Source organism: Tachyglossus aculeatus, chromosome X1 (genome assembly GCF_015852505.1).
Source record: "Tachyglossus aculeatus isolate mTacAcu1 chromosome X1, mTacAcu1.pri, whole genome shotgun sequence".
Lineage (NCBI taxonomy): Eukaryota > Metazoa > Chordata > Mammalia > Monotremata > Tachyglossidae > Tachyglossus > Tachyglossus aculeatus.
The window spans coordinates 80,343,256-80,631,613 of NC_052101.1; the positions used below are offsets into that span (position 1 = coordinate 80,343,256).

The 288,358-nt window shown below is 43.5% G+C and overlaps 1 protein-coding gene and 2 non-coding genes across 10 annotated transcripts; 2 read left to right on the forward strand and 1 right to left on the reverse strand.

The window, feature by feature from the left end:
- Positions 1-22,272: 22,272 nt before the first annotated feature.
- Positions 22,273-170,439, forward strand: WNK2 (WNK lysine deficient protein kinase 2). Of its 8 annotated transcripts, none has more exons than XM_038772055.1 (30): positions 22,273-22,561; positions 23,301-24,154; positions 79,676-79,848; positions 81,097-81,317; positions 90,792-90,949; positions 97,514-97,602; positions 98,492-98,711; positions 102,007-102,298; positions 106,784-106,980; positions 111,366-111,515; positions 117,182-117,376; positions 121,015-121,575; positions 124,764-125,075; positions 125,466-125,512; positions 129,328-129,496; positions 129,608-129,724; positions 130,433-130,603; positions 130,846-130,891; positions 131,791-131,910; positions 132,423-133,492; positions 134,663-134,729; positions 135,923-135,999; positions 136,124-136,797; positions 140,136-140,350; positions 141,904-142,110; positions 142,987-143,085; positions 153,766-153,810; positions 155,365-155,621; positions 164,590-164,695; positions 170,203-170,439. In XM_038772055.1, the coding sequence occupies exons 2-30, from the start codon at positions 23,345-23,347 to the stop codon at positions 170,226-170,228; spliced, it is 6,891 nt and encodes a 2,296-aa protein (XP_038627983.1). In that variant the 5' UTR covers positions 22,273-22,561; positions 23,301-23,344; the 3' UTR covers positions 170,229-170,439. The 8 variants fall into 8 exon arrangements, with proteins under 8 accessions (XP_038627983.1, XP_038627978.1, XP_038627975.1 ...); XM_038772050.1 differs by lacking the exon at positions 170,203-170,439 and adding an exon at positions 165,588-166,776; XM_038772047.1 differs by lacking the exon at positions 170,203-170,439 and having other exon boundaries at positions 164,590-166,776.
- A 24,892-nt stretch (positions 170,440-195,331) lies between these two features.
- LOC119920156 lies at positions 195,332-195,469 on the reverse strand. Its single transcript, XR_005447920.1, has one exon. It is a non-coding gene; the product is annotated as a small nucleolar RNA SNORA7 (small nucleolar RNA).
- Positions 195,470-201,754: 6,285 nt separating this feature from the next.
- On the forward strand, positions 201,755-201,892 carry LOC119920240. The gene has a single exon (XR_005447997.1). It is a non-coding gene; the product is annotated as a small nucleolar RNA SNORA7 (small nucleolar RNA).
- The last annotated feature ends 86,466 nt before the right edge of the window (positions 201,893-288,358 follow it).

Genomic DNA, 288,358 nt, shown 5'->3' on the forward strand with positions numbered 1-288,358 from the left:
AAAAGTACTGAGCTTCAGCTACAGGAAAAGATTTACTAAGCAGCTGCAATTCAGTTATATGAAAACTCTTATGCCCAAAGTAATCTTGTTTGATTTTTTAAATGGCTACTAGTGACCACTCTTTTTGTAAAATGATAATTCTTATCCACATCTCTCTCTTAGTTCCTAGACATTGCAGCCAGTAAGCCAATAGATGCATAATAAAGTGGATATGTATTTAAACAAGCTCGTGCCCTTTGGGGTATAGATAACAATTCAAAATAAGGAAATAATTTAATTTTACTTTTCTGTTCCAGTTTGAAGAATTTGGGTTACAATTTACAAAATAGTTTTTAAGGATCAAACACCATGCTTGTTTCTTAATTATACCATGTTAAGTTCCAGACAATATATAAAGGAGCACCATGGTCGGTTGTTAAGAGCAGAAGGAACATGGCCTAGTTGAAAGAGCATGGGCCTGGGAGTTAGAGGACTTGGGTTCTAATCCTGGCTCTGTCACAAACTGGCTGTATGACCTTGAGCAAGTCACTTTATTTTTCTGTGCCTCAGTTCCCTCATCTGCAAAATGTTTAATATTTGTTATCCCTCCTACTTAGACTGAAAGTTCCATGTGGGACCTGATTCTCTTGTACCAACCCCAACGATTAGTACAATGCTTAGCACATAGTAAGCATCTAACAAATACCACAATTATAAGAAGAAAAAGAACAGGGGGCCGGGAGTTGTGATACCTGGATTCTGGTCTAACCTCTTCCTCTGGTCTGCTGTGTGACCTTGAGCAAGTCATTTAATCTCTCTGTGCCCCAGTTTCCCCATCAGTAAGATGGGGATGAGATACCTGCTCTTCCTCCCTACTTTTCCTCCCTCCTAGATTGGAGGCCCCATGTGAGACAGGGATTGTATCTATCCCAGTGCTTGGTGCATAGTAAGTGCTTAATGATGTCATATTATTATTATCATCATCATTATATCATAAAAAGGAATGACAAATGAGAACTTAATGTAGAGAGTACTAAAAGGACCATGGTCTTGTTTGTAGCAGTGTACTTGGCCAGTGTATTTGGAAACTAGTTGGAAACTTTGTAAAATTCCTAACAGTGACCTTTCAGCTCGGAGGAATAGTTGTATTATGCAAGAAAGAATACCAGGGCAAAATACTGACTATTCAAAAATATCTCCATAACATACTCCCAACAGAATCATAAACTCACATCATGAGAAAAAAAAAGTTGCCTTGGAAATCAAAAAGTAGTGAGGAGTAAGGTTTAATATTTTTTAAGTTTGTACAAAGTTAGCTGATACCCATTTTTGAGTCTATTACCTGACTTTCCATGCTTATATAAATCAATCAATCAAATTTATTGAGTACTTATTATGTGCCAAGCACTGTAGTAAGCCCTGTCTATTGGCTGTGCAAGACTGTAGACTGTATCCTCTAGTATGTAAGCTCATTGTGGGCAGGGGATGTGTCTGTTTACTGTTGTATGTATTCTCCCAAGTGCTTAATACAGTGCTCTGCATATAGTAAGTGCTCAATAAATATGATTGATTGATTGACTAAGTACTTGGGAGAGTACAATATAAAAGAGTTGGTAAGCACATTCCCTGCCCACAATGAGCTTACAGTCTAGAGGGAGAGACAGACATCAATATAAATAAATAATTTACAGATATGTACATAAGTGCTGTAGGGTTGAGGGAGGGGTGAATAAAGAGTGCAAATCCAAGTGCATGACTGACCCAGAAGGGAGTGGGAGAGGAGGAAATGAGGGGGCATACTCCAGGAAGGCCACTTTCAGGAGATGGCTTTTAGCAAGGTTTTGAAGGTGGGCAGAGTGATTGTCTGTCAGATATGAAGAGGGAGCGCGTTCCAGACCAGAGGCACAATGTGGGCGAGATAGATGAGATCAAGATCGAGGCACAGTTAAGTAGGTTGGCATTAGAGGAGCAAAGTGTGTGGACTGATTGTAGTAGGAAATTAGGGAGGTAAGGTAGGAGGTAAGGAAAAGTCATTGGTTAGGAGTTTCTGCTTGATGCGGAGCATGGCTCAGTGGAAAGAGCAAGGGCTTGGGAGTCAGAAGTTGTGGCTTCTAATCCCGGCTCTGCCACTTTCCCATCACTGTTGACGGCACTACCATCCTTCCCGTCTCACAAGCCCGCAACCTTGGTGTCCTCCTCGACTCTGCTCTCTCATTCACCCCTCACATCCAAGCCGTCACCAAAACCTGCCGGTCACAGCTCCGCAACATTGCCAAGATCCGCCCTTTCCTCTCCATCCAAACCGCTACCCTGCTCGTTCAAGCTCTCATCCTATCCCGTCTGTACTACTGTATCAGCCTTCTCTCTGATCTCCCATCCTCATGTCTCTCTCCACTTCAATCCATACTTCATGCTGCTGCCTGGATTGTCTTTGTCCAGAAATGCTCTGGGCATGTTACTCCCCTCCTCAAAAATCTCCAGTGGCTACCAATCAATCTGCGCATCAGGCAGAAACTCCTCACCCTCGACTTCAAGGCTCTCCATCACCTCGCCCCCTCCTACCTCACCTCCCTTCTCTCCTTCTACAGCCCAGCCCGCACCCTCTGCTCCTCTGCCACTAATCTCCTCACCATGCCTCGTTCTCGCCTGTCCCGCCGTCGACCCCCGGCCCACGTCATCCCCCTGGCCTGGAATGCCCTCCCTCTGCCCATCTGCCACGCTAGCTCTCTTCCTCCCTTCAAGACCCTACTGAGAGCTCACCTCCTCCAGGAGGCCTTCCCAGACTGAGCCCCCTCCTTCCTCTTCCCCTCGTCCCCCTCTCCATCCCCCCAGTCTTACCTGCTTCCCTTCCCCACAGCACCTGTATATATGTATATATGTTTGTACATATTTATTACTCTATTTTACTTGTACATATCTATTCTATTTATTTTATTTTGTTAATATGTTTGGTTTTGTTCTCTGTCTCCCCCTTCTAGACTGTGAGCCCACTATTGGGTAGGGACTGTCTCTACATGTTGCCAACTTGTACTTCCCAAGCGCTTAGTACAGTGCTCTGCACACATTAAGTGCTCAATAAATATGATTGATTGATTGACTTGAGTAGGGAGAGACAGGAGGCAGGGAGGTCAGTAAGGAAACTGATGCAGTAATCAAGATGGAATAGGTTTAGTGCTTAGATTAATGTGATAGCAGTATGGATGGAGAGGAAAGGGCAGATTTTAGCAATGTGTGAAGGTTGAACTGACAGGATTTGGTGACAGACTGAATATGTGAGTTGAATGAAAGAGATGAGTCAAAGATAACACCAAGGTTATGAGTTTGCAAGATAGGAAGAATGGAGGTGCTGTGTCCAGTGATGGGGAAGAGAAGATTTGGGTGGGAAGATGAGTTCTATTTTGGACATGTTAAATTTGAGGTGTCAGTGGGACATCCAAGTAGAGATGTCCTGAAGGCAGGAGGAAAAACAAGACTGTAGAGAAGGAGGGAGAGATCAGGGCTGGAGATATAGACTTGGGAATCATCTGCATCGAGGTGGTAGTTGAAGCCATGGAAGTAAATGAGTTCTCCAAGGGAGTGGGTGTACATGGAGAATAGAAGGGGATGCAGAACTGAGCCTTGAAGGACCCCCATAGTTAGGGGGTGGAAGCAGAGGAGGAACTGGTGAAAGAGGATGAGACTAAATGGCCAAAGAGATAGCAGAAAAGCCAGGATCGGACAATGTCAGTGAAGCCAAGGTTGGCTAATGTTTGCAGCTGAAGGGGATGATCAACAGTATTGAAGGCAGCTGAGAGATCGAGGAGGATTAGGATGGAATAGAGGCCGCTGAATTTGAGAAGCAGGAGATCATTGGTACCAACCTTTGAGAGGGCAGTTTCTGTGGCATGAAAGGGGCAGATGGAGGGGGTCAAGGAGAGAATTTGACGAGAGGAATTTGGGGCGATAACTGGAGGGAACCATGGGGTCAAGGAAGGGTTTCTTTAGGATAGGGGAGACATGAGCATATTTGAAAGCAGTGGGGGAAAAGAGCAAACAGTTGAAGATGATGGTCAGGAATGGAAGAAGGGAAGGGGCAAGTGATTTGAGAAGGTGTAAAGGGAAGGGGTTGGAGGCTCAGGTGGAGGCAGTGGATTTTAAGAGGAGGCACGAGATCTCTTGAGATACCTCTAGGAAACATGGGAGAGTTGAAGAAGGGGCAGGAAGTGGGTGGGACTGGAGAGGAGCTAGGGAGATTTTAGGAAGATCATACTTGATAGCCTCATTTTTCTCAATAAGTATAATAATAATTATTATATTTAAGTGCTTACTATGTGCCAAGCACTGTTCTAAGCACTGGGGTAGCTACAGAGTAATCAGATTGTCCCACGTGGGGCTCATAGTCTTAATCCCCATTTTACAGATGAGGTGACTGAGGCACAGAGAAGTTAAGTGACTTACCCAAAGTCACACAGCAGACAAGTGGTGGAGCCGGGATTAGAACCCATGTCCTCTGACTTCTAAACCCGTGCAGTTTCCACTGTGCCATGCTGTTATGTGACCTGGTCAATAGGGTCAAGAGATGGTGGGGGATGGGGGTTTAAGGAGGAAGTTAAACATCTGAAACAAGGCAGTGGGTATGGGTGTCAATAAGGATAATTTAGAATAATGCTACTGGAAAAAAAAACAAACATTGTTTATAAGATCAGAAACAATTGCCTTCAGAAACAGAATGATTTGGCTCCTCTGGTATTTCTAATACAAGCCCTGTTGGATTCAATCTCCAAACTAAAGGTAGGTGACATGGTGGGGAAAAATTGAAAATAGTTTTTCATGGACTGTCTATAGAGTCAAAACTATCTATTCTCACAGGCTTTGTCAGATTTCGACATACCACAGCATGACCTAGTGGAAAGAGCATGGGCCTGGGAGTTAGACGACCTGGGTTCTAATCTCAGCTCTTCCACTTGCTTGCTGTGTGACCTAGTGCAAGTCATTCAACTTCTCTGTGTCTCAGTTTCTTCATCTGTTAAATAGGGATTCAATACCTTTTCACCCTTCTACTTAGACCATGACCCCCAAATGGGTTAGGGACTGTGTCTGGCCGAATTATCTTGTGTGCTCCTTCTAGACTGTGAGCCCACTGTGGGCAGGGATTGTCTCTGTTGCTGAATTGTACTTTCCAAGTGGTTAGTACAGTGTTCTGCACACAGTAAGTGCTCAATAAATATGATTGAATGAATATTATTATTATGAGGCACTATGTCTACATTGGCTGATTTGCAATGTATAGTCTTATGGATTGATGAGAGAATACATTCTTATGGATGAGTGAGAGAGCAAAACCCTTTCCAATTATTTGGGACCAGCCTTAAGTTATGGAAGCATTAAGTCCCCTCCCCAAAATTCTGTGAATCTCATCCCTGCTTCATGCTATAGTTACTCTTTAGGTGGTATTATTCTAAAAAAAAATACTTTTCATAAATTGGGCTTGTGCCTCTCTTTACTGCCCCACTAATTGTGACTTTCCCCCAAAACAAATTTCCAAATATAAGTTAATGCAAATGCTTATATTGCTCTTAGAATCATAGTCTACAATTGAAATGGTGGGTTCTCGTTCTGTTCAGGCAACAAGATCAAACCTCTGAGTTGAACCCTGACAAAATTCACCATACTGACCACAAATAATGACTCCGAGCAATAATACAATAAGTTTGCAGACAAACCAACTGGGCCCTGACAATAGAGATGCTTAAAGTGGTGAGACACTGCAAACACTGGAGAGATTTCAGACAATGTTGTCTGAAACCCAATCCAGGACTTCAACACCTCCCTGAAGCGTATTCATGCACATCATCCCCTCTAGACTGTGAGCTCCTTGTGAGGAGAGAACATATCTATCGACCCTGTTACATTGTAACACTATAACAAAGTTGATAAAAATGTTCCCTGCACACCACCAATATTAAAGCAATGCTCATCACATCACATCTTTATTGGACAGGACATATGAAGAGAATGGACATCAGCAGGATATCAAACCACTGATTTTTGGTGGACTGTAAAGCAAAACCATGGAAAGAGTGGATCAAAGAACTACTTTAAAGATACAATGAAATAAATTCTCAAAAATTTATTTATATATGTATTTATTAATATAAATTGATTTATATTAATTTAAATTTATTTATTTATAAATAAATAAAAACAATAGTAATAATAACTGTGGTATTTAAGTTCTTACTATATGCCACTGTAAGCACTTAGTACAGTACTCTCCACACAATAAGCGCTCAATAAATGGGATTGATTGATCACCGACACTATCACAGCATACTGAAGAACAGATATGGCTCCACCTTCATCACAAAGAAGAAATCTGCAAGAGATAGCAAAAATACTTCAATGGTCCCCTAAATGTTCCTTCAGTCACTGAGGATGAATCCCTTCAAAGAACAGTTTGCCTGCTGATATGTGAAGACGTGGCTCTTGCTTCAATACTTTGCAGTCGGAGCAAAGCTCCAGGATCAGATGGTATGCCAGCTGAGATCTACAAGCAAGGAGAGGACAAGACATGCTGCTCGGTTGCTTTCACAGGCTCTTCCTCAACATATGGAACACCAGGGAACTGCCACAGGATTTCAAGAATACCACCATTATTATCACCTTCTTCCAGAAGGAAGGAGAGAGCTGACTGCAGAATCTATCATGGCTCATGGCATCTCACTGCTCTCCATTACTGGCAAGAGTCCTCTAGGACCAACTATTGAAGAATATTGTTAAGAATACTGCCCGCAAGATTGCACTGTGGCTTCAGACCTCAGCAGGACACCCCAAACACAAACTTTGTCGCATGTCAATTGCAGAAGAAATGCCGGAAGCTACATCAAGATCTCTATATGGTATTGGTAGACCTTGCAGTGAGATGGTCAGCTCCTTGAAGGCACAGACTATGTCATTTACTTATATTGTAGTCTCTCAGTGTCTAGTACAGTGCTCAGCATGCAATGGGTGCTCAATAAATACTACTGATTGATTAATTGAGCAGCAAAACTGGGCTCTGGTAACTACTGGGGACATTTGGCTGCCCTGAGAAGTTTATCAAGACCCTAAAATGACATCCAGTGATGTGGCTGGCCATGTGAGAATTGGAGGAGACTTGTCAGATTCTTTCTCCTGGAATAAAGCAGAGCTATGTACTATTTCTAGTCAATCAATCAATCAATCGTATTTATTGAGTGCTTACTGTGTGCAGAGCACTGTACTAAGCGCTTGAGAAGTACAAGTTGGCAACACATAGAGACAGTCCCTACCCAACAGTGGGCTCACAGTCTAGAAGGGGGAGACAGACAACAAAACCAACATATTAACAAAATAAAATAAATAGAATAGATATGTACAAGTAAAATAAATAGAGTAATACATACGTACAAACATATATACATATATACAGGTGCTGTGGGAAAGGGAAGGAGGTAAGATGGGGGATGGAGAGGGGGACGAGGGGGAGAGGAAGGAAGGGGCTCAGTCTGGGAAGGCCTCCTGGAGGAGGTGAGCTCTCAGTAGGGCCTTGAAGGGAGGAAGAGAGCTAGCTTGGCGGTTGGGCAGAGGGAGGGCATTCCAGGCCCGGGGGATGACGTGGGCCGGGGGTCGATGGCGGGAGAGGCGAGAACGAGGCACAGTGAGGAGATTAGCGGCAGAGGAGCGGAGGGTGCAGGCTGGGCTGTAGAAGGAGAGAAGGGACGTGAGGTAGGAGGGGGAGAGGTGATGGAGTGCCTTGAAGCCAAGGGTGAGGAGTTTCTGCCTGATGCGCAGATTGATTGGTAGCCACTGCAGATTTTTGAGGAGGGGAGTAACATGCCCAGAGCATTTCTGGACAAAGACAATCCGGGCAGAAGCATGAAGTGTGGATTGAAGTGGGGAGAGACACGAGGATGGGAGATCAGAGAGAAGGCTGATGCAGTAGTCCAGACGGGATAGGATGAGAGCTTGAACGAGCAGGGTAGCAGTTTGGATGGAGAGGAAAGGGCGGATCTTGGCAATGTTGCGGAGCTGAGACCGGCAGGTTTTGGTGACGGCTTGGATGTGAGGGGTGAATGAGAGAGCGAAGTCGAGGATGACACCAAGGTTGCGGGCTTGTGAGATGGGAAGGATGGTAGTGCCGTCAACAGTGATGGGAAAGTCAGGGAGAGGGCAGGGTTTGGGCGGGAAGACAAGGAGTTCAGTCTTGGACATGTTGACTTTTAGGTGGCGGGCAGACATCCAGATGGAGATGTCCTGAAGGCAGGAGGAGATGCGAGCCTGGAGGGAGGGGGAGAGAGCAGGGGCAGAGATGTAGATTTGGGTGTCATCAGCGTAGAGATGATAGTTGAAGCCGTGGGAGCGAATGAGGTCACCAAGGGAGTGAGTGTAGATTGAGAACAGAAGGGGACCAAGAACTGAACCTTGGGGAACCCCCACAGTAAGGGGATGGGAGGGGGAGGAGGAGCCTGCAAAAGAGACTGAGAATGAACGACCGGAGAGATAAGAGGAGAACCAGGACAGGAGTCCTGTACAGTCTATTCTAATTGTACACACTCAAGGATGAAGTAGGGGATCTGAAAGAAGGAACCACAATCAGATTCTGATCTTCTGGGAAACATTTTCATTTCGACAGACCGACAGCATCACCTAAAATCTTTGAGTCACTCAAAGGAAGACACTCCTCTATGCCAATGACTGTGGTTTGAAAGTACACACCAAGAAAGCATTTAGATGACTATGAACCACTTCTACTCAGTCGATGGCATTTATTAGCAGTTTACTGTGTGTAAAGCACTGTACTAAGCCCTTCCTTGTGCCCTCTATTAAGTACTTGTACTAAGCCATTCTAAGGATCAGCTAATCAGGAAGAATTGATAATCCAAAGAAGACCTAGATTATGTACCTGCCCACACCTGGCAAACCCTCCTCACTACCAAGAATCAACCTTAATAACAGAGTTGAATGCTGTCACTGAACTCTGTTAATGTCTGTCTCCCCTTCTAGACTGTAAGCTCCTTGTGGGAGGGAACACGTCTACCAACTCTACTGTATTGTATTCTCCCAAGTGCTTAGTTCAGTGCTCTGCACACAGTAAGCACTCAAATACCTTTGATTGATTGATTGCTATCTGGGAACTCCATTGTCCAGTGATGCAAGGTCAGACAAACAGATGGAAAACTGCATCAAGAAACTCAAATGCTGAGTATGGTGCCAAAACGGTATTGAGGTTCAGACCAAATTTAGTTGAAGTGTCCAACCTTCTTTATTGCTGTAAGACCCTGACCTGCCGCAGGAGCCACATATGACTTTTGGAGCTGCTCCTCCAACACAATTTAAGTGCAGAATTAACATCCAGTGGCAGGGAAGGGTCTCAAACAGTGAGGTCATGTGATGCAATCAGATCACCGATCAATCAATCAGTGGTATTTATTGAGCGCTTACTCTGGGGAGAGTGCTGTCCTAAGCACTTGGGAGAGTACACTATAACAAAGTTGATAAAAATATTCCCTGCCCACCGCTAATATTAAAGCAGTGCTCATCATATCACGTCTTTATTGGACAGGACATGTGAAGAGAATGGACATCAGCAGGATATCAAACCACTGACTTTTGTGGACTGTAAAGCAAAATCATAGAAAAAGTGGATCAAAGAACTACTTTAAAGATACAATGAAATAAATTTTCAAACAATAGTAATTAATAATAACTGTGGTATTTGATATGTTCTTACTATATGCCAAACATTTTACTAAACTCTGGGGTAGATTCAAAATAATCAGATCTAACATGGGGCTCAGAGTCTAAGTAGGAGGGAGAACAGGTATTGAATTCCCCTTTTGCAGATGAGGGAACTGAGACACAAATAAGTTAAGTGATTTGCCCAAGGTCACACAACAGACATGTGGTGGAGCTGGGATTAGAACCCAGGTCCTCTGACTCCCAGGCCCAGTCTCTTTCCACTAGGCATGCTGCTTCTCCATGGGGATTAACCAGGTACAGTGGGGAGACTACCAGAGAAGACAGGTCAGCCTGGTGTGCAGCAGTCAGAAATGGGGTAGGTTGGAGGGGAGGCTTTAGGAAAATCATGACACCAAGAGGGAGAAAAAAAATCAGCCCCCAGCACTGGACAAGAAATGCCACAAAACAACAAAAGACTATATTCATGTGTACAGGAAGTAGATTGTTCTCATCAACCACAACTACATACATTGATAAAATCTCACTGCTGGTAATGGTGGTGATGATGAAGTCTCTCATCAATATGACAGACAAACCTTGGTCCTGAGACTTCAGGACCAAGACTCTGTGAAGGAATTGATAATTAATTCATTCAATTGTATTTAGTGTTTACAGTGTGCAGAACACTGTATTAAACACTTGGGAGAGTACAATATAACAGTAAACAGACACTTTCCCTGCCCACAACAAGTTTACAGTCTAGGGGAGAGACAGACATGATGTAAATAAATAAATTACAGATCTGTACGTAAGTCCTGTGGTGCTGGGAGGGGAGATTAATAAAAGGAGCAAGTCAGGGTGATGCAGAAGGGAGTGGGAGAAGAGGAAAGGGGTGCTTAGGGAAGGCCTGTTGAAGGAGATGTGCCTTCAATAAGACTTTGAAGTGGGGGAGAGTAATTGTCTGTTAGATTTGAGGAGGGAGAACATTCCAGCCAGAGGGAGGATGTGGGCAAGGGGTCAGCAATTATAGTTGCCAGTTGTGCTCTCACTGGGGCACAGAGCACACTGAGCAAGTAGGTGTTCAGGTATGCACACTGCAAAGTGCATGCAAAGACTATTTACATGCTGGACCTATTTACAGCCAAAGTAAGCATACTGTAGTTCTGTTACTGTGCCACAGCCCCCTAACCCAGCAGACAGCTGCCTGGGTAGCTTCTGTGGTCTTCAATGCCCACGTCAGCTTCTTTGAAGAACATCTTTGGTTAGAACCCTTCCCCAGTGATGGCATAGTCCCAGGAGGCATTCCCCTACTTGTAGAGCTGGGCCTAGAATCCATCAATCAGTGGTATTTATTGAGTGTTTATTGTGTATAGAGCACTGTACTAAGTGCTTGCGAGAGTACCATGCAATGATCCCTCCCCTCAAGGAGTTTGCTACTCAGGAGTCCTGAGTCCCAGAGCTGTGCTCTTTCCACTGGCCCCAAAGCAGGGTTTCACTGCCAGTACCATCATCTTCAAACCCTAAGAACAGAGACATTAATTTCAAAGCCCAAAAGGATACTATAAGATTCTTTCTAAGCCATCACACCCTCTGATTGAGGATAATAAACTGCTTCCTGAGTTGTTTTTATTCCATATTTATTTAGAGGTTGAAGCCAAGAATTACCATTATCTGGTTTATGGGGCTTATTGCCAACTGTCATCTTGACAGCCAAGTAAAGTAGCTTTGAGCACTTATTGAGAAATGGAGAAACTTTTTTCATTATATCATAAGGTATTATGTGTTCTCAGGAAGTCACATCATAGAATGCATGATAACTGTATTCTTCAGTATCTCTTAAAATGTGTCTTGGGAGGAAAGGGAAGAAAGCTAGTTTAGTGGAAGGAGCACTGGCTTGGGAGCTATTAGATTGACTACCACAAGGATCTTTCTGGAGCTCAGTTTTCTTATTTGTGAAATGGGGATCAACTTTACCAGTGCTTTACAACCTGTGGTACTTTACAGCAAATTAACTACTCAATCTAAGGTTGAAGTAAATCACTCTTGTTTTGTTTTGCTAATGGAGAAAGAAGGCCATTTGTCTTATTTACTTTAGATAATTTTTCTCTCTCCCTCTCTGCAGTCTCACCTTTCCTCTTGCCTTCAAGACATCTCTACTTGGATGTCCTCCCCTCACCACAAACTTACCATGTCCAAAACAGAACTCTTTATCTTCCCCCACAAACCGTGTCCTCCCCCTTACTTTCCCATCACTGTAGATGGCACCACCATCCTTTCTGTCTCACAAGCCAGTAACCTTGGCATTAGCCTTGACTCCTCTCTCTCCTTCAATACACATATTCAATCTGTCACTAAATCCTGTCAGTCCCACCTTCACAACATTACTAAAATCTGCCCTTTCCTCTCCATCCAAACTGCTACCACGTTAAAACAATCACTTATCCTATCCTGCCTGGATTACTGCATCAACATCCTTGCTGACCTCCCAGCCTCTTGCCTCTCCCCACTCCAGTCCATACTTCACTCTGCTGCCCAGATTATTTTTCTACAAAAACATTCAGGACATGCCACCCCGCTCCTCAAAAAACTCCAGTGGTTGCCCATCCACCTTGGCATCAAACAAAAAGTACTCATCATTGGTTTTCAAACACTCTATCACCTTGCCCCCTCCTACCTCACCTCACTTACTACAACCCAGTCCACACACTTGGCTCTTCTAATGCTAGCCCTCTCACTGTGCCTCGATCTCGCCTATCTCGCCGCCGTCCCCTTGCCCATGTCCTGCCTCTGGCCTGGAACGCCCTCCCTCCTCAAATCCGACAGAAAGTTATTCTTCCCCCCTTCAAAGCCTTATTGAAAACACATCTCCTCCAGGAGGCCTTCCCTGACTAAGCCCCACTTTTCCTCTTCTCACACTCACTTCTGCATCATCCTGACTTACTCCCTCTGTTCTTTCCCCCTCCCAACCCCATAGCACTTATGTACGTATCTGTAATTTTTTTATATATTGATGTCTAGCTTTCCCCTAGACTGTAAGCTCATTGTGGGCTGGGAATGTGTCTTTTTTTTTGTTGTATTGTACTCTCCCAAGTGCTTAGTATAGTGCTTTACACCAAGTAAGCTCTCAATAAATATGATTGAAAGAATGAATGATTCTTTAAGGTAAAGTGGTTGTTGATCATTGAAATGTGTTATGTCCCTATAAGTGCGGTTTTAAGTTCTCCATTCTGGTATCAGCTGTTCCTCCCTCCCATCTCCTGATGAACAGGATGGGGATCAAGTACCCTCTGAGCAGTAATCTCCAAAAAAAAAAAAAAGGTTGAAAAGCACTTAGCAAAACTATCCCTACTACCTCACAGAGAGCAATAAAAATGCATGGGATAATGTGCAAATTATATTGAAATTCCTTGGGAGCAAGGTCATTTATTTGACTTTATCTTGGGATGGTGAAAGTAGTAAATTGTGCTTTCTTTTGGGCTCCTAGGTCAATTTAGCAAATTCTGCTATTTATTGAATTACCTCTCCAGCACATTAAATGGGGCTCCAGTGGCTTGTAATAGGTCTTTTACTTCAATATTCACATCCATTTCATTATGTATAATGAATACCTACAACTGAGAGTGACTAAGATGAGTTCTTGATGCTGTAATATTTCACAACATGTAGAGATTTGCTCTTTGCTGACCCTGAGCTCTATTTATTGAGTGGAGAGATGGAGAGAGTGATGGGTCAAAGATGCAATGAGAAGCAGCATGGCCTAGTGGAAAGAGCATGGGCTTGGGAGTCAGAGGACCTGGGTTCTAATCCCAGTTCTGCCAAATTGCTTTCTGTGTCACCTTGGTCAAGTCACTTAACTTCTCTGTAATTGTTTATTTATATTAACGTCTGTCTCCCCCTTTAGACTGTGAGCTCATTGTGGGTAGGGATTGTGTCTGTTTATTGTTGTATTGCATTCTCCCAAGTGCTTAATACAGTGCTCTGCATACAGTAAATGCTTAACAAATACAATTGACTGACTCTGTACCTCAGTTACCTCAACTGTAAAATGGGGATTCAATACCTGTTCTGCCTCCTGCTTAAGACTGTGAGCCCCCATGTGGGACAGGGACTGTGTCCTATGTAATTAACTTGCACCTACCTCAGTTTAGAACAATGTTTGACATATAGTAAGCCCTTAACAAATACCATTAAACAAAGAAGCACTGAAGAAAAAGAAGCAGCTTCTGAGAGGCCCCAAAGCAAAAATGATATAGACACTGAAAGACGGTCCCTCAAATTGAGGAAGATTGCCACAGAGGCACTTGTAAGGTTTAGCTAGCTACCAAAAGGGTCCTTGGCAAAAAGAATTATGGAACATATCTCTAAATTCCAACATCCCCAGGCAACCTACAGAGTAGCAATATTGACAGTATCTTAGTTTTAAGAAATTGTCAATTGGGCTTCTAATGAAAGCCAATAGTTAAAACAGAAAATTATGTAAATCTTAATAATAATAATAATAATAATGGCATTTATTAAGCGCTTACTATGTGCAAAGCACTGTTCTAAGCACTGGGGAGGTTACAAGGTGATCAGGTTGTCCCATAGGGGGCTCACAGTCTTAATCCCCATTTTCCAGATGAGGTAACTGAGGCACAGAGAAGTTAAGTGACTTGCCCAAAGTCACACAGCTGGCAATTGGTGAAGCAGGGATTTGAACCCATGACCTCTTACTCCAAAGCCCGTGCTCTTTTCCACTGAGCCACACTGCTTCTCTGTATGCTCATTTTGTTAACATTTTCTTTTTCAATAATAATAATAATAATAATAATAATAATGATAATAATAATAATAATGATGATGTTTAAGTGCTTACCATGTGGCAGGCACTGTATCTAAAAGATAATCAGTTTGACACAGTCCAAGTAGAAGGGAGAACAGGTTTTGAATTTTACAGATGAGGAAACTGAGGCTCAGAGAAGTTAAGTGAATTGCCCAAGATCACACAGCAGACAGGTGGCAGAGCTGGGATTAGGAACCAGGTCTTCTGACTCCCAGGCCTGTGCTCCCAGGCCAGTAGTTTATACTGAATCACTTTTGCTTTTTTTTCATTCATTCATTCATTCAGATTTACCAAGCGCTTACTTTTTTGCTCAAGTGTTAATTCACAGTGTATTGGGGGATAATAAAACTTAAAAAAAGAAATTGCAATTCTTTGAAATTTCCAAATTTTCAATAAAAAGAATGAGAAATAATTTCTTAATTTCATTTTTGGAAGTACTTTATCTGGAATAAAAATGTAATCCATCAAATTGAGACTTACAAAAAAAAAAAAAGCAACAGCCCTTTCCCCACCAAGCCATCTCTCTCACCACACTATTGTGTATTTATTATTTAACCAATAATTTGTTTTCTGGGAATTTATTTCAGGGATCCACATAAACGTTACAGTTCCTGATGTTATTCATTTGGCAAAATCACTGGCTCTGAAGAAAGATGATTTAATTTCAAAAAAAAAAACACCCACAAATAGCTAATTGTGAAATCTAGGAATACAAAGACTCACCTATGAAGCATTTCTAAGCCCAGGAATCTGACTTCCAAATTTACTTATTCTCAGCTATGCCACTTGGTGGAGCTTAGAGATTTAAGTTACAATGTACATTATCTATCAAAGGAAGGGGTAGAGTCTGGAACTTCAGAAAAGAGAACATACTGTTCCTACATCCTGAGAAGTAGGAATCCTACAGAAATTCACTCCATTAACCAAATTCTTAAGTAGATAAATAAGTCAGAATTTAAAATGCTCACTTATTGGATTTGACTTTCTGCAGAATGCAAAAAGAAATGAATATACAGAGCTAACTTCAAAAGGATTTTGATTTATTATTTGACATTTAGTTGGGTATCAGATTTTGAATCCTTTTAAAGCCAAATCCCAGCCACCAATGAAACCTTTGCTTTCTAATTTTCAGCATAATGGAATTTTCCATGTGATACTACTGTGTAAATGAAACTCTCCTGCAATTTTCCCTGTGGGTTATATTTTCTCAATAGCAAGTCTTTTGTTCACCCTTAAAGACAAAAGTTGCAAACTAGTCTATTGGCTACAATCAACTTTTACACAATGAAGCTGAAAATGTTCTGGGCTGCCCATAAGCTCAGCGGCTGTGTAAGATTAGTCTCAGGCAAGGCCCTGACCTAAATTGTCTTTTGCATCTGCTGCAACACTCCCTTGGTGAACTCATTCGTTCCCACGGCTTCAACTATCATCTCTACGCAGATGACCCCCAAATCTACATCTCTTCCCCTGTTCTCTCTCCCTCCCTCCAGGCTTGTATCTCCTCCTGCTTTCAGGACATCTCCTCCTGGTTGTTCGCCCGCCACCTAAAATTCAACATGTCCAAGATTGAGCTCCTTATCTTCCCTCCCAAACCCTGTCCTCTCCGTGACTTTCCCATCACTGTGGACAGCACTACCATCCTTCTCGTCTCACAAGCCTGGAACCTTGGTGTCATCCTTGACTCTACTTTCTCATTCACCCCACCCATCCAATCCATCACCAAAGCCTGCCGTTCTCACCTTCACAACATCGCCACGATCTGCCCTTTCCTCTCCAACCAAACCACCACTTTGTTGGTTCAATCTTTCATCCTATCCTGACTGGATTACTGCATCAGCCTCCTTTCTGATCTCCCATCCTCCTGTCTCTCCCCACTTCAGTATATACTTCACCCTGCTGCCCAGATTATCTTTCTACAGAAACGCTATGGGCATGTCACTCCACTCCTCAAAAATCTCCAGTGGTTGCCTATCAACCTTCGCATGAAGCAAAAACTCCTCACCATTGGCTTCAAAGCTCTCCATCACCTTGACCCTTCCTACCTCACCTCCCTTCTCTCCTTCTACAGCCCAGCCAGTACACTCCACTCCTCTGCTGCTAACCTCCTCACTGTTCCTTGTTCTCACCTGTCCCGCCGTCGACCCCTGGCCCATGTCCTACCTCTGGCCTGAAATGCCCTGCTTCCACATGTCTGCCAAACTAGCTCTCTTCCTCCCTTCAAAGCCCTATTGAGAGCTCACCTCCTCCAGGAGGCCTTCCCCAACTGAGCCCCCCCTCATTTTCCTCTGCTCCTCCTCCCCTCCCCACTGCACTTATGTATATTTGTACATATTTATTACTCTATTTCATAAATGATGTATATATATCTATAATTCTATCTATTTTGATGGTATTGACACCTTTCTTCTTGTTTTGTTTTGTAGTCTGTCTCCCCCTTCTAGACTGTGAGCCCATTGTTGGGTAGGGACTGTCTCTACCTGTTGGCAAATTATACTTTCCAAGCACTTAGTACAGTGCTCTGCACACAGTAAATGCTCAATAAATACGATTGAATGAATGAATGAATGAAAGAGCATGGGACTAGCTATTGTATTTTCCAAGAGCTTAATACAGAGTTCTGAACACAGTAAGTGCTCAAAAAGTACATTGATTGATTGGTTGATTGAGTCCCAATTCTGCCACTAGCCTGATGTGTGACCTTGGGAAATTCATTTAATTTCTTTATGCCTCAGTTTCCTGATCTGTTAAATAAGGATAATGCTATTGCTTTGCCCTGTTTCATAAGGATATTGTGAGGATAAAATGAGATAATTGATGTGAAAGTGCTTTGGAGAAATAAAAGCACTTTATGAACAGAAGGTGATATGGACAGAAGGCAGTGTGCTGTAGCTTTTCATGTCAAATTTTAGTAAATATTGACTTTAAAGTATAACTAACTGAAACGTTGTATCTCAATCAGAGGAAAGCAAACCAAACAGTAAGGCAAGAAAAAAATCTGTATTGAGTAGGGATGAATATTAACGGGTATAAATATGTTGTTGGGCCAAAGATAAAAAGGTAAAAGGCACCATTCAACCTGGAGAAGGCAAAACACTGTTTAATCCACTCCATTCTTAAGTTCTTTACACATTTTATGTCAACAACAAGTTGACTGATTGGAGCAATTGAATGTCCATTTTACATAGGCTGCATTTTCAGGGAAAATTTTTCTGCTTAAAATAAAATATTAGAATATTGGAAAGTCTGAGTTACATTTTACTGGGTACTTTTGTCAGTCTTCATAAAAGCCTCTTATTTGCCAATTTTTTAATGATATTTGTTAGGCACTTACTATGTGTCAAACACTGTTCTAAGTGCAAGGGTAGATACAAGTTAATTAGGTTGGACACAGACCCTGTCCTGCATGGGGCTTATAGTCTAGGCGGGAGAACAGGAGAACTGAGGCACAGAGAAGTTAAGTGACTTGCCCAAGGTCACACAGCAAGCATTTGGAAGAACCAGTAAAAGAAGTCAGGTCCTCTGATTCCCAGGCCCATGCTCTTTCCACTGGGCCATCAATCAATCGTATTTATTGAGCGCTTACTGTGTGCAGAGCACTGTACTAAGCGCTTGGGAAGTACAAGTTGGCAACATATAGAGACAGTCCCTACTCAACAGTGGGCTCAGCTTCTATGATGGTTTAGGTTTCACGATTCAGCTGTAAGCCCTGCCCCCCCCCCCTCCCCAAAACCCAACCAAAACCCAAAAACTGTCATGATGAAATGGTGAAAATCAGTGGTCAGCAGTATCATTTTTCTTAGTAACAGTTGGTATAATTATTACCACTATACAATGTGGTTGTTGTTCTCAACACTTAGGTGAATATCAAGGAAAAGAACTCAAGGTTTCATAAAATTATGCAACCCATGAAATGAATGGGTTTTAATATTTAAAAATGAGTTTCATGTAACATTGTGGGAGAATAAATGAACTACATGCATAATAATTATGGTATTTGTTAAGCGCTTATTATGTGCCAGGCACTGTACTAAACACTGGGGGATTAAGACTGTGAGCCCCACGTGGGACAACCTGATTACCTTGTATGCCCCCCGCCCCCGCACCATGCTGACAACAGTGCTTGGCACATAGTAAGCGCTTAACAATTGCCATCATTTTTATACAAGCAAATCAGGTCGGACACAATCCCTTGTCCTCCGTGGGGCTCACAATCTCAATCCCCGTTTTTCACATGTGGTAACTGAGGCACAAAGAAGGGAAGTGACTTGCCCGAGGTCACACAACAGACAAGTGGAGGAGCGGGATTAGAACCCATGACCTTCTGACTCCCAGTCCGGTGCTCTATCCACTATGTCATGCTGCTTCTCTTGTTAAGGAATAAATGAAATTCATACTAATTTTAAAAATCAAGGCTGGTTCACACAATGTTTAGTTGGAAGAGATGAGACTCTGGTAATTTTCACAAAAGCGAAACATAATTGGAATTATGTCCCACCAAATAAGTCCAACTGATGCAGATAGCATTCATTATCCAGCACTTAGAACAGTGCTTGGCACATAGTGAGTGCTTAACAAATACCATTATTATTATCAGAGTCTTCAGAAAGCTTCCTTTGCTCTACTGCCCCCCAACTCCATTTCATTAAGGCATAGATACCTTTTCTTAAATATCATATTCTTGTGGTCAGTGTTGAATATGGTGGCAATTTTCTCCCTTTTAAAAACCAACACTTTTCCAAAAGTGCTCTTAAATGAATCACAATGGAGAAAAGATTATAGAGGGTTGAAATCATCATTTCCATGTTAAACTTGGAACATGTTTTCAACGGGTAAGGGGAGAAAAGGGCTGAGGAAATGTACGTAGAGCTGGCTTCTAGAGAAAGAAGCCTGAAACATTTTATTTAAAAAGTACTCAGTTTATCACAAACTGGAACACTGCTTTCTACTGTTTATCCATCTTCTGTGCGTAACTGTCCCAAAAAGTCCTGAGCATATCTCTGAAAGGGAACATCATAAAACTGATATAATCTCTAGTGAGTGACATGTGACCATTCCAAATTTAAGCTAACTCAGGCACAGAGAAACGTAGAAAATATGAGTGGAAAAGAATTGGGACTAGAATTCACGATACCTGTCTCCAGCTATGGAAAACACTCAGCAGTGTTGCCTCTCCATTCAGTAAGGGAAGTAGTGTGGCCTACTGGTAGCAGTGTGGCCTAGTAGAAAGAGTACAGGCCTGGGAGTCTGAGGACCTGGGTTCTAATCCTGGTTCTGCTACTTGTCTGCTTCTGTGACCTTGGGCAAGTCACTTCACTTCTCTGTGCCTCAGTTCCCTCATCTGTAAAATGAGGAAAAAGACTGTGAACCTCATGTGGGATATCGACTGTTTCCAACTTGATTATCTTGTATCTACTCCAGTGCTTAGTGCAGTCCTTTGTATATAATAAGTACTAACAAATACAATTAAAAAGCCAGTCAATTGTTTTTATAACAGTTCAAAATTCCAAATCCTCCTAAAATTCCACCTCCTTCAGCAAGCCTTCCCCAATTAATTCCCAACCTCCCAAAAGTTGTATCAACCCAACAGCTACCCCTAAGACTTGTGTAATTATTCTCATTCCTAGCACTGAAGTGTATATGCATATTTAATTGTTCATTCAATTATTCTGTTACTTAATTCTGGTATATTCCTTCTACTCTCTTTTTCTTTTTCTTTCTACTGCTGCTAATATTTGTAAATGTATTGTGTTTTTCTCCCGTGTTAGATTGAAGTGTGATTATTATATCCACAACTGGCAAAACTGCAGGGTAGTTTAAAAAAAAACTTTGTGGATGCCTTCCTATAACTTAATGTCCATAATGTTTCCAGCCTCACTTCCAGTCCAACAAATGTGGGCTTGGTAACTGGAGTCTTCTGTTTAAACTAAATCAGATTAGGTTGCTGGATGAGGACTGTGGTTCAGTTGCTGGATGAGGACTGTGGTTCAGTTTCCTAATTTGTGCCTCCTGCCTGGGCTGGGAGCACTTACAGTTGACAGCTGATGCCTAGGATGTGGGCAACTGTGACCTCCCATCCCTACCCAAGCTCTGGTTTGCTTGGGAGTGGGGAGAGAAAGAAGAGGGGGTGAGACAGCTTGTGTCAATTCTGTGTCAGACTGAAGTACTGATATCAGGGTTCTTGGGGGGTGACCTAGCAGGCAGGGCTAATGGGTCTGATCATTTTTGTTGCTCCTGAATGATCCCAAGCACACTACAACCTCCCTCTGTAAGACCTTGCAGGATCTCATCACTCTAAGATCAGGAAATTCCCGGAAGGGTTTATTTTTTGGTAGGATAGATTATACTTACCCACTTCTGTACTAACACCCCTTTTCCAATAATCTCTACATGACCCTTTTCTTCAGCTCCCCCTCCCCTCCCCATTGCCGCGACTCGCTCTCTTACTTAGCTGTACCCCTCTCCCCACCCCACAACACTTGTGTGTATACGTACATATCTATAATTCTATTTACTCATATTAATGCCTCTTTACTTGCTTTGATGAGTATATATCTTTAATTCTATTTGTTTTTCTTGATGCTATTGATGTCTGTTTACTTGTTTTGATGTCTGTCTCCCCAATCCTAGACTGTAAGTCTATTGTGGGCAGGGATTGTCTCTATTGCTGAATTGTACTTTCCAAGCTCTGAGTACAATGCTCTGCACACAGTAAGCACTCAATAAATACGATTGAATGAATGAATGACCACGGGAAACAACATCTCTGCGTCCACATGTCCCTATCTGTAACAGGACAAGGCAGTTGGATAAAATTTTACTGAGAGCCATGGATACGGTAAGGTGATAAATTGCAAGTTAATCTTTTCATGGTCTTTATTAAATGTGCAGGTGCCAAACACTGTGCTAGCTGCTGTGGTAGATTCAGGATGCAAGATGCACATGATGCTGTCCATGGACAGTTAAAAGAGCCCCCAGAAACATGTAGACGGCCTGCCCTGACTAGCTGATAATGTAAACCCAACGATGAGTCTGTAGCTTTCTCCTTTTCCCTTTCTTAGATGTTAGAGGGAGCGGAAAGTGAGGGCTAGCAAGTCAAGCTCGAGGACGGGGGAGAAGGTGCGTGTCTTGCCCTGCCCACTTTCCCCTCCTCGTGCTTTCTGGTGCGGTGTAAGATTCCCAGTAAGAAAGAGCATGGGCATAAGCACCGCGCAGACCTGGACATCCATGTGTGGAACAGACGATTGGAAAGAAATTCAAAACGTGACATCCCTTCTCCTGTACGATTCGGAGTTTATTCTTTTATTTGGCCCAAACTGGCCTGGATGATCTCCTTCCCCATCCCGTTGAGACTAAAACTCTGAGGCGTGTGAGAGACATCCAAGCTGAGGGGATGGAAACGTGGCTTCCACAGCCTCCCAAGGAAGCTCTCTTCCGCCCTCCCCCCATCCCGTCCCTCCCCCTTGGGCTCAGGGCGCGGACAGCTCCTTTGCGGTGCGCCTTCTCCGCCGCCCAGCTTCCCCTGCCCCCAACCCTGTGCAGGAGCAGGGGAGAGGCCGCCGCGGTAACCCAAGGGGAGGAGAATCTGCGGACAAAAGATTGGGAAGGGAAGCCGAGGAGAGGAGCAGGGCGGGTGAGGTCGGTGGAGATGGGTGGAAGCGGATGAGCGAAGGGTGGCGGACCAGGTCGCCGGTCCTCCTCCAAGGTAAGCGAAGCTAGCCGGGCTGCCATCCCCACGACTCGAGGCGGGGCCAGCGGCGGCCCCGCCCTCCCCGCCCGGCAGTGCAGCGGAGCCGGGTGTTGAGCGGACCGCTCATTAGCTGAGCGCTGCCGGGCGCCTCTGCGGCTTCAGAATAAGGAGAAGGTCAGGGGCGGGGAGGACAGAAGAGAGTAGAGGGCCACTGCAGTTCCAAGGGGGAGGCCAAGGACTAGCGGGCCCGCGGCTAGAGGAGCGGACGGACCGGCCCCTGCAGAGGGGAAATTTCGGAGAGGATCGCGCAGGGCCCACCCAGTCGAGCGGCAGTCGGGTATCTCCTCCCCCGCCTGACCTCGGGGGCGCGGAGATGGAAGGCGTCCTCTCGCCGTGTAAGTACGCGCGCTCGCTCGACCTTCGCCCATCTCCCTTTCTCGGTCTTACTTCCCCCTCTTCCCCCCCCCCCCCCCGGCCTTTGTGTGGCTTCTGCTGCAGCCCCCTCCCCACCAACGGGCTCTGTATGGCAACGCAGCGTCTTGCGGCGGCACCTGAGTCCGATCGTTGCCCCCTCCCTCTTCCTTCTTATGGCATCAGTGGGTCCGGCAGGGTGACCCTACCCCCGAACCAGCTGGCCAGGGGGCTCCCCTATTAGGCCTGGGCTGCAGCAGAGGCATCGCTCTCAGCTGGGCGATGGGGCGCGCCCGAATGACTGGGGGGCGGGGGGGGCGCCCTTAACTTCCCCGCTCCTTTGACTTTCCTGCCTCCGGCTCGGAGCTGGAGCACCGTTTCGGCCTCCATCCTCCGATCCTGGCTGCTCCCCGCAGTGTTCTAGAGTCTCGTTCGGCACCCGCCGGCTTGCGCCTCATCGGGGGCGCTCCCAGCAGCAGCGGCCACCTGACGGCGGAAAATCCCGACCCGGGGGACGGAGGGATAGAATGTTGTCGATCTCGGTGTTCTACTGACCTTTGACCCCGGGCTGGGGCGGGGGGGGGGTTGATGCGGGCGGGGGGCGGCAGTTTCTCAACGGGCTGCGTCAAGGCGCGCGCCGCCCCCCCCCCCCCCCCCACACAGGTAATCGCCTCACTAATAAGTTTTTTCCCTCTCCTTCGTTCTCTTCCTTTCTCCGACCAGAGACGGACCGTGAGCCCCCCCGGGGAACCGGAGCTCCTTCGTTGATGGAGACCAGAAGCGATGTCAACGGTGCGGGGCGGCGGGGCGAAGAAGAAAAGGAAGGAAGGGGAGCAGGTTGCGGTGGCGAGCCCTCAGGTGCGGCGGGGCCTGCTGCCCGTGGGCGAGCCGGAATAGCCGAGCTAGACGGGCCGGGCCGGGGCCAGAGGGCGGCAGACCCGGCCGCGGCTTGTGCAGTGTCGAAGGGTGGTCGGAGGCCAGCGCCGCCCGCCAGGGACCCCAAGCTGGTGCACCAACGCTTCCTACGGCGCAGCGTGGTCGATTCAGACCAAGAAGAGCCACCGGGCTTGGAGCCGGTCGGGTCCGAGACCTCGTCGTCTCCGCGCCCTACGCCGCCGCCGCCGCCGCCTCAGCAACCGCAGCGCAAGGTCTTGCTGCTGTCCAAGACGCGCCGCCTCATCGCCGAGCGGGCCAAGGGTGGAGCGCCCAAGCCGGACGAGACTGCGGAGGGCCCTGCCGCCGTGGCCCAGCCTCCCGGGGCCGCCGCCGAGAGCGCCCCCGGCCCGGGCGGCCAGGAGAGCGGAGAAGCGGCGGCGGCGGCGGCGGCCGCCAAGGAGAGCGGTCGCGATGCGGAGAGGAGGGGGGCGGCCACCACCGAAGCCAAAGTGGAGCCCGGCCGGACCAAGAAAGAGGCGCCAGAAGAGGAGGAAGAAGAAGACGACTTGAAGGCGGTGGCCACTTCGCTCGACGGCAGGTTTCTCAAGTTTGATATAGAACTGGGCAGGGGCTCGTTCAAAACCGTCTACAAGGGACTCGACACTGAAACTTGGGTGGAAGTGGCGTGGTGTGAACTTCAGGTAAGAAGGACAAAAGGAGTCTGGCTGGCAAGATTTTGCCGCCCATCCCGTCTCCCGCCAATCCCCATGCCCCTCTCACCCTTCACCCTAGGTTCTTCCTAGTTTAGGACCAGGCCAGGTATGTCTAAGGTGCTCTCTCAGTCTCCCTCCTCTCCCTCCCCTTTTACCTTGCTTTTGTTCCAAAACTTGCCTCCTGTCGGTGGCCCCCAGATTGGGGGGAGACGATCGATCTTATAGCTCTGTTATGGGTCTCCTCCCAAATCTCTCATTTTGTAGGTTTGGGCACCAAAAGGGAGTGGATTTCAGCTCCATAGCTCCAAGGTAGTAGCCAGCGGCAGGATACTTCTCCGTTAGAAATTGGGTTTGAGTGGTTGTGTAGGAAGAGATGTGGGGACAGTAAATGTGACTGATCTCTCATACTTGAAGTAGGGTACCACCCCAGAGGCGATTAGAAATTTCTGTGCCGTAGTAAATTAGCCGCCCGAACATTTTAGAGGTAGAGATCAATTAATCAATTGTATTTATTGAGTGCTTACTGTGTGCAGAGCACTGTACCAAGCACTTGGAAGAGTACAATATGCCAATGTAACAGACACATTCCCTGCCCACAGAGAGTTTACAGTCTAGAGGATGCAGGTGCTCTTTGGCCTAAGTAACTACTTCCTATAATTGGGGATTTGAGACTGCTTTGAAAGGTTTAGTTGATACCATAATGAATGCCAGGACTCAGATTTAAAAACTCAAGGTTGGAATTTGGAATCCAGGCACCAAATGTAGATTCTGATCCCTGCTGCTTCTTGGTGTGACAGGAAATAGAAACTGGAGTCCGAATGAGCTTGATCTTTTTTTTCCCCTTTTCCTTTCCTTCCCCCTACCCAACCCCACTTTTGAAATATTCAAAACTCAGACTCTGAAATACTTGGCTCTTGAGAGGTCACTGGTTTATAAATTTGGAATGGGGTGGGGGGTTGGGAGTCTTGAAACAAAAGCATGCAAGATGTGAATTTTTTAGCAGTGCTTGTCCTAGCCATGAATTTTTCATCAGTTTGCCACACATCGGCTGAGCCTGTTCAGTATGCTACAGGATTATACGAACTGCAACATGATATACTTCAGTGGCTGCTTTTAAGATAGGGTCTATTGTCTTAATCCACGTTTTATGGGTCCCTGATAGGAGGGAGCTGCTGCAGTCTGTCAATCTGGACTTTTATAGGGTCTGATTACATTTAGGATTTCTGTAAGCCACTGTTTAATCAGACCGTGGACCCCAAAGAGACATCGGCACGATGAAAAGTTGCATGCTGGTTCTGATGCAATCCTCGGGAAAGGCATAGTCAGTGGAGCCCTAGACTGAGTGACTCCTTAGCCTTTAAGAACACTGCAGACTATGCTTTTGGCATTAAAAATCTGATTCATATGTACTGCCCCAATCACCATTTTATCTAGGTACATTCCTGAAATGGACCTGGGTGTTAGGGATGTTCTACCTTTTGGTGGATGTTGACTTTGTGGTTATTCTCTCTCTCTCTCTCACCCCCACCCCCCCTTTCCCTCTCTCTGGGAATAAAAAGTATTCCCAATGATCCCTCCTTCTTTCTGACTGAATTTTTGGCTTTATAAGCATGGCTTATTGAAATTACACATATATTTCATGGGGAGAAACAACAGCATCGTCCATACCACTTAGCTGCTGTCTAGCATTGAGTTTAGGTATGCTGCAGAGTCAGCAGCCTGGGAGGGTGGGCAAGATTTCAAAAAAGTGAGTCAGGAAGGCTGCAGCAGTGTGGAGGAGAGGCACAAGCGACAAGCAGCTCAGTGAGTATTGGCAGTGTTTGGGCAGGAAAATTAGTGAGAGGTCAGGTTTGGGAGAATTCAGGCAGAAATAAGAGAGGCTTTCTAGAAGTTTGGACCTGTTTACTTGCAGTAATTTCTGATAAGTTGGTAATTGTATGCCTTTTTACCCAATAGTCCACCATTCAACCCAAGTGGATGAATGAATTTATAGAACAGAGACAAGCGCATGTGGCTTTTATTGCAGCGATGGCATTTAGGCTAGCTATCAGGGAGAACTTCCATACTGTCAGGCTTGTGAAACTTTAGAGATGTTGAAGAATAGGGCAGATAACACTTTGAGTAGGCCTACATCCAAACAGTTTTGGATATAGACAGAGAGATGGACTAGATGATCTCTCAAAGTGCCTTCCAGCTGCTTGATGAGAAGGCAGTTCTGCAGGTATCAAGTCTCATCTACTATCCAAAATTACCTACCTGATTTTCAGTCTTTTGCAAATGAAGGTAAGATAGGTGAGAAAAACCAAAGTAGATCAAATACTTTTTTTTTCCTTCTCTAAATGGATTGGATGTAATTTAGGCTTGTTGCGCAGATGTTCTTGGAAGACCGTACTTGAATCTTAAAGGAGAAATTTTTTTCATTTGAAAGTTAATTATTAGATGTTTTAGTCAATGAAGTCTGATTAGCTTCATAAATGTAAACCTTTTATGTTTCTGTGCTGTAAATACAGCCTTTTCCACATATTAGTGAATCAGATTTTCTTAACCTTTCAATTGTCAGATCTTTATAATGCATTTTTCAATGGATGTATTTTATTCAGTTTTCTTCTAGTATAGCTTTTCCGAAGATTCAGTGGAGTTTCACTATCCACTTGAAATGTTGCTTTTTCCTCTCCTCCGACTTCTCGACTGGATATGTGTAGGATAATAATAATTATGGTATTTTGTTAAGCACTTACTATGTGCCAGGCTCTATACTAAGTGCTGGGCTGGATACAATAAATCAGGTTGGACAGGGTCCCTGTCCCACATGAGGCTCACAGTCTCAATCCCCATTTTACAGATGAGGTAACCGAGGCACAGAGAAGTTAACTGACTTGCCCAAGGTCAAACAGCAGACAAGAGGCAGAGCTGGGATTAGAGCCCATCACCTTCTGGCTCCCAGCCCCGTGCTCTATCCCCTGTGCTGTATCTACTACTCCATGCTGTTTCTCTAAATGATGCTTCTTCCTGATAATGATGTCAGTGATTTCAGCTCCTAACTTCCCCCAATAAATTTGCAGATTACCAAGAAGGAAGCTAGTGTTGGAATAGGACTGGTAGCAGCTTCTACACATACACCTGTGTGTCCCACACCCTCCTTATTTCCTTCTGGTACCCCTATTACCAGCTCTTCCACTCACTCAATCTGTTTTAGTCCCAGTTTTTCTATGACATGGCGGTTGCATTCTTGCAAAACCCCATGGTGAGGAAAACTTGCCCCAGTGTCATGGACAAGCACACAAACCATTTCTTACATCACACAAGTACTGTAGGCAAACGGGCTTGTGTGGTAGGATGAACTCTCCCATTGGGAAAACGTGTTATGGCAGAATTGAGTCTACATACTCTCAGGTTTCTCACTTACACTTTCCAAACCTGGACCCCCTCCATCCTCCTGCCACCTTTAATGTCTTCCTCTATTCTGGGGCCTGTTGTGTGAAGTAGCGTTGAGAATCACAGGCTGTATTAACCCATGTATTAAAGTCAGTGTCAGTCTCCGTGGGCTCCTCCTCCCCCTCCCATCCCCTTACTGTAGGGGTTCCTCAAGGGTCAGTTCTTGGCCCCCTTCTGTTCTCCATCTACACTCACTCCCTTGGTGAAGTCATTCACTCCCACGGCTTCAACTATCATCTCTACGCTGATGACCCCCAAATCTACATCTCTGCCCCTGCTCTCTCTCCCTCCCTTCAGGTTCGGGTCTCCTCCTGCCTTCAGGACATCTCCATCTGGATGTCTGCCCACCATCTAAAACTCAATATGCCAAGACTGAACTCCTTATCTTCCCTCCCAAACCCTGCCCTCTCCCTGACTTTCCTGTCACTGTAGATGGCACTACCATCCTTCCCATCTCACAAGCCCACAACCTGGGTGTCACCTTTGACTCCACTCTCTCATTTACCCCACACATCCAATCCATCACCAAAACCTGCCGGTCTCACCTCCACAACATCGCCAAGATCCGCCCTTTCCTCTCCATCCAAACAGGTACCTTGCTGGTTCAATCTCTAATCCTATCCCAACTGGATTACTACATCAGCCTCCTTTCTGATCTCCCATCACTGTCTCTCCCCGCTTCAGTCTATACTTCACTCTGCTGCCCAGATTATCTTTGTGCAGAAATGCTCTGGGCATGTCACTCCCCTCCTCAAAAATCTCCAGTGGTTGCCTATCAACCTTCGCATGAAGCAAAAACTCCTCACCATTGGCTTCAGAGCTCTCCATCACCTTATCCCTTCTTACCTCACCTCCCTTCTCTCCTTCTACAGCCCAGCCAACGCACTGCGATCCTCTGCCGCTAGCCTCCTCCCTATGCCTCGTTCTCGCCTGTCCTGTCGTCGACCCCTGGCCCACATCCTGTCTCTGGCCAGGAATGCCCTCCCTCCACACATCTGCCAAACTAGCATTCTTCCTCCCTTCAAAGCCCTATTGAGAGCTCACCTCCTCCAAGAGGCCTTCCCAGACTGAGCCCCCCCATTTTCCTCTCCTCTTCCCTCTCCTCTTCCTCCTCCCCTCCCCATCGCCCCCCTCCCTCCCTCTTCCCTATCCCTTTCCCCTCCCCACAGCACTTGTGTATATTTGTACATATTTATTACTTTTTTATTAATGATGTGTCTATAGCTATAATTCAATTTATTCTGATGGTATTGACACCTGTCTACTTGTTTTGTTGTCTGTCTCCCTCTTCTAGACTGTGATCCCATTGGTAGGTGGGGACCGTCTCTATATGTTGCCAATTTGTACTTCCCAAGCGCTTAGTACAGTGCTCTGCACACAGTAAGCGCTCAATAAATACGATTGAATGAATGAATGAATAAAGTCTGTTTGATGGGACCGGCTACCATTTTCCTGAGGATAGAAAGGAGCCAATGCACTGTCCTCATGTGAGAAGGGGCTTCTTTGTTGAGCTTTCCTTGTATCAGGCAAGGCAGTCCCTGTTACATAATAATAATAATAATAATAATAATAGTGGCATTTATTAAGCGCTTATTATGTGCAAAGCACTGTTCTAAGCGCTGGCTAAATAATTTTAAAAATGTGTAACTAATCTCTGATCATCCAGGCCTTCTTTTCATTCCTATTACCTGTGTATTTCCATGTGAGATTTCATGTGAGAATCTTCAAAAAATGTTGTCAAAGATCTCTAAATTCCCATGTCTTCAAATGTCCCATTGTAGCCCCTTTCTCCTTTCCCTTTATGCCTACAACTCATCCACCATCCGTATCTGCCTGTGATTTTAACAGGCCCTTCACCTTTCCGTACTGCCGTGGCTTTCAGGTAAGTTGCTAAATGGTAGAATCAATACGTAAAGGTTCCAAGGTTTCACCCAGCAGATGTGAGTTCCACACTCAACTGCTTTAAAAAGCAGACACGGTCATAACAGTGCCTGCTATTGCATAGGGTACAAAGAGACATTCTATCCTCTGGTCACAGACTGCACCCCTAATCCTGATCAGCCGTTTCGCAGTGACTGCTGCTGATCACGAGTAATGGGTGAGAGATTGTGGATGGCTCACCTCTAGTGAAAAAACAACTCCACTCATGCCCTATTGGTGGTGGGTTACCCTGTCCCCTTCTACATAAAAGTCCTATGCAAGAAGGTGGCTCAGTTTCTTGGTCATTTGATAACTGATGTGGCAGCAATATTGCTTAGTAATACCCTGAGTATTTATTTGAGCAGACCTATTTAAGGATGCATTTCAGTCCCCAAATGAGGCAGGGTTAGAAAAGATGCCCTAAACATTGCCTAGCTCACCAGAAGGCTCTCCTGGTGAACATTTGTCTTGCTTCAGGGATAGGATCTTACAGTCGGAAGCATCATCTTCAAAGACACAGACAGCCATGTAAATGAGTAGACAGTAGGGAGAAGAGTGAAACTCAGACACCTCTGAGTCTGTAGATTTACAGACTACAGATTACAATCTACATGTCTGTAGATTCACTAGGTCAGATGAAAATGACTGGTAAAACAACGTTTTTGGATTTCAGTGATCCCTTCTGTCTTCTTCAAATGGGCCATTTTGGAAGCTGTAACGTGGTTTCTGTGCTCCCTCATGTTATCTTGGGGTTTTCTTTGTAGGCAGGAAACATGTCTACCAACTCCATTGTATTGTACTCTCCCAAGCGCTTAGTGAAGTGTTCTGCACAGTAAGTGCTCAAATGCCATTGATTGATTTTTATTTTTTTAAAAACGGCCAATCTTCCACTTTGTAGCTGGATGAAAATGGTCACCATGCCAAGGGAGTGTTCACAGGAACCGCAAATTGTATTCCTGCTCCTTCATACCTGTGCCTCACTCCCTTTGGTCCACAATGATTAAGGCTTCCATAAGTGAATTGGTATCATCTGAGGACAGGAGTGCCCCTCATAGGGTTGGAATTATTTAGCTGCAGTAGGTCTCACAGTCTTGAGCGATATGGCAATTTCTGGGGCAACTGAATTGATGAACCTCAGTGGAAGAAACACCTGTCATCATTGGGCTTTGTTTGAGCATATACAGTGCCTTCTCTTCATTGCTCATATTTATAGCAATCGGGGTATTTGTTAAGCACTTTTCTAAGTGTGGAATACATACAAATTAATCGAGTTAGACACAGTTCCTGTCCCACATAGGGCTCACAGTCTAAGTGGAAAGGAGAACAGAAATTTCATACCCATTTTTAGAGATGAGGACACTGAGGCCCAGAGAAGTTAAGCGTCGTGCCCAAGATCCCACAGCAAGCAAGTGGTGGAGCTGGGATTAGAACCCAACGTCCCTTGACTCCTCCTTTCTGCTGCTCCCCATCCTGCCTGAAATTTCCCCCTCTACCAACTCCTCACTTGCAAAGAGGATGGGGGTACCGTGACTACCTCCCTACCAGTGAAAACTCTATTTTCTACACTTTCCATGGCTGAACTAAGTCTCTGTGAAACAAATAATTGAAGGTCAAGCAAACATGAAGATCGAATGAAGAAGACAATGTACTCCTGAACAGATTACTTGGTAAAATTTGTAGCAACTATATGTAACACTGTTAAGCTTGCATTCAGGGTAGAGAGAGTCCCTATATAGTGCTCTTAATGGGTTTCATGAAAAGAGTGCTACAGAATAAAATTTTCCATAGGAAATTTTGACAAATGAATTTAAAATGCATTATGAAAATCCAGAAAATCCAGAAAATGACCCAAACCCTATAAATGTTAAGTGATTAAAAACAAAATATTTTGTTTAATTGACATGGTCAATTAGCGTATGTGCCAGGAATAAAAGGTGGTGAATGAGAAATTTTTTGTCTTAGTAAATATTTAATTTTCCAAATATTATCTTCCACATCCTTTCATCAGACATTTGGTGAGCACAATAAAGAGCAACCATTTTATCTTGTAAATAAATAACAAATAGCTGTTGAAAATAATATTTATTCAACACCTACTGTGTGCAGAGAACAATATTAAGATCTTAGGAGAGCACAGCTGAGACTAAGCACACGATCTCTGCTTCTCAAGGACTTTACAATCTAAGAAAATTGACTTTTAAATTCTTGAATTCAAGTCAAACTAGTTTAAAGGTAGAAGGGGTGGGAAAAGAAATAGGGAAAAGAAGGAGATGCGTAAGGCAAGATAAAGTTTGCATGCTCAAAGGTAACTTTGTACGAAATACCAGCATTAAAATTCTAGAGGGGTTTCACCAAAGAGTGCTAAATGAAGAGTGATAAAGCAGCGGATCTCTGTATGAAGGAACTCCTCATCTTCCCTTCCAAATCCTCTCCTATCACAGGTGATGCCACCACCATCTTCTCTGTTTCCAAAGCCATAATCTTGCTCTTTCATGTCCAGTCTGTTGCTAAATCCTGTTGCTTTTTCCTCCATATCATTTATCAGATCTGCCCCTTCCTCTCTCTTCGACCAGTCACCACCCCACTATCCCGGCTTGACTACTGTTACCAGCCTCCCCACTGATCACCGTGCCTTCACCCTCTCCAGTCTATACTTCACTCCACTATTTGAATTATCTTTCCAAAACATTCTACACAAATCTTTACATTCCTCAAAAGTCTCCAATGGTTACCTGTTCCTCTCCACATCAAACTCCTGACCATTGACTTTAAGGCACACACTCAATTCACTCTACGTTACCTATCCACTCTCTTCTACTGCAACCCAGCCCATCTCGCTGTGCCTCCTTCTCAACTCTCCCACTTCTCACCGCTGGCTCATGACTTCCTCCTGCCTGACGACTACCTCCCCCTTCTAATCTGACAGATCACTGCACTCTCTACCTCCACCAGAAAACCTTCCTTGATTGGTTTGCTTTTTCTTTTCCCCAGATAACATCCTCTCAACTGCTATCTCAACACTTGCATCCACAACTTCTCATTGCACTTTTGTAGGAATGAATTTATACCCTCTACCATTTTGACACTTCCTCCTATCAGTAAAATATTTTGTGACTGTTTCCCCCTTTTAGCCCCTTGTGAGCAAGGATCATGTCTTCTACCTTTATTGTGCTCCTCTAAGTGCCTAGTTCAGTGCTCTGCACAAAGTAGGAACTCAATGGAAACATTGCTTGATTAATGAAGGTGCTGGGTTTTTGAAGGGACAGGTTGCATGGTTATCATCATATATGTGAGAAGCCCATTCTTTCTAGACTGTGAGCCCGTTGTTGGGTAGGGACCATCTCTAAATGTTGCCAACTTGTACTTCCCAAGCGCTTAGTACAGTGCTCTGCACACAGTAAGTGCTCAATAAATATGATTGAATGCATGAATGAATGAAGCCCACTTGCTACTTTCTTCCCTGGAATCCCAAGGCAGTTACTCATGGGGAGGGGATTCGGAATGAATGCATTTTCTCCCTGTCTTGGGTGGTATGCTTAATGTGGAAATGAAAAAAAAATTCAGAGAAAGATATTCTCAGATGGAAAAAATTTAAAATTCTGCATGTGCTAATTAATTTATTTTTTTCCTATTTATACTGTGACCCTATATAGTGACTAAACTTGCAAAGCAATTGTGTGCTTGTCGTATTCTTATTAACTGAGAGAATCCAGTACTCTTTAATCCTGCATTCTCCTCACATTCCCACTAGTCTCCTTAAGCCACCCCAATTCCAGGAATGAGTTTGATTATTAGGGAAATATAATAAAATCTCTCTCTACCCTTTTCCAGGGAGGGATAAGGGGAGAATATTACATAGTGCGAAAGGGTACAGTGAGAGAAATCAGTACAATAAGTAGGATAGTTATTTGTGAAATCTCATTCTGCCACTCCTTTTAAGTGCTTCCCCTTCAGTGACATTATATAGGCCCCGTTAACGTTCTTGATGGTGCGATTATTTGTTTTGAATTTTTGGACAAGAAAACTGGATACCTAAGCCTTGTCCCCAGGCAGGGTTTTGAAGGGGAGGAAGTGGGAGAAGTTGCTGATGTAAATACTGTTGTGAACCCTCTTCCCTTATTTCATCCATTCTCCCTAACATGGTTGTTTATGTGTGCTTATTTTGTTTTTTAGGGGAGGAAGTGGGAGAAGTTGCTGATGTAAATAGTGTTGTGAACCCCCTTGCCTTATTTCATCCATTCTCCCTAACATGGTTGTTTATGTGTGCATATTTTGGTTTTTCTTGAGCACTGCTTATCTGCACAGTGGGTGATTTAAAAAAAAATTACCAAAAGGAAGGGCACGTTTAGAGCTGAGAAATGAACTGAAAGTCACAGAATGTGTAGCTAGAAAACGGTGCTGCCAAAATAGCCCTGTAAGTTGCAAAACAAATTTGTAAGAAATCCATTTTGTAAAATCTTTTTTGTGGGAATTCAATGTATTACCATCAATGGTCATTTAAAATGGGCTCATGGGCAAACTTAATTTGGGATGATGTTAATCTGGGGAAGCTCAACTGTAGCTGGCGCGATCTCCATATTATAAACTTCATCTTTATTTTATTTAGTTCTTACAGTCACTGCCTGGTAGTAAGGCACTTCTGGAGGGGTATGAACTCTTTTAAGGCATTAGGACATTACTTCAGTGTACGCTTGCGGCAGGCAACAATGCACTCTTTCAGAGTCGGTGCTTCTCCCAGGGAGTAATTTTGGCAGTTGGAAATTTGTGCTCAGTATTTTAATTCTAAAGTACATTACAGTCGTCATGAAAGATAAAGCAATTTTAGCTTTCTTGGCAAGAAACTTTGACCTGCTTATTGGTAAAAGCTGTGTTCTGGGTTTTTTCCAAGTACAGGAATATGTGCACTTGAAAACAGGAGTTGTGTCCTTGGGTCACCTTGGCAGTGTCCCCTCTTGATTGTGTTTTTTTTTTTTTCCTTTTAAATTTGGAACAATCAGTACATATAGTCTTCTACAAAGTACAGCTCTGCTCTCTTTTAATATTTGGAGAGAGCAAAGAGCTATACTTCGGATTAGAAGTTATTGATAACTGCCTATTGATGTCTGTGGGCATTACTGAGAAGACCCTTGTTTGACTGACAATCCGATAGACAGGGTGGATTGTCCCTTGTCACTGTTTTCCATTTGCCTCAGCAACCCATTTCCCAACTGCCACATGCCAGACTGATCTTTATGCTGCTGTTGTCTCTCTGCTCTATCACACTGTTTGCACTATCATAATGTCTTTAAAATACATACTGCCAGTCCCTAGTCAGCTGTGCTAGCTAACTCGTTGAAGCATTTCACAGTCATCTGCCAGCTATCTTGGGTATATGTCTCAAAACCCTTTGTTGAACAGAGGCTACATCTGATTAACTTGTAACCACATGGTGTTTAGCACCGTGTGTAGCACATAATAAGCCAATCAATCAATGGTATTTATTTAGTGCTTACCTTGTACAGAGCACTGTACTAAGTGCTTGGAAGAGTTGGTAGACGTGGTCTACCAGTAATATTGTTTTCTCTTACACAGTTGACCTGGAAGTGCTTTTGACTTGTACTGTAGTTATACGAAGTTTGCTGAGTCAAATGTTTCCCATAATTTGCGTTAAAAACCTTTTTATGTACATGGAACTGATGCCTCTTCAATGTCTTTACATTTTTATACCTTGAGTTTATTTATATAGCATTTTTATTTTCCAAAGTACTTTCAGATTATATTTGATTTGGTTTACAAATATAACCAGGGCAAGTAATGAATGTTGACTTTACTACTTAGGTTGTTAATCCCAGTTAAAACATTGAAAGGTTCCACTCTTTACAGTCCATTTGAAAAACAAAAAATATGATCTCACTTTGTTTTTAAATTTAATAAACTTAATGTCTGCTTTCAGCTTTTACTTTAGTGTGTTCCTTGCCCAAAGAAATTACAAATTAGTTAACAGTTTATAGGTCCCTGTGTTTTTCCAGTATGCTGTGGATAACAATTACATTTAGATTTTGAAGGATTGAAATTAATTGTCAGAGCTGTGTGTCAATAATTCATATTTCCCAGTGTGTCTGTGGGGAGTTGAGAATGGGAGTGAAGGAGAGGAGATGTCTCCTGGGTTGAGAACACTATCAAAACATGGATCTAACTTAGGCACCTTTCTTTGGCTTTTTTGTACGCTTGGGGCTATATACTTAAAACTGACTACCACACTAACCAAATGTACCCAGTTCTTCTTATAATGCATGTTTTCATTACACATCTTGTACAAAATGCTGTGGATGAATTAGGGACCATTCATCCCATGATGACGCACATCTGTCAGAAGGAACGGTTTTGCAAATGCGCAATGTCAGTCAAGGCTGGAGTTTTCTGAAATGTGAGGTTCTTCAGGAACACAACCCCCTAGTTACAGAAGAACAAATTGTAACTCACAATCAAGGCATCAGAAGGTGAAGTTTCCCCAAATTCTTTGGGGATTGAAGGCATTCTAGTTAGTAGTGATATTTGTATCCCCCTGTAGACTGTGAGCTTGTTGTGGGCAGGGAATGCGTGCACCAACTCTGTTATAATGCATTCTCCCAAGTGCTTAATACAGTGCTCTGCACACAGCAAGTGCTCAATGATTACCATCGATTGATTAGTTGAGTGCCCATATGGTGCAGGGCACTGTACCAGGTGTTTGTGAAGTACAGAATAAAGAAGTGAAAAGTAGTGTCAGAACGTTGAGCCAGGGCAACATTACATAATCCCCCAAATCACTTCATTGCAATTAGGTAACACTGTGTGATGGATGAAAAGAACCTTGATTTTTTTTTTGTTTAACTTTGCCAGCATTTTCTGCTGCATCAGAAACATGAAAAGGGTGTGGAACAATAATAGTTGAAATTAATTAACAACAAACTCATTGGAACAAACCAATTTTAATTTACCCACTTTTAAAGCTGTATTAAGGTCACATCTCTTTCAAGAGACCTGCTCAGATTAAGCCCTCTTTTCCCCGGCTCCCTCTCCATTCTGTGTTGTCTATGCACTTTGATCTGTGACCTTTGAGCATTTGGTATTTGCCCCACCCTCACCCCCACAGCACTTATGTACATGCTTATAAATTACATATCATGAATTATTAAATGCCTGTCTCTACCTCTAGACTGTAAGCTTGTTGTGGACAGGGAACATGTCTGCCAATTCTGTTATGTTATTCTCTCCCAAGCGTTCTGCGTACCTCACCCAAATGTTAGCATGCCTCCTAAGGTAGTGTTCAGCACAAAGTAAGAGCTCAATCAATGCCATTGATTGATTAGCAAAAGTATTTATTGAGCATCAACTGTGTCCAGAGGATTTGTAATAGGCACTTGGCAACATATAACCGTAAAAGAGAGAAGTTCCCGGCCTTCAAGACACTTTCGATCAAATGAGGGAGACAAACTGACACATCGGCAAATATACAGTAAGTCAGTTACAAGCATAGGACTGGGAGGATGGCAGTCGGCACACAAGGAAAGATCAAATTCATAAAGACAAAGCAACACGGAAAACAAGGACAATGACAAACTCAAGAGCTCCAAAGCTGGCACCGAGGTTGCAGGCTCCTGGGATAAGAAAGGCTGTATTGTCGACAGTGATGAGAAAGTTAGGTTGAGAAGATTTAGAATAAAGATGAGTTCGGTTTTGGTCACATTGAGCTTAAAGTAACAGCAGGCCCTCTAGGTGAAGATGTCCAAGATGCCAGAGGAAAGACAAGATTGTAAAGTAGGTGAGCGGTCAGGGTTGGAGATGTAGGTTTGGGAGTCATCTACATAGAGGTGGTGGCTGAAAAATTGAGTTCCCTGAGAGAATGAGTTTAGGATGATAAATCCTGAAATCAGTCCTGATAGTCTCAAAATGATTGCGCATCTTTAGGGAGAACAGTGCAACCATTTAGTCAATTGTCATTAATCTCTTTAGTGCCCAGTATCATGGCATCCAGGTCCATGTACTTACAAGGTAACATTATGTTTGTTTTCTCAATAATTCGTATTCCTGTCCCTCGGTCTATTTAACTCCTTCCTTCCCCAGACCTGGATCTATGGTGTAGTTCCTGGGCTTGCGCTGTAGAGTGCTGCTGGTGGAATTTCGGTTGCCAGGCCAACTTTGCCAACTCTGTATTGTAATCTCCCAAGCGCTTAGTACAGTTCTCTGCATACAATAAGTGCTCAATAGATTTCCTTGCTTTAAATTCATCTTTACCTGCTATAATTCTGCTCTCTCTTCCTCTCACAACACTACTTTTGTTCCCTCAGACTCAGTCACTCGGTCATATTTATTGAGCGCTTACTCTGTGCAGAGCACTGTACTAAGCACTTGGGGTAGTACAATATAACAGGCACATTCCCTGCCCACAATGAGCATACAGTCTAGAGGCGGATTGCCTTCACCAACTGTTCCAGACCTTTAACACTTTTAACTTCCTTCTGAAATGTCTCCAGTTCTGCTGCTCACTGCTGTCCAGCATGGCTTAGTGGAAAGAGCATGGGCTTGGGAGTCAGAGGACATGGGTTCTAATCCTGACTCCACCACTTGTCTGCTGTGTGACCTTGGGCAAGTCACTTCACTTATCTGTGCCTCAGTTACTCCTTCTTTATAATGGAGATATCTGTGAGCCCCACGTGGGATGATCTGATTACCTTGCATATACCCCAGCGCCAAGAACAGTGCTTGGCATATGGTAAGCGCTTAACAAATGCCATTATTATTATTATCCCTTCTCACCTTCCAAAAATACCTGTGCCTAGTCTTCGTTCTTCCTGACCGCCATTTTCAACCACTCACTCTCTTATGGCTCCTACCCATCTTCCTTCAAACTCACCCACCTCTCCACTATTCAAAAAAAAAAAAGAAAACAAAACAAACCCTACATCATCCAGCTATTGCCCTGTATCCCTCCTCTCATTCCTGTCCAATCTTCTCAAATGGGTTGCATATGCCTGCTGCCTCTGCTTCCTCTTGAGTTCCCTGCTAGGAGTCTGTATCTAGGATCAATGTTGGTTAGCCATGTCTTCAAAAAAATGGCACAAAAGCAGAACTACCTCTTGGATAGAAATAGAAAAGTTGAAATAGCAATTCACCTTACCCTGAATATAAATTCATATTTTCTAATACCCCAATCTTCATTCCAGCTAAGCTTTAATACTTCTTTGTATTCATTTGTACTCCATTCTCCTGCCTAGGTTCCAGTGTTCCAGATGTCTTTTGTGCATAGAGCAGCTTCACTACTCCTGTCTGCCATATCCTCTTCTCTTATTTTCATAGCTCAAAACCCCTTTTATCAGGCCCATTTCCCCATTCAATCCTATCTATTCTCCAATTTAGTAGTGCAATCTATGATCCATTCCTTCCTCTTAAGTTAGTTCCAACAATTAGGGAATATGCCTGTTATATTTTTGTGTCGTACTCTCCCAAGCACTTAGTACAGTGCCCTGCACACAGTAAGTGCTCAAAAAAGTGATTGATACTTTATTTGAACATATTAATGTTTTATGTATGTTCTTTTCTCCCCCTCTATTATATTGTAAGTCCTTGAGGGCAGAAGCTTTATCAATTCTTAACCATGACCTGCCTTTTTGTAGGGGCTTTTCTTAAGTACCCGGGAAAGGAGCTTGACATTTGTGTGACAGGATGGTAACACCAAAGCACTCCTGGTCCTTGAGAATCTTTTCCCTTGCATTGGAAAAAAAAGTGTTCTTGAAAAGAACAGCAGTCAGTCCAAAAACGAAATGAGCTTGTCTAAACTCGTAGGTAGAATCATTTGGGAAGGAGACTTTGCAGGTGGTTCAGTTGAGGGTCTCTGAGACTTGAAATAAGGACAAGTAACTCGAACTTCGAGTGGTGGGCAGAAACAAAGCTCATCTAACAATAATGAGAGGTAATCAGTCCTTAATTGGGGCTACTGACTTGCATAGAAACAAAGTAATATTCTACTTTAGTGTTATTCATGTGTTTTATCTGCTTGACTGCTATATTTAGGCTTCTCTACTGAGAAGTCCTTTGTAGTTGCTCTAAATGATTTAGGAGAACCGACTAAAAACACTGCAGGTTTTTAAACAAGTTTCAGTTTGCTGTATTTTCACAAATTTTTATTTTCTTAAAGCTGGTATAGCAATGAATTTTACCCAGATAAGAAATAAACACTTCTATTTAACTTCCACTATAGAGAGAAAGGTAATTGTCACCTTTCCCTTGCAACAATCTTGACTTGGAACAGGAGTAAGCCCTCAGATCTGGCATACCGATTGAGATCTATAAGCATTTCTCTTGCATCTGACAACCTACAAAATATCATGTCGTCTGTAGTTTGCAGCTGCGCTGTGATTCTCTGAACACATGGTTAGGGGTGTCCTTTTGTAGTTAGTGGAGGAGGACTCTGGCTAGACTTTTTTTTACCAGCAATAGAAAATAGTGAGAAGCCACCAGATTTTCAGGAGTCAGCCCATAATTAGGAAGCATTGGCTCTTCCTCGAGCTGTGGGGCATTGAAGAAATGCCTCAGGGTTGCAGAGGTAGTCCCATAATCACCATTTCCAAGAAGGAAAGAAGGAGAACTGCCTCCTGAAACTTGTGCTAATGATGTATACAGCTCTAGTCACACTCTCTGGTCCTTGCCAGGGTAGGGACCATCTCTATATGTTGCCGACTTGTACTTCCCAAGCGCTTAGTACAGTGCTCTGCACACAGTAAGTGCTCAATAAATACGATTGAATGATTTTTCCCACTGGGGCATGCAACGAGTGATTTGGCAGGCAGGGGTGTAGCACACGGAGAAGTGCACAGTGCATTCTCAATGTATTTGGACACTATTGTAAATATTTTTATGAAGGTGTCCCCCAGTAAGAGTGAAAGCTCCTTGTTGGAAGGGAGTGGGTCATTTCACCATACTTCCCAAGCACCTAATACAGGGTACTGCACCGAGTGAGGGCTCAGTACAGGATGATGATGATGATGATATGATGATGGTATTAAGTGGTACTATGTGCCAAGCACTGTTCTAAACCGTGGGGTAGATACAAATTAATCAAGTTGTCCCACATGGGGCCCACAACTTTAATCCTCATTTTGCAGATGCGCGGAACTGAGGCGCGGATAAGTTAAGTGGCTTGCCCAAGGTCACACAGCAGACAAGTGGCAGAGCTAGGATTAGAACCCACTCCCTCTGCCTCCCAAGCCTGCTCCTTCCACTAAACAATGCTGCTACTGCTTCTAGTGCATAGGTTTATTTGCAGGACCCATTTGCAGCCACAGTGATCACAACCTAGTGCTAATGCTGTGCCATGGTACCGTGATCCTGAAGGCAATTGCCTTGGTAGTCACTGTGGTCTTCACCATCCATGTTAGCCAGGTAACTCTCAGGATCTCAGAAGGGTCTGTCCACTTCTTGCAACTTTCTAGATAGTTGTTTGGTCAGCAATCTTTACCACCGATGGTATAGCCACGACAGGCAGAACCAAGACTAGAGCCCAGGTCTTCCGATTCTCAGAGCAGTGTTTTTTCCAGTGGACCCATTGGGGGCATTGGCCTCTTGGACTTAGCCTTGTGAGCCCACTGTTGGGTAGGGACCGTCTCTATGTGTTGCCAACTTGTGCTTCCCAAGCAGTACGGTGCTCTGCACACAGTAAGCGCTCAATAAATATGATTGATTGATTAACTCCACCCCCACAGCTTTTGGAGCAGGAAGGGTGGCTGTAGCTAACTCGCCCTGTCCCTTTGAGCTAAAAAGGGCCAGGAGGTAGAGACAAGATAGTCCCTCCACTCCTTGCATTTTGCTGGCAGGATATAGCCTCGCCACGTTCCTGATCTCTGCAGATTTTCCCTTCAGCCCATTACTGCAGCATTTTTTACTATATACATTTTTCTTTTTTAGCTTAGCTTGGCAACCACCACCACTACTACCCCTTTCCCTGGCTTGTCCTAATGTCGTGCAAAACTCACTGCTCAGGAGAAATTTTCCAGTCAGTTGTGGAACCTACAGTCAGTATGCTGGCATTGAAGCACTAGTCACTGCATCACCCCATTGTTGGGAAGTACAAGTGAGAAGAAGGAATGAAAACAGGAGAACCAAACACCCACTCTACAGTGAGTTGAACTGGGTAATCATAAACATGATGTACGGAAGAAGTGATTAAAAGACACAGTGAAGCAAAATTTCCAATAATATGGAATAACAGCAGAGGGCAGTTGTTATATATTGATCTTTTGAGAAGGAGGCTGTGTTAGCATAACACATAACAGCATTATCAAAAGAATTTGTTGAATCTTCAGTCAATCAATGGTATTTATTAAGCATTTGTCTGCAGAGCACTGTACTAAGTGATTGGAGTTATACATTGTAACAGTTGGTAGATACATTCCCAGCCCAAGGTGGGTTTATGGTCTAGAGGGGGGCCTTCATTTTACATAATGCAGAAATAGATGTTGGGCGATAGATACAAAGATAGGGAAAGGATGGGGTGGTAGCAGTGGCCATGTCTTCAGCAGAAGCTGTTCCTGTGATTTTAGTTCAAATGAAGAGAAAAATAATATTGGAGTGTGAGGGGGTTCCAGTAGATTGTAAACTCATGGACAGGGATTGTGTCTGCCACTTCTATTGTAGTCTTTAGCGTGCTTACTATAGTGCTTTCTACACAGATAGTCATCAATAAATACCATCTAGTGATTGGTATGGGAAGACAGAGGAGAAGAGGCAGAGTTTTGGGTGTAGGGAGGTTTGGGTTGAGGGGCCCTTCAAGGCCCTACTGAGAGCTCACCTCCTCCAGGAGGCCTTCCCAGACTGAGCCCCCTCCTTTCTCTCCCCCTCCTCCCCCTCTCCATCCCCCCCCGGCTTACCTCCTTCCCTTCCCCACAGCACCTGTATATATGTATATATGTTTGTATGTATTTATTACTCTATTTATTTTACTTGTACATATTCTATTTATTTTATTTTGTTAATATGTTTTGTTCTCTGTCTCCCGCTTCTACACTGTGAGCCCACTGTTGGGTAGGGACCGTCTCTATATGTTGCCAAGTTGTACTTCCCAAGTGCTTAGTACAGTGCTCTGCACACAGTAAGCGCTCAATAAATACGATTGAATGAATGAATGAAGTAAAGGGGAGGCAGGGGCAGGAAAGCTGCTGGGAAAATAGGTGTGGAGTGGGAAGGTTATTGACTTACGTGCAGTGCTTGGACATAACATTGCTGAGATGATTCAATAAATAGTTCAGGATATATCCTTAGTTTTTGTATATTATGGGGTGGTTGTAGCCTGGGGTATGCCTGTGCTTACTAAATTAGAACAATGACAAAGGGGGAAAAAAACACCTAATTGGGAAAGCCTTTTTAACCTTGTGGAAATTGATATGATAGTGGTAGTCTCATCAGAAAACATGAGTTTCTAAGCTCTGCCCTTCTAATACTGTTTTGTAGAAGGATCCCATTATTTTTTCCTCCTCTTTTCCCTCCCTTTCCTCCTTAAGCTGTGGGCAGCATTTATGTACTGTAACCCTTCCAAGAATCTTGAGATGATTGACCCAGACCTAATAAGCTTGCTTAGCTTATATGTGACAACTTCCATGACACACTAGAGATCTTCTGTGGGTTGAAAAGGAGTGATATCTTTTGCCCACCACCCCTCAACTCCTCACTAAACAAAAACAACAGCAAAATTCTACCCATTTAACATAGAAAATAAGTGTAATGTTCATGATATTAAACACTGCTGGGGACATAAAGTGAGTTGATAGTTCAGATGATTTCCCCAGGTGATAATTTCATTTTGGTCAGGGAGTAGGATAGTTCTATTAGTTATAAATTGGGTGACTGGGATTTTAGGTAGTGGTATTTGAGCAAAAACTAAAGAAAATGATCCACTGTGCTTTGGATAATGGCTTAGATGTTGCCTATGTTGTAAAATAAGAGACTGATATACACTCTATCTCCAGTAATTTGTAATTTTTAAAAAGGGGAAAAAATCATTGTGTATGACTGGAGGCCCTTCAGAGGAATAAACTGAACAGTAACAGTTTACTTGAACACACAACCAAGATCTATGGGGAAAAGCCTTATTTCCATTGTTAGTCTCGGATGCAAATAATCAGATTCACCATGCTTATGCTTTTTTTCTGATTCATAAATAAGCTGAGGGAAGTATTCAACTGTTGAAATGGGCATGGCAAAATTGAATTAGTGTTGTCAGGATTTGTACAGTGCCTTTTCTAGCTGCAGACTGTTCTCCTTGGGTGGGGTGGGGGAAAAAGTACAGAAGTGTTTTGAAATTGCTTATAGAAAGGTAAAAACATTACTAAGGCTATGCACCAGGACCAAAAGAGAAATGAGCACATAAGCCAATTGCTGTGCCCTAAGCATTCCTTCCTCTCTCTCTCTTGCTTTCTGTCTTGCTTTCTCCCCCCCACCTCTCACTGTCTCTTGTTCTCCTCCCCACAGCTCTCTCCCTCTTTCTTTATTCCATCCTTTCCTCCTCCCTTTCCCCTCTTTCACTCATTCTTCCTCCTTCCCTCTCTCCCTCCCTCCTTCCCTTCCTCCTCTAACTGGCCTCTTTTGTTGTCTGTGAGCTGGTATGTTCATAGCAACAGTTGCTATCACAGGAAAGCAGGGATGCTCTATTGGCTTAATCACTGGAGAATATATATTTGGAAGTTTGTTTTTTTTCATGTACAGAGACATTTTAGTTGTTAAAATATCTGAGAAACTTTAAAAGACAAAAAGCCACATTAGAAATGACCTTTCATAGGTTGAGCATAAAAAACAAATTTCACCACGTTAAACTACATTCTAGCAAATCTTTAATTTTTTTGTTACTGTTGATACTACCCATTATCAAACTCATATTAATTTCTAAATAGAGGTTGACAGGTGTGCTTTCACCATGGCATCAATTCTTGATATTAATAATGGAAATTCAGGGACTTAAGCCGAGAACCTAATTTGTTTCCTAGAAATGAGATGGATGCATGATCTCTCAGGTAAAGTGGTATTAACATGGATTTACAAATAAGCAATTGTGGGTTGTTTGAGTGGATTTAAGGTGAAAGTAGATGATGAAAACTGAGCTGTTTTGGTTTAACAAACCTTTCACTTGAATGTCTGAAAGAAGATATTATTTATGAAATGTATATATTCCTAAATGTCCTTTCCAAATTAGTCTGGCAAATAAGTATTCCCACGTATGTTTTACTAGGAAAGCAAAGTGAATTAAGTCAGAATGCTTTACTATTCATCTGGGGAAAAATGGTTCCTCTCCCGGAATGAGTGGGTAAGTAGCAATTTTTCAAGCCTTCTAGTATGAAGGGGTTTGATAATCTTTAAAAATGGCTAGTTGAAAAGGCCTGGTTTAGTGCTTGGAGGCCTGTCAGGAATCTGTTTCTTAATGGCTGAGGACAAGTTACTTTGAATTAGGGGTGGTAGAGTCAGTGGCATGAGGACTCCAGTTAAATTGCAGGCATAGGACTATTTCTCCTCCCTTTCTCGCTTCAGTACTCCCTAAATACCTTCTACTTTTCCCTTTTAGGAACAAGAAAAGAAAATAAAGAACCCAATGAAATGTACAAACACAGTTTTAGTAGTTGTACATCATACATAATTAATAATTTTGTCTTACTCTTAATGTAAGAGGAGGCTGGTGCGAGCCCCAAAGACATTTATTGAACAGAAGCTGAAGATGCACTTGAGGAAATTAAACCCCATGGTCATCCCTCCTTTTTAAAATTAAAATGGCATTGCTCTAAACAGGTCTGAAAATAACCAACTTAACTTAGTGCCTAGAGCAGTGCTGTGCACACAGGTGTGCAGTAAGTATTTTTTGTAATGCTTTTGACTGTTAGCAGAGTGAGCATATTGATTAGAACCCTGAGCAAGCTCAGGAAAGCTCATGGGATCAGAGTTTCTAGGGCCATGCCATTATGGCCCAAAGTTGAACCCATCCATTATAATAGTAATAATACTAATTGTGGTATTTGTTAAGTGCTTACTGTGTGCCAAGTGCTGTACCAAGCTCTGGGGTAGATACAAGAGAATCAGGTCTCACATGGGGCTCACAGTCTTAGTAGGAGGGAGAACAGGTATTGAATTTCCATTTTGCAGATGAGGAAGCTGCGGCACAGTGAAGTGACTTGACCAAGGTAACCCAGCAGGTAAGTGGAAGATCCAGGATTAGAACCCAGGGATTAGATTCCCAGGCCTGTGCTGTTTCCACTAGGAACCACTGCTTCTCCATGATCAGACTGCTCACTGCCTTATTTCAGGAGGGGGTCCTGAAGCTCCCAAGCAGGAACTTGCTAGAAATTTGGTTGGAGGTGGGCTGCAGCGTGTGCAAAGCATCCCATGACCAAGTTTCCTTTATCCCTGGAGCATTTTTGCATGTGCTGCAGAAATTCCCAGAAGTAAAATCTCCCTCACTATCAAAACACACTCTCTCTCTCTCTCTCTCTCTCTCTCTCTCTCTCTCTCTCTCTGCCATCTCACTTTCATTCATTCATTCAATTGTATTTATTGAGCGATTACTGTGTGCAGAGCACTGTACTAAGCACTTGGGAAGTATAAGTCAGCAACATTATAGAGATGGTCCCTACCCAGCAAGGGGCTCACAGTCTAGAAGGGGGAGACAAACAACAAAACATGTAGACAGGTGTCAAAATCGTCAGAATAAATAGAATTATAGCTATATGCACATCATTAACAAAATAAATATAGTAAATGTGTACAAGTTAGAGTAATAAATCTGTACAAATATATCCACCTTGGCCCTGTGGCCAGGACTAGGCCAGGCCTGGACAGCGACCAAGTAGGACTCCAAATTTCCTGCTCAGTGAGCACAGACATAGATGTTTCTCCTGATTCACAGTGCGGGGTGCAAAAAAAAACAAACTGCCAACTTGACTCCTGCACCTAGAGGGAGCATGAAAGGTTGTGTTCTGTTCCTGGAGTGTGGCAGGGGAGGGAAAAGCTGGGGGATAGGGCACAGGCACAAAGGCCCAAGTTGAGCCAGGGCTTGGCAAAGTGCAGGAGGAGTCGCTAGTCTTGGAGCCCCTGCTAGGTAGGTTTCAAGGCCTGTCAGGAAAGCAGTGGCATACTGGCAGGGAGACATCTGAACAACTGGAGCTCTCATCTTGGCTACTTCCCAAGGGGTGGGAATAGGCAAGCTGCAGCGACCTGCCCAGCTGTAAAGATTCTGGTGACCAAAGCCATTAGTTTAGCCTCCGGTTTAGATTTAGGGGTGGGAGGTACTATAGAAACATCATAGTAACTCAATGATGAAGGCGTTGCCCATCAAACAGCAGATGGGCTGCAGGCCTAAGACTTCAAGACTGAGAACCTGTGCAGAGCGATTGGTTGTAGTGATAGTGGTTCTGCAGCACCAGCCACTGTCTCCAGCTGGTACTAGAACAGAGGTTTCAAGATTCCCACAGCTGGGCTCCTTCCACTGAGTCGACAGCTGGACATGAGGTGTGCATCAAGACACACACACACACACACACACACACACACACACACACACACACACACACACACGAAGCGGAACATGACAGATCCACACAAAGGGCCAGTGATGTGGACAAACATACATACATAGGACTCGTAAAACAGATGGGGAAAGCAGAAAGAGGCTTGGCAGAGAGCCCATTCACTAGGCAGAACAAGAGCAGTTCTCCACTGAGGCCGAGGCTGGGAGAAAGCAATGGGTCCAGAGCCTGGTCACATAGTACCTGTATGTGCGTTGAATATGGTTCACTGGTGATATTGATGGATTTTTCAGATGTGTCTTACCAATCAATCAGTCAGTGGTATTTATTGAGTACTTACTGTAAGAAGAGCATTATACTAAGCACTCGGGAGACTGTAATACAACAGAGTTGTATTTTACAGAAGCAGTGTGGCCTAGTGGATCAAGCACAGGCCTGAGAGTCAGAAGGACCTGACTTCTAATCCTGGCTCCACCACTTGTCTGCTGTGTGACCTTGGGGTCACTTCTCTATGCCTCAGTTATCTCATCTGTAAAATGGGTATTAAGACTGTAAGCCTCATGTGGGACATGGACTGTGTCCAACCTGATTAGCTTGTATCTACCCCAACGCTTACAACAGTGCCTGGCACGTAGAGCTTAACAAATAACATTTTAAAAAAAGTCGGTAGACATGTTCCCTGCACACAGCAAGCTTCCAATCTCTTTTAGTAGGCTTAGGTCCCTCAGCTTGGAAAGGCAGCCAACAACACTAGAGAGCATCAAATTGTAAGCACTCTAATAGGTAACAAACAGCACTTTAGGCCTATGGATTAGTATAAAACTTGATGTTCCATTGCAACAGTCTTGCAGTCTACTGAAAGCCATGCTGGCCTTTTTGATCGTTTTTGACTATCTGTATGTTGTTGAGTAGCGTACTACTTAGAAAAACAACACTACCTAATTGTAGCAACATTGTTGCATTGTCAAGTGAAATCTTTGATTGGGTGTAGACTTCCCTAGGGAGTGGGCTGGTACCTAATTTCAGTTTTCTTCAGATTTATTGTCCCTACATAGCACTGTGCTGAATCTACAAAGCAGTTATTAATCATTTGCACGTCCCCCCAAGAGCACCGTTTCTGCATGACTGATGCTCATAGTTTGAGTCAGAGTGGTTTCCCAGCGGATCAGAAATGTATTCTGTCTCCAGGTTCCAGATCCCTTGATACATCCTTAAGCATGTTGCAAAGATCAGACTGAATAGGGCTGGACCTACTTCTACAGCCTAGCTTCACCTGTTCACATGACGGGAAAAGATTACTAATAATAAGATCCTTGAACACAGCTCACCAGCATGGGAAGCAGCATGGTGTAGTGGATAGAGCCTGGACCTGGAAGTTAAAAGGTCATGGGTTCTAATCCCGGCTCCACCACTTGTCTGCTGTGTGGCCTTGGGCACGTCACTTAACTTCCTCACTATTGGCTTCAAAGCTCTCCATCACCTTGCCCCTTCTTACCTCACCTCCCTTTTCTCCTTCTACATTCCAACCTGCAAACTCTGCTCCTCTGGTGCTAACCTTCTCATAGTGCCTCAGTCTCGCCTGTCCCACCGTCGACCCCTGGCACATGTCCTACCTCTGGCCTGGAATGCCCTCCCTCCTCAAATCTGCCAATCATTCTTCCCCCCTTCAAAGCCCTACTGAAGGCTCACCTCCTTCAAGAGGCCTTCCCAGACTAAGCCCCCCCTTTTCCTCAGCTCTCCCTCCCTTCCACATCATCTCAACTCACTCCCTTTTGCTCTCCCCCCACCCCACAGCACTTACGTATATATGTATATCTTTAATTTTATTTATATTGATGCCAGTTTACTTGTTTCGATGTCTGTCATGCTCCTTCTAGACTGTAAGCCCAGTGTGGGCAGGAATTGTCTCACTTTATTGCTGAATTGTACTTTCCAAGCGCTTATACTGTGCTGTGCACACAGTAAGCACCCAATAAATACAATTGATTGATTGAATGAATGAATGACTGAATTTTCCTGTGCCTCAGTTACCTCATCTGTAAAATGGGGGTTAAGACTGTGAGCCCCCTGTGGGACATGGACTGTGTCCAACCTGATTTGTTTGTATCCACCTTGTAGGCAGGGAACGTGTCTACCAACTCTGCTATATTGTGCTCTATGTGAGAAGTGTATTATTGTGTGAGAAGCATCGTGGCTTGCTTGGGAGTCAGAGGTCATGGGTTCTAATCCCGGCTCTGTCACTTGTCAGCTGTGTGACTTTGGGCAAGTCACTTGACTTCTCTGTGCCTGTTACCTCATCTGTAAAATGGGGATTAAGACTGTGAGCCCCACGTGGGACAACCTGATTACCTTTTATCTACCCCAGCATTTAGAACAGTGCTTGGCACATAGTAAGCGCTTAACAAATACTATCATTATTACTCTCCCAAGTGCTTAATACAGTGCTCTGCACACAGTAAGAGCTCAATAAATATCACTAATTGATTTATTTGATAAAAAGGCATTCAGCAGATTGCTGTTGGGAGACCACTACAGCAGACTGATCTTTTGCCTCCATATCACTCCCATCTCTGGGTGGAAGGATGCAAGGAGGTACCGAGAAGCAGTGTGGCCTAGTGGATAGAGCCCAGGCCTGGGAGTCGGAAGGACGTATGTCCTAATCCCGGCTCTTCCACTTGTCTGCTGTGACCTTGGGCAAGTCACTTAACTTCTCTCGGCTTCAGTTACCTTATTTGTAAAATGGGGATTAAGACTATGAACCCCATGTAGGTCGTGGACTGTGACCCACCTGATTCACTTGATTCTACCCCTGAATTTACTACAGTGCCTGGCACATAGTGAGAACTTAATAAATACCATAAAAAATTTAGAAGCCCTTCAGAGCAGCTGAGTGTGTGAGTGAGGACAGCCAAGGCAGAAAGATGGCCGGAGCCTCACTCCATTAATTGTAAAATTCTACCCACCTTGTTGATTGGGAGGTAGGAATTTTCTAGGAGGAAGATGAGGTACAGAGGACTCTGGGGAAAATGCAGTTTCCACAAGCAGAGTGCTACCAGAATAAGTTTCCTGTTTTTTCTCCAATTCCTTTTTTTAAAAAATGGTATTTGTGCCGGGTACTGTACTAAACGCTGGGGTGGGAACAAGTTACTCATGTTGGACACAGTCCATGTCCCACATAGGACTCACAATCTTAATCCCCATTTTACAGGTGAGATAACTGAGGCACACAGAAGTTAAGTGACTTGCCCAAGGTCACACAGCAGACAGGTGGAGGAGCCAGGATTAGAACACATGTCCTTCTAACCCCAAGGCCTGGGCTCAATTCAATGGGCCACACTCATCGAGGCTCTGCCATCATCCTGATGTGTATATGATATACGTGTATATGACATATGCATATATGTGTATGTGTATTTGATGTGTATATGTCTATAATTCTATTTATATTGATTCCTTTTTACTTGTTTTGTTGTCTGTCTCCCCCCTTCTAGACTGTAAACCCAGTGTGGGCAGGGATTGTCTCTATTGCTGAATTGTACTTTCCAAGCGCTTAGTACAGTGCTCTGCACACAGTAAGTGTTCAGTAAATACTATTGAATGAATGAATCCTATCAGAAGGAATCAATCAATTGCTGGTATTTATTAAGTGCTTAGGTGGTGCAGAGCACTGTACTAAGTGCTTGGGAGAGTACAGTAGAGTAGGCAGAAATGATCCCTGCCCTCAAAGCAATTTGAATCAACTCTTCAAATAAGCCAACATCAAGGTTCTGAGAGAAATTGGGTGAGACTTAAAAGAAATTGGCTAAATATTTTGACATTCAAAATATGACTCGCATCATTGCGATGGCCACTGTTTTCAGGCTATTGCGAACAGGTACATTTTCACTGTAATATTGGGAAGTGTGGAAAATACATTTTCAGGTACATCTGTTTGAAGCAGATTTTTATTTGAACCAAATCCTTTCCTTTCTAAATAAATTGAGGTGTCAACCCCAGATAGGCTTGGTTGTGAAGAAATGTGGCTAATGTTAGGAACGAGGTATTGGAATTACTCTGTTAATCTATTAATCTATTACTCTATTTATTTTACTTGTACATACCTATTCTATTTTATTTTGTTAATATGTTTTGTTTTGTGCTCTGTCTCCCCCTTCTAGACTGTGAGCCCACTGTTGGGTAGGGACCATCTCTATATGTTGCCAAGTTGTACTTCCCAAGCACTTAGTACAGTGCTCTGGACACAGTAAGCACTCAATAAATATGATTGATTGATTGGAATGAAAGAGCAACTAAATTTGATGTCAAAGATGGTGAATCACCATTCAAATATCTAAAATTAGTTATTTAGATTTCTGGAAGGGAAGACTCTCATGATTTATTTGGCACTGCCACTTAAAAATTAAGGCCTTTCCAAGTTTGGGATTTTTTTTTATCATAAATGGCTTTAGGAGCTAAGAGTAGTGCTTGTAATACTTTTGCCTGAACTGGTTTCAAATTGTTGTATTTAATTAAATGCGATGTCTGTTAACCTTTGGTTAATCTCCAGGGATATTTTTGTGAGGCTAATGATGGAATTCACTTTGTCTTGCTATAAATCAGCTCTCTTTTCCATTCAACAACTCTACCATTTCTCTCTCATTGATTCTCATGCCCCAAACTCCCGCCAGCTTTTCCAAACGTTCATCTCCTTTCTTTCAACTCCCCTCAAGTCCCCAGTCCACCCACCTTCTCCCACCCTAACATCTGATCACCTCACCACCACTTCGGGGAGTTCCTGCCTTATGGTTTCACTTTTACCAGCACTCTCCCCATCACCCCTCACTACTTTGCTGCCATCTTTCTCTGGTTTCCCAGCAGTTTTTCAAAAGATGTCTCATCTGCTCTCCAAATCCACCTCCTCTACCTTGCCTCTGACCCTATCCCCTTTCACTTTCTCAGATCACTAGCTCCTACTCCCCTCACCACCCTCACCCTCACTCTGTTGGTTTCTTCCCCTCTGCCTTCAAATGTGCTCATTATTTAAAAAACCCTCTCTCAAACCCATAACCCCCTTCAGGTATTGCCCCATCTCCCTGTTCCCATTCCTGTCCCAACTTCTGGAAAGGATCATTCATTCATTCAATTTATTGAGCGCTTACTGTGTGCAGAGCACTGTACTAATACTATAACAGCTTCCTTCCTTACTACTCCACCAATTCTCTATTCAACCCACTCCAGGCAGGCTTTCGATCCCTTTATTCCACTCTAAGGTGACCAGTGGTTTCTTTGTAGCCAAGCTGGAAGGGGTATATGGTGTCCTAATCCTTCTCGACCTCTCAGATGCTTCTGACCCTGTGGACCACTTCCTCCTCTTCAGAACCCCAAAAGTCCTCGATCTTACTAATGTAATTCTAACCTGGTTCTCCCCTTAACTCTCTGACTGCTCCTTTTCAGTTTCACTCACTGGCCCTTCAGCTGGTGATGCTTTTGTGAAGCAGCGCATCCTAGTGCAAGGAGCACAGGCCTGGGAGTCAGAGGACCTGGGTTCTAATCTCAGTTCCACCACTTGTCTACTGTGTGACTTTGGGCAAATCACTTAACTTCTCTTTGCCTCAGTTCCCTCATCTGCAGAATGGGGATTCAATACCTGTTCTCCCTCCTACTTAGACTGTGAGTTCCATATCGTGGGACCTGATGATCATGTGTCTACCCCAGTGCTTAGTATAGTGCATGGCACATAGTAAGCTATGAACAAAACCCACAAATAATGATTGTAATTATTACTATTATTTTACTGTGGATGCTCTACAAGGTTCTCTCTGGATCCCCTACTCTTCTTGCTCTACAGTGCCTCTTTCAGGAAGTTCATCCACTCACATCACTTCAGCCACCATCTCTATGCAGACGACTCCCAAATCTACCTCTCTAGTTACCTCTTATGTAATTTACAGTCTTGCATCTCTTGCTTCTAGGACATCGCCACCTGAATGTCCTGTTAGCACCTCCAACTCAATATGTCTAAAACAAAACTATTCATCTTATCCATCTAAACACACTCCTCAGAGAAGCAGCATGGCTCAGTGGAAAGAGCATGGGCTTTGGAGTCAGAGGTCATGGGTTCGAATTCCACTCCACCACATGTCTGCTGTGTGACCTTGGGCAAGTCACTTAACTTCTCTGAGCCTCAGTTACCTCATCTGTAAAATGGGGATTGACTGTGAGCCCCATGTAGGACAACTTGATCACCTTGTATCCCACCAGCGCTTAGAACAGTGCTCTGCACATAGTAAGTGCTTAACAAATGCCATTATTATTATTATTATTATTATTATTATTATTATTATTACTGAATTTCCCATGTTTGCAGATAACACTACCATCTTCCCAGTACCATATTCCCTGTCACATCCTCAGTGTTATTCTGACTCCCTGCTGTCTTTCAATTCTCCCATTCAGTCTGCTGCCAAATCCTACTGGTTCGTCCTGCATTCCATCTCCAGGCTCTGCTCCTTCCTCTCCACCCAAGCAGCTGCCCCCCTGGTCCAAGCTCTGGTCATAGTGTGGCCACACTGTTGCATCAGGCTCCTTTCTGTTCTTCCTGCCTCTCTCCTCACACCTCCCCCCACAAATCCAGTCTGTAATTCACAGTGCTACAAGTATCACCTTCTTGGAGAGTAGCTTGGCACACATGTCTCCCCTCCTCAAAACCTTTCACTGGCTTTCCATATCCCTCCACATCAAGCAAAAACTCTTCAAGCTCATCTTCAAGACTGTCAGCTTCCCTCATTTTAAATATTGGCTCTCTCTTTTTTTCCTCTCCTCACATGCTAACCTTTTAGTTGTACCACCGCTCTCACCTCTCCCACCTTCATCCCTATACCCACAATATTCCCCTGGCCTAGATCTCCCTCCAAAATCTGATAGGTCACAGCACTCCCCACAATCAATGCTCTCTTAAAATCCTACCTCCTCCAACAAGCCTGCGTTTGTTCAGTCCCCAGCACCCTAAGTCATATATATCCACCAGTCTTCTACAGCAGCTGTGCAGCCTTTTTGGGTAGTTTGCGTATATGTCATTCAATTCTACAATCAATTACTTTTGGTCTTCTATTTGCAAATATTTTTATGGCCATCTCCTACACTAGAATGTAAGCTGCTTGTGAGCAGGGAACGTGTTGTTTCTCTGCTTTACACTTCCTAAGTAGTTAGAAGAGGGCATTGCACCCCCTGGGTGCTCAATAAATCCTATTACTACTTCTGCTACTACCACTACTGTTTCTACTACTACTAATTGAGGTACGTTTCCTAACTCATTCCAGATGGCTGAGGTGTTATCTTTTTTTCTTAAAGCACTACAATGAGTGTCTCTCATTAATCAGGAAACCTTTAAACTTTAAAAAAATCATTAGAACTTGGGGTTCCAGGTATTTAAAAGTGGTGATAGATAAGGTCATCTCATGACACTGGACTGTATCTGATTGAATCAAGACATTATCTAAATGACCATGCTTAGCTCATCAGTTATCTTTAGCTAAAAATGAAAAATAAAAAGATGAAATGTGAACCAAAAGGTGCATGTTTTACAGTGTATCACTTCATCAACATCAAGCCTGGTGTCCTCCCAGGTTGTTACCCAATATGGATCTAATGTTTTCATTGCCATTCAACATTTCATTTGGTTTGAACATGATAGATATTTTTTAATGAGGTTATTGTAGCTCCAAGTTTTAAATCAGTTTTCAGAAGGAAAGATGTTGAAAGATGTCAGTTCAGCCTTCACCACCACAGGGCTATTTGCAAGGGCACTGAATCAGGACTGTGAAGGCATTCTTTTAGAGGAAGTGGGAAAGTACCATTATTTGCATTGTTGATGTGTGAATGCTTAGGTGCTTTGAGAGCCCTTTGGTTGTTCTGTCTACCTGCTGATATCCTGAAAACACAATCTGAATATCAACTTCCAAGTAAATGGAGGTAGTTACAGAACTGTTTGTTGTTGCTGGTGTGTATGTTGTGTGTGTGTGTGTGTGTGTGTGTAGTTTGTAAATGCTGTCTCTTTTGTTTGAAGATGATGCTGCTGATGGCGTGGTCATTTATTGACCTGTGTAGGCATGGCTGATGAGCCCAATGTGTCACCGAAAATCCCTTCCATTCTGTATGCAAAGTAAGATTGCCTCTTGATACACAGTTACACTTGTGGGTTGATCTTCCAAAAGCCTTTGCTACAAGATTGTCACCCGATTACTATGTGCAGTATGTTAGGCTGAACTGTCTTCTGCTGTTGTTTCTCAGTAGTTCCCAGTTATGTCACGTCATTTCAGGATCTGTTTCATTTGTTATTAGACTGCATTTCTGCCTTCCTGTGTACAATTTCCCCATTTCAGTTCACCACAGAGCAGTTTGATTACTCTACTACCATAGAGTCTCCTCATGTGCACCTTCCAGCCGAAGTGTGATGCCGTAAACATTACTTCGATCCTGGTGGACTGACTGGTAAACAGGTATTGAAGCCTCATTTTACATGCAAGGGAATTGAGTCACAGAGAAGTGACTTGACCAAGGTCACACACCAGGCAAGTGGCAGAACCAGCATTAGAACCCAAGTCTCCACTCCCAGATCTGTGCTCTTTCCCTAGGGCTTGCTGCTTCTCAGGTGCATATATAAATGTGGCTAGGTACATGTGAAGATTCTCTCTGATTGTACTGATTCATTTACCTGCTGTATCACATAAATTTTGTTTTTGACTTTGCCTTTTGGTATCCTGATCTTCCAGAAGTCTCTGCTCATGGAGGATAATTGTCCAACACCAATCAATGGTATTTATTGAGAGCTCACTGTGTGCACAGCACTCTGCTAAGCGCTTGGGAGAGTACACTATAACAGAATTGGTAGACATGTTCCCTGCCCACAAGGAGCTTACAGCCTAGAGCTTGATTTGTCATCCGCAGTGGTCTCCAAACAGTATGTTGTTTGACAAATGTTTGAAAATCTATTTCATTGTGTCTCTAAAATCTCTTGTTCTGCCCTCCCTGCTACCAAATGTCCCATTTCATTATTTGGGTATCAATAGTCTGTTGTCATCCATTGGCAACATGAGGCATCCTTTACCCAAGAAATAGAATACCTGAAATTTTTTTTACCCAATCAGCCATTATTATATAATGATTGAAGCACAGGAGGAGTAAGGGGAATCCTCACCTATACTCTTATTGTTATTATTACTATTATGGCATTTATTAAGCACATACTATGTACTAAGCACTGGGGTAGATACAAGATTAGATCAGACACAGTCCCTGTTCCACGTGGGGCTTACAAACTGCCTTATCCCTATTTTATAGGAGAGAAAACTGAGGGTCATAGTGAAAACTATTAACCCAATGTTTCAGAACATTTTAGAACTATATCAACATCTTAGAGGCATTTATCCTGGTAGTTTTGGTCGGGGGCACCTAAGCTGAACCCATAGTGGTGCCTAATAGCAGTCCTAATGATAGAGAAAAAGAAGACAAGATGGTTGGGTGGTGGTAGAGGGATAGCATATGTAGCCAAGGGACACTTCTCCATCTCCCACCCAAAATCCTAACTAGAAAGAAGTGGCTGAAAGAGGATGTAAAGGGAGGCCTCTGGCCTTAGGCGCAAGGAGGAGTTAGCAAAAAGGACAAGCTCAGCTCTTAGTGAAGCTGATTTATTGAGCCAGGATGGAAAGATCCAGTTTCTGGCCTTTTGGACTCCTATTTTGAGGCTCTCCAGTCTTGACAGAGACTTGAGGTGAATGGAGCCTGGAACCCAGCCCAAAACACTGTGCAAAAGTGAACCAATTTGCCGCACTGAATCTCGTAGGGGTGAATATTCTCCTCCTAAATTGATACCTGTGACTGTGAGATCTGTGCTATACTGGACCACCCATTGTTGGGTAGGGAACCGTCTCTATATGTTGCTGACTTGTACTTCCCAAGTGCTTAGTATAGTGTTCTGCACACAGTAAGTGCTCAATAAATATGATCGAATGAATTAACGAATGAAGGACCAGGCCCCAAGTTTAGCTATCCCTGAGAAGGAGGCTGGGGAGGTTCTGGGCCCCTCTTCATTCTATTCTGCAAGACTTCAGTGCACTTGGAAGAATTCACATTGATTAAAGCCTTTGACTTTCCATCCTCTCTTCCTCCTCCCCATCCCAAGGCTCTTGGGAATTCCTGGGGATCTGAGAATTGTTTCAGCTCTGCAGGCGTCCTTGGCCCCTCCTGTCCTGGCTCAAACCTGTTGTCTGGAGTCAGTAACCCCTAAGGCCACCCTGAAACCCTGGCAGTCAGTCCTAGGCTCTTGCATTCTCAGAAAATTCACCATGGGGTTCATTCTCTTTGAGAAGTCAATAACATTTCAGGCACCTGCACAATTTAGATCAGGGTTTAGCAAGGCTGAAAGGTCCATGAGTGAGCAGAAGAATGCCCTTAAGATGTCTCTGCCCACTCAGCATCATAGATTATTTGTAAATAGATTGTATCTGAATGTCCTGCTTTAGCATCAGATATGATGTAGGGGAATTGTGAATCTCAGTACCCAATTAACCTAGGTGCTCAGAGAAAATTACTTGCATTGACAAAAGTCAAGCTTTGTTACTGTGGGGATTTGACAAAATCATTTTGAGTTCTTTGCATACTCAAGTAACCTCAATTTTAGATGTCAGTGGATTAAACCAGCATCCCATGGTATCCTTTGAGAATGGAGAGGGAGGAAGAGACTCTGGTTTTTGCCCTGATCCATGTTGATGTTTGGGCTGTGCAGAATTATTTTTGGAAACAAGTGCCTCTTGGCAAGCTGACATTTTTTTGAGTACCCCAGTCAAAGTGTTAGGTTGAAGAATAGTTGGGGTGAAGGGGATAAGAAAGATTGACAAGAAGAGGTGCATGATAAGTAATATGTGCAGAGCACTGTATAAAGTGCTTAACAGCACCATTCATTCAATTGTATTTATTGAGCACATACTGTGTGCAGAGCACTGTACTGAGTCCTTGGGAAAGTACAATGTAACAGTAAACTAATACAGTCCCTGCCCACAACGAGCCACTACTAATGTGATTTACATTTCTTGGCAATTTGTATCCATGGCTCCCTCCGTGTGAACATGGATGTCGCAGAGCACAACCATTGCAGCATTACACTAGGCATCCAGTTACCCCTGTCAGAGACAGACTACTGGAATGGATGAACCATTGGTCTGACCCAGTGATGGCACTGCTCATGGTCTTATGTGCTTATCAGTTTTGAAAAGGGAATGTTCAACTTAGGGTAGATTCCCTGTCAGTAACAGCTCTCTGAGCTCCTAGGCAAATACTCTTCTTGGAAAAGAATGTGATCTTTCATCGTCAGAACAAAAAGTCAAGAGTAATGTGTATTTAGATGCCTTTTTGGCTGGATAACTGTTGCGTGAGTTTGAAGAGAGTGCCATAAAATGATCCCTCTGTAGAAAAAAAAAAATTACCTAAAGCCAGGCTTACTTCAGAAGCATAAGGGGGTATGGAGATAGGAAATTCTAGTTTAGGTAAATTCTTCATCAACATGGTGAATTTTCCATATATATCAAATTATAGAAATGTCTCTATGTTGAGCTCTCCACACTTAAGTACTGGATAGGCAACTACTTATGTAACATTCGGTTCTTGACTTTGAAATAGTAACCTTGTTGGATGCTAACCCAAGTCACCTGATCAACTTGCTGACTTACTGAAGCATTTGGAGGAAATTTGGAGTCATACTCTACCAATGCGGTTAGAGTTAGAGCATGATGCAGTCAACCTAACTGGAGTTGTCAATGGCTTAACCACTATAGCCACACTGACCTGAGACCTGCCTCTACAGATGGCTAGACTTGTGTTGTGCCAGACTGAGTCCCTTGACTTCCTTTCCATGAAGTTCTAGACTTGGAAACTTCCCAAATGTGGTTGGCCAACAAGAGGGAGGAGTAGGATGACTATTTTGTTGGAAAAGTGTTTAGACAGCCCCTCTGTGTTGGGCTCTCTGAGTCTAAACCAACCCTGATTGATTTGGATTAATGGCTGAGATTGGGTAAGAAGTTAAATATGTATTCTTTAAAAAGCTTTTTCTGTAGAGTGCCTTCCTTGGAACTATAGATCTAGCATCAGAACATGTCTATCAACTCTGTTACAGTCTACTCTCCCAAGCGCTTAGTACAGTGCACTGCACATAGCATATCCATATCTTATTAATGTTTATCTCCCCATCCAGACTGTAAGATATCATGGGCCATTCATTCATTCAATCATATTTATTGACCGCTTACTGTGTGCAGAACACTGTACTAAGTACTTGGGAAGTACAAACTGGCAACATATAGAGACGGTCCCAACCCAACAATGGGCTCACAGTCTAGAAGGGGAATAATAATGATGGCATTTGTTAAGCACTTACTATGTGCCAAGCACTGTTCTAAGCACTAGGGTAGATACAAGGTAATTTGGTTGTCCCACGTGTCTTAACCCATTTTACAGATGAGATAACTGAGGCACAGAGAAGCTAAGTGACTTGTCCAGAGTCACACAGCTGATAATGGCAGAGCTGGGATTAGAACCCACGACCTCTGGCTCCCAAGCCCATGCTCTTTCCACTAAGCCATTCTGCTTCTCCTAACATCAGTACCAAATCTGTTGTATTGTACTCTCCCAAGTGCTTAGTACAGTGGTCTGCACAAATACCATTGATTGATAGAATGAACTGTTGGTCCACGACATTCAAAGCATTGTGGAGGCACTAAGGAGCGTTAGCTGATAGTGCTTGGCTGAGATCTTGCTAACCAGAGCTTAAAGGAACAGAAGGAAGCTTTACTGGCAATTGTCATCTTCATTTTTTCTTTCAGCCTAGATCAGCTGCTAAATTGACTCTAAGTATTACACAGTGGCATCCTTTGCAGAGGTTTTTATTTTTGGCTTAACTAGTTTGCCTAGTTCAGATTTCAACTTCACCTGGATGAAACGTTTTGGGTTTTTTTTTTCCTAAAAGCATCTTTAAATAGGTAATCAATTCCTGACTTGGTCTGTGACTACATCAATGACTTTAAAGTAGTATTGGGCTAAAATAAGAGAATCCAAATCCATGTGTTGAAAGGGACCTTGAGAGGACATCTAGGCCATTCATTCATTCATTCAATCGTATTTATTGAGCGCTTACTGTGTGCAGAGCACTGTACTAAGCACTTGGGAAGTACAAGTTGGCAACATATAGAGACGATCCCTACCCAACAGTGGGCTCACAGTCTAGAAGGGGGAGACAGAGAACAAAACAAAACATATTAACAAAATAAAATAAATAGAATAAACATGTACAAATAAAATAAATAAATAGAGTAATAAATACATACAAACATATATACATATATACAGGTGCTGTGGGGAGGGAAAGGAGGTAAGGTGGGGGGATGGGGAGGGGGAGGAGGGGGAGAGGATGGAGGGGGCTCAGTCTGGGAAGGCCTCCTGGAGGAGGTGAGCTCTCAGTAGGGCCTTGAAGGGAGGAAGAGAGCTAGCTTGGCGGATGGGCGGAGGGAGGGCATTCCAGGCCAGGGGGATGACGTGGGCTGGGGGTCGACGGCGGGACAGGCGAGAACGAGGCACAGTGAGGAGAATAGCGGCAGAGGAGCGGAGGGTACGGGCTGGGCTGTAGAAGGAGAGAAGGGAGGTGAGGTAGGAGGGGGCGAGGTGATGGACAGCCTTGAAGCCGAGGGTGAGGAGTTTTTGCTTGATGTGTAGGTTGATTGGTAGCCACTGAAGATTTTTGAGGAGGGGAGTCCATGACATGCCCATCTCACTGCCTTCAGGTCAGACCACACTTAAGTTGCCCCACCCAGATGGGCATGTTTTCTGTTGGATTCATGAAATAGGTTCCCTAACTTCCCTTTGATAACTCATCCCCGCAGTTTAATCCCTCAGAACAAAAGAGCATACTGTTTCTGTTCAATTAACTATCTTGCAAATAGCCACCAGCCAGAGTGAGAAATAATTATGCTGGACAAGTAATGAAAATGGATTCTTTCATTCATTTCAATGTGTACCTTCTGAGCTGCTTTCAAAAACATGATGCTGGCCATCATCAGGAAGAGGAAATAAAAGTGTGTTCATTTAACTTTTCGGAATCATTTGATGCTAATAGGCCTGGCCTCTGGATAGTCCCACTTAACACTGGTGATTGGGAGATCCACCAGGTTCCTCAGACTAAAGCATGATGAAATGGTTGGTAAAGTTAGATCTGAAAGTTTCATGTGTGAGTCTTTTCCCCATCATGGCCAGGGTGAACAAGGCCTGGATCCTGTTCAATCTATTCTATGCTGTCCTACTTGAAGATGAAACCAAGGATCCATAAGCTGGAGTCAAAATATGCTACCGATCCAGTGGGAAACACTTCCAGCCCAACAGGCTACAAGCATCATTAAAAATCATTTGAAACAGTGGTTCAGGAAATGCTCTATGCAAATAACTGTGCTTTAGAAGTGTACATATACCTGCTGTGTGACCTTGGGCAAGTCACTTAACTTTTCTGTGCCTCAGTTGCCTTATCTGCAAAATGGGAATTCAAACCTGTTCTTGCAACCAACTTAAACTGTGAGTCCCACATGGGACCTGACTACCTTATATCTACTCAGTTCTTAGCACATAGTAATTGCTTAACAAAGCCACAAATACCAATAGGTGCAGCACTGTGCTATGAACTGATAAATCCAAAAAAAAAAAGGAAAAAGGTACCGGCACACACCCAGGCAATCCTACACACAACTAGGGCTTAGGGTTTGTATCAACAAACACAGAATTTAAAGCTGTCAGCTAATTCAGCTACCTAGTCAGTACACTGTTCAATAACGCATGGATAGAAAAAGAGATAATAGATAGAATTTACAAGGCCAGCATAATCAATTAATCAGTCAGTGGTATTTAATGAGCAGGTACTGCGTACAGAGAATTCTTCTAAGAGTTTAGGAAAGTACAGTACAATAGAGTTGGTAGACACGATCCCTGCCCACAAGGAGCTTACAATCAATCAATCAACCATACTTATTGAGAGCTTACTGTGTGCAGAGTACTGGATTAAATGCTTGAGAGAGTACAATATAATGGAGTTGGTAGACATGTTCACTACCCACAATGAGCTTACAGTCCAGAGAGGGAGACAGACGTTAATATAAGTAAATTAATTATGGATATGTGCATAAATGTATGTACACAAATTATGGATATGTACATAAATTACAGTCTATTGGGAGAGACAGACATTAAAGAAAATTAGGGATAGGGGAAATAGAGTATCAGAATATTTACTGAATTATTGTGGGGCTGGGGTGAGTATCAAATGTTAAAGGTTAATATTTGATGCGGGGGGAAGGTGGACAGGGAAAATATAGTGCTTAGTCAAGTCTTAATCTTCAGAAGGTAGCAGTGTGGCCTAGTAGAAAGAGCATGGACTTGGGAGTCAGAGGACCTAGGTTCTAATCCCAGATCTGTCACGTGTCTGCTGTGTGACCTTAGACAAGTCACAACTTCTCTGTGCCTCAGTTACCTCACCTGTAAAATGGGGCTTAAGACTGTGAGCTACATGTGGGACATGGACTGTGTACCACCTAATTATCTTGTATCTACCTCAGAGCTTAATGCAGTGCATGACACATAGTAAGCCCTTAACAGATACCATTAAAAAAAGCTGCAAAACACTGTGGTGACAACAGGACTTCAGACTCCATACCAAGTTGAAGGTCTACAAGGCTGCTGTGAGACCCGGACCTATTATAGAAGACACAATCAGCTCCTAGAGCAGTTTCACCAACACCATCTACAAACCATATGCAGTATCCAGTGGCAAGACAAGGTCACCCTCCGTGAGTTCTGGAATGCAGACTGCTTACTGGCAATGAAGTGATAATCACAGCAGCGCAGCTCCGCTGGGCGGGATGTATGAGAAGAATGAATGACAGCAGGTTGCCTAAGGATATGTTGCTTGGTGAACTGGAATTGGACTGATCAGCCTCTCCTAGACCAAAGAAAGGCCTTGCAAAGGTTGGGATGCCAAGAGGCAGGCTGGCCACCACAGAGAGGCCCTGCATGGAATGCAGCCACAATCTATCATTAAGGGCAATCAAAAATGCAGCAGGATGTATTAGTCATGCATTGGCCTTTTCAGCCATATGGATAGGATCTTACCATCAGCAGGGTCATTGTCAAAAATGAAGGACAGATGTAGTATGTATATATAGGTATTCAGTAAACCTTATTGATAGCCTTACTACCAGCTCCATGAAGCCAGTGAAGTTCTTTGCCCCGGGAAATTATGCAGCCTGAAAATAGCAGCAGGGTCAAGAAGGGTTTGGACAAATTCATGGGAAGGTGGTCCATAATGGGTTACTTGAGAAAGTTATGAATTTATAGTTCAGGTTGTTGTATGGAATTGGGGTGGGTGTTAAGGAGGGCAACCATCTTACTGTTACTCCAAACATCCTTTTGCTATTGTTGGACATGGGATATTGGTTGTATGGACCTATAGACTGATCCAGTAATGGAATTTCTTATGTAATATGTCTTAAATTTTGGGTGTCTGTTTACAAAGTTAATTTATGAAGTCCAAATAGAACAGAACAGAACAAGCACATGATGTACCAACTGGATGCCATGATAAGTCACATATGTTGCACATGAACATTAGAGTCCCCATGGGCTCTCATCTGCATAGGATGATTTACACATGGTCCTGGATGAAATTAAGGAGTGGATTAGATTCCTTGAGCTGGAAGGCTTAGAGTGCTTATAATTTTTTTGTACAGATTCCTTTGTCTAGTTTGCTTTGGGTCATTTATTTTCCTGTTTTGTTGGGGTTTTTTTTCCATTGGGTCACCCAGAATATCACGCAGGTCTGTCTTGGGCCTCAATTTAAAAGAGTGCCCATCTTTACCCCTTGCCCCACTCTCCCACCCCCACCAGAAAAACCATACAAACCCTTTTTCACTTCTTCCCCAGTCCTAGCTTTCTGTTTGGGTCCCAGGATCATTCAGAATATTTTTTCTCTTTTGAAAGTGCAAATATCCTTGCCATTTTTTTTTTGCAAGCATCAATCCCTTTGTATGAACAGGAAGAGAGATGAACAGAGAGAGATGCTAAATGACCATTTGAGGTTGGAGACAGGGAAGAGATTAGGAATGAGCTTCTTACTTCTCCCTCGCCCATGTGTTCTTGGTTTTTGGGGTGTGTTTTTTGGATTAGGGACTTGTTACAGCAGTCTCATGCAGAACACAACTTTTTTGTCTGTTTTTTTGTTTGGAAATGTACAGCCCCATGGTATAGATGGATCCAAATGTATTTGGTAGCCATGCTGTGGAAATCCCTGAAATGTCTGAGAGGTGTAAAACTCCTGGCTCATCAAGTAGGAACAAGGGTTTTTACAGGATAGAAGAAGTCAATATGGATTGAAGAGACTCCAGGGAAGAGGTGGAGGTTCACTTGGGGATATTTATCCAGGTGTGCTAATGTTTTTAATGACCTCCTTTGCTTGTCCGGATAAGTGCCTTGTCTCAACTCGCCCATTCAGGTGACACTGTAGCATGCATGGTAAGATGTCATATGAGACAATTAGGAGGACTTGCATCATACTGTACATTTTGCAAAGTAACATCATCAGGGGTGCTAACTCTTCATTTTAAATGTGGAAGAGATCTTGGGGTGGAATGTTGGAGAGGGTGGAGTTTGAGGAGGTGTGGTGTCCAGTGTTAGAAGCACCCCCACCCCCTGCAAAAAGGTTCAAGGGGACTGGTGCAGGTGAGGAAAGGTCCAGACCCATCTCTGGAGCCTCTGGGGGACCCAAAAAGACTCTAACAGCAGAAGAGCCCAGTGGGGCAGAGAGTTCCCACCTGGACTTTTAAATCCACTGGAGGCCAGAGGAGCTCATGGCTTGTCCTCAGAGCCCCCATCTGTCTCCAGGGGACTGCCCACTCTGCCCCCAGATAAGACAATGGTTTCACTCCTTGCACTCCCCAGTCCCGTATGACCAATGGCTACCTTTGGTCACCATATATTTGGGAGTCCTGACTATCAGTGTTGTTAATGTGTGACTTAAAAGTCTATGACTGACAGGAGAGCTTCCAAACTAGCCGGTTAGAAAAAAGCAGCTAGATTTTCCTCCCAATAGTGGCCACAACCTAGGCAGTAGTAATGGGTGCAGATTTCTTTTAAGAGTTTGTGAGAGAGAGTTAGAGATGTCCATTTGGGCCAGTCATCTTTTGGGTGAAACTATTTGAGATCTTGGCCTATCTTGGCCTAATCCCTGATTATCCACTCCAAGAGTGATCCCCATTTATTTGTGACTACATTTCTCCTTTTGGGATAGGAAGGGAGAGCAGGAGATCCAGAGTGGTTGGGAGACAGCGTTTTTTTTTTCCCAGAGGTCTTCAGAGTGACCTGTTTCTCCAGGCACTCTAATTTCTCTTCAGCTTTCACTCTATTTCCCAAAGTATGGGTGGCATCATGTAGACTGGAGCTTCAAAGAGCATGATTCATTAGCTCAACATATTCCCTTCACTCAAACCCCAATGCTGTCCTTTCCTAGCCACTAGCTCTTCTGCCTGCCCCACCTCTTATCCTCTACAGGAAGTCATCGACATACGACTGTCCGAGTTCTGACGAACGACACTTCCGACATCTCTGAATTTACATCCTGTTTCAGGTTAATGACATCGGATCCAACTTAAGGACACCGGGCCCATAAGGTAAGTATCACATAACCCTGCCCCTTCTTCCTCGCGGCTTTCCTGTACCCCCTGCCCCCTCCCTCTGCTCGATGTTGCTCCTGCAGCCCCCCCCGCCCTTTGGCTCCCTCCCGATGGGGCCACAAAGCTGGGGGGCTTGGGCGGGACAGGGGAGGGGGCTGGCGGTGGCAATGCCCCTTCCCCACTGCTGTTACTGCTAACAGCAGTGGTGGTAGCAGCCACTACAGGGGTTGCTAGCAAGTCCCCCCTTTCTCTCCCAACCACCGGTGGCAGCAACAGCAGTGGTAGTAGCCACTGTGGGAATCTGTGCAGCACCCCTAGCCCCAATCCCCTTGCTTTGCGGCCGTGGAAAGGTCGGCAGTGGGAGGAACTGGAGGGGGAAAGCGGAGCCACCTAGCTCTGTTGGGTCATCACCTTAGGAAACCACTCCAGCTTGGGGAGGGAATCCTTGAGGGCCAGGAGCAGTTCAGGCAGTTCTGAAGTCTGCTTCAGCTCAGCCTGGCCTAGACTCTCCACTCAACTTCCTGGAACTGCTGGCTGCACTGCTGCCTCAGTGTCACCTCCATAGCAAGCTCCAGCAAGTGTTAAGTCCATCTCTCTCTTCTCTCTCTCTTCCTCTCTCTCTTCTCATATCACTCTGCATCCGGCTCCTCGCCGCTCTTCTGGGCTTTCCCCCAGTTTCTCCTTCAGTCTCAGCTGGTCTGAGTCTGAGGGGATTTCACAAAGAAACCACTTGGCATCATTGGGCAGATGTTTCACCCTTTTACCTGCCTGCTGGTCTACTTGTCTTAAAGGGACAGATAAACCCTGGCAATCTGGACATTTTTCAACAGCTACAGTACATGGCTCATCAACAAGCAATTGCTGGTCATGTCTACAAATGACATGGGTCTATTGTTTGAAATATTCCTGTGCTTTTTAGGTCATTTTTAAGTAGGAGTAATGCACACTGTACTTACTGTTCAGTTCAGTAGTCCCCTGGCATCCATGGATTTTTTGTTGTTGTTTGTCTGTGGTTTTGCCTATCCTCAGTTCACTGGATCTGAACCCTAGTCCTGCCCCCAGCCCCTTCAGTCTCTCGACTTTGGTTTCCCAGCAATCGCAGCTCTGCCTCTTCAGTGGCTGGCTGGCCACTTCCCTCTCACCCACCACTCCAGGAAAGCCCGGATGGCCTTGAGTTGCTGAATAAACTTTGGCCATTGGGCACAGATGGTATTCATGGTTTCCCCTCATTCGCCAGGTTTCTCTAATCAATCCACTATGACTACCAAGGGACTACTGTACTGTACTCTATTGCTGTGCTGTATGTGTAAACTTTTATGTGATCCTTGGATCCATATGATTATTTATTAAATGTGTTAATGTAGCTAGATTCCTTGTCTCTGATAGGGTATATGATTCTGTATAATTTTGGCAATAATAAGTGTATCTGACCTTAATTCAGGAAACAATCCCCCATTTGAAACATTGTCCCTGTAGGAAAATTACTTCAGACTTAGGGCTAGGGATTTCAATTGTGCCGTAATACTGAAGACTTCCTGTATTACTATCATTATCTTTCTGTGTTGTGCTTCCTATTTCCCTCCTGCCACCTCAAGGTGACCTGGATCTCAGTCTTTGGAAAACTGCAGAAATCACAGGTAGAACTTCAGACCAGGGCCTTGCCTCATTGTAACTGATGGATACGATAGTGAACAACTTCCCAGGTCAAAGATGTATGGATCCAACAGCAAGATAATTGTTGTCCCAGCAGAGAGTTTCTCTCTCCCTTATCCCAGGGGAGAGGAAGAAAGAAAAGTACCTCACTCGCAGGGATTCTCTTTACTTGGTATCTGACATCTGCTCATCTGAGGACTTGGATATTGTACCTTGATATTCAACAAGGTACTGAAGTATAAGGAAATGGCCTCAACTCTGCTTTCAAGGATATGAAAAGAGAGGTGGAGGTTCTGTTTCCAACACACTAATGTGCCCTGACCATTTTTTATAAGGCTGATCCTTAGAATCTCTTTTCTTTCATACATGTTGCTTCACTGGAACATGAAATCTAGGCTCTAAGCATTGTATTTAGGGTCATTTATTTTCAAATAATTTAAAGCATCCCAACATAATTGCTTAACACTCCAGGTACCAACCTGAAAGGAAACTTTTTTTAATTTTAGAAGCTTAATAGCATTGTGCTGGAGCCTGCCCAGTGCAAATCCATCTTATTTTAAAACAGAGTTTCAAGGATGGGCCAAAGGGTGTTTGACACACTCTTTGCTCAGTGTTGTTCATTTAGTTGACTGAAGATCCCTACACTTCCAGAATGCTCTGTGCATGGAGAACTTGAGGCTGGAAAAAGGCATTTCCCCACCTTCAAGTTGACGATACAAGTTTGTAATCTTGCATTTTTTTAACTACAAATACATTTCCCAATTCAAAACCTGCTGTCAGCAGACTTATTTTACTTTCATTATTATTAATAATAATAATAATAATAATGGTACCATTATTATTAAGCACTTACTATGTGCCAAGCACTGTTCTAAGCACTGGGGTAGATACAAGTGCTGGGGTAACCAGGTTGCTCCACGTGGGGCTCACAGTTTTAATCCCCATTTTACAGATGAGGTACCTGAGGCACAGATAAGTTAAGTGGCTTGTCCAAGGTCACACAGCGGGCAAGTGGCAGAGTTGGAATTAGAACCCACATCCTCTGACTTCCAAGCCCGAGCTCTTGCTACTAAGGCATGCTGCTTCACGCTGCTGCTTTGAAAAGTAGAACACTTATAGAAATGATATGCATGTACTTCATGAGCAAATCATTTTTGTGATAAAAGTCCCAATGACCTGCATTTAAAATTTCTCAGATTTTCCATGTTCATTGGTACTTTGGATCTAAAATATAAATCCATTTAATCTATTCTGGTACTTAGGCAGAGTGTGTATACACACTCCCAATTACAATCAAGTTTAATTTTGCTTTATTTAGATTTTTTTTTTAAAGAAATCTTTTATTTTACTCCTGAATAAAGGACTATCCAGTGGTGATGGATTTTTTATGGTTTTGCTCGGAAAATATTTTATAGTTTAAAATGCATCTTCTTAGTCACTATGGTCTAAGCTCAGTTTTTGCATTGATTTCTAATATGATAAATATTAGCATGAAGGTTGAAGTTGTAACATGATTTTTGAGCAACGAAGCCCGTGACCTTCAGGGAGAAGTGCCTCTGTGGCTTGTCCTCAGCATTCGGGCCAGTGTTTGTTAAATGTTTAGGGTAGGACTTCCCAATCCATCTCTCTAGTCCCAACCTCTCATCTCCTCTGCAGTATTGCAGTTTCTCTTACCACCAGGACAGTTCCATGTGGATGGAGCATCATCACCTCAAACTCAATATGTCTGAAAATAGAGATCCTCTTCTATCCTAAATGCATTTCTCCATTATTTCCCATCACAGTCATTGTCATCATCAGTGGTGTTTATTGAGCACTTAGTGTGTGCAGAACACTGCACTAAGAGCTTGGGAGAGTACAGTTCAACAGAGTTGGAAGACACATTCCCAGCCCACAGCGGGCTTACAGTCTAGAAGCAATGTGGCACAGTGGAAAGAGCCTGGGCTTGGGAGTCAGAGGTCATGGGTTCTAATCCTGCCTCCGCCACTTGTCTTTTGTGTGACTTTGGGCAAGTCACTTAACTTCTCCGTGTGCCTCAGTTACCTCATCTGTAAAATGGGGATGAAGACTGTGAGCCCCACGTGGGACAACCTGATTACCTTGTATCTACCCTAGCACTTAGAACAGAGTTTGGCATATAGTAAGCGCTTAACAAATACCAACATTACTATTATTATTATTATTAGAAGGGGGAGACAGATATTAATATAAATAAATCATTTTTAGATATGTACATTAGTGCTGTGGGCCTGAGGGTGAGCAAATATCAGATGCCCAAAGGTCACAGATCCAAGGGCATAGATGATGCAGAAGAGAGAGGGAGTTCAGAAAAAGAAGACAATCAGGGCAGTCAGCAATGCCTCCCCGTCCCCAAGGCCTGTGACCTGGGTATTATCCTCAAGCACTCAATAAATATGATTGATTGATTATCCTGACTCCTAACCCTGAGACTCCACTCACATTCTGTTATTTCTGTTACAGATCCACCTCTTACTCTCCATCCAAATAGCCACCTGGCCCAGGTCCTTGTGCTATCCCAGTTAGACTACTATATCAGCCTCCCTGCTGGTCTCCCTATCTCTAGCCTCTCTCTTCTCCCTGTCTGTACTTTCATTCATTCATTCATTCAGTCAGTCAGTCGTATTTATTGAGCGCTTACTGTGTGCAGAGCACCAGAGCATTCTGGTACCCTGATCATTTTTTTAAAACATGATTCTGCCCACTTCATTTCATTCCTCAAAAACATACGATGGTGACCCATTCATCTTCACATCAAGCAGAAATTTCTAACCATTGGTTTAAAGCACTTTTTCAGCTCTTTTCTTCTCACTTAGCCATTCTCTTCTTCCATTACACCCCAGCTCACACTCTGTATAGCTCCCAAACCCTCTAGATTGTGAGCTCGTTGTGGGCAGGGAATTTGTCTACCAATTCTGTTATACTGTACTCTTCCAAACGCTTAGTATAGCGCTCTGCACTCAATGAAGATGATTGATTGATTGATTAAAGCCCACCTTCTCACTGTGCCTTGTTCCTGACTATGTTGGGTCAGTGTAAGTGATAGACTGCATTTTGGACTTGTTCACCCTGTTACCAATCCCCAAATCTAGGCAAATAGAGTGAGGTGAGAAGCATAAAGCCCATAGCACTCCGAGGCAGCCCAGACACGTGGCCCAAAATCTGTTTACATGTGTTAAAAGAGGCAGGTTTGAATTGATTCAGCAAGATTACAATACATTAGTTTCCCAAACCCCTATCTGAGTCAGTGACAGGGGAACAGGACATTATTGTGCTGCAAAGAAATGCAAGAATTTGGGTTTTTCTTGGGGAAATGAGTATGTGATTTGCCCTTTTCAGAACACCTAGTGCAACATTTTAAAATGACAGACATATAGCCTGCTCTCCCTCCTCCTTAGACTGTGAGCTCCACATAGGGCAGGGACTGTGTCTGATATGCTCATATTATATCTACCCCAGTGCTTAGTACAGTGCTTGGCACATAGTAAGCACTTAACAAATGCCAGATAGATATAGGTATGGATATAGATATATGCATGCTTTTAGCCGAAGCAGTGGATCCAGGTTCTCCAAGGGAGTGAAATAGAAAATAAAATGGTTTTCCAATAGGCCTTGAAATTTTCTTGGCTGCATTTCTTCCCTCTTCCAGTTTAAACACTGTCTAGAAAGGGCAGGCTGTCCTGGACTCCATCTTCAAATGGAAACCCCCACAGTTGTCAAGGGAAACCTATTCCAGCCATCCTGACAGGGACATTTCACCCCTCTCTCCCTCCCTTCCTTCCTTTCTTTCTCCCTCCATTTCTTCTTCCCTCCCTCCTTCTCTCTCTTTCTCCATCCCTCTGACACTGTTCCTGGCTAAAAAAGCCCTAGTGGTGTCAGGGAGGGAGAGGATGTGTGCCCAGAGGCAGGAGCTTGTGAGTGCTCAAGATGCTCGGGGGAGAGCAAACTTCATCCTAGGGAATCCCTCGGGCTTCATCTACTCTGGGATCTGGTTCTACTGCTCAGGTAACGCAGAAAGAGTCTGATAGCCTAATTGCATGCAGTAGCCGGAACACGAGAGACAAGAAAGAGACAAGAAGCTGCTTGTGTCACTGTTGGCTTCCCAGAACTCGTGGCTACGGGGGTGCTTCTTGTGATGTGCTCAGCAGAGGCACAGACTCTGGAAGCTGCCAGCAGCAGGAGCAATTTCTCTTCTCTTGTGCTCTAGCTAGTGCTGCTCAGCTTCTCACTGCACTTCTGAGAGCTCTTGCTTCATCAAGAGGGACAGGGACGGCAGAGGCCTTTATGATACTGAGCAGTACCCTGATGGGGATTTGTAAGTCAGAGGTTTTCAACCAAGTGTAAACATGTAGGAAAGAAACTTTATTTGAAAAAGATGAGCATCACAATGCTTGAGCTCCATTTTATTCCTTTTTCTGGTTAACTGGCAGAGGCAACTTTTCCAGAGTTTTGTAAATTAGTTCTTCCCAGTGGGGACCATTTCCCTTCCAGTAAACCTATGGAGGTTAAATTAAAATCAATCTCCAATCCCCTTACCCCAAAGAGAGGATTTAATTAGTTCCCTTTTGGTTTAACAAGATACAGATTTTAAAAAAATCAGGACTGCTGGATGTACAATCAGAAATGCATGCACAATAGAGTTTTAATCTGCTGTTGGGTGGTTCCACTAGATTATAAACTTAGAGGTAGGGACTGCATCTACCAACTTTATTGAGAAGCAGCTTGACCTAGTGGAAAGAGCTCGGGCCTAGACGTTGTAGGGACTGGGCTCTGATCCCGACTCTGCCAATTGCTTGCTATGTGACCTTGTATAAGTCATTTAACTTCTCTGTGCCTCAGTTTCCTCATCTGTAAAGTTTGGATTCTACACCTGCCCTCCCTCCTACTTAGACTATGAGCCCCATGTGGGACAGGAAAGGTGTCCAATGTGATCAGTTGTATCTACACCAGCACTTAGAGCAGTGCTTGATGCATAGTAAGTGTTTAACAAGTACCATCATCATTATTATTATTGTACTCTCCCAAGTGCTTACTACAGTGATCTGCATATAGTAAGTGCTTGTTCCTCCTCCTCCCCCATCCTTTCCTATCCCCTTCCCTCCTCCTCTTCCCTCTACTTGTCAATTATTTATGTCTGCCTGTCTCCTGCATTAAACTGTAAGCCCCTCTAGGGCAGGGACTTTGTGTTTTGCTCCTGGAGCACTCTCTCAAGTGGTTACTACAGTGCTGTGCTGTCAGCCACTCAGTAAGTCCCATTGATTGGTTGGAGTTCAGTGGTCACCTCCAGGCACCTTGATATTCCTTGCAGTGAAACCAGCCTCAAAGCCTGCACCACCACTACAGTTGCCCCTAGGGATTCCCATGTGGAGTCAGCACTGCCCTGGGGCTGGAGAAGCCAAGCAGCCCAGATGATGCCCCCCCAGGGTGGGCTGCAGTAGTCTGTGGAGGCCATGTGGAAACTCATCCAAATCTAGCACAGCACAGCTGCTGACCAGATACTGTTCCAGGCTGGCCCAGGTTCCAGCCATCAAACGGGGAGATGCTGGCTCGGCAGACTACTCCAGCCTGGATGGAGGCTTCCAACGTCACGGCCCACCTCCCCATACCCCAGCACAGTTATCCTTGCCACTGGTAAGCAGCAGGGCATAGTGGATAGAGCACTGGCCTGGAGTCGACAGGATCTGGATTCTAATCCCAGCTCCGCCACTGTCTGCTGTGTGACCTTGGGCAAGTTGCTTCACTTCTCTGTGCCTCCATTGCCCTGTCCGTAAAATGGGAATTAAGATTGTGAGCCCCATGTGGGATAGGGACTGTGTCCAACCCGATTTGCTTGTATCCACTCCAGTTCTTAGAACAGTGCTTGGCATGTAGTAACAAATAACAAATACCACAGTTATTATTGGTAACCCCTGTCCGCGTTAGACTGAAGGGGCAGTGCTGCTTTGGATCCTGGGGCCCTGGGTTACCATAGCCTCCTCTGCTGGCATGGGGCCTTGGTTGGCATGGAGTCTAGTAAAGTTGCCTCATTTGTTCTCCCCTCCTGTCCTCATCCTTCTCCCTGTCCTTTTGTATCATTTGGATTTTGATATGACTGTTCTTAACTCTACTGGGCACCTTGCCATCATTCCATAAATGTTCACATAAGTTTCCCCAAGACAGCCTCCTCCACTCAAAAATCAGGCTTTTCAGGTAAGTCACAACATGAACTATGTTGCAAAGTACTGGTTGTTCCAAAAAAAATTGCAAATTAATACAAGGCCAGTTTATCATGCAAATCCAAATGGAAAAGTATGATTAATAGTTGCATTAACAGTGTTTTCATGGCCATACTCTCTAGTTCTCACCTTTGTTCTGGGGGAATGAAAGTATAAAGCCTTATAAGAATGGGAGAAGAAAGGACAAGAAGAAAAGGAAGTGATTTGGATTCTTCCCAGAAGTTCTAAGTATGTACAGTGCTTTATGCAGGATATCTCAGTTGCCTTTACAAAGTTACCATGAGACAGTGAGAGAGCAGTAGTCTTGTTTAAAAGGAGTTGAAACATAGAAAGGTTAAACTATTAGCCCAAAGTCAAACAGTAATCTGGAACTAGAATATGTTCAGAATACATCAGTATGTCCAAAACTGAACTTCTCATCTTCCCTTCCAAAATCATCCCCTCCACTGAACTTTCCCATCATAGTTTACAGGACCACCATTATCCTGGTCTGCGCAGCCCATGACTGTGGCTTTATCCTTGACTCCTTCCTCTCTTCCAACCCCCATATTCAGTCTGTCACCAAATCCTATAGGTTTTTCCAGAATCCACCCCTTCCTCTCCATCCAAACGACCACCACTCGACTCTAGGCACTTGTCCTTTCCCGGCTTGACTACTGCATCAGCCTCCTGACTGATACCCTTGCCTCTTGTCTCTCCCCTTTCCATTCTGTATTTCCCTCTGCTGCCCAGATCATTTTTCTAGAACACTGTCCTGCATACATCTCCCCACTCCTCAATAGTTGCCCACTCCACACCTCATGAAGTCCTGGCCATTGTCTTCAAGGCATTTGATCATCTCTTTTCCCCAGCTACGTATCTACTCTCTTCTCCCACTATACCCCAGCTCACAATCTTTGTTCCTCTCATGGTAACCTACTCACTGTGCCTCATTCCCATCTCTCATCACTGGTGTTTTCCACATACCCTCCCCATTCAAATTCAACAGACCACAACTCTCCTTATTTTCCAAGCCCTTCTGAAATCACATTTCCTCCTGCAGACTTTTCCCAATTAATTTCTAATACTCCCTGTTTATATCCTCCCTACTGCTTGTTCAGGATTTCTGGACCATCTAAGCACTTAGATATTCACAACTCCCATAGCACTTAGGAACAGATATTACATATGCTACTACTTAAGAATCAACTCGTGTACATATCCCCTTTTCCTCCTTATTCCAATCTGTGAATTATTTTAGGTTCTGTCTTCCTTGCTAGACTGCGAACTCCTTGAAGGCAGGGATCATAAGTACTAATTCTGCTGTATTGTGCTCCCCAAGTGTTTAGTAGTGTTCTGCAAACACTAAATAAATACGTTTTATTAGTAGAAATTTCCCTCTAGGAGATTGACTTTTGCTGCTTTAGGAATTTCTTGTGGTATCAATCTTATTTATTAAGCACTTAAATGCAGAGCACTGTACTAAGTGCTTGGGAGAGTACAGTACAACAGAATTAGCAGGCATGTTCCCTGCCCGTAACGAGTGGTTATTTACAAAAACCTTTTCCAGCTAGTCCAGACATGCTCGTTACCACCCCACCTGCCCCCCGCCCCGTCCCTAGAAAAAACTCTTGCTTTTTTCACCCCAATAATATCACCCACTCCAGATCCACCGTATTTCCACAACCATAGCAACAAACTCAGGTGCTGTGCTGCTGTAGAACCCCCTGCTCCAGATCTTCCTGCCACCTTGCCCCTGTGGCAAAAATGTCAGTGGGTTGGGGCAGGGTGGGGTGGGAACAGGTGGTGGGGATCCTTCCTCCGAGTTCCCTCTTCCTCAAAGTCCCCCTTCCTTTGTGGACAGCTGATGAAATCAATCAATCTATGGTATTGAGTGCTTACTGTGTGAAGAGCACTGTACTAAGCACTTGGGAAAACACATTATAACAGTTGGTAAACACATTCCCTGCCCACAGTGAGCTTACAGTCTAGATGGGGAGACAGACATTATTGTAAAACCTTCAGGATTGAAGATGGCTGGGCCAGGGAGGATGGGGAAGGGGTACCTCCCAGTCAAACTTAAGGCAAAGATTTCATCCACTATAAATTCACAAAGAAGTGATCTCTGCCCCTCCAGTGTGGTTGCTCCTCCCTCTAGACTTTGTGCTTCTTGTGGGCAGAGAACATGTCTATCAACACTGTTGTATTGTACTCTCTCCCAAGTGCTTAGTACAGTGCTCTGCACACAGTATGAGCTCAATAAATACCATTAATTGATTGAACCAGACCAGATTTTCCAGATAGGACCCTTTCCATTGAACCAGACCAGATTTTCCAAGTAGGACCCTTTCCATTAGTATGCTGTCTGCCTTGTGTGTCATCTTGGTAAGGTGACAAGTCCTAGTGACATACTTTCTGAAGTAACACATGCATCCCTGGGTTAAGCGCTTATTACAGTGCTCTGCACACAGTAAGCACTCAATAAATACGATTGAATGAATCCCTGAGTGATACACTGTGCCTTTATGAAGCCTTGTGTTCCACTCTGTCTTGTGGAGAGAGATTCTAATATAGAGTATAAAGGTCAAACAGGCCTGACTTGATAGAAAGTAGTGTTTACTGCTTCGATGTTAAACATTTTCATTTGAGCTCCAAAACTCCAGGTAAGCAGACAGACTGTGCAGGGTGATATTAAGCAGACATTTTGATGCTTCCCCATGGTAAGTCCCAACAAAACAGGCCACATGGTGTACTGACACAAGTTATTTTTAAAATATCTATTTTAGAGCATGTCATATATCTCTTGAACTCCTGGACCTTCCTCCTCCCTTCTCCGTCCCCTAGGAAAATAGCTTAGTTTACTGACACTCCAGGACTGTTTATTCTCTTCCATGTCAAGTTTCAGCCTTATGAAATTTTAAACAACTTGGGGCTATTTTCAAAAGGGAGGGGGGAAAAAAGAAACCACCCACTCTCTTATCAACTAATGATTCAGAGTATCTAATGCCAGAAAATCCATATCATCCAAATGTGCTCACCCAGATTCACCCCGAATGTAAATATTCTGCTATCACTGCTCACTCCCCACCCCCACTTCCAAATGCTAGGTGAATTGTTGCTTTTTTGATATGTCTGACCCTTCCAAGGATGGCTGAGGTTCGTGGTGGGGAATGGGGGGAGTGATGTGTGATTCATAGTCCCACAGCCTTCAAGAAGCCTGGGCATCCTTCATACCTGTGGAGGAACTCAAGGCAACACTGTGCTAACTTTCCAACCTAGAAGGTGATTTCAAAGCTAGTCCCTGGGATTGAAACATACAGTACTGAAACAATTAGCCCTTCAGAAAGACAGTTTTAGAGGGGCCATCAGCGCAGTTTGAAATTAAATGTTAATGGTTCCAAGCTTGTCAGATCCCTAAACCCACCTCCTAATGTTTCTTTGACTGGTAAAGGAAGGATCCCTATTTGTTATGTTTAGGTTCTAACTGAAGTGTGAAGGCATACAATCTTCAAGGTACTCCAGGCCATGGCTAAGTCAGGAAAATCATCCAAGGATAGCAGTTTGGATGTCCTCTCAACCATCTGGATAGTGTTGACACCATTTGGTCTCGCACTTGCTAATGAATAATTTGCTTGGGCATTAGAGAGAGCAGAGCCAAACATGATTGCAGAAGCCTCAAATAATGAGTTAGGGCTCCTAGGGGAGCAGTTTACTTTGTGCCGGTATATTTCAATATCTAGGTGGTGCTATTTTAGGCATTGTAGTGTTTTAATCTTTAGGGTACATTTGTTAGGGGTGTGTGGTGTGTGCGTGTGTTTGTGTGTGGATACTTGCATGTGTGTTATAATACTGCCTTTTATATGTACATACATCTCCCTATGTCCTAATGCATCCTCCCTCCTTTCTCTTATCCCATTCATCCCTAGCTTAAGAGGGCTCCTGTGACAGAAATAGGCTGACATGTCCCAGAACAGTGCTGATACCGCACAGCTCACAAGCCTAAACTCTGTTGTTTATTTACAGGGAAATTTCTTTTTTAAGACAAACAGCTCCAAGTCTTGCCAACTGTGAGATTTCCTTCTCATGGGAAATCTCTTAACAAGTTGCCTCTTTTGTTTTAGGCTTCTCCAACTTTGAATCTAATGTGATTTTCTTACTTTAATGTTTTGGCTATCTCCTGATCTTTAAATAACTAGTTTTCGATTGGACAGCTTGTCTCTTCCCCTGAACAGCAGAAAGGAAATGTACTTTCTGCACTGAAACACAATCACGTTTTAAGGCTCATTGTATAGATGTTTAAAGGAGATGCTCATTCCATAGGGATGTATTGTATTTAGGCATTTGTGAAACTAAAAAATTCTCACTGTTTAGGAAAATTGCCACTTTTCAACTTGTTACAGAGAGACTAATGACTTAGAGATAAACATGTTGGAAGTGGTTTGGCAGAATATGCAGTAAACTCTAGTGTGATACAAGACATCATCTTTTAAAGACCCATGGGAGGGGTTTACCTGTCAGCTCAGTACATTGTTGTTTTAGCCTGCTGACCTGGTTTAGGAACATTCTCTTACCTACTTGTATTAAGTAGTGTTCAGTTAAAGACTATAAACATTCAGTGGATGTGTGGTTTTTTTGTGTGTGTTGCCTAAATCAGCATGTTGTTTCAACATGTTTAAAGGACGAGCAAAGAATATTCACTTCAATTTTCTAGACCATGGCGTCTGCATCCATAAGTAAAGCACTGTATTGTTCATTTGATACTAAATACCTTCATTTGGGAACATATTTTGTAGCCTGATCAACTCAGTTTTGTTGTAGGTGTTTTGGTGGGGTTTTTTTGCCCTAACATGTTAAAAATAGGACAAACCTGGGGTTTGATACCAGCATAAAAGATGTTTGGCACAGCTTCTCTTTCATTGTATAAACAAGCCTGTGGCTTTTTTTTCCATGTGAAATAATTTGCCTGAGTTTCTTAGGTGGGTAGGTGTGTTATTTTTCCTTTAAACTCTCACAAATAGGACAACTTTTCTTTAAGATATTCTGTCTTTACAGACCATGAAAAGTTTATCATTCCTTTCTCCACTGGAAGAGAAATTAGGCAATTGATTCAAGACCTGGTGAAGCTTTTAACAAATGCTAAGCAAGTACTATATGGATAAATGGAAATAATAAGTTCCAGAACTCTTAAAATTTCTGTTGGGGAATTGAGATTTCAAGTTATTGTCATATAGGGGAAGCTAGATTTGATTCAACTACTTCGATGTTCTTTGGACTTTTTTTGCCCAGGCATAGTCTATGATTGAAGAGAGCTGACCCACTAATAGTAGAGTTGTCTTTCTGTTCGAAGATACCCTGTGATCTAGTGGAAGGAGCACAGGCCTAGGAATCAAAGGACAGGGGTTCTAATCCTGGCTCGACCACTGGCCTGCTTTGAACAAGTCATTTAACTTTTCCATGCCTCAGTTTTCTCTCCTGTAAAGTGGGGATTGAGTACCTGTTCTCCCTCTTACTTAGACTGTGAGCCTCACGTGGATCCAAATGCCTGAGGTACCAAAATTATTATTATCCTTAATATAGTCATTCAATTATGTTGAAATGCTGCTGTTTCTGTCCTACCCACCCTTCCCTTGTATCCCCCTTACTTGAAATTTCTACTCAAAGGATCGGTGGGAACTCTCTGTTCTTCTGATACAGGCAATTCTCTGAGGATGGGAATGGAGTTATATTGCTAGCCAGAACTAATTGAACTTTAAAATATCTCACTAACATCCCTGGTGGTGGTGGTGGTGATGGTGGTAGTAGTAGTAGTGGCTGGAGTAGCAGCATTTATTTAGTGCATTGCGCTGTACCAGGTTCTTGGGATTTACAGAATAAAGAATTGACACATTCCCTGCCCATAAAGAACTTACACTCTAATGGGATAGAGTAAGTATGCTGCTTGAATTAAGAATCTGAAACATGATTTGCTATAAGCCATGTTAACTTGTTTAACCATAAAAGTGGTTTCCTATACAATGTATTTTTTTTTTTACTTTTTAATTCTAGGACAGAAAACTTACAAAAGTGGAGAGACAGAGATTTAAAGAGGAAGCTGAAATGTTGAAAGGCCTGCAACATCCAAACATTGTTCGATTTTATGACTTCTGGGAATCTTGTGCAAAGGGAAAGAGGTGCATTGTGTTGGTTACTGAATTAATGACTTCTGGAACACTCAAAACGTAAGTTGTCTGAGCTGATTTCCTGCTGAAAAGATAAAGACCACACACACAAAAATATACCCAAGGCTGATTTAAGAAAAAAATTAGGTCAATCTTTTCCCTCCATGTCATGTCACTCCCAACACATTACATCTGCATTTCGATCCATGCACGACAGAGTTTGCAGGTTATCAATTTTATTTTCTCAGTTTCTTTTTTGTGTGTGGATAGTTGGTCCCAGCAAAAGAATGTGTTTATCTTGGGTCTCAGCCATGCCACATTTAATGGTTTTAGAAAGTGTGTTGTATTAATATGGTATTAACATTGTTTTGAAAATCCTGTGGGTGGCATAAAGCCACCTCATCCTCATATGGTTCAATAGACATTAAATGTTTAGCAGATAGTGTTGTAGACTGACCCCCAAACTGGTGTGGATGGAGCTCTAAGTTAGCACTGGAAGCATCAAGTTCTCAACTTGGCTGTCTCCCCAAAGGTATTTACTGATTAAGAGTGGAAAGCCAATTATCCAAACCAGTTGGTGTGTGCACTTGCTAGATCAGATAATCAAAGGATTTGGGGGAATATGCATACCCAATTTTATTCAATTATCCTAATATCCAATAGACTCTGATAGCCTGGCAACTTGGAACACCAATCTTTGTATTGTTGTCTTTCTACTATAATAGGTGGCTTCTTAAGGCTTCAGTAAAAGTTACTCCCATTCGGTTTTTTGATGCTCTGCATTTCAGTGCATCCTTCCAAGTTGTTACTGCCGCTTTAAAGTCTTCAGCTCTATGGCATCTGTTCCCAAAGGACCTTCCCAAATTAGGCACTCGATACATGGTATTGATAACGATGTCCTAAAAGTAAATGAATATCGGATTGGGAGCCTCCTTATAAAAAAGTCCCTGTGCCCCATATGTTGCTGCTTAAAAGTCTATCATTATGTCAGTCTATTGGTCCATCAATCGGTGGTATTTACTGAGTGCTTACTGTGTGCCAAGCACTGTACTAGCCAAAACATATCCTGCAAACCTGTTAGAAAACTTCTAAGCCTATTCTAAACAGCCTCAGCACCCAAGCCTCTTTAAATATCATGAGTCTACGGTTCATGCTCTTCTACCAAATTTAGTAGCACATACTTGATTTATGTAACAGTTGTTTCCTTTATGCACATTGAGCTTGAACAATTTTCTGCACTTATTTAAAAGTTATGGAAATAAATCAATTTAGTAAAACTGCTGCTGTGTATTTTTGCCCTCTCTGTAGATATCTGAAGCGATTTAAAGTGATGAAACCAAAGGTTCTTCGCAGCTGGTGCCGACAAATTCTGAAAGGCCTGCTTTTTTTGCATACAAGGACTCCACCTATCATTCACAGAGACTTGAAATGCGATAATATTTTCATTACTGGACCAACTGGATCTGTGAAAATAGGAGATTTAGGTCTGGCTACCCTCAAGAGGGCTTCATTCGCCAAAAGTGTAATAGGTAAACCTGTGTTTGTCATTCACCAGCTATGTACATAGAGGAATGATAATTTATGGGGAAGTCTTTAAAAATCTGAATATCAGTGTTTCAACATCCAGATAATGTGTTTCAGGTTAGATGAAATTCATTGTCTTTCAGAAGGGATTTTGGTATTTTATAGCTCACTTGTCAGAAGGGATTTTGGTATTTTATAACTCTCTTGTCACCAGGTCATCACAGTAACTTTATGAATCCATTTTCTGTTAACTTGAAATAAGCTTGTATCACATGAGTTCCTCTTCCCTTCACATTTCAAGATCAAAATGTGGAATGTTCTTTCCAGTCTCCATCTATGAGCAGAAGTGTTTTCAGACTATAACTAGAAAATGATATAGTGTAAATTTTTAAATGGTATTTGTTAAGTGCTTGTCATGTGTCAAACACTGTTCTAAGCAGTAGGGGTAGGTACAAGTTAAATATGTTGGACACAGTCCCTGTCCCACACAAAGCTCACAGTCTGAGTAGAAGGGAGGACAGGTATTTAATTCCTATTTCACAGTTGAGGGAACTGAGGCACAGAGAAGTTAAGTGACTTGCCCAACATCAGAAAGCAAGCAATTAGTAGAGCTTGAACTAGAACCCAGTTCTTCTGACTTTGGGTTTGGAGTCAAAGCTTCGGGCTTTGGAGTCAGAGGTCATGGGTTCAAATGCCAGCTCTGCCAATTGCCAGCTCTGTGACTTTGGGCAAGTCACGTAACTTCTCTGTGCCTCAGTTACCCCATCTGTAAAATGGGGATTAAGACTGTGAGCCCCCCGTGGGACAACCTGATCACCTTGTAACCTCCCCAGTGCTTAGAACAGTGCTTTGCACATAGTAAGTGCTTAATAAATGCTATCATTATTATTATTATTATTATTCTGACTCCCAGGCCCATGCTGTTTCCATTAGGCCAAGCTGCTTCTCTAGTAATTAATGTGGGGGCTACAGAAATCCTGGTTTTCCCACCTTTAATTTGAAACTCTCTGAATTCTCTGAATTCAGACTTTGTGATTCTTTGTTAGTTCTCTCCTCTCTGTGAGCGTGGAAATGGGCTAGTGCAGCAGGTGCTATTGCCCAGTTTGGAGGGAAGTGTGCACATACCTTCAGGCTGCTTTGGAGACCGTTAGGGACTCATTAATATTATTCTTATTAGCATTTATTAAGGGCTTACCTTGTGCCAAGCACTGTCTTAGGCAATGGGATAATTGTAAACAAATTAACTAAGACATGGTACTAGGCTAATGGGGCTCAGAATATAAAGAAGAGAGGGCAGACAGATCTAGCAAGAACACAGTTTGAATGTTGAAAACAAGTGAAAATTCAGCAGTTAAAACTATCATTGGTACAATATTCATCGAATAATATTTGAGTGCCTACCATGTGCAAAGCACTGTGCTAGGTGCTTAGTAGTGGACAACCAAAGTTCAAGATATCGTACTTAGAAGCAAATGAGAAGTTAAACAGTATTTGGAAGGTGCTATCATTGGGCACCTCACCACTCCAGTCCTTGGTAACAAGTTGCCACTGCCTTCCCAGAATTCTTTTAGCACCATGGTGGCAATAGGATTATGGGCTACATGGTTACATGCTAATCTTTGGGCTGCATTTAGACCCCTTTGGTCTTTAAAGTGGCAGCAGGTGAAAAGGAGGTGAGTGTCTCATCAGAGGATTTGTCAGTATATCCCTTCCAGTCCCTGTCCCTTTACAGGAGCTGAGGATGGGATCCCAACTTTACAATTTGCATGTGGGCAAAAAGGGGACAAGCATTTTAAGGTGGATGGAGATTGGGAGGGGACAGTCTTCAAAGAACAGGTCAAAAAATCCACCATTTTGTGTCTTTGTGGCCCTGATTGGAAACTCGTGGGTCTTGTCAGAGACCTGGAATGTGCCCCAAAGGCTGTTGGAGCAGTCTCCCCCATGGAGTTGACATCTCTGGTCCCTGTACCAGGATCCAGGTCTCTGTTCTGGCATTAGTATTCTAGGAGACACATAAGTCTCAATCTAAAGAATGTGTGTTGGGAGGAAATTGTCTAAATAATGTTAAAAGAGATTTCTACTAGGGTTGGGAACTTATAAGAACAGAAGCAGTGTGGCTTATTGGATAGAGTCTGGGCCTGGGTGTCAAAAGGACCTGGGTTCTAGTCCCAGCTCTGCCACTTGACTGCTGTGTGCCCTCGGGCAAGTCACTTAACTTCTTTGTGCCTCAGTTACCTCACCTGTAAAATGGGGATTTAGACTAGGAACCCTATGTGAGACATGGACTTTGTCCAACCTGATTAGCTTGTATCTACCCTAGCTCCTGGCACATAGTAAGCACTTAACAAATACCTTAGGACAAAAACCTGTGTGTCTAGAAAATCATCCTGCTGTTCTCCATTTTCACTTTTGCCAGTTGTTTGCCCTGGCTAGTACCCAAGGAAGCTAAAATCACACAGAGGTCACTAATTCTTCCCTAGTGTCAGGTTCCCCACATTCCATTTTTGTTAATAAAAAAGTGAGTTGTCTAATTTATTGAGCATAGCTATAGAAGCAACTTTAAATGGTGTGCTTTTTGCCTCTGTCTTTTACCCCATTCCAAATTTCTGGTAGATGATTAGAAATATTGGGACAAGAAAGTTAATGATCATTTGGCTTTGTTCTGAGTTTTTATTCCAGATTTCTATAATTTTCATCATGTGACCCAGGCTTTTATAATATTTCAGTATTCTTTTAAATCAGCCAATCAACTTGCTATGTGGATACAAAACCACATTGCTTATATTTTCTTCTCTTTATCACATTTTTTAGTCATTTTTCTCATGTAGTGCTTTCTAGTAAAATTATTTTGTGCGCAACAGCATCCTTTCCAAAATTTAAAAATATCTCTGTGTAATTGAGAATATTATCAGCAGGCCAAATCAAATCTAAATCGTAAGGAGAGGTAAGGGAAAGCCTCTTCCATGAAAACCAATCCAGTCATCTTTAAAACATCAACACCTACTGACAAATGTCATCCAGTATGCGCCTCTCTCCCTCCCCTGATCTTGATCCTGAATCCTCCAAAGTTTAAAAATACTAAACTGAATGCAGTACTCCTTTAGCAGAAACATGGCAATAACCAACAAAATTTGCTTCACTGTTAATCTTTGCACTCACTTTTTCTCAGGCACACACATACCCTGGGCTCTTTCTGTAGGGCCATTGCAAAAATAAAATCCAGTATTCCTGTGAAGTAATAGGTTTAAAAGTAAGGGGCTTCAGTTGTTGAGTATTCTAGGACTTCTCTTCTTGTCCCAGTACAATGAACTACCAATTTACTTTTTATTAATGTGTCCCTTACATCATTAATTCATAGCCTCTTGGCATTGTCCCTTATTTTTTGTGAGAAGCAATAACTCGTGTTTATATGGTTAAGTTTCTCAGTTTGTATGCCCACGTGGACAAGAACCTTTTGACATGGTGCTTCATAAGTATCACATGGGCAACTAGAAACCACATATTTTGTGAGGACATAAATAGCGTGTTGACTAATTTATATCCCTCCAAGTTTAGGAGAGACGTCCTTTTATGTCAAGATTGATTCTGAGTTAGAATCCTATTCACCTCTGGTAGATTGATATTCATCCTTTAGAGATTTAAATTTAGCCCTCCACTATGTTCAAGTGGTAGGCTTACGAAGTGCAGTTCACGATGGAAGTGTCGAAAGAACAGCCGCAGTCACATGATTCCTCTCGTAATCACTGTTCCCGAGAAAGAATCTTTCCCTGCGATTTAGTCAGCTGTTGAAATTGTGTGCGCACATCCGGTGCTGCTTGCTACTGGATACTTTAGCATTCATTACCTTTTTGTGTGCTTCAAGCATCTGATCTCAATTTATTTTCCTTCTCAATATCTGGGTGTGAATTTTAGATGTGCTTTGGAACTGCCCCTTCTGGAATTGGTGGGGCATTAAATGCAGTGTACATATGAGACGGCCACACTGTTCAGCTCTCTAATTCACTGCACTCAGTATATCAATATAAATGATAGTTGATATATTTATCAGAGATCCAAGTAATAATAGCATTATGTGTGTTTTCTGTGTGGAGGACACTGTACTAAGCACAGGGAAAGAAAAATATAGTAAAGAATATATATATATATATATATATATTTATATGCATACAAATATATATATATTTATAATTAGTTTCTTTCTTAATGAATAATACATTATTGGGCACTGGTTATTTGGGCATATTCAAGTCACACCCTGAGAAAGTGGCACCTGAGAAGGAATTGAGCTGGTCCTATCCAGTAATTTTTAACTTTGCCCAGTGAAGAGCAGGCTTGATATCCGGGTTTTAAGTAGCACATCAAGCAAGAGGCTGCTAAGGTGTTAGGGAAGCCAATCCAATTTGTTGTAATAGAAGATTAATCATGGTATGTGTAGGTGTCAGTTTCCTTCTCGCCCCCCAATGTCGCTTTCGCACTGTCCCTCCTCCCCCTTCCCTTTCCTTCCCTTCCTTTGAAGCCCACATTATTCGCCTCTACCACCCCCTCCAGATTCTGGTAGCTGTCATCTACTGCCCTCTCGGCCCCACCTCCAACTTCTTTAACGACTTTGACCCCTTCCTCACCTTCCTTCTTTCCTTCTCCATGCCCACTCTGATCCTCGGAGACTTCAACATCCACATGGATATCCCTGATGACTCCTCTGCCGCCCACCTTCTATCTCTCCTCGACGCTGCCAACCTCTTGCTCCACCCCACCTCACCCACTCACCAACTTGGTCATACCCTCAACCTCATCATCTCCTGTCGCTGCACTGTGTCCACCCTCACCAACTCTGAAATCCCTCTCTCTGATCATAATCTTCTCACCTGCCTCCTCACTCACACTCCTTTCCCCGTAAATCCATATTACTCCCTCACAGAGATCTCCGCTCTCTTGACCCCATCCATCTTTCGGAGCGCCTCACACCCCACCTCGCCTCCCTCTCCTCTCTACCCAGTCTTGATGATCAGATTACTGCTCTCAACTCTACCCTTTCTACTCAGCTAGACTCACTCGCTCCCCTTTCCCTTCGCCGCTCTCGTACCACTAACCCACAGCCCTGGATCACTGCCACTGTCTGCCTCCTTCGCTCTTATGCTCGAGCTGCCGAACGCTGCTGGCGAAAGTCTAAACACCATGCCAACCTCATTCACTTCAAGTTTATCCTTTCCTGTCTTAACTCAGCCCTCTCCTCTGCCAGACAAAACTATTTCTCCTCCCTCATTGACACCCATGCCCATCATTCCCGTCAGCTCTTCCGTACATTCAACTCCCTTCTCAGATCCCCGGTTCCTCCCCCTCCTCCTTCACTCACCCACAACGATCTGGCCTCCTACTTCATCAACAAAATTAAATCCATCAGGTCCGACCTCCCCAAAGTCACTTCCCCCCCTTCTCCAACCCCCCGTCTCTCAACACTCTCTGCTACTCTCCCATCCTTCCCAGCAGTATCCTCAGAGGAGCTCTCCTGCCTCCTCTCAAGTGCTACTCCAGCCACCTGTGCTTCTGACCCCATTCCCTCTCATCTCATGAAATCTCTCGCTCCATCCCTTCTTCCCTCCTTAACTTCCATCTTCAACCAATCACTCTCCACTGGTTCCTTCCCCTCTGCCTTCAAACATGCCCATGTCTCTCCCATCCTAAAAAAACCCTCTCTTGACCCCACCTCACCTTCTAGTTATCACCCCATATCCCTCCTACCATTCCTTTCCAAACTCCTTGAACGAGTTGTCTACATGCGCTGCCTCAAATTCCTCAGCACCAACTCTCTCCTTGACCCCCTCCAGTCTGGCTTCCATCCCCTACATTCCACGGAAACTGCCCTCTCAAAGGTCACCAATGACCTCCTGGTTGCCAAATCCAACGGCTCATACTCCATCCTAATCCTCCTCGACCTCTCGGCTGCCTTCAACACTGTGGACCACCCCCTTCTCCTCAATACGCTATCTGACCTTGGCTTCACAGACTCCGTCCTCTCCTGGTTCTCCTCTTATCTCTCCAGTCGTTCATTCTCAGTCTCTTTTGCAGGCTCCTCCTCCCCCTCCCATCCACTTACTGTGGGGGTTCCCCAAGGCTCAGTGCTTGGTCCCCTTCTGTTCTTGATCTACACTCACTCCCTTGGTGACCTCATTCGCTCCCACGGCTTCAACTATGATCTCTACGCTGATGAAACCCAGATCTACATCTCTGCCCCTGCTCTCTCCCCCTCTCTCCAGGCTCGCATTTCCTCCTGCCTTCAGGACATCTCCATCCGGATGTCTGCCCACCACCTAAAACTCAACATGTCCAAGACGGAACTCCTTGTCTTCCCTCCCAAACCCTGCCCTCTCCCTGACTTTCCCATCTCTGTTGACGACACTACCATCCTTCCCGTCTCACAAGCCCGCAACCTTGGTGTCATCCTCGACTCCGCTCTCTCATTCACCCCTCACATCCAAGCCGTCACCAAAACCTGCCGGTCTCAGCTCCGCAACATTGCCAAAATCTGCCCTTTCCTCTCCATCCGTACCACTACCCTGCTCGTTCAAGCTCTCATCCTATCCCGTCTGGACTACTGCATCAGCCTTCTCTCTGATCTCCCATCCTCGTGTCTCTCCCCACTTCAATCCATACTTCATGCTGCTGCCCGGATTGTCTTTGTCCAGAAACGCTCTGGGCATGTTACTCCCCTCCTCAAAAGTCTCCAATGGCTACCAATCAATCTGTGCATCAGGCAGAAACTCCACACCCTGGGCTTCAAGGCTCTCCATCACCTCGCCCCCTCCTACCTCACCTCCTTTCTCTCCTTCTACAGCCCACCCCGCACCCTCCGCTCCTCCGCCGCTAATCTCCTCACCGTACCTCGTTCTCGCCTGCCCCGCCATCGACCCCCGGCCCATGTCATCCCCCAGGCCTGGAATGCCCTCCCTCTACCCATCTACCAATCTAGCTCTCTTCCTCCCTTCAAGGCCCTACTGAGAGCTCACCTCCTCCAGGAGGCCTTGTTCCAGACTGAGCCCCTTCCTTCCTCTCCCCCTCATCCCCCTCTCCATCCCCCCCATCTTACCTCCTTCCCTTCCCCACAGCACCTGTATATATGTATATATGTTTGTACATATTTGTTACTCTATTTATTTATTTATTCATTTTACTTGTACATATCTATTCTATTTATTTTATTTTGTTAGTATGTTTGGTTTTGTTGTCTTTCTCCCCCTTTTAGACTGTGAGCCCACTGTTGGGTAGGAACCGTCTCTATATGTTGCCAACTTGTACTTCCCAAGCGCTTAGTACAGTGCTCTGCACACAGTAAGCACTCAATAAATACAATTGATTGATTGATTGATGTGATCTCTATTAATGAAGGTCTCCCTCAACAGAAACTTTCTAATTTTCATAGTGTGGTTCTTTCCCAAAACCAGCATTCTTACACCCCATTAAAGACTTATGAGCAGATAACTTTGATAAGAGTTAGTGTTAGACTGATAAATGGGTTTTGCAAGAGTAATAGAGTAAGGATATAAGCAACAGGAACTGAACTCTGCAAGCAGAATATGTAGAGGGAGTGTGTTTATTTAAATTATATATCAGGACTCCCAAAACCAGCACTCTTACACCCCATTAAAGACTTATGAGCAGATAACTTTGATAAGAGTTAGTGTTAGACTGATAAATGGGTTTTGCAAGAGTAATAAAGTAAGGATATGAGCAACAAGAACTGAACTCTGCAAGCAGAATATGTATGGGAAGTCGGTTTAAATTATATATCAGGATTTGTGCTGAGTTTTGCTTGATGAATGCTCACTTGGTGCAGAGCACTGTACTAACAGCATACTGTGCAAGCACTTGTTTCAGAGCACTGTACTAAGTGCTTGGTAGATTACAGTAGATTTAGTAGACGATTCATTTTTATGAAGTTATAAAATGATAGAGAATAGGTATTTTTAAGGATATTACATCACTCTACCTAGGAAGAACTTTCCTATAGACTTTCTAGTTCTCCAGTACGTCTTATCTGATTAAACTGAAGGGATCAAATTGCTTCTACTTGCCTCACCACATCAGAACATTCATCAATCAGTGTGACCTAGTAAAAGAGCTTGGGCCTGGGAGTCAGATGATCTGGGCTCTAATCCTGGCTCTGCCACTTTCCTGCTATGTGATCTTGGGAAAGTTATTTAACTTCTCTGTGCCTCAGTTTCCTCATCTGTAAAATGGAGATTAAATGCCCGTTCCCCTCCTACCTGGACTGTGAGCCCCGTATGGGACAAAGACTATATCCAATGAGCCCGTTGTTGGGTAGAGACCGTCTCTATATGTTGCCGACTTGTACTTCCCAAGCGCTTAGTACAGTGCTCTGCACACAGTAAGCGCTCAATAAGTACGATTGAATGAATGAATGCATATGCCATATAGACCCCAGAACTTGATACAGTTCTTGTCACATAGTAAGCACTTAACAAATGCCATAATTATTATTAAGGACAAGGCAGCTAGATTCAGCTAAGATGTCCATCAGAGATCAGTCCTTTTTACGTGAAAGTTCAGAGAGAGCTTCACAGACATCATAATTTGTATCTCCTAGTGTGGTGACACATTTTAAAATGAAATCCAGATATTGATAGAAGAGTTTTAAGAAATACTTTCTAAGACCTTGCTTTTTTTTACTTTAAAGATACTTACAGATGGAAGAAAGCAGACGTTTTGTAATCTCTCTTCAGTGACCTACCTCCTTGAGTTAAATCAGAATTAATTCTAATTTGTCCATTACTTCTTTATCTTCTCCCTCAACCATCCCAAAGTGGTAGTAAAGTGAATCTCCCTTTCTCTGCCTCTGTAGGTCTCTTCTCTTGAGAGCAAGTCAATTCTTATAAATCAATGGTATTTATTGAGTGCTTACTGTGCGCAGAGCTCTGTACTAAACTCTTAGGAGACTACAACAAAGTTGGTAGACATGTTCCCTGCCTACAAAGAGCTTACCATCTAGAGGAAGAGACAGACATTAAAATAAATGAATAAATTATGGCTGTGGGGCTGACAGTGGGGTATTTTATGAAGAAAATAGCTAGAAACTATGACCACTAATAATTAACATCAGGAAAGCAGTGTGTATGCACAGATACGGTAGCAGCCTATGCTCTGGATATTCTCTGAGCAATGGGTTGTGGTTATCATGCTCAGGTGAAACAGTAAGGCTGGGCAAAGGCACCAAGCTCCAGCACATCTGCTTTTATACTGTAACTTCAGGGAATTTTGAAACCATTAAGTGGCCACTTGGCCTATAGCTGAAAGATATAAATCTGTCAGTTGGCATTAGCTTATCCTTTAGGCCTTCAAAGACAAATTTTGGCATTCCATGAGTTTTTCCACCTTCTCCTGAAATCTGTTCAATAGGTAGACTCAAGGCTGGCTTCTCCTGTGTATCTGGATTAATATTTTTGCTTTATATCCTCTGTGCTCAGGGACCCCAGAGTTCATGGCTCCTGAAATGTATGAAGAACACTATGATGAATCTGTTGATGTCTATGCCTTTGGAATGTGTATGTTGGAGATGGCTACCTCAGAATATCCTTACTCAGAATGTCAGAATGCTGCTCAAATTTACCGGAAGGTCACCTGCGTAAGTCTGTTCCACAGTCTTTCAGTGTCTGTGTCTGCCAATATCTGCATCTCTTCCATAAGCAACAGAAAGGGCAGCAATTCTTGTTAAAGGAGATCCCTACTCTTTCAACAAGAGCAATTGGCAGTGTTGGAGCAGTTTCCAGAGCATGGTAGATCTAAGAATATTAATATTCCATTTTGTTGCTGCAGATTTAGAGGGTTTCACCAATTTTTTTAATATTCTTTCTGTTTTAACATGAGGCAATGATATCAATTTAATCAATATATATAATTAATATAAGGTATGCAAATAAGAGCCTTGAGAGACTGTTTGGATGTTAGTGATTCAATTCCTTTTTGCTGCTTTAGCCTTCTCTAGTTTTTCCCAGTCATACAAAAAGAAGCTAAGTATAGGGGACAGTAAATTTTGAATTTTCAAAGGACAATTTTCAGATTTAAGCATTGTATTTTGGTTGGAAGGACAGTTGGGATATAGCTGTCCATTTTTAAAACTTTGCTTTGACTAGCTGTTCTCTGTGGAGGGATATTCAGAGTTCGTGAGCTGGACACGTAAACTTCATTTCCACTATCTTCCCTATTCCTGAACCTACACCCAGCTATCCAATCCCTGGGTTAGCAAACCTTGGTACAGATCACCCACTCTCAGATGTTTTTCTAATAGTCTGTCACTTTACTTGACTTTTGTCAGATGCCATCTGAAGAAATTTACAACTCACAAAGTGTTCTTTGGACACAAATGAAAAGGTCTGAACTTTGGATTCAGTTCATTTCATTTAATAGCTAAACACTAGGCTAATTTTTAGTAGTAGCAGTAGTAGTAATAGTGTTTATTAAGCGCTTATGATGTGCAAAACACTGTACTAAGTGCTGGGAAAGAAAAACATGGATGAGGTATAGACCGGGTCCCTGGCCGCTAAGGGGCTCACAGTCTAAGAATGAGGCTGAGGGTGTTGGGGACAGACAAAGAAAGGCAAACAAAATTACAAAAGACAAAGACGATGACAAACATGAAAGGAGTAGCCAGCAGGGATTTCAGGCTCCTCATAGCACAGACCAACTGTCACTGAAGTCACAACTGGGGTTAAGGCAATGACTTTCTCCAAGTTTAAACTTTGAGAAGGCCTCACTCTGCTGTTGGTCAAGCCTTTCCCCGGGGTGGAGCAGAAGCCAACGGGCGTCCCAGTGTCATCAGAGAGGCGGAATCCCTCCCGCACAATTGGATCTCGGAGGTCGAGTAAGAGTAGCAGTGGATGGCTCACGCAACTGCCCCTGGTCGTGTCCTTCCTGGGCTAGAGTCCGTCCCGGGCATATTTCATGTATGATTTTTCTAGATTTGGTATTTATGATGTTTTATCTTGCTCCAAAATTTTTGCTAACTTTCTCTTAACCAGTCTATTCATTTGAACATAATCACTTTTTCCACTGCTGTCCTAACAGCCTCTAAAGAAAGAAACGTTATAAAATATTCCAGTATGGTTCTGTTCAGTACTTAAATTTGGTGCTCTTTTGTTTCCTTGGCTGTGTCTTGAGTCTTTAAAAGTTGTGTCTTTGGACTTTTCAGTAAAAAAAGAGCCACAGGAGCCATAAGTCATCACTTGAAATAAGGAATTGAAGCCCTACAAAAATACCACAAAAAAGCCAGAGACTGACTTTGTATTTTGAACAGTCAGTACACACGGGTAAAGTTGCCACTCTGGACCTTAATTTTCAATCAGAGTTGTGAGTTCTGCACAATCACTTCTCCTTAACATGAAGGTGTTGTTCTTGCAAAACCTCACGTTAAGGAAAACCCACACTGAAGTACCCCTTCCGAATTATGCACATTTGTTTGCAGTAGGCTTCTTCAGTAACACAGCATGCCAAGCTCAAAACAGGTTTGTGTTGTGAAAAGAACATCCCCTAGTTCCCTAATGATGTTCCAGCCAAAGCATGTTTTGTGGCAGAACTGGGTGTGTTTTATTATGGGCACATCCATTTGAGAAATCTTAAAAATCATTTTATAGCTGTTTGCAATTCTGAAATGTCAAGTAGCAATTTGGACCCTTAACTCGGATTGCAAAAATAAGACCGATATTTGTCTAGCTAGTTTACAGTATAATTTAAATAAATAATTTTCATTGCCCTTCTCCTACTAATTATAATACCATGGCCAGTTATATCTGGTCCAGACTTGGTGTAGTACTTTACCACCCTTTTAGAATTTGGCTTTGTGTAGGGAAAATCCACATTTCTTTTGCACTTTGCTCTTTCTAAAAGCTCTATTTGCTTGGTGAAATGCTTGAAATTGTTTTAGTGATGCTGTAGCAAATGCCAACATTTGGAATGTTATATTCCTGTATAATCAATTCCTTATTGTGCCGTGCTTGATTATATTAAAAGTGTTTCTTAAATCCTGTTCCTAAAACATATTTCCAAAGGATTTCACAAGTCAGCCATGTCTAGCACTGAGAAATTATAAATGTGCCTTTTTAGACAGACTTTCCATTTACTTCTTGCAGTACAGTTCAGGACAATCAGGGAGAAGACTTTCCAGATTTGAGTTCCTTCATGAAAAGATGGTGCAGGAAAACTAAAATAAGTGCATCTGATTTCTAATGTGCTTTGAAGGTTAAGCAGAGGGATCTGGATCTTTTTTTCTGTTATCTTTCGATTTTTAAACAAAAGTCTCTGTGGTTGAATGTAGCTCTTATTTTGAAGCATATTTCAAGTGCATTGCTTTTGAGTCATACATTCAGGGCAAAGGGGTGTGCAGAATTAAAAGTCAGCAGCCACTATATTTAACCCTAAGATCAACATAGCAGCTCTGATTCCAGAGGCATGACAGATACTGGATTATCATGAGCCACTCGCTACACTGTGTCAAACACTGTTGAACTGATCCATAGAATCAAGTAAAGGACTTGCATTTGTGGTTGTAATCCAGCATTATCAGAATCAACACCTCACATCTCTTTGTTTTTTAAAGCAGTATCTATGGTCTTAGGCATAGTTTCCACCTTTAACCCTTATCCTCCCCTTTAGCTCAGTCTTGACGATAGCCATTTCTTACCTGAGCTGGCAGTAAGCTGACGTTGATGCCGTAAAGTAGGCTTTTTGTTTTCCGCAGCATCATGTACGTATAATGGGCAAAACAATAACTAATGCTTATCTTCAAGGCTGCAAACCAGTAAATTTATAACTACATCTTTGAACTTCACTATAACCTTGGTGGCATGCCTGGCATTTTCAGCTTTCTCTTGCCACTAGAGGGGGAGCTAGTGAACCTGATACCAGTAAAGGCTGATCAGCTCCCCAGTATTTCTTTAGTCTAGCTCAGAGGGAGGGTGGAAAACCAAATCCACTTCTCTGTTCTGGACCATCTCTTGGCCATCGGGTTCACCGTACAATTTATTTTTCATTTCACTCTTGTCATTTAAATAGTTCGACAAAAATGCATCCCTCCTGAAATAGCAGACAATCTCTTCAGACTGAAGCTCACGCCGCCCTCTCCCTATCATTATTCCTTTGCTGTCTGGGAAATGTCAGATTGAGCTCGTAGCCTTCCCTCAGTGGATTCTGTAAACAATCTAAACAGTTGAGAGGCATCATAGTCTAGCAGTGTGGGGGAATTTGTTTGAGCTTTTCCTGAGGACTCCCTTCTCTGTAGGGGGAGGTGGGGGGGTGGTTTCCTTCTGAGTGATTTGCAAGCGTAAGAGCATTCTGTCATCTAAATAGTCTGTCTTGCAGTGAGACAAATCAAAATCATCTCTAAAGGATTCTGAAAGGTACTTGGTGAGCATCTGACATTAAACAGCTAGGACCCAGGGCCAATTTTGCACTTACCATAGGTATCAGAAGAAGTCTACAGGACTCCTCCCTATAGTAAAGTCAATACATTGCAAAGTCTGGGAAACAAATGTGTTACAATGGCTCAAGTAAGTGGTCTGCTACATTTTTCAATCTAGTGGAGTTTTCCCGGTGGTCTTTTTAGGTCATGCCAACCTATAGAGGATTACTGTGGGAAGTCGTTAATGTTTTAGGCATTCAATAGCTTATGAACATTAACCTTTGCATTTAACTTTAGATTGAGGGAGTTGATCAATTGATAGTTTTTGATTGCATACTGTGTAGAGCCCTGTATTAAGCACTTGGGAGAGTATAATAAAGTAGACACTATCCTTGCCCTCAAGGAGCTCACAGTCTGGTTGGTGAACAGCCATTAAAATAAATTACAGGCAATTACAGGCAGGGTAGGGAACCAGGTAACAGGACATGTACATAAGTGCATGTCGAGAAGCAGTTTGGCCTAGAGGAAAGAACATGGGCCCGGGAGTCAGAAGGACCTAGGTTCTAATCCTGGATCTGCCACTTCATCATCATCATCAATCGTATTTGTTGAGCGCTTACTGTGTGCAGAGCACTGTACTAAGCGCTTAGGAAGTACAAATTGGCAACATATAGAGACAGTCCCTACCCAACAGTGGGCTCACAGTCTAAAAGGGGGAGACAAAACCAAACATACTAACAAAATAAAATAAATAGAATAGATATGTACAAGTAAAATAAATAAATAAATAAATAGAGTAATAAATATGTGCAAACATATATACGTATATACAGGTGCTGTGGGTAAGGGAAGGAGGTAAGATGGGGGGGATGGAGAGGAGGACGAGGGGGAGAGGAAGGAGGGGGCTCAGTCTGGGAAGGCCTCCTGGAGGAGGTGAGCTCTCAGTAGGGCCTTGAAGGGAGGAAGAGAGCTAGCTTGGCGGATGGGCAGAGGGAGGGCATTCCAGGCCCGGGGGATGACGTGGGCCGGGGGTCGATGGCAGGACAGGCGAGAACGAGGTACGGTGAGGAGATTAGCGGCAGAGGAGCGGAGGGTGCGGGGTGGGCTGTAGAAGGAGAGAAGGGAGGTGAGGTAGGAGGGGGTGAGGTGATGGACAGCCTTGAAGCCCAGGGTGTGGAGTTTCTGCCTGATGCGCAGATTGATTGGTAGCCACTGGAGATTTTTGAGGAGGGGAGTAATATGCCCAGAGCATTTCTGGACAAAGATAATCCGGGCAGCAGCATGAAGTATGGGTTGAAGTGGGGAGAGACACGAGGATGGGAGATCAGAGAGAAGGCTGATGCAGTAGTCCAGACGGGATAGGATGAGAGCTTGAATGAGCAGGATTAAGCAGCTCCATGTTGAATGTAGTTCAACTTCTTCTTCTCGGGAGTGGTAGGATTGATAGGCCTCCCAGACAACTTCATAAACCAACCAAATGCCTCTTATGCAAATAGCACCAGCGTCGCTGACTCCTATGGGAGCAAGACTAATGACTTTACCTCCTCAGGATCAACCTCATGGGGGTAGTTGCTCCTTTTGTCCCCCACAGAGTTAGCACCATGCTTTTTTTTTAATGGTATTTAAGTGCTTATTATGTGCCAGTCACTTCACTCAGTGCTGGGGTAAATACAAGCTAATCAAGCTAAACACAGTCCATGCCCCTCATGGAGCTCACAATCTTAATCCCCAATTTACAGATGAGGAAGTGCGGCCCAGAGAATTTAAGCGACCTGCCCAATGTCACACAGCAGACAGGTGGCAGGGCCAGAATTAGAACCGAGGTCCTTCTGACTCCCAGGCCTGTGCTCTCTCCACTCTATCACACTGCTTCTCAATGCTTCCCACGTGTGTAAAATACTGTAGTTTTCTGTCATGAAATAGGCTGTTAAAGTTATTCTTCTTAAGCCAATTTAGCAGTGAGACACATCATGGATAATCTCTTTTTAATTGTTTTGCTATTGAATATCCACTTTGCTTCCTTCAGTAATATAACACTTTCAGTATAAGCTTCTTGAGAGCAAGGACCGCATCTTCTACTTTCATTGTGTGCTCCCAGGTCCCTTTTACAACAGTTGGCACGCAGCAGGGTTAATAAATACCAGTGATTAACTGACAGAATTGAAGTCACAAAACAGAATTGAGCCCATGGTAGAAGGTCAGGTAACTTTAACGAACTTTTCCTGTATTTGGCATCTTTAAAAGTGTGTTTGTGTTTTGAGCCAAACTGAGCATGTTTCTTAATAACACATTTCCAGATGAGTGGAAATCTAAGGGTCTTCCAGAGGTGTAAAAATGAGCATTTAAGTGTAATAAAAAATTGAACCCTCCCAAATTGATAACTAATAGTAAAATTATGTAGCAAATTCAAATGCAAGTTATGTTGAAGCTTAAAAAGGTGATTACAGTAGGGAAACATTTTTGAGAATTTAGGAAATATTTTCTTGTGACTATTTAGCTGCCATGAAGTTAAAGGAAAAAAAGGCTTCTGACTCCTGGTAGTAAAAAGCTGGGAGAATTGCACAATGACATGTAGAAAATCATCAGTTTATTTCAATATTACAGTAAATCCAAGAAAACAATTTTTAATGTATAATTCTTTACCAAATACTTCTTGTATGAGTTTGGAGAAGGTGGTAGAGGACTGGGAGTTGTAACTTCATCCTAAAAGAGGAAATTCCCTGGATTAGAAATTGATATTTATTCCAGTTATGGTTGTTTTTTTTCCTATATCTAAAATTGTTTTTCCCTATGTAGGGTATCAAGCCAGCAAGTTTTGAAAAAGTTCATGATCCTGAAATTAAGGAGATCATTGGAGAATGCATCTGCAAAAATAAAGAAGAAAGGTTTGTTGAGACTAAAAATGATATTATGCTTTATATGTAATTTCTAAAACGGAATTGGCTTCCAGCAAATAAATGTGTTGTCAAAGGGACCACACTTGTCTGACAGATTATGGTAATCTCTGAAATTGGTGGTAGGGATGCATTAGACTTTTCGTAAGTGTGTGGGAGCCAATGTGGCATTGGAAAACAAGTCAAATGGCAGTAGAGATAGGGTAACTGGAGCATTCAGCGATATTTAATAGGCATGCAGCAATCTCGTCATGCAATTGTGCTTGCCAACTAAATTCAACCAACTATAAAATATGCAAGTGGCATAAATACTTCATGGTATCCTCATAGTTATGGGCCTCACTTTAATAAATACATGTTCTTAAAGGCTTCGAAGTGCTTTTTTCTCCCAAAAATGTGTGTGCGTGCACGTGTGTGTGTGTGTGTGTGTGTGTGTGTGTGTGTGTGTGTGTTTGGGGGTGGGGGGGTGTTCTCCTAATTTTTATTTTTATGTGGAACCATATCTCAGTAGTTGGGAGTAGACAGGGAATGCATTACTGATTTGCAAGACTTTCACCTGTGCTTCTGGTAGCCAGGTAGACCACTTTTCTCAAGAGACTGGGGTTAGAGTTTCACGGACCACTTAATAGTCACTCTGCATAGACGTGTTATAATCCAGGGTATATGCCTGCATATACCATTGTAAGTGGTTACAAGTGAATGATGCTTCAATTGTATTGTCTTATTGTGAAAATTCCTCTCCAATATGGTCATTCATTCAGTCATCCCAATTCAATGAAACAAAGGCACTGCCCTCTTTGAACATTGGGAGTGTTGGCTGTAATTTTGTCTCCATAAATTGCTGTATGATTCTTGAATGTTTTCTGTTTTCCCTCCCCAGATATGAAATTAAAGACTTATTAAGCCATGCCTTTTTTGCTGAAGACACTGGGGTAAGAGTGGAACTTGCAGAAGAAGACCATGGTAGGAAATCTTCTATTGCCTTAAGGCTCTGGGTTGAAGATCCTAAGAAACTGAAAGGAAAACCCAAAGATAATGGAGCCATTGAGTTTACTTTTGATCTGGAGAAGGAAACTCCTGATGATGTTGCACAAGAAATGGTAAAATGAACTTTCCTGACCCAAAAAAATTTGTATATAAGTAGTAAGTAAAGGAAGTCTTAAAGAACAGAGTAAAATAATGGGTAGAATAAAGATTAAACGTAAAAGCTTCAGGGCATCATTGAATAGGATGAATGGATTTTACTTCCCCTTCTTCCCCCCACATTTGAAAATAGAAAGTAGCCAAAGTTCAGTGAATGTTGTCTTATGTAATTGTCATATTTAATTGCCGTAGTCAGGTTTTCTGCCATTCAACTATTAACAGCCATATAACAATGCTCTATGTGTTTTTGTAGTAGGAGTTGATTGACAATTTTCCTAAATCGTATAAGGGGTCTTCTTCATATTTTCTAAGAAGGTTTTAATTTATTATTTGGTCTAATTCCAGTTGCCTCTGCTTAAATCAGTGTTTGTGAGTGCCATCCCTATAAGCCTTATTGTTTGGAAGGTGTATATACTCTGACTTGAACTTCTGATCTTGCCCCTGCTACAAGAAAAGTTTCTTGAGATTTTTTTTAACTGTAATCACCTCCCTTTCTTGAGGAAAGGGAGCTTATCTACAACTCTCTACTTTTTGTTCGTTTCACATTTGATCAAATATCTCTATAAGGGTAAAGGTAGCACACTGTTAGACTAGTCAATTTGACATATGCAGAGGGAAACAGCAAGCACTTCATAAGTGGTTGTGTTTGGAGGCCTGCCAGAGGAGAAAAGGGCTGTATAAATGACAAGGGTACAGTCAATGAAACCCATATCTATAAGTAATTATATTAAAAAAGATGGAAGGGTTGTGATTAAAATCAAACTAGTCAAAAGCTAAGTTTATTCTAACCTCATTTTAAGGGGCTTCAACAGAACTCAGTCTCTGTGATCCCAGGAGAGCATGGGTAAAAGTACCTTGTTCAAACTTGCTGTAAAATTAACTTGTCTTTTCATTCTTTGGGAGGTTTTCATCTAGCCCCTATTCCTTTATTGGAAAGTGTTTTGATGTAAATAGTTAAAATGGAATCTGTCTCTAATTTGGTGTGTATCAAAGAGAAGTCATTTTTCATCCTCAGAGTTTGGGACCCAAATCTAAGGCCCAGAACCCTGGAAACCTAGGTGTTAACTGAATGTGTTTTAGTACTCAATGCTGTTGGTGAGTGGATCATAGTCAAACAGCTATGTGTACTGTGAAAATTCATGCCCATCTGTAGATTTTAAAATGTCAGTGACTGATCTGATCTTTGACAGTGACTGAACTGACCTTTAACAATTTTTTTTATTTTTCATATTAAGCTTAGGTTCCAGGATCAATCCATGGCCCATCAAACTGATTTTAAACAAAGCCAGATATTTGGTTTCTTCTAAAACAATATCTAGCTGTAGATATTTAGTTGGCCTTTGCTTTTTCATTTTATTTCAAATTCAGTTTATTTTCAAAACCACTTTTTTATTCCTGGGTTCATGTGCTATTGGGGTGCAAAGACACTTTTCGCCTGAAGTGTTTCCCATCTATGATTTGGTACTCTGTTTCATTTTGGCTTTGTCAGCATGTTTTTTATGGGACAAGATGGCCTTCAAAATCCTGCTGGCAATTTTCTTTTATTTTCTGTAGCTTATGTTACAGATGGAAGATTGGCCTCTCACCATGATGTTGCTCTAGTGTGGGATGAAAGCCAGTCTATAGTTGGCAGGCTATGTGTTATAAATCTCAAGAGTCAGGCAGCCCTCTGCTGCTCACGTTTTTCATCTGGTTCTGTGGGAGTAGCAGCTTTTTCTGGCCACAAAAATGGCCACTTCATTTTCTTCCGCAAGCCCAGTGTGGTTTGGGCCCCCCTAACACAGCCAAAAAGGAGGAACCCGAATTGAGGTAGACTTTCACTAAAACCTAGACTAACAGGTTTGGGGAGCATGACTCCTGAATAGGGGGCCCATTAACATTCCAATGGGGAATTTCGGCCCCTGTTGCCAGAACCCCAGCCTCAGAAGTGATGTCAGGCCATGGTTCACCTCTTAATGCCTCTCCATTTGTTTATCATCTGCTATTCACCTTCCTTAAGCACAGCTTATAGTTGATTGAACCCCTGCTGGTAACCCTGTGTACTACCTGACTCAAAACACCCAAGTGAATTCTTATGACTCAGTCCAGTTTCATTTTTGTGTCGGCGGGAGGTGGGGCAAATAGGGAAGAGACTCTGTTCAGACAGACAAACAATACTGAATGAAAGCTGGATACCGGTGGCCAATGCAAACCACATTTTACACAGAGGAAAAGCTTCAAAAGTACAGGGTAATTCTTTAGAAGATCTTTATAAGGGCCCTCTTGAAATGATTGCTAATCACCTTGGGAAATAAGAAGCCTTTGTGTTTTGTCCCTGCTCTGTGAAGTTACCACAGATTGAAATGAATGAGTGAACAAGTCCAGGCAAAATCAAATTTGACTTTCTCTCCTGCTATTTGATTGCTAGGTGATGTCAGGCATTGGATGATGAGTAATTTTTTTGCCAAACTCCTTTCATGCTTGCACATCTTAAAGAGCAACTCCATTTGAGAAAGGCCAGGATATGATCTGTCAATCAGTCATATTTATTGAGCACTTACTGTGCACAGAGCACTGTACTAAGCACTTGAGAGAGTACAATAATAACAGATTTGATAGATATGGTCTCTGCCCACAGGGAGCTTATAGTCTAGAGGAGGAGCTTAGGGTCTAGAGGATCTTTCTTAAGGATAATTGCTTCCTGTGGACACTGTGCTGTGGTGACTGGTTAAGCATATGGAATTAATTGCCAGAATAGGTTCAGGAGGTGCTTGAATAAATTCACGGATTATTTGTCTAAAATGGATTACCAGAGAGAAAGTTAGGGATACAGAATACAATAGTTACAGATTTTAGCTGGCACGTCCTTATCCTTTGGGATAGATGTCAAGGATGGCAACTTGTCACATTGTTCCTCCAAGCATCCTGTTGCCATGGTTGAAGCCAGAATTGGGATAGGTAAACCATTGGTGTGACCCAATACCAATGTTGCTTATGTTCTTATGTTGTGGGAAAATAATGTAAATTTTTACCTGTCCCTGGAAGGAACCTCAAGAGGTTCTCTGGTCTAGGCTCCTGTCTCTCTAGGCATGTGGAACTCTAAATCATACAGAAAAGGGTGCATCCTATTTTTATCCAAAAGATTGAAAATTATGTGGTGAGCTATCTCCATTCATTTAATGAGGTACAAGGGTATAGGTTCTAGGGTACTATTTGTGGGGGTTTATCACCATTGCAAGTAATTGGATAACCATCTAAGTCACTTCCTTGCAGGTTGAATCTGGGTTTTTTCATGAAAGTGATGTCAAGATAGTGGCAAAATCAATACGGGACAGAGTGGCATTAATCCAATGGAGAAGAGAGAGAATTCGGCCTCTCACGCAATTGGAGACACGCCAGAACTCTGAATCCTCTGATAAATCTAAGGTGCCACAAGCCCAGCTACAAGTTCAAGTTACGTACACATCCCATGCTGGCCAGCCCACTCAATCAGAACCCGAGGAAGCAGAAGTTGACCAGAAGCTATTGCAGCAGAATCTGCCTGCGAGTGTCACATCTGTTGCATGTAAGTTTGGTGTAATAGTAATAAATAATTATGGTACTTGTTAAGCACTTACTATGTGCCAAGCACTGTTCTAAGCACTGGGGTAGATACAAGTTAGTCAAGTTGAACACAGTCCCTGTCCCACATGGGGCTTACACTCTTAATCCCTGTTTTACAGATGAAGTAACTGAGGCCCAGAGAAGTTAAGCGACTTGCCCAAAGTCACACAGCAGACATGTGGCAGAGCCGGGATTAGAACCCAGGCCTGTGCTCTATCCACTGGGCCATGCTGCTTCTCTCCAGTGAAGGAGCTAACCTTGTCTTATCTTTGGTTTTTGAAGTGAGGCTTGAGCATTTCTTCATGAAAACCTAGTGCTAATATCATCAATATTTCCAATATCTCCTTCTCCATTCATTATAAAGATGCATTTTCAACAGTCTGGAATGGCAGCTTATAGTATTTTGGGACTAGTGTTATCAAATATACAGCAGGTCTTTATTTTGAAGGACAGTGGGAGACTATTTTTTTTTTTTAGATACTGTAGTTGAAAGAGTCCACCAGTTGTTTTGTACTGTTGATCAAATGATGTTTGGTGCCACCTATCAAACTCATTTCAAAAAACATCATTTTTCCTATAGGAATTTCAGAGCTTCAAGTGCTTTATTTATGAAAACATATGTAAGGTATTTAGAATGATGCAGTGGTATAGATTCACAGGGTTAGAAGAGATCCTGAAATATTATCTAATTCAGTCCCTGTCTCCTAGAGGGATTGCTTATAATGCCAAAATTTGATTGAGGAACAAGACATCTCAACCTTGGGGAACTGATTTTACAATTAGGAAAATAGGTTAGTTATGTTCTATTGTAATTTCAGGTCAGGTTATTTTATTATTACTATTATTATTATTATTCGTGAAGCACTTTTCTTTGTGCCAAGCCCTTTTCTAAGTGTTGGGGTAGAACCCAGTTAATCAGGTCAGAGACAGTCCCTGTCACACAAGGAGCTCACAGTTTCAGTACAAAGTAGAACAGACTCTGAATCCCCATTTTTCAGCTGAGGAAACTGAGGCACAGAGAAGTTAAGTGACTTCCCCAAGGTCACACAGCAGACCAGTGGCAGGGTCAGGATTAGAACCCAGGCCCTCTTACTCCCAGGCCCATACTCTTTCCACTAGCCCGCACTACTTTTCTTGTTCTGTCTTTGGTGAAGATAAGGAGGGAAGGGGAAGAGGGAAGCTGATCATTTATTAAATTACCTGAACTCAGATTTTCAGGATTGAATTAAAATTCAAGTTAGGTTCTGGGGGATACTTGGAAAAATAACAAACATGTTGATTTTTCCTTTTGTTACGTAGTTCAGGAAGTCAAATGTGTTAAGATGTTCTAAGAAGCTTTTAGGTTTTGGGGTTTACAAGGAAAAGGTTTATTAGAGGCAATTGGATGCCTTTTAAGAAACCTTATTTCCGATGGCATTTGCTTGCTAAGCAAATGAAGGCATCTAAATTATATTAATGTCTTTCCATGACTTATGCAGGCAGTTTACTGAGCATAAATAAATGTGGGCTAAAATTCCAATTTGATTTCTAATCTAGTTGTAATTTATTCATATGATGCTCTACCACATAATCCAGTATCCCCTGCCTTATGGTGATTTATGGAGCTTTTAGATTCTACAGCCTAGGGAAAACAGCTGTCCTTTGGTGAGATGGAGTAAATTTTGAATCGTATCGTAAGTTAATAATTTAATATCAGTGTGCATTATGATATATCCTAAACACATAAGCTTAATTTATAATGGCCGTTGCGACGACGCGGTTTCCTAATCACTCCTAGGTTAATTGCATGTATGCATATTAGCTATTGGGAGAATGCAGAGGGGAAAAATAAATCTAAGAAGCTTTGAGCATTTAAACTCAAATAAGGAAAGAAAACACTTCTTACTGATGAAACTCCCTTGCCACTTTAGTAATTTATAAAGAGGTTGGAACCCTTGAAATTTTATATCTGTTCTTTCCCCTCTCCAGATAAATTTCTAATGTGGATGGCAAGAGCAAGCACATCTGAATGAATGAGTGATGGGCAGTTAATCCACAGTGAATTGATACTGCTAAGGCTTATGCTTAGCAACATTTGGATTTCCTTCTATATTGTCTTCAATACAGCTATCTTAAAATACATGGGAGAGATGCAGTCTCTCTGATATAACTAATTTCACTTCATTTATTCATTCATCCAATCAGAGAGAGAGAGAGAGAGAGACATAATGATAACACTCACTTTTCCAAATATATTGAACTCTTGCAGGGCCAAAGATAAATTATCCCTATTCTCAACTACCTTTTTCAACATGCAAGTGTCTCCTTGCTTTCCTCTAGTCCCAGGCTCCAAGTGGAGGACAGGTTATTTTTAGCAAGTCTTCTGTAGGAATCTGGGACAGCAGGGGAATGAGAGAACGTCTTCTTCTTTTATCTAAAAAATTCAAGCTATCCAAAGGAGATTGGGTTACAAATGTTGTGGAGAGTTTGCTGTCCTATCATCACTGGTGTCTGTATTTAGCTACATTTGAAAACTGGCTAATATTCATTCAGTGGAAACACTGAGGTAAGCTGGGTTCAGATTTTGTGTGCCTACAGGATCTGTCAGCAGAGGGAGTCCGAGGTGTTTACCAGCAGTTGTTTTGCCTTTTTTACTAGAATGAAAGCTGTACAATGCACAATTTAATGGGTATCATCTTGAATTTTTCCACTGAGGGGAACAATAGTTGTGGAGAAGCAAGTTTGCTAATTGTGCAAATATATTGTATAAGCTCTGGTGAACTTGAAAAGGCCCCTTTTGCACCCATATTATTCAGTCAAATCATTATAATCTTCACTGTTATTTGACAAAGATGCTGCCTTGATGATCCTATTTTCATGGTTGTGCAGTTTCCCAACTTGAATTCCAGCCAAATCTGTAGTATGAACAGTGATGAAGCTGAGAATTATACTCCTGAATAATTGAATAAGGATGACTTTTGGTGATGAGTAAAGCACTAGATTGAGGATCGGAAAACCTACTTCTAATATTCATTCATTCATTCAATCGTATTTATTGAGAGCTTACTGTGTGCAGAGCACTGTACTAAGTGCTTGGGAAGTACAAGTTAGCAACATAATAATAATAGTAATAATTGTAACATTTGTTAAGTGCTAAGTGTACTAAGCTATGGGGTAGAATCAAGGTCATCAGATCAGACACCTCTGTCGCACATGGGGTTCACAGGTTTTTTTTTTAATGGCATTTGTTAAGCATGTACTATGTGTCAAGTACTGTTCTGAGCGCTGAAGTAGATACAAGCTAATCAGGTTGGACCCAGTTCATGCCCCACATGGGGCTCCCAGTCTTAATCCCCATTTTATAGATGAGGAAACAGAGGCATAGAGAAATTAAGTGACTTGCCCAAATCACACAGCAGACAAATGGAGGAGCCAGAATTTCTTTTAATGGTATTTGTTAAACACTTCCTATGTGCGAGGCACTGTACTAAGCCCTGGAGCAGGTACAAGATAATCAGCTTGGACACAGTCCATGACCCACAGGGACTCACAATCTTAATCAATCCCCATTTCACAGATGAGGTAACTGAGGCCCAGAGAAGTAAAGTGACTTGTCCAAGGTCACACAGCAGACAAGTGACAGAAACTTCTGACTCCCAGGCCCATGCTTTTTCCATTAGCCCACGTTGCTTCTGGTTCATTGTCTGACCTTGAATTCAGCCTTGAGATTGCACTCTTTTGGGACATTGTTTTTCTATCTCTTGAAAATGGACATATATGTATTATGGACCTCACTAGCAAGTTCTATTTTAGTTATTAGTACTTACATATGTTGCCTTCCTTTGAAGGGTCTTGGACTATAATCTAACTCTGAAAATAGTTTCTCACCCAAGGAAATTAAGAATTTGTGTCTGTAAGATGAATGTTGATTCATCATCTGTGTGCCTTGTAACAGAGCTTCACATGTGCTGAAAAATTGGAGTCCCGATATGGCGGGAATTCAGTTCAACTGACATCTGACTGGGCCTACCAGTTCACTCCTTGGGGATTGGGGCCACGCATGTAGGATGCATGGGAATGTGTGGTTATTACGTGGGCTATTGAGATGTCAAGAGGCTCTACAGCCCATTCCAGCAAGTGTTGGGGTTGTAGGTTCACCTGGGAAAGCCGCAGGTCTCCTGGTCCACCCCAGCCTGAAGGTGCTCAAAATAGGGGTCAGGGAGCACATGGGCCTCCCTGAAGCATGTCCTAAATTCAACAGTTCAGGACTGAGCCTCTGTAAGATGTGTCAGGTTGGTAAGATTTTGTGGACTGTTAGTTGGAATAAAATAGAGTAAGTCACTTAACCAAACAATGTGATGGGTAGTCTGTGAGCTGAAATTCCCATTTAGTAGAACTTGGACATAGCTCTCTGTGGAAAGTGTTAATGTAAACTTGGATTCCAAAGCAACCTGTCTTGTTCTTTCAGCGGACAGCACATTTGACAGTGGCCAGGGATCTACCGTATATTCAGATTCGCAGAGCAGCCAACAAGGTGTGATCTACTCTTCTTTGCCTGATGCAATACCTCCTGTAATCCAGCGAGTCTACAGCCCACCTGTGAGTGATGGGCAGGCCCTACCACAGAGTCTGCCATCTCTGGGCCACTACCAGCAACCTGCAATTGTGAGTTCTAACTCTTGGTTGTAGTCATAATAATAATAATAATAGAATAAGAATAATAGTAATGGTATTTAAGTGCTTACTATGTGTCAAGCACTGTTCTAAACACTGGGGTAGGTATAGGTGTATCAGATTGGACACAGTCCCCATTCCACATAGGGCTCACAGTCTAAGTAGAAGGGAGAAAAGGTATTTAATACCCATTTTTATTGGCAGATGAGGAAACTAAGGTACAGAGAAGTTAAATGACTTTTCCAAGATCACACAGCAGGCAATTGGTAGAGTTAGGGTTAGAACTCAGGTCCTCTAATTTACAGGTTCATGTTCTGTCTACTAGGCCATGCTGCCTCATTGATTTAATGTTGCCTCATAACCCTATGACCTGCTTGCAATTTGCTTTATAGCTCTCTGTGTTATGATTGTTTCCCATTTGGTGATTTTCTTGTCCTTACCCGTTTGTCTTTCTCAGTCTCCTTTTTCTCCTCTCAGTCATTTTAGGGTAATGTTTATATGTTTTTACTGTATTGTAAACATCTGCATAGTTTATCCAGAAAATGGCTCAACTGCTGTCTAAGGATGTAACTGAAAATGCAGGTATACAAGTGAAATGGGAATTGATTTGGTTTCATCCTTTAAGCTGTTATGTCACACTGGCACTAGTCAGATATATTAGAAGACTTAGAAGCTTAAACAAGGCTTATGTGCCAAGTTCTTACTTTGTTCAGAACTTATTCTTTTGTGCTATTTGTCCATCTTCATTCTATTTAGATGACATAATGAAGCAGATTCAGAAGTGAAAGAAGTCTCGTGCTTTTGAAATTGTCACGGATGTTCCTATCAAGTCACCCATAAACATAGCCTGCGGATAGTATTTTGTCTTTAAGCACTTAACAAATACCACAAATTTTTAATGGCATGTTAAGCGCTTACTCTGTGCCATGCTCTGTACTAAACCCTGGGGTAGATAGAAAATAATAGGTTGGACACCGTCCCTGTCCCACACAGGACTCTAAATTTAATCCCCAGTTTACAGATGAGGTAATAGAGGCACAGAGAAGTTAAATGACTTGCTCAAGGTCACATAGCAGACAAGAGATGGAGCTGGGATTAGAACCCAGGTCCTCTGACTCCCAGGCCTGTGCTGTTTCCATTAGGGCACACTGCTTCTTGTGGATGTTGTACTTATTCAGTTCTGTGTTTGGCTCTATTGGGTGTGGAGCCCTCAGTTTAGTAACCCATCCTTGTTCCAGTATCCTCATGAATTCAGTAAGAACCCTCCTGCGGTAGCAGTAAAATCTGAATCTGAATGTCTGTTTCCTCCTGTACAGTGTATGCTCCTTTTGGGCAGGGAACATGTCTACCAACTCTATCATATCTTACTCTCCCAAGTGCTTAATAGAATACACAGTAATGGAGTACAAAGTATACAGTAAGGATACAGTAGGCTCTCAATAAATATCATTGATTGTTTGTAATAAAAATGTCACTCTAAGACTCCTAGACTCAGCAGGAAATATGTAGTTTGTTATTATTATTAGCCAGAGCTCTCTGATTTGCAATGGCTGTAGCTACAAGGTATTCATCAGTGGCTCTGGAAACTAGCAGCAAATCTTCTTGGAGTATTAATGAGGGAAGGCATTGCAGGAAAACAAAGAGGAAGCAACTAAATCTCAGTCGGTAAAACTGGACATGTCAGCAAAGTCCACTGGGTTGATAATAATTGAGCATGATTGCCAGGCATGGTAGCCCATCTGCTGCATTCTGGAAAGGGTCTTAAAATGGATAAAGCTAAATTTTCATTGCCTTTCAGACCTGTAATCAAAATTCCTCACCACTTCAAGGTTAGTTTAATTCCAGATTTGGTTCACCTGTGACTTCCTTCAGTGGCCCATTCTTGGGGAGGAACTTAAACCTGCCTTTATGACATGAAATGTTATGCAGTTTTCCATCTGTGGCATTGTCAAAAAAATGTACTGCATCCTCTGTGTTATTGTGGAGCTGCCCACAGGTGCCTACTCTTATGTCTGTGAGGTAGACTCTCTGTATAGCGAATGTCACTCCTTAAGGGCAACTCCAGATGTAAAACAGAGGTAGTAGTCTTGCCAGCGAAATGTTGCCTATGTGATGGGGCAAATTCATTTCTTCATAACTGTGACTGACATGAGAAGCACACAAAAAAGGATCTTTGATCCAGTGCAGGTACACCCCACAATACAGTAGGCTTATATTCCTTGAAAATTATGTATCTTGGGGTATATTTTTCCATCGATGTGCATGTTATAAATTAGGTTCCATTCCAGAATCTGATCAACCTAATTAGGTTGTATCTACTCCAGTGCTTAGTACAATGCCTGGCACTTAACATATACCATACAAAAACTGTAGAAAAATAATATGAAGTGCCTTTATGTGTTATCTACTGTAATGTTAAACACCACTAAACCACTAGTTAATTTTTGTTGAAGCCATTCAAAGCATGTCTCAACATTAACATTTTATTTTTCTATCACAAGCTGAAAAAAAATCCACTCACAAACATTATAACACAAAACATAAATCGTGTAACAAAATAAGAGATTCAGTGCCCAACCCTAACATACCACAGTTACCTAACAACAGTTCTTTTAATCTGGACAATTACATTGCTGCTTACTCCTCAGATTAATGACTCCACCAAAATGTGTACAAAGTTTTATGTGAAATTGCCTGATATATATATACCTGATTTAATCTGGAAAAGTAGTTGCCAAGTGGTCCGATGCTTTTGAAAGGTAATTGTGGTATTTGTTAAGCACTTATCTTGTGCCAAGCACTCTACTAAGCACTGTGGTAGATACAAGATACTCAGGTTGGTCAGTCCCTGTTCCATTTGGGGCTAACAGTCTAAGGTCTATAAAAGCAGAATAGGGGTCTTGGTCTGTACACACATTTCCTTTATCTGTTAGGCTGCAGGATAAAGCCTTCCTTCCTGTTTCCAGGATATTGCCATATGGATGACCTACCAGGACCTTAAACTCCAAGTTAGTGAGCTGTGTTCCAAGACCTCATTGTTGGGGAACTTGTCCTGCCATTTGACCATAGTGAAGTAGGAATATATGGTAGGTTTAGTCCTATTCAACCTAGTCTTGGCCACCAAGCTTGAGTATGCAACAACTGACCAGAAAAAATAGTCAGAATACATTTCTGATCCTCAGGAAGCTCTTCCAGTCCCCCAAAATCCCAACATCATCAAAAGTCTTTGAGACAGTCATTCTGTGTGCAGACAACTGTGCTTTTGAGATATACAGGTGAATATGAGTCATTTTGCAGAATCAACACAGTGCTATGGACTGACTATAACTTTGAAGAAAACCAGTTATGTGACCATCTATAACTGGGAATCCTACATACCACCACAGATCTTCAGAGCACAGAGTTTAATGCTAACACCAAGTTCTGCTTACTCTGGGCAGTACATTGTACAGAAGTAGAAACAGAATAAAAAAAAATAGCATGGCTTTTGGAAGATTGACAGAGTTTATTGACAACAGGGCATGGCACATGCTGCAGAGTTGACGGTCCATAACACTAATGGTGTGACTCACGGACCTACTAGAGAAGACATATCCAACTTCTTGAAGAGTTTCACCAGCACCATCTATGATCTGTACTCAAAATCAGTGGCAGGACAACATCATCAACAACAAGGTCCTGGAGTGCAATCAGCTCACGAGCATTGAGGCAGTGCTCAAAGCAAAGTAGCTTTGCTGGGCAGGACATGTGAGAAGAATGGAGAATTCTTAGCACAATACCTAAGAAATTGCTATATGGCAATTTGAAAAGGAGAACAAATAAGCAGGGAGTGGAATGGAGGGGCTGTTGGGAGACCACTGCTGCCTGCCAGTCTGGCCTTTCTTCTGCCATTAGAACAGAGCTATTACGCTTGAGCAAAGTCTTGGCAACAATTGGGATAAGAACTATGCTCAAAAACAGATATGCCTTGTTTAGGACAAGTGAATTGGTGCAGCAAGGAATTATCTTTAGGTGCATACCATGAGGAAATAAATGTTAGTCATGAAGGTGTCTTTTCAGTCACACTTGCATGCATAGACATATGGTGTCCATAACACCATCTATATTGATTGTATATTCATAATTACCTACACCCATGAGTAAAACATTGCATTACCAATAGCTCTATTGGCCTTGGAATTTTTTTTCTCCTCAGTGTACTAGACAACTTGCCCATGAGGTTTGTACATCTTCCCTTTTTGCTTTCACCTGTAGTCCTTCTATTTTTAATTACATCTATGAATGGAAATCCAGATAAATTGTAAGATCAGCTAGTGTGAAAACTTTTGCTTTTAGGAATTGAATGAAATTTGAGAATTTTTGTTTGTTCCCTTCAGCCTGGACTGACTGTGGTTCATACGCCATCTGTTGTCCTTTCTACACGACCACATTACCCTGAGCCAGCAATATCATTTCCAGTGGTACAGCCAACTACAGTTGCTTCAGTGCCGAAAGTATCTTCACAACCTCTGTTATTGAGCCAGCAGGTAAGTTACTGGGTTCACTGAAATTTCATTCCAGACCTGTCCTCGACTCCATTCCTGACATGCATAATAATATATTTTGTCTAATCTCAGTTCATTAAGATGCAATTGAAAGGATAGACTCAATTGCATCAACTCAATAGTGATTCTAACTCCATTAAGGGATTATCAGAATGAAATAATAATAAGAATAATAATGGCATTTGTTAAGCATTTACTATGTGCAAAGCACTGTTCTAAGCACTGTGGAGGATACAAGGTGATCAGGTTGTCCCACGTGGGGCTCACAGTCTTAATCCCCATTCTACAGATGAGGTAACTGAGGCACAGAGAAGTTAAGTGACTTGCCCAAAGTCACACAGTTGACAATTGGTGGAGCCAGGATTTGAACCCATGACCTCTGACTCCCAAGCCCATGCTCTTTCCACTGAGCCATGCTGTGGTGGGGTTTCCTGGAGCTGAATAAGTCCCATAGTTTTCAAAACAAAAACAATAAAAAATTCAATTTTTAAATAAATGGACACTGTCTTTTTTACATTTTTTATGTATTTAAGTGCTTACTATGTGCCAAGGCACTGTAATAAGCATTGGGGTAGATACAAGCTAATCATGTTAGACACAGTCCATGTCCCACGTGGGGAGCACAGTCATCCCTATTTTATGGATGACATAAATTAGGCACAGAGAAGTTGTGACTTACATAAGGTCACACAGCAGACAAGTGGCAGAACCGGGGTTAGAACCCAGGATCTTCGGCCCATGCTCTATCCACTAGACCACACTGTGTCTCATTGAAATAACGGGAATCCATGTCAATCTAACTGTTCAAACTTCCACGGGAGCTCAAGCCAAAGTTGAGGCGATCCATTGCCAATTCCATAAGGTTATAGGGATGGAAAGCTGCATCTTGTGAACTGATTGGCTGCTAAGAGGGCTAATGTAAAATGTGTGCAGTGCAACCTCTGAAACAATGAAATTCAATCAGCAGTATTTACTGAGTGCCTACTGTGTGCTGAGCACTGTACTAAGCACTTGGGAGAGTACAGTGCAACAACAAAACCGACACATTCCCTGCCCACAGTGAGCTTATAGTCTAGAGGGGGAGATAGACATTAATATAAATAAATAACTACAGATATGTACACAGGTGCTGTGGGGCTGAGGGGGGCGGTAAATAAAGGGAGCAAATCAGGGCAATGCAGAGGGGAGGCAATGCAGAGAAAATGAGGGCTTAATCAGGGAAAGCCTCTTGGAGGAGATGTGCCTTCAATAAGGCTTTGAAGTTGGAGAGAGTAATTATCTGTGGGATATGAAGAGGGAGGGTGTTCCAGGTCAGAGGCAGGATGTGAGTGAGAGGTTGGCAGCGAGATAGATGAGACTGCTGTACAATCAGTAGGTTGGTATTAGAGGAGTAAAGTGTATGGGCTGAATTATAGTAGGAGAGCAGGAGGGGGCAAGGTGATTGGGTGCTTTAAAGCCGATGGTAAGGAGTTTCTGTTTGATATGGAGGTGGATGGGCAACTTGAGGAGTGGAGAAACATGGATTGAATGTTTTTGTAGAAAAAATGAGCCAGGCAGCAGAGTAAAGTATGAACTGTAGTGGGGAGAGACAGGAGGCAGGGAGGTCAGCAAGGAGGCTGATATAATAATCAAGGCAGAATAGGATAAATGCTTGGATTTACGTGGTAGTAGTTTTGATGGAGAAGAAAAGGTGAATTTTAGCAGTTATGAAGGTTGAACCAACAGGATTAGTGATAGATTGAATATGTGTGTTGAATGAGAGAGAGGAGTCAAGAATGCCTAGATTATGGGCTTGTGAGACAGGAAGACAGCTTGTGGTGCTGTCTACAATGATGGAAAAGTCATGGAAAGGACAGGGTTTGGGTGGGAAGCAAAGGAGTTTCTGTTTTGGACATGCTAACTTTGAGGTGTCAGTGAGACATCCAATTAAGAGCTGTCTTTTAGGCAGGAGGAAATGCAAGACTGCGGAGAGGAAGAGAGACCAGGACTGGAAATGTAGATTTGGGAATCATCCTCATAGAGGTGGTAACTGGAGGGAGCCACTGAGTCAGGGGAGGGGTTTTTTTTAGGATAGGGGAGATATGGGCATGTTTGAAAGCAGTGGGGAAGAAGCCATTGGTAAACGAACAGTTGAAAATGCTGGCTAGGGAAGAAAGAAGGGGACAAGTGTTTTGATAAGGTGCAAAGGGATGGGGTTGGATTTGCAGGTGGAGGAGTTAGATTTTGAGAGAAGGCAGGAGATCTCCTCTTGAGATACTGCTGGGAAAGATGGGAGAGGTGAAGAAGGGGCAAGAGGAGGGAGGGTCTGGAGAGGAGTAGTGGAGATTTTAGGAATCTTCCTAAAGTTGCTATGGACCTTTTGTGGTTTTATTTAAGGCTTAAAATAGCATACAGGAGAAGCTTGAATTTACCTGATTGTGTGGTAGAGTAGTTTTGGTACTACTGGAAATATCACATCACCTTCAAAACTGTTGAATTCAAGTACTTGAATGCAGTACTTGTTTGCAGAGTTTAGCTGTAGTGTCTTTATCTCTAACTGTTGAACTCCTAATTCTCTAAGATGTCTTGGATCATGATTCTAAGCCAGAGAACTGTAGTTACCATCTTCATGGCATATATTGAGAGCTAGTATATCAGGGTTCTTGGGGGAAGAGCCTGAGAAACACTATTGATACCTTCGTACATTTTTTAAGCACTCAAAGCTTAGACACGAAACTTGAATATAATTCATAGTGCGAGCAAGAGAGTGTCAGCAAAACCAGATGCAAATAATAATAATGATGGCATTTATTAAGTGCTTACTATATGCAAAGCACTGTTCTAAGCACTGGGAAGGTTACAAGGTGATCAGGTTGTCCCCCCGGGGGGCTCACAGTCTTCATCCCCATTTTACAGATGAGGTAACTGAGGCACAGAGAAGTTAAGTGACTTGCCCAAAGTCACACAGCTGACAGTGGTGGAGCTGGGATTTGAACCCATGAATGTTTTTACATTGTAAAAACTAGGATTTCTACGTATGCACAAACTATTGTAAATGTACAAGCAAACTTCCTTTGATACATAAAGAGTACCACAAATGGAGAAGCAGCGTGGCTTACTGGAAAGAGCATGGGCTTTGGAGTCAGAGGTCAGGGGTTCAAATCCTGGCTCTGCCACTTGTCAGCTGTGTGACTTAGGACAAGTCACTTAACTTCTCTGTGCCTCAGTTACCTCATCTGTAAAATGGGGATTAAGACTGTGAGCCCCCCGTGGGACAACCTGATCACCTTGTAACATCCCCAGCGCTTAGAACAGTACTTTGCACATAGTAAGTGCTTAATAAATGCCATTATTATTATTATTATTGGGCAGAACATTCAGGGAGGCTAACAGAGTGTATTCTAGCAAACAAGGACAGAACCTTCCACAGTTTCCACCCCTGAATTTATAGGCTCCACCTAGCTTATTGATTGGTCCTCTAGAGGTCTGATAAGATGCTGGGAAATATAGTTCCTAGATGGCAGGTACTGCAAGGATATATTTTCTACTTCCCCTTTGTCATCGATTTCAGTTCTGCCTCCAAAAGGAGATAGATCCATTTCACAATCAGGCTTGGCCAACACTTGCAAGTCAAGAAACAAATTTTAATTCACTGAGGTGTAAGGGTGAAGAAAGAACATCTACAGATTCTTGCTCCTAGAAAGCTCTTTTGTGAAAAAGATGGTTGCCAGTAATAGCCATATTCCATCTAATAACATGACAGGCCAAATAATTTGGTAGGCTTTATTAACAATGTTACTCTAAAAATGTGTCAAAGAAGTTAAGCGTGGTAACCATTCCTAAAGTTAGGGTGGATTTCAGAAGGTGAACAAGTGATTCATTTGAGAAGCAGTGTTGCCTAGTGGAAAAAGCACAGTCCTGGGAGTCAGAGGACTTGGTTTCTAATCCTGGCTCTGCCACTTGCCTGCCATGTGGCCCTTGGGCAAGTCACTTTTTGCCTTAGTTTCCTCAACAGTACAATGGGGATCTATTCTGTTCTGTTCTCCCTCCTATTGAGATTTGGAACAGAGATTCTGTATGACCTGATTAACTTGAATCTACCCCAGCACTCAGAAAAGTGCTTGACATATAGTAAGCACTTAACAAATGCCATAAGTGAATTACCTCAGTGTACCTCATTGTGGGGCAATGAAGGACTGTGCCTCCTGCTCAGAAGTGGCACCTCTGAGAACAGTTATTTTGTGTGCAGGACCCAGTTATGGCCAGTGACTTCAGCATAGTGCCAGTGCAGGTCTGTGGCACTAAAATCCAAAAGGTAAATTCCCTGGGAACTCCTGCAGGCTGCCCATATCAGCCAGATATTTTTCAGGATTCCCACTGGTCCTGTCTACCTCGTGGAATCCCCTAGGCAGTTCTTAGGTCAGAAACCACCACCACTGATGGCCGAGCCCCAGTAGATATTCCTTTACATGCAGAGCCAGGACTAGAAACCAAGTGTCTTGATTTCTATTGCCAGAGCCATGCTCTTTCCATTGGACCAACAGCAGGGCCAAAAAAGAAAATATACAGGAGGAGAGAAAGAGAAGTGCAGTAAGACAGTCAGTTGTCTAATGGTAACAGGCAAACTCTCCAAAAGTCTGCCCTGGGTGATCCTGGCTGGGCTGGGTTTCCCTACTCAGTGTTTCCTTCTTAGGATTTTTACTTTATGTGTTTTTTGATGCCTCCTATCCAGTACCTGATATGCGGTATATCTAATAAAGGTAATGCCATCCTGAGTTTTACTGCTGAGATCATATAGTCCCATGTATTTCTATATCTCCACTGGAGCAGGATTTGAAATTCTATGTCCTAGTCTTAGCACTGGCCAGGGGGTACTGTGCAACTTAGACTCCTCATTTAGCCTTCCTTATGTTGTATTTCTGTCTGGAAAAACTGAGAATATCCAGGGCTCACAAATGTCAGCTTAGTTCACCAATCATAGTAAATTACAATGAAACAGGTGCTTCTGCCTCTGCCTAGTTTTTCCCTTTAATTGTATTTATTCGATGTCTTCTTTTAGTACCTGTCAGCTTCCCATAATTGTACTGACTAGTTGGTCAGTCAGTCCATCGTATTTATTGAGCCCTTACTGTGTGCAGAACACTGTACTAAGCACTTGGGAGAGTACACTGTAACACTAAGCAGGCACATTCCCTGTCCACAACAAGCTTACAATGTAGAGATTATTTACACATGAATGAAAAGAGCAGCCCTTTTGGCCAACCTTGATTCTTTCATTGTTAAATTGAATCTTAGAGATACCAATCCCTACTCTGTGGAATTATTTGGGCCCAGGTAATTTTTTTTAAATGGTAATCAAAAACTCGGGACAAATGAGGCATTAGATGTAAGAGTGCTTTGAGTTCTTCGGAGATAAGGTTTTCTACATTCATCCAAGATGCTGTGGTGAAATCAAATTATCTTTTATTCTGAAGGACGTGTAAATTTAAGGACACCTTTGCCTTGTCCAGTCACACAGAACTGAATAAGCAGGCCTTCAAAATCCAGGAAGATCAAGCTGTTAGAATATGTTGATGATATTGCTGTTTGGTTTGTATCCTTCTTGGGAAGTGAACATATTAGGGTTTGGGTCTCCATTTGGAAATGGTTTATTTGATGTATTTCCACAGCCACCACCCCTGCCTCAGCCAGCTCAACTGCAGCAGATACTTGCGAGTCAATCTGTATGCTCTCTTCAGTCTACTACCCATCTCTTGCCCCAGTATACAACCCCAGCTTCTCAGGTGACCACATCTTCTCAGCTAAAACCTCTCCAAATGCCGACAGTGGCTCTGCAGCAGCACCCTTCTATACCAGCTACACAGGTAAGTTTGCCTTGACTGGGGATGTTGGGCACAGAATTTATTGTCTGTATAGATTTGCATCTGCTCTAGAGAGGGGGTTATTTAGGGCGGCTGGTCCTCACACACTCACTCACTCACCCACCCACCCACTCACCCACTCAGCCAGCCACTCCCTCGGTCCGTCAATCGGTAGCATTACATATTTACTATTCTATTTATTTTATTTTGTTAATATGTTTTGTTTTGTTGTCTGTCTCCCCCTTCTAGACTATGAGCCCGTTGTTGGGTAGGGACCGTCTCTATATGTTGCCAACTTGTATTTCCCAAGCGCTTAGTACGGTGTTCTGTACACAGTAAGCGCTCAATAAATGTGATTGATTGAATGAATGAATTTAGGAGCTTTTGGATAAACATAACAGGAAATGAAGCTTTTTTTCGGTTCACTTTGCAAATTTGCATGTAAATCTTTAATGGCAGTGGCAAAAATAAAGTCCTCCGAGGCTGTTGGAACCTAGTTAGTCTGCATTATGCGGCATAAAATGGAAACAAAATGCTTGTTTGAATTGCTTGAAGATTTTCACAATTTTTCTAAGGCTGTAAACTAAAAGTAATGTTGCTGTTCACTTGAAGTGATTTTTAATTTGTCCTTTTCATTCTGGACCTTCTTTGCCCTTTCTTCAAGCTTAAAAGCCCAAGTAAATGTTAACCATTTAACCCAAACATGAGCCATCGTTCTTTTAAACCTTCCAATTACAGCTCTCTCTTCCTCCCCCGAGCATCCTCTGACCCTCCTTTCTCCAAGAGCAGCCATAATGGTATTTTCCAGGTGTCCTTTTGGCCAGAAATGTCAGTACTGTTCCACAAATGCTATTTTCCCACTTGGCACTTCTCTAGATCATAAGAACGACATAAAGGCATTCACTAATTGTTCATGCCACTGATCCATTCGGACCGGTACTCTAACTCTGACAAGGACAGTATGATGCCTGAAGATGCAGTGAGATTGTTGTCATCCTTGACATCTGCTCTAACACCCTTAACTTTCCTCCCTCTACATCCCAAACTTTCCCACTAGTAACCACTAGCTGCTTTAAAGTGGAGGGTGGCTAGTTAGAAGTAAGGGAATAGCATCCGTGGTTGGTTTTCTGTATTTCATTTCAGCAGATAGTCTCAGGCAATTGTGTGCACAGTTGCACCATAGAATTGGCTGAAATTTCAATCATAAATGCTGCTAACTTTTTTTGAAAAGCCGAGATTTCTTTGGCACATCTTTACTGTAATATTTTGAACTGCTTACATTCTATTTATTTTTTTAAATAAACCTTAACACAAAGGACAGTGGAGTCAAATTGTAAAATGTTGTATTCATTAACAAAAACTGTAACCCTTGTCATCAATCAATCGTATTTATTGAGCACTTACTGTGTGCAGAGCGTTGTCATCATAAATGACCATGAAATGAGCTATTTTCCTGAGGCCTACTTATTTCCCATGGAAAAGTTTCCACTCAGTTTTCTCCCCATTGTAGCAAGCTGGAATGTAATAACTATACCCTAGCCAGGGAAAATGATTTTTTTTTCTTAAGGTGTCATCCAAATCACTGAGCATCTGAACAATGTAGCCAAGTGAGGGATAGAATGCATCCAGTTTCTTCTTATGACACTGAAGCATATCAAATTTAGATAATTTTCCAACTCTAATGTCAACAAATCTCTGAAACATCTGTTTTCATAGCATCTGCGGAATTATTTAGGGAAGCAGCATTGCCTAGTGGAAAAAGCCTGGGAGTCAGAGGACCTGAGTTCAAATCCCAGCTCCACCACGTTCCTGCTGTGTGCCCTTGGGCAATTCACTTAACTTCTCTGGGCCTCAGTTCCCTCATCTGCAAAATGGGGACTCAATACCTGTTCTCCCTCCTACTTAGACTGTGAGCCCCACATGGGACTTAGTACAGTACAGTAAGTCAGCACAGCGAATACCACAGTTACCATTATTTTTCCTTACTATTGAGGTTTTCTGATACAATATGCCTTACTGAGTGAACTACCAATTTTTAATTCTACCTTAAATATTTTTGTCCCTTCATACTGGGGAATGCACCTGACTGTCTTTGAGTTATTTGAATTAGGCTTCTGAAATTGAGTTTAACACTAAAATATTTAGGTAGCCTTCAATTTCTTGAAATTACTCATGGTAAACATACCTCATTAGCATGAATCCATTGTTTTCAAGGATATCTTGTTTCCTTTAAACAGTAATTTAAAGAACTGACTGTTGTTTCTCTTGGGCAAATAAATCCAAAATTTAAAAGTTCACCTTAAATCTGTGAAGGTTACATTTTTATTCCATCCCATCACTGCACATTTAGAGGATTGAAAACAGTTTTTAATAATCCAGGCTATTAGGTGATTGGCTTTCTCTCCAATTTAGTCATGAGGAGACTAGTGCATTTTGGGTTATTTTTTTTCTTGGTTTGTTTGGTTTTTTATGGTATTTGTTTAACACTGTCAAGCACTGGGGTTGATCCAGGATAACCGGTTGGACACAGTCCCTTGTCCCACATGAGGCTCACAGTCTTAATCCCCATTTTACAGATGAGGTAACTGAGGCACAAAGAAGTGAAGTGACTTGCCCAAGGTCATATAGCAGACAAGTGGCAGAGCCAGTGTTAGAACCCAGGTCCTTTGACTCCTCGTTCCAGGCTCTTCCCACTAGACCACACTGCTTCTTGTGCCCTGTTAGGTTTATCTCCCAACCCTATTGCACTAGTACCAGGACAAGAATGTCTGGGATGCAAACAAACTTTCCAGAAGGATTTTTTTCAAAATGATTTTCCATTGAATAAATATTAAATGTTATTTTTAATTTGCTAAAAAAGATGTTGAGTACTTTTTTGTGATTTTTTTTCTTTAAATAAGTGATCTCAAACAGTAACATGAATCTAAACAAATGTATAAGCGTATCATTCATCTGTAAAATGGGGATGAAGACTGTGAGCCCACGTGGGACAACCTGATCATCTTGTATTCCCCCCCAGCGCTTAGAACAGTGCTGCGCACATAGTAAGCGCTTAATAAATGCCATAATTATTATTATCATTATTATTTAAAGTGTATGAGTATCCTGTTGGTCAGTCCATGAGCTGCCATTTCATTATTCTGAACCATTCATCAGCAAATTGGCAAGATAAACAAAGTTCTTCAGTGAAATTCCAAATCACATGGCCAGTGAGATCTGAGAGTCCAATGCTAAGAATAAGCAGCAGCTTGCATGGTGACTGATATGTTTTTTTTAACTTTTTGAAGCCTTCTGATGCTCGATTTGCTTTTTAAATCAAAATTCTGTTTAAATTTGTGAAGTCTAGCTTCCTAGTTGAAATGTGTTTTCTGCATCCAGAATACCTCTCAACAGTTTTTTTCTCTGCTCCTCCAACAGAAAATGCCACCCCAAGTGGAATATGCATATATTCTTTCTTTGATATTTTCAGGATTCTAGTGGAGCATTTTTGGGCCCGGTGACGATATAATCCTGTAAAACTGTGTAGGAAGATGAATAGATCCGTAATTAGCAGAATGCAAATGACATTTGTAAGGCGATTAAGACTTGATCTGTAGCATTACTGAAAGCTCCAGCAATTGATCTGATATTATCTTTTTCAGATTCCTCAGTTTCCTGTCATTCCTGCAATCACTCCTCTGGCAGGAATTGACAGCCTTCCTCCAAAGCTCTCTAACCTACCTGCTGCAAATGTGCCCTCTATACCCGCTCCCTCTCAGTATTTTTCTCCAGCTGTGATTTTGCCAAGCCTTCCTGTGAACCCCACTGCACCTCTGGCATCGGCTTCACCCTCCCTACCTTTGCAGGCTGTCAAACTTCCTCACACTACGGTGGCTCCTTTGGCCATGCCCTGCCAAACGATAGTGCCAAACATGCCGGCTGCAACAATCCCTATACTTGCCATGGCCCCGCAAGGAATCGGAGCCTTGCCGATGCACCCAGCTGTAGCTCAGCTTGCCCCTCAACCAGTATACCAGACTGCGTTCCAGCAGATCATTCAGAATGAAGTGCCCACTTCTCCCCATCACATTCAGAATTTGCAAGCAGTCTCCCAGCAGCAACCACAGCCACTGCCGCAGCTTCCTTCATTTGCTCAGCCCCTTCAGCCAAGCATAATTCATCCTCCAGAACAGGCTACTCCTGCATCCAGGGCTGGTAACCAGGTAATCAATCTGACATTGGATTCTGTCCATAGTGGAATTCAGCAGTTGATTGTTTAAAGGTGTTCTTAGAATCATCTGTTTGGGGAAGCCTCCCTCTAGTTTAGTGGGTTTGCAATTGTACATTTCTCAGTTATTCAAGGAATCGTTAGAAGTCATGGAGTTTTCAGGCCTTTTCTTATCCCCCTTTTCCCTCCTTATGTGATTTCACCACTCAGTATCAATCAGTCAATCAGTCGTATTTATTGACCGCTTACTATGTGCAGAGCACTGTACTAAGCTCTTGGGAGAGTACGATACAATAAAATGAGCAGATATGTTCCCTGCCCATAGTGAGTTTACAGTCTAGAGGTAGCAGTAGCACCAGTAGCACCAGAGAGCAGGGGAAAGGAAAGACTGAATCTCAAATCAGTCCATGTTGCTCCTTGAGAACTGCTCCGGGAAAGGGGAAAGGAGGTCAAAATAAATGACTGAAATGAAGTTATGGGATTGTCTGTGGATTGCACTGCCTATTACCTTCCACCCTCCCCTCCCGTGGATTATTGAAAATTGACTCCAAAAGAAGTTTTGTAACCACGATTTGGTTTAACAATAGGCACCTCCAATTTATTTTTGGTTAAAGACCTGGAGCTGCTCTCGAGACTGGGGGCCATTATAAGGGAAGGCCACAGGAAAAAAGTTCTGTCAACTAATGAGTCAATCACTCAGTTGTATTTATTGCTTTTGCGTTCTTACTGTTAAATTGGATGGAAGAATTCGAAAGAAATGTCAAGTTTCAGTATTACAGAGCAAAGAGCCATAAAAGCCATCTCATTGTTGCCACATTGAAAACAGATATCTGCAGACACGGCATAGTATGTGGAAGAAAGAAAGCAAGGAATAGTACTGTGGGAGTGGGCATCCAGTGATATTGCATGAGTGAAGTCAGCTCTTAATTCTAAGAATGCCTTTGGACTACATTTTAGGGATATGTGCAAAAAAGAGAGAGTACAAAAACAATTTTGCAGAAACTCATTCTGGAGTATGAGCTGACCCACTTGGAACAAAGTCTTGTTCAACTGAAAGTTAATATTGGTGGCAGACCATTTCCAGAACGTAGTTTTGAAGTGTATTGACAAAAGGGCCACCTGAGCACTGCAAGACGTTTAAAGTTGCTAGCCTTAGCTCAGAAGATGAGCAGCATTAGCAGTTGCAGTGGTATTTAATAAGCTGCCTTTCCTGCCTAAAGGAGTAAATTTCAAATGCAGCTTTATGTGAAGTGGAATGGAGAGAAAATCTTAGCAATTATGAAAGGCTTGCACAAGCAGGAAATATATTTAATGGAGAGAAGTAAGCATTCAAGGCACATTACCTTTCAAATATAGCTCATTTAGTACTTAGCAGCCTATCCTGGAACCCTCATGTATGTTTGGTTGAAATCTCTCATGCCTTTCCTTTGCCATGTATCTGGTTTAAGACTATTTCTTTTCCAAGAAAAGCTTGGTTTCTATAGCAAGCTTTCTGAGATGTCTCTCATCAGTTTGGTGATACAGCTATGGACAAATTTAACATTTCATTAAGGATGATTTTAAAAGCAACCACAACATGAAATCAAGTTTAATTGAACTATCAGATTTTGCGAGAGACTACACTAGTCCTCTGGTGACTCAGCTTTCCTTTGGGAGTAAGGTTATCAGCCAGATAATTTAATAGCTAAATAAGTAACCATATCATGGCAGCCTGGTTTCTTCCAGATAAATCATTTGCAAAGAAAAAGCATAATCATTTTTACAACTTTCTGAGAATGAGGAATTTCATGAAATTCTTGGCACCTTCAAATTACTTTGTCTTCCTCTGCCTTTCTTAATAGAAGGCTTTCCTAAATACACTTCATAATATGAGACTCTTGTACCCTGATTTCTCCCCAGCATTAAATAATATTTAAATAGTTCTAACATAATTGGCTTTAAAAATGCTTAAAAGAACAAAAAAAAAGGAAAACCCTTTCAACTCCCCAAGGTCTTATGCAAGGTGGCAAGTATTATTTACTTTGTGCTTTTGTGTGTGCTTGATTTTGTTTGTTTTTAGAACAGTAATACACGTTATTAGCCAGCATTGAACTAATGGTGGTGCATGCTTTGAGGCTACAAAATGTAGTGCTATAAGACCGTCTCAGGGAGTAGCAAGCCACCTGAGGTGTCTGCGTTTGCATGGGGAGTTCTCTTCTAATGTTCAACTGGATGTAAAATGAACTGAGGAATTTATCCCTTAAAAATACAACTTGGGAAATTCATAAAGAGTTGTTTTTCAGAGCATAATTACAAAACGAAGTTAGTATTCAGGTCCATTGTAAACTCATATTATGGTCCTATACAGAAATATTGCATATGAAGGTATGGATTTTTCTGGTTTAGAACTAGGCCATTATGGAGTAGGGAGCCTAATTTTTATGTGAGCAAGAATTCTGTTTAAATTTCAAAAATTTCAAAAGATTCAAAACACAATACTTGCATGACCAGTGTTTCTTCAGAATTTTTGCTCCTTTCAGTGTCTGCAAATGACACAAATAGCTCAATCCTCTCTCATCATCACATCAATCTGCTGGCATAATATGGAATGTGAAGGCAACCTTGTTTACTTTAAATTGTCAGGTTCCAGCATCAGTCCAAAACTTAGTGATATCCAAACTTGATTTTGAAGTGAGGATTCCTAGTGGAGCAAGAAGAATGATGGCACTCCCAAAACAGATAAGCAAAACCTCACAGCAAGTTCTGGTTGCCCCCAGGAAATGCCAGACTCTTGGGTGGGAAAAAGGGAAACCTGAGAGAAAAAAAAATGCCAATCTGCATTTTGGAATGTGAGAAGAAAACTAACATTTTCATAAAAAATAAATGTGGGAGTTTTGGGGAAATTTAGTCCTAATTTAAAGGATTCAGGCAATAGAAATTGGGTTAAATCAGATAAAACCTTAAAAATCCATGCCATGTGCATAAAAATTTCTGATTTAGATTTTTTGGTAAAATTTGAAATGGAATCGAAGTCACTTCTAGCTCATAACCAGAAATTCCCATACAGACTCTCAGTCTGGGAAGAGGTTCTATCAAGATAGTTGTCTCTTAAAGATTACTTTCATGAATACTAATGGTCTTTTCAAGTGAACTTGGCTGAATCTTCAGAAAACTAATACACATCATTGTTTCATTATGCTCTAGCAAGTAATTGTTGGACATCCTCCATATGCATCTGTGGATATCGGAGCTTCTGTACCTGTCTTACCAGTACAGCACTCAGCAATCCTGTCTCCACCTTTACAGTTCCAGCCTGAAATATTACCTCCCCTTGTTGCTCAAGAGTGTCTGTCCCAGCATCCTGGCATCCTGGCTACCACATCTGTGCCAGGAGAACATAATTTGCCTATTCCGACCACTGGTCTCCTGATTGCATCAGATCCATCCCAACTTCTGGGGCCCTCAGTACCAATTCCATGCCCAACTGTCCAGCTGAAAGCAGAATCATCCCAAGAGGTAGAATGTCCTTGTCTCTACAGATGGCTACTCAACAGACTATGATTTCGTCTCAAGTCGCAGGAAGTTGGGGTTAATAGGGAGATTTCAAGTTTTTTATACAGATCCGAGTCATTTAATAGACTCTTTGAGATTATGGAAATTAATGTTATTCTGAATATTTGATAGTTGGATAAAGTTTACTCTTCCTTCATCTGTATGTAATTGTTAGATTACTCAGAGTTCTTATGTCTTAATACTAATGGATATACATTGAGGTAAAATGACACTGACTATATTATTTTAAATAGAAATGAATCTTTTATAGAACTCTTGTCATTTTTAAATGAAGGATTTCTTTGCTCTTTATAGATGTAGCAATATTATTACATGCTAAATTCATTTTTTTAGGAGCAGGGAATGCAGGAAAAGCACACATTACTGCCAAGCTGTGAAAGGTACCACTGTCTAAAATCTAATTCATCAGAATGGATGTGTGTGTGGTGTTTTCTACTTGGTCCCATAGAACCTACCTTTTTATTATACATGTTTATCATCCTCTGCACTCTAAATGAAAGTGATTGAATAGTAAAATACTGCATGGCCTATCTTTAGAAAGAATGAATACACCAAAAGAGGGTGAGTTTGTGTATGTTTATGGCAGGCGTGGCTAAGCCAAAGCCCCAACCCAAAGCATAACATGGCCGAGAGCTGCCGATAAAAAAAAAAACAACAAAAAACTCCCTTAACCAGAGTGGAGAGCAGGAATTCCAAGGGGAGGGGGTAGTAGTGGCAAATGGCATGAGCAGGCCCCACCAAGGTGGGGAGGGTGGTGGGAAGCAGCAGCATGGGCAAGAGACAGCTGGGGCTGGGTTAGTAACGGGGCCAAGTCCTGCAATCCTCTGTGGCCTGGGCCTGTGATACCACAGTCAATCATATTTCTTGAGTGCTTACTGTAGACAGAGCACTGTACTACATTCTTGGGCGAGTACAGTACAGCAGAGTTGGTAGATACGTTCCCTGCCCGCTAGGAGCTTACACTCTAGATGGGGAGGCAGATCTTAAAATAAGCAAATTGTGGATATGTACATAAGTGCTGTGAGGGTGAGGGTGGGGTGACTAGAGCCTGCAAATCCAAGTGCAAGGATGACACAGAAAGGAATGGGAGAAGAGGAAATGAGGGCTTAGTCAACGGTGCAGACTGAGGGGGTGGAAACAATCTGGGAAAGTTTCCTTGAAGAGGTGGGATTTTGGGTGGGCTTTTCAAAATGGGGAGTGTTATGGTCTGGCAGATTTTAAGGAGGAAGTTCTCGATACAGGGAAGGGCATGAGTAATGAGTAATGGGTGGGAGAGTGGACAAAGACTGTAGAGACCAAAATCAACAGTATTTATTAACTGCCTACTGAGCCTTACACCAGCTTGAATTCACCAGTACAGTCTTTCTACATATCCCTGAAGAGTGTACCCACATCCACCCTGCTACAACTCCAGTGAATAGTAGAAATGGCTCCTTCCACAAAACACTTTGATGATCACCAGGGGCGGGGGGAATAAATGCAACAGTGTGGCAAGAGACAGTCTTTCTGTGCCCACAAAGTGGGAGGGATAGTCAGTCACACACTAGATATATCAACCACATCTGCCCACGTTGTACACTGATAAAATCTTACCGTCAATAGCACTATCTTCGAGCTTGAAGAATCTATGTGAAGATTTCACTCAATGTTTAGAGCACTGTATTAGGCACTTGGGGATACCTGAAGTTGAAAGGTGAGGAGAGAAAGATGGGCTAGCAAAGGAGTGGTCAAAGAAGTAAAGTGAAAACTAGTGGAAGCCCCAGATCAGAGAGTTTCTAGTAAGAGAGTGGGTTAACTTTGTGAAAAGTGACAGGGTGATTGAGAAGGATTAGGTCAAGGTTGGATTTTCCCCTTCCAAATTGGTGCATTTTGGCAATTCAGGTCTCCACAAAATGCAGAACACTGGGAGGGATGAAGCTCTGCCAGTCTCTGTGACTCTGGCTGTGCCTGGACTCTGACCTTAGAGTGTCTGAAGTTCTGCTCATGTAGCCACGGTGTCCTACTGCTCTTTTTGTTTTTATTGCCTATTGTTATCTTTGACCTCATCTTTTATGTTGTCTTATGGTTTTTGTGCTTTGCCTTCCCTTATGTGTCTCTTGTCAGTCCCCGCTTTCCATTTTATCTTAGATTGTGATTCTCTTGGGGGCCAGGGCCTGTCTCTATTTCCCATACGTTATTCTTTCCCAGTGCTTGGTACAGTGAATTGCTGCAGTAGGCACTTAACAAATACTATTACTACTACTAGAATATGTCCATTGAAATGAGTAGAACTGCTACAGGTTGTTGTGAGGGCATACATGCTGAGATGGTAGTTGGAAGGGTATGACTTGGGAAATAGGAAAATTTGAGAAAGTCTCCTAGAGGAGGTAAGCATTCAGAAGGACTGAAAGTGTTCGGGTTTATACCACTACAGTTCTGGGAGGCAAGCAAGGGTTCCTTCATATGGTAAGTTAGGTAAATGGCCACCTCAGAGAGGCCTACAGCAGTGGGGGCACTCATCTCCCAACCCTCTTAAAATGATGATGATGTTGGTATTTGTTAAGCGCTTACTATGTGCCCAACACTGTTCTAAGCGCTGGTACAAGATAATCAGGTTGTCCCACGTGGGGCTCACAGTCTTCATCCCCATTTTACAGATGAGGTAACTGAGGCACAGAGAAATTAAGTGACTTGCCCAAGGTCACACAGCTGACAAGTGGCAGAGATGGGATTAGAACCCACGAAGCGTGGGACATTCTCAAGATGGTAGCCAAATAGATCTTCCCAAAATTGCAGCCCCCATGGGCAAAGTCAAAGGAGCAGATGATGGTGGAGGAGCTGCTATACAGTCAGACTCCCCACCGCCCTTCCCCTTCACTGAGTCTGACATTACGTGTGGGCAGCTGCCATCTTGGGAAGGTTTCATCTCTCCCACTCTCCTCCCCTAACACCTGGCCTGTCCCCTGGAATAAAGCATTTATTTATGAAAGGTTTTTTGATATTTTTGTTTCTTTATCTGAACACCAGGGAACCATGAGATCACCAATTTCCCTCTCTTCAGCTCTCCTTGTCCCACTTACCTGGGCCCCGAAGGCTGCCATCAGTGAGGTGGGGCAGTGTAATCACATCTCCTCCAGGAAGCCTTCCCTAAGTTCTCATCCCACCCACTCTCTTTTCCCTCCCTATTGTGTGACTTACACACTTAGTCCCACTTCCTAAGTACTTAAGTACTTACCCAGTTAGCCCCTACAGCACTTATGTGCATATTATTGTACTCTTTAATGGCATTTATTAAGTGCTTACTCTGTGTCAGGCACAGATGAGTTAACTGAGGCACAGAGAAGTGAAGTGAATTGCCCAAGGTCACGCAGCACACAGGTGGCGGAGCCAGAAGTAGACCTCAGGTCCTTCTGATTCCCAGGCCCGTGCCCTATCCATTAGGCCATGCTGCTTCTCTAGGCCACGCTACTCTGTTGCTTCCTTTATCCATAATTTATTTCAATGTCTGTCTCCTCCACTAGATTGTAAGGTTTTTGAGGAAAAGGATCATGTCTACTAACTATTGTACTCTCCCAAGTGCTTAGTACAGGGCTCTGCACACAGTAAGTACTCAATAAATACCATTGATTGATTGATTGCCTTCCAGACTCTGAATGCCAGAAAATGTACTAGGAAGCCAAACAATAACTAGGGAGTTTTCTGGAGTGTCTGTCTAACTTGTAATTATTTGTCTATAGCTCATCTACTACTGTAGGATGTAGCTTCCTAGTTCAAGAGCTTTTGCCCAGCTTTACAGAATAAATCACAGTTGCTCCTTGCTCTTGTGACTAAAACTTTGTGATTGGCCACTCTTGCAAAATGGCTCCTAGAACCAGACAGTAATAATGATGGCATTTATTAAGTGCTTACTATGTGCAAAGCACTCTTCTAAGCCCTGGAGCACTGTTCTAAGCGCTGGATGTTATCCTATACCCAGGGAATTTTCATGATAGTTATACAATGAAAAGAGTGACTGACTAAATTTCCTGTCAGCTTGAATCTTCCCTTGTCCACAACAGTTGCCAGCCGTATGCTCTGCAAAAGCCATCGTTCGGCTCACACACAATTATTTTTCAGTTACAAACTACACCTGTCTGTTCTCAGACTGACTAGAATTTGTATTTGTTTCCTTTTTTTGGTTGTTCATTTAAATCTTAACTTTTTGCTTATGCCATAGCTATGGTGGTTCTGAGGTTCCTTTAGGGAAAGAAATGAGTGATGGCTGTGACGGTGCTTTTGGAAGTGGAAAACAGGAAGGAAAGTCTTCAAAGAAGCATCACAGAAAGTCAACACGCACTCGCTCACGCCAAGAAAAGGCCAACAGACCCAAATTAACCATTTTGAATGTAAGGAGACTGTGTGTGTTTGCCTGTGCAAGCAAACACATGTGGGGGCATATGTAAACTGCATGATTGTGGGCTATCTAAGTGATCCTGATTGGTGTAAATGTTTCATAGGTCTGTAACACGGGAGATAAAATGGTAGAATGCCAGTTGGAAACACACAATCACAAAATGGTGACCTTCAAATTTGACTTAGATGGTGATGCACCTGAAGAAATTGCTACTTACATGGTAAAATTTCCTTTCATCTTTTCAGTCTGAACTCCACATAGCAAAGAGTTGATTTTACATTGGTCTTTCCCTTTAAGATGGCATGAAATATTGACTATAAAAAAATTATAATTTTCAGTATGAAGTTTCTCATTTTGGGAAAACTACTTTAATCTAAGACAGCAAGAATATACTGGAGTTATAAACCACCTACACTATATATAATACTAGGTTAGGGGGCTGTTACTACTTCCCCTTTATGAGTAGGAAAATCAAGGCCCAGAATCAGTGGTACCCAATTCTCATGATTCCCATTCTGGGGCTATTTTCAGTTGGACTCCAAGACCTCTGTCAGGATTTACATTATCTTTGGTTTGAGGTGGGTAATATACTATTCTCCTCCCAACTCTCCATCTTCTGCCTTCGCCTTTCTATCTAACTCACTTAATATGTATATTTGATAATGGCATAAATGATATAGCTGGTCAGAGGCTTAGAAGTAATCTAATCCCTCCAAACAATACTCCATGCTAAACTGGTCCACATGAATAGACATGCATGCTCTTCTGAATAATGTTCAGCAGAGGAGAATCCTCCTTTGCCTTCATTAAAGCATTCTAATATCTGTCAGCCCTTTGTTTCCAAAGACAAATGCAAATCAATAGCTGTTTGGATCAATGCGAGGAATCCCAGGCAGGAGTCATTCCTCTGCCTTCCTTGTATTTGCAGGTAGAGAATGAATTCATATTGCAGGCTGAGAAGGAGACATTTATTGAACAGCTGAAAGATATCATTGATAAAGCAGAAGATATGCTCAGTGAGGACACTGAGGGTGAACGGAGCTCTGATCAAGGAATAAGCCCTCAGTCTAACAATGCCCGTGGTCTGGACCCAAAAGAAGTAAGCTTAAATGCTTCTATCTTGGAATGTTGAACCACAATGTTTGGGTTTTTATTAAAGTCTTCATTATGCATAAAGCTGATTTTTCAGAATTCCTTCAAGCAGGGGCTGGAAATACTTTGGGTCTGGGAAAAATAGATAAACAAGTAGAAGACTTTTACCTAGGCGTATTTTAAGAAAGTTCATCTTTACAGACAGAATCTAATTGAAATTTCTGGCCTGTTTTCTGCTCTTCTAAATAGGAGAATCAGCAATCCCAAGTAAATGCCCCAGTATATCAACAGAATGGTAAGCATATTTTATATGCCAGTCCAGAAGAAATTATCGAAGGCCAATAAGCACTATATTACTCACTTGGAAAGACATAATAAGGAATATACCTGGACCCTCCCCTCAAATAACTTTCAGTCTTTGTACCCTCTCTCTTTCAGAAAGGCAAAGTAGGCATGTCTCTCTTTCAGAAAGCAGCTTACACTTCTTCTGTCCTCATTCTTCTTGCACTAGCCTGAAGTTCAGAGTTGTGAGATTCATCAATAGTTGGTGTCTGAGTGAAAATCCAGAAAGGAAAGGGACTGCCTCATAGGACTTATGGGCCACTGGCCTTGTTGGGGTATTGTTTGCTTCACTTCTGAAGCCAATGAGTTCACAGTCACCAAGGGCACAGTTGCCTACTGGGGTTGTTCCTTGTTCTCATTTCAGAGAGAATGGGAAGGAAATTATCAAAAGTTCGTATGGCAGTTTCCGGTATCAGTCAGTCAATCAGTGGTATTTATTGAGGGCTTACTATGCACTGTTCTAAGAGCTTGGGAGAGTACATGAGAACTAGCATACATGTTCCCTGCTCATAATGATCTTACAGTCTAGAATCTAGACTTCTCTATATATCTGAGCAGTTCCACTGTTGTGTGAGTGAAGAATAGAGCATTGGCAGTTTACGTGGAGAAAGTGTGTGGAGATGCAATAATGGTGGGGGAGTGCAAAAGGCATCTTTGAGGCATTTTTGTTTTTCCTAAATCCCACCTTGAAATATCAAGTGTTGGCAGGTTCAGAACAGGTCTGACGGAGGCTTCCTACAGAGGGCTATCCAAGCCAGGGGTTGTTTTTATCCAGGGTTTTTTTCTAGCATGACAGTGGCTGGAACGTCTTCTCTCCATGCTGACTCATTTTATTTTACATGATGCCTCTAGTTCTACATACTGGAAAGCGGTGGTTCATAATATGTCCAGTAGCAGAAAACCGCACAACAGAGGCTCCCGAATTTTCTCCACCTGTTCCTTTGAACACCCAGCAGCCTGAAACAAGTCAAGGTATGGGCATGAGAGACTTTTCTATGAAAGACCTCCCTGACGAAGGCTGAGAAAGAATTGAGTTAGGAGTGTCCTAACTTTTTACCATTCCTCTCCATCCTAGGCAAAGGTGGTGTGAAAAGATTGTGTGACATAGGTTGTAATGAGCTTGTGTTGGATTTTATTTGCCTTTATCTCCTTCTCTCACCTTCACACTTCCTTCTCCCTTCCCTTTCTGTCTTTGCTATCACCTACCTGTCCAAGTAGCCAAAAAAATGGGGAGGGAGGGAGGGAGGGAAAGCCACAGAGTGCCACGATTTTTCCAAGTACTACAGCCAGGAGACAGCAGAGTGCATGTTATGCTCCCCGGGCTGTTTTTTATTAGAAATGTGCTGCCCACCATGTTTTCTTATTTGGGCTTTCTTTCCAATTCTTTTCTTAGTTTTGAAATCTCATGAGCAAATCTAAAGCCAATTTCTGGATGATCACGTTCTTTCTTTAAAATAAATAGAAGTGCATTTTGTTCATTCCAGATGCGGAGCCTTGTGAGGACCAGCAAACATTGATGGAAAAGCCGAACCTCGAAGCTGGTCAACAGCTTCGCAGTCAAGTTAGTGTCATAAATGATCCCAGCAAGACCGCAGTTCCTTTAACACCTGCCTCTGTACCTTTGGCTGTCTTATCCAGTGAGGTAGAGGGAGCAGCTAAAGTACCACCACAACCTACTTCACGTAACTTAGACTCAGTGCAGAATATGGGCCAGTTGGGGAGTTCACCGATTCAGCCAGTTAAGTCCAGCCAGCTTGGCACTCCCGCCCACAGCACCCCTCTGCCTGTAGAGCCCCAGGATGCTCAGCTGACTCCTGGGGTCGTTGGTCCACCAACTCCACGAGCTGAAGAAGACATCTGTGTCCCAGCCTGGGAGGTCACCTGCTGCCCAGTAGGCTCCCAGGAATCTACTGTTACTCTTTCTAGCCTAGCGGTAGAAATTGGTCCTCTAGCCAAGTCCATCTTAGAACACCAGCCGGCATCACAGGCTGCTCCTGGGCCAGAGACCAGCCAGCCAAGTGGAACGATTCATCTTGTCCACAACCAGAAGTTTCCAGTGGCTGTGGTGTCCGAGCCCTCTAGCTTGACAGGCTCTCAGCTGCCAAGCCCCCCTCAAATCTCCGTGGCTGTACCCCAGCAACCAGGCCAGCCAAGCCAGGCCCAGCTGACAACCACCACCACCACCAGTGTCAGCACCAGTCTGCCACAGCCCCAGCCTGTATTTGAGTCTGACGGGGAAGGCCCACCTCCCAGGGTCGGCTTCGTGGATAGCACAATTAAGAGTCTAGATGAGAAGCTGCGCAATCTACTCTACCAGGAGCACGTTCCTACTTCCTCGGCCTCAGCAGGGACTCCTCTGGAACAGGAAGGGAGGGAGTTTAATTTAGGGCCTCTGAATGAAGACTTGCTTCCTGCTCTTGCTTTGGCTTCGAACCTTGATGCCCATGGAGCTGCTGCTGAGGAGCCACCTGAATCTTTCATCTCTACAGATCTGTCTTCAGGTCATGCCCTGGCTGGACAGGTGGTGAGTGTGTCCCTTAAACAAGAGAAGCAGGTCAGTACAGGAACAAATGAAATAATCTAGCATGTATCATCCTAATGACATTTTGAAATTTCAAATAGAGGCAGGAGTGCCAACCCTGGGGATGGTGCAGGAAGGCCATTGCTCCCCATAGGATGTGCCTCCAGTGGGTGGGGATGGGGGTGGGGGTGTGGGGGGCGGGTGAACAGCAGTAGCTACCTCTGCCTGCCCCACCCATTGGAGCTGGATGGGATCTGCCAAGGGTGCCACGAAGGCAGCCCCTCTTTGCCCCCAGCTGGTAGGCTGTGGCCCCTCAGCTAGGTTCTGGCACCCAGAAGGTGTTCCCTCTCCCCTCCCACCCCTGTCTCTGGCTAGACGTCCCTAATAGCTCCAACCCCAGAGCCCAGTAATGGTTCAGGTGGGAGCTAAGCTCGCCTTGGTCTCCTTTCCTATGTGCCTCTGCAGACTGGTGGCAGCTTGAAGGGGGAGCTGGGAGACTTCTCTCACTGCTGCCTGGCTACTAGGCTGCAGACCCCAGAGCCCACTGGGATGGGCACTCTTTGTATCCCCAATGGGCCCTGCTGTTAGCCTTGGGACTGTTCTCTCATCCACCAGGCACTGGGGCTAGCCAGGAGCTTTTTTAAGTCCCTGTTGGAGGGCTGGACCCACAAAACCACACCCCTTGGACTCCACACCCACTCAAAATCCATTTGATTCAAAGCTCTGCCCCATGATCACACCTGCATTCAAAGTATATAGGTGACATCTCTGGTTGGAGAAATCTAGAGAATGAAGGAATCTGCCAAAGAGGAAAACAATGCCAGGAGAATCTCTTCCTGGTAGTTCAGGGTCACATTCATAACTATCAGTCCTACTCCCACTCCAGTATCTCACTCTCCTGCTTCTGTTACAAGTGGCTGTTTGTTGGAGGGTTAATTAGTAAATACAAAATATAGTTTTGGCGTTTTTTAATAAATGTACAGTCAGATTTGTAAGTGAATTGGAACTAAACATTTATATTTAGAATAAGTCTAATTTCCATATTAGATTGTGGTCCTTGAGGAGAGTGTCTTGGGGATAAATGGGAAATATTTCTCTTCTAAATTTCCACATACAAATGGTACTCATATATTTTTATTTTTCTAGTGGTGTTAGGAAATGAAACTTATTTGTATTTCTAATTGTGCTTTTTTTCTTCAAAAGTTGGAAAAGTCAGAAGTGAAGAGCACTGGAATCTGTCCTCCAGAACTAAAATCAGTGAAAAGAAGAGGTAAGTAAACATAAACTCTGTGTTGTGATTTCAACTAAAATTACATTTTCTGAGATAGCCTTCACTATATTGTTCTCTTTAATCATCTTGCATACCCCTTTAGTACCTGACTTTGCTACCATCCTTTAACCGGCTAGTATTAGCATCTAGTATTAGGAATAGAAACTACCAACTTGGGAAAGACCATTCTAAAACTCTGAATATTAGTGTGACCGTAAATTTGCCCTAAAAAATAGTGAAAATAATCTGAGATTGTAGGGGGTTAAGGTAGGGAAGCTGTTAGGTGATAAGCGATCCTTTCAAACATTTAGAAACAGTAACATTGACTCTATACTTGCCACACACCCCAGATTTGAGAAGCTTTAGTGAAATGGTTTTTTTCTGTTTACGCAACTTGTTTTCAGATAGTATTGTATGACTGTTTCACACCCAATGAGCCCACCTTATAGAGTGTAGTGATCATTCTGAGTGCTAAATGTCCTGGTTGGGTTAGTTGTGATGGAAAGTGCCTGGATTATTAAAAAAAACCCTTCAGCCTGAAAATCCAGGACAGGGGATTTGTACTCTGATCACAGGACCCTTCCATTCCCTTCCAAGGACCTGAGAACATTTACATCTGAGACTCAGTAATAACAGACCAATTTTGTGGCATCACCCATTCAGTTCTACCAGAGTGATGAAAAACCCTCATGTGGACTTAACTCTGGCATTTTTGACCTTCTCTCACATGAGAGGCAAAACTGGCATTAACTTTCTAAATAACAATTGATGGTAACTAACTGGCACTGTGCTAGGGGATATGGAAGTTTTCAGAGTGTGATTAGTTTTTAAGAAGCACGTGATACCCAAATGGTTTTCTCTGCAATGGCTAATTTGCTTTTGCCATGTTAAAAGCTGGTCCAGTATTTCTGTATAGCTCTCTCTTGTTCTTGCAGTTAATCAGTCAATCAATCAATGGTACTTATTGAGTGCTTACTGTGTGTAGAGCACTGTACTGAGCATTTGGGAAAGTGAAATACAGCAGAGTTGCTAAGCACGCTCCCTGTTCACAATGAGCTTACCGTCTAGAGTAATTGAGTAAAGCATACCGATTTACCATTCTGGCTCCACTTTAAGTGATCAGATTAGGCATTATTCAAAAACATATTTTCTAGTTGTAGATTCTGAGTGACTTTTTAAAATTTATACCACAGAGTCTGCTTTAAATATTGCTTTGACAACAAACAACCAGGGGGACACAATCGCAAGTGCAGCACACAGTCAATTTCAGGTAATGTGATACCTTTGAACAGTGATCCCATGTTTGAGATGTTTAACAAAAATAAATAATTTTTAAAACCCCACCTTACACACTGAGTTTACATTTTCTGGTCTCCGGTTTATTTCCTCCTAAGGGTGCTGGCTGTAAATATCTGGAGACTACTAAATTAATTGACCAAGCCAAGTCCAAAGTCTCAACTGACCCCACAAAGAGTTTAAAGCAGTCTTTTGCAACAGATGGAGATCTAAGTCACCTTCAGCGACAGAGCCCTCAGGACCCTGGTTCCTGCCAAAAACAAGCTGAGAAATCTGATGGTGGAGCACCAGCCAAGACTATCGGCAGATTTTCTGTTATCAGCGCACAAGATGAAGTCACTTTAGCATCCTCTCAGAGCTTAAGATACTCTGCCCCACCTGATGTCTATTCAGATGAGCTTCCCTCCTGTCTGGATTTGAAGGTATCTGTCCGGCGTGTGCAGACGGCATCCTCTATTGAAGTTGGCAATGGTAAGCTGGCTTCAAATGATTCTGCCGATGACTCTCTGAAAAAGATGTCCTCTCTCCAGAAGCAACCTTCCTCACCAAGCACCCACCCAGCAAATGACCTCGTGAGGAAGGCAACAGCTTTTCTCAACAGATCAACAAAGGCTGTGTCGCCGGTCCCTAGCTCTCCTAATTTGCAGGAGATGAAAATTCCTACAATTAGTGTGACTTACTTTCACTCCCAGTCATCCTATGTGAGCAGCGATAATGACTCTGAATTTGAAGACACCGACATAAAAAGGGAATTAGAGATTCTGAGAGAGAAGTATGTTTCATGGAATAGTGCTAAGATAGTTTCCCTTTTTTTGTGATGGATCGTGTAGCTGATTGCCCTCAATGGGTGTGTGGGGAAATTGTTGAACTAATTTAGTTTAACTCCTAAGTCACACACAACTTTTATTTTTAGAGGCTTCAGCAGAGTCAGGTACTGATAATCTACCATGAAAAATATCAAAAGATGAGTGGAAATTTTGTGAGATTTATTCTTGGGTTATTTATGAGGTCACTTGGAATCAGTGAGAACAGACTTTTTGTAATGGTATTTGTTGAGCACATACTGTGTGCCAGGTATTGTACTAAGCGCTGGAGTAGATACAAGCTAATCAGGTTGGACAAAGTCCATGTCCCACATGGGGCTCACAGTCTTAATCCCCATTTTACAGATGAGGTAACTGAGGCACAGAGAAGTGAAGTGACTTGCCCAGGGTCACACAGTGGGCAAGTACTGGAGCCAGGATTAGAACCTAGGTCCTTCTGACTCTCAGGCCCATGTTGTATCCAGTAGGCCATGCTGCAGTCTTGTGGTGATGATGCTCTTATTTCCCAGTTTCTAGGTAGCTTTCTCCATCTCAGATTTGTAATTTATTGTCATCAAAAAACAAATTCCCTTCACTTATTACTAATAGGTATATCTAAAATCCAAGAAGACATAATTGTAGTTTTTATAGTCAGGCACTAAACATTTCACTTTTCCAAGAAAAGTAGACAAATGACACAGTTGATTGAATTGACAGAGATCCAGTTTCACAAAATCTTCCAAAGCTAGAGTTGCATTTATCATTTCCTCTTTAAATAACTCAACTTCGTTCAGCTAGGCAATTGGATAGGTCACATCACAATTGACATTTCTGGACGTATCACTGAAGGTGGCCATCTTCTTTTCTTAAAAATCCTGATGCCTTTGACTATATCCAAAATATGCCAAGATATATGGATGGGAAACTATTTTGGAAGAAAACGTCATTTTGACTCAGGATGTAGACAGAAACCAAAACTGCATTCCCTTCTTAGTTGTTTTTTTTTTTTCAAATTGCTAAGTCACTGGGAGCTATTTAGCCAAAAGGAGTAAAGGGAGTTACACATGTTTAGTTGTACTGGTCATATTTGAGGAGTCAGTTGAGCAAGTTATTTCCTTTCCTTGCAGTTCCCCTCTTCCCCCACCCCCCCAAACACACACATGCATGCACGCACTTCCAAATTCTTTAGCTTCACTCATGGATGATTGGATGATCTTCAGTGACTCACTTCTGTTTTGATGAAGAAGATAGTTTCACGGAAGGTGACCATCCCTAATACCCTAAAATGATCTGAGTTTAAATCTCTAATTCAAATTCTTATGGGTTGTATTTTCCAATATATAAAAACTTCCTAATAAAATCTCCTCACACCAGGGTTTTGAGCCTTGAAAGGACAATGATTGTAAAGGGCTTTGGAAGCAGAAGATGCCGTGTACATATTAGATGAGCGGTAGAGTATTTTCCTGTTGGTTTGCAATTATCAAGGCCAATGTTACTCCAGCATCCCAAGGGCCAAGTAAGGATCCCCTGCCTGTTGTCCTCCTGGAGCAGAACCCTATTTTTCCCATTGTTTAGTCAGTTGATCTTTTAGGAAGCATAGAGAGATGCCACTTTTAATGGAAATGCAATCAGTGGGGATGAACTTTGCCTCACCGACATTGACAGCTCTACCAGAGTTGGGCATCTTCTTTTTCAGTGACATGCTTCTTGTTCACTTTGTTGTGTTTTTTTCTATCTTAAAGTTAACTTAGTGCTCATGAAAGCTGCTGGATTGACCACACTGAAGGCTGAATTCCCCCCTCTACTCCTCTAGCTACAGAGCAGGTCTTAAGAGGAAGCAGCAGCTGCGCATACTCCAAAAACCAGCCCACCCCCAGGAAGGGAAGCTCCTGTAGGGTGAGAGGGTAGCTCTGTTCTCCATGGACATCTGATCCTTAGCATCTGAGTTGCCATTTGTGATGTGGACACCTGTGTGCTAGGAATGGGCCTGAGACTCCTCTCTGTTCCCTCCTCCCGTCTCCCCCCATCCCTCAGTTCATCTCACACACTAGAACCCACACAGTTGATCAAGTGGCAAGCTCTCTGGAGTCGATGCCAACAGAGACTGCATTTGAAGCAGTGAGCTAGGGATGCCAAACCAGAGCCATCCAGCTTTCCATGCACATACTCTCCCTTCTCTACCACTCAACTTGAATGGAGAACAATGAAAACAGGCTTCTTGGACTAACCCAAATTATCCATTTGCCATCAGGTCAAGATATTAGTGCTTATTCAGACTGTAACATTCAACCAGTCACTTAGCTTGCTTTCCTCTAAATTGACAGATTTTCTTTCACCCTAGAAGCAGTTTTTATGGCAGACATTTTCATTCAATCTTTAAAGTAGTTTTGCCCTTGATTTCTCAATAATGACCTCCAAAGGCATAGCCTTGCAAAAAGGCTATGAAATTCTGGTATCCCACAAAAATTGCACTAGCCCTTCCTACATGATATTTTATCTTAATTTAGATAGGCACCTGATGCTATGAGCATCAGCAGCCTGAAGACATAAAATACAGTTGCTTTGGGGTTTGTTCGCCATTTTTATAATTTTTTTTATCAACACCCTGATTCGATTTCTTCCAGGGTATTCATCATTGCTTCAAGAATGAATATATTTTCCTGGGTTCATTCTGTTCCCACTTGGTCCAAATCTTCTTGTGAACCAAACGCAATAGAAATGGGATTTGTTTTTATTATTATTACTATTATTATAATTTCCATGAGAAGTATAAGAATTAAGTAATTTGCTGCACTGTGTGAAATTCAGAATAGCATTCATTCAGTTGATATATAAGGCCCTAAGTCTGAAACAGGCTCATTTATTTTAACCATCCAAGTTAAGTAAAGTGGGAAAAGCAAATTGAATAAGCAACACTTTTAATAAAAGTATAATCTAAAAAGTCAGTTTCCAACATGTCAAATATGTTTTCAAACTGTCACTCTGAGTTGCTGTGATGTAGTGTATTGGGTTTTGATAGGTGAAACAGAAAATGAGTTATAAATAGAAAAGGCAGAGCTGTAGAGTTCATTTGCTCAACCTAGGTTGATCCTGCATTTTAAACTGAGAGGAAGCCTGTTTTCAAATGTTTCTTGTGAATTTTTTGTTAATGAGTCTAAAGAATATTAGCCTATATAATTGCAACTGAGACTCTTCGGGTGGGCGGGGAGACAGGAAAACATATGAGGGTAGCATCTCCCTCATTGCGTCCATGGTGTCCAGGGGCAGATCAGAGAGAATTTAACATTTTTCCTCCCCTTTCCATTAGACACTTGAAAGAGATCTCCGATCTACAAACCCAGCAGAAGAATGAGATAGAAGCATTGTACCAACGCCTGGGGAAACCACTTCCACCCAATGTGGGATCCCTTCGCTCATCTCCACCCAGTGGCGGGATTAGAAGAACAAGCAAAAATAAGTTAAAAGCTGGGAAGCTGTTAAATCCCCTGGTGCAGCAGCTAAAAAGTGTGGCATCTAACACAAGTAGGCAGAATCCATTCACACAGCTTGTGTCATCTTGCAAGCTGGATGATGCTAACTTTTTACATAGGGGATGGGCAAGGGGTATGTTCTTTAGCCTTCCTCTCCCTTGGGATGCACTGGTTAGAATTTAGTGAAAGGTGAAACAAAAGTAATTGTTGGTGCAATGTGTATAGGATTGTCTGATAAGAGAATGTTTGGAAATTTTGTTCTAGATCATTGTTTTTTAAACATGTAATTAAAAAAAAAGGAAAACCTGCTTTTACTCTGGCTGGTATTGCAAGGAAATTCCATCCTTACACAAGAAATTGACCCCAGGAAATTGCTGGAAAACAGATACCTTGTCTTCCAAGAGTTGTGCTTCCTAGCAATCAGTCAATCAGTCACTGGTATTGAGTGCTCAATCTGTGCAGAGCACTGTGCTAAGCACTTGGGAGAGTACAAGACAACTGAGTTGGCAGACATGATCCCTGCCCACAAGGAGGGTACAGTCTAGTGGGAGAGACAGCACATTAAAAGAAATTACAGAGAGGGGAAGCAGCAGAGTATAGCTTTCTATTCCCAAAAGCCCTGTAATCGGGAATCCCAAACTCAAGTTGTGGTTGATAGGGGGATAAAGGATCAGTTGGCATTCTGAATCCAATGAATAAAGAGACGAAAATTCACAGGAAATGCCCAGGGGATCACTCAATGCTTTGCCCAGGCCATTGCTGTTCTTCTGTAAAGAGTATTGACTTTCAGGATGCAAACATACCAACATACTGATGCTCGGTGGGTGGGTCTGTGCTTAAAGCTGGGTTTTGATCTTTTGATCAATTTTTCAACCCAATTTCTACTCACTAGCTGAAGCAGTTAGCAGAACCAACATGTATCTCATTTTATAAGTTTTTTTTTGGAGGAGGGGATCTCTAATAATGATTCTTCATAAGTAAGACACATTTGGGTTGGCCAAAAACACTTGGGATCTGTGATTGGTCTCCTCAGCTACAGTGCAATGTGAGAGGGTTTTCTCTGCTGTCAAATCTGTGACCAGTGAGCTGAATTACCTGGTGGAAAAAGTAACATTTTAATGTCTCCCTTTGGTTCCTCCATCATCTTCCCCACCCTGTAAACATCAATTTAGCACTGAGTTTTGGTATTAATGGCAAAACTAAAATGCCAAAGCATCATGGACTCATTTTTTGTGCCTAGCTCTCCAAATGCTACCGATCATTATGGGCTTTAATATAGTAATATTTAAGCACACTAGGCTTGAGCCTCTCATTAATACAGAGAGTCCTTGATATTTGCTGAGAACTGAGTAGTCACTTTTTTTCATCTGCACAATAGGTCTTTGTGGTAGGTGGGTATATATATCTATGGAATAAACAAGGAACTTGAAGCACAGAGAGGTTGAGGGGCTTGTCCAGGATCATCCAGCTAGCCCAAAGCAGAAATGGAATTAGACCTTCCATCTCTTGATTCTGTTTAAGCCTGGTTTTTGCCATTGTGTCCAGATGTTGAACTACCCTGGTATAGTTTCTTCACTGTACCATCTGCCACTTTTTCTTTCCTAGGTAACCTGACAGACTGCAAAAATTATCCCGCTAAGGATGCTGCTAAAGCTCGTACTGGTTCCACAGCAGAAACCACTGTAACTTCTTCTGCTTCAGTAACATTTGGAAAGGCAGTGCAGACTCAACAGCCCTGCTCTGTCAAAGCCTCCCTGTCTTCTGACATCTGCTCGGGGTTAGCCAGTGAAGGAGGTGGAGCTCATGGCCAAGGTGATTTGTGCCTTAACACTTTGCCGACATAATCTAGAAAAATAAACTGTAGGCTTCAGTATTGTTGCAGATGACTCCAATGCTAACAATTAGAAGAACATGAGCTGCATTTCAATCAACTGATCACCTTTCTTTTTTAATTTAGGCTTTGCATCAAGCTAACAGAGGAGATAAATTAGAGCAGGATCTATTAAAATGAATGGCCAGGAGAGAAGCTCTGACTTGCCATTTAACCCATTGTGGAATTGGCTTTGTTGAAACCACTGAGAAACTTAGCTCCAGGGAACAGAGACAAGTCACAACTGTTCTGTTTTAGTTCTGTTCTCCTTCGGTGGTTCTCGTTCAATCCCCACTTACCTCAAAATAATCCAGCCTGGAAGCAGCAACTCTTAGTGCCTCTGCAGGAGAATAAATAGGGTGGTGGGTGGGACGATGGGAACGCAAGTTCTAGTACTGAGAGAGAGTTACCTTTCTGCCTAATGTTGAACACAGGTATTTTAAAAATGCTTTGATGATGATGATCCTAGTTGCTTTGAGTCCAAAGGTGTACTAGTCATACAGAAGCACATACCTCCATAGATTCCTGGCTCATTTAACTTCACCATATGTACTTAAAATAACTATGGTGGTTATTGTTAGTGTCCATCCATTGTCGCCCAACTTGGAAGCTAGTCCACAGGAGTTATATCTGTTTCTCTTCTACTCCTGTACCCTCTTTACATATGGTCAGTTGACTCAACTCCTCTTTGACTAGGCTAAGATAGGAGCTGGGTAGGATTTACAAAGCTTATGTGACTGATGGTATAGGACATCTATCACAGCTATTTGTACTTTATAAGTGTCTCTTTGTTTTCTTCCCTTTATATTCATTTGCAGGCTGGACGGTTTTCCACCAAACGTCTGAGAGAGTGACCTATAAATCTAGTAGCAAACCTCGTACCAGATTCCTCAGTGGACCTGTGTCTTTGTCCATCTGTTTGTATTTGTTCTTTTGTATTTTATCACTACCATCTGTATCTTTTCCTTTCCCCCTTTTCAAGCTCATCTGTATCTTTAATATGTTTGGCAGAATGCCTTTTTCCATTTAAATCATGCTTTTTCTTTTAAAAACAAACACTCAACAGCCAACAAAAAAAAAGCCCCAAACCTTTCCTTTCTAAGTGATCGCCATCCACAATCTTTCTTTTTCCATTGTTCATCTAAAGCTTTGTGCACTGCTTTTGGCTCATGCCTCGGGTACCAAAAGCATGTGTGGAAGATCTCATCACTTCTAGCCTTGTGGTAAATTGTTTTATCTTAGACATACCAAGGCTCTTTGTACTTCGTGATTTTTTTATGTTGGAAGTAATTTTTTCAGTTGCAATGTGGCAAATATACATGTCTGCTGTCCCCAGTTCCAGCGACAACAAAAAGAAAAACCCAACCTTCTGTAGACGCATGGTCTCTTTCACACATGTTTGGACTATGAAGACATGCATGTAGCAAGCTGATACAATTCTAGAAGGTCACTGAAGGGTATAACTTCTGTACAAGGGCTGTATTAAAATGATATACAGTATTGTTTATATCCACTTTATCCACCCCCACCCCCTACCCTGCTCCCTGCATGTGGAAATGCTGATAAGCAGTGCTCCAGCTAGTACTTTCAAAGTAATTCCGAGGTGGCATTTTTCCACCTAGAAGGGAGCTCTTAATTAGCTCCATGAGCTCTTTTTTCAGATAATTAAAAAACTGAAAGATAACGGTTATTCCTCTAAAGGGAGAATACCTTTTTATCCCTCAAGCGAATCTAGCTGGAGCACTTACCTTAGTGTATTTTCTTATGACCTTATGTGACCTCAGAGATGAAGTCAATTAGCAGTTCATCAAAGCACAACTAAACAAAAAAGCTGAATTCAGATGTTCTTCTGATACTTTAAAATGTATTCTCAATATCCAGTATTTTTTTAATTTCAAATAACTGTGCACCCACATTAGTGTATCAAAATGTGCATTTTATTTTAACCTTCAAAAACAATTGGCAGTTGAATCAAAATGGGATTTTACTTTAAATTCCGTAAGCTGTTTTTATTGGACAGATATGCTGATTTGGGGCATGTGAATTTTTGCTTGTGCAATAAAGATATGCTGTACTGATCAGGTACTATAGGCCACTTCCCCTTAATTTGCCCAGGCTATTTTCCTCTCAAATAGCTGTTCAGTTAATGTAAAGTGTTGCATTGGAATCAGATGCTCTTCCCTTTCCACACCTCCCCCACTACCCTTAGGATTCTATATTGTTCCTCTTTATCCAAGATGGAACAGATCAAAGGCACAAGAACCAGTCAGATATTTTCAAAGTAAAATCATTTTCTAAATACCCTCTTTTAAAACCCTTTCTTAAAAGTTTCCCCCCAAACTTTGGAAAAATGACTTCTGCTTCCTACCGCTTAAAACCATGACCTATTTTGGAAAATAATTTGTCTGAGACAGGAAAATAGTTTCAGTTCAGTTGTGTAGCAATCCATGGAGCAGACTTCCTAATAATAGACTGTAAAAATATGTATGAATATTTGTTGTCCCCTAAAACCCATTCTTTGAAAGTAGTGCATTTGTAAGATTTTATTATTGCTTGTGACTTCCTCAGAAGTAGGGCTGATGACATTTATTTCATTAATGCGCTCCACAGTACTTAGAGTTCAGGCATCCCATCAAATCTGGGATAGCTCTAGAGTGTGTGTCACAGAATGGGGGTGGACCTGAGGCAGAAGAAGTTTGTGACTTCCTCCAAGGTGCATAAGGTAGAGCAAAGTGATACAACTCTAATGAAGCATCTGTTGCTCTGTCTCAGGATTTTCAATCAGTGGTATCGATGAGTGCTTACTGTTTGCAGAGCACTGTACCAAGCACTTGGCTTTCTCTTTGTGATGTTTTATTTAATCCTTTCATTGATTTAACAGTTTATTAACAAGAAGTTAAAATCATTTGACAGATATTCCATTTGCCCTCAAAACCCCCCAGTGAGGCATATTTTACAGATGAAGAAACTGAGGCACAGAGCAGGTACCTCAGTGAATCAGGGCATGAACTCAGGTCTTCTGACTCCTAGTCTAGTTCTCTTCCCTCTAGATTACTAAACCTTCTTTGAAATAATTCAGTGGGGGACGGCTTGTGCCACTCCCCTCTGACCAGGTTGTGCCAGCAGATGGATGGAGTTTTCATGCTCCATTTTAATGATTTCCAACACATACACTGGTGTGATTTGATATAGAAGTGCAGTGAAATCAAAGACGATGACCTCCCTCCCGCCCCCCCCCCCCCCCCCCCCCGCCCAAATCTGGCCAGTGCACAGGACAGATGGCTCTGGAGGTGGAGGGGAGAACTCCTCTTTCAATGCCGAGCCACCCCTCCCCTCAACTCTGCCTCTCACCACCACTCCCACTCTATATTTGCAAATATAAAAAGTTGTCATTTGGGGGTAAAGTAAGGTGAATCGATGTTGAATGTTAATTATCATTTTAAGTTGTAGACTGCTATGTAGTCTGTTGCAGCTCTAGGTGTGATTTTATTGACATGTTTGAGTCAAGATCACCAGTGAGAGAATCTGGAGTTAAAGTGTGTAGCGTCTAAATAGAGAAATGGTCCTTTCTCAAATATTCAGAGATGGAAGAATTGACAAGTAGAACTATTTAGAGACCAGGGAATTCAGTTTCAACATCTCAATGTATGAATATTCATATGTGTGTATTATATATACATAGCTACATAGATATGCTGGTGCCTCTGGTCCTGAAATTTCAGGATCGAGAACCTGTTTAAAGGAATTGACTGTGGTACTCGTGGTTTTGCATATTGCTACTTGCACTCTTTCTTCCCCATCATTCATGTTTTTGCTGGGGCACAGAGTGAAATGAGGGAGTAGGCAGGCAGGAGTTCAGGACATTGCAAAGGTGCATGCAAGCATCTTCTTTGCACGCAGAACCCACTTACGGTCAAAATAATTGCAGCATAATGCTGAGGCTGAGCTATAGCACCATGTCCCAGCAGGCTGTTTTGCCTTGGTATTTGTTAAGGTACATGGCAACATTTGTTGCCATATTAGCCAGCAATTTTACAGTAATTCTTATGGGCCTGTCCACCCAATGGAATGCCCTAAATTGTGGTTTAGTCCCAGCAGGCAGAATAGGAACTAGAACCCAGGTCTCTTGATTCCCAGAGCTGTGCTCTTTAGAGATGCATAGACAGATAGGCAAGAGTGAATTGTTCAGTTAGGGCTTTCTTAATTTAACTCCATTACTTTCTCTCCATGTGAGAAACAAAGGTAAAAATGTTTTCCTTTTCTCTAGTATCTAATATAGAGATGCTTTCAGTGGTTCGGTTGGAAATATTTCATACTGTCATTCTTTTGCCAGTTTAATAATGTATCATGTGGACATGAGATACTGTTTGATTTTCTTTTCAAGCTGAAGGTAAATTATAATATTGAGGCCCAAATGGAACATGACTGAAATAAGAGGAGCTTGGAGTCAGCTGAGTCTGAAGATAATGGTTATTTTTCCTGTTATATGCAGTATGACTCAGCAGAAATTTCATTTAGTAAATATTTGGACATGCTCTGTGGCAATTGGATGAATTGCTGTAGGTCCTGACCTACTTTACAAATACTCTTTCCAAGTAGAATGCAATAATTGTATCAATAGTTATAAAAGACCCACCAGGGCCTGCTTTCTAACACAGTAATTTTTTTTTACAATCTCCAGTGAACAAAGAGGTGTTCTTAAAAACTAATTCTTATGTGTTCTTGATGGGTGTGCATATATGTGTGGCATCAGCATAGAATATCCTTTAAAGGAGTTTTAAATATATTTAAATAGCAATTTTTTAAAAAATCTCACCACCTTCAAAGACGAATAATCAACTTTTAATATGAAAATCACTAGAGAAAGACAAGTCAGTGTGAAGAGATATGCAGATTATATATGAATCATATGTAATGATGCTTGGGAATTATATCTCTGGATGTGGCCCTCAGAAGAGTCCAGTGAGAGTATGCTTTAATAGTTTCTTTGGTAATAGCAAAATGCCCTCCCTCCACTCTTGCCCTGCCTCCTCCAAAATGAGTGCCTTGGGTTTATAGAAAGCCAACACTTGAAGGCTGTCTAGAAAGATTTTTGCTGAAGATAGCTTATAAGTACAGAGGAAAATAATAGCAGGGATTTTGCGAGTGCTTTGTTCCGCAGTTGCTAAGGCTCTAGCACAGGTCCCGAAACTGAGCCCCAGCCACCCGCAGCACTCATTAAGCACTGCAGATATTGCTTCCCCATGCCTATCACCAAAAACCTCTGGCTCAGGTCAAACAGGACTGCATAGGAAGCCTCTGGACCCTCCAAGCTGTCTCCAGCCAGGCAGGATGTCAGAGGGAGAAGCAGGGTAGGCACACATCCTCTGGACTGTAAGCGTGTTGTGGGCAGGGAATGTGTCTATCAGCTCTGCTGCATTATTCTCTCCCAAGCGCTTAGAACAGTGCCTTGCACACAGTAAGTGCTCAATAAATATGATTGATTGGGGAAATCTCTGGGTCCAGGTTAGTTAAGTAGTTTCTCTTTATTATCATAACAGTGAAAACAAGAATGGCACTTATTCCATGCTTACTAAGTCCTAAACTCTGGGGTAGGTTCAAGATAGTAAAACAAGACATGATTTCTGGCAAACACAGGGCTTCCATTCTAAAACGGAGGAAGAACAAGCATTTCATCCCCATTTTCCAGATAAGGGAGCCAAAGCAGAGATAGTTAAGTGGCTTTTCCAAGGTCACAGAGCATGCTACTGACAGAGCTAGGACTAGAACCAGACCTATATGCTCTGTGCACTAGGCCACATTATCTCTCTTTAGAATTGTATGCCGTTCTTATCCACCACAGTATTCTTTGAGGGCTGATTATATGCAGAACAACTCTACCAGCTTTTAAGTAAAGCAAATGATCCATTCGATTGTCACTGCATTGATGGCAGGTTTCACATCTTTTCTAACTTTTCCAGATCCCTTAAGTGCCTGTGCACAGGGAGTGAAACTGACCCTTGCCTTGGGTTTACAGTTGATCTGGAAAGGAAAGCCCATATAAATGGGCAAAACAGTAGTTAAAAATGGGTGAGAGTATATATAAATAATAAACTCAAGAGGCTAAATAATTCAATTACAAATAAGCAGAGAAGGCCCAAACAGTGCTGAGGGGATGGTCTGACTAGAAAAGCTAATTAGAAAAGTCCCCCGGAGGAGATGGTTTTTGCTCTACCCCAGTTCACCCAGGGATGTGCAAAATGCTATGGCAGGGGGAAGTGATGCAATAGACCAGCAATTTTCAAATTCCCTTCTGATTTCCTCTAAGTTGAATGTATTATAGAGTCCATTACTGTAAAATGAACCTTGAAATTTGACAAAAAATATTTTGTTGTTTAGAGATATTATAGAAAAGGGCGGTCACTTGGAGTGTGAAGGGAAAATAGTCATTATAGCAATTCCTTCTTTTTAATGGGACTTTACCTGCATCAGGAATAATATCAGCTCCTGGTAGCCAAAGCTCATTCCAAGTTGATCAATTACATTTTCTAGGTGACTACTATTTGATTTTCAACTTTTATTATTTCTGTATCTTGCTTTTCTGAATTAATTTAGTTTCTAGTTTTTCTACCTATTACAAATTGACTGTCACATAATATCTTTTGTTATTGTATAAAGTTTTTTTTTTAATAGCCATCCAACTCCCTTTTCCAGTTCTCATTCTCTTTCCTTTGGATTTTTTTCTTTCCCTCCATCTTTCAAATCCTTCCTTGGCTAACTGCCAGTCTCAACTCCTTATTCTTTTGTATTTCCCCTGCTTCTGAAAAGAAGTATGCACGACTTTCTGCACACGGGGGAAAATAGTCATTCAGATAGCTTGATTGGGAATAGAGTACCCAAAATTGAGATATTTAAAACTGAAGAGCTGAAATCCAGGACTATTGGGATTTTGGGGGTAGTCAGATGTTCCAAAGCAGTCTGTCACTACTCAGCCCCTCACTGTTTTGTGTGTTCTTTACTGGCGGGGGGGGGATTAGTGAGAAATTTCTATCTTTTTTTTAATGATTCTTAGTACCATTTTGTTGACTAAATCATTCACTTACCTTCGTTTCCTGGTGACGGAAATACTGTTTCCTGGTGAGGGCCTACTGCATCTGAACTAATTGGCTCTATTGGCTAAAGCTTATAGAAAAGAGATTTCATTAAGTGTTCTGCACTGTTTGGAGGATACTGGCTATCTCCCGGAGGGAATGGAAATGAGCCCTTATTAGGGAGGTTAAAGTGATCGCACACACGCAGCATCACTGCTAAAAGCTCAGCTTTGAAAATATCAACTGGCACTCCCTCTGCTGGTGCTAGAATAGAAGATGCACTGAGCCTCCCGTGGGAAACTTTCCCTCTTTATTTTCCTGGCAGAGAAGGAAGTGAAAGCATGGTGTCTAATAGAAAACGCCCAGCCGCATCTGACACTTTTGAACATTTCTGCTCTTTGTAAAACTCTGGTTCAGAATTCGGAAGTGTCTTTTGAGAGTTAGGGAGAAAAATGCCCGTTTGTTTAGTGGGTGGGATGGGTCTGTTTTTGTTTTGTTTTTTGATTTACTAATGTGTTTTAAATTGAACAGAGAGATAGATTATCTGGGACCTAGACTCTAAGATTTATAGCCCAAATAGTAGAGAAGGTCTCACAATAATTACTTCATCCTCCGTAGGAGAGTTCATTTTCCAGCATTATTAATGAGGGAGGAACAGGCACAAGTTCTGTTGCTTGCATGGCCTGAGCACTTCTGTTTTCCAAATGTGAAATACGGGAGCTTTATGGAAGCCTTAAATTGAGGGGATATATAGGTTTGATGTTATTGATTGAGTATTTTGTTCTGCACTGTTGTAAATATTAAATGAAATGGAAGCAGCACAGCATAGCAACCCCTTTCTGAGGCACCTTTGATTTTACAGTTCACATGGAACAGGCTGGGATTCAGCGCTTAGAACAGTGCTTGGCACATAGTAAGTGCTTAACAAATACCAACATTATTATTATTATTATTATTAATGCTGGGTTTTGACATATATTAAAAGTGTAAGTTAATGATACTGGAAGAGTAGGGATGGAATCACAGCTTAAATGCAGAGTTGTTGTGAGAACATTTTGGGAGTCTAGGTTCATTCATTCAATAGTACGTTCAAAGTTAAACTGTATTTTTGTTTGTCTCTGCACCACAAGGTCTTTCTTGTATTTTTTTTCTCTCCTAGTGTGTTGGTTTTACTACCTAGTCTACCTCTTCGTGGTTGCTTATGGTAATGTGGATGTCTCATCTTTTGTACTTGAAAATGATTGTCAAGTGTTTTTGTAGCTAATTAGATGAAATCCTTGCCACATAGAATATATACATCATCTGTGTTCTGGTTTGCAACCTCAGCCCTCTCACAGACTCTGTCACTGTTTTCAGGTCTCTCTATCCCTCATGAGAAGTGCATAGCACCTTTGCTTAATAAGGAGATGAAAAAGAGTGGATTTCATGTCTCTATGCCAAGCTTTCCTCTATTTGCCAACAAAAACCATGATTAGGGCCTGTGAAATTCCACCATTAATAAGCACTGCAAATGAGACAAATTTGGCACCATTCCAATAGGGTATATGTTTTATAAATTTAGCTTTAATTCTTGGAGTGAGAAAGTGATTCCAAAAATAATTGCATTTTTGTGAGAATATGTTTGTTATTTGTGTGCATCTACTACACACTGAAAAATGGCATTTATATTGCTTACCAGACTCTTCACAGTCAAATTTAGGCTACCAAGATCAGCAACGTTTCAGATTCTTCTGTGTACGTATGTGTGTTTTGTGTACAATTAATTAGGCTGAAATAGAGATGACCAAAAGATTGAAATTAGTAGGTAGGGTATGCTCTGTTCCTAGTTCCTGCTGAGGCTTTCTGAAATAACATCAAGAAATGTGTCCCTTCCTACCCTGTTCATTTAAACAGGGCACGTGGTTAAAAATACATTTCTTAATTCTGAAGTGGGGATTGGAACTTAGTTTAAGTGATTCTGTTAAAACAAATCACTGGAAAAGCATTTGTCCCTATAGCAAGGTCAGCCTTACCCCAAAGAGCAAAAGGATGAGTATCCCAGGCTTTGTGTCAGGTTGATTAAACACTGGGACAGGCTACCAAAAAAGGCCGTGGAATGTCCGTCCTCTGTCCATCCTTACAGGCTTCTAGGTGGTAAGCTCACTGTGGGCAGGGAACATGTCTATCAACTCTGATATATTGTACTCTCTCATGCACTTAGTACAGTGCTCTGCCCACAGTTAGAGCTCAATAAATACCATTGATTGATTAATTGATTGATCCATCCCTGAAGATCGCTAGGGAAGCAGCATGCCATAGTGGATACAGCACGGGCCTGGGTTCAGAAGGTCATGGGTTCTAATACCGACTCCGCCACTTGTCTGCCATGTGATCTTGGGCAAGTCACTTTGCTTCTGTCTGCCTCAGTTACCTCATCTGTAAAATGGGGATTGAGACTGTGAGCCCCATGTGGGACAGGGACTGTGTCCAATCTGTTTGCTCATATCCACTCCAGTGCCTAGTACAGTGCCTGGCACATAGTAAGTGCTTAACAGATACCATAATTACTATTGTTATTAGTACGCAAATGAATAGACTCTCAAATGCCCTAAGGGTTTTAGGCATTCCTTGGCCTAAAAGGCTGAGGCAGAGGAATTCTTAAGATCCTTTCAGCCCTGTGATTCTTGAACTCAAGGAGAATCTCCAAGTAAATCAATCAGTCAGTGGTGTTTATTGAGTACTGACTGTGTGCAGAGCATTGTACTAAGCACATAGAGCTCTATGGTCTAGGCATTCTGATTGAAATCCCACATCGGTCTTGTGTTAACACCTCTAGAAGCCTGGGCAGCCCTCAGAAGGATCTCCAGACATGAGAGAAAGGGAAACCCATCTTCTTCCCCATCCTCCCATACATACTTGCTCCCCAGTCCTCTATATGGGCATGACAGGTGCTTTCTTTCCGTATGTATCCATTACAAACGAAGCCACCCTGATATCAGAGCAGTATAGAAAAGGAAACTAGCAGGATTGGTGGGACAGTTGAGAGAGGGCATGTACAGTCCTGTGGGATAGGGCTTAATTTGTGTGGGCTTTTTAGGGCTCAACATTGGTACCTTGGTACATTGGTACATTCCCCCCTTCTAGACTGTGAGCCCATTGTTGGGTAGGGACCGTCTCTATATGTTGCCAACTTGTACTTCCCAAGTGCTTAGTACAGTGCTCTGCACACAGTAAGTGCTCAATAAATACGATTGAATGAATGAAAGTACCTGGGCGAGAGCCTGATCACCTGTAGCCCTAGGGCAGCAGGGACAAGGGTGCTTAATGCCAGGAGAGTTCAGTCTTCCATCTCCTTCTCGTCTTCTGCAATATCCTTCCCCTCTTCCTTCCAACACCCCACTCCTGACCTCAGCCATTTCTTAGGCTAGCAAAGGCTTATAGACTCCTGACATCCCTCCCAGGACAAATTAAGCAGCGACAATTGATCTCCCTTATTCCCAGGCAGACCTTTGTTTAGGAGATGACTGTAAACCTAAAATGTTTATTTTCCAAGAGCCATATGGCCTGGGAGTCAGAAGGCTTGGGTTCAATTCCGGGATTTGTTCTACCTTGCTGAGTGACCTTGGAGAAAGTCACTTTGAATGAATTTGTCCTTTTCCCTCTTTTCCACCCTGGTCATGATAGGAATTTATATGTGCATTTCTCCTTGGTCTGTGGAGTCCACGCACATAAAAAGTAGCAGTTCTACCCTGAGACTAGCCTTGGTTTGATTTCACATAATTTTCCTAAACTTGGAAACTAATCCAGAAACCTCTGTTCGTAGGGTACAGATGGAGGATAGCAAGTCCAGAAGGATCAGAAAATTCCTATCTGCTCAAGTCAGCCTGTCATCTTTAACTTCTCCATTCATTTGAATGATTCCTCTTGTGCAACAGAACTTTTTGCTCTCACTGTTAAGCCCCAACTCCCCACACCCACCCCTCAACTTCTGCTGCTTTCAACATGGATGAGCTCCTCCCAAATGCTTCTGTGCCTTACACTTTACAAATGCAAAATACTGAAGGCTTTTAAAAATCCTCACATATTAGGCAACATTTAAAATTGGCCTGAAACCTGCAGAACAATGTATCTTTTTGAACTTGTGAAACCAAACTTTTAAATTGTATCCTTCTGGCTTAATTAGGTCTTGTAATCCATTGTCACTAATTGAATACGGTTTTCCTGCCTAACTGGAGTAGGAATCAAAATCCTGTGTGTGAAAGCCAAGGAGATTTTTGAAATGTATATCTCTAATCAGACTTGAAGCTTTTGAATCTTACTCTTGGCACACAGAAACGGTCAATAAAGTTTTGGTTAACCTGTGCTCTTAACATAGGTGTTGGCTGCCCAGTTAATTGAGGCTTTTTTTTCTCTTTTCTCTGAACTGCTGACTTTTTGTCTGCTCTTCCTTGCATATTGATAACTCTTGCTTAAAAGTACAGTAGCTTGTCTGACAGATATGTACTGTCCCTCCTAACTGTGCGTATCTTGTATCATTTTACCTTGTAGGGTCCACCTTGAAACGGCTATGCCTAGGCAAAGAGCACAGTAGTAGTAACTATCTGGTTTTGTTTCTCTGTATTTTCTTCATAGCATGGACTGTTTTTCTCTTTTGCCTAGAATGTATTAGTTCCTGTGAGATCACCCATGATACCCTCTCCTGGCTAGGCTATATGTTAATGAGGAGTTGGCATATTTTTATTTTTAACAAATGCATGTCCTGGGATTATTTGGGTTGCCTGCATGCTTCAATTCCAGCTGACTTCTCTGCTGTGTTTATCAGAACAAGCTGTTGGGCTTGTTCCTGAACCATATCTCAAGCTTCAGTACAGCTCCCATTTTGCTGCTGGCCCTAATGTTAGGTCATTTCCCGCTCATTCCTGCTGCAGAATGTGTAATATCATTGATAAGAGGGACATTTTTTTCCCAAATCCACAAATTACAGATAATTCATTGATTCCTTTCCCCCAATTGCAGGAAAAAAGTGTTGCCTAGAAGCAATAAAGAGGAATGCCTACCCAAGATGTGAGCTATCCAGGATTTAATGGATAATGGCTGACTGGGCCCACTACATTGTTCTGGGCTAAAATATTCATATTAACAGAACTAGACATCTGTGTCTGTGCTTGTAAATTGCTAGTCACTAAAATAGACTCATTGCACATTACATTTCTGAACTGTTTGCTTGAGGAGATGGTCTTTAGGTGTCTATCCTTGCATTGATTTATCTTTCAAGCAAATATGTGGAAGGAATTACCTAGGCTTTGTCCAGTTTCTCTTTTATCTCCAATGCACTAGATATACAGGTGTTGATTTTTCCTCCAAAATGTTAGTGGCCTTCCACTTACTTATGTATTAAACTTTGAATAGTTTGTGGAAGAATGCCAGGTTCGTTAGTACTGGCAAATGAATCCTTTGGACCAATATGCTTTAAAAATTCCCATGTGATAGCTGATACTCCAGAAAAGGTAAACTGTTGCCTCACAGTCTTTATTAAGTTCAGAGTTGTGCAACACCACTAGGGAATGTGGACCTATTGGGATACAAAGCATCTGGTCAGTTGTATTTCATCTTTCCCAAGAAAACACTGTGAGCCCCATGTGGGACAGGGAATGTATCCAACCTGATAAACTTGTACCTACACTTAGAACAGTGCTTGACAAATGCCATATAAAACACTGAAGGAATGTTCCTGCCAGTGTTATTGGATTCTGAAAGTCCATTGCACTGAGACCAGAATTCCAGAAACTATCTGAACATAATCAATTTGCTAAAGATCTCCTCAACACCTATTGTGGACAAAGCAGATTCAACTTGTTACCAGGGAGAAGTGGTTAAAGTTTGGTGGGGAATTGTTCAAATTTCTTCCTTTTCCCCCTAGCTAAGAGAGCCAAATTGTCATAGCTCAAAACATGAAAATGTAGACCTATTTCTTAAGACCAACTCTTGAAACAAAGATGTTCTCCAGAGCAGAATGAGACTGTTTCAATCATCAGAAAATAAATGTATATCAAGCAGCAAAATGGCCTTTGAATTAACTATGTGACTTACCCTCCCCCCTCCCTCCTTTCTTTCCTCCCTCCCCCACTTTTGTGTGTAATTTTCTAGGATCTTCTACCAACAGTCTTGTCACAGCCCCAGAGCCACTCCCAACACCCATTAAAGTCCAGGGGCAGGAGAATAACAGTAACAACAAGAAAGGGATGTTCACAGATGATCTACACAAGCTAGTTGACGAGTGGACAGTCAAAACAGTGGGATCTACGCAACTGAAGCCTTCTCTAAACCAACTGAAACAGAACCAAAAGAAGCAAGACATGGAGGCCAAAGCAACCCTCACCCAAACCCAGAATGAAGCATGTCGAGTAAGTGCCGCTGCTTTGGAGAATTAGTTAAACTAAGGATCTGAAGGCCATGGGAGAGTATGCTAAGGTTTATGGAGCTAGGGGAACAGTATCATCCCACTGCATACCCCACACAGCCTTTCAGTGAGCAAGAATGTGGTTTTGTTTGTCTCTTGGAGGTAATCTTGCCTGCAGAGATTGGCTTTAATCCCAAATAATGCATGCTGGTTAAGACTTGTGTTGCTTAGCCTACCTCAGTAGCTTGTCACTTCCTTTGAGAGCAGTGAAAGATGATTTATTATAAGTTCATGAAAAGACAAGACAATCCATGTTGGAGTCAGCTCACTGTGGGCAGGGAATGTGTTTACCAACTCTATTGCATTGTACTCTCCCAAGTACTTAGTACAGTGCTCTACGCACAATGAGGGCTCAATAAATTCCATTGATGGTCAATAAATTCCATTGATTGACTGGGACAGTTAGGCTATCTTGATCAGTATATTGCCTAAACTTGAAAATGTATTGGATTTCTTTCTCCCTCAGTCAGTGAGGAAAGATTTGGTGACCACTGTTATATGCCAGTTCTTGACTCCAAAAGTTGGAAGTGGAACACTTTCCTTCGCTCCTCTCATTCCTCAACTCTGCCAACTTCCTGCTCCACCCCAACTCACATGTTCACTAGTTTGGTCACATACTGGATCTCATCATCTGTAGTCATTGTACCATCTCTAACCTCATCAACTCTGAAACACAGCCTACGAACACGACCTGCTAACTTGTCTTCTCTCCAAAAGTCCCCATCTCCACAAAACCATCCTTTCCCCCTACAGAGACAGCCTATCTCTTGACCCCTTTCACTTCTCCCAGGCCATGGTGCCCCATTTGGACTCCCTGTCCAACCTCCCCTCACCCTGCTGTCTCTGCTGTTTCATACCACCATCCCCTTTGACTTTAAAAGAATTCTCATTCACAACCAATCAATAATATTTATTGTGTGCTTACTCTGTGTAGAGAACTGTACTAAGCATGTGGGAGAGGACAAGAGTTAGTTGACATGATCCTTGCCTTCAAGGAGTTTACAATCTATTGGGTGTAAATTACAGATAGAGGGAAGCAGCCACCTTCTTGGCCTTAAAGGAAATGACTAACCCAAGTAGGGAGAAGTCCAAGATAAACTTAGTGATGGAAAATCCTGGAATTTGGGGAAACATATTTATCACATCCTTACCCTACTAAATTCCTTTCCCTGGGAAACACCATGGCCTGCATGTTCAGGAACCTGGGATCTGGCCATGGCTTAACAATTTAACTAACCTTGGGATTTCTATGTAGCACCTCTCTGGAATTCAGTTTACCCACTAAATATCGGTACAAGAATAGAGAGAAGTAGTGTGCCCTAGTGGAAGCAGCACAGGCCTGGAAGTCAGAAGGACCTGGGTTTCTAATCCTGGCTCCACCACTTGCCTGCTGTGTGACTTTGGGAAAGTCACTTCTTCTCTGTGCCTCAGTTACTTCATCTATAAAATGGGGATTAAAACTGTGAGCCCCATGTGAGACAAGGAATATATCCAATCTGTTTGGCTTATATATACCCCAGTGCTTAGAACAGTGCCTGACACATAGTTAGTGCTTAACAAATACCATAAAGAGGAATACATGCCCCCTTCATTATCTCTATAGCTGTTGTAAGGATGTGTGTGTGTGTGTGTGTGTGTGTGTGTGTGTGTGTGTGTGTGTGTGTGTGTGTGTGAGTGAGTATGAGTGTATACACTGAGTGTAAACTCAGCATTCAAGAGGTATTCTTCTTTATCCTCTTAAAACCTGTCCCAGGGGCAAATAGAGACTGATATGTTTGGGACAAGTTTTCTCAATAGAGTATACATTTACGATAAGGAATTCCAGTGTGTCTTAGGGAAAGTAAAGCTGCTTCAGTTCACTGCCTACATTCATTCAATCGTATTTATTGAGCGCTTACTGTGTGCAGAGCACTGTACTAAGCGCTTGGGAAGTACAAGTCGGCAACATATAGAGACAGTCCCTACCCAACAACGGGCTCACAGTCTAGAAACATGCAACGTAAACCTCTGAGTTTCCCCTGCATATAATAGTTTCCATATGGCTTCATTAAAAGATAATATCTGGACCCCACTCAAGTAGAACATTCAAGTACTTCACGCAGTGCAATTCACCCCAAAGGATTATCTTCAAACTATTCATTTTGATAATCCTGCATCCTCCATGAAACTCTCCCCAATTAGTTTTCTTCTCCCCAACTATCCTCTCACCTCAGCACTTTTTCACCACCTCAGCAACCTCTGCATTCACAACCACTTATGTTGCACTTGGATATGTATCAATATGCATTCTGTATGATTTAAGCACTTCTGTAAATCACTGTGTGTTGGTCTCTTCCATTTGATTTGTAACTCCTTGTGGTCATGTCTCCTACATCTACTCCACTCCCATTAGCACTTAGAACATACTCTGGCACAGGAGCTCAATAAATGTGAATAACAGATTGATAACTTAAATGTGAATGATGAAAGGAGAAAGTTAGTTACCCCTATAATACCCCATGGCTCAATTTTTAAAACTCAGTAAATTATTTACTTAGTGTTCACATTAAAAGCTAGTACAGAGAATTGATGAGAAGACCTGAGGGTGATCTTTTGTAATGAGACATGAAAATGAATATTTTCCCTATACCTATGGCCCTAAATCCTTGGCACCCGGGCTCAATTTTCATCAGAAGATCTGTTCCCTAGTGACTTTGCCATTGCAGTCTTTCTGCCCCCGTAAATTCTCCCCTTAAATCCATTTCAATCCTATAAGCTCAGCTGGGGAATAATGTAGGTCAAGATCTCTGGTTGCCTCTGGAAGCTCTTAGACATGGCATTGAGTGATTCCAGTGGCAGTTTTGCAGCAAATCAACTCTTCAGAGCAGCTCTCAGAGGTCTAGAATGATAAAGAAGGCCTGTAATGCCTCTGGTAATAATTGTGATGTTTTTAAGCACTTACTTTGTGTCAAGCACTGTTCTAAGCACTGGGGAAGATACAACATAATCAGGTCAGATCCAGTCCCGTCCCACACAGGGCTCACAGTCTAAGAGGGAGAGCAGGTATTGAATACCCATTTTACAGAGGAGGTAACTGAGGCACAAGGAAGTGAATTGACTTGCCCCAGTGAATTGACTTGCCCCAGGTCATACAGTAGGCATGTGACAGAGCTGGAATTGGAACCCAGGACCTCTGACAGTACATGGAAATATTTCTGGTTTTATTGAGAATCGGAACAACAATGCCTACTCACACAAAAAATTCTATATAAATTAAAAAGTGTAATTTTGCCTTCCTTGACTGGCATTCATAAAGTGAAGGTGATTTGAGACCTATGAAATCTGGTCTGAATCATAAGTACCCAGATGATTAATGTTTCAGCGCTGGGCTGTTACTTTGTTGATTAGCCGTCTAGTCATGGTTCTCACAGTTCCTGCTCAACTAGTGCATTTTTTAATGGCATTTATTAAGCGCTTACTATGTGCAAAGCACTGTTCTAAGCGCTGATTATTACCTGAGGTGGATCCTTTAGGGGCTCATGTGGTTTTCCTCCAAACCAGCAGTTGTACGATGAGCAATGGAAGACCCTGTAGTGAGTAATAGCCTGGGGATGGTGGAAAGGTCAAGAAACACTAGATGGGACTATAAAAGGAGGGTCACTTGGAAAGAAAAGTATCGAGAGGGTGTCCATGGCATTTAACCAGATTATTGTGGCAGAAAGCTATTAAGAATAGTCCATCAAGTGAAATGTTTGCACTTCTGTGATCCTGAATATCAGCCAGTCAATCTGGAAGTCCCCTATAGCATGTCAGGTATCTGCTCTTGGGGAAACAGATGTGCAAGCTAACAGTGGTTTTATTGCCCAGACCAGTTCTGCAATGGTGGGTAGCATGAAAGAGAGAGAAATTCCTTCAACCACATTCCTTTTCCAAGGCAGACCTTAAGAACCATTGGTCCCCATTTTCCCTCAACCCTCTTGGATGTGGTTCAAAAAACAAATGAATGCTGGGCTGAGAGTAACTCCAGGTGGAGTTTCTTAGCAGCTCAGTGAGACCCAAAAGGGTCAGGCAGTAGAAATCAAAACTTGAAGAACTCTCATGCTGACGTAAGATCTGTGGCCAACAGATTTTACGTTAGCATGAGAGTTCAAGTGTTGATTTCTGCTTTAACAGTATTGATTTCTGCTTCAATAAACATAAAGAATGCATTCAACAAAGTGGATGAACATCCACTTCATTAAGGTTCTCAGGGTTAGCTTCAAATTGTATTGGAGAAGGTTTCTTCAGAACTAGTAGATTTGAGGTTTAAATCAGTCACTTCTTATGTTGCCCTCCTCCAAGCTCTACTTAGGAAGTTATTATTGGATTATCCTGCCTTGCCTCAAATTTATTTGCATTTTGATTAGGTGTGTGAGGCAGCATGAACTGTTACAAGGTTATCACTACAACTCATCACAGCTTCCTGAATGACCTCCTGGGACAAAGAGCAGCTGTTTGGCTTGCCATCTGCTGCCCTGTAAGAACCTGAAGGAGGCTTTCTTGATTTTAGCTGAGTGGGTGACCAGCTGCAAGTGTCTGCTGCTTTCAATTGAATCTAATAGCAAAAGATTCTTCAAATATATTGAAAGCGGGAAGCCCACTAGGAGATCACTGAAGGCACTTGACCATTGTGGAGTAAAAGATGCACAAAGATTAAAGGGACAAAAGGCTCAGTGAGTTCAGGTCAGTCTTAGACTGTAAGCTCATTGTGGGTAGGGAACATGTCTACCAGCTCTGTTATGCTGTACTCTCCTGAGCACTTACTACAGTGCTCTGCACACAGTAAGCACTCAGTAAATATAATTGATTGATGGATTTACTGAGGAAAATGGCAAAGATATTCTTACAAGCAAACTCTCTTTTGAAGCAGACAGGTCAGAGGAACTGGATCAAATTATGGTGACCCAAGATAAAATAGGTGAAAACAAATCTGTGGGACCAGTTGGCATCCACCAGAGAGTACTGAAGAAACTCAAGGGGGAAGTTGCAGGACTCCTGACAAGAGTGTGTAACCTCTTGTTACAAACAGCCACAGAACCTAGAAGGGTCCGGTGCATTGCCAATTTAACACAGATGAAATAAGGAGAATTGATAAGTTTAGGATCTTTGAACACTGGGAAAGATAACATAGTTTCTAGAAGGAGTAAGATGTCCCATTTCTAATTTGCTATAGATATCTAAAGGGGTCAACAAGCATGTGAGTAGAGGATGGAGCCAATACACATATCAAATTAGATTTCCAAAGGTCTTTGACCAGGTTCAATTGAAAAGCTAAAAAATAAAAAAATGGGATTGGAAGGAATGCTCTCGTAAGGATAAAAAGCTGGCCTAAAAGGTGGGAAACAGAATAAGGATGAATGAGCATTTTCCAGGTAGGAAAAACGTAGCAGAAGCAAAATGGCCCAGTGGAAAGAGCATGGGCCTGAGAATCAGAGGACCTGGGTTCTAATCCCAGCTCCACCACTTGCCTGCTGTGTGACCTTGGGGAAGCCACTTAACCTCTGTGTGCCTCAGTTCCATCATATACAAAATGGGGATTCAGTATCTGTTTTCTCTCCTATGGGGACTGTGAGCCCCATGTGGGGCCTGATTATCTTAGATCTATCTCAGTGCTTAGTAAAGTGCTTGGCATATAGTAAGCACTTAATAAACACTATTATTATTAGTAGTAGTAAGTAGTAGTATTAATATGTAAATAGCAGCACCCCCCTCTCCCCAGGCTCAGCACTGACAGTCAGTCAATCAAAGGAATTTATTGAACACTTACTGTGTGCAGAGCACTGTACCAAACACTTGGGAGAATGCAATAAAGTAGACATGATCCCTGCCCTCAAGGAGTTTACAGTCTAATGGGGAAAATAAACATTAAGGTAAATTGCATATAGGAGAAGCAACAAAGTATAAGGCTATGTACATAAGTGCTTTGCAGGGAGGGGGAGGCATTTGAATACCTAAGTGCTTGGCGTGTATGGGATGAAGTACACAGATGAAGAAGGGAGGGAAGATAGGGAGAGCTGAGAAATTGTCAGGGAAGGCTTCCTGGAAGAGATGTGATTTTAGTAATGTGATTCATTCATTCAATCATATTTATTGAGCACTTATACAAAGCGCCACACTAAACGCTTCGCAGAGAACAATGTAGCAACAATAATAATAATAATAATAATGGCATTTGTTAGGCGCTTACTATGTGCAAAGCTCTGTTCTAAGCACGGGGGGAGGGGATACAGGGTGATCAGGTTGTCCCATGTGGGGCTCACTAGTCTTCATTCCCATTTTATAGATAAGGAAACTGAGGCACAGAGAAGTGAAGTGACTTGTCCAAAGTCACATAGCTGACAATTGGCAGAGCCAGGATTTGAACCCATGACCTCTGACTCCCAAGCCCGTGCTCTTTCCATTGAGCCACACTGCTTCTCTGTAATAAACAATAAGCAATAAACAGGCACATTCCCTGCCCATAGGTCTTTGGAGGTGGAGAAAGTGGTCATCAATCAGATATGAAGGGGGAGGGAGTTACAAGAAGAGGGAAGGTGTGAGCTAAGGATCCAATGGCAAGAGTGATGTGCCATTCGGATGGCAAGAAGACCTCATAAATCTGAGTGAGTTGGCCAGAATACTGGCAGGTGAGCATCACTGTGAGCCAGTACAAGACAATGCCTCGGAAAAAAAAAATCCTAATTAATAATGCCTGATTATCGCAACTCAGGAAAAAGATCTGTGTCGTGCAGTAGTACCCAAAAAAATCAAAGGGAAAACAAGCAAAGGGTAAAATTATACCATTATATAAAACCATGGAACATGTGGAACTTTCTGCCACTATTTCAGGATGGATGTAATAGATCTAGAGAAGGGCAACCAAGGTGATCAGAAGGGAGAAACTGCCTTATGAGAGAAGAATGGAAGGATTAGGAGTAACTGTGACCTTGAGTGGGTTTTCCGTTTTAAGCTCCTGTTAGTATTCTAGTACATCTTGACGTGTTCCTTGTCGTTGTGGTTAAAAATGAAAGAATAGAAGGAGCCAATACAGAGGGACCATACTGCCTCGGCTCCTTTTGAATGGGTGGAATAGCTTAAATACCTTGCTAATGACACAGCTGGCACTGTACAGACCTCAACTGCCTCAATAGCTGTAACAGGAAGGTAGCGTTAAGTCTCTTGTCGCCTAGAAGCTTGTATTGTGTACTATAGCTCAAGTGCCTCACAGAGTTGCATTGCCCAGAAGCAGGCTGCTGGCTTCATTCCGGGCTGTTTCTTGCTCAAAGCCTAATGGCCTTGGTTCCCCCTCCTACCCTCATTTGTTTTCGTGTGTGTGTGTGTGTGTGTGTGAGAGAGAGTGAGAGAGAGAATCCAGAAAAACAGCCCATGTATTTGCTCAGGTGTATTCCATTCTTGGTTCCCCCTCCTAGCCTCATTTGTATTCATGTGCATGTGTGTGTGTGAGTGTGTGAATTCATTCATTCAATTGTATTTATTGAGTGCTTACTGTGTGCAGAGCACTGTACTAAGCACTTGGGAAGTACAATTTGGCAACATATAGAGACAGTCCCTACCGAACAGTGGGCTCACAGTCTAGAATCCAGAAAAACAGCCCATGTATTTGCTCAGGTGCATGCCATCGGTTTCTACCTCCATGCCTAGAGGACACTTGCTATCCACCTTTGAACAGGATCTCTGGTTGGTTGTGTGGCCTGGAGGCCACAGTAAATTTTACCGATTTTGAGCCTGGTGGAGTCCCTGCATCTGAGCCCAAAATGAGAGAAACACTGTGTGCGGTTGAGGCCGCTTAACCCCAGCCGCTGTTGGGCTCTTTTCATCGGCCAGTCAAGCTCTGAGTTCCCACTAAGCCAGTGAGTCTCCAGTTTAGGGCAAGCCCGGTGAAGTGAAGCACTCCACTTGACCCCTACAGGGCAGGACTGGTTGTTTTCTTCCCCTTGCCGTGCTCACCATTATTCATTTTAAAACCAAGGATACATACTAGGACAGTTGAGGGAAGTTGAGACACTCTAGAAATGACAAACATTCTCAATATGAAATACATATCATATTTTATATATATACATATAATTCCTTCTGTGGGCATTTGGGCCATTAGGTTCTTCTCCTGGTGTTCAGTTTAGTTTTCAACTCTCAGAATTTTTGTGCCAGGGTTGGGCAGGTTTAAGTTACAAGTTGTCCTGCAGTGCAGTTGGCAGCTGACACCTTTGTAACTGCATTGTTTGCCCAGGCCAGAGAATGAGAGTCCTGTCCTCTCCTCTCTGGGCAATTCAAGGGAGAGGGAGGCCAGGTAAGGCTTCCAAAAGCTTGTCAGGGTGAGTTTTCCAATGAGCCATCAGCCTGGAATGACTTTTACAGTGGCAAAAAGAGCTACATGGGGTTAGGGTGGAAGGACATCATGTTATTTATCATCAGATCCTGCCAGCCAGCAGGTAAACCACTAGAGAGCAGTGGGCTCCAAGTACAATAGAATAATGGTGTTCTTGATACCACACACTTCTGTAAGGGGTAATAATGGGATTTGTTAAGTGCTTACTATGTACTAAGCACCAGGGTAGATACAATTAATCAGATCAGACACTGTCCCTGTCCCACATGAGGCTTATGGTCTAAGTGACAAGGAGAACAGGCATTGACTCCCCATTCTACAGAGGAAGATACCGAGGCCCAGAGAAGTTAATCAATCAATCAATCAATCAATCGTATTTATTGAGCGCTTACCAAGGTCACACAGCAGGCAAGTGGTGGAGCTGGGGTCAGAACCCAGGTCCTTTGTTTCCCAGGACCATGCCTTATCCTATGAATGTCCCTAGGAGACATAAATAAGTTGCTCCCCCCCCCCACCGGCGACAGGCAAACCTGAGAATAATCTCTTTGTGTGGATTTGTGTTTTGTAGGTTAAATCAGGCAGAATAAATGTGGGGGAAAAGCATTTTGTTCCAGCGACTAGGTCAACGGTATTAACTCCCGGAGTGTCACCAGCCCAGCCAGTGCCTATGCCAGGTACTACCTTCTCTGGTCTAGTAACACCTTATGTGATGCCTCTTTGTCAATTCGGAAGTGTGTTCCCAGCACCTGGGTTTGGCCCCCAGTGGCAGGGCTATGTGAGCCAGCCTAGGATTGGACGAGACCAGAACAAGGGCCAAGCAGGCTTGCAGATGTTTCCAGCGTCTCTGCAGAAGCCTGCTGGCAACTAACCCACATCCAGCCACAACTTGAGAATCACATATCTTTGGTCCGCCCTCTGTTAATAAATCAAAAATTTAAAAAAAAATTTAAAACAAGTATTTGAGCCTGAAGATTTTATGTTTTTGAATAGGTTCGGTTCTTCTACTCACCTCTTGTTCAGGCCTAATAGCCATACACTACATCAAGCAATCACTGTGAGATGAGTCACAAGGTAGTTTGTTTATGGCAATATTTGCTTAATTCATTGCTAAAGACACTTTATTCTTCAACTTGCGTTCTAGTGTTTGACACTTGCAGTCTTTAAACAAAAAAATTTAATGTACTTGAATTGATGATTTAGAATATTGTATTCACCTTGCAGAAGTTCAGTGCCTTGAATTCAAGCTTTTCAGTTCACCACTGGAAAGAGATGTAAAAAATATATATTTGAAAGGTGTGTTTGATTTATAGTCAGCTTGCAAGTTTAAAATGTCTCGCCTTAATTTTTAAGTTGCAAAGGGATTGATGATTTACACATTTGAAGCTGAAATTATTTAGAATCTCCTTTGCGTTCCATTTTTTGCTGTAAATGCTTTTTTATCTCCATCAATGGTTAACTTGAACATTTTAAGAGTGGCAAATGCAAAAAAAAAAATGCTTAACATTAAAAAAATTCTTGGGTTTACATTATGAATAAGATCTAAGTGAATAAAATGCTTTTTCCTAGGAGCATATACAAGAGGTATGAAAGAGATTGTGTGTATAGAAGGACAGAGAGCCACAGTGCACCGTGTGAGTCTTTTCTGGGATGTGGTCTCTTGGTAACGCAGGTGACAATTTATTGACAGTAACAAGACCAGGGCTGAACAAGAACAGTTACCTTTGATTTCCCAGTGGGACAAAACTCATTACGCTTTAACCAAAGGATGTCCATAATCCCAGTTTGATTTTTGAGTCTACATGTGTTTCATAGGTAAGAGTCCAACCAGAGGCCCCCTGAGAGAAGGCGGTCCCTCTGGATTGCTCTGAGCACTTGCATGGCACATGTGCATACTTCTCTGTTTCTACAGGGCCAACAGTATTGATGTAGAAAGGGAATTTCAAATGGCACTTCTGCTTTCCTTGCTGACCAATCAACCCCTCAGTTCAGAACAGTATGACTAGGTGATTTGGCTGGGCTTTTCTTCCTTTTAAATCCAAGGGCGCCATACAGAGTATGGACACCCTTCATTGTCTCTCTTCTTCTCTCTCATTTGGAAGTTGCTTTTGATCCATCTTAGGGCACCTAGACGCCTTCTCACCTTCCACTCTAAAAACCACCAGGTAAACATTAAAGCTTGATTTGTTTGCTTTTGGTAAGTTTCATTTTAACTAAGAGCAGCACTACCTGGGAAACTTTGTGGGCACAGGATTAAGAAATATTACAAGGTCAGTCACGAAGGCACATTGTTCTTAATCTCTTACTGCGACAATGTTTTATACTCCCTTCTGGAAGGCAGAATGTCTTGGGCTGCCAACATGTGAATTGTATAGTTCTATTGTACTTTAGAGCATTATTACAACTGTCTAAATTATTTCGTTTGTACCCTTTGAATATAATATTCCATCAATTCAGAGAGAATTGACTTTTATAGTGATAATTATGCAGAGTCTTCTGCCTGTGCAAAGTACTGTAGCAAGAGATTTCTGTTCTCTGTGACATGTAACTTTAATTTATTTGTTTTTAGATTCATGTCTGTATGCTTCATGAGCCAACATGGGAAAAAAAATGTTTTCACACCATTTCTCCTTTAGCTTTCATGATCCTATGGTTGAGTCACGATTGCCTGTTCTGTCCTTATACAGTGAAGCAGTGGCTCGAGATTCCAAGAGATTGTATTTATTAAGGAGAAAAATAAACATTTTGTGCTTGAAAACAGCGTGAAAAAAATCTTTTTCTTTCTCCTACCCCACCTAAATCTTAGGCCAGCTTAACCCTTTAGAGGGGTGGAAGGACTAGAGGTTATTTTTCTTTAAACATTCTCAACTCCCAGTTCTTTTTCTTTCAAAAAAAATATATATAATTATAATGTATATTACACATATATATTAGCACCCAGAACAACTGCAGCTATATTTATGTGTGTGTATGCGTATATACACACAAACACACACGCACCTATATAGCTCTCCTGCTCTCTCTCTCAGAGAGTTGAAGCTGTTGGTGTTGTTCTGTTCATTTTAGAACACCAAGGAATCATAGATTCCAGTAAGACGGACATAAAGCATCCATCCCTAAAAAAATATTTTCCCCTTTATAGTGTTTTCATTGCTGCTGATGAAGTTGCTGGTGAGGATTAGAGATGCAGCCAGTAAGTCAGTGAGTCATATTTACTGAGTGCTTACTGTGTGCAGAGCACTGTACTAAGTGCTTGGAAGAGTACAATATAAAATATGACAGGCACATTCCCTGCCCACAACAAGCTTACAGTCTAGAGGGGGAGACGGGCATTAATTTAAATAAATAAAATTACAGATATGTACACAAGTGCTGTGGAGCTGGGAAGGGGGGAATGAATAAGGGGAGCAAGTCAAAGTGATGCAGAAAGGAGTGGGAGAAAAAGAAAGGAGGGCTTAGTAAGGGACGGAACCTTGGCGGAAATGTGCCTTCAATAAGGCTTTGAAGGAGGGGGGAGTAATTGTCTACCAGATATGGAGAGTGTGGGTATTCTAGGCCAGAGTCAGTCAAACAATCGTATTTGTTGAGTGCTTACTGTGTGCAAAGCACTGTACTAAGCGCTTAGGAAAATACATTACAACAATAAACAGACACATTACCTGCCCACAATGAGCTTACAGTCTAGAGACAGGCTCACAGTCTAAAGTAGTGTGATCTGGTGGATAAGAGCACAAGCCTGGGATTCAGAAGGACCTGGGTTCTAATCCATGTCTGCTGTGTGACCTTGGGCAAGTGACTTCACTTCTCTGTGCCTATTACCTCAACTGTAAAATGGGGATTAAGACTGTGAGCCTGAGCCCCATGTGAGACAGGGACTATGTCCAACCCGATTTGCTTCCATCCACCCTAACGCTTAGAACAGTGCCTGGCACATAGTAAGTGCTTAAAAATGCCACAAATATTGTTATTATCATTCTTATGATCATGAAGTTCCAAGCGTGCCCTCACTCCCAGTTGGTAACTCTGAGTACTTCCATCAGCTCAGACAGGGAAGCAAGGGAATAGCAATTGTCAGAATTGAGGGGGACAATGGGACAATCCTCCCTTCCTGAAGGAACCCCCTTTCTCTCCAGCTCTGGCCAGTCACCAGTCAGCTCCTGAGGCTGGAAATGGAGCTCAGCCACATGAAGGTGGGAGGGAGGGTTTGTGTGTCTGCCTACATCCTACCAAATGCACTATGAGTAGAGTTATTTAAAGTTTTGAATCTCCAATTTGTCTCTTCTGTACAGAGCCCTCCAGTTTCCTTTTTCAGGTGCTGAATTTATTTAAAAATTGTGGAGCTTTTGTGCATTTTTTTCCAAATAAAATAGAGCCTTGGCCGTCCTTTATCCGGCACAGACCCAGTCAGTCCATGAAACACGAGTGCAGCAGCAAGCCGCAGGGAAGAGTCAATCGGTAGGCGTGCATTTGTCCTCATCCCCAACCCCCTCTGGCCTCCAAGAAGACCACTTTGAGATGGTCTGCCCTCCTCTCTTTCAAAAAACAAAAATCTACATCAATTTGGTATCGGGGGTCTTGTAGGCCTGCTCCATCACTGGGTGTACAGGGCAGTGGTTGGTGTCTGCCTGCTGGTACCTGGTGAGTCCAGGTTCTCCCTTTAAAGAAGGTATTGTCCTGGAAAAAGGGCGTTGAAGTCAGTTGCCTAAGATGACTTCTGGGTTAGCGATCATGAGAGTAGGTAATGGTAGGTGAGAACCAGGCTTTGGCAGCTGGTTAAATGCCTGGTGAGGTTGCTTGGCTGGAGTGGTTATGGTAGAGAGTTCCAAACTGCTCTAGTGAGAGCACAGAGGACTAGGACCTCTGCGACCCTAGGCTTAGCCTCCTTTATATGGCTCACTAAGAGTGTAAACGTTCTTGGTTAGAGCCTTTATCTTACGGATGGCTGATTGCTGTAGACTTGCCTTTGTGGCTTCTTGGAGTGACTTGGGCTGATTCTGATTAGGCCTCATTTCATTCATTCCCCTGGTGCAATTTTGCTCTCTGGTCCTCCAAGGGAACTGTCCCAAGACAGGTTTATGGTATTGCCCTGGGATGAGACCAGTCTTCACTGAATAAATGAGACTTACAACCCCCCCACCCCCACTCTTTTATGGCAGTATCCCCAATAGCTGATGAGAAGCTGGCAAGCCCACCTGAGATGTAATACTCTAAGGCCTAGATCCAAGAGATGTTGCTTGCACTCAGAAGTGCCTGCACTAGGACTTTTCCCTTGGTTTTGATTGGATATGCAATAGTGGGTTTTAACCAGTTGATGGGAGACAAAGTGAAAGTTGTGGTTCAGGTCAACTTTTCTCTTCCCCCTGCCACTGTGTCATCAGGTTGGGGCCACCTTCCATGTGCTTCTTAACCTGCTAAATGTGAGAGGTGCTGTTCTCAAGACATTGGATTTCTGTTGTTGAAGGAGTGTCATAGATGAGTGGGCTACCAAAGGCAATTGGGGTGATTTTTGTTGTTGGCATAGGGTAGAATGACTAGTTTCCTGGGATGGTCTGGTGTTGCCCTGGTAGAAGTAGAATGAATAAGATCCCCTTAGAGAGGGAGTCTCTACTGCTCCAGTAAATGAGCTATCAGTGGCACTGTCGGGTCACTGGCTTATGGCTTACCTCAGAATGTGACAGCAAGGTGGCTGGGGATCAGAGAATTGAACAAAGTAATTCTCTTCCTGCTCTGGTTTCTCTATCTCAACTTGGAGGAACCAAGGATAAGGAGGATAAAAAGCCTGGTGGAAGAGAAGAAGTAGAAAAAGTGGTAAGGGTCACCGGCTGTGTGGCAGACACCTCTTCTGGCCATTAGACTGAGCAGTCTGGAGCCCCTGAGAATGTTCAGAGTCAAGAAATACCTATTCTAGTGGTTTTGTGGTCTCGGGAGCTAGGAATAACCTTTTTTCTGACCGTCCCCAGGCCATGAACCAAGTTTCTCTTGTGGTCCACAAAACCTGGGACTTATCAATGGGAGCCTTGGTATGAATGCAATTTGGTGTCAGCCATTAGCACAGTGAATTGTTGGTTTTTCATGTTTCTGCCAGGAGCCTCGGGATCTCATGGTAGATTGGCACACTCAAAAGAAAGTCAATGGCAACCCTATGATCAGGACTGTAATTTGTTGTGGCGGTTTTGTTTTCTAGATTCTGAAAATGAGAAGCCCGACTGACCCAGGCCAGCTGAAGTTCTAATCCAAGCACCAAGTCTCTTTTGATCCAAGGCAGACGGGGAAGATGGCAAATATTTTTAACTTTCTGCGTGTGAGGCACTCTCCTGCTGCTTGTCCATTCTACACTGTTTGTAACAACTTTCTAAGCATTTTTTATTCACTATTGGAGACAAACATTATGCAAAATTAAAAATATTTTGGGGGAAAAGGACTTTGTGTCTAAAGATCTTTGTTCTTACTCATGGTTCATGGAATGAGAAATTTCCCGGACAAGCTGGTGGTCTGCCAAATTATCCCCCCAAACCAATGGAGCTTTAGGCCAGAGCTGGGCAGAGTCAGATTCATACATAAGCTTTAAGGACTGCAGACCAGGGTCTTGAGCTAAAGAAGAGGCCCTGCTGAACACCCCAGAAGAAGAAAGAGGTGGGGGAAAAGGGCAGGCAGGCTTCACAAGGAGGGGGTATAGTTCTGTGGCGCAAACTGAAGATTCCAGATGCCCTGGTGCTGCCCCCTGCCTCCACTGCTCCGTCTATAGTGGGCAGGCCAGACTTTTCCTATCCTAGTAAAGGAGGCTCCGGGAGCAACTCCAGGGCGCATCTGGGACTGGAGACTATGGACTCTGTGCTGTGGAGGAGGTGGTGTTTCATGGATGCAGGGCAGCATCACCACTATGGATCCTCAGGGAAGGACCATCATCCTCAGCTCCCAGGGGCTGGCCTGGTGGTTGCTCCTTCTGGAGCCTGAGGGCCCGGGTCTGGATATGTTGGCTCCGTGCAGTATGCAGATCCCACAGAAATGGAGGCACACAGCCTTCACCCTCCAAGGAGGAGGGAGGGAGGGAGAGTGCTGTCCTTGGGGCTTTTTTCCAGAGAAATTTAGCAGCTCCACTCCGAGGGTTCTTCGCAACAGCAGAGGGACACAGATACGACTTGCGGGCATTCTGACCCCCAGAACTCTCTGCCAGGAAGGAAAATTATGGGGCACCCCACCCACCTAAGCCACCCGGTCCAGGAGAACAGAGGCTTCCCCTAGGTCTACTAGAGGAAAATCTCTGGGACTTAAAGGACGAAGCTTCTGGCTCCTGCTGCTATTTTTTTTTCCAAGGGTAAAAGTGGGGACTGGAAGGGAAAGGGGTGTTTTTCTTGGTTTGGATTTTCTCCACACACATAGATACTGCAGAATCAAAGCAGCCTTCAGGTCACTGTGCTCTCTGCAGCCATACTGGGCAGAGCAGTTGGGGAAAACAAGCTGTTGTTTGGTCTCAGTTGGGTAGAAGTAATCAGGTTAAAGACAGAAGGGGAGGAGAATCAGAATGGTCCGATTTAATTTCCAGGGACTCTTTCTCTTCACCCTCCTGTGAAACACCTCTCTCTGGGTGACATAATGGGCTCTGAAACACCTCTTTCTAGGTGATAATGGCCTCTAGTGGGTGGCCTCAAAAAAGTAAGTAGCCCTTGATTAACAGAAGGGTTAAATCCGGCCCTGGGGCTGGGTCCCATTTCATCTATAAAGGAAGAAGAAAAAGTTGGGAAATGATTGTAACACCTCATTGTTCATCTAAGTGATTCATTCATTCAATCGTATTTATTGAGCGCTTACTGTGTGCAGAGCACTGTACTAAGCGCTTGGGAAGTACAAGTTTGCAACACATAGAGACGGTCCCTACCCAAGAATGGGCTCACAGTCTAGAAGGGGGAAGACAGACAACAAAACAAAACATATAAACCAAATGAAATAAATAGAATAAATATGTACAAGTAACATAGAGTAATAAATATGTACAAACATATACAGGTGCTGTGGGGAGGGGAAGGAGGTAAGGTGGGCGGGATGGGGAGGGGGAGTAGGGGGAGAGGAAGGAGGGGGCTCAGTCTGGGAAGGCCTCCTGGAGGAGGTGAACTCTCAGTAGGGCTTTGAAGGGAGGAAGAGAGCTAGCTTGGCGGATGTTTGGAGGGAGGGCATTCCAGGCCAAGGGTAGGACAACAAGCTACCCCTGCATAATCCAGTTTGAATACCATCCACGTCCCCACTCAATTTCTTCTTTCTCCTGTGTAAGTCCCTGCTTCCTTGTGATCTCGAAGGTAGGATATGACAAGAAATTTAAAACATGGCTCCTTAATGGACCTGATAAAAACCAGCTGGGGAACACGGATTAGGTCTCGATCTGAAATCCTATTTTGGCTAACCATCTCCAATGGGTTTCATTTCGCAGTATTAACTCACCTGGAGAGATCCTTAAAAGCTAACACCTCCGGCCCCACTGAAAAGCATAAACTAGAAATCCCCATGACCTTAATTATCCAAGTATTTTCAAGGCAAGGAAGCTACCGTCCAACTGAAATGTCCAAGTAATCAAGGGAAATTGCACCTATGGATTCTAAATCACCTGGATACATGGAAGTCCCCACGATTCTATCCCGTACAGTGAGAGGAAATGCACACAGTGATTGGAAGGTGTGAGCTGTTGTGGGCAGGGGATGTCACTTTATTTTTGTATTGTGCTTTCCCAAGAGCTTAGTACAATGCTCTGCACACAGTAAGCAGCCAATAAATATGACAGTGAATATCCTTTCTGCTCCCACCCCCTCCCCCCATCAAACTTCAGATTTAGATGGATTCATATAAATCTGTTGTGGGAGGTCAGGCAAGTTTCACACAGGATCCTAAAGTCGAATGGGTTTCATAAAGCACAGACCCAAGAAAAGTAAGTTCTTGGCCTAATGTGGTCCCTTGTCCATGAATTGATTTTGCAGCCCTAGCTGTAATTTCTATGTTAGATCAGTTTTCAAGTCTCTATTTTAAAAAAATATCAGGGAAAGAATGAGCTCCAGAGAGCCAATACTTGGAGAATCTTCCAGGCTCTATAATCCCTTCAAAGATTTATATTGAAATGACCTTGGTCCTGGCAGAGGAAGCATTAAAATAACCATTTTATGGTTTTCCCTTTAACCAACATGAAGAGATTGTGGCAAAAATTGGCTTTACTTGTGTTTGGTCGCTCGGGGATGACCCTCCAGCCTCTAGGCAAGTGGAATCAGGGGTGAAAATAATGATCAATTCATATGGGAAAGAGGGATGATGTGGTCAAAACATTTGAAGCTGCTGCTGCACCTTTAATTGCCAGGTCTTTACAATAAGACCAGGCCCTGTGCAGGCCAAAACCTGAGTAAGCAAAGCATTTAAAACTACAATGGCAAGAATCTGGCTCACCCAACATCCGGATGAGGATGATGGGAACCCCACAGCTTCTGGGCCGGGCCATGGGCTGCATCCTGCCTACCCAAATAGCTGAAGCAGCAGGAACATGGGCTCATTTTCCCTCCATCCCCACTCTAGAGCTGCTCCCACCCTCACATCTGCCCTCCCCACTCACCTCCCTGGGAGCCAGGCCAGCAAGCTGCAGGAGCCCACAGTGCTGCTGGTAGCCAACTGGCTGCTTGGCACACCTGATGTTCAAGCCTTAGGTGGGAGCTGCATTGTGGTCAAGTCTGCTCCTTGGCACACATGCTAGTGATGGGCAGCCCAGTCTCCAGACCATCCTGGAGAACGATTCCAGGTAACTTGGTTCGGGGTGGGGGGGTGGGGGGGAAGAGAGAGAGAGAGAGAGAGAGAGAGAGGAGAGAGAGAGAGAGAGAGAGAGAGAGAGAGAGAGAGAGAGAGAGAGAGAGAGAGAGAGCTATTCTGTTCAGCTATTCTGGGCTATTCTGGTTTACTTCCACTTCTGGGTAGGAAATGCTTTTCTAGAGTAAGCAGTTAGTCCCTTGGCAGAAGATGCTGGTTCTGCCTGATTCAGTAACATGGATCAAGGAATAACTGGTCTCCAGATTGGCTGGCAATATGATTTCTAGGAGGGAGCAGTCCCAGACAGCCAAGTGCTTCTATGATTATCAAATACCATTGATTGATTATCGAGCACTTAGTGTGCAGAACACTGTAATAATAACTATGGTATTTGTTCAGTACTTACTATGTCAAACATTGTTGTAAGTGCTTGGGTAGATACAAGGTAATTAGGTTGGTAATCAGCCCACATGGGGCTCACAGTCTTAATCCCCATTTTACAGATGAGGCAACTGAGGCACAGAGAAGTTAAGTGATTTTCCCAGGGTCGCACAGCAGACAGATGACACAGTCAGGATTAGAACCCAGGGCTTCTGATTCCCAGGCCTGTGCTCTTTCCTCTAAGTCATACTGCTTCATTGTACTAAGCACTTGAGAGAAAACAATATGACTGAGTTTGTAGGTGAAGAAAAACTAATGGTCCTCACATGTCTGGGACCTGGGCATCTTTCACCTTCAATCAGTTAATCAGAAATGTTTATTGAGCAGCTATTGTGTACAGAGTACTGTACTAAGCACTTGGAAGAGTGTACAGAGCACTGTACTAAGCACTTGAAAGAGCACAATTCATATAGGAGACATTATCCCTGCCCACAAGGAGCTTACAATCTAACGGGGCCTACAGTCGCATCAAAAATTACTGAGAGGAAGAAGATGTGCTTGAATAGAAGAGTATGTAAGTCGATATGTATGACAGTGCAACAGGAGGTTGTGAGTGCAAAGTGCTGAGTTGGGAGTTGGGAGGATGTAGGCTGGAAGAAGAAAAATGAATCAGGGCAAACTTCCGGGAGGAGGTTCAAGTCCCACATTAGCACCTCCAGGTCGTGTACTTATTCACAGCCAGAGCACTTATATACATACAGTATATGATGTCCTCTTATCTGTAACTTACTTTAAGTGTCCCTTCCACTGAATAGTTAACTCCCTGAGGGCAGATATTGTACTCTCCCAAGCACGTAGTACAGTGCTCTGCACACAGTAAGTGCTCAATAACTACCATTGAATACATGAATGTATTATGTCTACGGTTCACCCTGCCTTACACATCTTCTCTCTTCATCCACTATTCCCTAACCCGCTCCCTTGCTCCCAAGCCAACCTTCTAGCTGTACCTGACTTGACTCTCCTGCCTCCAACTCCCTCCCACCCCAAATCCAACAGACCACAGCTCTCCCTGCATTTGAAGTCCTTCTGAAAGCCCACCTCCTCCAACATGCCTTCCCTGACTAAACCCCAGCATCCCAAATTACATATATCTAGCAGCCATATCTGGCACTTACATACTTACTTATCCCCATGCTTAGCACTTAAGCATATAAATTTATTCAGTTAAACATTCAATTATATACTTTGGTTCCTGTTTGCAAATGTTTTTATGTCTGTCTCCCCCATTAGAGTGTGAGGACAGGGAATATATTGCTTGTTTTGCACTTCCTGAGCACGTAGTACAGTGCCTTATACACAGTGGGTACTATGTAAATGTCATTACTACTACCTCTACTACTTCCAAAAGCTCAGTGTGCTGCTTTGCTCATAGTATGTGCTCAATAATAATAACTGTAGTATTCATTAAGTGCTTACTATGTGCCAAGCACTGTACTAAGCACTGGCATAGGACTGTGACCCCTAATGATTTCATGCCCAAAGCTTTTTGGACCTCCCCACTTTCTGAGTTAGAAGGGAGCCAGCGGGAAGCAGGAGCCATGATACGGTTCATAGCCGTGGCTCGCTTCCAGCAGGGAACAGGCCCACCCGGGCCTACTCGCTCAGCCTTGGCTTTGGGGGAAATGGGCTTCCTGGATTCTAGTCCAAATTCTGTCTGTAGCTAACACGGGTGAAGACCACGCATGCACTTCACAATGTGCTGCATGTCTGCCTCCCTGCTCAATGGTTGCACCTTGTGTCCCACTGGAAACATGACTGGCAGGGACAAGAGACTACACTGGGCAAGCCACTAGCACTATCATCAATTCCAATGTGCGAGTTCTGAAGTCTCAAGATCAAGGCTCATCCACAGTTCCTGACAGACTCCATTTTCATCCTAGTTGACTCAACTGCCATGAAGGCACCAAAGCTACCACAAAGGTACCGTAATACTCATTTGGGGTAATACTCATTCTGCCCAGGAAAAAATAATGGGGGCACTGATTTATTTTTCCTTATGCTTTTCTCTTTCCACAACGGGGTTGCTAGTGGTACTCGGTGAGTCAAGGACTAGGTAGCATGGCCTAAGTGGAAAGAGGATGGACCCAGGAGTCAGAGGATATGGGTTCTAATCCAGGCTCTGCTACTTGCCTGCAGCATGACCTTGGGCAAATCATTTAGCTTCTCTGTGCCTCAGTAACCTTACCTGTAAAATGGAGATTAAGACTGTGAGTCCCTTGTGGGACATGGACTGTATCCACCCTGTCATATCTACCCTAGCATTTAGTTCACAGTCTGGCACATCGTAAGCACTTAACAAATACCATTAAGAAAAACAAACTGAATTATTCCTAGGCCTTTTACATGTTCTGCTTTTTTTATGCTCCCCTTAATAGGTCTATTTCCTCTTCTTTCTCTCTTTTCTGAGCACACACCGTTTAGCTGGCTAATCATGATAAAGGAGAGCAAATCCATAGAGCAACATAATGCCCATTTTAGCTCTAGTGTGAACTTGTAACTAGTGAATGAGCTTCTTCTGGAAAGAAGGGAGTGGTGTGTTATTCATGGGGAGGGAGAGAGAAACATTGACTCTCTCAGACCACTATTGCTATTTGCTATTGTATGCAAATTTCTTCTTCCAAAGCACTCAGTGATACCCAAGTGGCATGAAGAACATATGAAATGGGGTACTGGGTCAGAGCAATGACTGGGTCAGATCAATGATCCATCCAGTCTGATATTTTCTCTGACAGCAGCACACCAAAGGACACATGGAGGAGCAGGGTGATGGCTGCCCTCCTGGACTTCCATCCTCATGGTTATGGATGCATATTCTGCAGCATGGCTCAGTGGAAAGAGCACGGGCTTTGGAGTCAGAGGTCGTGGGTTCAAATCCCGGCTCCGCCACTTGTCAGCTGTGTGACGTTGGGCAAGTCACTTCACTTCTCTGGGCCTCAATTCCCTCATCTGTAAAATGGGGATGAAGACTGTGAGCCCCTCGTGGGACAACCTGATTACCTTGTATCTACCCCAGTGCTTAGAACAGTGCTTTGCACATAGTAAGTGCTTAACAAATACCAACATCATCTAACGGCCTGCACTTTCTCTCTAACAATCCATCATGGAACTTTCATCCCAGAATTTATCCAGCCTCTTCCTGAACCTACTGATATTTTTGGCTGGCACGACTGTCCGTGTTAACCAATCCCATATGCTTACCACCTGCTGTGCAAAACTGGTTTTCTTTTGTTTGTTTCAAACCTATCTCTGAGTTTCAGTGGATGCCTTAGTCCTGGTAATTGGGGAAGAGCAATTCCATGTTCACGCTGCCCCATACCCTTCATGATTCTATACATTTCAATCAGATCCCCTATGAACCGTCATCTTTCCGGGCTGAAGAATCCTAAACTCGCTGTGGGCAGAGAATGTGACTACCAACTGTTGTATTGTACTCTCCCAAGCATTTAGTATAGTGCTCTGACCACAGTAAGTGCTCAATAAATATGATTTATTAATTGATTGATGGATTAGCGTTTATGGGAGCTTCTCCCTTCCCTTAATTATTTTTAGTTGCCCTTCTCTGTACCTTCTTCAGCTCCAAGTTGGGCCACCAGAACTATACCCAGTATTCCAGGTTCAGGCAAACCAAATGGTACTTTTTAACTGCTTACTATGTGCCAAAGACTATTCTAAACACTGGGGTAGATACAAGCTAATCATGTTGGACACAGTCCCTGTTCCATATGGGGATTACAATTGAAATCACACTTGTCATCCCCATTTTACAGATGAGGGAACTGAGGCTCAGAGAAGTGAAGTGACTTGCCCAAAGTCATATAGAAGCAGTGTTGCTCAGTGGAAAGGGCATGGGCTTGGGAGTCAGAGGTCATGGGTTTGAATCCTGGCTCTGCCACTTATAATAATAATAATAATAATAATAATAATAATGACATTTATTAAGCGCTTACTATGTGCAAAGCACTGTTCTAAGTGCTGGGGAGGTTACAAGGTGATCAGGTTGTCCCACGGGGGGCTCACAGTCTTAATCCCCATTTTACAGATGAGAGAACTGAGGCACAGAGAAGTTAAGTGACTTGCCTAAAGTCACACAGCTGACAATTGGCGGAGCAGGGATTTGAACCCATGACCTCTGACTCCAAAGCCCGGGCTCTCACCACTGAGCCACGCTGTTTCACTTGTCAGCTGTGTGACCTTGGGCAAGCCACTTAACTTCTCTGTGCCTCAGTCATCTCATCTGTAAAATGGAAATTAAGACTGTGAGCCCCACGCGGGACAACTTGATCACCTTGTATCCCCCCCAGTGCTTAGAACAGTGCTTCACACATAGTAAGTGCTTAACAAATGCCATTATTATTATTATTATATAGCACACAAATGGCAGAGCCGAGCTTAGAACCCAGGTCTTTCTAACTCCCAGGCCCATGCTCGATCCACAACGCCAATGCTGCTTCTACTATACACTGTGATGCAGGATCAGAAGAAACAGTTGTGTGTATATGGGTGGCATTGATCAAGGCATGCTTAATATAATATGAGTTTTCCTGAACACTGGGTTTCTCTGGAACACCATTCCAGTGTCACAGGACAACTGGGTGTATTGAAGAGAAAAGAGTAGTTTGGAAGTGGTAACAGAAGTCTTAGGGAGCCTGAGCTATCAAATTAAAAACTGCAAACAGGAGGAAGGGGAGGGAGAGATTCAATTCTCATGGTTTGCTTTTGAACAATTTGGGAAGCTAGGGGTGGTGCTCGTAATTTTGGATCTCTTCACTATACCAGGTACCCTAGCCAGATCGTTGTCTTACATTAACCATTGCCTGGTAAGAATGACAACTTCTAAAAGGAGGATAATTACCTAGTTACTTAATTCCTAGTTACTAAGTTTGCATTGCTCAATGTAGCTGGCATGGATTCAACCCTTATACAGATAGTTTGGGTTATAACATGGGAGAAAGATTCCTATTATTCTTTCCTGCCCTAGAGTATTAGCCCTAAAAGCCATCAGAAGAAAATCAGCACTCATTAGGGAAAGATCATATTCTGACTTTGGAAAGCCTTTTTTGTGTTTTTTTTCCTATTCTTGCTATAAACCACATGCAAATTGTGCGTAAGATGGCAAATACTGTGCAGTTCGCTGCCATAATTGAACAGCTGCTGCTGTTTTATGGATATTCTGTAAATGTGAACAAATTTCCACCACACAGCTGTGAGGTCAAACTTCACCTCATTTTGCAAATGAGTAATCTAACACTAAGAGGTTGAACAGAGGTAGTCGTTGCTGAGCCATGATTAAACCTTGTTATTTCCTGTGGCCTAAGGGTAAAGATAGCCATTTCATGACTTAATAAAACTTTTACATCAGGGGTGCAAACAGGGCAAGGGATAATCCTCAAGGATGTGCCTCAGAGAGAGGGGAGAGTGGATAGGGGAAATAAAGGTTTAGGGAAGGCCTCTTGATGGAGATAAGATTTTTAGGAGGGTTTTGAAGGTGGGGAGAATGGCAGTCTGTCAGATATGGAAGGGGAGGGAGTTTAGGACCAAGAAAAGAGGTGGGCAAATGGTGAGCTTCGAGATAGTTGAAACTGAGTTACAGAGAGTACTCTGGAAATAAAGGAGTGGAGTGTGCAGGTTGGGTTGTAGTAGATCATTGGCTTTAGAGCATTCAATCAGCTCAACTCCTCTACATTGTAGGCTTGTTATGGGTGGGGAATGTGTCTACTAATTCTGTTGTATTGTACTCTCCCAAGAGCTTAGTGCAGTGCTCTGCACATAATAAGCACTCAATAAATAAATATCACTGATTTATTATCTCACCCTTTTTATGATATTTAAGTGCTATTATGTGCCAAGCCCTATTCTAAGCACTGGGGTAGATACAACATAAGTAGGCCTGATACAGTCCCTGTCTCACATGGGGGTCACAGTCTAAGTAGGAGGGAGAGCAGGTATTGAATCCCATTTTGCAGTTGAGGAAACTAAGGCACGGACAGGTTAAGTGACTTGCCCAAGTTCACAAATCACCTCACTGATTTTCTACCACAACCCAATCCACACACTTTGTTCCTCTAATGCCAATCTACTCACTGTACCTTGTCCTCATCTATCTTGCTCCCGCTCCCTTGTCCACATCCTCCTTCTGGCCTGGAACTCCTTTCCCCTTCATATCCAACAAATTATGACAGACTTTCCCCACGTTCAAAGACTTACTAAAATCACACATCTCCAAGATGTGTTCCCCAATTATGCCATCTCTTCTACTCCCTCTCCCTTCTGCATCACTTATGCACTTGGATTTGTACCCTTTAAGCACTTCGTATTCACCCCACCTTCAGCTCCACAGTACTATGTTCATATCCATAGTTAATGTGTTTATTTTAATGTCTGTCTCCCCTTCTGGACTGTGAGCTCCTTGCAGGCAGGGAACATGTCTACCAACTCCATTGGATTTTACTGTCCCAAATGCTTAGGACAGTGCTCTGCACACAGTAAGTGCTCAATAAATACCATTGATTGAGGGATACGAGGGAGAGAGTTGATCAAATGCCTTAAAGGTGATGGTAAGGAGTTTCTGTTTGCCACTAAGGTGGATAGACAACCACTGAAGAAGGTTTTTGAGGAATGGGGACATAAGGACTGAATTGTTTTTCATCCCTACCTGCTGTAACTCTGCCCTCTCATCTAATCAGCAGCACTCATTGTCCCACATCCCATACCCACTACCCCCAACCTACTATTTCAGGCCTTTAACTCTACTGAACCCTCCAGTGCCCCCATCTCCCTGCTCATTTGCCCCGATGATCTTACCAACTAATCTGAAGCAGCATGATCTACTGGAAAAAGCATGTGCCTGGAAGTCAGAGGAAGCAGCGTGGTCTAGTGGAAAGAGAGCAGACCTAGGAGTCTGAGGACCTGGGTTCTAATCCCGGCTCTGCCACTTGTCTACTATGTGACCTCAGGCAAGTCACTTATCTTCTCTGTGCCTCAGTTTCCTCAACTGTAAAATGGGGGTTCAATACCTGTTTTCCCTTTAGGAGCCCCATGTGGGACAGGGACTTTGTCCAACCTGAATAACTTACATTGACCGCAGCATTTAAATCAGTGCTTGACACATAGTAAGAGCTTAACAAATACCCCCCCAAAAAAGAAAAAGACCTGGGTTCTAATCCTGCTTTAATTAAATAATTTTGGTATTTGTTAAGCACTTACTATGTGCCAAGCACTGTTCTAAGTGCTGGGGCAATACAAGGAAATCAGGTTTTCCCACATGGGGCTCACACTCTTAATCCTCATTTTACAGATGAGGTAACTGAGGCACAGAGAAGTGAAATGACTTACTCAAAGTCACACAGCTGAAAAGTGGCGGAGCAGGGATTAGAACCCATGACCTCTGACTCCCAAGCCAGGGCTCTTTCCACTGAGCCGTGCTGCTTCTCTAAGTGGCTTTGCCACTTGCCTGCTGTGTGTTCTTGGGCAAGTCACTCAACTTCTCTTTGCCTCAGTTTCCTCAACTGTAAAATGGGGAATCAATACTTACACTGTGAACCCCATGCCATACTGTAACTGTGATCAGCCTGATTGATTAACTTATATCTATCCTAGCGCTTAGAACAGTCCTTGGTACATAGTAAGCACCTAACAAATACCATTAAAAAAGTGTTCACAAAATTGAAACCATCGCATGTGAGCTCCCCAGTATCTCCCCACCACCCAGCTATTCCTCCTATCCTCATATTCATTTTCTCATCCTTATTGGCTGTTCTTCAAGAAATCTCCCTTCTGCTTTCAAAATTGACACCATCCACCTATGCCTCCGACCCCGTCCCATCATATGTTATAAAAATATGTACACCCACTCTTCTTCCCTCCCTGACCACCATCTTCAAGCAGTCACACTCGGTCTGCTCCTTCCTCTCACACCTCCCCTATCCTAAAAAAAAAAAAAGTACCTCTCGGGACTCCAGTACACCATCCAGCTATTGCTCCATTTCCCTCCTCCCATTCCTCTCTCAACTCCTTGAATGGGTAAAGTACACTTGCTGCTCCACTTCATCTCTACCAACTCCTTGAACCTTTAGCGGCTGGTTTCCTCCCTCTTCATTCCACTGAGACCGCAGTCTCCAAGGTCACAAATGACGTCCTTCTTACCACATCAAATGGATTCTATTCTGTCCTTTTCTTCCTTGACCTCTCAGCTTCCTTCAATATGTTGGACCACTCCCTTCTGATGGAAACAATATCTAACCTTTCTTTTTCTGACAGATATCTCTTGGTTTTCTTCTTAGCTCTCTGGCTGATCCTTCCTCATTTTTTTTGCTGACTGTTTCTCTCCCTCACACTCACTCTCTGTGGGAATCCCTCAAAGCTCTGTTCTGGGTCCTCTTCTCTTCTCTATCCTTTCTTCTCACTTCCTTGGAGAAATAATTAACTCCCCGAACTTTCACTACCTTCTCTATGTCAATCCCTAGCCCTGATCTCGCTCCTTCTCCACAATCTCATGTTTCCTTTTGCCTCCAGGACATCTCTGCATGGTAATATCACTTACACCTCAGCTCACTACATATAAAACTGAAATCCTTTCCTCTGCCTAGTTTTCCCAATTTAGTTGACAATATTACCAATCCTCCCTGTCTCTCAAGGCTGTAACTTTAGCATTATCCTGGACTACTCCCTGTCTTTCAACCCTCCCACGTCCTATTTGTCTCTAAATCTTGTTGAGTTTTCCTCCATAACAATTCCAGAATCTGTTCCTTCCTCTCTGTCCAAGTAGCCACCGCACTGATCCAACCACTTATCCTATCCTGCCTTGACTACTGTATCAGCCTCCTCCCTGACCTCCCCACCTTCAGTTTCCCTCTCAAGTCTATGCTTCAATGCTGCCCGGATCATTTTCCTAAAATGGCATTCTACAAACATCTCCCTACTCCTCCAAAAACCTCCAGTGATTGCCCATTCCACTCCAATCAAGCAGAAACCACTGACCATTCACTTTAAAGCACTCAATCAGTGCTCTCCCACTTACTTATCCTAGATGCATCATTTCTTTTGAGCTTACCTACTCACTGTGCCTCATTCTCATCTCTCCTATCCTTCCCACTTGTCTGGCAATCCCTGACTGTTCATATCCAACAGATCATACAGCTCTCCCTATCTTCAAAGCCCTTCTGAAATCACATCTTTCCCAAGAGGCCTTTCCCAATTAATTCCTATTCTCCCCAGTTTATATCCCCTCAACCTCCATCTTGTCATTTCTGCACCACCTTTCTTATATACAGCACTCTATTATTCCCCCATCTGTAATTTATTTAAATGCCTGTTTCCTCCGCAAAACACTAAGCTCCTTGAGCCGAGGGATATGATCTTATTCCTGTTTTGTACTCTCCCAAGTACTTACTACAGTGCTCTTCACATAAAAAAAAATAAATAAGTGCCATTAATGGTGCGTAACATATTTACTTTGGAAAATGAACGTTTCATGGCAATGGAGTCTCATACACAGACATTATTATTATTGTCTTGTACTCTTCCAAGCACTTAGTACAGTATTCTACACACAGTAAGTGATCAATAAATATTATTGAATTACTGAATGAATGTATGGTACTATCCTTAATTAGTTTTGCCTCAGCTTCTACTTTAGAAGTGAGGTTAGTTCTGCTTTATCTCTTTGCAGGTCTCAGCCTGACAACTAAGAGAGATTTGGCCAGTTTAGACAGATGGAAGCAAGTAGGGTAGAGATCCAAAACACCTGAGTTTCTTTGCACAGAAAAGAATGATTGTTTGGACGAAAAGAGCTTAAACCCGGAGAGAGAACTCTTGCTGTTTGATAGGGCCCAGCACTGTATCTGTAATAACATGGTAACTAAAAGTCTTACAGATTACATGCTATTTTTACCTAGGGGTACTTATTTCTGGATCTCATGGTAGTATGGCTTGGAAGGCAGAAATAACCATGCAATTAACCTGTCATTACAAGTTATTATTTGTGGCATGCAATTATCTGGTCAATAGTTATCACTGGTTAATTATAAGGTTCATGTGCCTCACACACCGAGTGATACAAAAATATAGCCCCCCTCCCAGCCCCCTCCCCACAACAATTTTTAGTGTTGTGCAAAAATAAAGTAAAACAGTAATTGGATTTTTTTTCATGGAAGCAGAATTTTTTTTTGAATTTGACAGGTCAAAGCTGGCATTTATCTAGCTACTGTTAGTTCCCTTCTTCCCTTCTTCATGCTGTTGTCATGGTTGCAGGATTGCATCTCCAGAGGAAGATATTGCAGTGTGCTCTTTTGCCTTGTTTGGCTGCCCAAAAAGACTTGTTTTAAAAGGTGCCACCAGTTATTTCAAGACCTGATTCATACTCGGTGTCTCCAATCACTGGCATTTTGGTTTGATTTAGTTTTCCCCTAGAGGATTAACTGAGTGACTGGGCATGTGTTTTCTTAACCTTTTGGGACTCTTCGGAACATCAGGCTTTAAACCCAGCAGGCTGGTTGAGCCCTTCTGAGGAAATGAACTAGCCTCCATATCGTGGGTTCCCACTAGAAAGGTGATTGTGATGAGCAGCCAGAAGCCCCAAAGACCTCCTCTTCCAGAGGCTTCCCTGGGGGTGTCTAGGCCCTGAGTGGAAGCTGAGAACGATTAAAAGACTGACCAAACCTCTCTGCCACGAACCTGGATCTTCCATGTATGCATCCCTCTTGGCTGAGAGCTCCTTGTGGGCAGAAACTGTGTCTATCAATTCCATTATATTGTATTCACCCAAGCGTTTAGTACGGTGCTCTGCACACAGAAAGTTCTCAGTAAATATGATTGATTAATTGATTCTTTCCCTACTGTTGCTCTCCTAGGCCCAAAGAATCTCAACCTCTTTACAGAAGTGACTACTAGATTGGCCTAAGTGACCATTGAGAGGACTCTGATTTGGGAGTGGGTCCCAGGTAATTTGTATAGATCTGTTATTATTATTATCATTGTTATTATTAATAGTAGTAGTAGTAGTATTGCATTTGTTAAGCACTTACTATGTGTTCTAAGCACCAGGATAGATACAAGTTAATCAGGTATGACACAGTTCCTGTCCCACATGGGACTCACTGTCTAAGTAGAGGGGAGAACAGGCATTGAATTCCCATTTTACCCGAGAGGAAACTGAGGCATAGAAAAGTTAAGTGACTTGCTCAGGATCCCACAGCAAGCACATGGCAAACTGGGATTAGGACCCAGGTTGTCTGATTCCCAGGCTCAGGCTCTTTCTACTAGGCTACGCTGCTCTTCAATTCTTACTCTTTGTAGGCTATAGTCTTCAAGTACCTTTGTTGTATTTAATGTCAATTCTTGATTATATTGCCATCTTCGTTTTTTCTTTGTAGTTCCTCTACAGACTGTCTCCTAACCCCAACTCATTTTCCCAACTTCTCTTCCTGTCTGTCCCTTCTGATTTTGATGGGATTTTTTATTGTTTTTACCAGGGATAGCAACAATCTTTTCCCTTTCATTCTCATCTCCACCTTTAGACTATAAATTCCTTTAGGATGTCGCTTTCGCACTATCCCTCCTCCCCCTTCCCTTTCCCTCCCCTCCTTTGAAGCCCACATTATTCGCCTCTACCACCCCCTCCAGATTCTTGTAGCCGTCATCTACCGCCCTCCGGGCCCCACTTCCAACTTCTTTAACGACTTTGACCCCTTCCTCACATTCCTTCTCTCCTTCTCCATGCCCACTCTGATCCTTGGAGACTTCAATATCCACATGGATATCCCTAACGACTCCTCTGCCGCCCGCCTTCTATCTCTCCTTGACGCTGCCAACCTCTTCCTCCACCCCACCTCACCCACTCACCAACTTGGTCATACCCTCGACCTCATCATCTCCTACCGCTGCACTGTGTCCACCCTCACCAACTCTGTGATCCCTCTCTCTGATCATAATCTTCTCACCTGCCTCCTCACTCACACTCCTTTCCCCTATTACTCCGTATTACTCCCTCACAGAGATCTCCGCTCTCTGGACCCCACCCATCTTTCGGAACGCCTCACACCCCACCTCGCCGCCCTCTCCTCTCTACCCAGTCTTGATGATCAGATTACTGCTCTCAACTCTACCCTTTCTACTCAGCTAGACTCGCTCGCTCCCCTTTCCCTTCGCCGCTCTCGCACCACTAACCCACAGCCCTGGATCACTGCCACTGTCCGCCTCCTTCGCTCTTATGCTCGAGCTGCCGAACGCTGCTGGCGAAAGTCTAAACACCATGCCAACCTCGTTCACTTCAAGTTTATCCTTTCCTGCCTTAACTCAGCCCTCTCTTCTGCCAGACAAAACTATTTCTCCTCCCTTATTGACACCCATGCCCATCACCCCCGCCAGCTCTTCCGTACATTCAACTCCCTTCTCAGGCCCCCGGTTCCTCCCCCTCCTCCTTCCCTCACCCCCAACGATCTGGCCTCCTACTTCATTAACAAAATTAAATCCATCAGGTCCGACCTCCCCAAAGTCTCTTCCCCCCTTTCTCCAACCCCCCGGCTCTCAACATTCTCTGCTACTCTCCCATCCTTCCCAGTGGTATCCTCAGAGGAACTCTCCTCCCTCCTCTCAAGTGCTACTCCGGCCACCTGTGCTTCTGACCCCATTCCCTCTCATCTTATGAAATCTCTCGCTCCATCCCTTCTCCCCTCCTTAACTTCCATCTTCAACCGCTCACTCTCCACTGGTTCCTTCCCCTCTGCCTTCAAACATGCCCATGTCTCTCCCATCCTAAAAAAACCCTCTCTTGACCCCACCTCACCTTCTAGTTATCGTCCCATATCCCTCCTACCATTCCTTTCCAAACTCCTTGAACGAGTTGTCTACACGCGCTGCCTAGAATTCCTCAACAACAACTCTCTCCTCGACCCCCTCCAGTCTGGCTTCCGTCCCCTTCATTCCACGGAAACTGCGCTCTCAAAGGTCACCAATGACCTCCTGCTTGCCAAATCCAACGGCTCATACTCTGTCCTAATCCTCCTCTACCTCTCAGCTGCCTTTGACACTGTGGACCACCCCCTTCTCCTCAACACGTTATCTGACCTTGGCTTCACAGACTCCGTCCTCTCCTGGTTCTCCTCTTATCTCTCCGGTCGTTATTTCTCAGTCTCTTTTGCAGGCTCCTCCTCCCCCTCCCATCCTCTTACTGTGGGAGTTCCCCAAGGTTCAGTGCTTGGTCCCCTTCTGTTCTCAATCTACACTCACTCCCTTGGTGACCTCATTCGCTCCCACGGCTTCAACTATCACCTCTACGCTGATGACACCCAGATCTACATCTCTGCCCCTGCTCTCTCCCCCTCCCTCCAGGCTCGCATCTCCTCCTGCCTTCAGGACATCTCCATCTGGATGTCCGCCCGCCACCTAAAGCTCAACATGTCGAAGACTGAGCTCCTTGTCTTCCCTCCCAAACCTTGTCCTCTCCCTGACTTTCCCATCTCTGTTGACGGCACTACCATCCTTCCCGTCTCACAAGCCCGCAACCTTGGTGTCATCCTCGACTCCGCTCTCTCATTCACCCCTCACATCCAAGCCGTCACCAAAACCTGCCGGTCTCAGCTCCGCAACATTGCCAAGATCCGCCCTTTCCTCTCCATCCAAACCGCTACCCTGCTAATTCAAGCTCTCATCCTATCCCGTCTGGACTACTGCACTAGCCTTCTCTCTGATCTCCCATCCTCGTGTCTCTCTCCACTTCAATCCATACTTCATGCTGCTGCCCGGATTATCTTTGTCCAGAAACGCTCTGGACATATCACTCCCTTCCTCAAAAACCTCCAATGGCTACCGATCAATCTGCGCATCAGGCAGAAACTCCTCACCCTGGGCTTCAAGGCTGTCCATCACCTCGCCCCCTCCTACCTCACCTCCCTTCTCTCCTTCTACTGCCCAGCCCGCACCCTCCGCTCCTCCACCACTAATCTCCTCACTGTACCTCGCTCTCGCCTGTCCCGCCATCGACCCCCGGCCCACGTCATCCCCCGGGCCTGGAATGCCCTCCCTCTGCCCATCCGCCAAGCTAGCTCTCTTCCTCCCTTCAAGGCCCTCCTGAGAGCTCACCTCCTCCAGGAGGCCTTCCCAGATTGAGCCCCTTCTTTCCTCTCCCCCTCGTCCCCCTCTCCATCCCCCTGCCTTACCGCCTTCCCCTCCCCACAGCACCTGTATATATGTATATATGGTTGTACATATTTATTACTCTGTTTATTTATTTATTTATTTATTTTACTTGTACATTTCCATCCTACTTATTTTATTTTGTTGGTATGTTTGGTTCTGTTCTCTGTCTCCCCCTTTTAGACTGTGAGCCCACTATCGGGTAGGGACTGTCTCTATGTGATGCCAATTTGTACTTCCCAAGCGCTTAGTACAGTGCTCTGCACATAGTAAGCGCTCAATAAATACGATTGATTGATTGATTGATTGATTGATTTAGGGTAGGGGCTTTGTGTTTTACTTCTGTCTTTTGTGCCCAAGGGTCAAGCACAGAGCTCTGCCCATGGTAAACTCAGATAATGCTGTTGCTGCTGATACCTCTGGCCACCATTTTGCCCCTGCAGAAAAGTGAAGAGGGCTCATTGCCAAAACTTTGTCCGAAGGGTAGCTAGCAACTAAATTATGACTTCTGTGCTATTGTGGCTATTGAGCCCTCTAGACTGTAAGCTCTTTATGAGCAAGGAATGTGTCTGCTAACTCTTGTATTGTACTCTCCCAAGCTCTTAGTACAGTGCTCTGCACATAGTACGCACTCATTAAATACTATGGTTTGATTGATTGTGACAACCTGGTTGAATCAATCAGTCAACAGTATTTACTGAGCACTGCAGAACACTGAGTTAAGCTTTTTTTGGTGGGGTGCTGGGGGAGGGGGAGGGATTGAGTTAGTAGGCCCTGATCATGGCCTTCAAGGACATTACAATCTAGCAGGTCAAAAGGCACAGATTGCTGATCGGGTCTGTACCTAGCCAGGTAAGGGCATATCGTTGTACAGACCATCAGGGAGGAAGAGAGGGAAAGAAGGGGAAAGGAGAAGGAATCCTGAGTGCCCATTATATTAGGAACACATAATTCCCCAACATTTCTGATGTGCTAGGTCAGTAGCTGGCCACTTATCTCTCTGAACCAAATGACATCAACTTGGTCCACTTTCATGAATGACCTTTGTGGTGTGAGAATTAACTTGCAGAATTGAACTGAGTGGGTGACAATTTCTGGAGCAGAGCTAAAGTAGGACAGGATGAACCAACCCATTCACATCGGCTCTGCACACAGTAAGCGCTCAATAAATACAATTGAATGAATGAATGAATGCTGCCTCCAGGTTGTTCTCGTCAGGGCTCAGACCCAACACTTTCCTTTGTGCTTTATGAAACTACAGTTCTAGTGATAAACATTTTGGAGCTAAGGAATGACTACAGTTGGAGTTACTGTCAATTAGGGAATTTATACAAAATGAACGATAACCTCCCCTTCCCCCGCCAAAGAAGGATGGAGAAGAAAGCAGACGTTGGTCACCACTGAGGGAAGTCAGTGGTTGTAAAGACAATCAGAAAAAAGACCTGATGACTGGGAGGAGTGAGAACTAGCCTTCCTGTTTCTCTGGCAAGGGAGATCATACCCTCGGAAGCATTTAGCGTATTTAGTGAGCACCTACTACTGTGTGCAGAGCACTGTACTAAGTGATGATCCCTGGGGGAAACTGCTGCAGGCAGCTCCCCTGTGCCAAGCACCCATGAGAGCACTAGCAGTAGGGGCAAGAGAATCCTTTTTCAGCTCAGAGCAGGGAGAAAGATTGCTCAGTAATAATGGGAGCGGGCTCTCTGTACTTTATGCTCCTCCACTTCTTCCTGTTGCTGCTGTTGTCACTGCCTGAGGGCAAAATCATCTGGATGAGTGTGGGTACGAGTGTGAGTGAGAATGGATGTGTGTATTTCTTTCTCTGTCCCACTGAAGATTCTCCTCTGTAGGCAAGGGTAAATGTGGCTGTTTCTCTGTTCCTCTGTCTTTTCCTTGCCTCCATCTCCCCTCTAATCTTGGACTACTGTCCCCCAATCCCATGGAAACCCTACCCACTAGTACTGAAACTGAAAGAAAAACATAGCTTGTTCTAGTTACCAATATAATTTCCTTTTGTCCTGGTTGTCTAATAATTTTACAAAACATTTATTAGTACAATGCAGCTCCTTTTTAGTGCAGCCCGCGTACAAATGTATGACTGCATCTGTGACTCATCCACAGGAATGTGTTTGCTGGGCCTGCTTTGAACTGAGGAGAAGTGACCGGTTGCTGGGCTGTTGTTTGGGGGAGTAGGGATACTGTCTGCTATTTTTCCACCAAATGCTAGCAGTGCTGTTTGTAACCCAATCAATTGCTCAGGAGGGAAGGGACTAGAAGACTCCTTCATCCCTGGGATACTGACAATAAGGTCTCAACCAGTTTCTCCTGAACTGAGTGATCTCCAGTATCACCTCCTTGCCCTGAGGGGCAGAAGAGACCTGGAGGCAGCTGAAACACCAGCTTGCTATGGTGACCACCAACTGTCCCCTTATCATCTTGTAGATCTTTCTAAAAGGTCTAAACAAGCTTCTGTTGCCCTCTGATGCTCATTACTGGAACCTGGGGGCCTTGACCACCTGACAGGACTCAGAATTCCTCTGGTAAGGCAATGGAGAGGTTGGTAGATGAGAGAGAATTGACTAGCTGCCCATCAAGGGACAGTTGAGATTTCAGAATATTTAGGTGCTTTTCTCCCTCTTTGCCTCCTCCAACCACATCATTTTCCAGGATTCTAGGCATAGACACTTTTGTTTGATATCTCTGCACTTTGAAGCATCTTGCCAGTTATTTGCATTTCATGTTATGAATTAATACTGCTGCCTCCTCTTAGGGAAGGGTATAGTGAAAAACACGTCTGGCAGGTTCTTCTGAATTCCTGGAGTTCAACTCAAATCCCTGAGGTGGCTGCCACCAGAACACCACCTTCAACTCAAAAGAGTGATTTCCTCTGTTCCCGGGAGGGCAGGGTATGATACTTGAGAGTGCAAATCTGAGATCACGTCTCCCATCCATCTCCCCCTAATGTGCTTGGACTGAGGCCTCGAATCTCTCTCGATTACTGGGGATTTCATAGCTGTTGAAGCCAAAACTGAATGTGATGCTGGAGACTTAACAATTCTGGCATCAGATGTTTGTTCTGTTGGCTGCCTGAGGATGATGGTGATCATAAGACTTTAAATTATATAATGCTTTATTTTTTTTTTATTTTTTCCAGAGGATGCTTACATCACTTTTCTCTCATTTTGCAAGAGATGATGCTTGTCAGTCATGCTGCCAAAGCTCCCTCTTTAAAGTTCGGGCTTCTACAAGATTCCGGGGGAGTCAGTGGTTATTAAGCATCATATGAAGCAATGTGCCCTAGTGGAAAGAGCACAGGATTGGGAGTCAGAGGACCTGGGTTCTAATCCCAGCACTTGGAACATAGGTAAGCGCCAGCTCACAGCACATGGCATCCAGTGGGTGCTCAAAGACTGTTACCTACCTACTGCCTTGTCTCCTAATGGGGACAGGGCAGGCATGTGATCATCACTGGTTCTCTTCCACCTTTATTAACTATTAGACCAGGTCTTTCACTAGCCAGCATCAGGGCTCCTAATGAGGATCTGCAGGCTGTTGTAAAAGCTGTTTTGGTAAGTCCCTGAGACCTGGTGCTGACACCACCATAGCAGTTGTATCACAGTGGTTCAGTCCTCCTGGATAAAAAATTGAGTCCTGAATCCCTTTAGAATGGATGATGTTGCCATACAGCTGAATAACACTGTGAGTCATCCTGTGATAATTAAGATCAAAAAGCCTTCTTATCAAATGTGTACTCTAGTGAAGACTGCAAGCCAAAACTAGCCTTTCCTTCTGGATTTCCTTCGAATGATCCTACCAAATACAGAGCTTGTAAAGCAGTGTTTCTCATACTGGGTGCTGGGATCCCTATAACACTTCCAAGGGGTCATGGAGATTGCACCTCAGGAGCTCTAAGTAGCTGGTTGGTGGTGGCAGCTGATTGTAGGCTATATAAATGGAAGCAGTTGATCTCTTCCACCTGCTAGATTCTCACAATAGCAGAAGCAACAACAGCAGAAGCAGCAGGAGTGACTATTTATTCTCCCAAGCCCTTAGTATAGTACTCTGTTTTCAGTAGGTGCTTAAAAAAGATGAGGGTTGATTGATTATTGAAAATTTACCATATGCAGAGCACTGCATCAGGCTTGTGGATGACATACAGTGGAACTAAATATGATCCCTGTTTCAGTGAACTCAAGGTCTAAGGGGGAAGACAGCATATGTAAGTTGATAAATGCACAGTAGTTAAGAGCGAGAGCTTCCTTCCACACCGCCTTTACATTCTGCTGTGATGCCAAGAGGGAAATGAACAGTAACCGGCTTATTTCTGGTGGAGGATGGCTGATGAGTCATGGTGGGAGGGGGGTTGTGGGATGAAGAAATTGAACTACTATTGCCCTAAGCTTTATGTATGGGAAGAAACAAACCATATTAAGAAATGATTGCCCACTCATCCTACTTCCCCCATGAAAGAAAATGGTCTTTAGCATTTACCTTTCCTCAATTTCTAGATCCAAATTTGAAAGCTTCAGCGGTTTTCCTGGAGGCAAGTGTGGTTATTAAGACTGCTAGGCCAAGCACCCGAGCATGAGGACAAAGGGTGCATGTAAAGGTTAGCGAGGGTAGGAACAAATTACAGGAGGATCCAAGATGATGCACAACTTTTACCCCTTTTTCTATATATATGTGTGTGTGTGTGTGTGTGTGTGTAGAGGGGTAGGGGAGGAGGAGGATATTCTGTTCCCTCCATTATTTGCCTGCAAGGAAAAGGCAGTAAAGCCATTTTACTAAGAAAGCCTTTTTTGGCCTATTCAGAGAAGGCATCCAAGTGTGTGTGTGTGTGTGTGTGTGTGTGTATAGGGGACTCGACTCTGCTCTCTCATTCACCCCTCACATCCAAGCCGTCACCAAAACCTGCCGGTCTCAGCTCCGCAACATTGCCAAGATCCGCCCTTTCCTCTCCATCCAAACTGCTACCCTGCTCATTCAAGCTCTCATCCTATCCCGTCTGGACTACTGCACTAGCCTTCTCTCTGATCTCCCATCCTCGTGTCTCTCTCCACTTCAATCCATACTTCATGCTGCTGCCCGGATTATCTTTGTCCAGAAACGCTCTGGACATATTACTCCCCTCCTCAAAAACCTCCAATGGCTACCGATCAATCTGCGCATCAGGCAGAAACTCCTCACCCTGGGCTTCAAGGCTGTCCATCACCTCGCCCCCTCCTACCTCACCTCCCTTCTCTCCTTCTACTGCCCAGCCCGCACCCTCCGCTCCTCCACCACTAATCTCCTCACTGTACCTCGCTCTCGCCTGTCCCGCCATCGACCCCCGGCCCACGTCATCCCCCGGGCCTGGAATGCCCTCCCTCTGCCCATCCGCCAAGCTAGCTCTCTTCCTCCCTTCAAGGCCCTGCTGAGAGCTCACCTCCTCCAGGAGGCCTTCCCAGGCTGAGCCCCTTCTTTCCTCTCCCCCTCGTCCCCCTCTCCATCCCCCCCGTCTTACCTCCTTCCCTTCCCCACAGCACCTGTATATATGTATATATGGTTGTACATATTTATTACTCTATTTATTTATTTATTTTACTTGTACATTTCTATCCTACTTATTTTATTTTGTTGGTATGTTTGGTTCTGTTCTCTGTCTCCCCCTTTTAGACTGTGAGCCCACTGTTGGGTAGGGACTGTCTCTATGTGATGCCAATTTGTACTTCCCAAGCGCTTAGTACAGTGCTCTGCACATAGTAAGCGCTCAATAAATACGATTGATTGATTGATTGATTGATAGGGGAGAGAGAGAGGGAGAGAGATGGGGGGATGTATCAGGACCCCACAAGGCAGTGTGGCTCAGTGGAAAGAGCCCGGGCTTTGAAGTCAGAGGTCATCGGTTCAAATCCCAACTCCGCCACTTGTCAGCTGTGTGACTTTGGGCAAGTCACTTCACTTCTCTGTGCCTCAGCTACCTCATCTGTAAAATGCAGAATAAGACTGTGAGCCCCACGTGGGACAACCTGATCACTTTGTAAACTCCCCAGTGCTTAGAACAGTGCTTTGCACATAGTGCTTAATAAATGCCATCATTATTATTATTACCTCACAAAGCAAGGCAACAATTCTAGCACAGCTTATGTTGAGCATATAATGCAGCCGACCCTTTGAATCTGACTCTTGATACACTGCATCTCTTTCTTTAAACCGGAATGCATCTGCTTCACACATGTTTAGTGTTATTACACTTTTTTCTGCAAACACTTTACAAACGAAGCTGACATAATTTTCAGAGGAGTGATTTGGTTGATCTGTACAGCGAGTCACACCTTTGGGGCTGGAGCCTCTATTCTTGGAAAAAAGGGTGCTTAGTGTGTTCACATAATCATAGAAGTGCCTTCCTGCACCTGACTGACTAATATCTAGAGTCACCTTTTGTAGCTCCTGCATCAAGTTCTTGGGGGGAAAAATATATGAAAGGCATGCTGAGGTAAAAATAGAAAGGTGATAGAATTTTGAAATTCTGTGACGCAGGAAGCAGCTGGATTCTATGTGAAAGCTCCTTGAGAATGAAAGCACTTTGGAAACACCAATCAAAAAATAATATTTGTGTGCTTACTCTGTGCAGAGCACTGTACTAAGTTTTTTTTAATGGCATTTATTAAGCACTTACTATGTGCAAAGCACTGTTCTAAGTTCTTGGGAGAGTACAATAGAATCCCTGTCCTCATGGGTTTCCAAACTAGTGAGGGAGACAGAAACCAACATAAATTTCAAGTCTTGTTTTATGCTGTCAAATCACCTCTGACCCTTAGCAATGCCATGGACACATCTCTCCCAGAACGCCCCACCTCCATCTGCAATCATTCTGGTAGTGTATCCATAGAGTGTTCTTGGTAAAAGTATGGAAGTGGTTTACCATTGCCTCCTTCCACGCAGTAAACTTGAGTCGCTGCCCTTGACGCTCTCCCAAGTGAGTTTTGACTTGTAGTAGATTGCCTTCCACTCACTAACCACTGCCCAAGCTAGGAATGGAATGGATATGCCTCTGCTTGACTCTCTCTCCAAAAGTCGAGACTGGTAGAGTACTAGAAACTCTCGAGATATGACCCTGAGAGGGGAAATTTCAAGTAGAGGGAAGCAAAAGAGTTTAAAGCAATGAACATAAATGCTAACAATGGAGGGTGAGAGAATATAATAATAATGATAATAATGGTATTTGTTAAGCACTCAACTAATTGTCAAGCAGTGTACAAAGCCCTGGGGTAGACACAGATTAATCCAGGTCCCACATGGGGCTCACAGTTTCAGTAGGAGGGAAAACAGGTATTGAATCCCCATTTTGCAGGTGAGGGAACTGAGGCATAGAGAAGTTAAGTGAATTGCCCAAAGTCACACAGCAGACAAGTGGAATTAGACAAGGACCTGGAATTAGAACCCGGTCCTTCTGGGTGTTTTGGTGACACAGAAGTGCTGAAGTGGCATTAGGGAGAAAATCGGGTGGGGAGACAAGAGATTAATCCTGGCAGGCTCTACAGCCAACCCACCTCCAGGTATGGACTGGGAGAGTTTGATTTCATCATGTTTAGCATTTGCAAAAGAATTGTGTTTCCTGTGCTCCTTTCTGGAATTGTCCCTAGGCTGGGAAAAAAAACTTCACTGAGAAAGTTGCCTAGAATAAAAGTGTGCAGCTTCAAGCCTGGAGTTCCCTCAGTACAAACGGGATTTCCTATTGGGAACATCATTATGGGCACACTTGTGCAGAAAAAAAAAATTCCTATTTGGAGGCAGCATAGATAGAAGTGGCTTTGTTGGTCTAGATTCCCCGATACAGTTTGAAGGGGTCGTGCTCTCAATGCCTCTCAGATAAACTACTGCAAATTTCCCTGCACTGTGATAATGACAGTGAGAGCCTGTCTCCTGCTAACATAACTCATTTTTTAGGAGAAAATGTCTGGTACTACAAAGTGATCATTAAAGCAATCACATGAGCCAAAAGGGTTTTCTAGTGTTCTTTATGAACACTGTGAAAAACGAAATATTTTCTATTTCTGGGTTGTCAGCATAACGATTCAATGTGAGCATTGTGTTTCTGCATGGGCAGATCTTTTCGTTTTATCTTTGCCGAAGCCAGTATTTCTAGTTACTGAGTTTCCCTATGACTCACAATTCTCTCAAGCCAACACAGCGGAGGCAAGGTGGCTGTCTCATCAAACGACATGAGACCCAGGCTTCAATTTTCAATGAAAATGCCATTTTGGGATGGCAAGATGGAAAAAAAAATAGCCCAGAATAAGGGCAAAATGGACACGTATCGGGGTTCATTCTCTGCTCAGCTCACTCTCCCACTCATATGTCATTGGGCATTTCCAATAATAATGATAATAATAATAATAGTTGTGTTTGTTAAACACTTACTATGTGTCAAACACTGTACTAAGCACTGGGATAGATACAAGATAATTAGGTCTCACATGGGGCTCACAATCTAGGTAAGAGGGAGGACAGATGAGGGAACTGAGGCACAGCAAGTCATTTAACTTGCCCAAAGGTCATACAGCAGACAAGTGACAGAAGCAGATTAGAACTCAGATCCTCTCAGGCCCGGGTTCTTTCCATTAGACCACACTGCTTCCTATGGCTAAAATAAGTCCTGCAAATATGCACCTCTTCCACAGTATGCAACACCACCTTGGCTATGACAGACTGCAGGAAACACCCTAAATCAGTGGTATTTACTGAGTGTTTACTGTGTGCAGAGCACTATACTGAATCATTTTGGAGAGCACTAATTTGGTCCTGCCATTGTTTATGCCTTTCCTTCTGCAAATAACTCTCTCTTCCCCCTCAATCTGCCAAAGACCTTCTCTGCCTTCAGAGGTCTCCTAAAAGTCCACACTCCCAGGAAATATTGCTTGGATAATCCTCCACCTGCTAGATCAGGTCATCTGCAAATACCTGGGAATGTACATGTGTAGCCATTTGCTTATTAGTGATTCAACTCCTTACTTCTCTTTTTATTGTTTGCATCTGTGCTTTCAATCTTTTACAGCCCTGCTGTTATTCATTAATTCATTCAATCATATTTACTGAGTGCTTACTGTGTGCAGAGCACCTTATTAAGTGCTTGGAAAGTACAATTCAGCAATGTGAAGAGCATGGCTCTGGGAATCAGGAGGCCCAGGTTCTCATCCTGTTACTCCCTGCTGGGGCTGTGCCATTAGTGGTGAGGTTTCTGACTGAAGAACCTGTGTAGGCCATTCTGGGAGGTGGGCAGGTCCAGAAAGAATCCTGAAAATGAGCTGACCAATGCAAACAATAATGACCAGTGGCTACTAGGTCATCTGCCTGTGGGATCGTAGTGCTACAGCACAACACTGACACTATGCTGTGGTCATTTCAGCCATAAATAGGTCCCTCTCATTAAAAACCTTCACAGGTATTAATCAATCAATCGTATTTATTGAACACTTACTGTGTGCAGAGCACTGTAAGCACTTGGGAGAATACAATATAATAGACACATTCTCTACCCACAATAAGCTTAGTCTAGATCTTACATTGATGACCTTTGTGGACTCTTCAGGTTCTGACCCATCAAGCGACGGTCAGTACTACTGTGCCTCTCACCAGTAGAACGCTAGATGATGCAAAGAACTGGCCTGTGGTTCTGGTTCCATCCCCCTTTTGTTTGAATAAACCCACTTCCTCCCACAAGGCTGGAGAGTTTAACCTCCAGTTTAGATCTGAATCATCACAACCGGGAGGCTTTGGGGTTTGTCTGGTAACTTGAAGGATGATGGTCTAATTAGCAAGTGGAGCCACTTCTGCCTGACTTTGCATGAGGGGACCCCGACAGAAGAGTCGTGAGTGTCCCCCACACCACCAAAACACCCGCCTCCAGCGGTACACCTCCCCTCCTGTCCAACACACAATCCCACACACAATCTCAAAGGGGTACACCCTTGTCGGCCAATTCTCTCATTGCAACCACTGCCTCAGCAGGGGCAAGAGAGAATGAGTAGTACTGCACAAGCCATGAACACTATACTCAATTCTTCTCTGCAGGTTCTCAGTCCTCAAGTTTTAGGGCTGAAGCTCATTTATCTTTCCTGACAGATGAGTCCATTGTTATCAGTTTTGTTGGGGGTTTTATGGCATTTGTTAAGCACTATGTGCCAGCCACTGTATTAAGAGCTGGGGTAGATACAAGCTAATCAGTTCAGACACAGTCCCTGCCCCACATGGGACTCACAGTCTTATGGGGAGGGAGAACAGGTTTGTAATCTCCATTTTACAGAGGAAGACTGGAGGCACAGAGAAGTTGTGCCTTAACCTCAGATTACACAGCAGGCAAGTGGTAGAGCTGGGATTAGAACCAGGTCCTCCAACTTCCAGGCCCGTGCCCTTTCCACTAGGCCACACTGCTTCCCAAGCACAATTCAGACCGCCAACATTGAAGCATTGCTCATCATGCTAGCTTTGCTAGCTGTGACACATGAGGAGACTGGATTACATAGAATACCTGAGCAACTGCTCTATGTTGAGCTGAAATGGGCAAACCCGGAAAAGGTGGACAGAAGAAATACTTTACAGACACAGCAAAATCTTGAACCAGGTGCATAGCACAGTCACTAAGACAGGTCAGCCTGACAATCAGTAACGGGGTGACTCTCTTGGAGCAGAGGTTCAGGAAGATCATGACATTAAAAGGGAGAAATAAAAACAGCACCAGACACTGTGGGTAACAAGTGCAGCAAAAGCAGTGTGGCTCAGTGGAAAGAGCATGGGCTTTGGAGTCAGAGGTCATGGGTTCAAATCCCAGCTCTGCCATTTGTCAGCTGTGTGACTTTGGGCAAGTCACTTCACTTCTCTGTGCCTGTTACCTCATCTGTAAAATGGGGATTAAGACTGTGAGGCCCCCGTGGGACAACCTGATCACCTTGTAACCTCCTCAGAGCTTAGAACAGTGCTTTGCACATAGTAAGCACTTAATAAATGCCATAAAGAAAACAAAAAAAAAATAACAAACAAAAGACAAGCTTTACATATGCATGATGTGGAAAGACCTCTGTCCTACAGTGGTCTTGTAGCCACACCTGCATATACCAATAAAATCTCATCTTCAGTACTGTCTTCTTCAAACCCATTCATTCATTTATTTATTGAGTGCTTCCTGTGTGCAGAGCACTGTACTAAGCACTTGGGAAGTACAATTCAGCAATAGAGACAATCCCTGCCCACAGCAGGCTCACAGTTAAAGGGTAAGTGTATGCATACTTATATATACACACACGTGTCCATGTGTAGCAATCAAGAAGTGGTATTTATTGAGTATTTACTGTGTGCAGAGCACTGTACTAAGCACTTGGGAGAGTACAATGCAACAGAGTTGGTGATTGGTTGTTCCCTGCCCACAACAAGCTAACAATTAAAGGGGTGCAGTTTTTGAATTCCCACAAGGTGCAATGCATTATAGGCATGCATGTAAATATATGTATGAGTGTGGCAGGTGTTTGTGTGTTCTGCTCTAACTAGTCCAGAGCTTTCCCCTTTTTTTAAAGGGCAAGAAGTCTGGCAGCAAGTATGGGGAGTAACCAGGACAGCATTTTTCCCCTATCTTTCAGCAGTGTGGGGGTACAAGAAACCTGGCAGGGGAAGATACTGTGGTTTTGACAGTTTGGGGTGGGTCTGGAGAGCTTGTGGGATTAGTGGGCCAGAAAAGAGCAGACTTCAGCAATGTTGGCTTCCAACTCCCCTGCCTCAGGTAAATTTTGCCTATGACTCCCTCACTGACCAAATGGTCCTATGCCCCAAGTAGTGAGGGGCCCAAACTCCCCTGTGCCAAGGCTGGGTTGCTTTCAACTCCAATCAGTCCATTTTATGTAGCTAATTGACCAGTTTCAGGACTTATGCCTTTTCTTAGATTGTGAGCCCCTTGAGGAGTAGCATGGCATAGTGGATAGAACACAGGCTTGGGAGTCAGAAGGTTATGGGTTCTAATCCCAGCTCCACCACTTGTCTGCTGTGTGGCCTAGGGCAAGTCACTTCACTTCTCTGTGCCTCAGCTACCTCATCTGTAAAATAGGGATTAAGACTGCGTGTGCTATGTGGGACAGGGACTGTGTCCAACCCGATTGGCTTGTAACCACCCCAACGCTTAATACAGTGCCTGGCACATAATAAGCACTTAACAAATGCCAAAGTTGTTATTACTATCGAGGGCCAGGGATCCTGTCTGTTTCTCACCCGTGTATTGTTTCTCAGCACTTAGTACAGTGTTCTGCACAAGGTAAGCACTTAACACTGTTACTACTATTATTATGACTACAACGCACACACTGATGATGGTGATAGTTTCCAACTTCAGGCTGGCCTCAGACTCAAGACCCAAACAGTGATGTGGTTCCTGGACCCCCAGCCCAGAGTCTCCCTGCACCCTGCTCCTGACAATGAGCATTTAGTACAGTGTTCTGCACACAGTTACTACTCAATAAGTACAGTTGATTGATTGACCTTCTGGGTCCAAGGCCTAAGTAAAGATGCCTGGTGTTACCACCTAATTCCACTGTTTTCTCATTGCTTGACACAGTGGGGAACACAGGGGGAGTGCAGACCCCAAACCAGAACCAGAATCCTGCTGGCACCACCTCATCACCAACTTATTATCATCAATGATAACGATTGAGCACCTGCAATGAGAGACTCTCATTCATTCATTCATTCATTCAATCATATTTATTGAGCACTTACTGTGTGCAGAGCACTTTACTAAGCACTTGGGAAGTACAAGTTGGCAACATATAGAGACGGTCCCTACCCAACAGCAGGCTCACAGTTTAGAAGGGGGAGACAGAGAACAAAACAAAACATAATAACAAAATAAAATAAATAGAATAAATATGTACAAATAAAATAAATAGAGTAATAAATATGTACAAACATATATACATATATACAGGTGCTGTGGGGAGGGGAAGGAGGTAAGGCGGGGGGATGGGGAGGGGGAGGAGGGGGAAACGAAGGAGGGGGCTCAGTCTGGGAAGGCCTCCTGGAGGTGAGCTCTCAGTAGGGCTTTGAAGGGAGGAAGAAAGCTAGCTTGGCGGATGTGCGGAGGGAGGGCATTCCAGGCCAGGGGGATGACGTGGGCTGGGAGTTGACGGTGAGACAGGCGAGAGCGAGGCACAGTGAGGAGATTAGTGGCAGAGGAGTGGAGGGTGCAAACTGGGTTGTAGAAGGAGAGAAGGGAGGTGAGGCAGGAGGGGAGCGAGGTGATGGAGAGTCTTGAAGCCGAGTTTTTGCCTGATGTGTAAGTTGATTGGTAGCCGCTGGAGATTTTTGAGGAGGGGAGTAACATGCCCAGAGTGTTTCTGCACAAAGACGATCCAGGCAGCGGCGTGAAGTCTCCCCTCTCAGGGTCGCACCTGGAGAGTTTCCAATACTCTACCAGTCTCAACTACGGGAGGGAGAGTCAAGCAGAGGCATAACCATTCCATTCCTAGCTTGGCCAGTGACTAGTGAATGGAAGGCAATCTGCTACAAGTCAAAACTCACCTGTGTTGGACAGCAGCGGGATGGGAGAGAGTCAAGGGTGGAGACTCAAGTTTATTGTGCGGGAGGAGCCAATGGTAAACCATTTCCATATTTTTACCAAGAAAACTCTATGGACACATTACCGGAACAATTGCAGATGGAGGTGGTGCGTTTGGGGAGAGATGTGTCCATGGCATTGCTATGGATCAGAGACGATTCGACAGCATAAGACAAGTGGGAAGCTCACTGAAGAAATCAATCATATTTAATGAGTGCTTACTGTTTGCAGAGCACTGTACAAAATGCTTGAGAGAGTACAGTATAACACAATTGGTAGACATGTTCCTTGCCCATAGTGAGCTTACAGCCTAGAGGGGGAAACAGACATTAATATAAATAAATAAATTATGGGTATTGTGTTAAACATGTAGCCTCAGCCCTCAAGGAGGTTTTAGTATTAGCCGATCCTAGTTGGAATTCAGGTCGCTGCTTCTCTTCTCCATCCTAAGCCAGTAGTAGAACCAGGACTAAGGGAGATGGGCAACATGAGCACCCCTTCCCCTCCCATCGGACCTGCACCAAATGTTGTTACCAGAGAGAGGAGGATGTGGGAGTAGAAGGCGGCTCCTCGCTCTGGCCAAGGCTGAATTCATCCTTCCAAAGCTGTGGCCTTCTGCTCCTGCAGCAACTCCCAACGCCACTCTGGAGCAGCGGGAACAGATCTAAAGAGTGGCTTTATGTAGTACCTTCTTTACCAAAGGATCATACAGGACCTAGAGTTCCAGTGTTGCCTTAAGCCATCCAACAAGTTGAATAGACCAAGCCACTAGGCATTTTGAGGTAGTCCATGCAGATTCACAAATACTAAATCTGCTCAAGTGCTTGCTTTTCTAGGATCATTTTTCTCCTGCCTAAAACAGGCTTGGGCAAAATACAGTCCTAAGGCCAGATTCAGCATCCCAGTCAAATTAATTCTGGCCACTGGACTGGACCTGGGTGGCCAAACTAGTCACAGAAGGAACCTCAGCCCATGACAGCTCCTGAGCTAGCCACAGATGAGCCAACTTGGGATGCTGTCAACAAACTCCCGGGCAGCTTACGGAAGAAACGACCCTGAGAATGGTGATGAATGAAGAATATTGCTGATTCAAGCCAGAGCTGTCTTGGAGCCAGGTAGGAGCCACTGCTGAGGGGGCCTACAGCCTCTTTGGTCTTGCAAGCCTTTCCTCTGTATTCTACTTCCCATTATCCCTCCCCAACCCCCTGCCACTCTTACCGCAACCTTGTGCATGTAACATTTCATAGGCTTCAGAATTGCTGAAATTGACCCTACCACCAAAATAATTACTCACCTCTTCCCTAAAGGATCCCCCAAAGTATTCTAGATTAAACAGAGAAGCCTGGCAGCCCAGAGAGCGGTGGTGTGAGGGACAGGGACAGGCACAATGCCATGTCTGACAGGGAATACAGAATAGCATGGCTTGTTCAACCCTGAAAATGAAGATAACAGGATCCTTCTAAATGCTGTCTGAAGGACAACAGAACCAATGTGAATTCCTGGAAGAGATTTTTAGGAAGGATTGCCCTTTGCCCCCTTTCCATCCTGGAAATTGGCTGCAATGCAGCACTTGGAATTCCAGGAAGGAAGGTCACAATTCCCACCACTAGTACAGAATTTTCCTATTACTAGCAGTTCCAAAGTCTGGTGTCTGCTCCTCAGGCTGGCATCCTGGTTTAATGCCAGCTCCACAGGAAGAATGTCAGCTGTTGAATTAGAATCATCCCCTGCAGGTAGCATCCTGGGTTTTTGGTTTATCTTGGCTCTTGCAGCTAAATCCAAACTCACTATATGGCCAAAGCTAGACAAGCACAGAGCTCCAGGTAGAATTATATCAAATTATGTTATTTGAGCAGCTGCCTCCTCCTACCCTATAATCTGGAGGTTCCTCTTTCTAAACAAGACTTTAATGTCTCCAAGATGTGCTCTTTACTTCATCAATTTAGATGTGCAGAGCTGTATGTAAAATTCATAATAGAGCCTAACTTTTCTTCTCTGGAATTAAAAGGGAACTGTTGATAAGTATGTTTTTGGAAAGTAAAATCAAGATAATGTAATCAGTTGAGAAACTAAAAAACAAATCTTGTGGTTTGAGACTCTAGATTACCTTAAGGAATATGATGGCACATGAAGTAGATTAAAACATTGTTTAAGGGGATGTACATATGGTGTGAACTCCTTGTAGAAATACCCCAGGCTTGCAGATAGGTTCAAAAATCAATTTGATTTTAAGTACCTAAAGAGCAAAGAACTGTCATCTTTCTCTACTTACCCCAACTTAGTCCAAAATGATGATGATTTAGACTGTGAGCATCAAGATCTTGAAAGTAGGACATTTCTTGGGCAGGCAGTGTTCATATTTTCAATTTTTCTTTAAAAATCTTACTTGCCCATATCCTGACTTTTCCAAGTCAATCGTATTTAGTGAGAGCTTACTGTGGGCAGAGAACTGTACTAAGTGCTTGGGAGAGTACAGTATGACAATAGACCCAGGCTGAAGGTTTGCTCTGATTTAGGGTCCAGTTAGGCCTTCAACAGTTTGCTTGTTGAAATCCAGGGAAACCACACATAGGTTGGCCAGTCATCCAGTCTTATGCTGGTCTCTCCCCTGTCCAGGACTGAAATGGAATCAGAATTTGTTTTATGGTACTTGTTAAGTGCTTACTATGTGCCAGGTACTGTATTAAGCTCTGGGGTAGTCACAAGATAATTGGGTTGGACACAGCCCCTGTCCCACATAGGGCTCACAATCTTAGTCTCAATAGACGAGGTAACTGAGGCCTAGAGAAGTTAAGTGACTTGACCAAGGTCAAACAGCAGACAAGGGGCGGATCCAGGATTAGAATTCTGGTCCTCTGACTCCCAAGAATGTGCTCTTTCCACTAGTTCACACTGCCTCTCATTGGATGCGTTTAGTATAGTGCTCTGCACACAGTAGGTGCTCAGTAAACTTGAGTAATTGATCAGTTGGTTTTATTTCTGATACCAAGCTTCCTCCACCAAGGCACCTGACCCCAAGTTCCACAATTCAGACAAAGCACTAGACTTCATGCTGACCTGGGAGGGGAATGTGAAGACTCTTGGGCAAGTAGGAAACTCAGGGGATCCCCTCCCCCAGAGGAAATCTCTGAGATCCGGCAAAATTCACACACTTTGGCAATATAGTGACTGTCACCAGGTTACAGTCGGTGCCTGATGTAGTGCATGTAATATCACGTGTGTTCTTTTGTCCAGGATTCAGGAGGGCAGTCAGTGGCCACCCTAACGGAGCACCATCCCTTTTCTCCTGGTGTCTGTGATATTATAATGATAATATTATTATTATTATTATGGTATTTGTTAAGTGCTTACTATGTGCCAAGCACTGTTCTAAGCACTGGGGTAGATACAAGGCAATCAGGTTGTCCCATGTGGGGTGCACAGTCTTAATCCCCATTTTACAGATGAGGGAACTGAGGCACAGAGAAGTTAAGTGACTTGCCCAATATCACACAGCAGACAAGTGGCAGAGGTGGGATTAGAACCCACATCCTCTGACTCCCAAGCCCATGCTCTTTCCACTAAGCCACACTGCTTCTCTGAGGAGATATGGGGAGGGGAGGGGAGTGTGACAATCCCTCTGCATTTGAACATGTCCAAACGACCATCCCCGGAGGCAACGAGGCTCAGACGAGCAAGCTCTCGCCAGATGTGGATATTTAGGCATTTAAAGAGAGCAAGAGCAGCTGGATTGTGGTGCAAGGGAAACTGACCAGTTTAGATGGGGTGCTCTGGGCACAAATATCACCATAACTAGTTTTTTAATTATCATTATCCCAATTCTTGGATTTGTATATTTTTCTAAAATTGCCCAAAGTAATCTACAAAAACTCTGCCCTATCCAGGTGGAATAGTCCATCCTAGGCTTAGCTGTGGTAGAAATCCAGAAAAGGACAGAAAAATTTCCCTTCTCCTGAGGTTTCTTTTCTGGTGCTATTCATTACTTGAGCTCAGAAAGCAACAAAGAAAGGTCTGGTGAGTGTCAGTCACTGCAAGAGAAGATGACATTTTGCCCCATTATTTTAATTTAGCACTCCTCTGGCTGGTCCCTCCTCACACCTAGCAGAATGAGCACCTGGGAGACAAATAAAGAAACTCTCAGGATATACCAAATAAGACTGAAGCAGTGAGCCAGCATTCTAACTGCGTTTAAAAATATTTGAATAGCCTCCCAGAAAGAATCCACAAGGGAAATCTTCTGCATCGTACCTTGCAAGACTACTGATGCTAATTACCTCTTTAAAGACACAGAAGGTAAAAATCTGCCAAGAATCTGACTCATGGACCCTTAGCGTGTCTCTCTTTTGTGCCGTATTTGTCTTATCTGGAGAACTTAACAATACTGAATAATGATGACCATTGTATCACTCTTAAAAAATGGAGTGTTTTGGGATTCTGTGTTGGGGTACAGTCTGTCAAGAGAAATGCCAAACTTTTTCCTGTTGTTGATAAAAATCCCTTCCTTCAATGTTGTTCCTATTTAAATAAGAATGGAGGCTGTCAATCTACCTGAGGAAAGAAAATGAAAGTGTTGTTGCTGAAATCTCAACTAAGGAAAAAATCAAGCAGATCTGCAGGCCAAGATTTTTCCACTTCCCTGTGGCTTCCCCCAGAAAAAAAAACAAGGGTGGTAGAAATGGTTCTCACATTAACAGTGATGCAACTGTCTGAAGAGGTATTAGGCTAGGAGAAAGAGCAGTGCAAGGTCAGGTACATCTATAAAGTTAGCAATTTTATGAGTTTCCACAGGTGCAACAAAAATTCCTGACAGAAGACATCAAGCTATTGATATTCCCGAGTGTGCTGCAGTTTGTCTGCAGAACCTGATGTGTCCTGGGTGATCAATCAATTAATCAGTTGTATTTACTGAAGGCTTACTGTGTGCAAAGACACCTGATCCTGGGGAAACGGTAGTTGTACGGAAGGTTACACTGGGATGTGTTAAGAAAATATTAGATTTGGTCTACAAAATCCAAATCGTGTCATTGTTATGCTACAAAAGATTAAGAACATAAGCAATGCCATTACTAGGCCAGACCAGTGACCTAACCAGACCAACGTTCTGTCTTTGATAGGGACAACAGGATGTTTGGAGGAACTGTGGGATAGTTGCCCTCCTTGACATTGATCTTAGTGTTTGAGGATGCACCATCTGACAGTAGCAGCTTTACCCTTTACATCCATAACTTTCCTTCAGTAACTCATTATGCATCACTTCAGCATGGGCTATTGGAAAGAGCACGGGCCTGGGAGTTAGAGGACCTGTGTTCTAACTGCAGCTCTACCACGTGCCTACCGGGTGACCTTGGGCAAGTCACTTAATTTCCCTGTGTGTCAGTTATCTCATCTGCAAAATGGGGATTCAGTACCTCTTCTTCCTACTTCATTCATTGTTGCATTTATTGAGCGCTTACTATGTGAACAGCACTGTACTAAGCGCTTGGGAAGTACAAGTCGGCAACAGATAGAGACGGTCCCTACCCAACAACGGGTTCACAGTCTAGAAGGGGGAGGCAGACAACAAAACAAAACATGTAGACAGGTGTCAAAATCGTCAGAACAAATAGAATTATGGCTATATGCACATCATTACTTAGACTCTGACCCTTTGTGAGACAGGGACTGTGTCTGACCTGATTATCTTGTGTCTTCCCCCAGCATTTAGAATGGTACTTGACACGTAATAAGCTCTTAATATTTACCACAATTCTATTTTTTATTATTATTGCAAATTCATCCAAGCCCCTCTTGATTCTATTGATATTTTCTAACTGAACATCTTTTTGTGGTAACAAATTCCATGCACTTACCATCTACTGGGTCAAACTGGGTTCTAATCTGCCTCTGCCAATTGCCTGCTTTGTGGCCTTGGGCAAGTCACTTCACTACTCTGTGCCTCTGTTTTCTCATCTATAAAATGGGGATTAAATTCCTGTCCCACCTCCTACTTACATGTGAGTCCAATGTGAGTCCAAGGACTGTGCCCAACCTAATTATCTTGTATGTACTGCAGCACATAATACAGTGCTTGGCATCTAGTCAGTACTTAAATACCTTTTATTATTATTATAAATCCCTCATCCTGGTGTTATAGGATTTGGAGAGAGATGTATTGTCTCAACAACAGAACCAAGGGACATGTTATATCCCTTAATACAAGGAGCTTACACTCTAGAGGGGGAGACAGATATAAAAATATGTACAAATAGAGATAGCAGAATAAATGACTGTCAAACTGAATATGTACACAAATGTTGGGGATGGGTATGAATACATGCATAAGTGTTCGAGTTGATGACACGGATCTGACTGTAATGTCACCAAAAGGATTGTTTTCCTTAAAAAAAACAACAAAAAAGGAAGGGGTCTCTTCCAGCTCAAAGTGCTCCAGTAGAGTCAATATTTTGCAAAAGGAGAGTAGCAGCATGGAGACAAAATTAGCTAACCCTGACATTTCCCTGTCTTGGGCTTCAAACACAGGTTTTCGCAGGCTATCAAGAATGAAAGACCTCTGCCTCCAATCTTTTACTAAACCCATCCTTAGTGTCAGCCTGAACTATGATTTATGAAATGGAGTGAGGCACAGAAATGTTTCTTGCTGATGAGACTGAACAGAAATATTCTGTTCTAAAATGGCAGACAGCATCCACTATCTCCCTACTCCTAAAAAAGTTGCTCATTCAACTCACCACCAAACAGAAACTTCTCACGAGTAGCTTTAAGGTATTTGATCAGCTCATCCCCTCCTCCCTTACCTCGCTGATTTCCTACTACAACCCAACCTGCCCACTCTGCTCCTCTAACACCAACTTAGTCACTGTATCTCAATCTCATCTATCTCAGCCATTGCCCACGTCCTCCTGCTGGCCTCAAACTCCCTCCCCCTGCATATTCATTCATTCATTCAATCGAATTTATTGAGTGCTTACTGTGTGCAGAGCACTGTACTAAGCGCTTGGGAAGTACAAGTTGGCAACAGATAGAGATGGTCCCTACGCAACAACAGGCTCACAGTCTAGAGGGGGGAGGCAGAAAACAAAACAGGCTACTACTCTCTTCACCTTGAAAGCATTATTAAAATCACATCTCCTCCAATAGGCCTTCCTCGATTATACCCCCTTTTCCCTGACTCACTCTTCCTTCTGCATCATTGTTGCCCTTGGAACTGTATCCTTTAAACACTTGATAATAATAATAATAATGGCATTTGTTAAGTGCTTACTATGTGCCAAGCACTGATGGTCACCCCACCCTCGGCCCCACAGCACTTATTCATTCATTCATTCAATTGTATTTATTAAGCACTTACTGTGTGCAGAGCACTGTACTAAGTGCTTGGAAAGTACAAGTCGGCAACATATAGAGATGGTCCCTACCCAACAGTGGGCTCACAGTCTAGAAGGGGGAGACAGAGAACAAAACAAAACATATTAACAGAATAAAATAAATAGAATAGATATGTTCAAGTAAAATAGATAGAGTAATAAATACATACAAACATATATACATATATACAGGTGCTGTGGAGAAGGGAAGGAGGTAAGGCGGGGGGATGAGGAGGGGGAGAGGAAGGAGGGAGCTCAGTCTGGGAAGGCCTCCTGGAGGAGGTGAGCTCTCAGTAGGGCCTTGAAGGGAGGAAGAGAGCTAGCTTGGCGGACGTGGGGAGGGAGGGCATTCCAGGCTAGGAGGATGACGTGGGCTGGGGGTCGACAGCGGGACAGGCGAGAACGAGGCACGGTGAGGAGATTAGTGGCAGAGGAGCAGAGGGTGCAGGCTGGGCTGTAGAAGGAGAGAAGGGAGGTGAGGTAGGAGGGGGTTAGGTGATGGAGAGCCTTGAAGCCGAGTGTGAGGAGTTTCTGCCTGATGTGTAGGTTGATTGGTAGCCACTGGAGATTTTTGAGGAGGGGAGTAACATGCCCAGAGTGTTTCTGGACAAAGACAATCCAGGCAGCAGCATGAAGTATGGACTGAAGTGGGGAGAAGGAGGATGGGAGATCGGAGAGGAGGCTGATACAGTAATCCAGACAGGATAGGATGAGAGCTTGAACGAGCAGGGTAGCAGTTTGGATGGAGAGGAAAGGGCAGATCTTGGCAATGTTGCGGAGCTGAGACCGGCAGGTTTTGATGACGGCTTGGATGTGAGGGGTGAACTAGAGAGCGGAGTCGAGGATGACACCAAGGTTGTGGGCTTGTGAGACGGGAAGGATGGTAGTGCCATCAACAGTGATGGGAAAGTCAGGGAGAGGGCAGGGTTTGGGAGGGAAGACAAGGAGTTCAGTCATACCCATAATTTATTTCAATTGTCCTTGCCCCCTCTAGATTGTAAACTCCTTGTGGGCAGGAAACATGTCTACCAACTCTGTTGTACTGTATTTTCCCAAGTGCTTAGTACAGTGATCTGTACACAGTAAGCCATAAATAAATACCACTGTTGATTGCCAGCAGCCTTGCAATACATCCTGCTTGGCACAGGGGGACTGTGTAAGCAGCATGGCCTGGAGGAAAGAGCACGGGCCTGGGAGACAGAAGACTTGGGTTCTAATTCCAGCTCTGCCACTTTTCTGCTGTGGGACCTTGGACAAGATGCTTCATTTCTCCATGTCTCAGTTTCCTCATCTGTAAAATGGGGATTCAATACTTGTTCTCCCTCCTACTTAGCCCGAGAGCCCCATGTGGAAGGGGGACCATGTACGATCTGGTTATCCTTATACCTACCACAGTGCCTGACGCATAGTAAGTGCTTAACATTTTCCCCCTTCTAGACTGTGAGCCCACTGTTGGGTAGGGACTGTCTCTATATGTTGCCAACTTGTACTTCCCAAGCGCTTAGTACAGTGCTCTGCACACAGTAAGTGCTCAATAAATACGATTGATTGATTGATTAACATGTCATTATTATTATTATTATGGGTCAGCACAAGCCATCACCGCTACTGAATAATGACTTAAGTATCTGCCCTGCAGATTATATCTCCTCTTCCATCCAACCCTAACAAAAGCCCTATGAAACGTAAGCAACCCTATTCTGGTCTTTTGCTAAGGAAGAGATAGCAGTACCGATTGATAGCTCTTGGGAAGCCAGACTGGCCTATTTAGGGAAGCAGTGCTCACTCCAAACAGTAAGGGGGAAGAAATGGTGCTATATTTTCATGGGTCAGAGTGCCCAATATTGTCTCTAAACAACACATGTAGACAGTATCATTAGCAGCTGCGGCATCTTCACAAATAAAGGAAAACTACATCTACATATAAAATGTATACTTGATCTTGTGTTAGTGCGTGCATGTGTGTGAGAGAAGCGGTGTGGCTTAGTGGAAAGAGCCTGGGCTTGGGAGTCAGAGGTCATGGGTTCTAATCCTGGCTCCGCCACGTATCAGCTGTGTGACCTTGGGTAAGTCACTTAACTTTTCTGTGCCTCAGTTACCTCATCTGTAAAATGGGGATTGAAACTGTGAGTCCCACATGGGACAACCTGATTACCTTGTATCTACCCCAGCGCATAGAAGAGTGCTTGGAACATAGTAAGTGCTTAACAAATACCTCACCATCATCATGTGTGTGAAGATGATTGTAGAGCTGGCTAGGGGATTTGCCAAAAATAGTAATAATGGTTGATTTTGGTGATTTAAAATGAGGGGAGGGGACTTCTTCCCCTTTTTGCAATTTATTTTAATGTCTGTCTTCCCCGCTAAACTGTAAACTCCTTTAAGGCAGGGATTGTGGCTTCTTACTCTCTTGTACTCTCCTAAACACTTAGTACAATACTCCACAGAGAGGAAATGCTCCGTAAGCACTATTGATTTATTGATTGAGCTCAGGTACTTGAAGGGAAATGTGAATTCGGCTAATCCCATCACATTTAATTTAAAGGAATACTTATAGACTGCTGTTCCTGGGAGGTTTACAGTAACTCAATTGTTTTTCGAAGTGGAGGTCTTCTTTAGCAGAGGGTTCCTTTCTTTGAACTGCCAGCTCCAAGGTGGAAAAAATAAGACAGAACTTAGTTGTTCCTCTTGAACTAGAGTAGAAGGATGGTGGGAAAGGAGAGTATTTCCATCTATAGAGTGAAAACCGGGGCTCAGATTACATTCAGAGCTGCTGTGACTTTGTGGCAGTTTTTTGGTATATCATAGTTACTGCCACTTGACATATTTACAAATGAGCTCTGGAGGCTGAGGGAGAAAGGAGGAGGGAACAAGCAAGAGGGAATTTTTCTGTCTGGCCTATTTTATCCAAAAAAAGATTTTATTTTCTTTTCAGAACCACAGTATGAACATTATTATGCTAATCCAAAAATGTTTTGCCCTTCCATAGCTCCATTCATCCTAGGATGTAAAGGAAATTTATAAACTTAAATTAAGCTTTTCCTCAGTCCTATGAAGTAGGTAAGCATTGTTAAATACATGACAAAATTTGAGTGGTTAATGAGCAATGCCAAATCAGTAAGCCTCTTTCATGCTCTTCAGACAACAAAAATGATAATGAAGGAAACACTGATAACTAATTGGAGGGCACAAACAAATGTGCCTGCTCCATGACTTGTCTGCTGCGTGACTTTGGGCAAGTCACTTAACTTCTCTGTGCCTCACTTACCTCTCATCTGTAAAATGGGGATTAAGACTGTGAGCCCCAAATGGGACAACCTGATTACCTTGTGTCTCCCCCAGTGCTTAGAACAGTGCTTGGGACATAGTAAGCACTTAACAAATACCATTATTATTATTGTTATTATTATTATGTATGACTCCTGATAGGCTGATGTTATTATGATTATGATTATTATTATTATTATTCCCCTTGGAATGTTAATGTTAAAGAGAAAGCCCAATACTTTGAAATTCATAGCCAGGATGAAGAGATTTCCAGATGTTTCTGATAGACATTCATCATGGAATGAGCCTTAAATTGGTCCCCTGGTGCTACATCCTGTAAAATTAAGATGCCCAGAATGTCATGAAAGGTTAACATAGACTTACCCTGTTTAATAAGTGATTGAGACTCTCATCCCAGGCACTTATGTTACTTCTTTTGGTCAGATCTCTCCTTATTTGGTAGGTAAAAAAATGACATTTTCAGCAACAGATTGATTTAATTGTTTAATTCTAAAACATAATTTGGGTGTATTAAAAATGGTGGCACACAATGCCCTTGCCCTAAAGAAGTGGGATATATGTATGATGGTCATATTTGGGGGATTTTAAAGGAGGGTAGGGATGGAGTGGGGAATCCAGGGAGTGGAGCTAAATAGACCATAAGCTCATTTCTAGACTGTAAGCTCTTTGGGGGCGGGGAATGTCACTATTTATTGTTGTACTGAATTTTCCCAAGCGCTTAGTACAGTGCTCTGTACACAGTAAGTGTTCAATAAATACAACTGAATGAATGAATGAAATGTCAAGAAGGAAGACAATTAATCAAGTAATCACATTTATTGAGGTTATGCCGTGTGCAGAGAGCACTGTAGTGATTGCTTAAGAGTACAATAGTGGAAGTAAACATGATCTTTTCACTCAAGGAGCTTACAATCTACTGGGGGGAGACAACCATTAAAACAAATTGCAGATAGGGGATGCAGCAAACTGTAGAATATGTATGTAAGTGCTGTGGAAAACACAGGGAAGTGGCCAGTGTAGCTGTAGCGTAGCCTCCCTTCAGTCAGTTGACCTATGGTATTTATTGAGCACTTTCTGGGTGCAGAAACTCCTCACCCTGGGCTTCAAGGCTCATCAGGCAGAAACTCCTCACCCTGGGCTTCAAGGCTGTCCATCACCTCGCCCCCTCCTACCTCCCTTCTCTCCTTCTACAGCCCAGTCCACACCCTCCGCTCCTCCACCGCTGATCTCCTCACCGTACCTCGCTCTCGCCTGTCCCGCCATCGACCCCTGGCCCACGTCATCCCCCGGGCCTGGAATGCCCTCCCTCTGCCCATCCGCCAAGCTAGCTCTCTTCCTCCCTTCAAGGCCCTGCTGAGAGCTCACCTCCTCCAGGAGGCCTTCCCAGACTGAGCCCCTTCCTTCCTCTCCCCCTCGTCCCCCTCTCCAGCCCCCCCATCTTACCTCCTTCCCTTCCCCACAGCACCTGTATATATGTATATATGTTTGTACATATTTTTTACTCTATTTATTTATTTATTCATTTTATTTGTGCATATCTATTCTATTTATTTTATTTTGTTAGTATGTTTGGTTTTGTTCTCTGTCTCCCCCTTTTAGACTGTGAGCCCACTGTTGGGTAGGGATTGTCTCTGTATGCTGCCAATTTGTACTTCCCAAGTGCTTAGTACAGTGCTCTGCACATAGTAAGCGCTCAATAAATACGATTGATGATGATGATGATGATGGGAGAGTACAATATAACAGAACTGGTAGATGTGTTCCCTGCCCATAAGGAGCTTGAAGCTTAGAATCCACTCGCCTACTTTTGTATCACCACTATCACAGCTGCTGGGTACCCTTTCCACTGCCCTGGCCAAAAGGGAGACCTTATTGAGTCCTGCTGGAGGCTTTTTAGGTCCCACTTAATGCAGGACATAATAACAATAGTATTTGTGAAATGCTTACTATGTGCCAAACATTGTTCTAAGTGCTGGGATAGATACAAGGTTATCAGATTGTCCCACATAGGGCTCACAGCCTTAATCCCCATTTTACAGATGAGGTAACTGAGGCACATAGAAGTCAAGTGACTTGCCCAAAGTCACACAGCTGACAAGCGGCAGAACCGGGATTAGAACCCATGACATCTGACTCCCAAGCCCATGCTCTTTCCACTAGGCCAGGCTGACAACAGAACAACGTCAAAGATCCCCCTTTGTCTAACGGTAGGTTACTACTACACAGTCCCAAGGGGATAACATTTTCCCTAGTGACCAGAACAAACTGGCTGAGGTTGTATCAATTTATAAAACTTAAGAATCACGCATACAGTCTTTTGTTAAGAACTGCAGGAAAACAATGTATTAATTTTACTTAGCTCAAATCAAAAGATTTTCAGAGAACTACTATTTCAATGTACACTCAATTCTGCAGTTCCATGAGAAAGTATCTTGTCACTAGATGTTTTTCCTCGAACACTGTTAGGGAGTTACACAGAATATTCTTCTGATAATGCCGTCTGTTTGGACACTGCCCTGCATGTATTGGAAAGACGGTCTGTGCCTTCGCGCACGGTATCGGACACAGCAATTTCTGTGCCAGGAGTTTTGCCAGAACACGACCCCCGTATTAAAGTAAATCTTTCAAGGTCTTTGCCCCTTTTTTCTGTTGATTTAGTTCAGGATAACTGCCAGTCCTGCTCACTAAACTCTGTCTTTCCGCTTTCCATGTTGGTAGCTCATGTTAATCAGAACCAAGCTGGTCGCTGGCTTTTGCTTGTTGATGTTGGTTTTTAGGCAAACAGAAGTAGAAGATGAGGCCCAAAACAAATACAGGGCATGGAAAGAGTGGCTAAGCACAAAAACAGCAGAGAAAGAGTGGAGGGTCAGTTAGCAGTGTAATGCCCTTACTTAAAAAGTCAACATACTTCTTGGAAGTATTGATAGTAAGACATTTATTCTGCACTGAGTTGCTCTTATTAGTGTGTTGTGTCAAGTTTGGTCCCCACCGTTTGAAAAGGCTGTAGAGAAACTGCAGAGGATCCAGAGAAGTGACAAAAATGATGAACGGGATGGAAAATGAGCCCGTGAGTAAATGTTAAAGGAATTAGGGTTAGGTCTGTAGAAGAAAGAGATGGCTAAAGGATAAATTAATGCCTGTCTTCAAGTCCATGGAGAGTTTTAATTATGGATATGCTGACCAACTCCCCAGGGAACTGAACAGGAGGATATCAATAAATCAGTCAATCAATCGATATTATTTATGGAGCGTCTACTTGTGCAGAGCAGTGAACTAAGCATGTGAGAGAGTAAGTATACCCAATCCCTACCTGTAAAGAGTTTACAATCAAGCAAGAAGCTTAAAATCTAGTGAGATGCTTGCAATTGAAGAAATGGACTTAGAGCAAGAAAAATGTCTGTGTTGGGGAGATAAATGAGAAGTAGCATGGCATAGTGGATAGATCACGGGTCTGGGAGTTGGAAAGTCATGGGTTCTAATCCTGGCTCTGCCACTTGTCTGCTGTGTGACCTTGGCAAGTCACTTCACTTCTCTGTGCCTCAGTTACCTCATCTGTAAAGTGGGGATTAAGACTGTGAGCCCCATATGGAACAGGGACCAGGGACTGTGTCCAACCTAATTACCTTGCATCTACCCCAGCAATTAGTACAGTGCCTTGCACATAGTAAGCGCTTAACCAATACCATTATTATTATTATTATTATTATCAAACCTTAGAGATAGTAAAGAAAAAGAACAACCAATCAATCATATTTATTGAGCGCTTACTGTGTGCAGAGCACTGTACTAAGCGCTTGGGAAGTACAAGTTGGCAACATACAGAGACGGTCCCTACCCAACAGTGGGCTCACAGTCTAGAAGGGGGAAACAGAGAACAAAACCAAACATATTAACAAAATAAATAGAATAGATATGTACAAGTAAAATAAATAAATAGAGTAATAAATATGTACAAACATATATACATATATACAGGTGCTGTGGGGAAGGGAAGGAGGTAAGGCGGGGGGGGATGGAGAGGGGGAGGAGGGGGAGAGGAAGGAGGGGGCTCAGTCTGGGAAGGCCTCCTGGAGCAGGTGAGCTCTCAGTAGGGCCTTGAATGGAGGAAGAGAGCTAGCTTGGCAGATGTTGGGAGGGAAGGCGTTCCAGGCCCGGGGGATGACGTGGGCCGGGGGTCGACAGCGGGAGGGAAGACAAGGAGTTCAGTCTTGGACATGTTGAGTTTTAGGTGGCGGGCAGACATCCAGATGGAGATGTCCTGAAGGCAGGAGGCGATGCGAGCCTGGAGGGAGGGGGATAGAGCAGAGGCAGAGATGTAGATTTGGGTGTCATCAGCGTAGAGATGATAGTTGAAGCCGTGGGAGCGAATGAGGTCACTAAGGGAGTGAGTGTAGATCGAGAACAGAAGGGGACCAAGAACTGAACCTTGAGGAACTCCCACAGTAAGGGGATGGGAGGGGGAGGAGGAGCCTGCAAAAGAGACTGAGAATGAACGACCAGAGAGATGAGGAGAACCAGGAGAGGACGGAGTCTGTGAAGCCAAGGTTGGATAGCGTGTTGAGGAGAAGGGGGTGGTCCACAGTGTTGAAGGTAGCTGAGAGGTCGAGGAGCATTAGAATAGAGTAGGAGCCGTTGGATTTGGCAAGCAGGAGGTCATTGGTGACCTTTGAGAGGGTGGTTTCCGTGGAATGTAGGGGACAGAAGCCAGACTGGAGGGGGTGGAGGAGAGAGTTGGTGTTGAGGAATTCGTGGCAGCATGTGTAGATGACTCGTTCAAGGAGTTTGGAAAGGAATGGTAGGAGGGAGATGGGGCAATAACTAGAAGGTGAGGTGGGGTCAAGAGAGGGTTTTTTTTAGGATGGGAGAGACATGGGCATGTTTGAAGGCAGAGGGGAAGGAACCAGTGGAGAGTGAGCGGTTGAAGATGGAAGTTAAGGAGGGGAGAAGGGACGGAGCGAGAGATTTCATGAGATGAGAGGGAATGGGGTACCAAACCACAGATAACCATCTCCTGGATGATTTAGTTACTAGCATTGGAGGATCACAAGGGGGCTGGAGGACTGGCATTGGAGGACTGGCAAGGGGATCGGGCCAAGCCCTCCACCATTTTTTAAAAATGGTATTTAAGCACTTACTATGTGCCAAGCATTGAACTAAGTGCTAGAGTAGATAAAAGATAATCAGTTGGACACAGTCCCCGTCTCCCATGGGGCTCACAGTCTTAATCCCCATTTTACAGGTAAGGTAACTGAGCACAGGGAAGTTGAGTGACTTGTCCAAGGTCACACAGAAGACAAGTGGCAGAGCCAGGATTAGAATCCAGGTCCTTCTGACTCCCAGACACATGTTCTATCTACCAGGCCACACTGCTTCTCAACTTCTTCAAACTCTTGTATGATTCCATGCAGTTTCATGTGCATTTGGGATTCTGGAGAGGGAAGGAAATTAGATTGGAGATGAACAACCTTTCTGGATAATGAAAGTGCAGAATGTAGATTTTCCAAAAGCTTTGTTGAGTCTACTCCCTTCCCCAATGCCTGTTCCCAATTTTTTGTTTCTCTACCGACACTGAGAAAGGCTTGTCAAGTCAAGAAGAAGCGTGGCACAGGCTTGGGAGTCAAGAGACCTGGGTTTTGATCCTGGCTCTGTCACTTGCCTGCTATGTGACTTTGGACAAGTCACTTGAACTTCTCTGTGCCTCAGTTTTCTCACCTGTAAAATGGGGATATGATACCTGTTCTCCCTCCCCCTTAGATTGTGAGTCAGGGACTGTGTCCACCCTGCCTATATGATATCTGCCACAGCATTTGGTCCTCTCCTCTCTAGACTGTAAGCTCGTTGTGGGCAGGGAATATGTCTGTTATATTGTTTCGTGCTCTCCCAAGTGCTTAGTACAGTGGCCTGCAACAGTAAGTGCTCAAGAGTGGATAGAGCCCAGGCCTATAAGTCAGAAGAACCTGGGTTATCATACCGGCTCTGCCACTAGCCTTCGGTGTGACCTTGGGCAAGTCACTTCACTTCTCGGTGCCTCAGTTACCTCATCTGTAAAACGGAGGTTAAGACTGGGAGCCCCGTGTGGGACAGGGATGGTGTCCAACCTGAGTAGCAGCAAGAAAAGAACATGGAAAGAACATGGGCTTGGGAGTCAGAGGATGTGGATTCTAATCCCAGCTCTGCCATGTGTCAGCTGTGTGACTTTGGGCAAGTCATTTAACTTCTCTGTGCCTCAGTTACCTCATCTGTACAATGGGGATTAAGACTGTGAGCCCCATGTGGGACAACCTGATTACCTTGCATCTACCCCAGTGCTTAGAACAGTGCTTGGCACATAGGAAGTGCTTAACAAATACCATTATTATTATTATTATTAGCCTGTATCTACCCCAGCACTTAGTACAGTGCCTGGCACATAATAAGCACTTAATGAATGTCATTTTTTTAAAAAAAAGGTCTTCACCACTGATGGCAGAGCTCCAGCAGGCATTCCTCTACTTGCCAAGCCAGAACTAGCACCCAGGCCTTCTGATTCCCAGAGCTGTGCTCTTTCAGCTGGACCAAGAGCGGTCCTTGTATTATAAATGAAAAAGGTGTTTGAGTAAATTTTCACAAAAAGCCAGGGAAAAGCCATTCTGGGTGGAAAAGCATGAGATCTGAATTACAGAGGAGAGTCAAGAGCATTGGAAAACTGTCAGGGCCAAGAGGAATCTAACGGGGCAGTGGACAGAAACGATGAGGACATATTAGACTGCTCATCAAGCGGGGAGACTGGCAGATGGGGAAATTGGCAAAAAAGAAAAGCCACTCTACTTACGCTTCCTACATCCTAAAAAAACAAAATGGGTGAATTACAATACAGTCAGTTCTCCCAGACCAGGGGGGTTACATTCGTGGAGAATCACATATTAAGTTCAGCTCGCATATTAGTACTCACCTTGTGTTTGACTCTCCACGCATGCACACGGCTATTCATTCTGATGTCGTGCCACATTCTATCTTACACAGATGCATGTTGTCAGAAGAACTTTCCCTAATTCTGCCATCACATTCTATCCAAAATGCATAGTGAGAAGAAATGTTATGGCAGAACTGACTGTACTTGGCAGGTAGTGAGGACCTTGTTGTAACTGGCATCCCTAAGACTTGGTGGAGGGAAGAAAACCAATGGGATACAGTGCTGCCAGGACCGAGACTCTTTAGGAAGCACAACACGATACATTGTATGAGAGGGGCAACATATGCAGTAAGAACATAAACATCATACCAGTTTAAAGGAGAACCATGGAATCCTTCTGGATACGTAGTCCAAATGTAAAGACGCAAAATTTGATAGTTGGAGTGTTCTGTAGATGACCTGACCAGGATGAGGAAAGTGAGCAGGAAATGTTATATTAGATTAGGGAAACCGTAAAATTAGATTGGCTGAATAATTCATCAGGATGAGAAGTGGAGGAAAGATTTTTGGATAGGATAAATGACTGTTTCCTGGAACAACTAGTCCTAGAACCCACAAGGAAAGATAATATACTGAATTTAATTTTGAATAGAGAATAGGACCAGGTGCAGGAGGTATATGTGGGAGAAGCAATCCAGAATACTGATCATAACATGATTAAATTTAACATTCTTGCTGAGGAGGGAAAGCCAAAAAAATCAACACAGGGATAATAAATTTTAGGCAAGAGAACTATAATAAAACGTGGACCTTAGGAAAAAGCTGAAAGAACTAGCTCAAAAATAGGTAATCTAGTAGAAGCCTGGAAGCTCCTAACACAAAATACCACATTATAGATCCAGGTAAAATACATGCCATATAACAGTTACAAGAGATGACAGAATAGAAACATTGCATGGCTGGCAGAATAAGGGAGGTCATAGGAAGAAGGTCAGTCTTTAAAACATGGCCCAAAAAGAGAAGCAGGTCAGGGGCAACAGGAACTAAAGTAAGTCAGAACAGAATTTGAGGAGCACCTTGCAAGAAATGCCAAAGACAACAATTAAAGGTTCTTTAAACATATCAAAAGCAGAAAGCCAATTTAAGAATAGGTGGGGCCACCTGATGATTGTTAGTGCAAAAGCTATATTTAGGGGTGAAAAGGAGATAGTCTAAAGGCTCATTAAATTCTTTAGTTTAGTCTTTACTGAGGACCGTGGAGAGGGGGTGGCTTGTTACATTGGAAGGAAGGAGAATGTGCACAAGGGATCTGCACATAGTAAGTGCTTAATAAATGCCATTAAAAAAAGAAAGACAAGATCAAGGCATAGAAAGTAGGTTGGTTTTAGAGGATCGAAGTGTGCTGGCTGGGTCATAGTGGGAAAGGAGTGAGACGAGGAATTCATTCATTCATTGTCATATTTATTGAGCACTTACTGTGTGCACAGCACTGTACTAAGCGATTGGGAAGTACAGGTTGGCAACATATAGAGATGGTCCCTACCCAACAACGGGCTCACAGTCTAGAAGAATGAGATTAGTCAGTCGGTCAATTGTATTTATTGAGCACTTACTGTGTGTAGACCACTGTATTGAGGCACTTACTGTGTGTAGACCACTGTACTAAGCACTTGGGAGAGTACAATATAACAGACATATTCCCTGTCCACATTGAGATTACAGTTTAGAGGGGGAGACAGACATTATTATAAATAAATTACAGATATGCACATTAGGTAGGATGGGAAGAGCTGATAGAGTGATAGAGAGGAGGTTTTTTTTGCTGCATTGGCTGTTTTTGAGGAGTGGGGAGATAAATGCAGCAGCGTGGCTCAGTGGAAAGAGCCCGGGCTTTGGAGTCAGGGGTCATGGGTTCGACTCCCGGCTCTGCCAATTGTCAGCTGTGTGATTTTGGGCAAGTCACTTAACTTCTCTGGGCCTCAGTTCCCTCATCTGTAAAATGGGGATTAAGACTGTGAGCCCCCCATGGGACAACCTGATCTCCTTGTAATCTCCCCAGCACCTAGTACAGTTCTTTGCACATAGTAAGCACTTAATAAATGCCATTTAAAAAATGCAGAACTATTTTTCAGAAAAATAAGGGCAGCAGAGTGAAGTATGGACAGGATTGGGGAGAGAGGCTGGAGACAGGGAGGTCAGTGAGGAGGCTGATGCGGAAGTCGAGGTGGGATATAACAAGTGCTTGGATCATTATAATAGCAATTTAGATTGTGAGGAAAGAGTAGATCTAGAGATGTTGTGAAGGTAGAATCAACAGGATTTGGTGACAGACTGAATGTGTGGGTTGAATGAAAGAGGTGAGTTGAGGAAATTGCCATGGTTATGCATTTGTGAGACAGAGATGATGGTGGGAAGGAGAGGGTTTGGATGGAAAGATAAGTTCTGTTTTCAGTATGTTCAGTTTTAAGTGTCAGCAGGACATACAAATAGTGATGTCCTGAAGGCAGGAGGAAATGAAAACCTGCAGAGAAAGAGAGAAGTAATGGCTGGAGAGGAAGATTAGGGAGTCCACTGTGTAGAGATGGTAGTGGAAGCTGTAGGGGTGGATGAGTTCTATGAGGAAGTGGGTTTAGATGGAGAAGAGATGAGGACCCAGGACTGAAGCATGAGGGACCCTCACAGTTAGGTGGTGGTGGGAGGCAGAGAAGGAGCCTGCAAAAGAGATTGAGAAGAAGCAGCCAAAGAGAAAGGAGAAGAACCTGGAGAGGACCGTGTTAGTCGAGCCAAGGTTAGATAGTGTTTCCAGTAGAACTGGGTGATCCGTAGTGTCAAAGGCAGCTGAGACGTCGAGGAGGTTTAGGATAGAATAGAAGCCATTGGATTTAGTAGGAAAAGGGTCATTGGTGACCTTGGGGAGGGCAGTTTTCATGGTGTGGAGGAGGAGGAAGCCAGACCTCAGGAGGTTGAGGAGAGGAAGAGGAGGCAGTAGGTGTAGACAGTTGAGAAGTAGTGTGGCCTAGTGGAAAGAGCACAGCCTGGGAATCAGAGGACCCTGGTTGTAATCCTAGTTTTTCCATGTGCCTGCTGTGTGACATTGGGTAAGGCACCTAACTTCTCTGGGCCTCAGTTTCCTCATCTGTAAAATGAGGATTCAATACTCGTTCTCCCTCCTACTTAGACTGTGAGCCCAGTATGGGGTTGGGACTGTATCAGATCTGATTATCTTCTATCTACCCCAGGGTTTATTTAATACCACAATAACCACTATCATTTGAGGAGTTTGAAAAGGAAATATAGGAGGGATTTGGGACAATAACTGGAGGGTGTAATAGCATCCTGGAAGGGTATTTTGGATAAGGGATACATGGGCATGTTTGAAGGTAGTGGGGAGGAGCCATTGAAGAGTGAGTGGTTGAAGCTGGTAGTCAGAGAGGGAAGAAGGAAGAGGGCAAGTGTTTTGATAAGCTGTGAAGAGATGGAGGTGGAGGGGTAGATTTTGAAAGGAGGTGAACGATCTCTTGAGATACTAAGAAGTAGCATGGCCTAGTGGGAAGAGCACGAGCCTGGCAGTCGGGGGACCTGGGTTATAATCCTAGCTCTGCCACTTGCCCACTGTGTGTGACCTTGGCTAAGTCACTTAACTTCTCTGGGTCTCAGTTTCCTCACCTATAAAATTTGGATTCAATAACTGTTCTCCCTCCCCCTCAGACTGTGTTACCTCCTTATCTTGTATTCTACCCCGGTGCCTGATATAATGTTTGGCACATAGTAAATGCTTAACAAATGCAACAGTTATTATCAGTCAATAGCATTATTGAGGATTTACTGTGTGCAGAGCACTGTACTAAGCATATGGGAGGGTACAATACAACAAGGCCAACAGGCATGTTCTCCATCCACAAGGAATTTACAGTCGGGGGGCGGGGGGGAGACAGACATCAATGTAAATAAAGAAATTATGGATATGTACGTAAGTGCTGTGGGGCTGAAGGTGGGTTGAATAGCAAGTGCCTAAAGGTACAGATCCAAGTGCAAAGGTGAAAAGATAGAGGGAGTCAAGAAAAAGGGAGCATAACTAGGGAAGGGCTCTTGGAGGAGATGTGATTTTAATAAGTTTGTGAACGTGGGGAGAGTGGTGGTCTGGCATTTATGGAGAGGTGGGAGTTCCAGGCCAGAAGGAATCAATCAATCAATCAATCGTATTTATTGAGTGCTTACTGTGTGCAGAGCACTGTACTAAGCGCTTGGGAAGTACAAGTTGGCATCATATAGAGACAGTCCCTACCCAACAGTGGGCTCACAGTCTAAAAGGGGGAGACAGAGAACAAAACCAAACATACTAACAAAATAAAATAAATAGAATAGATATGTACAAGTAAAATACATAAATAAATAAATAGAGTAATAAATATGTACAAACATATATACATATATACAGGTGCTGTGGGGAAGGGAAGGAGGTAAGATGAGGGGGATGGAGAAGGGGACGAGGGGGAGAGGAAGGAAGGGGCTCAGTCTGGGTAGGCCTCCTGGAGGAGGTGAGCTCTCAGTAGGGCCTTGAAGGGAAGAAGAGAGCTAGCTTGGCAGATGGGCAGAGGGAGGGCATTCCAAGTCCGGGGGATGACATGGGCTGGGGGTCGATGGCGGGACAGGCAAGAACGAGGCATGGTGAGGAGATAGCGGCAGAAGAGTGGAGGGTGTGGGCTGGGCTGTAGAAGGAGAGAAGGGAGGTGAGGTAGGAGGGGGTGAGGTGATGGAGAGCCTTGAAGCCGAGGGTGAGGAGCTTCTGCCTGATGTGCAGATTGATTGGTAGCCACTGGAGATTTTTGAGGAGGGGAGTAACATGCCCAGAGCGTTTCTGGACAAAGACAATCCGGGGAGCAGCATGAAGTATGGATTGAAGTGGGGAGAGACACGAGGATGGGAGATCAGAGAGGAGGCTGATACAGTAGTCCAGACAGGATAGGATGAGAGCTTGAACGAGCAGGGTAGCAAGGAAGACATGGGAAGGGGGTCAGTGTTGAGATAAATGAGATTATTATTATTATTATTATGCTCAGAAGGATGGACGAGTCAGTGAGTGGGCAGGAGGAGGATGGGACTGGAGAAGTGCAGGGTAGAGTTCAGGGAGATCACACTTGGTGCCAATGAAATAAATGGTAAATTCATTAGGGGCAAGAGATGGGGAGGCAGAAGGACAGGGATTTAATTTAAAGTCTGAAACAGCTAGTGTGGACAATGGGCTTAGGAGTCAATAAGGGTGGAAAAAGTATTGTTGCTGGGAGGAGGAGAGGGTAAAGTTAAAGCAGGTGAGGATAAAGTTCAGTTGGACGAGGTCAGCCCAATGTCTGGATTATCACCAGCAGTGCACTGCATCTCAAGCATAAAAGTGGAGGAAGTATGGTGGGGAAATGATCCAAAGCCATGGGTTGGGGATATGAGATCAACAGAGGGATAAGAGAGTAAGTTGGTCCATGCCAACTTGTACTTCCCAAGCGCTTAGTACAGTGCTCTGCACACAGTAAGTGCTCAATAAATACGATTGATTGATTGATTAAGGGGATTGAGTTCAGTGGAGAGGGTGGAGATGGATTTGTGCATCAAGAGAAAGATAGGTTGGGTATGCAGATCAAGTGGGACATGATGACTTGGGATAATTAGAAGGAATTGAGGGATCAGAGATATATGATGATGATGGCATTTGTTAAGCGCTTACTATGTGGCAAGCACTGTTCCAAGATATATGCGGGGGAACAGGACAATTTTTCAGTGAGGTGATGGGCTGACTGGTATGTGTCATTCCTATACCATAAAAATAGATAGATGTTATCATTTTGGGCATCAGATTTTAAAGTGCTAGCCTCTTGGGGGAGCAATATGGTTTTGTATGGGAAATTGAACTACTGGAGTTCTTTGGAGGGGTCCATAAATATGTGGCTAAAGGGTAATAATGAGGCATAATATAGTTAGGTTTTCAAAAGATCTTTGACAAGCCCACAACCTTGGTGTCATCCTCAATTCTGCTCTCTCGTTCACCCCTCATATCCAATCCGTCACCAAAATCTGCTGGTCTCACTTCCGCAACATTGCCAAGATCCACCCTTTCCTCTCCATCCAAACTGCTACCCTGCTGATTCAATCTCTCATCCTATCCCGACTGGATTACTGCATCAGCCTCCTCTCTGATCTCCCATCCGCCTGTCACTCCCCACTTCAGTCTATACTTCATGCTGCTGCCCGGATCATCTTTGTGCAGAAATGCTCTGGGCATGTTACTCCCCTCCTCAAAAATCTCCAGTGGCTACCAGTCAACCTACGCATCAGGCAAAAACTCCTCACTCTCAGCTTCAAGGCTCTCCATCACCTTGCCCCCTCCTACCTCACCTCTCTTCTCTCCTTCTACAGCCCAGCCCGCACCCTCCACTCCTCTGCCACTAACCTCCTCACTGTGCCTCGTTATCGCCTGTCCCACCGTCGATCCCTGGCCCACGTCCTTCCCCTGGCCTGGAATTCCCTCCCTCCGCACATCTGCCAAGTTAGCTCTCTTCCTCCCTTCAAAGCCCTATTGAGAGCTCACCTCCTCCAGGAGGCCTTCCCAGACTGAGCCCCCTTTTTCCTTTCCCCTTCCCCATCCCCCCAGCCCTACCTCCTTCCCCTCCCCACAGCATCTGCATATATGTTTGTACAGATTTATTACTCAATTTATTTTACTTGTACATATTTACTATTCTATTTATTTTGTCAATGATGTGCATCTAGCTTTACCTCTATTTATTCTGATGACTTGACACCTGACCACATGTTTTGTTTTGTTGTCTGTCTCCCCCTTCTAGACTGTGAGCCCGTTTTTGGGTAGGGACTGTCTATATGTTGCAAAATTGAACTTCCCAAGCGCTTAGTACAGTCCTCTGTACACAGTAAGCGCTCAATAAAAATGATTGAATGAATGAATGAATGAATGAATCTAGATCACAGGCTTAAAAAAAAACTGAGTAATTCTGGAATTGGAGTTGTTTAGTCCTGACTAGGAAACTGGCTAACAGATAGGAAAACAGGAGTAGGGATAAATGGTCGCTTTACATCATGGAGACATGCTAATTGAGGAGGGCCCAAGGGATTGGTGGTAGGACCAGTTTGTTTAACATTTTTACAAAAAAACAGAAAGAGGGAGCGTGTAGTAAAATCTCCAATTTTGTTAGTGTCGCTATGCTCTTCCCAGGTCCATGCTGTTTCCAACAGGCCTTGCTGCTTTGAAGAACCAGGGGTAACCAAATGGTATGTGTTACCACAAGAAGCTATGCAAATTGAAAAATTGGTGAATTTAAAGGGCTCATGGATGAATTCATGGAACAAGGGGTTGATAGTGGGTTACTAAAGGGAAAGTTATAAAGGTGGAAGGGTGGAAGTTAGGTAAATGAGTACATCCTTAAACACTAGGCTAGCTGTAAACAGTGCGAGTATTCCTCCAAGCACCTCCAATGCTGCTCTCAAAGCCAGAATACTGAGCTGGATGAACCATTGATGTGACCTAATAATACTATTTCTTATGTTCTTATGATGTGGTAGGTTTGGAATTTCCCCAAAGCAACAAACCTCTGGAGATTTTAAAATTCAGTTTGAGTGTTTTCCCTTTCGGGCTGGCTAGGGTGAGGAAGTGTTTGACAGTTCACTTAGTCTCTCAGCAAGATAATCAGATTATCATATGAAGGCTGTGACGGGGAAGAAAGGGAGGCAGCAGCAGCAGACAAGCTGTCCCTGGCTTCTTGCCAGCCTCTTGATTGAATGGCTTAGCCATCAGGAGCATCAAGCAACAGGAGGCGGGATGCAAGATCTAGGGAAAGGAAATACTAGAGAGAAAGGGATGTTATGCTAGATCTGGGCCCAGCCAAGATGACTGACTGCCAGGGGGTGGGAATCCCCTCGTTGGAGGCAACTGTATCCTAGAAAAATCTTTGTTTTATTTCATTTCCCAATATTCTTTATTTATCCCTTCTAATTTTGCCCTATGTTTGGCACCTTATAAAATTTTGCTTGCTAAAGACAAAAGGTCAGACCAACCGGCTACTCAATATCACAACTGCAGGAAAAAGCTACTTAATGTGATCATTGATTAACATTATGGCAGGAATTAGCAAGTACGATATTGGCTTTAAAAAAATCACAAGACACAAACAGAAAGTAGTAATACAGAAATCCTGCCTGAAACAGCAGAGCTCAACAGGCATTTCTACCTGCCTAACATGTAGGTCAGGCAAAAGCAAGCAAAAACTCCTCACTCTCGGCTTCAAGGCTCTCCATCACCTCGCCCCCTCCTACCTCACCTCCCTTCTCTCCTTCTACAGCCCAGCCCGCACCCTCCGCTCCTCTGCCACCAATAACTTCCTCACTGTGCCTCGTTCTTGCCTGTCCCGCAATCAACCCCTGGCCCACATGGAAAGAGCATGGGCTTTGGAGTCAGAGATCATAGGTCCAAATCCCGGCTCCGCCAATTGTCAGCTGTGTGACTTGGGGCAAGTCACTTCACTTCTCTGTGCCTCAGTTACCTCATCTGTAAAATGGGGATGAAGACTGTGAGCCCCCCGTGGGACAACCTGATCACGTTGTAACCTCCCCAGCGCTTAGAACAGTGCTTTGCACATAGTAAGCATGTAATAAATGTCATTATTATTATTATTATTATCATTATCATCCTTCCCCTGGCCTGGAATGCCCTCCCTCGACACATCTGCCAAACTAGCTCTCTTCTTCCCTTCAAAGTGCTACTGAGAGCTCACCTCCACCAGGAGGCCTTCCCAGACTTAGCCCCCTTTTTCCTCTCCTCCTCCCCATCGCCCCCCCCCACCTCCTTCCCCTCCCCACAGTACTTGTATATATTTGTACATAATTATTGCTTTATTTTACTTGTACATATTTACTACTCTATTTTATTAATGATGTGCCTATATCTATAATTCTATTTATTCTGATGGTTTTGACACCTGTCTACGAGTTTTGTTGTCTGTCTCCCCCTTCTAGACTGTGAGACTGTTGTTGGGTAGGGACCATCTCTTTATGTTGCCGACTTGTAGTTCCCAAGCGCTTAGTACAGTGCTCTGCACACAGTAAGCACTCAATAAATATGATTGAATGAATGAATGAATGCATACATACCTACAATAGTATGGTCAACCTTGAACACTGGAAGGGAGGCTTGATTTATTTTGAGGGTGAGTATTTCAATCAATCGATCGTATTCATCGAACATTTGCTGTGTGCAGAGCACTGTACTAAGTGCTTGGGAGGGTGCAGTACAACAGAGGTGATAGACATATTCCCTGCCCACAAGGAATTTACAGCCTGGAGGGGGAGAGAGGCATTAAAATAAATTATGGATATGTGCATACATTCCGTGGGCCCAAGGGGTGGAGTAAATAAAGAGTACACAACCAAGTGCAAGGGTGATGCAGGAGGGAGTAGGGGAAATGAGTGCTTAGTTGGAGAAAACCCCTGGGAGGAGATATGATTTTCATAAGGCTTTGAAGGTGAGGAAAATGGTGGTCTGTAGTCTGTGAAGGGGGAGGGAGTGCCAGGCCAAGGCGAGGACATGAGCCAAGGGATCACCAGTGAGTAGAAGAGGTCAAGTTACAGGGACAATTGTCAACAGGTAATTGCTGGCATTAGGGAAGTGAAGTGAATGTGCTGGGTTGCAGAAATAAGTAAGTAGGATGGGGCAAGTTGATTAAGTGCTTTACAGCCAATGGTAAGGAGTTTCTGGGTGATGCAGAGGTAACCACTGGAGGTTCCTGAGGAGCGGGGAAACATGGACTGAACTTATTTTCAGAAAAATGATCCAGGGAGCCAAATGAAGTATGGATTAGAGTGGGAAAGAGACATAATAATAATAATAATAATAATGGCATTTATTAAGCACTTACTATGTGCAAAGCACTGTTCTAAGCACTGGGAGGTTACAAGGTGATCAGGTTGTCCCACGGCGGGCTCACAGTCTTAATCCCCATTTTACAGATGAGGTAACTGAGGCACAGAGAAGTTAAGTGACTTGCCCAAAGTCACATAGCTGACAATTGGTGGAGCTGGGATTTGAACCCATGACCTCTGACTCCAAAGCCCGTGCTCTTCCACTGAGCCACGCTGCTTCTCCATGGGGCATGAGGCATGAGACAGGGAAGTCTGCAAGGAGGCTAATGTAGTAGTCAAGGCAGGATAGGATATGTGCTTGGATGGAGAAGAAAGGATGGATTTTAGCAATGTTAGTCAATCGTATTTTTTCAGCACTTACTGTGTGTAGAGCACCGTAATAATAATAATTGTGGTATTTAAGTGCTTACTATGTGCCAAGCACTGTTCTAAGTGCTAATGTGCCAAGTATTGTTCTATTCACTGGGGTAGATACAAGGTAATCAGGTTGTCCCATGTGGGGCTCACAGATGAGGTAACTGAGGCACAGAGAAGTTAAGTGACTTGCCTGAGGTCACACAGCAGGCAAGTGGCAGAGCTGGGACAAGAACCTATGACCTTCTGATTCCCAGGCCGGTGCTCTATCCATTATGGCATGCTGCTTTGCTTGAGAGAGTACAACATAACAGACACATTCCCTGCCTAACTGTCTGTTGGATATGAGGAGGGAGGGCATTCCAGGCCAGAGGCAAGACAAGGGTGAGGGGTCGGCAGCGAGATAAGTAAGATTGAGGTATAGTGAGAAGGTTAGTATTAGAGAACCAAAGAGTGCAGGCTGGGTAGTAGTAGGTCTAGAGTAGTGAGGTGAGGTAGGGGGTAAGGTGGTTGGAGGGCTTTAAAGCCAATGGTGAGGAGTCTCTACTTGATGCGGAGGTGGATGGGTAATGACTGGAGATTTTTGAGGTGTGGGGAAACATGGCCTGAACGTTTTTGTAGAAAAATGTTATGAAGGTGGAACCGACAGGATTTGGTGACAGACTGTACATGTGGGTTGAATGAGAGAGATGAGTCGGGGGTAATGCCAAGGTTACGGGCTTGTGAGGCCGGGAGCATGATGGCGCTGTTTTTGACTTCATACTTTGGCCTGTATGAAGTCTGGCAACCTTCTCTCTTCAAAGGCTGAGCCTGCATTGTCTGATGTCCCTTAGAATGATGTGGGACATTAATTACCCAAAAGAGGTATTTAAGAAGGGACATAGAATAAGAGAATTAGATCAAGAAGGTCAGCATGTCCTTTAGAAGGTGAGGGCATCATGACATGAAACTTCACTCAAGATTATCTGGAGTCATGGTCATCAATCAATCATTGGCATTTACTGAGCAACGACTGAGTGCTAGGCATAGTATACCAGGGGCTTGGGAGAGTACAACAGAGACAAGACACACATTCCCTATGCTGAGGGGGCTTACAATTTAATGGGAGAGACAGAGAAAAATAATTTACAAATAGTGAAAACCAGAGGAAGAACAAGTATAAAGTTGGAAAAGGTATAAATACAGCAGGACAAAGCAACCAAACCATAAAATCTTCAGATTAATATTTAAATAATGTATATAATGATGGCATTTATTAAGCACTTACTATGTGCAAAGCACTGTTCTAAGGTTACAGGGTGATCAGGTTGTCCCACGGGGGACTCACAGTCTTAATCCCCATTTTACAGATGAGGTAACTGAGACCCAAAGAAGTTAAGTGACTTGCCCAAAATCACACACCTGACAATTGGTGGAGCTGGGATTTGAACCCATGATCTCTGACTCCAAAGCCTGTGCTCTTTCCACTGAACCGTGATGCTTCCGTAATGTTTATGTATAAATGTATACTTAGGAGACCTGAGGATGAGATCAAAGTACACAAGTGCCAATCAATCAATCAATCATATTTATTGAGCACTTACTGTGTGCAGAGCACTGTACTAAGCACTTGGGAAGTACAAGTTGGCAACATATAGAGACGGTCCCTACCCAACAGTGGGATCACAGTCTAGAAGGGCGAGAGGGAGGGGTGTTGGTCTGATGAGCTTGAGATTCCTTGAATGAAACAGGAAAAGCTTCCTGGAGGAGATGGGATTTTAGGAGAGGTTTAAAGATGTTGTGGGCAGGGAACATGTCTGCCAAATCTGCTATATCGTACTCTCCCAAGCTGTTAGTACAGTGTTCTGCACACACTAACCATTTAATAAATATGATTGATTTATTGATGGGGAGAGTTGGGGGATGCAGAGAGGTGGGGGGTAAAAAGAGTTCCAGGGAGTTCCAGGCTGGAGGAACAGCATGAAAGGGAGGTGAGAGATGGGATAGTCAAGAGCAAGTTATAGCTGGATGGTAAGCTTGTGAAGAGTGAAGAGGATGAGTTGGGAAGTAGCATATGAAAGAGAGCCAGTATGTAATGTGGGGAGAGTTGGTGGTAAGGTAGTTCTATTTAATGCAGAGGGAGTTTTTTGAGGTCTTTGAGAAGTGGAGAGATCTGTGCCAAGGGTTAGGTGTTATCTAACTTTTGCTACAGTTGGTGACCTAGACCTGTTATAGGCATCCCAGAAATATGGGCACGTGAAGTAGATTTATGGCCATCCTTAAGATAAAGCAAAGCACTGCAAGCTCATCGTGGGCAGGGAATGCGTCGACTTATTGTGCTCTCCCAAGAGCTTAGTACAGTGCTCTGCACACAGTAAGCACTCAATAAATATGATTGAATGAATGAATGAAAGCTGGGCAATTGCTCTGGGCCCCATATTTTAGGGGGTCCTACCCTCCTTGTGAGAATGATTACTTGGAAGTTGAACTGCAGAACCAAATCTGTGTCGGATCAAATCAGGCCCCCTAATGAATGGTTCAAGTGCTCAGTCCATGGCAGAAAGCATAGTTTAAGGAGCAGAACAGCTGCACTGGCAAGTAGTTCTGCTTCTGAAACTTTCCCCAAATACCCTGCACCAGCCAATTTAGCCTGGGCCTGCAATGCCTAAAGATGGCCTACATTTGGGAAGACAGGGTTCATAAGCAGCTGCTCAATGGAGAATTGATGTGCAAACCCAGCAGGCAGAAAGAATGCTGTAAAGATACCCTGAAGCATTATTTAAAACAATAGAGAATAGCTGTGAACTGCTGGGAAACTGTAGTGTCAGACAGGCTAACTTGGTTAAGCCCCAATCAAAAATAAGGAAGCTCTCATTTGACAAAGGCCATTGGGAAATCTGAGGCCAAGTCAAAGACTGGGTAGCTTAATCCATTTTTGCATGGTCAGGTGAAGCCATAAAATAATTACAGGCCTTACTTGCAAATAGAGGCACAAGTGCAGCCCCAAAACCATAACATTGCCTAGTGGAAAGAGCACGGGCCTGGGAGTCAGAGGATGTGGGTTCTAATCCTGGCTCCGCCACATGTCTGCTGTGTGACCCTGGGCAAGTTGCTTCACTTCTCTGTGCCTCAGTTACCTCATCTGCAAAATGGAGATTAAGGCTGTGAGCCCCATGTGGGACAAGGACTGTGTTCTACCTGATTACCTTGTATCTACCTCAGTGCTTGGCACATACTAAGTGCTTAACAAATGCTATTATTATTACCATTATTATAATATTTATGTGGTCATACATCAGTCTTTTCAGCAGCTCCCACAACCCATGCCTATAGCCCCTGCATCAGCAACATCATAACCCAACATGGAAGATAATAGCAGTGCAAATGCGGCCATAATCCAAAAAGTATGTCCTGAGACAAGCTATCAAAAGGGTGGAAAAGAAGACATTAGGGTTGTTTCTACACACGTAAAGTAAAACCCATTGCTCCATAGTATGGTGTTTCCCTATCACCTTCAAAAAGCTTCCCAAGATTAGATGAGTTCATCATTCCAGAAAATTAGAAATTTGTTTGGGTATTTTACATATGCCTTTTGTGTATTAATGCTTCTACCTCTTATGTGTTATATGTATTTGTATTCTCATGCATCTGTGTATATCCTGCCTTTCCCCATTAGACTTCAAACTCAGTCAGTGGCATTTATTGAGTGCTTACTGTGTGCAGAGCACCTTGACCCCCTCCAATCTGGCTTCCATCCCCTACACTCCACCGAAACTGCCCTCTCAAGGGTCACCAATGACCTCCTTCTTGCCAAATCCAATGGCTCCTACTCTATCCTAATCCTTCTCGACCTCTCACCTGCCTTCGACACTGTGGACCACCCCCTTCTCCTCAACACGCTATCCGACCTTGGCTTCATAGACTCCGTCCTCTCCTGGTTCTCCTCTTATCTCTCTGGCCGTTCATTCTCAGTCTCTTTGGTGGGCTCCTCCTCCCCGTCCCATCCCCTTACTGTAGGAGTTCCTCAAGGGTGAGTTCTTGGTCCCCTTCTGCTCTCTATCTACACTCACTCCCTTGGTGAACTCATTTGCTCCCATGGCTTCAACTATCATCTCTACGCTGATGACACCCAAATCTACATCTCTGCCCCTGCTCTCTCTCCCTCCCTTCAGGTTTGGGTCTCCTCCTGCCTTTAGAACATCTCCATCTGGATGTCTGCCCACCATCTAAAACTCAATATGTCCAAGACTGAACTCCTTATCTTCCCTCCCAAACCCTGCCCTCTCCCTGACTTTCCCATCACTGTAGATGGCACTACCATCCTTCCCATCCCACAAGCCCGCAACCTTGGTGTCATCCTCGACTCCACTCTCTCGTTCACCCCTCACATCCAATCGATCACCAAAACCTGCCGGTCTCACCTCCGCAACATCGCCAAGATCTGCCCTTTCCTCTCCATCCAAACTGCTACCTTGCTGGTTCAATCTCTCATCCTATCCCGACTGAATTACTGCATCAGCCTCCTCTCTGATCTTCCATTCTCCTGTCTCTCCCCACCTCAGTCTATACTTCACGCTGCTGCCCGGATCATCTTTGTGCAGAAACGCTCTGGGCATGTTACTCCCCTCCTCAAAAAATCTCCAATGGCTACCAGTCAACCTACGCATCAAGCAAAAACTCCTCACTCGCGGCTTCAAGGCTCTCCATCACCTCGCCCCCTCCTACCTCACCTCCCTTCTCTCCTTCTACAGCCTAGCCCACACCCTCCGCTCCTCTGCCACTAACCTCCTCACTGTACCTCATTCTCTCCTGTCCCGCCATCGACCCCCGGCCCACGTCCTCCCCCTGGCCTGGAATGCCCTCCCTCCGCACATCCGCCAAACTAGCTCTCTTCCTCCCTTCAAAGCCCTACTGAGAGCTCACCTCCTCCACGAGGCCTTCCCAGACTGAGCCCCCTTTTTTCTCTCCTCCTCCCCATCCCCCTCGCCCTACCTCCTTCCCCTCCCCACAGCACCTGTATATATGTTTGTACAGATTTATTACTCTATTTATTTTACTTGTACATATTTACTGTTCTATTTATTTTGTTAATAATGTGCATCTAGCTTTATTTTTATTTATTCTGATGACTTGACACCTGTCCACATGTTTTGTTTTGTTGTCTGCCTTCCCCCTTCTAGACTGTGAGCCCATTGTTGGGTAGGGACTGTCTTTATATGTTGCCAACTTGTACTTCCCAAGTGCTTAGTACAGTGCTCTGCACACAGTAAGCACTCAATAAATATGATTGAATGAATGAATGAATGTACTAAGCACTTGGGAGTATACAACACAACAGAGTTGGTAGTAACATTCCCTGCCCACCGGGAGTGTATAGTCTAGAAGGGGAGACAGACATCAATATAAATAAGTTAGGGATGTATACATATGTGCTGTGGCACTGAGGGTGGGTAAATGTCAAGTGCTTAAAGGCTACAGATCCAAGTGCATAGGAGATGCAGCAGGGAAAGGGAGTAGGGGAAATGGCTCAGTTGGGGATGGCCTTTTTTGTTCTTCCACTGTAATTCCCCACATTCATTCATTCAATCATATTTATTGAGCGCTTACTGTGTGCACAGCACTGTACTAAGCACTTGGGAAGTATAACTTGGCAACATATAGAGACGGTCCCTACCCAACAACTGGCTCACAGTCTAGAAGGGGAAACAGACAACAAAACAAAACATTAAAGCTAAATGCACATCATTAACAAAATAAATAGAATAGTAAATATGTACAAGTAAAATAGAGTAATAAATCTGTGCAAACATACAGGTGCTGTGGGGAGGGGAAGGAGGTAGGGTGGGGGGATGGGGAGGAGGAGAAAAAAAGGGGGCTCAGTCTGGGAAGGCCTCCTGGAGGAAGTGAGCTCTCAGTAGGGCTTTGAAGGGAGGAAGAGAGATAGTTTGGTGGATGTGCAGAGGGAGGGCATTGCAGGCCAGGGGGAGGACGTGGGCCCGGGGTCGATGGCGGGACAGGTGAGAATGAGGTACAGGTTAGCGGCAGAGGAGTGGAGTAATACTATACTTTCTGGAGGTTTTATGAAGATTAGGCTTCAAAAAACAACGTATAAATGGACTAGGCAATCCAGTCCTTTAACTGAGCAACTTCTTCAGCTAAACCTGTCTGCACTGGTGGTCATGAAACAAATAATTGAAAATCAAATGTCTAATGATCAAAAATCCATAGCCCAATGATCTGACATTCAGTTGTTGACAGTCCAGTCAATGGCAAATCCAATCATTGACTCCTACTCTTAATTCTTACCTTAGGGTCAGTCCTAATGCTTGCTCTAAACCGAGGCCTAATGAAATTTTTTTGATGATTGAATTTGTTGATGGATTGATTTTGGCATTGTGGGTAAGAATTTGTTACAGATTGAACTTTAGGCATTATGTTTTAGAAGATTTTTCACTCTCTCAAAGTAGCCAAACTGGCCTCTGGCAAATTCATGACCTACACTTAATTCAGTAAGCCATCTGTAGAGGAGGATGAGAATTAATTCTAACTGTTTGGAGGGTGCTGAGATTTGATCATCTCCACTTACGAAGCCCTAAACTGAGTCATAACATCACAATCATATTGAAACAAGGGGCTTACAGAGGTCATCTGAATCACACCGTGCCCCCTCATTCATTCATTCATTCATTCATTCATTCAATTGTATTTATTGAGCGCTTACTGTGTGCAGAGCACTGTACTAAGCGCTTGGGAAGTACAAGTTGGCAACATATAGAGACAGTCCCTACCCAACAGTGGGCTCAGTCTAGAAGGTGGTCCCTTTATGGTCCCTGCTACAGTAGTCATCCACTAAAGATGGTTGTCAATTAATGCCTTAAAAATCTCCAGGGATGAAGACTGCACAGTTTAAGCCAGTTTCTTTGATCATCATCAGCAGCAATGGTATTTATTGAGCACTTACTGTGTGTAGAGCACTGTTCTAAGCGCTTGGGAGAGTACAGTCAGTTAAAATAGCAAACAATCAACTGTACGTATTGAGCACAAACAACTCATCAAGCCCTTCCCCATATGAGTCTTTGGTATACTTGAAAGCCAAGATTAACTCACAACATTCTGTTTCCTAAGCTAAACCAACCCAGTTCCTATACCCAGCATCAAAATCAATAGTATTTACTTAAGACTTTCTGTGCACAGTCCACTGTACTAAGCTCTTGGGAGAGTACAAATAGGCTTAAAAGACATGGTTCAAGCCCTCACCCATGCATGCATGCTTTAAAGAGAATTTTTCTAAACATAAGGCTTGTCAAGAATATAACATCCATGTTATATGAGAACTAAGGTTCCCTATTATCATACCATTGGCCCGTCTATACCTCCTGGTACTTTTGGCCTTTATAAATTGCCTGCTGTGTGACCTTTGGTAACTCACTTAACATCTCTGTGCCTCAGTGTCCTCATCTGAAAAATGGGGATTAAATACATGTTTTCCTTTCCCCTTAGACTCTGAGTCCAATGAGGATTAGGGACGGTGTCTGACTTGGTTATTGTCTATCAACTCCAGTGCTTAGCACATAGGGAGTGCTTAACAAATACCACAGTTATCATCAATAAAGGCACTGTATTACTGATTCATATTCAGTTTCTGGTCAACTATGATCCCCAGTCTTTCCCCATCCTGATTTTCTTTTCCCATTGCTGCGCCTATCAAAGGTCATTGTTGCAAAGTGTTCTGCTGCTTGTACAAAATGAGCTGTTCCTCAGTGCTTCTGTTCATCTTTTTGAGGATTGGTGGACAGTTTTTCGTCACGCGTTCTTCTGCCTTTTCCATTACAGGGTCTTGGCTTGAGACCAGAAATAAGAAAGTGAAATACAATGTAAGTTTTCAGGGGCCTGGTACAAGGCAGGTTGTTCATTGGCACTGCCCACTTCTCCTAATGCTCATTTCCATTCTGATCCAGTAACTACCTTGACTTAAGGCGCCTTTTCATTTGACTAGCATTTGTTTTTTTTTTTCCAAGCTCTCAAATACCTTGTCTTATCAGGCAATTGGGTCCTAAACTATTTGCACTAAGAATTATGATTCTCATATACCTTTTAGCATTCACTGGGTGAGGGGCGGGGGGAGGGGAAGAGAGGGGCATGGTGGGGAGAATATCATCCCTGGCAAAAATCATATGGTAATGATTAATTCATTTGTATTCTCTATTGTAACAGTCATAATGAACTCATTTGCTTCAATGTCAAGACATGGGAGGATAATAGATTCATGGCAAGCTGTATTAATAGGAATGCATAGCTTTCATTTTAAATAGTTAGATTCTGTAATTAGCATTAGAGCCTTTTGCTAAGTCTCTTCTAATAGCAGTAAAATATTGAAGAGCTCTAAGTTCCTCTGTCCCTGTGATCTCCCGAACCCAATATTTACCGGAGTTACAGAAATCAGCCGAGTGCTGAAGCGGACCAGAAAAGGCTCCACACGAACACAAAGATTTCCTGTTCATTCCTTGGAAGGAATGCCTTACCCTAACTCCAGTCCTTTTCTGCACCAAATCACCTAGTGAAATGGTTAATGTTTCGTAAGCCACGCTTTGAACCAGTCAGAATTAAGGGTGATTTTGAAATTATTTGATCTTTTTCCCAAGCTCCAAGACTTAATTTGTACTGGGAATGGAGCTGGGATGCTGAATGCCAACACTTCTGCCAGTGGAGGGAGTGACCCCCGCCGCCCCCCCAGAAGAAGGGGTGTGAGGAATGGGTAAGATAGCGCTGGAGGTAGCACAGCACTCAGTCGTAGAACTTTGTCATCTCTCCCAGCTGTGGGAGGGGAAGCCGAGGTGTGCTGTGAGGGACCCGGGAGGTTAGCTCTGGGTTTCAGCTCAGTCCCTCATCCTGTTCCTGCTTGGGAAGCCGCTGGCAACTCCATCTCCCAACGTGCCCCTGGTGGCCAAGGCTCCAGGCAGCAACTCAATCTCCATGGCCCTGGGACTCTGCCCAAAGGTGCAACAGCTCCAACACAAGTTCCATGCTGACCTCAGGCACAAATTGAGCCCAGCTCAGCTCCATCTCCTTCCCCGAGAAGGTCATTTAAATGGCAGTGCTTCTGCCATGAGCAGTGGGGTGCAACATGAATCTATGTGTCATGAAGGTATTAATAATAATAATTATAGTATTTGTTAAGTGCTTAATATGTGCCAAGCACTATTCTGAGTGCTGGGGTAGATACAAGGGAATCAGGTTAGACACAGTCTCTGTCCACATGGGGCTCACAGTCTTAATCCCCATTTTACAGAAAGTCATGGAGGCACAGAGAAGTTAAGTGATTTGCCTAAGGTCACACAGCAGACCAGTGGCAGAGCCTGGATTAGAACCCATGTCCTTGGACTCCCAAGCCCGTGCTCTTGCTGCTAGACCATGCTGGTATTCCAGCTGCATCATGTCTGCCTCCAAACTGATACTCTTAACAACCAAATAATTACACTGAGAGCAAACTTAGAGGGAACCGTGTTTAGGTAACTCGCATCTTGACTCTATTAATAATCACTGCTTCCATTTAACCCAATAAACTGCAAATTCAGAGATTCACAAGGGATGTGACTTTCCAGAAACTGAGACAAGGTAAGATGCAGTGGTAACTGAGATGAATCAGATGAATCATATTGCAGAATAGGGACCTATTTCATTTCTGCAACTTCAGGACCATTTTCCGAACCTCCAGCAATCATTTCCTGCCTATTTCCTGACATTCCCTGAACATTTCCTGCCATTAAATGTGTAATTTCTCAATCTTAATACCCCTGTGCTCTTGTCAAAATCTGGAAACCTAAGGCCCCCAAGTTCTGTTTGGATTTGCTCACTGCAAGCAGGGAACGTTTCTACCGACTTATATTGAACTCTCCCAAGTGCTTAGTACAGTGCTCTCCACATAGTAAGCACTCAATAAATGTGATTGATTCATTCTGGAACTTTCCCTGGGTTGTTGGTGAAGGTGCCATTCTGGTATTTTCTAAGCCCCTGGTTGGGTTCTGAGATTATGTTTTTATTGTTCGGGCTTCAGCATGCTGAGCAGCAGAAAGTTAAAGTCTGCACCTCCTCCAAAGAAGCAGCCACCCTTTCTATGACATGTACAGAAACCAACAACCAACCAAGGGGGTGGCAGAGTCTGCCCTCAGCATCTTTTTTGGCTCTGGCCGCTTCCTAGTCTCCCTTGGTGTCATTGGCCACTCTTGGGGAATGAGCTAAGGAGAGCCTGCTGTATTTAACCAACTTGGAACTCAGCTCTGAGAAGGGCAATATCCATGTAGATGGTGACTAACCTGATAGGGGAAATAAGCAAAAGTTTGCTTATTGCTATGGGGAACTCAAAAGTAAGTTGCAGATGTCTCCTATCACAAGTGGAGAGTGGGCTCGTCCACTAAAGATGAACTTAAATAACACACACACACACACACACACACACACACACACACACACACACACACAAATCTACGCTTAATGTCAAGAAAAGCTTCTCAGAGGGGAATTTATTCAAGTGTTATCCCTAACTAAAGGCCTAGTTCTCTACAGCTAAGTACAAGTATAAACAAGAACCAATTTACATCACTGGAATTTCTATAATTTAAGCTAAAGTTTTCTGCAATTGATCCACCACTTCTCCTTTTCCTTCCTCCTCCTCCCACCACCCACAGTATAATCACTGATGACCTTTTAGCATTTGTATCGGTCTCCTTCCCAGCATTCCTCTCCATGCCAGTATTTTCACACGACTCAACATCATACAGCCCATAGTCTGAATATTATGAACCTTTACTGCCTCACCATTAGTTACCTTCTTTGGGTTGATTTTCTCGGTGTAACTTCTGTCGGATAAGAACTGCAGGGCCTCCAGCACTCTTGATTACCTATGTGCAACTGCCACAAAATTTTTCAGTACACAACACTTTTAAAAATAGACAGAGCAAACTGAGTGTTTGTGGATTTGACGGGTGCTCACTGCAAACCATGACTAACGTAGTCTAATTTGTGGGCCAGAACCCAGAGCTCATCACTTAATTGACAGTCAGAATTCCAAGAGCAGCAGTGCTATGGGACCATCGCGGGCACCCGATTCAAGTCTCTATGATTAACAAAGTCAGTGGGCGAAACTGGGTGATCTGATTGGGACATAAGAATCCCAAGAGTGGAGACTGTGAGATGAAATGAGTTCACCAGATGTAAAATGCCTGAGTAACATGCATCGAAAATATTATTAAAAGCACTTTAATTACAATATGGCATTCTGGAATCAGAGATGTTTTATTAATTTACTCTCACTGTTTTGGTAGCATACCACCAGTCCTCCAAGTTGGGGTGGATACAGTACAGGTCACGCCCTGACGATGCCTTTATTTGCTTACCTTTCTGAAATTTTTACACTCTTCACTTAAATTTCAATTTTTTTCCTGGCAAAGTATGAACCTCTGTATTAGAATAATTTAGCTGGCTTGCCCACATTTTTCTCCTTCATTTAACTTTGAAAATTGCCTTCTGTCCTCATTCCTCTAAGCCAATGCTGTTTTCCATGTGTTGTTTCCACAAATGAGTCTGTCACTGATACTAAATTATTTAGTTTCTTAAAGCTTAGTTGCATCCACCCAGCAAGAGCCATTATGAGTATCTTCTTTGAAAAGGTAGAATTCCAACAGGAAGAGACAACTTTTAGTTGTATAAAATAAGTCTAGCTTTCATAGTTGACTAAACATACTGGCCTTCATTTTGAAATCTTAAATACTTATGCCCTAAAATAAGGAGTATTTACTACTCTTCCTACTTAAACAGCACATTTCCCAAATGCTTCCTAACATTTGTGTCAAACAATATTTCCAACATTCAAATGGGAAATCATTTCAGATTTAACAGACTACTGATGCAAAGCCAACCTGAATCTGGGCAAATATGGGTTTGAGGTTCCCTCCTGAAAACAGAGCACTAAATTAAAAAACAAATCACAACAAAAAACCTAAGAAATTCTAAAAAGCCATTGCTAATTGGCATGCCACTGGTTAATTATAAAGATGTTTCAACTTTTTCTAGGAGGAATGGACTGCAATCCAGTTTATTTTTAGCTCTTCCATCCAGCTTTCAGAATCCTTCAGAATGCTAAAAGGCTAATTGTTCGGCTGTATTTTGCTTTCCTTATTTAGTTTCTTATGAAGATGAAATGAACAGAATCTAATCTTATTAGTAACTTAGTAATGGATGGTAGAAATATGGCCTTTAATAGATTTTATTTTTTTCTTGTCTTCCTGATTTTGGTTTGTGAATGTAGTACAAACTCTCTCTCATTCAACTCACATATTCAGTCAGTCTCCAAATCCTGTTGGTTCCATCTTCATAACATCACCAGAATTGGCCCCTTCTTCTCCATCCAAACTGCTACCACACCAGTCCACACAACTGTCATATCTCATCTCGACTACTGCATCAGGCTTCTGCTAATCTCCTTGCTCCCAGCCTTGCCCTTCTCCAGTCCTTACTTCACTCTGCTGCCTGGATCATTTCTCTACAAAATTGTTCTGAGCACATCTCCCAACTCCCCAGTGCCTCCAATGATTGCCCATCTATCTCTGCATCAAGCAGGAACTTCTGACCCTAGACTTTAAGACACTCAATCATAACTTCATCCCTTACCCACTATGACCCAACCCACACACTTTGCACTTCTAATACCAAGGTACTCACTGTGCATCATTCTCATCTCTCTCACCATCGAACCCTTGCTCACACTCTCCTTCCTGCCTCCCGCTTTACATCCTTCAGACCACTACTCTCCCCATCTTCAACACCCTACTAAAATCACATCTACTCCAGAAAGCTTTCCTTGACTAAGCTCTCATCTTCCCACCCTATTGTCCCCCCTTACAGCATCACTCATGGTTTTGTGTCCATGCCTCTTAAGCACTTAAGTACTCCCTCACCCCCTGAGTATTTATGTACCTGCCCCCTTATATTAATTTGCTTTTCTCACCTGTAATTGATTTTAATGTCTGTCTCTCTTGCTGGATTATAAGATCCTTAAAACCAGGGATCATGTCTACTAACTCTCCCATATTCTCTCAGGTGTTTAGTTCAGTGCTCTGTGCACAGTGAGTACTCAGTAAATACCATGGGTTGATTTAATTGATTACATATAACCGTGACAGTACAGCAGGCTGGCCCCTCACACAGAAAAGGGGGAAGAGCCTAGAAATTTCTCAAGCAGGAAACGTGCTCACTCCTTAGGACCCTTTACAGAGGGAAACCCATTTTACATAGACGCCATCAGGTGGAGCAGTCAATAACGGGAGGAATTGGGCAAGGTGGAGAAGGATAGGGAAGTGGGGAGAAATCCTGGAACTCTGAGGAGAGGCAGTCAGAGTCAGGCTGTTAATAGGGAAGGGAGTTCGGGAAGAACCGGGGGGTCAGCAGGGTGAGCCACCTGTGGTTTAGTGGATAGAGCCCAGGCCTGGAAGTCAGAATGACCTGAGGTCTAATCCTAGCTCCACCACTTGTCTGCTGTGTGACCTTGGGCAAGTCACTTCACTTCTTTGTGCCTCAGTCACCTTCTCAGTGCCTAGGTTACCTCATCTGTAAAATGGGGAATTAGTGAGCTCTATGTGAGATATGGACTGTGTCCAACCTGATTAGCTAAACTTCCCAGCGTTTAATCCCAAGCGCTGCTGAGAAGCAGCGTGGCTCAGTGGAAAGAGCCTGGGCCTGGGAGTCAGGGGTCATGGGTTCAAATCCCAGCTCTGCCACTTGCCAGCTGGGTGACTTTGGGCAAGTCGCTCAACTTCTCTGGGCCTCAGCGACCTCATCTGTAAAATGGGGATGAAGAGACGCTGATCCAGGGCTCAATCCTGCCGGTCCCCTACCCAGCGTCTCCTACCCAGGCTGAGGATAAAGGTGTGTCCCGGGCACCCCTTGTCTGCTGTCTGCCATTGACGCCCGGGACCTCGTTCCCGAGAGGCCCGCCCGCCATCACACCGCGCAGCCTTGCTGCTCCTGGAAGGATCCTCTCCTCAGAGCGCCCCCATGGACGCTTCCTCAACGCCCCCCTTCAACCCCCCCCCCCCCCCCCACTTAAGCGACCTTCCTTAAAGTGCCCCTCATACCCCTCTTCCCGGTCTGGACCTGACTGACTCTCCCCCCCAGGAAAAAGGCCCTGGTTATCACCAAGTAACATTAACGACAACCTCATTCGCACCTACTCAGCCCTCCCATGCTATTTGGCTGTGCACTCCTCTCCCCAGGTACCTCTGCTCCCTGACCCCCCCCTTAACAGGTCCACCCTACTCCAGCACATAATAGTTTGTATCTGCTCCCTGTGACATCATTATCTGCCAATTTTATTATTGCCATAGAATGTTAATCGTTAACTACCCCCTGTGATGCCATCGCCTATTTATATCATTGCTACCATTTTATCACTTCTGCATCTCAGTTGTTAACCTTCCCCTCTACTGTCACTCACCCTGCTGAACTCACCATGAACTTTCAATTCCCTTGCTCCCAACTGCCATTCCCATTCCTCACCTTCCCCTTCCCCTTTCCCACCTAGCTTTTTCCCTCCCTCTCCCCCACCAAGACCACTCCCCCTCACCCCCTACCAAGGATCCCTCTGTACCAGCGCCAATCCTCCACTCCTCCATCCCAGCCCCCTCCCTCCCCTCCTCCCCGCCCCCACCTCATCCCAGTTCTCCTTTCCCATCGCCACCCCCTTCCCACTCTCCCCACCTAGGCCCCTGCCAACTCATCCCAATCCAAACCCTACCCCACCCCTCGCACCCTTCCCCCTCCCTCCCCTCCCTCGACAGCTACTACCAAGTGTGGCCTCTGGAACCCCCCTCCGTTATAAGTAAGATCCTTTTCATCCTGGACCTATTCCTTTCCAGCTCTCTACTCCTCCTCGGCCTAACTGAAACATGGCTGTCTCTGGACGACACGGTCTCTTCTGCTGCTCTCTCCAGTGGAGGCCTCTTCTTCTCCCACTCCCCCAGACTCACCGGAAAAGGAGGAGGTGTCGGTTCCTTCTCACCCCCCAATATCACTTTCGCACTATCCCTCCTCCCCCTTCCCTTTCTTTCCTTTCCTTTGAAGCCCACATTATTTGCCTCTACCACCCCCTCCAGATTCTTGTAGCTGTCATCTACCGCCCCCCGCCGCCGCACCTCCAACTTCTTTAACGATTTTGACCCCTTCCTCACCTTCCTTCTCTCCTTTTCCATGCCCACTCTGATCCCCGGAGACTTCAACATCCACATGGATATCCTTGGCGACTCCTCTGCCGCCCGCCTTCTATCTCTCCTTGACGCTGCGAACCTCTTGCTCCACCCCACCTTGCCCACTCATCCACTTGGTCATACCCTCGACCTCATCATCTCCTACCGCTGCACTGTGTCCACCCTCACCAACTCTGAAATCCCTCTCTCTGATCATAATCTTCTCACCTGCCTCACTCACACTCCTTTCCCCTGTAAATCCATATTACTCCCTCACAGAGATCTCCGCTCTCTTGACCCCATCCATGTTTCTGAGCGCCTCACACCCCACCTCGCCTCCCTCTCCTCTCTACCCAATCTTGATGATCAGATTACTGCTCTCAACTCTACCCTTTCTACTCAGCTAGACTCACTCGCTCCCCTTTCCCTTTGCCGCTCTTGTACCAATAACCCACACCCCTGGATCACTGCCACTGGCCACCTCCTTCGCTCTTATGCTCGAGCTGCCAACCACTGCTGGCGAAAGTCTAAGCACCATGCCAACCTCGTTCACTTCAAGTTTATCCTTTCCTGCCTTAACTCAGCCCTCTCTGCCAGACAAAACTATTTCTCCTCCCTTATTGACACCCATGCCCATCATCCCCGTCAGCTCTTCCGTACATTCAACTCACTTCTCAGGCCCCCGGTTCCTCCCCCTCCTCCTTCCCTCACCCCCAACGATCTGGCCTCCTACTTCATTAATAAAATTAAATCCATCAGGTCTGACCTCCCCAAAGTCACTCCCCCCCTTCTGAACCCCCTGACTCTCAACACTCTCTGCTACTCTCCCATACTCCCCAGCAGTGTCCTCAGAGGAGCTCTCCTCCCTCCTCTCAAGTGCTACTCCGGCCACTTGTGCTTCTGACCCCATTCCCTCTCATCTCATAAAATCTCTCACTCCGTCCCTTCTCCCCTCCTTAACTTCCATCTTCAACCACTCACTCTCCACTGGTTCCTTCCCCTATGCCTTCAAACATGCCCATGTCTCTCCCATCCTAAAAAAACCCCTCTCTTGACCCCACCTTACCTTCTAGTATCGCCCCATCTCCCTCCTACCATTCCTTTCCAAACTCCTTGAACGAGTCAAACTCCTTGAACTCCCTCCCCCTTCATATACAACTGACCACCACTCTCTCCACCTTCAAAGCCGTATTAAAATCATATCTTCTTCAAGAGGTGTTCCCTAACTAAGCCCTCATTTCCCCACCCTATTTGCCCTCCCTTCTACAACCACCTATGCATTTGGGTCTGTACTGTTTAATCACTTTGATTTTGGCCCTACAGCACTTATATAAAGGTCATTATACTCTGTCATTTCCCCTATGTATAATTCATTTTAATGTCTGTTTCCCCCTCTCGTCTGTAAACTCCTTGAGACAGGGATCTTGTCTACCAACTCTATTGTACTCTTCCAAGCACTTGAACGACTCGTCTACATGCACTGCCTCGAATTCCTCAACACCAACTCTCTCCTCGACCCCCTCCAGTCTGGCTTCTGTCCCCTACATTCCACGGAAACTGCCCTCTCAAAGGTCACCAATGACCTCCTGCTTGCCAAATCCAACGGCTCATACTCTATCCTAATCCTCCTCGAACTCTCAGCTGCCTTTGACACTGTGGACCACCCCCTTCTCCTCAACACGCTATCCAACCTTGACTTCACGGACTCTGTCCTCTCCTGGTTCTCCTCTTATCTCTCCGGTCATTCATTCTCAGTCTCTTTTGCAGGCTCCTCCTCCCCCCTCCCATCCCCTTACTGTAGGGGTTCCTCAAGGTTCAGTTCTTGGTCCCCTTCTGTTCTCGATCTACACTCACTCCCTTGGTGACCTCATTCGCTCCCACGGCTTCAACTATCATCTCTACACTGATGACACCCAAATCTACATCTCTGCCCCTGCTCTCTCCCCCTCCCTCCAGGCTCGCATCTCCTCCTGCCTTCAGGACATCTCCATCTGGATGTCTGCCCGCCACCTAAAACTCAACATGTCCAAGACTGAACTCCTTGTCTTCCCTCCCAAACCCTGCCCTCTCCCTGACTTTCCCATCACTGTTGATGGCACTACCATCCTTCCCGTCTCACAAGCCTGCAGCCTTGGTGTCATCCTCGACTCCGCTTTCTCGTTCACCCCTCACATCCAAGCTGTCACCAAAACCTGCCGGTCTCACCTCCGCAACATTGCCAAGATCCTCCCTTTCCTCTCCATCCAAACCTCTACCCAGCTCATTCAAGCTCTCATCCTATCCCGTCTGGACTACTGTATCAGCCTCCTCTCCGATCTCCCATCCTCTTGTCTCTCCCCACTTCAATCCATACTTCACGCCGCTGTCCAGATTGTCATTGTCCAGAAACGCTCTGGGCAAGTTACTCACCTCCTCAAAAATCTCCAGTGGCTACCAATCAACCTACACATCAGGCAGAAACTCCTCACTCTCGGCTTCAAGGCTCTCCATCACCTAGCCCCCTCCTACCTCACCTCCCTTCTCTCCTTCTACAGCCCAGCCTGCACCCTCCGCTCCTCTGCCGCTAATCTCTTCACCATGCCTTTTTCTCACCTGTCCCGCCGTCGACCCCCGGCCCACATCATCCCTCTGGCCTGGAATGCCCTCCCTCTGCACATCTGCCAAGCTAGCTCTCTTCCTCCCTTCAAGGCCCTACTGAGAGCTCACCTCCTCCAGGAGGCCTTCCCAGACTGAGCTCCCTCCTTCCTCTCCTCCTCCTCCCCCTCTTTATCCCCCCCGCCTTACCTCCTTCCCTTCCCCACAGCACCTGTATATATGTACATATGTTTGTACGTATTTATTACTCTATTTATTTTACCTGTACATATCTATTCTATTCATTTTGTTTTGTTAATATGTGTTGTTTTGTTCTCTGTCTCCCCCTTCTAGACTGTGAGCCCACTGTTGGGTAGGGGACGTCGCTGTGTGTTGCCGACTTGTACTTCCCAAGCACTTAGTACAGTGCTCTGCACACAGTAAGTGCTCAATAAATATGATTGATTGATTGATTAAAAAAAAAGATCTGCTAAGGAAAGTGGGAACGGTGGGCAGTAATGGAGTCCCACAACTGGAACAATAGATGAGCCTTGGTCCTGATGCTTCTGGTTTGAAAACCTGCACAGAGGAACTGATAATAATACTAATGATAATAATAATAATAATAATAATGGTTAAACACTTACTATGTGGAAGGCACTGTACTAAACTCTGGGGTGAATACAAGAAAATCAGGTTGGACACAGTCCCTGTCCCACATGGGGCTCAGAATCTTAATCCCCATTTTACAGATGAAGTATCTGAGGCACAGAGAAGTGAAGTGACTTGCCCACGGTCATGCAGCAGAAAAGTAGCAGAGTCAGGATTAGAACCCAGAACCTTCTTACTCCCAGGCCTGTGCTCTATCCACTAGGCCACTCTGTTTCTTGGCTTGCATAGTGCCACTTGCACTCCCGCATCCCTGTCAGTTAAATTCCTGCTGGGGTATGGAGTGTAGCAAGTGAGTAGGTTGGCAGAGGTGTAACATGTTGCAAAGTCCATGTGTGGTCTTCACCCATGTTAGCCAGATGCAGACAGAAACAGGACTAGAAGCCAGGTGCTCTTTCACTGAACAGGGATTAGCAGGGGGGTAACCTATATGTATAATTTAGAAGCAAGGGCAAATGCAATATTTGAGACTGTTTTCCTTTGTTTTTAAAATGCCTGTCCTTCCCACTTTGCTTGTGTATGTCCTACTTGCTTGGGTAGATTTGTCTTTCAATTCAACAGTGATGGTATTGACAGTGTGATTATATCCATGAGAGTTAGTGATATAGAGAGGAAATCACTTGCACACACAACCTATGGAAAATATAGTAGGGCAACTTTTCTTATCTGGTCTTTTGCCATTTGGGGTTAGCGCTGCGCAGACCGAAGGGTGCTGTCGAATGATGATCAGTTAGCCTACTATCATCCATTCCCCTCACACTTCCCCTCCAGTTATGTTGCAGTGAACATTCCTCAGTGCTGGCGAGTCAATCAATCAGTCAATCGATGGCATTTATTGAGCGCTTACTACATGCAGAATACTGTACTAAGCACTTGGGAGAGTACAATACAATAGAATTAACAGACACATTTCCTTCCCATAATGAGCTTATGGTCTAGAGGGTAAAATAACTGTGCTCCAGGAATCCATCTTGGGTGGCTCTGTCAAGCTCTTTGATATGAAGTGAATGTGCTGGGAGTCACCTCTGAGATGGAAACTCCTCAATTTTCTCTAGATTTCATAGAGCCCCTCTTTCCTCTAAAGAATTTCAATTAAAATTTCAGAATGCCAGGAGGTTCTCAATCATTTCACAACCAATAGGTATGTTCTGGGGAAATTTCAAAGGCCATCCTTTCTTTCAAGGTCTCACCCTGTGGCTGTACTGGCTGTTTACATGCTTTCTCCTATGTTTTCTTCTCTTTCAGCAGATTATTATGACCCAGTCTCCCTTCCCTGCTTCATCTGCCAATTTGGTCACAGGTTCTCTGCTCTAAGTACTGCATCTTGGGTGTTTAGTTCACTTTTTGGCCGGTGACATTTCTTCATACAATTTTGTCAAAAAATAACATATCCTAGTGCAAATTTTGCCTAATTATTTCCAATAGAGTAACTAGCCAATAGAGATTGTCCAGGTGAAAACAACCAGAGAGGTGAGGCAGGAAAGGTGATGGTTCTCATATCATAACATATATCATATCCATTCCTTCAGTGTCTGCTACAAGCCAAACTCAGCATCAAGTGGCAAGACAGAATCATAAATATTGCAAACCTAGAAAAAAGACAGACTAACCATCATCAAATCTAAGCTTACCTATATGTAGCTTGCTGGGCAGGACATGTGTTTTGATTGAATGACAGTATTTTCTATAGAAGAGTTGTATGTATATTCAGCTGTCCTTATCGCTTATGTATATATGGATTCATCATCATGAGTGGTATTAATTGAGCACTGCACAGCACTGTACTAAGCACTTGGGAGAGTGCAGTACAACAGTTGGTAGATGTGTTCCCTGTCCACAGTGAACTTACAGTCTAGAGGAGGAGACAGTTCATACTCCATATGTACTCTATATATTCACTTATTAATTTATTTCTCTTTCCAGACTTCTGCTCTAATCAATTCTATATATAATTTTTCTCCTGTGCCATAGTGAATATACAATTTCTGTCTGCCTGTCCTCCTCATTAGATTGTTAGCTCCTTGAGAGCTGGGATCATGTTTTTTACTCCTATTCTATTGCCCCAAGTACTTAATATGGTGCTCTGCACGCAGTAGGAGCTCAATAATAATTGAGCACTTTCTATGCTTTCTTTATGCTTTCTATGTACCAAGCATTGAGCTAGAGTTGATACAATCAGGTTAGACACAGTCCCTGTCCCACCTGAGCTCACGGTCTAAGAGGAAATGAGAACGGGTATGGAATCCCACTATACAGATGAGGAAATGGAAGCACAGAAAAGTTAATTGATTTGCCCAAGGTCACAGAGCAGGCAAAAGGCAGAGCCAGAATTATAAATCAGGTCTCCTAACTACCAGTCTTGTGTTCTCTTTCCACTGGGCCATGCTGCTTCTCCAGTTCTAAATTAAATGCTATAAATACTATTGAATGAGTTGTAAACTGAAACGGAATGACAAAGCCAAGACAGTAGAAGACTCACATGAAGGATCCAGTGAGGCACAGCTTCAGACCATATGGCATGACAGCTCACTTTAATAATCACGGTATTTGTTAAGTGTTCACTCTGTACCAAGCACTGTACTAGGTGCAGTATAAGCAGATCAGACACAGTCCTTGTTTCACACAGGGCTCATATTCTAAGGGGAAAGGAGAACAGGTGAGAAGCAGTATGGCCTATTGGAAAGAGCACAGGCCTGGAGTGAGAAAGAGCACCAATGTGGGCCTGGGAGTCAGAGGACCTAGGTTTTAATCGCAACTCCGCCACTTGTCTGCTGTGTGATCTTGGGCAAATCACTTAACTTCTCTGTGCCTCATCTGTAAAATGGGGAATAAGACTGAGCCTCACTTTTGACATGCACTATGTCCAACCTGATTAGCTTGTATCTACCCCAGCACTTAGAACAGTTCCTGACACATAGTGAGTGCTTAACAAATAACTTTTATAAAAATAGTATTATAATAATTTTAACTGTGGTATTTGTTAAGCGCTTACTATGTGTCAGGCACTGTACTAAGCCCTGGGGTGGTTATAAGCAGATCGGGTTGGAGGCAGTCCCTGTCCCACATGGGACTCCCAGTCTCAATCCCCGTTTTACAGATGAGGTAACTGAGGCCCAGAGAAGTGACGTATCTTTATAGATGAAGAAAGTGAGGCTCAAAGAAAGTAAAGTGATTTGTCGAGGGTCACCTAGCGGGCAAGTGCCAGGCCCAGCATGAGAACCTAGGTTTCCTGACTCACAGTGCTCATTCCACTAAGCCAAGCTGCTTCCACTCTGGAGAAGCCGAGGCACGCAGCTTAACCCCATACGCTGTAGTCGAGAAAGGAGAAGATCTTTTCAAACAGCAGCTTCAAGAGGGTCATGAGACTGTTGCAAAATCAAAAATAGAACTAGGCACTGCAAATAGCAGGCACATCAGCACAACAGGTGGCAGGTTTTGGTTGTGTGGTGTGGCAGGCGCTATTGGACCCGCAGGTGGAGTCCGCGGCAGCTGCGGCCCCAGAAAGCCCTGACCCCCAGAGGCCAAAAATGCAAAAGGTCCCTTAGGCGATTGTTAATGAGGGTAATGCGAGACCAACTTGTGAGCGATAGATCCCTGTTGGGCTGGGTGAGGGGCGGGGAGGCAAACCCTCCTGGGGGTGGGGAAGGCTCCACGATGGGGCTCCAATGAGTTAAACTGGGGAGACGGCTCCAGACGGGGCTCCAGTGAGTTAAACTGGGGAGACGGCTCCAGTGTTCTCATGCGCAGAGTTATAATATTGGCGGCTACACCTGCTCCCTTTCTCCTCTTCTCCCCCCTTGGAGGCATTTCAGAGCCTCTTTCGCTACTCCCCTCAAGGCCCCTTTCCTTCGTTTTTCAGAATTCCCCATCCAAACTCCCTCCCCCATTTCCCAATCAATCAGTAATATTTATGGAGTACTTACTGTCTGCAGAGCACTGTACTAAGTGCTTGGGAGTGTACAATACAACAGAGTTGGCAGACACGTTCCCTGCTCACAGTGAGCTCACAGGCTAGAGGGGGCTTCTCAGAGGCCCTTTTCCCAAACTCCTCCTTGCATCTGCTCCTGATCTATGGAGTCATTTTCCCCTTTTCCTCTTCCTCCATCTCCATTCCTGTGTTCCCACATGTCTTCTGCTCCGCAAGTCCCCTTCCCTTTTCCTTACTCAAGTCGTCAACTCCAGGCTCCATCACTGTCTAGCAATGCTTTGGAGCCTTATTCACTTCATGCTCCTCTGTGCCCCGAGGTGGTGTCTACAATGGTATGATGATGATGATGGTATTTGTTAAGCACTTACTATGTGCAAAGCACTGTTCTAAGTGCTGGGGGGGGGATACAAGGTGATCAGGTTGTCCCACGTGAGGCTCACAGTCTTAATCCCCACTTTACAGATGAGGTAACTGAGGCCCAGAGAAGTTAAGTGACTTGCCCAAAGTCACACAGCTGACAAGTGGCAGGGCCGGGATTAGAACCCATGACCTCTGACTTCCAAGCCCGGGGTCTTTCCACTGAGCCACACTGCTTCTCTAATAGTATGTTTTGGGCCTAGCCTTCTGTGGTAAATCAGTGTCACTAGAGGCATCTGTGCATGTGTGACACCTGTGAAAAGTAGTGTGTTTGTTCACATACATACGTACATATGCATGTATTTGGTTGTCCACATAAGAAGATGACACCACTAAAAAATGAACTTTATCCATACGTGCTGGTGTGGCAGACAGTCCCTCCTACACCAGGAACACACATAGATCAACTCTTGCTGTAATGATTAATCTACTATTTGCCAGGTATTGCACTGTTTTCAATTTCTTCTTTTACTATTATGATCTCAGAGAAGCCTCCTTCCTGATTGTCTCTAAATAGAAATGGACTGCTAAATATCTTAGGTTCTGTCTGTGAAATCCATTCTGTGCAAAAAAAAGGATATTTTAGTTTAATGCTATGAGAGCCATTTAACTAAAGATCAAATGTTTATGGTTATAAAATTTTAAATGTGCTATTGTATCTACCATTTCTTCTATTTGGCTTTAGTACCTCCAAGGCAGGCAGCTCAAAGACAGGAAAAATAATATTGATTCCACAAAGCAATGTTCCCATCTCACTACGAGATGCCATAAAGATAATTTGAAAAGTAAAATCCAGGACTGTTTGCAGATTTATGTGCAATTTCCTGTCTCCTTTCAATTCATTCTCATGGGTCAAATATGTTGCTCTGTTCTACCACAAGAAATATGCTTGGGTTAATGGTCTGCACCACATAATGATTCTTGATCAAGTGATGTAGAAATATGTACATGCTACTGACGATAAGGTTTGAGCACCACGAGTGGCTGATAATAATAATAATGTTGGTATTTGTTAAATGCTTACTATGTGCCAAGCACTGTTCTAAACGCTGGCGTAGATATAAGGTAATCAGGTTGTGCCACATGGGGCTCACAGTCTTCATCCCCATTTTACAGAGGAGGTTACTGAGGCACAGAGAAGCAAAGTGACTTGCCCAAGGTCACACAGCTGACAAGCAGCGGAGCTGGGATTAGAACCCACGACCTCTGACTCCCAAGCCCGGGCTCTTTCCACTAAGCCAGATCAGACCTGATCAGACCATTGTGTAACCAAAAAACCTTTCTGCATATAATTATTGCCATTTGTTGCCCCACTATGCATGTTGCTGTTATTGCTTCTCCCTTTTAGAATCTTGATCTTTTTTAAACCTCTGCTTCAAGACAGTCACCCCATTTCTAATTGCTGCATGCTAGGCTGGCCTGTCTTCTGTGGCTGTCTTCCAACTGAATACTGCTAGACCAAAGCTTTAGAAATTTTGCACGATTGTATATTTTAAGCCCTTTTTTATGGTATTTGTTAAGCATTTACTATGTGACAGGGACTTCACTAAGTGCTAGGGTAGATGCAAAATAATCAGGTTGGACACAGTCCCTGTCCCACATGGGGCTCACTGTCTTAATCCTCATTTTACAGATGAGGTAACTGAGGCACAGAAGAAGTGAAGTGACTTGCCCAAGGTCACACAGAAGACAAGTGGTGGAGCTGGGATTAAAACCCAGATCCTTCTGTCTCCCAGGCCTCTACTCTATCCACTAATAGTTATGGTATTGATATTGGTTAAGTGCTTACTATGTGTCAAGCACTGTTCTAAGCGTGGAGGTAGATACAAGGAAATCAGGTTGTCCCACATTGGGCTCACAGTTGTAATCCCCATTTTACAGATGAGATAACTGAGGCACAGAGAAGTTAAGCGGCTTGCCCAAGGTCATACAGCAGACAAGTGGTGGAGCCGGGATTAGAACCCACATCCTCAAACTCCAAAAGCCTGTGCTCTTTCCACTAAGCCATGCTGCTTCCTTTTCTATAACTGTTTCAGCTCACCATAGAGCAGTTGTTTGGGTAGCTTACTGTCATCCATTCTCTTTACTTGTCCCTCACAGTGAAGGTGTGATGTGGCAAGCAATGCTTCAGTGATGGTGATCTGAACTGAACTGATTCAGACCAGCCTGAAGGTTTGGTCTGAATCTTGATATCATGTCGGTGCCACACTCCACCTTTGAGCCTCCCAAAGGCTGCACTAGCCTTCTTAATCTGGTTTTCTACCTCCTTATCAACCTTTTTGAATAATGTAACAAAATTCAGTAACAACATTCAATTCTGTGTTGCTGAAGTTTGTCCTTAGTTTTACGGAGGGTTTGCCAGATCTAGGATGGTACATAAACTTGGCTGTCTTCTGAGTAACTGTCAGTCGGTAGTGCTTTGCTGATTTTTGATAAGCAGTGCATTATCCTCTGTATAGCTTCTTGTGTGTGAGTGCTTCCAAAACAGCCATCAGCATATAGGAGCTTCTGTGTGAGTGAATTAATAATATTCTCAGCCTGATGAGTTGAAAATTTCCTAGGGTACTGGAATTGTATTCTGACACCAGCTTCCAGGTCCCCTGTTACATCCATGAATAGCAGCATGGCATGGTGGATAGAGCATGGGCCAGGGAGTCAGAAGGTCATGGGTTCTAATTCCGACTCTGTCACCTGTCTTCTGTGTGACCTTGGGCAAGTCACTTTACTTCTCTGTGCCTCAGTTACCTCATCTGTAAAATGGGGATGGAGACTGTGATCCCCACGGATGACGAGGGACTATGTCCAACTCGATTTGCTTGTAGCCACCCCAGCGCTTTCTACAGTGCCTCCCACATAGTAAATGCTTAACAAACACCACAATTATTATTATTATGGCTGCATAGATTAGGACTAGATCTAGTACACTGCTCTTCTTTCTTCCATTGGCGATGGGGCAAGGATCTGACAAGGCCTCTTCAATTCTTACACAGCCATCTGACTGTGGAACCCTTTGAGGATTTTGATAAGGTTTTCAGGGCAGTCCATCTTAAGTAGTAGTTATCAAGGCCCTTGTCCACTTTTGTGAGGTCTAGGAACACTGTATAATGGTCTTAATGTAATTTCCTGCCTTTCTCTTGCACCTGGCAAGCAGCAAAGACCATCATCATCAATGGTACTTGTTGAGTGTTTACTGTGTGTAGAGCACTGTACTAAGCACTTGGGAGCATACACTGCAACAGAGTTAGCAGACATGTTTCCTGCCCACAATCAATCAATCAATCAATCGTATTTATTGAGTGCTTACTGTGTGCAGAGCACTGTACTAAGTGCTTGGGAAGTACAAGTTGGCAACATATAGAGAGTCCCTACCCAACAGTGGGTTCACAGTCTAAAAGGGGGAGACAGAGAACAAAACCAAACATACTAACAAAATAAAATAAATAGAATAGATATGTACAAGTAAAATAAATAAATAGAGTAATAAATATGTACAAACATATATATGTATATACAGGTGCTGTGGGGAAGGGAAGGAGGTAAAATGGGGGGATGGAGAGGGGGACGAGGGGGAGAGGAAGGAAGGGGCTCAGTCTGGGAAGGCCTCCTGGAGGAGGTGAGCTCTCAGTAGGGCCTTGAAGGGAGGAAGAGAGCTAGCTTGGCGGATGGGCAGAGGAAGGGCATTCCAGGCCCGGGGGATGACGTGTGCCGGGGGTCGATGGCGGGACAGGCGAGAACGAGGCGTGGTGAGGAGATTAACGGCAGAGGAGTGGAGGGTGTGGGGTGGGCTGTAGAAGGAGAGAAGGGAGGTGAGGTAGGAGGGGGCGAGGTGATGGAGAGCCTTGAAGCCTAGGATGAGGAGTTTCTGCCTGATGTGCAGATTGATTGGTAGCCACTGGAGATTTTTGAGGAGGGGAGTAACATGCCCAGAGCGTTTCTGGACAAAGACAATCCGGGGAGCAGCATGAAGTATGGATTGAAGTGGGGAGAGACACGAGGATGGGAGATCAGACTAGCTTACAGTCTAGAGGGGTAGACAGACATTAATAGAAATGAATTATTTATACTTTATAATTTAAAGATAGGTACATAAGTGCTGTGGGGTTAAGGGTGGGGCGAATATCAAATGACCTAAGGTCACAGATCCAAGTGCATAGTGAGACAGAAGGGAGAGGGAGCCGGGGGAAGAGGGAAAATAGGTGGAGGGAGGACAACAGCCTCCTTGTCCACCTGGTCTTGTCTCTGCAGCTGTGAGTATCATGAGTAATGCAGGCTGAAGGATCTCTGTGGTGCAGAAGGAGTGGCTTTGGGGTTAGAGAACACGAGAACTAGGGAGCAGGGAAGCCACAGGACAGAAGTTTTAAAGAGCCACAGAGAGAGCTGTGCAAGTTGGGAGTTGACTGGCTGGGATGAAATATTCAAAAACCTCAGCAGACATCATCATGAAGTAAAATATACCAAGCTGTTGTGGAACAGGTCAGACTGATTCCTCTCTAGTGCAGTATTCTGTCTCTGATCATGTCAACAAAAATTGCTTGGAAGAATAATCAATCTAAGTATCAGTGGTATTCATTGAGTGTCATAGAGAAGCAACATGGCTTAGTGGCAAGAGCACGGGCTTGGGAGTCAGAGAATGTGGAATCTAATCCTGGCTCTGCCACTTGTCTGCTGTGTGACCTTGGGCAAGCCATTTAACTTCTCTGTGCCTCAGTTACCTCCTCTGTAAAATGGGGATTAAGACTGTGAGCCCCATGTGGGACAACCTGATTACTTTGTATCTACCCCAGTGTTTAGAACAGTGCTTGGCACATAGTAAGTGCTTAACAAATACCAAAATTATTATTATTATTATTATTACTATTATTATTATTATTACTAAGAGTAGATCATTGCACTAAGTGCTTGGGAGTATACACCAGAAGGAAAATACACATTTTCTGAACTTAAAGAGCTTACAACTTAATGGGTAATCATTAGCTTAGAGTCTAGTTGACAATATGCTTGTTGCCTGCCTTACGTCAATCCTCCTGATTATGTATATTCCTTCTAATAACTCATTATGGACTGTTGATCCATGAATTTATCCAAACCCTTCCGAACATCTTAACATTTTCTATCTGCATATCTTCCTGAATTCCGTAGTCTTTCCCACCAGCTGTGTGAAGAAATATTTCTTTTGGCTTGTTTTGAACCTACCACTTTCAAGCTTCAAAAAGGGATTTGGTGAACAATTTCTTTTTCACTTTGTCCACACCCTTTAGGATTTCATAAACTTAATCATTTCCCTATCAACCTGCATCTTTTCAGACTGAAGAATCCAATCATTTCAGTCTACCCCTTAATAAAAGGGCTTTCCATTTCCCTTATCATTTTTAATACCTAGGTCTACTTTTTCAACTTTTATGTTAGTCTCCCATGTGATGACCAGATTTGCACATGGTATTCCAGGTGCAGATGTATCAAGGCATTATATATTGGCAAAGCTATTCTTTTGGATCTGTTTATGCTACCCTTCAGGGCTTGGGAGTCAGAGGTCGTGGGTTCTAATCCCTACTCTGTCACTTGTCAGCTGTGTGACTTTGGGCAAGTCACTTAACTTCTCTGTGCCTCAGTTACCTCATCTGTAAAATGGGGATCAAGATTGTGAGCCCCACCTGATTACCTCGTATCTCCCCCAGCGCTTAGAACAGTACTTGGCACATAGTAAGCACTTAACAAATGCTCTCATTATTATTATTATTATTAACCTTCCTCACCATGCACAACAATTTAATTGGCCTTTTTGGCCATTTCCCACACTGAAACAATGTTTCACAGGAACAGTCAACAAGGAATCAAAATCTCATTCCTGAGTTGTCGCTGACAGTTCTTTATACTCGCTGCCACTGAAACGCATATGCTCTCATCGAAGTTCCTTTGAAACATGTATGTATGGAAAGAGGCAGAAATGGAAATTATTAGCGCTCAGAACCCTGTTCATTTCTACATTGTTAAATGATTTGCATACTAGTAGGGATGGAGGGGGAGTCTCCAAATTGTGCTTTTATGCATCCCCCCACTGTTTTTATAATAATCAAGGATTTTTGCCTCTTTTTTACAAAAAATATATGATTCCCCACTCCCCTTCCATGCCACCCAGAGAGGCCATCTCATTAAAAGTTTTAATACTAGAACATCACTTTGGTTCAGTGCTGTCGCTCATCAATGTATACCTTAAGGAAGTTATCCCCAAATCCTTGTTTCTGTGTAGAACATTGCCACCGAGTATAGAGAAAGAGTGAGGCGAGAGAAAGCAAGCCCAAGAGAACAATTCCCTTCATGTTCAAAGATGTCACTCCTGATGGTCTGACCCCCTGTCTGGGTTTTGGACAAAAAGTTTCTTCAACACTGTACCTATGTAAAGAGAACAGGCTAATCCCTTGCCCAAACCAAAAGATTCAGTACAGTATTTATTTAAGATAGCTTAAGACCCCGATTTACATTACTGTTTTCTAGATAGTTTAGAGGATGGGTGAAGGGTGGGGGGCAAAAAAGAGGAAAAAATGAGGAACTAAAAATATTTTTTTTATTTTTTATTTATTTTTAATGGCATTTATTAAGTGCTTACTATGTGCAAAGCACTGTTCTAAGCACTGGGGAGGTTACAAGGTGATCAGGTTGTCCCACAGGGGGCTCACAGTCTTAATCCCCATTTTACAGATGTGGTAACTGAGGCACAGAGAAGTGAAGTGCTTGCCCAACCATACTCACATGTGCTCCGGTCAAAGTTTCTTGTCACCAAAATTTTCAAATCAATGGAGTACACTAGGAGTTTCTCTCATGCTATTTTGTCCTTTCCCTTACACCTTCACCTCTAGTAACGAGACAAAAGGCCTTCATCTTCGTCTACTAAAATTATATCTCCTCCAAGAGGTCTTCCCCTGACTGAGTATGGTTTCTTCCAGGATTTATGAAAGCTCCTTCCCCCAGTCGGCCTGTGGCACTGTGTGGCATCAGGCCAGAATACCAGCATGCTACAAATGGGTCTTCACAGATATGCACGTAAGAGAGCTTGGTGCTCCCTAAACCCCAGGTTGGCATGCAAATTAGGCACTAACAAAGAGGAGGCTGCTATTAATTCAGTGTCTCATTTAGATGACAGGTGTGTTTCTGATGTTTACAAAGTATTCCCTGGGCGATTCTCCCAGTCAAAGTCTGTCTTTTCTAAAATCATTCGGAGTGGTGAGGCATGACTGGGAAAAAAGGTGTGAAAAAAATAGAGGAAAAGTGTCCAGGAACAAATGCCTAATAATGTAGAAGAATACTTGGTTCGTCACATAATCTTGACATTCACCATGGGATTCTGTATTAACAGTATGGGTTGCTATTCTTCTTGATGAAAGTGTGTTAAGAGTAAATTGAGGGGCATTCTGAGCTGTCAGCACAAAATTTCAAGTCATGTTTGCATCATTCTTCCCTAGAGGTGTAATTTTGGTGGTGTTCTTGAGCAAAAAACAGCTAAGATGCTCTTTAGAGTTTAGTAGAGATACAGTTGCCCAGAACCCTGCTTTTCTTGCTCTGTTTTTTAACCACATAGTCCTACACCTGTGATGGCCTTTTTTTTTGTAGCAGTAGGCCTCTGCAACAAAGGAACAAAAAAAAGCAGATTCTGGTGAACTTGTAAGTCTTGACAAGGTGACATGCTTAATAAAATATGGCACTGGAAGTCAGGACACCTGGACTCTAATCCACTTGCCTGCCTTGTGACTGTGGGCAAGTCCACTTAATTTCTCTGGGCCTCAGCTTCTTCATCTGTATACTGGGGATTAAATTCTACTACCTCCTTCTAGACTGTGAGCCCACTGTTGGGTAGGGACCGTCTCTGTATGTTGCCAACTTGTACTTCCCAAATGCTTAGTACAGTGCTCTGCACACAGTAAGCGCTCAATAAATACGATTGATTGATTGATTGACAAGGACTGTGTCCAGTGTGATTATTTGGCATATAGCACATCACATGTCACAGTGCTTGGAACAATTTAAAGTACCTAATAAATACCACCGTTATTATTTTCCTGCCAGGATCTTAATAACAGCAGAGTTCCTGATGCTGGTGTGTCTGCCCAAATTACAAAAGCACTCAATCAGATCTCTCCCTCCAACTTTACCTGGCTAATCTCCTATTCCAGCCCAGCCTGCATGTTTTGCTCCTCTAACATCAAACTACTCACTGTACATGGATCTCATCTATCTCATCACTGACCATTTTCCTGGCCTGGAACTCCCTCCCCCTTCATATACAACTGACCACCACTCTCTCCACCTTCAAAGCCGTACTAAAATCATATCTCCTCCAAGAGGTGTTCCCTAACTAAGCCCTCATTTCCCCAGCCTATTTGCCCTCCCTTCTACAACTGCCTATGCATTTGGGTCTGTACTGTTTAATCACTTTGATATTGGCCCTACAGCACTTATATACAAGTCCTTATACTCTGCCATTTCCCCTATGTATAATTCATTTTAATGTCTGTTTCCCCCTCTCGTCTGTAAACTCCTTGAGGCAGGGATCTTGTCTACCAACTCTATTGTATTGTACTCTTCCAAGCACTTGAACGACTCGTCTACACGTGCTGCCTCTAATTCCTCAACAACAACTCTCTCCTCGACCCCCTCCAGTCTGCCTTCCATCCCCTACATTCCACGGAAACTGCCCTCTCAAAGGTCACCAGTGACCTCCTGCTTGCCAAATCCAATGGCTCATACTCTATCCTAATCCTCCTCGACCTCTCAGCTGCCTTCGACATTGTGGACCACCCCCTTCTCCTCAACACGCTATCCAACCTTGGCTTCACAGACTCCATCCTCTCCTGGTTCTCCTTTTATCTCTCCGGTCGTTCATTCTCAGTCTCTTTTGCAGGCTCCTCCTCCCCCTCCCATCCCCTTACTGTAGGGGTTCCTCAAGTTTCAGTTCTTGGTCCCCTTCTGTTCTCGATCTACACTCACTCCCTTGGTGACCTCATTCGCTCCCACGGCTTCAACTATCATCTCTACACTGATGACACCCAAATCTACATCTCTGCCCCTGCTCTCTCCCCCTCCCTCCAGGCTCGCATCTCCTCCTGCCTTCAGGACATCTCCATCTGGATGTCTGCCCGCCACCTAAAACTCAACATGTCCAAGACTGAACTCCTTGTCTTCCCTCCCAAACCCTGCCCTCTCCCTGACTTTCCCATCACTGTTGTTGGCACTACCATCCTTCCCGTGTCACAAGCCCGCAAACTTGGTGTCATCCTCGACTCTGCTCTCTCGTTCACCCCTCGCATCCAAGCCATCACCAAAACCTGCCGGTCTCACCTCCGCAACATTGCCAAGATCCGTCCTTTCCTCCCCATCCAAACTGCTACCCTGCTCGTTCAAGCTCTCATCCTATCCCGTCTGGACTACTGTATCAGCCTCCTCTCCGATCTCCCATCCTCTTGTCTCTCCCCACTTCAATCCATACTTCACACCACTGCCCAGATTGTCTTTGTCCAGAAACGCTCTGGGCATGTTACTCCCCTCCTCAAAAATCTCCAGTGGCTACCAATCAACCTATGCATCAGGCAGAAACTCCTCACCCTCGGCTTCAAGGTTCTCCATCACCTCGCCCCCTCCTACCTCACCTCCCTTCTCTCCTTCTACAGCCCAACCCGCTCCCTCCGCTCCTCTGCCACTAATCTCCTCACCGTGCCTCGTTCTCACCTGTCCCACTGTCGACCCCTGGACCACATCATCCCCCTGGCCTGGAATGTCCTCCCTTCGCACATCCGCCAAGCTAGCTCTCTTCCCCCCTTCAAGGCCCTACTGAGAGCTCACCTCCTCCAGGAGGCCTTCCCAGACTGAGCCCCCTCCTTCCTCTCCCCCTCCTCCCCTTCCGCCTTACCTCCTTCCCTTCCCCACAGCACCTGTATGTATGTATATATGTTTGTTTGTATTCATTACTCTATTCTACTTGTACATATCTATTCTATTTTATTTTGTTAATATGTTTTGTTTTGTTCTCTGTCTCCCCCTTCTAGACTGTGAGCCCACTGTTGGGTAGGGACCGTCTCTATATGTTGCCAACTTGTACTTCCCAAGTGTACTTACAGAGTACAGTGCTCTGCACACAGTAAGTGCTCAATAAATACGATTGATTGATTGACTTAGTAAAGTGCACTGCACACAGTAAGTGCTCCATAAATATTATTGATCGATAGTAGGGATGGAAGGCTTGACTATGGAACAGACCCATGACACTTTGTATATGCTGTCCGTCATCTATTTAATCTTAGGTACAATTTCTGAAAATGTTGGTGAAGATTGTCCTTTTGCACGAATATAGGTGTACGTATGCTCAACTTAATGCCACCTGCTAATACCATAATATAAATTAGGTGAATGTGGTGGTGGTGGGCAATGACGATGATAGAGTCTTCCGTTGGGAACGAGGGACGAACCTTGGTTCTGAAACTTCAGGACCAAGATCCTGCACAAAGAAATTGATTAGAGAGATATTGGTTTGCACAGTGCCACTCACGTGCTCTTCAAAATGGGCAAATCAAACCTTCTTTAATGCAACTGTGGATAAGTTCTTTTGCCTAGGACCAAGTATGATCCCTCTCTGAATTTACTTAAAGAATATGTGTTTGTGTTAAGACTTGCTTTTCTTGGTAGGCTCTGCCATCTTTCCTGTTAAGACTTGCTTTTCTTGGTAGGCTCTGCCATCTTTCCAATTTAGACATCTTTGCCAGACCCCAAGATGGACACCCATTAACTGAGCATTATACCTAGAATTCAATCGCATTGCATGGCCCCATTGTTTAAAAGAGGATGGCAGCCTAAATTTTAGGACCCTAAAATATCTGAAAGTAAATGGGATGGGAAGAAAAATAATTAAGAAATGTCAAAAATGCTATGTCTGCGGTTCAAGCCAAAGGGCATTTGAGCCCCCACATCCTTGCTTCTTCCTTTCAATTAATATGTGGGCTATTTCAACTGTCATCCCTCTGCTTACCCTTTCTTCCTATCCACCAAGGGAGTCACCTTTTCATTTCGAGCTCAGGGGTGAACATAGGGAGTGCTGATGGAAGGAAGAATTGAAGGGGCTTGGATTCCAGGGGTGGGAGCCATGCCCCTGGTCTCTTATGGGGTACTCAAAAAGTCCCAGCTGACCTCAGGGTCTGATCAGGGAGAGAAAAGCTTCTGATCCCACCCCAGAATATAATGGGTGCTCCCCAAGGTCTCAGACAGTGCCAGAACCCATTGATGTGTAAAGAGTCCCTATCTGGGTTCTGAAGTCCTCTAGAGGAAAGAGGAGTAGTCTCCCCTCAACTCCCAATTCATCTCCTGCGTCCTCACTGGGCTCTAGGGTAGGGCTAAGGAGAGAGAGTGAGAGGTTCCCCTAGATTGCCCCTGGATTCCTGACCAGGCTCAAGATGGGCACTCTGCACACAGTAAGCACTCAATAAATATGACTGAATGAAATCTTGTCCCTGGACATCCCATTAGGCTGCTGGGGTGGGTTGGGATAAGGGATGAGGATAGGGCCTAAAGTGGGTGGAACCAGTGGGGAACTGAGGGTCAAGAGGGAGAAGAGAGAGTACTTCATCTCTGCTGTTCTGTTGTCTCTGCTGTCTTCTGCTGCTACCAAGAACAGCTGGGCAGCAGTGGCTATGGCAACTACCCTAGCACAGCCAGGGCCACCACTGCTCAGGCAGCAGCGGCAGGAGAGAATGTTGACCCCAGCTTTACAAACCAGGCGTTGGCTTTGAGAGTCATGCAATGGCTATGCAAACTTACCCAGTGGGGCTGGCAGAGTTGCTGCTCTTGAGGTTCGACCCCTGCCTTGCCCCAGGATCACCTGCCAGGTCACTGGAATTGCCAGTTTAGGGGTTGGATCTGAAAGTCACAGCCTGCTACCAGGGGCAAACTGGAGCCATCTACTTGGCTCTACTTCTGATTCCTATTCGGTGACAGAGGTTGGTGTGGGATAACTGTCTGCTCACATGGTCCATACTTCACACGGCTGGCCACATCTTTTTTTCTACAAAAACGTTCAGTCCATTTTTCCCCACTCCTCAGGAACCTCCAGTGGTTGCCCATCCTCCTCCTCATCAAACTGAAACTCCTTAGCATCGGCCTTAAAGCACTCAAGCATCTTGTCCCCTCCTCCTCACCTCGCTGCTCTCTCACTACAGCCCAGATTGCACACTTCGCTCTTCTAATGCTAACCTATTCACTGTAACTCGAGCTCATCTATCTTGCCACAGACCTCTCGCCCACGTCCTGCCACTAGCCTGGAATGCCGTCCCTCTTCATAGCCGATAGACAATTACTCTCCCCGCCTTCAAAGCCTCATTGAAGGTGCTTTTCTTCCAAGAGATTTCCCCTGACTAAGCCCTCATTTCCTCTTCTCCCGCTCCCTTCTGCGTTACCCTTGCACTTGGATTTCCTCCCGTTTTTCACCCCTCTCTCAGCCCCACAGCACTTATGTATATATCTGTAATTTATTTATTAACATTAATGTCTGTCTCCCCCTCAAGACTGTAAGCTCACTGTGGGCAGGGAACGTGTCTTCCAACTCTGTTATACTGTACTCTTCCAAGCGCATAGTACTGTGCTCTTTACACAGTGAGCACTAAATAAATACGATTGATTGATTGATTGCTCACATTGCCAATAAACTGTGAAGGCTAAGATTAAGACTTCAGCTCCAGAGTGCCAAACCAATAAGGGCCTGTAACATTTAATAACATGCATGGTTCACTGGCGGAAGGAGTCAAGAATAGGGGGTTGTTGGACAAAAAGTCTGAAAAGTCCAGGAGATCTGGGAGCTTGATTGAGTTACTCATTCAGAAAGTTCTGCACAAATATAATAAAGAAGAAAGCAAAAACTCCTCACTCTTGGATTCAAAGCTCTCCATCACCTCTCCCCCTCCTACCTTATCTCCCTTCTCTCCTTCTACAGCTCAGCCCACACCCTCCTCTCCTCTGCCGCTAACCTCCTCACTGTACCTCGTTCTCGCCTGTCCCGCCGTCGACCCCTAGCCCAGGTCCTTCCCCTGGCCTGGAATGCCCTCCCTCCACACATCTGCCAAACTAGCTCTCTTCCTCCCCTCAAAGCCCTAGTGAGAGCTCACCTCCTCCAGGAGGCCTTCCCAGGCTTCCTTTTTCCTCTCCTCCTCCCTATCCCTCCCCTCTGCCCTACCTCCTTCCCCTCCCCACAGCACTTGTATATATTTGTACATATTTATTACTCTCTTTATTTTACTTGTGCATATTTACTACTCTATATTGTTAATGATGTGCATATAGCTATAAGTCTATTTATTTTGACACCTGTCTACATGTTTTGTTGTCTGTCTCCCCCTTCTAGACTGTGAGCGCGTTGCTGGGTAGGGACCGTCTCTGTTGCCAACTTGTGCTTCCCAAGTGCTTAGTACAGTGCTCTTCACACAGTAAGCACTAAATAAATACGATTGAACGAATAAAAAAAGAGAAAAGCTAGGTTAGCTAAAGGAAAGAGTGGTTTGTTTTGGTTTTAACCAGCTACCCACGCCAGGAATGATGCAATTAGGAAGGGAGAAGCTGTTCAAGAGACGTGGTTTTGGGAAAAAGACTCTCAGGAACTTAGCAAGATGGGCTGCTTCTGAATTTGTTGATGACCATGCGGATAATTCAGAAGACCCAATCATCTGGTGACTTGAAAAAAGGGATGTTGGTTACAAAAAAGAGGTATAATAGGAAAGATAGGAAAGACTGAAGTATGACAACTTTGGGTGGGCTGCAAGTGAAGGGGAAACCCCAATCGGCTAGGAAGGGACCATGGATTGCTAGAGTAGAGTGTTCTTGTTGGATTTTGTTTTTTTCGTGTAATTTACTTAGGAGTCTTTTCCCCTTTAATATCCTTATTTGAATAAATCTTCTTTTACCCACTTAACCTGGTCATCTGTTGGAAGGAAGAGGGGTGGAGTGGGACCCAAACCCTGGAGGTCCGTGTTACTGGGGAGGAAGAGTCAGTGAGACTTGCAATCTCTCTGTGCTAACAACCTCAATCCTGTTGGATATCTGGGAGGGCTTTACCTCCATCCTGACCCACTTGCCTAGAGCGGGGGATACTATGAGTGGTGGTGGCAGCATCCAAAGGAGGTTTGCTCAAGGGTGGAGTTCCATGGGCAGAGACTGTGTCCATCAACTCCGTTCTATTGTACTCTCCCAAGCACTTAGTACAGTGCCCAATACATATGATTGATTAATTGAGAACCCTCATGACTTGCCCCCATCCCCTGCATAAGGGAAAAACCTCAGGACAGGGGCAACCTGGTACCTGAGAACCCGAAATTTGATTGGGCAACTGAACCCTCCAAAAAAGTGACCTGTCAGGCTTCCTTCAAACTGGGGAAGGTATGGGGAGAAAGTCCAACAGATAAAAGGGCTATGCCCCTCCTTCATACCCATGAAGTTGGCACCTCTGCCCTCTCCTAACTCCTTCCATTTTGGGAATTATCACTTTGTTCAATAATCACTGGTGGAGATATAACTCTGCAAACTAAAAATGCAATATGCCATCAATTTTCCTCTCACCTGAAAGAGAGTTCTTGGGCTTTCAATTTAATTCTTAGGCCCTGAGATTTCAATTTAATGCTGCCTCCTTGCAAAAAGAACTCTGCTTCTTGAATCAGATGAGTGATGCCAAGATGAGTTTGCAGAGCTGCATGGTCTAGTGGAAAGAGCATGGGATTGGGACTCAGAATGCACCAGCTCTGCCACTGCAAGTCACTTAAACTTTTTCTATCTGAGTTTCCTCATGAGTAAAATGGTGATGCCTCCCTCTTCCCACTTCAAAAGAATAAAATAAGATGTGAAAGCACTTTGGAAAAACTGAAAGCACTCTACAAACCCATGGCATTGGATGGACCTTTATTTCACCTGGTGTTCTGCAGCTCATGAGAAACTGGGGCAAAGGTGCTGACCCTTCTATTTTGAGATTTTTGTTCCATTCAACCAGTTCTGCTACTTTTCATGTAAATTCATGCTTTTCATTATGTGGACAGAATTTGTTTCTGCTAAACAATCCACATATAGTTGGTTTTGTCAGAATATTTGCTTTCTTTACTAAATTTGGATATAATACGATGGAACAATTAGAGAATGTTCTCCTCACAACATAAGTCAGTCCTGGTATAGTATGAGCCACAAGTTGGCACAAGTAGATTTGGTGTAAGGGGAAATGATGTGGGCATTCACATGGCACCAGACAAGACATGCTGCCACTACACTTTGCAGCCAGTGCTTCAGCTTTACAGTATTATACTGTGCAGTAACTTTGTGGTTTTGCACCTTTATAGTATTTAGTACAGCTAGATAACAATGAGTGATAGGGTGTAAAACTTTCTAATAGTGGGGGACATGACAATGATAAAGGGATTTGCATTGAAAAATGTCAGTCGTGGTGATATCTTTGAACCATTTAGCCCTTAATTCATCTTAGTTACTGTAATACAGTTTTCCCGTAACTCCAGGTTCTTCGGAAACGCAATACATTTATAACAGAAATGATGGTACATTGTCTCAGGCCTTCCTTCATTGTGTGACTCTAGACAAAGGCCATAAACTGCCCTGCTACTTTTTTTGAGTCATTTCCTACTCTTTGGAAGACAGGTGGCCCTTAATGAGATTTTCTTTCTGTTTTTCTTTTTTTGTTGTTCATTGAGGTCTAGTACACCTGTCCTCCAAAAAGTAGGAAATGACTACAAAAAAATAATGTTTTAGTGATAGCTTAAACTCTGAAGGGAAAAAAATAGATGAGTCATTTCCTCCATGGGAAAATGTAAGCTCAGTTAGTTTGGGCAACTTGAATAGCTTTGCTTTCATATAAGGCATTGCCCGCTCTGTTTCCCAGAAAAGGACTGAAGATGTTCTAAAATAATTTATTAGTGGCATTTATTGCGAACCTGAATGCGAGGCACCGTACTAAGCATTTGGAGGAATACTTAAGTAGCAAGACACATTTTCCCTGCTCTCAGGGTGCTTTTAATCTAATGGAGGAGATAGTCAAAAACTATTTTCAGATAATGAAAGCTGGAGGAAAAACAAATATGAGGAGGAAGCAATACTAATGCATCAGGATGAAACAGCTGGAAAAAATGAATGAATGTACAGATAGGAATATAAATAACTAAAAATAGATCTATGTGTACTAGTGCTGAGGATATGATTAAAATATGTTCAGTGCCAAGGATGGGTGTTGATCTAATGCAATTGGGTTGTTGTGAATTAATCAGAGAAATAGCAGTGGATAGAGCGCCGTCCTGGGAGTCAGGAAGTCCTGGGTTCTAATCCCAGCTCCTCCACGTGTCTGCTGTATGACCTGGGGCAAGTGACTTATCTCTGTGCCTCAGTTACTTCATCTGTAAAATGGGGATTAAATCCTCCTCCCTCTGACTTAGAAGGAGCGCCATGTGGGAGTGTGTCCGACCCGATTAACTTGTATATACCCAAGCGCTTAAAACAGTTCTTGACACGTGGTAAGTGCTTAGTAGGTACCATGAAAAAAAAGTTTCTGAAACCATCCAACAACCCAGGAGGTAGGGTTTCTGGTGCACTAGGGGGCACCCTTCCCTCTTAGAAGGCTCAACCCAATGTCATGGAGATGGGACTAAGAGAGAACTGTGCTTTTTTTTTTAATGCCATATGTTAAGCACTTACTATGTACAAGGCACTGTACTAGGAGCTACTCTTCTTCCAGACTTCCAAGCTGAGTGAGATCTTGTCCACATGATATACCAAGAATCCTGTTACACTCTAAACAAGAAGTGAAGAATGAACTTTGGTTGCTTGAATGATTTGCAGAAGGGAGTGGATTGAATAGTTGCAGCACAGGACAGAGAAAACATTTAGAAGCCCTGGTCTCAACTTGTATTTCAAGTTATTTTATTGGTATTTAAGGGCTTACTATGTGACAAATACTGTAGCACTAAACGCTGGGGTAGATAGAAGTTAATCATCTTGGACACAGTCCCTACCCCATACGGGGCTCGCAGTCTAAGAAGGTGGAATAACAGGTGTTGAATATCATCTTCAAATGAGGAAACTGAGGCCCGGAGAAGTTAAGTGATTTACCCAAGGTTACATAGCAGGCAACTCTGTCAATCAATCAGTCAGTGCTACTCATTCATTGACTGTTTAGTGGGTGCAGAGCACTGGACTAAAAATTTGGGATAGTACAATATAATAGTTGGCAGTTGACTTATGTATGACCTTGGACAAGTCATTTTTATTTTTTCTGGGCCCCATCTGGACCATTTATGAAAGGGAGTTTTTCATGTGCATCCACTACAGAGTGGTTAAATATTCCTATAAATGAAGTAACATTAATTGCAATCACCTTTTGGGGATCTTTGCCTATAAAAAGTCCTGGGGCTGTTCATTTCTGGGTCTGAGCCTGGCTTGGAGAGGGGATGGGAGGCTAATAGGTGTTGGTCCCAAACACTGTAGCTGGGAAGCTCTGAACTTGCTAATGGCAAAGAAAATTGGATCTTTAAAAGGCATATTCCCTCCACTTTCTTTTCTCTCAGTTTGTTCTCTGTGCCTCTAGTTGGTTATTGACACCTACTGTGTTCTTATTTTCTCTGTTGCCAGATAATTAAAAAATTAAAATAGATAATTTTTTATGGTATTTATTAAGTGCTTACTACGTGTCAAGCACTGTTTTAAGCGCTGGGATAGATACAAATTAATCGGGTTGGACACACACTCACACAGTGCTCCGTCTAAGAGGGAGGAGGATTTAATCCCCATTTTACAGATGAAGTAACTGAGGCACAGAAAAGTTAAGTCACTTGCCCAAGGTCACACAGCAGGCAAGTGGAGGAGCCAGGATTAGGACCCAGGTCCTCTAACTCCCAGGCCCATGCTCTTTCCACTAGGTCACGTGTATCTCAAAATGATGTTCTTGGATTTCAATAGGCTGTGGAATTTATTCCTTTGGTATGGTTGTGGGGAGTTGTTTTTTTTAATTAACTCACTAATAGGAAAACAGCTTGATATTTATATCCTTTACCTGACAGTAGCCACTAAAGTAATTCTCTCCAGTCAGGATTACATAAGCAATGGTCGATTTCCCTGGCCATGTAGGCAGAGGCTGGATTAATGCTAAGGGGGTCCCAGGGCATGTAAAAGTAGGGGGCTTCTGTTGGGGAGAGGCGGAGATGGGAAGGGGGAATTAGGGAGAGAGGGGAGTGGAGGAAAAAGGAGGAGGAGAGAAGAGAAGAAAGTACTCACTTTCTGCTGCCATCAGCCCTGGTGGCACCTCTTGGGTAACAGTGGAAGAAAGTGGCCATCCTGCCTGTGAAAGTCACATGGCAGCTCAGTGTATCAGCCTGCATGGGTTATAAAGCTGCTCTCCAGCATTTCCCTTCTTGATTGCAGATCACACTGGGAGGTAGTGTGTCCTGGTGGAAAGTGTAAGGGCCAGAGTTCTAGTCTGGGCTCTGCCACTGGCCTGCTGTGTGATCTTGGGCAAGCCACTTAACTTCTCTGTGTCTCAAATTTTCTCATCTATAAATGCCTCTTGTCATCCCCCCACTTAGACTGTGATTCCCATGTGAAAAGTGGCGGCGTCTAATCTGATTATTTTATATAAAGCCCAATGCTTGGCACACAGTAAGTGTTTAATAAATACCACGATTATTAATAATCACCCAATAGGGTGTCAGGATGGTCCAAGGTCAAGAAGTGTCTCTGGCCTGGTCTCTGAGCTCAACAAGAGCAAGAGAAGCCTCACCGTCGGGGGCAAGTCTGGCTTCATGAGTTTGGCAGCCCTGAGCTGGAAGAAAATACTCTGCCTTCTGTTCTGTATGATTTCATTATAGTATGCTGTGAGCAACATACAATGTAACATAATGACAGCATACACAACATTTTGCTGAAGAGCATTTTTCCACCAGCAATGCATCACAGCTGCAGCCACCCCTCAACCAAGCGCCCAGTCAGTCATTTGTGTTTATTGAGCGCTTACGGTGTGCAGGGCACTGTATTAAGTGCTTGGGAGAATACAGTGTTACAGTAAACAGACACCTTGCCTGCCCACAGTGAGCCAAGATCCCCATTTACCCTCTAACGGATCACTTCTGTACTGCTGTTATCTCTGGGAAGGAAAGCAGTAGTACCATTTTTGAGAAGGGCTGGGCAGCTGCCATCTCTGAGAGGTCTCAGGTGGCCTCCATCTTTGTGATGGGCTGAACCCCTTTCCACTCTGGCATTGCGCTCTGAGGTGATGGTTTACCTTGCTTATCAACTGAAGCTGACCCTCATTCTAAACTCTTTCTGACTCCAAGGGGTGGGGCAAGCTAATTCAGCTGCCTGCCCTGCCCAAAAAGCTGTGGAGAGGGGGTCCCCTCACCTTCATGGAGCTGGTGGTCCTGTTTGATCAATGAGCCCCACCACCCTCAATCAAGGGCATCATCATCATCATCATCAATCGTATTTATTGAGCACTTACTGTGTGCAGAGCACTGTACTAAGCGCCGCTTGGGAAGTACAAATTGGCAACATATAGAGACAGTCCCTACCCAACATGTGGCCCTGCACTCTCCCGCCCCCTTAATCTGGCTCAACCTATAAATCACCCCTCATCCTGCTCCCCGGTTCTGACGCCCCAGAGCTGAAGAGGTCCCCCTGTAGCTGCCCCATGGGCCTATTACAGTCAATCCAACAATCCCCCTCAGTGTCTTGACCTAAATGTATTTACAACCACTGTTTCAGGTTAAAAATATCCTGGTGGGCAGGGCTGGCTTCAGACATTGGGATGCACTCAGGCAGGGAAAAAATCACCAACTACTCCCATTTTTGTATTACGTTATCTCACGTGCATTTTTGCGGAAGTCCATCCAAAAAGTGTTTTGCTTCTCAAACTGCCACCGGCCACCATGGCCAGCCCACCACTGCCCCTTGAAGTAATGCCATTAGGCAGTAATACGTTCCGGGCAGTTTGGCTCTGAGACCCCAACTTGAACCCTGCTAACGTGTCGCTTCTGTGCTGCACTCTCTCAGAAAAGGACACTTAGCCTTTGCCTCAGCCATCTTTGTGAAAAGTCATGATGCTACCACCCTCTCTACGGATCTGTGATCCAGGCAGAGTGGGGAGAGGAGGTGAACTTTAGCCTGGGGGAATCACAGTGTTTTCATTACTCAGGACCCACTGACCATAAACTGACCTGACTCCAATTGTTCTGGAGATAAATTTTTTTAAAATGTTCAAGAAATATGATCAAAGTGTCAGGGGTTGTCAATGTGAGAGCTGTGATTAGCATTCAAATACACATTGCTTATGTTTCTGTACTGGACCACTATGCTCTATGCTGCATCCTTATCTTTGACTTTTAGAAATGTGAATGCCCCAGGGACAGGGACCATACCTAATTCCTATGTATATTCTTTCCCAGAGCTTAGTACAATGCTCTGCACACAGTAAGTGTTTAATAAATGTCATTACTACTACAAGGACTCAGAGTTCCATGAGCCATAAATTAGTGTCATAAAGTATTTATCCTATTCATTGGTATTTATAGGACAGTGGGGGGAATTAGATTTTTTTAAATTGTATGCATTAACCCTGTACTATGTATTTCCAAGTTTTTTTTCCTATGACTAGCTAATTTTGGTGAAAAATCATAAAATATAAATCTTGAAGTTTGCACAATTGATAAAAGCCCTTCATTCACATGGTTTCTTCCTGAATAAAAAAGTGCTTTGGAAAATAAGCATTACTGAATTTTAATCTTAAATGATAATCGCAAGCAATATGACCCAAGTGACTACGTAACAGCACTGACTAATGCATGCTTTAAGTGAATTCTACACACTGGTAAATGTAAGTCTATTGCAGGGAGATGGTATTTGGGTAAATTATCTAATTTCTTTTAGGGGATTATTTCCTGAATTCTCTACTCTGGTCAGACAGTCCTTTCAGGAAGATGTTCCATTGCTCAATTTGGGGCAGGTTTGATATCCAAGGGTTTTGAAGAAGCCAAAGACAGATAGGATACTGGCTTTATAGAAGCTAGTTGTACAGGCCCATTGGAACCTCTTACGGAGACCCCCAAGCAGCTCATTTTGCAAAAGTTAAAATCTTTGGAACAACTGTTCTGCTTTCATCCCCCTGCCAATCCTTTTACCACACAGGTATTTGGAAAATGTTAGTGTTATCATTTGCTTATAATACATTCAACATGAAAGAACAATTTATATGTTTTTCAAGCAAAATGTTTCCAGTGTTCCTATAAGTACAAATACTTTTTATGCTGTACTTTTTTCTTTCTTTTAAATTATTTTAGATTGAGATCTTGTTCTTAAAAATCAAAGAAATGTGCATACCAAAACAGAAACCAAGATAAGGGGATCTGTTTAGGCTGCTTAACCCTGAAATGATATATTAGAATATTCAATCCTAGCTCATCTGGCAATGATCTTATAAACACATGTGGACACAGTGCCCTTCTCCACATCCCTTCTCTTCCAAATTCCAGAATCCAAATCCTTAAAATTCAACCAAAAACCATCATTCTGTGAACTCCTATGTTTAGATCCATCAAGTGCCATTTAAAATAACTAATAAACTCCAAGTTCAATCTCTCTATCCTTTCTTTTATGCCCTCCCTCTTCAAATCCGCCAGACAATCACTCTCCCCCCTTCAAAGCCTTACTGAAGGCACATCTCCTCCAAGAGGCCTTCCCAGACTAAGCCCCACTTTTCCTCATCTCCCACTCCCTTCTGCATTGCTCTGACCTGCTCCCTTTGCTCTTCCCCTCTCCCTGCCCCACAGCACTCATGTATATATCTGTAATTTTATTTATTTATATGATGTCTTTATTTGTATTGATGTCTGTCTCCCCCGCCCAGACCGTGAGCTCCTCGTGGGCAGGGATTGTCACTCTTTACTGCTGTATTGTACTCACCCAAGTGCTGAGTACAGTGCTCTGCACACAGTAGTGCTTAATAAATATGATTGAATGAATGAATTAATGCCAATAGATAAGAGAACACATATATCTAAGAACAGAATTTGAAAGATTTCTTGATGCTTGAAGATTTCAGGAGACCACATCAGAATTTTGATGCTTCCAATATATTCAGAAGGCTAAGGACTTTAAATATCAGGTTTATCCAAACAAATTCTGGACACCCCACTGCTTTCATGCCAGCACTCAATTTTTCACTATAATCCTTTAGTTTGCAAAAACCTATAGTTAAAGGTGCTAGTCATTTTATAATTACATTGGTGGGATCCTCATGAGATTGGAATAGGAATTAAGAAGAATTATGATAAACTGTAAATGTTTGGCAGGTGAAGAAAGGGAGTGCAGTTCTTTTTTTATCAAGAGATCTCACATGTCATTTTTCATTCGACTTTACTTTTTGTTTCAGAACATTCAAATCTGATGGGAAGAACAATAAAACTGCAATTGAGCCTAAAAAAAGGATCCTGGCATCACTCAAAAATCTGAATAGACTAGTTTTTTTAATGTTTACATACCTATGACTTCACCTTCAGTGAGTCAACAACTATTGAACATATACAGGATATGCAGCATTAAATCGGGCACTTTTAGGTGTAACTTGAGAACCAGCGTGGCCTAGTGAGAAGCAACGTGGACTAGCGGGTAGAGCACAGGCCTGGGAGTCGGAAGGACCTGGGTTCTAATTCCGGTTCCACCACTTGCCTGCTGTGTGACCTTGGGCAAGTCACTTAACTTCCCTGGACCTCAGTTCCCTCATCTGTAAAATGGGGATTAAGACTGTGAGCCTTATGTCCAACCCGATTATCTTGCAACTACCCCAGTGCTTAGTACAGTGTTTGGCACAGAGTAAGCACTTACAAATATCATAAAAAATTTCTATTTGCTCTTTGTTTTCAAAGTCCATGGGTATAAGATTTAAGGTCTTTATCTGTGGAAAGATAGAAATCCTTCTTTGTTGACAATTATAAGTAGTAAGCCCTACCCGTGGCTCAGTGGAAAGAGCACGGGCTTTGGAGTCAGAGGTCATGGGTTCAAATCCCAGCTCCACCAACTGTCAGCTGTGTGACTTTGGGCAAGTCACTTAACTTCTCTGTGCCTCAGTTACCTCATCTGTAAAATGGGGATTAAAACTGTGAGCCCCCCGTGGGACAACCTGATCACCTTGTAATCTCCCCAGCGCTTAGAACAGTGCTTTGCACATAGTAAGTGCTTAACAAATACTATTATTATTATTATTATTATGCTGGGTTGCATGGATAGACCACTGCTCTGGAAATCAGGAAACTGGGAGCCTAGTTCTGGTCCTGCCTGTAGCTGACGTAGGTGAGAGCCACCTATGAAAAGTCCTGCAACCTTCAATCAATCATATTTATTGAATGCTAACTGTGTTCAGAGCACCGTACTAAGTGGTTGGGAAAATACAATATGACAGAGCTGGAGGACACGATCCCTGTCCACAAGGAGCTTACCTTCCACTTGTTCATAACTGGGAACATAAATTCATTCATTCATTCAATCATATTTATTGAGCGCTTACTGTGTGCAGAGCCTATACTAAGCACTTAATAATAATGATGGCATTTATTAAGTGCTTACTATGTGCCAAGCACTGTTTTAAGCACTGGGGAGGTTACAAGGTGATCAGGTTGTCCCACGGGGGGCTCACATTAATCCCCATTTTACAGGTAAAGGAATTGAGGCCCAGAGAAGTTAAGTGACTTGCCCAAAGTCACACAGCTGACAAATGGCAGAACCAGGATTTGAACCCATGACCTCTGACTCCAAAGCCGGTGCTCTTTCCACTGAGCCATGCTACATAAATGGCAGAGACAAGAGAGTGCAAGTGGCACTGTGCAAGACACTAGCACTATACTCAAGTCCTCTGCAAAGGCTCTTGGACCTTTAAATCTCAACACCAAGGTTCATCACTCACCCTTGACTGGATGAACACTTCACCCATTCAAAGGAAGTACATTAGTGCCAGCTCTGGGTCCCAGTAGAGATTGGATTGGTGCCTCTCTTTTCTGCCTGATGGATTAATCAACCCAGCTTGCGGTGCCAGAGTAGGCAGGGTGTGGGGAAGGATCTTATGCCTGAGGAGTTTTGGGACCTTTAAATAGCACCTGCAGAATCAGAATCCTACTTTTTTGTATGTATCATTTTACACATTATTCAATTTCAGCATGTCTTCATCTTAACTTTCAGTTATTTTCCGTCAATTCCCCCAGCTAGATTGCAAGCTCTCTGTTGGCTGAGGCTGTGTCTTCTTCTGTTGGATTACCTCAAATGCTTAGTTTGGTGCTCTGCACACAATAGGAGTTCAATAAATAGGGTTGATCGATTGATCGATTGATTGAAGCCTCACCCTCGGCTTCAAGGCTCTCCATCACCTCGCCCCCTCCTACCTCACCTCCCTTCTCTCCTTCTACAGCCCAGCCCGCACCCTTCGCTCCTCTGCCGCTAATCTCTTCACCGTGCCTCGTTCTCACCTGTCCCGCCGTCAACCCCCAGCCCATGTCATCCCCCTGGCCTGGAATGCCCTCCCTCCCAACATCCACCAAGCTAGCTCTCTTCCTCCCTTCAAGTCCCTACTGAGAGCTCACCTCCTCCAGGAGGCCTTCCCAGACTGAGCCCCCTCCTTCCCTTCCCCCTCCTTCCCCTCTCCACCCCCCCCCCCCCCCCCGGCTTACCTCCTTCCCTTCCCCACAGCACCTGTATATATGTATATATGTTTGTATGTGTTTATTACTCTATTTATTTATTTATTTTACTTGTACATATATATTCTATTTATTTTATTTTGTTAATATGTTTTGTTTTGTTCTCTGTCTCCCCCTTCTAGACGGTGAGCCCACTGTTGGGTAGGGACCGTCTCTATATGTTGCCAACTTGTACTTCCCAAGAGCTTAGTACAGTGCTGTGCACACAGTAAGCGCTCAATAAATACGATTGATTGATTGATTAATTACAATTGTTTTCAGAGTTTAGTGATTTAATCTGTAAATCAGGTTCAGGCTCCCATAATAAGTTGAAACTAAATATCTTCAATTCCCCCCAAAATGGAATTTGACACACTCATTCACTGATTCAGAGGAATGTGCTCACAACAACAGTAGAGTTTCTGCAAAGAGAACTGTAAGACATTTATGTTGATAAATTGATGCTTGTAAGCCGAATGGTACAAAAGGGGCATATCTAGGCAATTGATTGTCTGCGAAACAGACAGGATATTTCTCTGAATACTACAATAGTATACACTGACTTTTATGACATACACAAACAGGGATCCTTGTGATACAGAACAAACACTGTCTCCTTTCCTGATTTTCATGAAAGGGCCTCATACATTATGCTGCTGTTGTAATGTGACTTCAGTAAACTGAACTTAGATTAGAGTGCACTTCTTTGTGTGTTTGGCTCCATCAATTTCACCAACTCCTGTTTTATGTTATGTTAGTGCCTTTTCTTTGCTTTGAAAAATGTTCCTTTTCTCCCTCCCCAGCCCCCATCCTCCGGCAAGACCGAGGGAATGGGGAAGGGATGAATTGAGACAGTGTATAGACTCTCGACCCAGCACTTTATTGTGCTGGATTAGCTCTAGGTATCGACTATCAAAACCCATTACTGGGTCTGAGTCCAAAGGGCATGTTGAAGAAACAAAATATTAGGAGTCCAAATCAATCTGGAAGGCTCGAGAAGTGCCAAAGCGAGTGGCATCCACTGAGAACTACTGACTGTTGAGGTGTGATTCCAAATGAGTACCTTCGCATGGTAGTAATTATTGATTTAAAAATTGTATCGAGTAACTATTTCATTTATTTCATTTTGATTTGTGTGTATATTGTTCCTAACAATCATTTGTTGTACTTTGCAAAAAGATCTTAAAGAACGTGTTGGATATTTTAACACTGTTTTCAAATAATAATAATAATAATAATAATAGTACTTGTCAAGCGCTTACTATGTACCAAGCACTTTTCTAAGCACTGGGATAGATATAAGGTTATCAGGTTGTCCCATGTGGGGCTCACAGTCTTCATCCCCGTTTTACAGATGAGGTAACTGAGGCCCAGAGAAGTTAAGTGACTTGCCCAAAGTCACACAGATGACAAGTGGTAGAGCCAGGATTAGAACCCACGACCTCTGAGTCCCAAGCCCGTGCTCTTTCCACCAAGCCATGCTGCTTCTCTGGTCAGTGAGAGAGAATACTCTTTCAAATGTCCATTGATGATTTGGCCTGCATGAACATTGACACATTTTTAAAGGTGCAGAAAAATGAGCACTCTGAAATCACATATTGGGCTCAGGCCAGGTTGGGTTGCAGAACTAGCTTCAGGAGAGTGAGCAAGAGAGGTAACTGTCTCAGGGCACACAGAGTGGTATGGCCACAGGATGGTAGTGGTTAAAAGTTTGAAAGCACCCAGCCTGAGTCGAAAGCTCTGGGGTTTGAATACATTTCATATGAAATTGGGAGAGGGTGAGCGGGCAAATTTTTCCCTGCCTCAAAGCAGCCAAATTTCTGAAGCTAGCCTACAGAGCAGGTCTCTAACTTCGACAGTGAAGTAGAAGCAGTATGACCTCATCAAATTCTAAAGTGATATCTTTGTGAATCATTTCTAACATAACCTCTAGACTGTAAACTCGTGGTAGACAGGGAATGTGTCTGCCAACTCTGTTGCATTGTACTCTCCCAAGTGCTTAGTACAGTGCTTTGCACACACAGTAAGCGCACAATCAATATTATTGATGATAAACTTTTCACACTATATCATTCTTACTTTTTGCACCCATAACTCACTGATGTCTGTCTCCCCCACTCCAGATTGTGAGCTTGTTGTGGACAGGGAATGTCACTGTTTATTGTTGTATTGTACTTTTCCAAGCGCTTAGTACAGTGCTCTGCACACAGTAAGCACTCAATAAATACAATTGAATGAATGAATACCTTAGAGGATCCACACTTATATTTCTCTTGAGTTCCCTTCCAGAATACCGGAATACTGATGCCCACTGGGTTCCTGCAGTGGACACATCCACTCATATACATAAGATAAGGATAGTTTATTGAGACTTAGTAGGCCAGTGGGGTAAGCACCGAAGAGCCTCAGGCACTATCTCCCCAATAGTACAATCTCAGTTACTCTTTAATAGTGCTGGTTGAGTGACTAATGAAGCAGTAGCTTTCCTCCAAGCAGTGCTGGATCTGTATCACTGACACAGAAATTCTTCAAGTGGCAAGGGGTCCCAGCTGCAAAAAACCCTCCTTTGGCTGGCCCTGGAACCTAAGTAGCCAAGTCAGCTTTTAGGCATCAGTCCTTGTTTCCCTGGGTAAAAATAGCCCGGGGAAACAGATTAGGTCAAACATGCAATTCCAATGAGAAGAATATGGAAACCCTTGCTATAATCCCACCTGTTACAGAGCTATCTTAATTTTCATTTCCACTGTATTCATTCATTCATTCAATAGTATTTATTGAGAGCTTACTGTGTGCAGAGCACTGTACTAAGTGCTTGGAAAGTACAATTCGGCAACAGACAGGGTCAATCCCTATACCGAACAATGGGCTCACAGTCTAGAAGGGGGAGACAGACAACAAAACAAGTAGACAGGCATCAATGCCATCAAAATAAATAGAATTATAGATATATACACATCTTTAATAAAATAAATAGAGTAATAAATATGTACAAATATACACAAGTGCTGTGGGTATTGTGTTAGAGGCTGGATGTTGTCCTTTTCACTCCCAAATCACACCAAGCAGTTTTACACTCATATTACACAGTGTCCAGCTGGTCCAGCCAGGGAAGACTCTAATAATAATAACTGTGGTATTTGTTGAGTGCCTACTATGTGACAAGCACTGTTCTAAACACTGGAGTAGACACAAGATAATTAGCTTGGATACAGTCCCTGTCCTGCACAGGACTCACAGTCTTGATCCCCATTTTACAGGTGAGGTAACTGTGGCACAGAGAAGTTCAGTGACTTGTCCAAGGTCACACAGCAGACAAGTGGCAGAGCCAGGATTAGAACCCATGTCCTCTGACTCCCAGTCCCGTGCTCTTGCCATTAGACCATGCTGCTCTATAGACTCTGCCCTGGCTCTTGCCTTTTCCAAATGGTCCTTTCTAGTCAATCTAGTTCACTTAGAATCACTTCCTTTCCTTTCTACTAAAAAGCTATCTTTTCCCCGGGCTGCTACCCTCTGGACAGGGCCTTATCTTGTTTGACCTCCAGTGAAGTTTGTTAACCACAATTAATATTAATATTACTAATAATAATTGTGGTATTTTAAAGTATTTATTACAAGTGCTGGGTTCAAATACAATCAGGTCAAACACAGTCCTTGTCTCATATGGGGCTCACAGTCTAAGCAGGAGGGAGGTAGTTAATCCCCATTTTACAGATGAGGAAACTGAGGCACAGAGAATCAGTCCATCAATCCATGGCATTTATTGAGTGTTTACTATGTGCACAGAACTGTACTAATTGCTTGGGAAAGTATACTCCAAAAGAATCAGTAGACATATTCCCTGCCCACCAGGAGCTTACAGTCAGGGTTGGGACAAACATTAAAATAAGTTAGGGATATACATATAATTGTTGGGGGGGTCGACGGTGGAGTTACTATCAGGTGCTTAAAGGGTACAGATCCAAGTGTGTAGGTGACTCAGAAGGGAGAAGGAGTAGGGGAAATGAGGGCTTTGTCAAGGAAAGCCTATTGGAGGAGATGGGATTTTAATAGGGCTTTGAAAATGGGGAGAGTGCTGGTCCGATGTATATAAAAGGGTCAGAAGTTCCAGGCCAGAGGGAGGACATAGGTGAGGAGTCAATGGTGAGATAGACAAGATTGAGGTACAGTGAGTAGGTTACCATTAGAGGAGCAACTTGTGTGGACTGAGTTGAAGAAGGAAATCAGTAAGGTAAGGTGAGAGGGGCAGAACTGATTGAATGCTTTAAAGGCAATGGTAAGGAGTTTGGTTGGATGTGGTTGTAGATGGGCAAACACAGGAGGTTCTTGAGGAGTAGGGAGATGTAGACTGAATGTTTTTAGGAAAATGCTTCTGGCAGCAGAGTGAAGTAAGGACTGGAGTGGGGAGAGATGGGAAGCAGAGTGGTCAGTGAGGAAGCTGAGGCGGTAATCAAGGTGAGATCAGATAAGTGCTTGGATCAGTGTAATAGCAGTTTGGAGAGGAAAGGGTGGATTCTAGCAATGTTGTGAAGGTAGAACCTACAGGATTTGGTGACAGATTGAATATATGGGTTGAACTAGAGAAACGAGTGGAGGATAATGACAAGATTATGGGGTTATGAGATGGAGGATAATGGTGTTGTCTACAGTAAGGGATGACAGGGTTTGGGTGGGACAATGAGGAGTTCTGTTAAGCGAGAAGTTAGAGAAGTTAAATGTCTTGTCCAAGGTCACACAAAAGGGAAGTAGAAGAGCTGGGATTAGAACTCAGGTTTCCTGACACTCAGTCCTGTGCTCTCTCCACTAAGAAATGCTATGGGTATATAAATCCATGTGTTTTGGAGGGCCAGGTCAAACATGTAATTCCAATGAGTAGAGTGTATAAGCTATATTTATCAAGAGGTCCCTGAGAAGCAGCGTGGCTCAGTGGAAAGAGCACGGGCTTGAGAGTCAGAGGTCATGGGTTCTAATCCCATCTCCACCACTTGTCAACAGTGTGACTTTGGGCAAGTCACTTAACTTCTCTGGGCCTCAGTTACCTCATCTGTAAAATGGGGATTAAGACTGTGAGCCCCACGTGGGACAACCTGAATACCTTGTAACTACCCCAGTGCTTAGAACAGGGCTTGGCACATAGTAAGCACTTAACAAATACTATTGTTATTATTAGTAGTAGTAGTATTATTATTATAGGTTGCAACAGAAACCCCTAGCTACAATTCCACCTGTTACACAGCTATTTTCATTTTCCTTTCCATTGTCTTAGGGGCAAGAAACAATCTGTATTTTTGTTTCATTATTCATTCAATCACATTTATTGAGTTCTTACTGCGTGCAGAGCACTGTACTAAGCGCTTGGAAAGTACAATTCGGGAACAGAGACAAGCCCTACCCAACAATGGCATTATGTTTTGCCATGCCTCTTCACCTTAATTTAGGTAAATACTTAAGGATGAAATAAAATGATTCTAACCACTAAATTGACCCTCTGCAAATAATCCACACTCTTAATGAAAGGCGTGCTAACTTTTTGTTTTGTGACACTTCTTTATACTTCAGTGTTAATTAGTGAGCCTTTTGCTCTGAATAAATACATAATGAAATATTAATTTTTCCCTATTAGGATTGCCCTTATTCAAAAATTATAGAAGCCACTCCCATGGTTACTTGCATAATTGCCCCACTATTTTGCATAATTTTTGTAACATTAAAAAGAGGAAGAGATATCGCACAGGTCATAGAAGAATTAAGTCTCACAATAAAGGGAGGAGGAGAAAAAAAGAGAAGAAAAAAATGGGGAGGGGAGGAGGGGAGAAGGAAGAGAAAGGTAAAGGGGCACTTGAGACTGTGAAGCTTACTTCCATGGCACTCTCCCAAGTAAGGCATACAATAGACACTCAATGAATTAACTACTCCAGCTGCAGTCCCTGGCTTGAGGCAGCCTTATTGAACAAAGCCACCAGCTTTGTTGTCATTCTCACCCTTCTGCTCCCCCTTCCCTGGCCCTTGGCTATCACTGCTTACAATTATGTGGTGCAAAAATAATATTTTATTTCCTCCTCAAAAATAGGGCGGGGAAATTATGTGGTAGAAGCAAGTACGTGAATAAATATACTATTTTTCCATGAACCCTGTCCTTAAAATAGCATTCAAGATCAATGAGATTGAATCTCAGAAATAGGCTATTACAGAGTTAAAAGCACCTATACTTCTCTAGTAAGTCTTTAGAAAGTCTTTCTTTAATTTTAGTGGTTTGTATTCTATAGAATTTTGCTCAATTTTTTTTCTGTAAACTTTACCGTAAATATAGAGGGGTTCTAGTAAGCTTCCTAACTCAGTCCTCAGTACATTATCTTGCTTGCACCCTCTTTATGGTGTATTTCTCATTCATTGGGCACATTTTCTTGCTTTAAAGGCAGCAGTTTTATGTGGAAAAATGTTCAATGGCATATTTGGCAATGAGAGGAGCTTCCTGCCCAGACCTGTCATATTCCATTAATCAACTGTCAAGCTCCACCCAATTGCTGGCTGAACTTCAACAGCAGGTGAAGTAATTCGTGTGTGTGTGTGGGGGGGGGGGGGGGGGTGTTGGGGGAAATATTTGTTTAGTGCTTTGAAATCTCTTAGAAAGGTACTAGGACACACATTTTTGTTAAGCTCCAAATTAACAAAAATGGAAGGGGATACATGAAATCTCTTGAATAAAAAAGAGCCAAGAAAATTATTCTAAAAGCCCACAAATTGTTTTTCTCTGTTTTCTTCATAACTAACCCTCCAGACATGGAATCTACTGAGCTTCAAACTGAGAAACTTTAAGCAATACAAAGCATATTAACAAAATAGGAGTCCCATTCAGAAAGACACTTTGGGTGGCATATAATGCTTTGGAAGGTGAAAACATGCCATAACTAGTAGATTATTTTTCAGTCAGCTCCTCAGTGCTTTGTTGGAGTTGATTTTATTGACTCAAATTGCCTTGTATCACTCTAGTGACTCCACTGGGGTTCAAAGTCCTCTATGTTTCATAGCTCGTTTGACTCTTTAATGATGATTTATTTCCCGGAGGTGGATGAAAACAGGGAAGTTAAAGGTTGCTTGAAGAAAGATTAGACGTGGTGAATGGTAAAAGAGAAAGCATATTGACAAAGACTGAAAATGCCACTTCTGCCAAAGATTTACCACAAATAGCCCAAGTGTTACTCTCATTATTACTATTTGGTCCAATTCCAGCATTCCCTTCATGTAAGGTGACCCTATTTTTCAGAGCAAAAGTGGGTCAGAGGGTGGGGCCTCTAGGAAGTATACCTAAAACGGTGAGAATGAATGACAGCGATATTCAAGCAGGGTCAATAATGTACATGTGTGTACACCCCCCCCTACACACACACGTGAATGCCCTCAGTATTAGCTACTCCCCAGGTTGATGGCAGTAGTGTCTGTGGCATGTAGTCCTGCCCCTGCAGCAGCTGAAAGTACAAAACAGGGGTGACATCACCACAAAAGCAGGTGAAAGAAAACTGCAGCCTTGATGGGGTCTTCCTCACTGTTGTCCCTGCTGCAGCCATGTTGCCTGGAACTGACCTTAGATTTCCAAGAGTCCCTGTCCAGGAGACGTGTAGTTTAGGCCAGGCTAGTCTAAAAGTTCCTTCATGATAAGAGTGGTGGCAGTTATAGCAGGGGTTAGGAGTGAAAAAGAGCTACAGCAGTGGCAGGGGTTTTGGTAGGGGTGGTAGCAGCTGCATTTAAAGGAGAGTTGGTCCAAGGAAACCTGGTGGGGAAGAGAGGCTTAGCGACTCTACACACATCTCTGACAATCCCACTTGTTGCCCAGATAAACCGTTAAAATGTTTTTTTCTTTGCCTGCCCCACTCCCCTGCCCTCAATCCTCACCCACCTCACCCTGCATTAAAATTCTGTCCCAATGGCTCCTCTAAACCTTCCCTTTGACCAAACCACCCCATATGCCTTTAAGAAAAAAAAAACTCACCCCATCTTTCCCATCCCTTTTGTAACTGCCAAGTCCCCTTTCAACTTCTACCACATGAGAACCAAAAGCATGGGGTGGTGGAGATGTGATGGGGGCGGGGAGTCTGGGAAGAGCCCACTCCTCTAGACTGTAAGCTAGATAAATTTATATACTTATACTGTACTCTCCCAACCACTTAGTACCATGCTCTGCACACAGTAAGCACTCAAGAAATACAATTGATTGATTACCATCTTCCTTCCCACCCCATCCTGGCCACATCACTTTGGGGGTCTATGGTGCTGTAGAATGGAAAGGAACTGCATAACAGAGAAAGGGAGAAAGGCAGGAAAAGCAGGACCAGTTTTTTTTTTAAAGGCATGTGGAGAGTGTTCAGGGTTTCTGAATGCAGGATTAGCAGGATGTGGGAGAGGAGGGAGATAATAATGGCTTACCTGGCTTACAGGTAGGAAGTTCACATAGGACGTAACAGTGACAATTAACAAAGAAGCCCAGCTAACATGGAATCCCCGAGGGACAGACAAAAGGGCCGACAGGCGAGTCAGTTGGAGGAAGCAGGATCTCTCTATCGCTCTCCCACCCTCTTCCTTGAAGCATCCATGGACTGGCTCTCTCATTAGCCCTTCTGGAAGAGCAGCATGACAACTGCTGATTTATCAAAGTTCTTGGCACATGCTCAGGAGTTTCGGCTACTCTTTCTGTACTGATGAAATCAGTGATATATTGATAAATTCAGGTTCCTAAGTGCCACATATTATCACGGAACCCAGTACAAATCGTTTGGGGGTTTCTGTTCAAATGGAAAGTGCAAGAGGAGGAAAGACAAATTATGATTTATTTCTAAGACTGCCAATCAGTGCCGAAGAAATCCCTGGGGTACTTCCAAGCACTTTAATGTGGTGAATGGACACAGATAATTGGGAGAGGATACAAGGAATGGCTTGCTTATTGTGTCAGGCTTTCAAGCATACAGGGTTTGTTTTCTTTTGATGTGTGTTGCACTCTAGTACCTGACCTGAATCAAGACTGTGATGAGTATTTCTATGGGTATGTAAGTGTAAAGTAAGGGGGATGCGTGCTGAATATGTGTTTGTAAAAAGGGTCTGGAAAGGAAAGGGGTACACTTGGAGGAGGTAGATAAAGGATGAGGGGATACTGTCACTGGGTAGTTTCTTAAAAAGAGGTTAATTATGTCTTAAACTGAAATGCTCAGCTTTTTTTTATAAATGTCAGGATTAGCTGGTGGGGACTTTCAAATTTGGAATGTCTTGATTTCATACCTAAAAGAGAATTAGCCTTCCATTCTTTCTATTTTATTTTCTCTCTTTCCATTGTAGTTTATCAAAGGTTATCTATCATTAAAATATTTCATAACTAAAATTTGTCAAAGCAAAACATTTAACTGTAAAGTAAGCATTAATCATGAAACCCTATTCCTTTTGGTTGGCAAAGGCAAGAAAGCTTCATCCCCAGGAGAAAGACAAAGGATCCTCTTTTTCTTCACTCCAGTGGTTCACATGCTCATGTGAAAGAAATTCACTCATTCATTCATTCAATAATATTTATTGAGCGCTTACTGTGTGCAAAGCACTGTATTAAACGGTTGGAAAGTACAATACAGCAATAGAGACAATCCCTGCCCACAACGGGCTCACAGTCTAGACGGGGGGGGGACAGACATCAATGCAAGTAAAAAGGCATCAATATAAATAAATAGAATTATAGATACATACATATATACATAAGTGCTGTGGGATGGGGAGAAGGGGGAAGAGCAAAGGTAGCGAGTCGTGGTGATGCAGAAGGGAGTGGGAGCTGAGGAAAAGTGGAGCTTAGTCTGGGAAGGCCTCTAGGAGGAGGTGCTCCTTCAGTAGGGGGGAAGAGTGGTTGCTTGGCAGATCTGAGGAGGGAGGGCGTTCTAGGCCAGAGGCAGGACATGGGCCAGGGGTCGGCAGCGAGACGGGAGATCGAGGCACAGTGAGAAGTTTAGCACCATGTATACTATGGAGTGACAAGAGAATCCCCTCTCCTTTGGGGACAAACTCCTCTTCATTCTGGTTCTGTTCCTGGACTCCTGCTGACTCCCCTTCTTCACCATTACTGAAACCTGGCTCTTTCATTCATTTATTCATTTATTCAATCGTGAATTTATTAAGCATGTACTGTGTGCAGAGCACTGTACTAAGCACTTGGGAAAGTACAATACAACAATAAACAGTGACATTCCCTGCCCACAATGAGCTCACAATCTAGAGGGGGAGAGACAGACATCAATACAAATAAATAAAATTACAAATATATACATAAGTGCTGTGGGGGGAGAGCAAAGGGAGGAAATCGGGGTGATGCAGAGGGAGTGGGAGCTGAGGAAACACTGATGCATTCTCTTGAGGTGGTCTCACATCTCTCACATCTCCTGTACCAGGAGAGTACAATCCTGCTACTGTTAGATAGGTTCCCTACCCATAAGGGGCTTACAACCTAGAGGGAGGAGTTCATCCGCCTCTACTGTCCACTATGGTATTAAGTCTCAGGGAAGCAGCGTGGCTTAATGGATAGAGCATGGGCCTGGGAATCATAAGGACCTGGGTTCTAATACTGGTTCCACCATTTGTCTGTTGTGTGACCATGGACAAGTCACTTAACTTCTCTGGGCCTCAGTTACCTCATCTGTAAAATGGGGATTAAGAGAGTGAGCAACATGTGGGCAGGGACTGTGCCCAGCCTGATAAACTTCTATCTATCCCAGCGCTTAGAACAGTGCTTGGACATAGTAAGTGCCTAACAAGTACCATAATTAGTATGTTTTCTGTTTGTTATTACCTTTATGTGTTTCTCTCCAACTATCTCCCACCTACTTTTTAAACAGTGTGTCCCTTGTAGTTCAGGGACCATGTCTAACTCTCATCCTTGTACTTCTTCCTTTTGCTTAGTACTGGGCCCTGCACACAATAGACACTTAATAAATACTATTATTATTATTATTATCATTACTACTGTAGCTACAAGTTGCCATTATTACCATCTTCCAAGGCCCACCTCTACATTTCTGGATGAGCAGGATACCTTTCTCACCCTTCTCCAATCAGGCCCATTACCT

Bases quoted from the DNA above. Each gene is read 5' to 3' on its own strand.
- WNK2 (XM_038772047.1), top strand. From the start codon at position 23,345: ATGGAGACCAGAAGCGATGTCAACGGTGCGGGGCGGCGGGGCGAAGAA. The intron at 24,155-79,675 runs GTAAGAAGGACA...TTTTAATTCTAG, and splicing joins TGGCGTGGTGTGAACTTCAG to GACAGAAAACTTACAAAAGT. The intron at 125,513-129,327 runs GTACCACTGTCT...CTTATGCCATAG, and splicing joins TTACTGCCAAGCTGTGAAAG to CTATGGTGGTTCTGAGGTTC.